Below are 288,358 nucleotides of genomic sequence, written 5' to 3' on the forward strand. Positions count from 1 at the left end.
ACCAAATTTCATCACCTTTAAAATGGATAATCATCATTACCCAGTTCATTCAGAAATCATGGTAATCAAAACATGAGATGCCTTTCATATTGTTAGGTGTTGTATAAACATATGTAATGATTGTGATAAAGATAGCAATGTTAAAAATTCATGTACAAATAGAGTATGTCTTCAAATATAGTAAAGAAGTGAATATTCCCCATACATATCATATGCCTACACTAAACTCAATTTCATTACCCATTTTTCTCAGAAAGAGAAATTAAAAATTTAGCAAAAGGGGACAATTCACTGTCCAAAAGCTGTGCTTATGACACCAAAACAAAATATCTAAAATTAAGAGAATCATTAAAGTCATTTCACATGTGCTTCTCCTTCAATTAATTAGCCACATTTTTCTGCTTGGACAGGTAGCTATATACAGATTCTATTCTGATGTACACAGGTCACTACATATTCCACTCCCATGTTGCCACCTTAAAACATTTTAAAAGCAAGTCTGCATTTCTCTGAAAGAACAGGTCCATGATGCACTAAAGGACTGAGGCATCTCTTTGAAGAGAAAAAGATAACTCCGGGATTTTGAAGGTGCACAACAGCAGTGATAATGATCTCATTTCAGCTGTAGGTAACTGAGGATTGTATGTTAAACATTTTCCTTCAAATACATCTGTTCTTTCTAACCAAAATATTCTCTTGTCACAGAAAAAGAAAGAATTTTCTCATTTGATCAAGACTACTGCTGTAACAATGTCCTGCAGCAGTTTCATTAGCTTGAGCACGCACAGTATCCTAGCCATGCCTTCAAGCCAAAACACCACTATCCTCTCAGGCACCACCATAGCTCAGTTACAGAAAGATAAGCTTTGGTGTACTGAAGTCTAAAAACACATAATTAAAGGAAGAGTTGTGAGCTTATATTTCGTGATTATTTTAAGATGACAAACAATTAAATTTACATTCAAGTCCCAAATGTTCCCATTGCTCAGAAGAGCTAAACAGACTTACTTTCCAAACTTGTAGACATAGACAAGGTCAAGCCAGGGCCAGTCCAAAACATGCAAAAGAGTTAAACCAACCTCATCATGGAAGAGAAGGATGTGAACTGAGTTCTCACTAAAAGGATGAAAAGGATATCCCAGCTGCAAGTTATCATAAGCTAGTTGGCCCATCATCTGCCCGGCTGCAGCTGTATCCAACTCTCAGCTCACCCAAAGAGATTCAAGCTCTCGTGGTGCCAAAATGAATGTCTCTCTTAAAAAAAAAATCACCCAATTGAAAATAACTCTCTAATCTGCATCCTTTCAATAGAAGTGAAGTGCACTTCACCAACACAGAGCACGGGCATCTTGAATTAGCAGAGAACTATTTTTAACACATGAAGGATAAGATATGAAATTAGTTTCACGGGGAATAAGAACCTTGGAGATTATTTACTTTGCCTTAATTACTCTGACTCACCATTAATTTAGCTTTCCTAGGGTACTAAATATTTCACGCTAAGATTTTGAGACTAAAGAGACAGGAACACAAATTTGGAGCACTGAAAGTCTGCAGCAGCATCTTCAACACTGAGACACGGATGCCCCCACTGGACATTGAAGGCCATTCTTGGATGCTCGGCTCAGTGACATTTTCAGTTACTGTTTCTGTGTTGTCTTTAACCTGGGGATCAGAACCTGCATCCTGAAGTATGCAGACAGCCAAATTTTATTCAGTTTCTGCTTTACTCCTCAGCCAATAATATCTCCAGTGCTCAAAGCTACTCCCAGCAACTGCCAAATAGGGCAGGCAGCAACTGCCTCAAGCCAAGGAGAGAAAAGTTTAGACTGTGCATTAAAAGAAAGTTCCTAATGATCGGTGCAACTGGGCAATGGAGCCAATTCCCAATAAAGGTAGCTAAGGAGATACTGTAGCAGATATTCTTTAATGGGTTCATTACAGCATCAGTGGGAAATAATGCACTCAGATCCCACCAAAGCACTTACCGAGAGCAGGGTTTGTCATCCACAGCTGGGCACTTGCCAAAGCCCTCTACTCTCCCCCATGGCTCTTAATCAGTTGTCCACCGGCAGACACCACAAACACAGGCAGGGCATAGCAGCCAGCAGGAGCCTGAGGAGAGCAGTACACTCACTGCCAGATGCAATATGAGACTCACTAGGACCACTCAATCTGTCAGTGCCCTCCAGCTCCACCTGGCATTCAGCAATTAAAGAAGGGGAGGAGGAGAGACTAAGAGAGCGGGGGCGGCCCTGCTTTTGGCCGATGACCACAAAGAACTGTTCCATATTCTAAATGTCAAAGGAACTGGTTCTGTATTTTATAACTCCATTCCAGTGAGCTTAAGCCATTATTTTTCTCCACTAAGTACTCCACACCCTAACATTTTCTTTTTTCATACACGTATATCTTCACTGTGATAAAGTTGTGTTTTTATTTATAAATTTTCCTTTCTTTTCTGTTTTGATTACATTACTGTTTGACTTAATTGATCCATATCTTTCTAGCACTCCAAACCCAAATAAACACAGCAGACGAGTTCAGATATCTCCAAAACTCCACCAGTGCTCTATTTTGCAATCACATTTGGTCACAGACATATGCCTCCACGATAAACATTTCTAATTTGACAATAATAATTATTAATATTTAGCATATTTATAACTTTAAAACATACTCACATATACCATATGGTATAGTGATAGACCATATCACTATATCTTCTTTTTACGACTCGGTCTCTTTCCATGTGTCTCATGCTCATGAACACTTCCAACTGGCACAGTCATCTTCCACAGGTAGCCTGTTCCCTTGATCATCACTGATCCCACCTGTTTCCTGTCTAGGTCACATACCTCACCTGGGCCATTTACACTTTCAGTCATTATCATCATTTACAATTCTCAGGTGAATCTCTTCAATTACCATAGCTCAATTTCAATACTCAACATTGTATTTCTCCTTTTGTATCATCAGTTAAAACAAAGCAAGTCGCTATTAATGATTTCTATTTTGGGAGAGAAGGAGCATCATGGAGCACAATGAGGTAGAAGAAAGGGTTCAAAATTCTTGCTTCTTCCACTTACCAGCTACGACAGTGGACAAGTTACTTAATCTATGTTTTGGTTTCCTCTTATTATTGACGTAAAAAAGGCTGCCATGAGGATTAAATAGCATGGTATATGGAACCATGCCTGAAAATACTCAAAAGACGTTAACCATGGCTCTGCAATCTTCTTCTGGGCTTCCATTCAAATGCCCTTCTCATTTACACTCATAAAGACTGTGCAAGCAAACAGCAGCCCCCTGCCACGGAATCCCTGCAAGTGCATCATCTCCATGAGCTTCCCCATCCACTTCCTCAAAAGGAGAACAAAGGCACACTAGGTGCTGCCATCCCTGAAACTGCTAATTTCTAAGTTAATTTTTTCCACTAAATTGAACTGCAAGAATTTCAGAAAAACTACAGTTGAGAGCACAGAGTAAATGCACAAATGGCCATCAGCTCCCAGCACTCCCAATTATGCCTCTCTTGTTTTTACATCCTATATTGGAATGGGGGGTAGACAGTAACAGACTGGAGAGCAAGCATGTGTCAATGATAAGACAAAGGTGGGCACTCAGGAGCTCCCAAACAGCCTATCCCTAGGCCATTATCCACCAAGCACTAGGCTTGCAGCTGGTAGAATACATTCCTCTCCATCCTTTTCTCTTTGCCTTTCTGGTGAAATACTTTAAAACCATGGGAGCTTTGATTAACCTCAAATGATGTCACTTCCAATTTGTCTTGCTCAGAGAAATTGTGACACCTGAAATTCTGCTTTAATTCTGACGCCTCCAATTAAAGATTCAGAATCAAAAAAAAAAAAAGCTCACAGCAAGCAGTTGAGGGATATCAATGCATAATTGGCAAAAAAGTGTGGTTCCATAGCTCAGATGGCTATGTAAAATGCAAAATGGGCATACTTTTTGATTCCTCTAATAGGAATTTACCCAAATGAGGTAACTGCACAAGTGTAAAATGGTATACATACAAGTATGCTTAGAACAGCAATGAGTTTTAAAATGAAAAATTGGAAACAAACGTCTATCATTAAATCTAGAGTAAACTCTAACAGACACCATTAGCTGCCTAGTCAGCAAGGCATCTCTCCGTCTTTTCTAACAGAACTCTAAACTTCTACTCAAATCTGAGACAATCAGAAAATGGTAGTCTCCTGGTCTCATGACCTGAGATGGTCCAAGTAGGAGGAAGCCCAGGATTAAGGAAGAGAAGCTCTCTTCCTCTGGATAGTGAATGTGCCCCTAGAGCTGCAGTAATTTTGCTGCCATAAGGAGCATGAAAAAGAGCAGGAAATAGAAAATTATAAAGAAACAAATCCTCAATCCTGATTAAAACATGCCTGAAGCCCCTACCCACTGGATTTTTTCAATATATTCTTACTATTTATGGTAGTTTGCCCTGGGAATGATATTACTTACAATAAAAGGCATCCAATAAATGTATTCAGTCATTAAAAATATGTGTATTTATTGACATGGAAAGAGGCTCACTACATGTTATTAGAAAAAAAATAGCAGATTACATAACACATAGAGCAAATATCCCATTTATTTAGAATTTTATCTGTATACAGCGTGTGCATGTAAATACATACACAGACTCAGAGATATGCCTGGAAGAATTTTACTAAAATGTCAACAATGGTTATTTCTAGTAGGATTTCTGAGGAATTTCACTTTCTTTTTTGTATTCTTCTATAGTGTTTGCTCTTACGTAACATGTATTTTTATGGGGGGAAATAAGCTTTAAAAATATGGCTATTTACTGATTCTGTCTTTAGTCTAAAATAAATGGACAGCTTTGTTTCATATCCCTCTCCAAATTTAAGTGTTCCAGGAGAAAAAAAAAAATCAAAGAAACTAGCCAGGCACACAAAATATTATTTCAATATAAAATTCCATGATGAAGCAATGAAATCACTTTCAGATCTGAATTTATACATGCTGGAAAAACAGCCAGAGGTCTCTAAGTGTCTTTCTAGAAGAGTGGAAATAAGAGTAATCAAAATGAAACATCTTTTTACAGATGCTGAACACTCTGTATCTTTAAAAGTGAGAATCCTTGTGGCAAGGAGGGCAAAGGCACAGGCAATGACCTAGCTGCGTTGGGAAAGAGCAGGGACCACGGAGCCCACTCGAAAGCTGCAAAGCGGTGGCTGGTTTTGGGTGGTTTTATGGTTTCTCCTTGACTGCCGCTGGATGTACACACCCTTCCTTGTGGGATAAATCCCCAAGGACCTTCCCTGCCCCCTCAGCAGCAGAGCCTTACTTAGTCACTTCAAGCTCTCCAGAGGCAATGGTTTCAAGCAACCTAGAAGACTAGATGTTCTCTGTGACCCCTTTCAGTTCTAATTGTATAATTTAATTAAACACATTACATAAATTTGGAGGTGAGAGGTGATTATTTGAAAGATTTCAAACACCATTGGGTTAGAGACATCTGAGTGCCATAGATTCAAGCTGGAAGTGATAGGTCTAAGAGGTAGCACTGGGTTAGAAACACCTACCAAAGGCAGACAGAAAACAGAAGTTAAAGATAAAAATCTCAATTTGTTTATTGGTGATTTTTACTAGAGCTTGTAGAATCTTTCAAAAGAAGGTCTCAAAAACTCTGCCTTCTGCAATCAGTTCATTGGTGTGAACATCTCTTTAAAGTAATAGGAATCTTAAAGCTACTGCAAAGATACTGGGATGGTTTGTTTTACAAGTTAGTTTCCAGCTGTTATTTCTTGCTTTTACAATAAATTACTACATTATGCTTACACTGTATTTCATGATAATGCCATTATTCATAGTCAGGCACCTTTTAATTCTAGAAGAGTCACAGTACTCTAAGAAAGAAAAAAAATCGAAAATAAACACCCACTATCAAATAGTCCATGTTACATATTTGGCTTTGGGATCAAGTTTAAAATGCATCTTACAAAAGCATCCCTCCTATTCAAGATTACAAGCATGCCCTAGGTTATCCATTTGTTTATTCTGTGTCTAGTTCTAATTCACTCCCACATACATGGACTGTTGGCAGCCTTTGATCTCAAAGGGCATCAGAATGGGAAAGAAGACAATAATGAGTGGTTCTCAAACCTCAGGTCCAATAATAATCCCTTAGGGACCATCTCCAGTCTTCTGCATTAGTAGTTTGAGATGGGTTCAAGCAGCTATATTTTTAACAGGCATCCTATATAGATCTGAATAAGGTATGGATCATCCTTTAGGAAACAGTGATAAAAATAATTACAAGGTTGTTTAGTCACAGATAATTAAGCCTGATTACATAACTTTGTCTTGGATCATTCTACTCTTCTTCATATCTATGCTCACTATTCTCATCCCTCGTCCAGGAAGCTACCACCATCTATCCCTGGACTTGGCAGTAATTTCCAAGTTGGTTCTTTTGCTTCATCTTGCCCTCTCTAATCCCTTCTCTAGAAACTTGTCGGAAAGATCTTATATACAACAAATCAGACCACATCCCTTCCCTTAAAACCCTTCGATAACTACTTGATGAGTATAGGGTTTCCTTTTGGGATGATGAAAATGTTTTATAATAGATACAGATGGTAGTTGCACAACATTGTGAATATACTAAATGCCATTGAATCGTTCAGTTTAAAATTATTCATTTTATATGAATTTCACCTCAATTTTTTAAAAAGGCAAAGGAAAACAAAAACTAAACCCTGCAGTGGTTCCCCACTGCACTTAGGATAAGATCCAAAGTCCACAGCATGGCCTGGTAGGTCTGACATAAGCAGGCCCCAGCGTCCATCTCAGCAGCCTCTGTCCTCACCCCTGTCCACCCTCACTCTCTACTGTGCAGCCACACTGGCCGTCTTTCAGTTTCCACAATGCCAAGCTCTTTCTCATATCTGGGCTTCAGACGTGGGACTCCCCCCCTCAACCTGGATAACTCAAATCACCTTTCAGGTATTAATTTATCAATCACTCTCCCGTACAAGCCTCCCCCCAACACTCCTTCACCCTCATTATGCCCTTTCAGAGAAACACAGTCTTTTCCAAGTACTTATCATGAGTTCCAGTTACATAATTACTTTCAGGTTTATTTGTTTGATGTCCTTTCCAGTAAACTGTAAACTCCCAGGAGGACGGGAATAGTGATTATTTTGTTCACCACTGAATTCCCAGCACCTGTTGTGAACTTAGCACAGTAAATGTCTATTAATTTGGCACAACGAATATCTAGCATGCTTTTCTCCAAACACATTAAATCTCTACTACAAAATGATAATAGGGTTAGGTCACAATATTATATGAGACTTCAATATGCATATCAAAATTATCCCTTTAATAACCAGATGAGAAAAATCAGACACTACTTATGGTCACCTCAACACTATATAGAATGCATCAACCAGCGCACAGAAACCAGCTTCTCTAACTCATACAGCACCTGCTTTGTGTTACTTGACAGAATCAAGACCCTAATGACCAAGAAAATTCCACTTAAAAACTCTCTTCTCATGCCACAGCACATTACTGAGTAATAAGGAAGAAAGACACAATTGAAATGGGTAAAAGACTGGAACTGGGAAGGATGTCACAAGAAACTGCTTGCTATTCTCACAGGCATGACTTTCTTGAAGAAAAGTGTATAAAGTACTACCAGAAAATAAGAGCCCTTAACTCATTCAGTTCTGAGAGATAAAGAGGAAAATAAAGGAGAAACTCACATAAAAGCAGGCATGATTGGTGTTTTGCTACTAAACAAACTGCTCAGTGGTTATAGGTGTGCAAGTGGTTTATTCTTTCCTATCTTGCACTTGTATTAACTAGAACACTAATTTGTTCATGAGGCTGAAGTGTGTCTTAATTGCTTGCCTTCAAAGCTTATGTCCATTTAAAATAAGCTTATTTCTTTTCCATTGTCAGCTCACTCAGAGCCGCCTAATCCACAATTCTCTGGCCCAGCACTCACCACTTCTGATCATTATGGAGAGCAGAGGCAAGCAACGGCCTTACAGGCAGGTTCCAGAAAAGATCCATCTGTTCATAACTGTGTGCACCAGCCCTCAAAGCATTCCCCAGCCCTGCTCCCACCACAAGGGCAGAAGAACATCAAGACCTGAACACATTTACAACCCATGCCACAGGCTATTTTTCAATACTTAAATTCTTCTTTTGCCAGGGCTTTGGATTTTCCCAGGCCTGAGGTCTTAGACCTAATGGTGATTTGCACAGCTGTTAATTTTTTAAGAATATCCCCATGTGTGCTACAATGGCTAAAGGCACTCACTGCTCCTGGCACCTGAGGATGGAGCACCCACAACTTGCAGGGGGGAGGTGCAGTAGCTGTGCCCTTTTGAACATTTAGTTGGAGATGGCTCTAAAGCTTTTTCTTAATAGAGGCTCCAGCACCTAGCTCTCTGTGCTTGGCTGGGAACCCCTAGAGAAAGGATGAAGCAGCTATGGGGCCAAGATGCTGGCAACCAACAAGACTGCTACCCAACAAGGGGTGGAGCCTGAGCAGTCACTACATTGCCCCACCACCATCCCTAAGGATTCCAAGCTGCCCTTTTGTTCCCCTTTCCTTAAGGCAGTGTGTGTGTGCATGACTGCAACAGGGGCCCCCAGCTTGGCTTCCTTGACACACCTTCTTAATTTGCTCTATATTTGAAGATGCTACTTGAGTCCATTCCCTTCTTCTCAATGCATTCTTATTAACATATGTAACCTAAACTTTTGTACCCCCACAATATGCTGAAATAATAAAAAAAGAAAATTATAATATATTGTAGGACTACTATGCAGCCATTAAAATAGCTTGATTAAAAGACTTTATACCATGAGAAAAAACATTCTTACCATTGTTTTTGTTGTAGAACCACATAAACTTCCACAGAAGATGAGGCAAAGGAGACTGATAATACTATAAAAAAGCATCCTCATGCAGGAAAGTAAAGTGCCAGCAAAACCAAACCCTTATAGAGCAGAGGCATGACCTGTAAGCCATTCAGGAGCAGGTCATGAGACCAGTATGTTAATATGTTAAAGATATTACACATAGAGATGAGGTCAGTAAGAATTGCTGCCAGAAAATAAGATAGGGATGGTGAGAAAATGAGGGGCTGAAGGATCCAATAACAAAGACACTGGAGGGAGACTGCCAAATTGCCAAAAATATGTGACAAGAGGCAAAAATGGGTGATTGGAAAACCAGAGAGGAGGGACTGAAGAGTCAGTAAAGGGACTGACTCCTGGTGGCAGGGGTGAGAATATGCATGCGGGTACCTTCTGCCCCACCTGGAGCTAGCAAGATTTTTTGCAGTAGAAGAAACCAGAATGTCAGAAGAGAAAAACCTAATCAGATTTATACCATTTCCATGCTTTAAGGAACTGGGGAACATCCGAATAGGAAAACAGAAAACTCTTCAAGTATTTTCCACTGAGGAAATTTAATGCAGAGAATCGGTTACTCAGGTGATGGAGGCACAGAGAGCCTAACACCACACAGTGAGGTAATGGAGAGATTACCAAGGGCAGGAGGCCCCACCTCCCCTGGGTGCTGCTGGAGTCTGCGGGCCGAGGTCACCAGCAAGCAGCTAGAACCAGGGAAGGTCTGTGGAGCCACGGTGAGCTGTGCTACTGAGAAAGGACTGCCCCTGCCAGAGGTATCACCCAAAGCCAGGGAAAAGAAAAAATATCCAGCTTTGCCTTCTCACTGCCGCTTCCTACCAAGGCCCCCCATGGGTGGAACATAGCAAGCCAGCTGACTCAGAAATCTGGGAAACAGCCTGCCGGGTGAGCCTCCTCTGATATAGAGAGGAAGAGGGAAGAGGAAGGCATGCTGCACCCAACACAACAGGAAAGGATAGAAATGCTGGTGAAAGGAGGAGGAGTTACAGTGAACTTTGACAAGCAAGCTCCTTTTGCAATAGACATACTTTTAAAAGGTTTGCTTATTGCCATTCAGTGGTAAAAAAGGAATAAATAAAGTAGAAGCTCTACCTTGTGGAATAGCCTACTGACCTTCCTGCCATATTCAAGTGGCCCTGATGCTGCTGTGCGGAATCCAACTTGGAAGGGGGCCTGGGAATTTACTCTATAATCCCCCTTCCTCAGTTACAATTAAGTCAGGACTAGTCCAAGCACGTGAAAATTTTTTAAAACATCTAGAATAAAAAAGGCCCTAACTTTCAAAAAGAAAAAATATCAAAAATATTTCATAAAAGTAAATACACGGACATACATAGTATAAGTAAAACTCAGGAAATATGAACGCGGTTATAAAACTGTACACTACAGTTTTATAAGATGTTATTTTTGTGGGAACTGGGTAAAGGGTATGCAGGATCTCTCTATATTATTTTTTATATCTGAATGTGACTCTATAATTATCTCAAAATAAAAACTTTAATTAAAAACATAGTAAATATGTGCATAACATCCTAAATTACCAAGACCTCTTTCTTTGCGTTGTTTCACCACTAGTGTCCCGGGCCTCTGTTACACTCATGTGCTCAGTATTTCTACTGTCATGACTTTGTTCTCCCTGTTAAGCAAAGCCTGGTAAACTCTTTGCTGGCCCATTCCACAACTTCTCATAATTTAGTCTTCTCTTCGTCATTGACTCAATGCTGCTTTTATAAAAAGATGACGGTGTCACGTTGCTCTTGTTGGATTATTCAGCCTTCACATTTCCGACTACAAAGAGAGCCAGAATATTAGCATTCATGCATGGGACAATTAGAAGCCTGCCTTATCTCATACCATCTAACAAGCTTTTACCTGCTCATTTCATAACTAAGCATTTACTTAAAAATAGCTCGCTTTAAATATTTATGCCTTCTTTCTCTCTCTCTCTACACCCCTCGATCTCCTTTGGGAGTTGGTGGCCTAAGAACTGGTGGGAAAAATTGCAGACAAAAGCCTGGCATTATGACAGAACAAGAGGGAAAAACCAGCCCCATCCCCAGCTACCACTCATTCACTTAGCTAAAATATAGGCTATCAGAGCAGCAGGGAAAACAATACATATAAGTGTACAAAGAGTCATGCTAGGTCTTCCAGAAACTGACAGTAGATGAAAATCACCTCTTGCCCAAGAGCAAGGGGAAAAAAAAAATCACTATTCATCAAAAAATGGACATTCACCACAGATATCTCTCCCACTCCCTTTCTCTACAACTTCACGAATGCCTCCTGTAAAATACAACTGTCTTCTTTTAATGATCTGATAGTGAATTATTCATATTTTTCAATTTATCTTTCCTTCTTCTTTTATTTATATGCAGAATTGGGCTACTCAGTGCTAGAAAGCCTCACCAAGACTACAGGCAAGACAGAGGACTCCCAATACTTCCAGGGGTGCCATGTCTAACTGGCAGGACAGGGCAACTAGCAGGGTGGAGGACTGAAAGCTCATCTGAGGAATGGCCGTGAGCTGAATGACAGCATAGTGCAGGCCTCCATGTCGTGCTGACTTCTTTAGGCAGCAATCCATCTCAAATCCTTTCCTGCCTCTCCCTCCCCACTACTTTAGCTCAGGTACTCCTGATTGCTTGCCTGGGCAGCACCACTTACTAGCTAGTCTCCATGCCCCCAACTCACCCTCTATGATTCCATTCCCCAAATATCTGGCAAAGTGACCTTTATCAGTTGCAAATCTAAAGCAGCACTGCCCTCATCCTATGTAATCCTTCAATAGCTCTCTATCACCTGAGGATGGATACCCCAAACTTGCCTCATTATAATTTAAAAAACTGCAGATTCTTCCATATCTTATGTTGAATTTCCCCAGAAGCAGACCTTGAGACTGAATTTAAGTGTAAGTTATTTATTTGGGAGGGGATCCTAGGAAGTTCTGGTAGAGAAATGGAAAAGGGGAACAGGCATTTTTAACGCACAGGTTGTCTAGCACTGTGGTCCTCAACCTCCAGGCCACAGACATGTATGGGTCCCTGGCCTATTAGGAACTGGGCCACAAAGCAGGAGGTGAGTGTCCAGAGAGTGAGGGAAGCTTCATCGGCATTTATAGTTGCTCCCCATTGCTGGTCTCACTGCATAAGCTCCACCTCCTGTCAGATCAGTGGCAGCATTAGATTCTCACAGGATTCTGAACCCTACTGTAAACTGCCTGTGTGAGGGATTCTAGGTTGAGTGCTCCTTATGAGAATCTAATGCCTGATGATCTGAGGAGGAGCTGAGGCAGTGATGCTAGTGCTGGGGAGGAGCTGCAAATACAGATTATCATTAGCAGAGAGGTTTGACTGCAAGATAAATGCAATGCACTTGAATCATCCTGAAAAGATCCCCCAACCCCAGTCTGTACAAAAACTGTCTTCCATGAACCGGTCCCTGGTGCCAAAAAGGTTGGGGACCGCTGGCCTAGCAGACTGCTACTGTGGGTAACTGAGGCTCAGTTTCACAGGGGTGCTCCGGGATACAGTATAGAATGTGTATCAGAGTTTTCTCACACAAGGGTACAGGATGCTAGGGTATTACCCAGTTCTCTTCTGTCACTGGCTGAAGTCTACTCCTGAGGCATTAACTGTGTTGTACCACTAATCTGCCCCACATGTGGGAGAGAAAGCCCTCAGGTGGAGAATAGGAGGTGCTTGCAGAATTGTGTCCTGGAGCAGGGAGTGTCAGGGCATAGGAATATGACACTGACCATGTCTGCTCCACCAGGCCATGTCCCTGAAGATTTCCATTCAGTGGGTCTTGGGTGAGATCTGGAAATCAATATTGTGACAAACACCTCATAGGATTCCTATGGACAGGCAGATTTGAAAACAGCTGACCAATATTATGAAGTCCAAAATCTTTGGTGGACTCCACGGGTCCTCTGTGGTCTGTCTCCTGCCCTGCTTTTCAGACCAACTAACCCCCATGCACAGTTGCTTGTCAACTCACACTGAATTTGCGCACTTCCCTGCAAGCAGCATGTTCTCTTTCATATGCAGGAACTGGGCCTTAAGAATCTTTATGATCCCCAGAGCCAAATACAGCACCGTTCATATAGTAAATGCTCGATAAATATTTGTTAAAGAAATAATCCCAAAAGAAAACACATAGTATGGGATCGTTTAAGTAGTATTGGAAGGTTCTCTGGGCAAAACCATCTTCTCCATATATGAAAACAGTATTAATAGATACCATTCCACTATTAGAATTAAACAAATATATATTGAACACCTAATATATGCAAGACACTCAGGAATCCCTACAGAAAAGGACTTTAACCTTTTTATCAACTTACAACTTAGCAAAGATTTGCTGAGACACAACTGTGACTAGAACCCTTCAAAGGAGATACACAGGCAGTGACAGAAAGGTAAAGTGCACTGTAAGAGTAACTGGATGTACGTCTGCCTGTACCTGTCTCGTGATTCCGCCAGGGTTGTCTACAGAGACACTACCACCCTCCACTTCACAGAGATTCAACAAGATAAAGAAGAAAGCTTTATTTCAATGGCACGGAACATTAGGGATTATGACTTCTTCCAATGACTAGGAATTTTTTACTTGGGATCCAGATGGCAACTTTGGGCTCTAACCCTTAGGTGCACAATGGTTTCAGAAACTTTCTAGATGCTCAAGGTGCTCTCTTGCAAAGGAGACCAAAGCAGCAGCTCTGGCCACTTACAGTCATTAAAGACCTCATCCGTGGCTTTTCTCCACTGTTTGGGATATTAACCACAGCACCTTGGCTACATTCCAGCCTGGATAATTATATTGGGGCTAGCAAACTTCACCCTCCAGGGCCAACTAAATAAAGTATTCCATCGGACTTGCTGCTATAACCTTTGTTATGCTGCTGTGGGCTATTAAAGAGCTATTCTATACTTGGGATGGCTGTATTTGTGAAAAATCAATAGCCCTGGTATAACTTTCTACACTGACAAGAAGTATATTCCAAAATATCACTGGCTAAGTTAGCTATTTTGGCTTTTTAAAAAATACAGTGCCAGAAACAATTAGAGAACTACAGTAATTTCTTCTCCATTTTCTAAACATCTTACTATTCACATAAAGACTGAAATATTGGCAACATTACACCAAAAAAGAAGGAAAGTACATTAATTCCACAAAATACATACTTAGTGTACACCATATGCCAGGCTCTGTTGTAGGTACTGGGCACTGTTCTCAGTGCCATGGGTCGTATTTTCACCATAAATGTGAAAATTTTCCAAAGGGAATAATTCAACTTAATTCTCCTATGCTACTGCATTTCTAAAAATCTGAATATATCATCTTTACTTTAAAAACTACCAAACACAAGTCTACCAATCAAATACTATTTTTGTATCCCCTCAAAATAAGAGTCTATAGGACCTTAAACTCTATAGGTATGTGGAAGTAAATGTGTGTCTAAGAATGAGAAAATATGCTTTCCTGGCTAGCCTAGAGGGTAGAAAATGGGAGGCCACTTATATATTCATTTGTTTGCCTGCTTTTAGCAATCGTCTTATTTGGGTAGGTAAGAGTTTACAGATTATAATAGCAGAAGCTGACATAAGGAAATGGAAAACATAAATATTTCTTGTTTAAAGCTTCTCTTTACTGTATGGAAAAAACACAAATCAGGTCCTTTAGCATTCTACCATAAGAATGAAAAATGACAAAAAGGAAAAAATACAAGTATTGTGTATGTGTGTAGACATATCCATGCAAATTATCTTGTACATAAAACTAGGAGAGGGAAGTTAACTAAATCTTAAGATTCCAGTGGATTAAATTAAATGTATGAATTACAGAATATTTAACATCACAAGGTGCACATGCAGGAATAATTCAAAAAATTAAAATTAAAAAAAAAACCTTGAAATTCAGATTAATCCTAGAGTATCCAAAACAAGTACTTCTTCTGGACAAACTATATCCAGACACTAGGAAATAGTTTTTTAAAAAAATCAGTGATGTTCACTTGAAGTCTGCCAAATTATTATTCTGTTTGAAAATCCTTCTAGCCAGAACAAGTTAATAGCAGGCCTCTAAAACTAGGTTAAACATGCTGTAAATCAATTTATTCCCCCCTACAAATCTGCTAAAGTACATCTTTTCTGTTGAAAATGGCTCTTCAGTGGTACTTAATACTGTCACTACATTGTTTCTCCAATCAGCTCACTTCAGGTTTTTCTATTTAAGGTACATATTAAAATTAAATGCTTACTTTTGTCATAAATAATAAACAATGGAATGCAGATTCTTTAAAATACCATAAGGAACCTCAAAATGTATTACACATATATTTCCTAAGTTTAGAAGAAATGCTTAATAATGCATATATGATCCCAGTTTGCCATCCAATAATCCATTTGTTATCATTTTAGAGTTAAGAAACAATCTGCACTATCACCTCTCTCAGAGATAGATGACTCATCCTCCACTAACAGGCATTAGGTAACACCTTTGGCAAGATGGCTTTGATAAAAGACTGAAACGAATATTATTCAGGAACACAGCCGATCCCAGAAATCTAAAGAGCCTGGATCACTACACCAACAGTATATTTACTGCATTGCAGGACAGGAAACTGTAATAAGCGATTAATTAGCTATAATGTTTACACTCTTACTGGTATACAAACTGATCCACATAATCTTTAATCTTGCCCCTGTTAAAAATTCACACATAAAATAAGAGATGAGTAAATAACTACCAAAGCAAAGGTCTTGGCTTCCCAGTTTGAGGAAAGAGGTGGGAGCACAGGACTTTCAGATATTGAAGGCCGAATATACCATATACAATGCATTTAAGACCACAATGTAGCCTAGTGTGTCAACGCTGAATTTTTACTCTCAAATATTACTGTATTTTCTAAGTATGCTTACTATGATAAAAAATTTGGTTATAAATTTTATGTAAATAAAGAACAAAGAAATAAAAATGGGGGTGGGGATGTTCAAGTGTGACCCAAGGGAAGATATCCTGAGACTGGCTCTATCACCAGGGTCTAGCCACATTATTGCACTCCGCATCAGTGTCCCCTAAAGTTAAAGGGTTAGGCCAGAGCTTTAATCTCTGCTTCCCTCCTAGCAGTTAAAATTTTGCCATCTATTTAGGTATCATGGAGAACTCAAGGTTTTGTAATATCCTAAGAGCACCTGATGGCAGCAGAAAATGTGTTTACAATGTTTAATGACTATAAAGGAAAGAATGTGAACAATCCTCCCAATCTCACATCTTTCAGCTTACACTAGCCTTAAGAGGGCGATTAAAGTTAGATGCTTCATTTCATCTCACAATAACAACATAATTCTTATTATAATAAAAAATTGTAATATTCTTCTTAAAACATTCAAAAAGAGAAACAGCTTCACCTCACTCAAATAAAACTTAGTGGATCTATCTCATTTGGAGGGTTGCAATGCCTGAGCTACAGTGTGAGTATCAGGATGTGGAAGCAGCTGTCACTGCTTTGTTTTTCATTCACAGTAGGTGGTTGCCAGGCAACAAAATACTATTGTCTGTTTCCATGATCTATTGGCCAATTCTACTGGCGAATGCTTTCTACAGTTTAAAACAGGGCCACCTTTTGGACAAAAAGAAATGAGAAAAAATTCTAAGGATGACAATAACATATATATGAATAAATACACTGAATGTACCCTAAAATTATGTGTAGAAATATATAGAATATATATAAATATATAACTGTGTGCTGATATACATATGATATTTTGCATATATGCATATGGTACCTAAAAACCCAACTAAATTTGATAGGCCCGCAGCTGAATCTAAATCCCTGAGGGAAAATACAGGCATGAACTAGAGAAATGAAAACATAGCAAAAATTTTTTTCTTTACAATAGCAATAATTTCCAATTTGTCAGATGTATCAAGTCCTGTTCCTTTGAATATGAAGTCCTCCAGTCAGAAAAGCAATTCTGTCTTCTTATATAAAAATAATAAATGAAAAGCCTTTATCACCTACTTTGGAATCATCTAACATATTTAATATGTTGTTTCACTTAATATCATATGCTACCAATGTGTACAAAGATAATTCAAATAGTGTTGCTTGTTTACACCCAAGAATCTTAAAATATATTCATCTTAAAAACAATTGAATTGTTCTCCCTGGAATAGCCTCATGTGATTCTCCACTTTGTTTTGATATGAGTCCCTGGGGAATAACAGTCAAGCTATGTTACTCTTGCATATTTCACTAGCTTACAAATAAAATAACACTCACCGTACTCAATATAAAGTTGTCAACATTAACTTGCATCAGTTGCTCTTTGTTTTGCATTGACAAAGCTTCTAAAGTTAAGAATTGTAATATTCTTAGATATACAGACACAACATCAAAACAGCCTGGAGGAATTAAAGCTTGAAAATGCTAGAGGCAATCACGTTTTGAAATGAAGAGAAATCAGTATCATTTATAGGTACTATATATTTCTGCAAAGGCCCTAAATAATGCAGAACAATCTTTGCATTTTATGCAATGCTAATCCGTCTTCCTTCACAATTATTTCAAAAGCACATTAAATTAACTATTTAATGCATTTCTCTCAAGGGGTCTTTCACTTTTTGAAATTCATTACCACTTGCTAATCTGTACATTACAAGAAACTGTGATAAGAAACATCCATTACATTGATAGATACTATTAACATATAGTCTCTATCAAAGGGGCAACTCTGGCAAAACGAAAGCAAAGTGTGTTAATAATGAACTAAGTACCAGTCAAAATTACCACTTTCCCAGAGAAACGCACCCACCTCACAAGAGCGCCCACCTGGGTTTCTCCTTCACATCTCACCCCACAAATGACCACTTCCTTCTCCCTCTCCTTCCCAAGCTCGCTCACCTGTGTCTCTCCTTCTCCAATAATCAATTTCCTTCCCACTTTCTCCATCCTCTCCAGATCCCTTAAGCACCTTTCATTACTTTCTCCAAACTACCAGACTCAAATCTGCAGCCCAGTTTGCCAGGAACCTCTCCATAAACACTTATTTCCCTCATTCTCCTAGATCCGCTTTTAAAAATCGCTGCCACCGAACAAATACAATCTTAATAAAATTAGGGTTACTGGCCAGTTTTTTTTTTTCTTCTAATGTTACAGCAGTGAAAGATTGAGCGAGAGAAAAGAAGAAAAGCAGCAGACTGTTTGGGGGAAGGAGGGTGGCTAAGCGGGTACACACAGTGAGACGCGGCGATCCTACAGAGCTGGGCTTCCCCACCTGTCGACCCCACTTCCCCATGTGCTCGCCGCGGGATGACAACCACAACACTCCAGAACCACCCCCCTCCAAAAAAGTGGGCGGGGTTACGCCTTCAGCCAATCAGGACCCGCGAGCCCCGGGTGTCCAACCTATGGGGTGGCCGTGGCCGTGCAGGGGGAGGACGTGGGGTGGTCCGGGAGGTGCCGCGTCCGTGGGAGGCGCGCACGTGTCGAGTCCGGAGAGGCCGGGAGGCGGCGGATGTCCAGCTGCGGAGGCGCGGGCTCTGCACCCTGGCAGCCGCACTGTCCGGCTACCCACTGCCCCCTGTGCCTCAGGCTAGGCCGGGCAGGGAGCGCTCCCGCCGAGGAAGACCTGTCCAAGGTGTCCGACTTCCCCGTGAGAGGGGACACTCACAAATAACAACAATAGTATCTAGCACAGACAAGGCAGAGAGGAAAGTTTCCGGCCCGCACCGGAGCGGAGTCCGCCGAGGCAAGGAGGAGAAGGGAAGCAGGGCGGGAGGGTGACAACCTGGAAAGAAGAGGGCAGGGGGAGGACGGCCGGACGGGATCCTGGGCCAGATCGGGGGCGGCGGGAGGCGGGGTGCGCTGTCCAAGGTGCAGGGAAGGTGGCTGGCGCGCAGCAGGCGCGGAGCCCGGAGCCGACACAGGCTGGCGGGCGGCGGGGAGAGCGGGGAACAGCTGTCTGGGGCACCGGGCACCCCCGGGCTCCTAAAAGTGACCGGGCTTGAGCTGGGGGGCGGCAGGGAAGGGCGTGGGGGTCTGCACCGACGCCCCCACGCTTCCACGTACCTCTCCCTACCAGCCTCACCTCCAGCTCCACTCCCCTCCCCCCTCGCCCACTCCCCTCCAAGCCTAGGTCCAGGTGCCGCGGCGGGGGCGGGACCAGAGAACCCCGGCCCGGAGCCTGGACGCCCCAGGGATGCTGCGGGCTCCGGAGCTGCTTACCTGGGGCCGCGGTATGAAGAGCGGAGGCAGCCCGCCGCGCGGAGCCGGGCGCCGGGCGCGGCGCGGCTCCTCCTCGCCTCGGCGTCCTCCCCCTTCTCGGCTTCTCCCAGACTCTGTCCCGGGCAAGGAGCTGCGAGACGGGGCCGGGCTGCAGCCGCCGTTCCCTCCGCCGCCGCCGTCGCCGCCGCCGCGGACAGAGGACGCCCCGTGGCGGCTGGAAGCCTGTGTGAGTAGCGGCGCCCAAGAGAGCAGGGATCTGCTGAGCGGAGCTGGAGACTCCGCGGCTCGGGGCGCGCGGGCGTGCGCACGCGCGCCTGCGAGTGTGAGTGCGTGTGCGCGCGCGCGCCCACGGGGTGGGGAGTCGCGAGGGGAGGGGGAGAAAGGCTGAGAGATGCTCGTAGGGACCGAGGCAAAATTCTTCGCCCCCGGAAATCCGTAAACCCAGAGAAGGAGGATCGAACGCGTCTCGCCTGAAGGAACTGCCGGCGCGAGGCGGCCACAGAGGAGGAGGGGAAGGCGGCCAGGCGCGCCCAGACTCCGGGTCCGAGCCAGGCTGAGCTGAGCGGAACGCGCAGCCACCGATGCAGCAGAGGCGGCGCCCGCAGCCCATGGTCGCGCTGCCCCCTCTTGGGAGGGGCCGAGGCCGCTCGCTCCCGCCACCGCCGCGGCTGTCCAGGCTTCTGGGCAGGGCGCAGGGAAACAGAGATCGGGACCCCACGGTTGCCACGGCGACCTTGGAGGCGCCAGGCCCGCCGAGGGGCCACGCGGGGAACCCGGGCGCACTTGGCTGACTCGCCAGGGCTGCGGCGTTGGGTAGACAGTGGGGTAGGGCCGAGCTCAGCCAACCGCCTGGCCTGGGCAGAGGATGCGGGGTGTGGGACTGAGAGTGCGCTCGGCGGGGGCGCGGTAAGCCTGCACGATTGGTGCGGACTGCGGGGAGTCCTCACTCCAGGTGGAATGTTGCCCCTCTTTTTCCTCCCTGGAGTCCACTTTTCGTCAAAGTTGTCCACTTCCCAGATAAAAGTGCTGCCCCTCTCTTTGTTAGGATTCAACTTAGCTGTGCAGGAATCCAAGCAATGCCTCTGTCAAGTCAGGCTCATCCAAGCCACATTGTAATACCATAGAAATAAATTTTTAAAGCACAATTACATGTCCTGCCTCTTAAAAGATATATCGTCTTAGCGGTATACTTTTCCAGGCTTATTTCAAATTCTGAGTGGAATTTTATTCACCCAAGCATTTCTTCAAGGGTCATAAGGTCTGAGTAATAGTTGAAATAGGCTTCCTGGCAGGAATCCTCAGGGCAGTGATTGCGTTGTGTATACTTTTGCATGCCCTCCAGTACTTAGCACAGTACCATCCATGTACATTGTGAGTTCTCTACAAATGAAGGAATGGCATTGTTTTCTAGCTTCACGTAACCCGAAGGCAAAGACTTGGATGCTGGGAAAGTCATTACCACCCCACTAGGCTTGCTTGATTTTAACTTATGCGATTTCCCGGTGTGAGGCTATTTTCCCCTCTGGCGGCCAGAGCCCCAGTGCGGAAAAAAGAAAACAGAATATTGACCCATTGTGCAACATTAACAAAGGGTGCTCCCTAAGAGCACTCTATAGGGAACCCAATGGGGTCCTCTGGATGTGAGAAGGCTAAAGCCAGCTTTAGTTCGGTCCTGGGGGAACCTAACCTTTCAAAAAGTGAAAGTGTCCATGTATACTATCCCTTTTAGAGAAGGGTGGGGAACAGAGTTTTAAGAGAAATACATGCTTCAAGTAGTTTGTCAGGTACAAGCTTTTCTCTTGTGAAGAGCAGTACTTCGTGGACACTTGCCACAACAGGCAGGATCACCCCAGACTGCTAATTCTGCTGTGGCACCAAGCCCACATCCTTCAACCTTGGTATTTCTACAAGCATCCTCTTAGAAGCAAAAGTCCTCAATTTTATATTCCATGCTAAATTTCAATTCCTTTGAACTCAGGCTCTTCTATGAGCTGCTTCTTTCACCACTCATGATATCACAGCTGTGAAATATAACTGAAATAAAGTGAAAATTAAAATGGATTTATTTGGCTGCTGCTATGTATTCTCTAGTGGGGGTCCGTTTAAATGACTTCTCTACTGTCACTCAATTTACAATCTTCTTAAAAGACATTTGTTGTGATATTGGAATTCATGTGCTTTTTTTTTTGTCATGTTGAAAGCTTAAATATTTTAATTTTTTACTTGAAAGGAAGCTCTAAAACTTGCAGGAGAAGCAGAAAAACTCTGATACCCAAAATGGAGCCTTTACAGGCAATGTATAAAATCGGTATGAGTCAAAATCTTCCAAAATAATTTGAAAGTTTTGTTCTTCTTAGAATTTTGCTTTTAGGGTTTTGATGGGGCTCAGAAACTGATAAGCCAAAATATGCTGCTTTGACATGCTGGACTGGAGAAGCAGCCTCAAGGTCTCTCTGACCTTTTCCCCCACTTCTGTCTTTCAGTCTTCTATCTCCCCCAAAGCACAGGATGAGGTTATTCTCTGAGGTTTCCTTATCTATCTAGAAACAGGACCTGCCAAAGAACACAATTGCCTTCCCTAAGTTTGCCTTCACCTAACTCATATCACAGGAAGAAAGACTGAAGTCTGTCAACACAACTGGACAGACTTTTGTCACACTGCTCTGTGAACCCAACAGACTTCGTCCCAGACTAGTATATGTTCTCCAAGCCCATTGAATTCCCCTAAAGTCATTTACTATCCCGTTAAAAACATCCATTCCTCATCTCTGTTTTTCCCCTATACAGAAGGATATGTAGGCATTTGTACCCCATTGGGTTATTGCAGGTAATCATTCTCCTGCAATCCCCCCCGTATTATGCATGTTGAAATAAATATTGTATGTCTTTTCCCCTATTAATCTGCCTTTTGTCAGTTGATTTTCAGTGAAGCTTCAGAGGTTTGAAACCCCTACAGTGTCAACCACTTCCCAAGTGCTTGTATTATTACTTGGTGTGGTGGAAGAATGTTAAAACCGTAACTTCTCTGATGACCACCAAAGGGGAAAACCTTGTCTTTATAAAAATAAATACATTTATAAGAAGCCAACATTTAAAAATAAGAATATAGGTATACAGTGATCTTAATTTATATTAATTTAAAAATAAATAATGGAAATTTAAAAGATGAACAATGAAAAGAAAGAATAGCAACATAAGATGTATAGTGTTTTTGGACCACTTAAAAATAAAAGTTTAGAGGAACAACTACAGTGAAAACACTATCAACACATACCTCCTCTTGCTACTTAAATACTAGACAATAATAAAATGTACAGCTGAGAGATTCATTTTTATATGTTGTTATCAGTTGGACTGAGAATCAATAGCATATTTCTAAAGGTCTTATTTTTCTTCCTAAAAAGGGAATGCTCCTTAACATAACTGCTTTTTTCAATTTGCAGCAGTGCAATAAACTAGTCAAATATTAACTTCCTTAAAAACACAGGATCATGAAGGGGTAAGGTATGAAGTACTTTAAACTAATTTGATCACAACTATATAATCTATTCTGTCAGTCTAAATAAAAGCTTTCTACCTCTCAAGACTGGTAAATTTAGACCGTGAGATGTACCATGAATTCCAAACTCAACTCCCCATGCTGGGAGCAGATTGCCCCAAATTCTTTGAAGTGAGAAGTGAGGAACCGTTAGCTGAAGTGCTGCTGTGGATTTGAGTGGCTGTGAGCAAGCATAAGGATACAGGTAATTTGCCCCGTAATTAGGTCCCAGATCACTTAGTCCATTAGAGTTTTAAATGATAAAAAAAACACCTTGACCTACACCTGGAAACCAAGTGCCAACTCAGTACAGAGCGTAGCATAGGAACAAGGAGCAGTCTCAAGCTATCCTGTTTGTATTCATGTTTAATACATTGCCTTATTCCACATAATGTTCAGGACAATTTAATTCTGACTAGAGGTCACACATCTTCAGGAAAGTAAAAAATCAGAGAAAAATATTATAGTTTATTCTCAGCAAAAGGAGACAGATTTTCTTCCTTAATCATTAAGAAAGAATGCTGACATTTGGGGTGTAAGTGAACATGCTTGATGTCAGTGGTTCTAATAGTTTATAGAGGCATGGATTTCCTAGAAGCTGAGGAAAGCTATGGATCCTCTCTACAGGAAAATGAACATATGAATGTAGAAAAACTTTTGAATAAATTTTCAAGGAGTTAAGAGAATCTCCTCTGAAGCTCAGGTTAAGAACTCCTGCCTAAGGCCGGGCGCGGTGGCTCACGCCTGTAATCCTAGCTCTGGGAGGCCGAGGCGGGTGGATCGCTCGAGGTCAGGAGTTCGAGACCAGCCTGAGCAAGAGTGAGACCCCGTCTCTACTAAAAAAAAATAGAAAGAAATTATCTGGCCAACTAAAAATATATATACAAAAAAAAAAAAAAAAATTAGCCGGGCATGGTGGCTCATGCCTGTAGTCCCAGCTACTCGGGAGGCTGAGGCAGTAGGATCGCTTAAGCCCAGGAGTCTGAGGTTGCTGTGAGCTAGGCTGATGCCACGGCACTCACTCTAGCCCGGGCAAGAAAGTGAGACTCTGTCTCAAAAAAAAAAAAAAAAAAAAAAAAAAAGAACTCCTGCCTAATATAGATCCTTTGCACATTAACATTTTATGGCTAAAGGTAAATAAATTGGTAGATTTACTAATAACCTCACTTCTATTTTTAATCTAATAATTTATGTGATTGTCAACTCCAAGAAGATGCATAAGCAAATCAGTAAACCAAACAAGTATTTATTGAGTACCTACTTCATGATCAATTCTGTTTTTCATGCTGGTTGTTACCAATAAAATGTAAAATATAATCTATCTCTACTCCTAAGGAGCCTACACTCTGGCTATCATTGTTCTTGGGAACAAAAAGTGAACATAAGCATAATTTATCACTTGACCAGGTGCAACAAACTTCAATTTGAAGTATCAATAGGACTTAATAAAGGCATTTGTTAAAAAAACCATTTGGGTGATAATTGATTAATAGTGGCCAATGTATATATGCATATTTTCATATTCATATTCCCTAAAAGTAATCATTTAGATTTTCACATGATATAATGTAAATAGCTAATCTGTTGCTGTGTCTGAATTTTAGATTGAAGATATGAAGAAACTGACAAGGAAGGGTAGACCTTGTTAGCAATGGCTGCTATGGACTACCTATCCTTGGGGATCCCTGGGCAGAGTGGAACAGGTTATAGAATATGCTAGAGCTTATATTTAACCCATCACAAAACTCATAGGGCAACCTCTGTATAGTATTTTGAAATTTCCATAGCCACAAAGACCCAGCAGTCTATTCTTGGATAATTTTTACATAACATTATTACTCGCCCATGAATATCATAATTTTTTACTTCTCAATTTCTTTTCACTTATTAAGACAGAATTATTTTCGATTAACATAACTTCTAAAAACACAACTCCTTAACTGAATTCATGACAAAACTGTAAAGAGTAGAGAAGCAATAATCCAGGGAAACAGAGTTTTCAGTGGTTCAAAACAGTATTACCACAGACTCCCCTAACACTTACAGGGTGGCATTGACATAAAGCCATTAACCTAATGAAAGCTGTTGGAAGCCCAACCATTCATGTATTGAATGCTTTATATAATCTGCTTCCCCGTGGGCCCCAGAGGTTTCATGTGGGGTACATCTTTTGACTTTTCCAGAGGTGGTCTTAGTATGGCATGAAAATAGCTCCTGGCATGGAGTGAAAGGATCTGAGTTCAAATCCCAGCCTAGCCAACAACCTGCGTGTGGCCTTGGGCACCTCACTCTCTGAGCTTCACTTGCCCCACCCGTGAAATGTGGATAATAACACTTACCTCATTGGTTTGTTAAGAAAATTATATAAAGTAAGATGAGAAAGGGTCCCTTGTGTTGTAGGAACTTGTAAACCTTGGATCTAAATCAAAAGTGTGTGGCAGAAAATTGGAATGCATGCATGAATGAAGCTCCTGTAGAAATTCTGGAAACCTTTGTTAGATTATAACATTGGACTGAGTTGATGATTTCTGGGAGTCCCTTCCAAGAATATTTTAAGAAAACCACAGACAACCAAAAGTTGGCAGAAACTGACACATGCAGGAAATTGTGGATTCCATAATTCTAGAGGTGCTATGATTCTATAAATTCTGCTGCTGTTGCAAAACCCAAGCTTTTGTGTTCATTTGTTTTTAATTAGTCTCTATTTTTATTCTGTCACATAGATTCTGCTTCCTCAATGGTGGTTTGCCCTGCTAATTTAGCTATGCGAACATTCATTTCACAGATAAATACCAACCACAAAAATTCCTTTCTTTTAAACAAAATAGCTCACTGCCCACCCCTTAATTGTAAAAGCGTTGTGTATGCTTATGGGAAAAAATAGGCATTACAAAAATGTAAAAAATAGAAAGAAAAAAATTGCAGTAACATTACCTCTCAGGGACCAACCCCGGTTACTATATACCCTTCCAGACATTTTCTTGGCATACATTTATTCTCTTTAAATGCCATTCAAGTCAAAGTTCAGCCATTTAAATGCTACCATTTTAGCAAAATCAGTTAAACGCTTTCACAAAAAGTTTCAAATGTGGTTTTTTTTTTGTTTTCTTTTTTTCCTTTCATACTCCTCTCCAAGATGGGCTTTTTGCTCAGCAAGTTCTTTAAAACAAGATTGTAACTGGTCATCCTTGAATCCTTCCCTTTTTATTTCCCCGCATTTACCACCTCTAATAATGAATAAATATTTTCAATGGCCCTTTAAAAACTTAGTCTCACCTTGCCCCAAATGCTGGCCTGTTCTGGAGTCACAAGCCCTGGTCCTTGGCCTCTGGCCATTCTGTGGATGCTTTGCATTACTTAACCTCCACCCCCAAAATGAGGTCCAGGTTTCACCTTGGAATTGGTACTGCATTCCCTAATGGGGCAGAAAAGATTCATTTCAGTAAGTAACCAGAGTGTTCATTGGAGTGACCATCTATAATAGTTACTGATTCTGCAGAGTTTGGCCGAGAGGCGGTAAATTATTTGAATTCATGTATGTCAATTGCTGCAGGCAAAATTTGGAAAGTTTGTTGTAATTTTCTTTTAAGAATCTATAAACAGTCCTTAACAATTAAAGCAAATGATAGCCAAAATTCCAATAGAATTTCCTACATAGAGTATGCTCACTATTTTACCCAGGAAGCTATCATTATTAATGAAAAATATAATAATGTTTATAATTTTTCCAATTTACTAATTGTGTAGAGGGCTACTGGTTCCCAAAGTAAAACAACCTTAATCCAGCCAATCCCACTCTGCAGGAGAGAGCAGGATCTCTGGTACTACTCTTAAAATGAAAGCTAGAGAACTGATGGAAAGAAAGGAGGGAGAAAGGGAGAGAGAAAACAAGGTGAGATTAATTACTTATAGGACTTCTCTGTAGACTATACACCCTGCATCGTCTGGGGTCCCCAACTGCCTGTCGTAGACCCTAACAGGGCAGCACAGCCCTGCCTCCCCTCTGTCTGTGGAAAAATTGTCTTCCATGAAACTTAGGAAACGTGGGGGACAGGAGGGGAAGAGTGCAGAGAACGAAGCTTCACTGTTCCCCATTGCTCGCATGACTGCCTGAGCTCTACCTCCCCCTGCCCCCAGCCCTGTCTGTGGAAAAATTGTCTTCCATGAAACCGGTCCCTGGTGCCAAAAAGGTTGGGGACTGATGTTGTAAATTATGAAAGTTTTAAGTGCATATGCTACCACCTTGTATGTGCAACTGGTATAAGAAAATAATGAGATAATACAATGTAACATATGAGACAAGTGACATCTTGGAAATCATATACATGGCATGACAATATACATTGAAAAGTTTTGATGAATTCCAAATTGCAAAAGAAAAATCTAAGTATTGGTAATATGTTTCTAGCATTAATCAAAGGAGAGTCATCATATTTAGCAAATCTGAGAATTTCAGCAACTAGATAGGTGGACTCTTGTTGCACAAGATCACTTACCTTGATTCTTTCTTGTGCTAGATGCTACAAGTACTTATTGTAGTAAAAAATCTTGTGTTAATGTTAAAGATCTTGTGAGGGGGGGTGGGGAAGGAGGAGGAGGAGAAGAGAGAGGAGGAGGGGAGGGGAGGGCAGGAGAGAGGAGGGGAGAAGAGCAGAAATATAGCTGGAAAAGGCCAGATTACCCCAAGAGTTATTATAGCAGTTGTTGTCTTTTACCCTAACTTTGGTAAAGGGGCGATGAAGCAATTTGTTCCTGGACCAGAAAATTATTGGATTTCAAGAAAAGCATTACAGTTTTGCTAATAACAATGCTTAATTATTTGAAATGAATGTGTTTTATTTAATTGTCTTAATACAATTAACTAATATCCTGTTTAATTCTTGAAATTGAAATATCAGTTATGACTTTGTCTTATTTTCCTTTAAAGCCATTTTCACTTTTTTTCAGATTTCATTTTTATACATGACTACCTATAGATGGAGTATAAAAAACTTAAGTGCTTTAAACTATTTTGTGACTATCACATTAAGGCTCACTTTGGGGCATCCTAGTAATGCTATGAAAGAAACATGTGTTATACAAACACAGACCACAATCCGTGATTAAGCCCTCAAAGTGACATTCCTTAGGAGGCAGTGTTTGCCTGGAGGGACCATTTCATAAAACCCTTCTAATGACTGCATCACTCTGAAAACCAATGAAATTGATTTGTAAATTGTAGAACTAGAATAACGTGAGGGAAAATGTTTCCAAATTCAACCCATGCTTTGAATTTGGTTTTTTAATTTATTTTCCATAGTTCCTTCTTTTCCCAGCCCGTATGACAGTGCTTTATTTTAGATTATTGATGAATTTTTTGTGAAGATGGAAAATGCACATATGTTAGAATCAGAAAGCCTGGGCTCAAGCCATGGGGGGCTTCTACTTAGTGTCTTACTCTGAATTAATTAATTTTGCTAACTCCTGTCCCAAATTTTTCATTTGGAAATTGGAAATGATGGTGATACCCAACTCACAAAGTTGTTATGAGAATTGTTTGCATAAAAACATTTTGTAAAATCTAAGGCATTGTACAAATGCTAACATTTGGGGGGTTACTAGTATAATTGTTATTTTTAAATATTAATATTTTCAAAGCTAAATACTAGTATAATGGTCAACCATGAGTGGAACTACGTCACATAGTTTACTGAGCAGAGTCTACTTGCAAGTTGATTTGCTATTCATCTCACATTCACATCCAAGTTTCCGCTATCTAAGACTCAGTGTAATGTACAGCATGTAATAAGATGTTCTAGACACTTGTTGGACTCACCTGCCCCATGTCTCATTTCCTTCTTTCTACTTAATTCTATTCCTTTTCAATTCTCTTGTACCTTTCTTTTATGCTTGTTTTACATCATGTGGGTTATCATTTTTTCACAATAAGCAAATATCCTAAGAAGGATGAAAATGCCCATAGCACTTTTCATCTAAGAAATGCATAGCCCTTTTATAAACACATTAATGATCCTCACACAATATTGTCTACCTTGAAAATTTTCTCATCTTTTTATCATGTATATCTGCCTAGTTTAAAAATCACAGGGCAAGAACTCTGTCTAATTCTATTTGTAAATCAGGGAGAGAGCATTGTTGTTCGATAAATGCCAAGAAGCAACAGCATCCGTATGAGGTGAATAGGTGGAAATTATTATTTCTGTCTATAGCAAGATGAAAATAAAATGGGCGCTTTATAATTTCCAAAGCATTCTCATATCGATTATCTCATTTGTACATCATACCGACACTGTGAGAAAGCTAGATAGTGCAGTTTTACTGCTATCCTCCTTGTGCGACAGTGGAGGGTGAGATTAAGAGGTTAAATGCCTGGTCCAAGGTCCTGTGGCAAGTCAGAGGCACAGCTGGAGGGGAATCCAAACCTACAGATCTCTACCCTGCTCTTATTAACTAATGCTGCAGGAACTTGGCAATAACTGTGATGGGCCTGAAACATGTCAAAAAGTATATATCTATTTTGTTTTCGTTGTATGGCAGCACTGAACTCTGACCCTGGCCCACAGCAAGTGCTTAGTAAATACCTGTTTAATTAATTGATTGATTAATAACTGGTAAATTAATCATTAATTAATATTAAGTCAGCAGACTCAAGAACTAATTAGTGAATCTATGGCAAGACCCAACATCCTTGCTCTCTAGGCTGCTTCTCAACCCAGGAACACCATTGTTTGTATTGTTAATTTTCTGTTTCATTTAGTGAAACTTGAAATGCCAATTTTCCATACTATTTTTCCATACTACTCCGGTCATATTTTCCCAACTGCTGATACTTCTGCTCAGTAGCTCAGGTACATATGCACTTCCCTCTTTTGTTTTTTTCTTGTAGGCCCAAACAATGTGCCTATATGGACACTTCTTTAACAGACTTAACTATAACCTGCAAGATGCAATCAATGGAAAAGCCTTAAAAAGTTTAAGCTTAACCTTTTATTTCATTAAGAAAATGTGTGATGTGTTTACTCTTAAAAATCTTCTGGGTTATTCCAGAAACCCCCAGAAGCCAGACACTGATACCAGGACACACATGACTTACAATTGAGAGGCTGCCATTCATGTCCTCTGTTTGTGTTAACAGCATGTGAGAGTTCTGAGACAGGAATGTGTTACTTCAAGCTTTGAAGAGTGTTGGGCACACAAAGCTGGATTTCACAATAAGGGAGTTGGAGAATAGTAGTGAATAATGAAAAGGAGGATGTGAGAATGGCCATGCACTTCTCAGTGGCTACTTTCCTTAGATGTGGCAAGAAACAGTAGTAACCTTATTAGCTGTCCTAGATTTGGCCTGGAGGAATATTCACACACTAGTTGCTAGGAATGCCTTACAGCAACCCTTGATCATGCCAAAATCAAAAACAATGTATATATTTGATATGTGCACTTGCTCAGCGACCAAATCAACATCCTTTCTACTTATGCTAGCATCTTGCAGATGCATTCTCGTCTTTTAGGAGCTTTTAGCTAACTATCTTTTTCAATATGGTTCATCAAGGAAATTGGTGGGTGAACTTAATATGTCTTATTTCTCAGAATCATAATCAATAAAAGACCACCAACTCTTTCTCACCCACACAGTCTTTCTTAAATATATATATTGTTGTATTACAGCTCATGTCCTTAGTTCAGTTTTTCATTTTTCAACAAAACATCAATCAAACTATTTCTCTTGGAAGAAAGGCTTATTTAAAATGAAGACCTTATTATAACATATTCTAGGAATGCTTTAAATAATTATAGAATATACAATCCTGGATTCATTAATGCATTTCATGTCAGCATGGGGTAGTTCAATTTTACTATCCCTTTAACAAAGCCCTCTGAGATTTTAAGTTCTTTTTCAAGTTTTCATGCCTTGGAGGGGCATGCAGAGAAAATGACAGAGGAAAGCGGGTCTCAAGTCCTTACCTCAAGACCCTTACTTCTCCTTTATGTTTACTTTTCTTTACCTTTAATTTTCATATATTGATTAGCCACATATTAACTAACATCTCTGAACAAGGCAAAAGAATATATGTGTAATATATATGTACATATATGTAAATATGTGTATTATGTATATATTATATACATATTGACATCAGCTAAATTGACAAAGCTAAATATTTAAATATTGGCCAGTTCTATTTAAAGCAAATGATAGAAAAATACTTGTTAGGTATTATTCAAGGGGAGATTCATTTTTATTCACAAGAATAAACAAACGAATGGCCTAGAAACAATGCAATAGCATGTCCTTTGGTGTTCTGTGAATTCTACAAGTATATTTCACTTAATATTTTACACAGTGTTTTTAGATGCTTTCTAAAATGATTCTATTGTTATTTCTTTTACTATAACCCTTAAAAATATCTACAACTAATTTCTTATTGTGGCAAATCAGATTTTCATATATGAAATCATTTAAGGGCTCACCTATGCTCTGAGTAAATTTTTAATCACGTATTGAACATCTACATTTCAGGCATTGTGATAAAATACACCAATCACTTCCTGTAGGGCATGTATTATTATTCTCATTTTTTATAGATGACAAAGCTCTGCTTCAGAAAGGTTAAATAAGTTCCCAAGGTAAGAAAACTAATAAATGCTAGAATCTGTCTAGAAATCCAGATTTGTCTTTCTCCCAGGCCTGTGCTCTTTTCAGTATATTGTGCAGCCTCTCAAATTTTAAAACCATCAAGGTTTATACAGATATATGTACTTGCACACACATATACACACAGGCAGAGTAGGGTTCTTTCCTTTTAAAAATAGTCTTGACATCTAAAAAACAATTGCATTGGAAAGACATCTGTGGTGAACTTCTGACATTTTGGTATATACCTGCCTTGGTTTTAACCTTTACAAAATCTCAATTAGCTTTGGGCCAACCTTGATGAATCATCCTTGCTTTTAGTAAAGTAAGTATGATTTGTGAAGGAGACAGTTTCCCATTTTCTGCACCTCTAAAGACTTGTGTCATCAGGTACAGAAACTAACAATAGATTTAATAAGCTATTTATTTCTATAATGAGAGAAACCCTTATTATTCACTGGGAATAGGCTGCATTTGGGGATACTATAATAGATGGCAGAAATAACAATTGAAATTCTGAATATATTAGAACCACAGCATGTTGCAGACCAATTAAAATTGACAACCAAGTGAAGCAAATACACGTAGATAAATATAGAAAATTCAAGTTGTTGTTAGGGTGATGTTTTTCCTCTTTTCTCCTTACTACTGCATATTTTTCTTCCTTCTTGATATTCCATTTCATTTTGTTAATCTTTTTCTGCTTGGCTTCTGAATTTTAATTGAATTGAATGCTGATGGATAATCAAATTTTAATTCATCGTAGAATACCTTGGCACTTTGATGTATTTAGTGCCCTGATGTTGGGAAACTATCACTAACTAGAAATACTAGCTTTTGTAGACAATATGTAATTTTCATAATCTTAAACTAAGATGGGAAAAATAGATACCATGCTAAACATTTCAGCCATGTGTTCACCTCTCCATATTAAATTTGGTATTGGCAGCTGAGTAGGAGATTATAGGGTACAGTTGCTTTAACCTTCAACAGCAAATGATGCTTAGTGAATTGTCTCCCTGTGTCTCTAAAGCCCAGGAAGCTTAAATAAATAGGTTTGATGCTAATGATGAGAAAACGCAGTAAATTAGCATCACTTAGGTTGGAGGAGAGTTGGGGCTAAGTATATTGCTAATGGAGATAGGGGTTTTTTTTTCCTGAAGTTCTTGAAGAATGTTTTGTGTAAGGCATGCCTGACTATAGGACATTAAGTTTGATATAAAAACGTAGACAACAGACACCATTTATTAGGTATCTAGTATATATCATGCATTGTACTGGATGCTGTACATTACTTAATTTTATTTTCCTAATAACCCTATGGAGTAGGTGTTATCATCACAATTATATACTTGGTAAAACTGATGCTCAGGAAAGTTAATTACCATAGCTAGGGTCACGTAATTAGAGCTGTGACTGGAACTCCCAAGCCCATAGCTGTGCCCTTTCTGAGTTTAGTGACCTACCAACACCTATTATATATTAGCTCTTTCTCGTGTCAAAAGAGAGCAAAGTATTTGTTCATAAATGTATTATAATGTTTGAAAAAATAATATTAAAGAACAGCTAGGTGTAATCCTAACATTTAACACAAGTGCAGATCTGGCCTGAAACTGATTTTTAACTTTCATCTTTTTAAAAGAGATGGCAATTGTAGTGTGGATGGGAGTGAAGGGGTGGGGGAAGAAAAACAGCTGTCCTAGGAACACTGAAACAAAAGATCTAGTTAAATGCTTTCTACTCTCACACAAGATTAATAACCCTTAAAAATTTTCCTTATTTAATAAAATATGACAGAGTCATTCAATGCAGGCCCGGAAAAGGACATAATTATTGGGCTTCTTGTACATAATCCTTTTTAAAAATGGAGATTGAAGTTATATTATTCCAAAAACATGTTAAGTTTGGGGTGAGGGGAATATTTCCTCACAGAATTAATTTGTAAAAAGTAGCAAACACTGCCATCTACTGGGCTTTAATTTTCTCTTTGTTATAGGTTTTGCAGACGAGCATAATGTGTATATCTTGTGTACATAAATAAGAAAAGACATTTGTTATTGTCATGAAGATTTCAAGCTATTTAAAAATAATTGAGTGGCTATGTTTATTTCTTTCTGAATGTGTTGCGTTCTAAGCCACTTTATTATTAGTATTAAAAGAAATATTCGATAAAAATAAAATAATTACTTTCAAAGAAATCTATCTTGATATTTTGAGAAACCTTTCTAAAAATGAAGTTAAATTACCCTACATAGAGGCATCACCAAGTAAAACTTGAGAGACATCTGCACAGGTTTATGAAATAATTATTTCTGTTCAGCTGATGATTCTCTCCTTTCCCAGCTTGGTCTGATCTGCTTCAGAGGCTAACATATTTCCCTCTTTACAAAGAAGAGGAGGAAAAGAGAACCACTTTTTTTTAGCGAAGAGGTCATGGCCTACAGAGTAGGTACAAATGATCATTCTATGCTACCCACCTGGTAGAAAAGAAGGGGCTGGAAGTGTTGTCCCCAACCCTCTCCCCAAGAGGACTCAGCGCCCTGGGTCATCCGGCTTTCTCTACCAGTCATTGCCAACTCACCTGTGCACAAGATGGTTTATGACCCCCTCCCCAACCTCTGGCAATTCCCCAGAACAGTGTTTCTTGGATTGTGGTGACTGGACCACCAGCATCAGGACAACCTGGGTGCTTGCTGAAGATGCATGTTCCTGGCCTGAACCCAAGACACGCTGAATCATAAACCTCAGATCTGGCACCCAGGAATCTGCATTTAACAGGCTAGTTTATGCATTTTGGAGGTTGATAACCACTATCTAGAACCTTAGGACTCTTGATTTTGTAGCCTCTGTGGTACCTAAGATAGGACTGCAGGTGAGGGGCCTACAAGGCAGAGCAGTGTATGTCTCAAATTCAGGCCAAAATCCTGGCTTAAGGTTAACTATTAAAAATTAACATTAAAATTAATATAAAAATTAATATACAAGTATAGACACTGACAAAAAAGGAAACAGTGACGCAGATTATCAAAAATGCAACCAAATATAATTATATAGATACAATGTAGAGGAGTGTTATACTCTGCCCTACTTCTATTACCTTATGGAGATAACTAGAATCCTCAGATATTTTAAAAGTTTCAAAGGTAGGGCTCCCCAGATGGGTTTAAGAATTGCTTAGTGAATTATAAATTGATATGAAATGGAAAGCTCTGGTAAAACAAGATCTCGAGAATCTCTACCAATGTTTTCTCTCCCTAAGCATTTCTGTCAACCTCTAATACTGGAGAAATTAAGGAGTCAAGAGATGTGATTTGCTTTGAGGAGAGGATTGCCTTGAATAGAATTTAGAACACATGATTCCCACTCAAATGTGCTGCCCAGTAGAAGATGTTGCCAACAATTATATCAAACTGGGTTTACTGCCCACTCTGTACTGTTTCCAGGATTTAGATGTTAATTACTATTGAAGACAATAGCATGAGATATTTCTCAGCCCATCACTATGTTTTTCAGGGCCCATAAAGTGTCTGGGGTCTATGTGAATGGCTAATAAATATCTGCGGGTAATAGGTTTAGCTAAAATAAAATGATTCACATTAGGACAAAATGCCCTCCTCCATCCATTTGGAATTGTTTTATTTAATTGTATTCCACACTATTGGATCCCTAATATTTCTGTCAGTAATCAATGGAAATGATGATGGCATAAAATCTGCATGTCTAACATCTAATTTATCAAGAAAAATTAGCTGGTTTAAATACATAATTAGTTTATAAAATGTGTTTTTGAACACATTTAAAGAATGAGAGTTTTTATCTGCCAATTTCACTGAATAGGACTTTATGAGTGTTTGGGGAACTTTGAGGACAATTGTAAAAGAACTTGTAATCAATTGAAGGATGAGCCTTGGAAGAGTAGTATGGACTGTTGACCTCAAATTGTTATGAAACCATATCATCTTTCCAAAAACATATTCTGTGAGCGCTCAGAACAGCCATTTCTCCATTTCTCTTCCAACTTCTTTGCTTTCTGTTTCTTTTCTGAGAATGTTAACAGAGTTTGACAGGTTTAGGCTTTGTTACCTTTCTAAGGATTTGGAGATGTGTAATTGAAAAATCAAAAAGATTTGACAAATCAGAAAGCTGGAGTGAGAGACAGAATACGTAGAGGTGTGATTCTGGAGGGACCCCCAACCATGCCTCCTTCTTTTTAATTTGCAGACCCATTATGTAGGTTTATTTTCTTTGTTCTCTCTTTCCTGTTAACTAAGCATGTCAAAATTGACCCAGCAGCATTTAATAGCTCTTTAGAGATGAAGTGGAATACAGTGACATAGTAGCATCACCACTTTTAAGCACGAAATTTCGTTGTTTTAGAACTGTTATTAATATTGGGTAAATGCCTAGGTAACAGATTTTTTCCCCAGAACAGAATAAAGGGCTTTCTTTATTAACAGTATCCTGAAAATTAACAGAGAAGATCAATAGAATAGAAAATTGTCAAAACATGATGGTCCCCTGCTGCCACAGCAAAGACAAGGTAGACGGCAAACAGAAGCCAACTTTGTGACAATTAGTGATTAGCAGTGATTTGAGGATTTGAGCTACTGATCAACAGACTAAAAAAGAAAGAGGGAGGGCTGGAGAGGAGAAGGGGAAGAAACCTCTGTCTCCATTTTGCTCTACTGAAAAAGAAAATTCTGTTTTTAAACACTTGAATGAAAAACCAGAAGATACTTTTCATTGGATATCATAATTTATAAGATGACAAATTGGTTAGAAATCATTTCTTCAGCCTCTTATAGGATAATGGCAATTGACTTATCCTCCTCTACAATTATGCAAATTTCCAGGGAAATTTATTGCAATGGGCAAAACCTTCTTGGTCTACATTAATAGATAGATGATCAGGGGACAGCATTCATATAGATGACTTTACTATTTTATCAGGTATGACTCTCAAACCACAAACATAACGGTGCAAGTCTAGACTTCACATCATTCCTGTTTGGAGGAAAACTTAACCTCTGTCTTTCTTGGAAGCCCCACCCCACCCCCAAAATGTGTCATTCTTCTGGGATTTTGCACACCACCAGGTGGACACAGGGATTGTCGAGGATGGTTTCAGCCATCTCCAGAGGCTGCCTGTTGAAGTGGAAGGACCCCAGCAGAAAAAGGTCATTTGGAAGTTGTCTCACTGGGAGATGGTGCAGATTCGAATTCCCTGGTGGAGAGGTATTTAAATAGTCTGCAAATACAACCCAAGAAAGAGAGTCTACATTTTAATCACTGTTGAGTCAGAACCGCACACAGCAAAAGCTAAGTAAATAGGCTTTGGCTGTTTCTTCACAGCCCTCATCCTCCCCATTGGGGTGGCGAAGAGGTGGGGTGGTGTTGGGAGCTGGAGGTTAGAAGAAGACAGCAGGAGAAACAGCCTGCACTTGCTACGCCTAGTCCTGGTCCCCAAACAAAGTCATGTGAAATAAAGCTATAAAATAAGACACCAGGCTCTCTAGACCAGATGAACTCCCTGTGGATAACAGAGACACCCAAAACAAGATAACAGGAACTGAGTGGCCAGGGTGGGTGAGAGAAGGATAATCTTTTTGTTGAGAGAGAGAGAGAGAGAGAGACTCCAACCATCCTGTTTGCACCTCTGATCTAAGGTAGTTCTTGGAGCTATAGTACCAGGGTTAGAAAAGTCCCACCAGCCCCGAAGGAGACATCCAGCAGAGGCTTCTGGCTTCAGGCTTGAAAACTACCCAATCAGGAGTTAGTCATTTTCCACCAATCGGGACAGAGTGGGTCTGAATCCTTCATTTGCATGAACGCACCTAGTTTAGAGCTAAGGCGGGCACCTCCCCATGTTTAAGCAGGTCCCCTTTTGTTCCCTGGAGCACATTTTTCAGTTTGCAGTGGAGGCTGTGTCTCCTCAATCTGTAGATTGCTTATAGAAAGTTAAGCTCTCCCTTTATCCTCCACAGATCTCATGGTCTTTTGTTAACAGCCAGCAGTCAGACCTCAGTTGAGAGAAGGGGAGAAGTTTTAGTCTAAATAGGAAATAAAAATTATACTAACCTAAAGATGAGACTGCAGGTATGGTCGAAAATGACTAGAAATGCTATGGGATCTCTCTGAGATGTTGCTGACTGGTAGGGAGGATACATGGATGAAGACAGTGGTTTCCTGGTTGTATCCTAAAGAGAATGTGGTCTCTTTGATGGGCTGTGTCTCTTCCAGCCTGGCTGCTCTCTGATGCCTCCAGGTCCTCCTTCCTACCGGGTCACAGCCCTTACTTGAAGCCATTCTGCACTAGGCTCTTGCTACCCCCTTGAGGCTGCATCGGACTCCTCCCTACTCCAGGACCTTCCTTCCTGGAGAAAGCCCTCTCTTCCTATTTTTCTGATATCTGTGTATATCTCTGATTCAAGGATTCTCTTTTACTCCTTCTCCATAGTAGTTCCACCCACATGCTGAGTTACTGTGGTTGTTCCACAGCACACAACAGCTGTGATTTGAAATATCCCATCCTTTGCTTTCTTTTTCATCCAAATCCTGCCTGTCATCTCAGAGATAGCTCATGTTGTTCATTCCTCTGAAAATTTGTGAAACATATTTGGTACTTAATTGTATTCACTTTTTGATGTTGCTATACTGTTTAATGTCTTACTGGCACAACTGGGTGAGAGATAAAGGAGGGAAAGGACTGTATATTGCATATTATGCTGCAAAGAGATGCACTTAGTAGATGTACAATTGTTGAATAAATGATCCAGAACATCACCAATTGGAATACTTACTTAAATCAAGTTACACATTTATGTGGTGGGCACAAATGTCTGGCACATCTTAGATGTTTAATAAATATTAGCACTCTACTTGTAATCTGAGATGTTGGATTTGGTTTTAAAATAAACCAACAAACTAAACAAGTATGTTTAGGTATGTTTTCAGTTGTGTTTTCAGTTCAGCCTTATCTGTTACAACTTTTATATTTTCAACAATTCTGAGAGAATAACTATTTAAAATGGTGACCCTGAGATAAAAATCCACAGTTATGAATAAAGAAAAGTTAAAATGTATTTGACATATTGAGTTTACTAAATTCAATTTCCATCCAGTATTCTGTGCTTCCTAATCCCCGGAAACAAAACATTACTACACAACCACGGCCAAGCTGAGTTCAATGGGCTCACCATGGATTTACTCTAATCAGAATTTTAGATCATCAGTGCCAATCCCCTTTCTTATCCATGGCTTTGTGCTGTATGGCTGTTCTGTTCCTACCATTCATTCTCCTCACATGCACGAACTCTATGCTGTCTCCCTCCACTGTCTCCTTACCCTCTTTCTAAACAAAAGCTCCTTTGATTTCCGTCTTCCTCACTTTAAATTTTGTTTTTCCTTTACTCATTCTCTTTTTATTTTTCCCTCCTGTCTCAGGAGTGCTTTCTTCCCAAGGCTACACCTTCCTTATCCACCCAGGAGCCTGCACCCTCTCAGCCTTGTGGGATCTACTGCATCAATTATTTTCCACTCTCTTGCATCTTCAATGTTATGATTTTCATGAGCTCTACAAGCACGGTCAGATTTCCCAAGCTCTAAAAAATTCTCCTCTTTTAAATTATTGTGTCTTTAGCCTTTCATGGACTATCTCATTTTTCAAAAGTGCAGTAAACACAGGTTATCTCCATTTTTCTACTTCTTTCGTTTGAGGCATATCATCCCTCCAATTCTCACCTCTCAGGCCTCAAATTCCAGTCTCAGGGGGGTGAGCATGCATTCAGGTTCTAGGCCAAATCTAGCCACAAGACAGCTACCATCACCCCTTAGATTCACAGTTTTGAGTCTCTGTGTCAGGGCTCTAACCTGGAGTTCCAAATTCTGCCTGTGTCACTAGAGCTTGCTGAAGCCAAGCACCTTCCTGCTTCAGCTTCTTTCTGCCTGTGGCTGACACTGCTTTCCTCCCCTCTCACATTGGAGCAATAGACATTAAAATGTTAACTTCATTATTGATAAAGCTGATTGGAAACATGTGTTTAGATGTTTGGTCAACCTTGTTGAATTGAATTTTCTCCAGCAGCAGCAACCCAGAATGCACCCTTTCTGCACTTGGTTTGCAGGCTGACATGTGGGAAAGTCAGAGGCTACGTGTTCTTCCAAATTCACCAACGATAAGTCACTCATCTCTTGGGATAAAAGGAAGATCAGAGATAAGCTGAAAGCATTCCTCCCATAATTTTCTATCTCTGGGGAGTAGATTAGACATTTTCTTCCCTTAATGGAAACATGAGTCATGAGGAATAAATGTCCCCCACTGTCTATCCTCTACCCCCCTGCTGGGGCCTCTCCTGGCTCCTGTTCTGCAGAAACCTGTCTAATCTTGGCTAACACTGGTCCAGCTTGCACCAGCCCTGCTGCTGCTGGTATACACTTGCTCTTTAACCACACATACTGTGGTTTCTGCCCCAACAATCAACCCTAAGCTCTTGATTACCCAGTCTAGCAACCCTGTCTCAGTCCTTTTCTTCTCTGATTTCTCAGCTTTAAAATTTTGAATAGTTCCCATTTGATTATGGAAAAAGAGGCAATGATCATGGAGTCATGCACTGTATTTTTGCACACTGAGTTTCTTATTTAAAAATCATTATTTCTAATCAGAAAATAGTCCTCCTAACACCCAAGTCTGCTCTATTCTAGACTTTTCCAGAAATCAGCATTCATGTAAATATTACTTTCTACTGATGTAGTAGATGGATAGGAGCTTTGGGGTGAAAAGAGATTAGAGCTGGGCTTTGAATCCCAGTTATGACACTTACTAGCTATGGGACTTTTTCTGATTTCTCATCACTTTTGTAATTTTATTCATAAATTGGGGATTGACAGTGGCTAACATGTATTAAATATTTATGCTAATCACTGAGGACTTTATGTGCATTATCTATTATCTTTTCTCTCTTTGAGAGGGGCTCTCACTCTGTCATCCAGGCTGGAGTGTAGCCCCCCAAAGTGCTAGGATTACAGTCATGAACCACCATATCTAACCGCATTATCTTATTTAATTTTACAACAATTCCATGAAGTAAATTGTATTATTATTTTTATTTTACAGATTTAAAAATTGTGACTTAATGAATGTCAGAAACTTGCTCATAGTCACACAACCAGTAAGTGACAGAGTTTGGAATCAAATCTAGTAAAACATGTATTATAACTCAGGTTTTTATAACTCTGAAGTTAATGCTCTTAAAAACTAGGCTTTTCTTCTTTCTCTATGTGTAGTGTATGCAAAGACCCCCAACAGTGCCTGTATAGAGCATGAAGTCATTAGACAGTAGCTATCCTTCTCTTCCTTCTCCTCATTGTCATCATCACTATGAACAAAAGTTATATTCTAACTTGGCCAGCAGTCCTGTTGCAGCCTTTTTCAATTTGGTTTATTATCATGAATTTACTAAAAGTGATCAATCTCCCTTTTTCTCTGACCATTTTATAGTAGAATTGAAGACAATAATTATTAGATAAATTGACATGATGTTATTCATGTACTAGAAGAAAACATTGACATATTCCTTTATAAGCTAGGGACAGGAAAAACTTTCCTACCTATGACACAGAATATAGAAACAATAAAGAAAAATATTGATAAATTTACATAAAAATAAAACAGTTTTTGCATGGTAAAAGTAAGTATTATGAACAAAGTAAAAAGACAAATGACAACCTGGGAAAATACTTGCTACTCTATTACAAACAAAAGATAATACTGGCGTGAACACAGCTACATTGTCCAACAGGATAGAGTAGAATGCCCAGAAATAAAGCCTTACAGATATGGTCAGAAGACTTTTGACAAGGGTGCCAAGACCATTCAATAAGCTGAAGACAGTCTTTTCCACAAATGGTGCTGGGAAGACCAGATATCTACTTGCAAAAGAATGAAGTTGGAGCTTTCCCTTACATCATATACAAAAATAAACTCAAAATAGATTAAAGATCTACATGTAAGCACTACAATAGTAAAACTCTCAGAAGAAAAGATAAGGGAAAAGCTTCATAACATTGGATTTGGCAAGAATTTTTTTGGATATGACACTAAAAGTACCAGAAATTTAAAAAAATAGATAAATTGGACTATATTAAAATTTAAAAATTCTGTGCATCAAAGGACACAGTTGACAAAGTGAAAAGGCAAACACAGGATACAAGAAAATATTCACAGATTATATATCTGATAAGAAATTAATATCTAGAATATATAATGAATTCTTACACCTCAATAGTAATAACCACAACAACCTGGTTAAAAAACGGGCAAATAACTTGAATAGACATTTCTCCACAGAAGATATACAAATGGCCAATAAGCACATGAAAAGATGTTCAAACCACTTAGGGAAGTGCAAACAATGAGATACCACTTCACATCCATAAAGAGGGCTATTATGGAAAAAAAAAATGGCTAGTGTTGGCAAGGATGTGAAGAAATTAGGACCATTGTCCAATGCTGGTGGGAATGTAAAACGGTATAGATGCTGTGGAAAACAAAATACAGTTGATCCTTGAAGAACATGGGTTTGAACTGCACTAGTCCAATTATACACAGATTTTTTTCAGTTACTCTGAGTGCGCTGCCTCTCCTGCCTCCCCTTCCACCTGCCCCACCTATTCTGCCTCTGCCAGCCCTGAGACAGCAAGACCTTTCTACCTTCTCCTCCTCAGCTTGCTCAATGTGAAGACGACAAGATGACAAGGGTGAAGATTTATGATGATCCACTTCCCCTTAATAGTAAATATATTTTCTCTTCCTTACGATTTTCTTAATAACATTTGATTTTCTCTATCTTACTTTATTGTAAGAATACAGTATATAACATACAGCATATCTGTTGATCAACTATTTTATCAGTAAGTAAGTCAACAGTAAGCTATTAGTAGTGTTAAGTTTTGGGGGAATCAAAAGTTATACTCATATTTTTGACTATGCAGGGGTTGGCACTCCTAACTCCTGAGTTGTGCAAGGGTCAACTATAAACAGAATTACCATGTGATCCAGCAGTTCCACTCCTAGGTATATGTGTTAGTCCATTTAATGCTGCTATAACAGAATACCAGAGACTGGGTAATTTATAAAGAACAGAAATTTTTTTCTTACAGTTCTGGAGCCTGGAAGTCCAAGATCAAGGCCAGGTATGGCGAAGGCTTTCTGCTGTATCCTCCCATGGTGGAAAGTGGAAGGGCAAGAGGAAGATGGGCTCTGTGACCTCACATGGCAGCCAAGCAGAAAATTATGGGTGAATCTACTTCCTCAAGCACTTTTTATGACGGCATTAATTCACTCATGAGGGCTCTACCTAAACACCTCCCAGAAGGACCCACCTCCCAACACTATCGCTTTGGGGATAAAGTTTTTAACACATGAATTTTGGGGGATGCATTCAGAGCAAAGCAGTAATATATCCCCCCAAATTTAAAGCAGGGTCTCTGATTCTTATACACTCATGTTCATAGCAGCATTATTCACAATAGCTAAAATGTGACAGCAACCCAAATGTCCATTGATAGATAATGAATGGGTAAACAAAATGTGGTATATACATGCAATGGAATGTTATTTAGCTTGTTCATTGTAATAGCCAAAGATTAGAAACAGGCCAGATGTGATGGCTTAAGCCTGTAATCCAGCAGTTTGGGAGACCAGCGCAGGAGGATTTCTTGAGCCCAGGGGTCTGAGGCTGCAGTGAGCTATAACTGTGCCGCTGTACTCCAGCCTAGGTAACAGAGCAAGACCCTGTCTCTAAAACGAAACATAAATGAACAACACCCCCTCTCAAAAAATAGAAACAATCCAAATGTCCTAAATATCCATTAAGAGTTGAATAAGCCATAGACATCTATTAGAATGAAAAGCTATGCAGCTATAAAAAAGAAATTAGGAAGACCTCTATGTACCTCTATGGAAATATCTCTAGGATATATTTAGTAAAAAACAAACAAACAAGCAAAGCAAAAAAACAACAAAAAACCCCAACAAAGTTCAAAAGAGTATATGGTATGCTACTTTTTGTCTCATAAAGAGAGAAATACAGATTTTTTGTTTAAAAAGCAACAATGAAATGATGAATCTAAAACTAAATAAAAATGTTGTGCTATAGTGGGAACAAGAAAATAAGGAGAGAGAACAGAAATGGAATCCAGACCTCTCTAAATTTACCTCATTTTATAGCTTGAATTTGAAATTATATAAATAAATAATTAAAAAGCAAAATGAAATAAAGATATAAAACAAAGAGAAATGAATTTATATATTAATATCATTTGATGGCCTAGCTAGATATACAATTACTTTAAGGTATTTAAAAATACATATTTTCTCTGTTCATTGCTACTGGTATATCATAAGGGCAAAAAGATTTTTAAAAATCTCAAATTGTCTTATTAATAAAATTTTTATTGTTATTTTGACAACAAATATTTGTATTAATGTGATGTAGGAGCTAAGAGTTTCAGCATAAGAGAAAAAAATACAACTATAAAATTGAAGGTGTTAAGTAAAACTCTGTAATCTTTAATTTGACTTCTGAAAAATACAGTATAAACTGATGATTTTTTGGACCTAAAAATATTGATATTTCCTAGGAATAGTGACAACTCAGTTTTGATAAACACCCATAGTGCTCAGCTTGTGCGCTCTAAATATTATTTCCTAATACAGAAATAAGAGCTCCATGGTAAAGTGGCAGGTTTAAAGTCTGAACGGGGAATGTAGATGGTAAGGCTGGGACAACTTGTCTCTCCTTAAGGCAAGTCAGTTATGAAAAATTTGGGATTATGTCAAAGGACATAGAAACTAACTTGAGAAGCCCCCACTGGTCAAAGATAGGGCTATTTGAACATCAATAATAATACTGTCATTCATTAAAACATCAAATATATAAAAATCTATAGTTCATTATAATGCTTTAAAAGGAAAGCCTGGTTTCTTACCTTTGCATGTTGCTAGAACATTAGTTTATTATTCTGAAAACTGAAAATTAAAATGAGAGAATCAAGCATCAATCCTGCCTTTCTCATATGAACCATATTTCTGGTTAACCAAAGAGTTGATGAAGCAAAATTATTCTTTGCGTAAGAATCACAGCAAATAAATCAGTTTCTCATCTCTAAAATGGGAACATTTGTGATCTACTTTCTAGTGTTACTGTGGCTCACAGTGAAGGCTCAGTAAATGTTAGCTTTTATAATTATTCTTTTTGAAGAGTATACTTTCTTTTTTTGAAGATGTTCTGTAAAAGAGAACACATGTGGTATTGAGAATATTCTTGAAATTTGTATTCCTACTTGGAACAATGTTTTATTTCACCTGACAATATTACTATCCCAAACCAAATTTTATTCTCAAATATCATAACCCATATGCTATCCCATAAGGTCCAGGATGAGCCAATAAGAACAGTATATTAATTAACAATAAATATGCTGGAAGTTCCTTTCTCCAGCAAGAAGTTTAATCCTTTGTATGCCAACATAATCTCTCAGATTGGGGAAGTGAGTTCGACGTGAGTGAACAATATATGACTACCATTAAAAGCACTGGTAAAATTAGGTTGCATTAATAAAAAACTGAGTCCTAAATATGGGACAAGATAGGGCTCTCCTGTAAGCAGCTAATCAGACTATATTTTAAGTATCATTTTCTATCCTGCATCTTTCATAGGACAATGTCAAGACAGAGTTATATCCAAAGGGATGTGACTAGGATGGTGAAAGGATTTGAACTTATGCCACATAAGTTATTGTAGACCTGGAAATATTTAGCCCAGAGAAAACAGTACTTGGTCTGGACATGGGCTAAATATTCCCAGCTCTTTGAAACATAACTTGTAGTCACTTTTTGAAAAACATAATTGGGAATATATTGTTCGTAATGCTTTGTAGTCTACTTTTTCTTTTAACTCATTCTATGAATTCATACTCTTGGTAAGATGCACATTATTAAACTCTCTTTTCCCCCAATTTAATAAGGTATATTTGGCCTTTTTTTGTTCACTCTATACCAGTGCCCAACATATTAAATAGTGCTGTATTTTTAATTCACATTCCAAGGATGCATACAATTTCAGGGACATTGATATTCTTGAACTTATTTGTCTAAATTGTGATATATTTGCAACCATAATAGTTAATATCACAAAATACACATTTTCTCTTTGGTATATGGGATATTAAACCCTGTTACTGTGGTTGTTTATTTATTGGCTACTTGGTGCTTTTGCATTTTGCTGTCTATATTATTTCTCAAATATCCCTGGTTAAAGGCAGCCATAATTGTGCTAAACTGTATCTGAAAATTAAAGCATCTGGGAAACATCCTAATGAAAGCTCAAAACTCCCTTTGTACAAGAAAATTAGCACTCTCTAAGGCCTAATAAGCATGGTTAAGGATACCTCTGATGGCAAAACTCTGAAAAGTACTCAAAACCCCTGTGCCATCAGCTAATGGAATATCGTAATTCTAGAGAGAAAAGTAAAGAATACTTGAAAGTGATGAAAATAGAGGTTATTTTCTGTGGTGCAAAAAATAATTTAATAGACACAGAAAGATGGTTTCCTAAAAATGATTTTGCTACAGGTATAATTAGGAAAGATATAAAGTGTGTCATTGGGAAAAACTATCCTAGAATTACAGTTAAATTTCATAATCATGCATAACCATATAGAAACAATAAAACAAAGTGAAATTGCCCAAAATCATCTTAAATATTCACTAAATTTATGATTGTATTATATTCAGATAAATATAATGATTTCCATCTTTAATAAGAATTTTCCTTTCTATTCCCAGACAATCCCACTTGGCTAGCTATATTTCCATGAAGCTTAATACAGCTTTCTTTTTTAACAAAAAGATGGAATATTTTATATAATTTTTCAATATATAAAGCTCTTTAAAAGCATGGTTCAAAATATTTATAATGGAGGAACACAAAAGCATATTTCTTATGGCTTGTTAAGCACACTTATTTTCATTAGAGCTACCTAAAAGTATCATTACATTTTCCAGAGAAGCAATTTTTAAAAAAAGCTTTCATCTTTATAAACATTCATACATTTTGGCTTAAAATTATAAAAGTAGATTTTGGAAGTAGTCCAGGAACAAATAATTTTCATGTTCTTTTATAAATGGTAAATTAATTATCTTTTATTTGGTATCATCCTGTCACCCAAATGCTAGCCTGTCCATAATAAAGCCCTATGTTTAAAAGCTTAAAATTATTTTAACCTATTCTAAGCAGGAAGTTCTACATAGGTTCTTTAAAGTGAAGGCCCCCCGCCCCTCCCCGACCACACACACACACACACACACATACACACATAAATTTGGTTCAGAAATTATGATGTAGATTTCTTAGTACAGTTGACCCTTGAACAACACAGGTTTGAACCGCGTGGGTCCACTTTTATGGGGATCTTTTTCAATCAAAAGCGGATTAAAAATACAGTATTTGCAGAATATGAAACCCATGTTTATGAAGGGCTGACTTCCTATATGCAGGGCTGCCTGCAGGGCTTGGGTGTGTGTGGACTTTGGTATATGTTGTGGCGGGGCCTGGAACCAAACCCCTGTGTGTACCGTGGGACAACTGTACTCCTAAACTGTGGCATTACAAAGAAATTGAGGCACGTTAAATGTAGTTCAGCTTTACTGTAGCTGTAACCATTGCACATGGTCCTAAAGGCTGAGTTGGGCTTGACTCCTGGTTGTAGGAGAGAGTACTTTCAGGCAGAGGGAATAATATGTGAAAACACATGCTTAGAGAAGAGTTAGAATTTTGTTTGGGCTGAAATACAGGGTTTGTCTTACATAGAATGGGAAAAAATTAGGGTGGACAAGCAGGTTGGAGACAGATTTTTATGTGTTTGCTATTTACTTGTGACATGGATTTTGTGCCCATGGAAAGGTTTTTTGTCTTTCTTTCTTTTTAGAAGAGGAATCAGGTGCTCAATTTTTACTCAAAGAAGATAACTCAAGCAATAGTATCAAGAATTAAAATTAGAGCTAGAAGAGGCTGAAGATAGGAATGTTGGGGGATTTTGATAATGAGAATAATGCTTAATTGATTATCTTATTCACTAATTTATTCAACATACATCAGAGCACCTATTATGTGCCAGGTATCTACTAGCTAGTGGAGATGCAGAGGGGAATAACATAGGAACCTCCAGAGGAAGTTCTAACTGAGGAGTAGACACACCCATGAGAACTTACACTTGCTTGGCAACCCACTGCAAATGTCACCTCTTCTTTTAAGAATCCCCACCCCCAGTTGGGAGTAATTGCTCCTTATTTTGTGTTTCCAAAATAAAATATGGGCTTGGTTTATGCTTCTGTTACAGGATGTTTTACATTGTATTTGAGCCTATCATATATACATGTCTCTCTTTCCTACTAAATTGATGTCCTGGGTGAAAAGAATTATGTCATATTTATTTTTGCAGTTACCTAACACAGAGAAGGTACAACATGAAAATTGATTAGAATTCTTGGCCATCAGTTCCCTGTTTTTGGACCTAGATCACAGTACTTGGCTTCTTTTTTTAGCCTATATAACAAAAGTTGATATTCAAAGTTTGCTCCTGTTGCTGTGCCCCACTTAGGTAAGTGTAGGACATTTTGCAGCAGCTTTAAATTATTCATATATAATCTAAAAATTTTGAGGACTAACAACATTAATGTTTACAAGTGTTTTGAGGTCAAGGCTAACAAAAACAGTTAACCTAGGGTAAAATCATTTTTATAACAGTAACAATCATTTTTGATAAGTTGTTACTAATTTTATATTTTAAGTTTTGATATAGTAAAAACATCACAAAGATATTATATTGTTGTTGGCAATAAATACTCTTAAAGTTACTGCAAATTTTTTGTAACCGTGATGGCGGATGGTATGACTGATATTTCACAATGTTTTGTCCTATAGATTCATATTCCTTTCTAATTTTCTCAGCTACTTGCTCTTGATCTGCATCAGACTATTTTTCTAGTGTTTTTGAGCTGCAGATGGGATAATGAGTGATTAGAAGGGAGAATTGCTAATTTTAGAAGATGGAAAAGATGAAAAAGAACGGTTTAAGAGAACCAAGATGATCATATGAGAACACAGGACCAGTGGATGCGCACACATGATTTACTCCTGTCCCTGTCCCTGTCTTTGTCATCTTTTTAGCACAAGAGCAACCAAAATGTTTGCCCCCATTATCACTATTTTAGTCTGGTTGTACAAGTCTTTTAGAAAGTTTGTCTAAAATTATATGACCTCAACACAGTCAAAAAATGTCCTAAATTTTTAATTTGGGGTTTCAGAATCTAGATTTATTTATCAAATATATTGTTTGTAGCAACACAGTACTTCCTAAGGGCGCTAACATCAAACAATAATAATACAAAATAATGATTTGTTATTTTTGAAAGCTAATGCTGTACTTTTTGTACTAAAATAAAACTAATAGTATACTTTTATTAATGTACTAAAGTACATGGAATGAAATTTGTGCCTTTTGGCTTCCTTTCTTTAAAGCAAATAAATGATATCACAATTACACCAAATGGGATGGTGATTACATTTCAATGGCAAAGGTGGTAAGTTTCTTCCTTTTTTCTTCCTTCCTCCCTCCCTCCCTCCTTCCTTCCCTCCCTCCCTTCTTTCCTTCCTTCCTTCCTTTCTTTTGTTTTGGCTGTTGCTGGGGGTGAAATTGATCTGGGTCTGGGATGAGGGAAGAACAGGAGTAGAACAATAGTCATCTCTTGAAAATAGAGATTTCAATGTCTGATTAATTTTGCAAGGTGACTTAGTTTGGGATTCCCGGAAGCAGATTCTGAGATGAGGATTCTTGAGCAAATGATTTATTATTGAAGTCTTCCAAGGAGAAATTGGTAAGAGAAGTGAGACTGGTAAGGAGGAAAAAATCCAAGCAAGGCTACAATATCAAGCAAAGTCTTTTGAGGGTAGCAAACCTCCCAAAGAAAGTCTTAGGTAAGAGCTATAAGAGGCAGAAGTGTGCCTCAATTAGGAGAGGGCTACTCAAAAGGATTGAAAAAAAGGATCTCAGAGGATCTGGGCAGAGCATTGACTGTGTCTATTACACAATGTTTCAGAGAAAATTTTTCTTTGTGAGACATTTCAAAGTAAAGAAACAATTTTTCTCTGGCATAAAACAGTTATAAACAAAGATATTATTTTCAATGATTGAGATCTAACTTGAGAGCAGTGGACTAAGCTTTGGAGTTACAACAAAAATGAGCATTGGAGCCTGAAGATGATGCAACTTACGGCTGTGTAGGGACTGAAAGAGCTAAGATATGAATGAGGAACTGGCATCTATGATGGAAAGAGATGAAAGAAACATGAGAGAATTACACTAATTATTAGGAAAATGTGTGTGAGTAAATTACATTGACAGATTAATTGCAACTGGAAGGCTTAGAAGATGAATAGTCTGAAGAAGTGGAATATTAGAAAAAGGATGGATCCTTCTAAGAATTGAATGCTTTATACAAATATGTATGAACCACAAATTAAAATTAAAATATTATCAACATTATCTAACTGCCCAGCAAAGCCAATATTACATCTAAAGGATGGAAGTGTTCTCAGAGAGGTCTCACCTTCAGGAATGACACTTGTCTCTGTAGAAAAAGGTGGACAAAGAGAAAATCATGTGATGTTTTTTGCCAAGTAGATGTGTTGACATCTGACTGGATCACTGTACATAAGTTAATTAACACGAGGTCACTGAAGACAAAACAACTCATGCAAATTGTAGGCTTGCTGTTTTGTTTTTCCATGTTACATACACAAAGAAGCCCTAAGGATTCAGGGAGAAACAGTTCCGAAAGCACTTTAAGGAAGCTTCTCCAATAAAAGCACAGGGCTTACACATGTAAAATAATGTCTGGAGAGTAACAATAGCAGATACAGTGGATGATGCATCTTGACTCATTTATTTTGGACAAAAAATATTTAAAATTTTATCTTAGACTGGCAGTGTTATTACCACTGCCTCTGAATTACCTTGTGCTATGTGATTGAGCAATGCCGACAATTATCTGTAATTTAAGTGTTTTATTCCAATTTTGACATGGTTTTTATGCCAGAGAGGTTTTGGGTAAGAAGGCTTTTAAAAGTATTTATCACATGAACTCTGGTTTTGCTTTTGGAATACATCGTCTGATTAATTAAGAGGCTGAAGTTTCATTACTTCACGTCTGTCTTCACTGGATTATGTAAACAGCAACCCTGTCATTACCAAATCATATGCTATTTTTATTTTTCTAAAGATCTAGAGCTCCCAGCCGTCATTTAAATGGAACATTACAGAAACAGAAAAAGCAATTTGGAGTGTCCCATTCTTAGCTATGTGTTGAATAAATCTATTTCGCTTTTAGTATCTGTTTCAATTTATTTTTCTTGGTTTTGGTTATAGTTCAGTAACATTCAAGAGAAAGTGTTATAGGGTATCTAATGTGATATAGAAGACCCATTCCTTATATTGGCAAATTTATTAGCAGAGAAAAAAATGCTTCCCCTAGAAATACATTATAAATTCATATAACATACACTGTTTTTGACAGGCACATAACTTTTAGCTTCTGATCATTAGCTTTAGTAAGCACTAGTTTAGTTAATGAAAAATAAAATATTTACAAACATTGAAAATATGAGAAACTAAACTATAAGCAACTAAAAATCAAAACCATGTGTTCTTCTGAATCACTGACTGCCCTCCCCCAAAGAGTTCCAAATTGTTATAGTATTATTAATATAGCCCTTATACCTCTATGGATTAACAGTGAATTCCATATTCAATGTAAGATAACATAGAAACTTGGAGTTTTAGGTGAAATCTCCTATATGAACTTTAAAAGGCCAAAGCGATTTTTATAAACAAGATTCCATTTTCCTTAGCCAAAATATTTTACTGACACTGACCCTCATGTAGTGTTACCTATGCATTTGAGTGCTGTTTATTTTTAATAATAAAATTTCACTTTGATTAAATTTATTGTATGCCTTGTAATCTATCAAAATGATAAATGTATAATTATTATTTATAGTAAAAATGATGCTTACCTTTGGAATAATTTTCTTATAGTACCATGTAGCTAATTTAGGGCTTTGAATTTCAGTTCTACCTCTGATAACCTGTGTGATGAGATCTTAGGCAAGTTACTTAACTTGTGAAGCCTCAGTATCTCCCTCTGTAAATGAGGGATGCTAATATTTACCTTAAACCGTTATTTTGAGAATTGAGTAGAAAATAGCATGATTAATCACGTGACTGTAAGAGACATGGCCTAACAGAGAACATGTAGATCATTTTATGCTAGCCATGAAAGTGTTCATGATGGCGGACTTGACTGGCTCTAATGTGCATGATCTGGTGATTTCCGTAGTATCTCAAAAGTATGTATCATTTTTTTATATTAGTCAACTATAATTTGCCCACAGATTTCCCATCTAGTATTTTGAGATATTAACTGAGGTTTTTTTTCCTCCCTCTGCTTCCTTGCACTAGTTACCTTTCACTCATCATTTAGGTCAGCGGTCCCCAGCCTTTTTGGCACAAGGGACTAGTTTCATGAAAGACAATTTTTCTGAGAGGGAGGAGGTGGGAAGGAGAGGAGGGGGAGGCGCAGCTCATCAATAATGAAGGTTCGCTTTCTTTCCCGCCACTCACCTCCAGCTGTGCGACCTGGTTCCTGAGTTTCACAGAAGACAATTTTTCCACAGATGGGGAGGTGGTGGGGGGCAGGGGACAGAGCTCAGGCGGTGATGTGCAGCTTGGTACCGGTCCAGGGACTTGGGGACCGCAGATGTAGGTAATAGCACCTAGCAGGCCAGATACTGCTGAGAATTAAGAAGTTATTTGTTAGCTTTGAGCTTCATATTAGGCTTTTTAAAAAAGTCCACAGTAGAAATGATATGCTTGACATCATAGCTTTGCTTTCCTTTGCAGAAGACTGGGTATTTTGAGAAAGAAAATTTTTGCTGAGCTGTTCAAAGTGCTGAGAACCTTATAAAACTCAGTTTATACCAGAAAGCAGAGTGGGAAAGAATGCATGGATAGAATAACAGGTCCTGAAAAATAAAACTTGTCCAGCATACAGAGAAAATTAAATAAGACTAGAAGAGGTCTTGTGATTGGACAAGAGACTAGAGAAAACGATTGCAGGTACAGCATAGACAGAACATGATGCTTGCCACCAGGAAGAATGCATTACATCTCTGCAGGGTCCAGTGAGGTCAGAGAATGACACTTGGACCAGAGCTCTGTCCCTCTGATGACAAAACAATTTACCCACTAAATCATCAGGCTGGAGATGCTTCAAGATTTAGTTCTTCTTAATTAATCTGAAAACCTCTATTACCTGAAATAGTTTTCAAGATTAGAAAGAGCAAGGAAAAAAATGTTTCTCTTTCTTTTTTTTTTTTTTTTTTTGAGACAGAGTCTTGCTCTGTTGCCCGGGCTAGAGTGAGTGCCATGGCGTCAGCCTAGCTCACAGCAACCTCAAACTCCTGGGCTTAAGCAATCCTACTGCCTCAGCCTCCCGAGTAGCTGGGACTACAGGCATGCGCCACCATGCCCGGCTAATTTTTTGTATATATATTTTTAGTTGTCCAGATAATTTTTATTTCTATTTTTAGTAGAGACGGGGTCTCGCTCAGGCTGGTCTCGAACTCTTGACCTCGAGCGATCCACCTGCCTCGGCCTCCCAGAGTGCTAGGATTACAGGCGTGAGCCACCGCGCCCGGCCAAAATGTTTCTCTTTCAAATAATTTTTTAACTGTCAAAAATTTTTAATGGCACATGTATCATAAGCAAGAATATTTTAGAAAACTACGTTAAAAATTACTTTCACAATTGGGCACATTACCTTAAGCAGATTAAACCTATTTTCTTTACATCTTAATTGAAGAATAAACTTTCAAAAACATAACTCAAGGTGTTACCATGTATAAATATTTTGAATCTCATCATAAAATTAAAGAGTTTAGAAAGCTAGAATTTTTATTTTATAAGCTATAAATAGAATGAAGTATAACTACAAGAAAACCTTTTTAATACTCAGATTACATCAAAATATATTTATATAATCAGCATTTGGTTCAGCTTTGTCTTCAGCTAAACATAGTGGGTACTCCCCATAATCTGTAGGTTTAACCATTTTCATCTGTAGCTATTTTTCTGAGTCATAGACCAAAGCTGATTGTGTTACAGATAAACCATTTGAAGTGTTAGCCATAGTAAGCCATGATAAGCCATAATAAAACTATTAACGTTAGACATAATAAGATTATTAATATCAGGTTTTATATCAGCTATACTCTTACCAAATCTCATGCACATAGAAAGATGAGGAGAAAATGGACTTGAAATATCTTTTTGATGTTGTTTCAAATCACTTAATCCTGTAAGTGCATATTTAAAACCATATCTTCAATAATTAATATTTTGGTTTTGTTTCTAAATATTTAACTTAATGGAGCCATGAAAGGGGGCACTTTATCTTGAAAGGGACAAGAAACATTTGATTTATTGCCATGGACATAGCATTTACCTTCCAATGAGGAAAGAAAAATGTTAGTCTATAATAATTAACACTCTTAAGAGTTTACCTTACATGATATTATAACTTTAGTCACAATAAGAATAAAGAATTTATAGACAGAAAAGTGAACAAAAGATTTTATGTATTGCAAGACTCTACAATATGTCATTTAATAACAAAGAAAAATGATTGCTGTCTTCTGGATAAAAGAGAAAACTGAGTAGAATATCTGAAGCATTGAATATATAAAAACATCATTATAAATATCAATATTTATGGGCTACTGTGAAGGCAGCTGTAAATAAAATAAGTTCTAATAAAAAGTTTAAAACAGACAACCATTTTTAAATACCTTAACAATTTAAATCATTGAAAATCCAAATGTTTCCTTTCTTCTAAATTTTTACTTCATAGGGCAGTGAATGCAAACATAGTTATAAACATGTACTCATGAGTATAATTCATCTTACACAGTCAATAGCATTCCTATTGTCTATCTACTGCTATCAATTGTAGGGTTGGAAGGCACTTTAACAAATGGATGACTCATTCCAAAAATATATATATCTGTCATTAAGACAGGCTTCTGATAGTAGATGCTCATTATTAAGAACCCAAAAGATTTTCTCAACATTCTGTACCATAATTTTTGTTGGCATGGTCTATGTTCCACATTGCCCAATGGCAATGTTATTCTTGCATTCCAATGCATTTTCTGAGTTCAGCTGCAGTTTCTTCCAGTTGTTGAATGTTCCATTGCCATTGTCTTCTATGTGACTGAAGCTTGTTCACTTGACAACGCAAACGCTTAAGAATTGCATCATATCTCTTATGTTGAACCTATTAAAAGAGAAGGACATATCAATAGGGCTTATGAAATATAAATAGTAAATAGCTATAAAGGATATTTTGACTACTCTAAAAAGGAAAGCACTTATTTAGAAACTATTCACTGTAAATAATAATAAAAATAAACAGTAATTGTGTAAGTATTTATTCAACACTTATTACATGTTAGACACTATGCTGAGAGCTTTCTACATATAATTAAATTCTCACAACTCCTTAGGATATGGGTATATTATTATCCTCATTTTTGTGTGAGAAAACCAAAGATCAAAGAGTTTTAGTAATTTGACTAAGTTTTCATAGATAGCAAATGATGGTGTTTGGGATTTGAACCCAAGCATCCATGATGGAGTACGTTCTACTTGTCAGAGCAGTTACCAGTGTTAAACTAAATTTGGCCTGAGGGATTCTGTGCTTTGAGTCCCTATGTAAGGAACTGCAACCTAATTTAGTATTTAAACTAACTGAATACCTACCTTAGGAGTATACTTTTGTAACAGCTGAGTCTCAGCCAATGACAGCAAACAGCTAAGCTTCAATCACAGAGAGCTAACAGATCAGAACCATTCAAATAAAGCGACACTGAGCTGTAACCAATCAAGCTGTTTCTATACTTCACTTCCATTTTCTGCCCCTAAATGCTGCCTGCCCACGTTGTAGAGCAGAGGTCTCTGAACCTCTGCTGGTTCTGAGAGATGCCTAATTCTTGAATCCTTTGTTCAGTTAAGCTTTGTTAAATTTAATTTGTCTAAAGTTTTTCTTTTAACATCAGTTAAGACAAATGGTTCCATTTCCCATTTCTAGTTTCCATTGGTTCACTGAAACACAGATCCATAGATCTAAAAGATCCAGGAGATCATGTAGTTCCTTTCCCTGCTATTAACTATTAATAATTCACTCTTTATGCTGAGCCAGACGATGATACACTGGAAGGCAATGAAGTACAGTTGAATGTGCAAGGGTCTTGGTGTCAGGCCATAAGAAAGTAAATAAGTTAAAATTTCTGATGTCTAGTGTTGGCTATACATAGAACACTCAATATTTTTTTAAACAGCTATATTGAGTTATAATTCACATACTATATAAATCCATCCTTTAAAGTGTACAACTCAATTGTTTTTAGTATATTCACAGAGTTGTGCAACCATCACCACAATTAATTTTAAAACATTTTCATCATCCACTACCCATTAGCAGTCATTCTCCATTCCCCCACCCCCACCCATAGCAGTAGAAAACCACCAATCTTTCTCTTCATATACATTTGCCTATTCTGGACATTTCATATAAATGAAATCATATAATAAGTGGTCTTTTGTGACTGGCTTCTTTCACAAAGCATAATGTTTTTAAGGGTCATCCATGGTGTAGCATGTATCAGAACTTCATTCTTTTATATTGCCAAATAGTAATAGCCCATTGTATGATATACCACATTATTTATTCAGTTCATCAACTGACGGACATTTGAATTAATTCCATTTTTTGGCTATTATGAATAATGCTGCCATCAATATTCATGTGCAAATTTTTGTGTGGATATATGTTTCACTTCTCTTGGGCATGTACCTAGGAATGGAATTACTAGGTCATATGGTAACTCTATATATAACCATTTGAGGAATGCCAGACTGTTTTCCAGAATGATTGCACTATTTTACATTCCCCCAAGAAATGTGTGAGTGTTCCAACTTCTTCACATCCTTGAGAATAGTTATTATTTGTCTTTTTGGTTATGGCCATCCTCGTGGATATGAAGTGGCATCTCAATATAGTAAAGTGCCTACTTTTAAATGAACTAATAAAATGATAGAATAATAGGGATGGAAAAGATACCTATTTGTATGTAGTACGTGTAGTATGCTGTTATATAAATATACCACAATTTGTTTATCCATTCTCCTTCTCAGGTACATCTGGGATGTCTCATTTTGAGGCTATTAAGAATAAAGCTGCTATGAGAATTCATATACAAGTTTTTTTAAAGGCATATGTTTTCATTTTTCTTGAGTAAACACTTGGGAGAGGAATTGTTAAGAAATAGTGTAGGTGTCAGCTATAAGAAATAACGGTGATATGGCATCTCTTTTGCTCTCCTGGAGAGTTGGAACCCATTCTATTAAGTGAAGTATCCCAAGAATGGAAAAATAAGCACCACATGTACTCACCAGCAAATTGGTTTCCCTGATCATCACCTAAGTGCACATTTGGAAATAACACCAATTGGGTATCGGACAAAGGTGGGGGGTGGGGGGAGGGGATGGGTGTATACCTATGTGATGAGTGCGATGTGCACTGTCTGGGGAATGGATACACTTGAAGCTCAGACTGGGGGGGGGGCATGGGCAATATATATAACCTGAACTTTTGTACCCCCATAATAAGCTGAAATAAAAAAATAAAAAAAAAGAAATAGTGTAGGTGTATGTTAACTTTTCAAGAAACTGCCAAACCAGTTTCCAAACAGTTGCACCATTTTATTATCTCCCCAACAATACATGATCATTCCAGTTGTTCAACATCAGTATTATATCATTCATTGAAACGTTAATCATTCTAAGATTAAAAGGTGTGAATGGTATCTCATTGAGGTTTTGACTTGCATTTCCTTGGTGTTAAGGGTGTTGAGCATCTTTTCATGTGTTTATTGGCCATCCTGTGCTTTCTTTTGTGAGGTTTTTGTTCAAATACTTTGTCGATTTTAAAAAATGGCTGTATGTCTTTTACTATTGAGTGCTAGGAGTTCTTTACATATAAGTTCTGGATGCAAGTTCTTTGTGTGTGTGTTTGTGTGAGTGTGTGTGTATGTCTTGGAAATATTTTTACTCTTCCTGTGATTTTGTCTTTGTATTCATTTATTTTTGTTGTTGTTGTGGTTGTTGTTGTTGTTGTTGTTGTTATGTCAGAATATTACAGGGGTACAAATGTTTTGGTTACATAAATTGCTTTTGTACAGTTTGAGTCAAAGTTATAATAAGGGTGCCGATCCCCCAGATAGTGTGCATTATACCCAATAGGTGTGAATTTACCAATCCCCTCCTCCCTCCACCTGCTTTATTTCGATGAATATTATTTCCATATGTGCACATAAGTATTGATCGATTAGTTCCAATTTAATGGTGAGTACATGCGGTGTTTGTTTTGCCATTCTGGTGATACTTCATTTAGAAGAATGGTCTCCAGTTCCATCCAAGTTAATACAAGAGGTATTAGTTCACCATTTTTTTTAATGGCTGAGTAGTACTCCATGGTATACATATACCACATTTTGTTAATCCATCCATATATTGATGGGCACTTAGATTATTTCCACATATTTGCAACTGTGAATTGTGCTGCAATAAACATTTGAGTGCAGGTGGGGTTTTTTTGTTTGTTTGTTCATAGAATGTCTTTTTTTCCTTTGGGTAAATATCCACTAGTGGGATTGCTGGATCAAATGGTAGTTGTACATATGTTGGTGTGAATGTAAATTAGTATAGCCACTATGGAAAACAGGATGGAGATTTCTCAAAAACCTAAAAATAGGACTACCATATGATCTATCAATCCTTCTACTTGAATAATTCTTATCCTGCCTTTAGTTTACCTTTTTTTCCCTTTGCTTCTCTGGGTTTTTCTTGTGTAATCATTTCTGTTGCTGACTTCAATAAATGAATGCATTTGTTAATTGTGTAGCTACCTGTTGTATTGTACCAAGTTAAACATGCTTTGTTCATGACCCCCTATTAGCTCTGAAAGTACAACAATGTTTTCCCTATCCTTTTTAATTTTGAGCTCAGATTGTACAAAATTTAAGCAACAGAAAGCTATATGATTTCCACAATGTCTGTTACACAAAACATAGCTTACTGCATTCATCATTTGCTAAAAACTTCTTAACTGCTCTGGTAATCCTTGCTTACAAACTCTTGGACTTGGCAAATAACACATTTTTTTTTTTTTGGCTTGAACTAAAATCAGATTGTTGTTTAATGAGTTATATTTGAAGTTTTGTGTTTGTATGCTTTGTACTTTGCCAACTTTTTGGTCAATGACTTATAGATTACCTTTATTCTCTTCTCTTCTCTTTAGCTCTCTTCTTCCAAAATATATAAAGACAGGCAATGATATCCATTGCCTTTTACTCTATTTGGAGGAGTCTCTGATGTCTAGGAATGGGCATCCTTTTTTGACTAGATAACCTCTGCTTTATAGCCATTAATTGGATACCTAATTGTTGGTCAGATGAAAGCTAGAAAAATTCTGTGCTAGATTTAATAGGAGTGAGTGCTTGTATTGTTTGAATACATTCACATATTTGAACATCTTTGAATGAGAAGGTTATCTCTACTTATCTATTAATGACTTGTATTTATCCATTAAACTTTGTAGTTCTTTCTTGTTCTTTAGCTGTTTTGAGTACTGAGAGTAAACTACAGAAATATTAATATAAGTTTCAGAAATGGTCCCATAAAACAACAAAATCTAGATTATTAAGACTTACCTCTATTTCTTTTCTTAGTTTTTCATGTGTCTTTTTTTCTTCTTCAAGAAAACAAGTTTTTTCAATGATAGATTCTTTTACAGCTATAATTTTATCCTTTAACTTTGTAACGTCTTCCTGTATGTTTACAAAATTTGAAATATACAAGTCAAAAAAGGAACAGTCAATATAAATTCAAGATTTTCAGTGTTTCTATAAGAAAACTAGCCAAATCAAAATTTAATTTTGATAAATAGGAATAGGATATTACTTCTATGTGTGTGCAGAATAAAGAACTGTTATTCAAATAAACCTACCTTAGAGTTGAAAACATATAACTAAAAACCAAGCGAAAATAAGATATAAAGGAAAGTAATAGTTATGGTGGCACATGCCCAACAACAGTGTAAAGGATATTTTTTAATTCTCTAGCAAGAACTGATCTATATTTTAAGTTTGTATCTTCCACTGTCTTCAAAACATAGAGAAATAGATGCTTAAGGTGTAATTATTAATTCATATTGTTTGCATAACAGCATTAAGCATACTAAATTGATTTGAATTGGTCTGGATCCATTAGCATAGAAGCTAAGGCTTCGACATTTTTGTGAATGACACTTTCTGCAACAAATGAATTAATTGTTCACTGTGATTTTGTTTGACCATATATTTCCACAAATCCACAGGGGATTTGTGAATGTTTCCTTAATGCATTTGCACATTTGAGATAGTGTTATATGATAAATGTACTTATTCAAGTTTTTAAAAATTGTTAAAAGTTTCTGAATGTAGTAGAATAGCTATGGGTATTTTTATTAACTTAATGATGAATTTATCATTTAATATATGTACTTACAAAAAAGTAGTAATAGAAAAATTTTGCTAAGTAATAATTCAAACCTGTACTTGTGTTATTCGGTTCCCTCCTGGATTTTGGAGATCTTGCACAAGTTCCTCTTTCATTGTTTTTAGTTTTTTAACAAGATCTTGTTTTTCATGGAGTTCAGTCATAAATGACCACTTGCTTTCTACCTCCCCCAAACTATCTTTGTGAGCTTTTATTTTTACATAGTATGCATTATATTTTATCATGTGCTCCTCAAAATCTTCTTGGGCCATTTCTATGTCAAATTTGAGCTTCACATTTTCTGAATGCAAGGATTTGATCTGAGTTTCTAGGCTATCACATTGAATTTTGGTATTCTCTATGGCAGCATCTTGATGATAAATTTGTCTTTCTGTTTCTTTAGTTTCTGCAGAGACAGCTGCTATTTGTTTTTCAAGCTCATGAAGTTCATTCTGTAATATATTTTAATAGTATCATTATTAATTCATGATATTAAACATGAGAGGAAAGTCATTGTTTTGATTCACAATGCATGTAGAAAAATCACTTAACATAAAATATATATTTATCAGTTAAAAAAACTGATATATTATAGAAGAAAACATGCAGTAAAGTAACAATTATTTTATAATCTCAGAAGGATCTGAGAATTATAGATTTCTTATTTTTTAATGTTCATATAATTCTAAATATTAAAACTCCATCATTTTATCTTAGTATTTTATATGTAAAAGATATTTTATAATCATTTTAATAGTTATGGACATCAGAAGTACACACTCAAGAAAGACAATATGATAAACATGATAGAGCCCTGAGTTAAGAATCAAAAAATCTAGGTTCTAGTGCCCTTACTGCTATTTACTAGCTTGTATGATCATGCATAACAAACTTAATTACCCCATCCAAACTTCAGTTTCTTCATTTGTAAAATGAGTATAAAGATACCTAGTTTGCCTCCCTGGGGCATTTGGCATTGCTAGCCAGTGTCTTCTTATAAAGCCCAGTTTCCATTCCACCACTCTTTTCTGGTTCTCCTTAGATATCTCTGAGCATTCCTTCTCAATTGCAATAGTTCTTTCAAATATATATTTTCCTCAGAGTTTGGTCTTCATCATTTCCTCTTTTCATTATATATATACTCCTTGAATAATTTCATCTATGTTCACATCTTGAGCTATGTTATCTGCTGATGATTCACAGAATATAAGTGGCTGCTGAGTTCTACACCCAGCTGGCACCAGCCATCCCAAATTCATCATGTTTGAAAACTAGACTAATCCTTCCCCAGACCCTAGTGTATTCCCTCTTGTATCAGTTATCTATTGCCAGAACCATACCTCAGTGACATACAACAACAAATAAGTATTTATGGCTGATGTGAGTAGGAGCAGCTGGGGTTGGCTAGGTGGTTCTGCTGATCTTAGTTGGGTTTGCTCAAAAGTCTGGGGGGTTGACTGGTTATAAGATGATACAAGTTGGCTTTAACTGGGCTGGTGGGGATGTCTTGGCTTTGCTTTACGCATGTCTTCTCCTCCAGCGGGCCAGCCCAGGCATGTTCTTCTCATGATAATGGCAGACGTAGAAGAGTAGAAGTTCAATTATCTAAGAGTTTTTTAAAGCTTTCACTTGAATCACATCTACTAATACCTCAGTAAGTCACATGATCAAACTCAGAGTTACAGGGTGGAAGTGTGACCACAATTATGGGAGAGCACTGAGCATTGTAATGATATGGCAAAGGGTGTGGATATATAAAGAGGATGAAACATAGGTACCAAAAGTTTAAATTACCATACCCCTATATTCCTAAACTTAGGTAATGGTACCACTTTGGGAGCCACTAATTCTTCCTTTCACTTTATTATCTGTATCTAACTGTTCCTCAAATTCTTCAGATCCTCCAACCGAAATAACTCTGCAGGCCATCTGCCATCCTCCTTTTTTCTATCTAGTATGGTCATCCTCTTTAAATAAATAATTAGTTGCGAGGAAGGCACTATGTTAGAAAGGCAAACCCCTCTATCCTTCTGGTAGAGACAGGAGAGGTGAGTTCACTGAAAAGTAAAACGTACTGATGAGCCTCAGTTTTTACCTCTAGCTCTGATATTTCAAATGCCCACTTGACATTTCAATTTGGATACCTAAAAGACATCTCAAGTAGACATATTCAGGAAAAATCATTTTACTTACATACCAAACATATTCCTCCCCATCTTTCTGATTTTAATAAACTGTACCACTTTCTACCTGGATGCCCAAAAGCCTAGAAGTCATTCTTGATTCTTTCCTTTCCCTTACCCCTCACTATCTATTTCCCAGCAAGTCTGATGGCTGGGCCCCCAGAATAAAACTCCCAATTCACTTCTGAACAATTTTTGTAGCATGACCTAACTTCTAATTCACCTCCCTGTTTCCATCCTCCCTAGTCCCCTAACTAGGGTTCAAATGTCAGGCAGAAGAGTCTTTCTAAAACATAAATCCTATCATGTTATTTCCCTGCTCAAGATTCTCCAGTGGTTGTTCCATTGAATTAATAAAAAAATTTCTAATTCCTCAAAGTGGTTTACAAGGCCATGGATGCCCTAGTCCCTATCTACTCTGCCACCTTTCTCATCTACTACTCTCCTCTCTTCTAGCCTTTCTGTTGATTAAATATGCCTAGTTCCCTCCTACCTAAGGGCATTTTTAATTGTTGATTCTTCTACCTTAAAATTCTCGACCCCTAGTTATTACCCATTGGGTCTTTGTCTTTCACAGTTCAGCTTATTATTCCTCAGAACAGTCTTCCCTGAATCAAAATATAAATTAACCACCCACCCTCGTCCCTGAGTTACTGTCTACACATTACCCAATTTATTTCCTTTGTAACATATCAATCTTTGAAATCATCTTCATTTTGTTTATTTCTTTATTGCTTGCCTCCCTTGACTAGAAAGTAAGCTCTGTGGCTACAGGAACCTTGTCTGTCTCCTATACCACCATCATCCCAGTGCTTCAAACAGGAACTGACACAAATTAGATGCTCAATAAATATTTATTAAAAGAGTGAATGAGTGATGCACAAGGAATGGTCAGGAAAGGGACCCATGCACTGAAAGATACATCAGGCTATCAACTCTACTGATCAATATCATGAGAGATGACATTTCCACTAATTTGGTCATGACCTCTTCTCTTTCTTGGACAAATGTATTAATAATTGACTGTCAACTTTTCTTATTGGCTTTAGTGCCTTTCTCCTTTAATCCATTTCTACCCTTACACTAGAATTATATATTTTTTCCTCTATCTCCTCCCCTCCTCCACCTATTCCTCTTTTATTTTCCTCTTCTCCCTTTCTCTCTCCCCCTTCTTTCTTGTTTTGCTTATAGCTTTACTAAGGAAAAATTGCTATAAACTCAACATATTTAGACTTTACAATTTGATGAATTTTGACATTATTATATGCTCATGAAGCCATTACCACAATTAAGGCAATCAACATAGCCATTATCCACAAAAGCTTCCTCCTGATGCTTTGCACTCCACCCCACCCCCACATCTCCATTCTTAGGCAACCATTAGTTTGATTTTCAAGAACTTTATGTAAACAGAATCATCATTTAATATATTCTTAAGTCTCACTTCTTTCAGTTAGCATAATTATTTTGATATTCATCCATATTGATGTATATATCAATATTTCTTCCCTTTTTATTGCTGAGTAAGTATTCTATTGTAGTGGTAAACCAACTTTGTTTATTGATTCATCTAATTGATAGGCCTTTGGGTTATTTCCAGTTTTCCAGTGGGCCTACACATTTATTTCTCTTGGATAAATATCTATCAGTTAAATGGCTGGATTATATGGTAGAGATAGGGTTAACTTTTTAAGAAACAATAAACTGTTTTCCTAACTGGTTGTCTCATTTTACATTCCATCCAGCTGAGAGTCCTAGTTAGATGGAACTACTACACCAATGTGGTATGGTCAGTCTGTTTAGATTTAGCCATTCTAATGGGTTGTCTGTATATAATGCAAATTTAAATACATTGCCAGATGTGTTTTCAAATATTTTCTCCCAGTCTGTGACAACCCAAATGCCCAAAGGGCCTTAGCAAGGATACCTAATCTTTGTTTTCGTAACAGTGTATTTTGAGGGGCAAATTAAAAAAATTTTTTTTTGATGAAATCCACCAAATATGTGTGCCCTATTAAAGAAATTGTTGCCAAACCCAATATCAGTGAGCCTTTCTCCTATGTTTTCTTCTAGACATTTTGTAGTTTTAACTCTTACATTCAGGATTATGGGTCATATTGAGTTATTAGTAATATCTGTATAGGGTATGAAGTGAAATTTTAGAGTTTTTTTCACCTGAGGATATCCAATTGTTCCTCACTATTTGTTGAAAAGATTATCCTTTTCCAATGAACTGCCTTGGCACTTCTTCCAAAATCAATAGATATGTGTCCCACTATTTCTGGACACTTTATTTCATTCCATGGATCTATATGTTTAGCTTTAGGTCATATCATATTGTCCTAATTACTATAATAAATATTAAAGTCAGATAGTATGGTATCATAGAAAGATTATTTTGTCTTTGTCCCTGGTCTTGCTACAAAGCTCCTAAAACTCTTGTCTTTTAATCCATTTTGTGTTGCTATAAAGGAATACTTGAGGCTGGGTAATTTATTTAGAAAAAAGATTGGGCTCACAATTTTGATGACTGGAAAGTTCAAGATTGGGCATCTGCATCTGATAAAAGCCTCAGGTGGCTTCCACTCATGGCAGAAGGTGAAGAGGAACCAGTGTGTTCAGCAATTATTAATACGTGGCAAGAGAGGAATCAAGGGTGGCAGAGCTGCCAGGCTCTTTTTGATGACCAGCTCTCAGGGGAATTAATAGAGTGAGAACTCACTCACCCCCAAGGGAGGGCATTAATATATTCATTAGGGATCTGCCTCCATAACCCAAACACCTCTCATTAGGCCCCACTTCCAACATCGGGGATCAAATTTCAACATAAGGGTTGGAGGGGACAAACATCTACCATAGTACTTTGGAATTTCCTAAGCGATAAGGGTGACAGGAGCTTTTTTTGTTTTAATGAGTTAACTCTTGGTAGGTTCCTAGATAGCTTTAGGATAAGGGCTGGTTGTCAGAAAGATCAATCCTTGATTATTAATAGAAGCTTTGAACTTTTAGCCCCATTTCCACAATCTCCTGGAATGGGAGAAGGGCTGGAGATTGAATTAATAAGGAATCATCCCAAAGTGATGAAACCTCCATTAAAAAACCTTAAGCTATGGGGTTTTAGAGCTTTGGGTTTGTGAACACATCGAGGTGTTGGTAGAGTGGTGTGCTGAGACAGGGCATGGAAGTTCCATACATGCTCCCTCCCCCATACTTGCTCTATGCTTGTCTTCCATTTGACTGTTACTGAGTAGCATCCTTTATAATAAGTCAGTAATGGTAAGTAAAGTGCTTTCCTGAGTTTTGTGAGTCATTCTAAAAATTTTTCAAACCTTGCAGGGTGGGTTGTGGGAACCTCTCATTTACAGCCAGTTAGTCAGAAGCATGGGTGCCTGGGACTTATGATTGGTATCCGAAGTAGGGGCAGACTTGGGACTGAACCCTTTAACTTGTGGGATCTGATGCTAATCCCAGGTAGATACAGTAGTCTTTCCTTATCCAAGTGGGATATATTCCAAGACCCTCAGTTGATGCTTGGAACAATGGACAGTACTAAACCCTATATATTCTGTTTTTTTCCTAACATACATACATATCTATGATACTTAAAGTCAATGTCAAAATCAGGCCCTATATTATCCACCTGGACCTCACCAAGGATCCCTTACATATATTTACAAATTAACTCATTTAATCCTCATGAAAACCTTACAGGTAGTTCCTTTTATTATCCCTATTTTATAACTGAGGAAATAGGGGCACAGACAAATTCAATCATGGAGCTAGAAGTGGGCAAATCTGACCTTTCAAACTAGGCAGTTCAGCTCCAGAGCCTGTTCTTCTCATTACTATGATATATTTAATAACAACCTTTACAAAGCACAAGTAAAGATATGGTTTTCATTTTCATTTCTTTAGTCATATTTATAGAGTATAGTTATATCTAATTATGCTGCTTGCAAAAACCAAGCATGACTTCCATATTCCCTGTAGTGGGATTATGAATATATTATGAAAGGGAAGAAACAGAGAGAGGCTACTTGAAACGTTCAATGACAACAAAAAACTCACAAGCCACAGCATTTAAAACACTGGCTTAAAACTTAACCTTCCTTCAATGCAGCATTTTAGGAAAAACTATCAAATAAGTAAATTTAAAATAATTCTATGTGACATGTTAGGTTACATTTAGGTTAGTGCAAAAGTAATTGCAGTTTTGGCATTGTTGATATTTGCTGTTTGATATTGGAATACATTCTTAAATAAATGTGGTTATGTTATACATCATTTTAATGCACATTTCTCACTTTATGTTTTTGCCAATGACTTATTACTTGCTGTGTATTTTATATTTATTTTAGACTATGGAAATGATGTTAGACAAAAAGCAAATTTCAGTGATTTTCTTTTTTGAGTTCAAAATGGGTCGTAAAGCAGTGGAGACAACTCATAACATCAACAACACATTTGGCCCAGGAACTGCTAATGAACGTATAGTGCAGTGGTGGTTCAAGAAGTTTTGCAAAGGAGACAAGAGCCTTGAAGATAAGGAGCACAGTGGCTGGCCATCAGAAGTTGACAATGACCAACTGAGAGCCATGATCAAAGCTGATCCTCTTACAACTACACGAGAAGTTGCTGAAGAACTCAAGGTCAATCATTCTACGGTTGGTTGTTAGGCATTTAAAGCAAATTGGAAAGGTGAAAAAGCTAAATAAGTGAGTGCCTCATGAGCTGACTGAAAATCAAAAAAATGGTCATTTTGAAGTCTTCTCTTATTGTATGCCACAACAACGAACTATTTCTCCATCAGATTATGACGTGCAATGAAAAGCGGATTTCATACAAAAACCAGCGATGAAGCAGCTCCAAAGCACTTCCCAAAGCCAAACTTGCACCAAAAAAAGGTCATGGTCACTGATTAGCGGTCTGCTGCTGGTCTAATCCACTACTGCCTTCTGAATCCTGGTGAAACCATTACATCGGAGAAGTATGCTCAGCAATTTGATGAGACGCACTGAAAACTGCAATGCCTGCAGCTGGCATCGGTCAACAGAAAGGGCCCCAATTCTTCTCCACGACAACGCCTGACCACATATTGCACAACCAAGGCTTCAAAAGTTGAACAAATTGGGCTACGAAGTTTTGCCTTATCTGCCATATTCACCTGACCTCTCGCCAACCAACTACCACTTCTTCAAGCATCTCAACAACTTTTTGCAGGGAAAATGCTTCCACAACCAGCCGGATGCAGAAAATGCTTTCCAAGAATTCGTCAAATCCCAAAGCCGGATTTTTATGCTACAGGAATAAACAAACTTATTTCTCATTGGCAAAAATGTATCGATTGCAATGGTTCCTATTTTGATTAATAAAGATGCATTTGAGCCTAGTTATAATGATTTAAAATTCACAGCTGAAACTGCGATTACTTTTGCACCAACCTAATATATGCTTATACTATAGTTGCAATGACACTGTTGAATCTTTATATATTGGGAGAGTAAGCTGTTCCATAAAACTGAAATACTCATATGGACTTTACTTAGGGAGAACAGAATAATTGAGAGAGAGTAAATTTAATGTTAATTCCCAATATTAAGTATTCTTAATAATTTCCTGGTCACTAATTTAGTATACTTTTGAAGAACATAAAGACATTAAAAAACTATATAAAATAGGTTACCTGCATATGAAATAGAACTTTTTTGTTTTTTTCTATTTCTGAAGCTTGTGATTGTTGTTGCTTTGCAACTTGCTCTACAGCATTTGTTAATGAAGATGTGTCCTGGTTACATATAACTAGACAAAAGAATAAAGTACATAATAAAAATTAAAATACAGGTATTTTAAGAAAGTTATATTTCATTACTCAAAATCATGAAAATGTGATGCTTTTTTTCTCATAAATAAACTAAATTTAGAATTGGTAATTTTCCATTTCTAATTATAAACAAAACCAAAATCAAAGTCAATAATAATAGGCAATTCAAAGTTGCTTATTGCAATGTTATACCTGTTCCTTTAATGCATAAATGTTTTGATTGTTCTAATTTTTTCCCAGACCAGTTGCACATATATATACTATGATTACAGTGCTACCACAACAACTCTAGAGCAATTATAGTTGATGAATTTTCATTATAGGCCTGTATTTTCAGGCTGTTACACCTTTTCTAAACACTATGTATGTTTCTTCCTGGCAAAATTTAACTGCTTGCCTCTATTCTAATTTGCTATCAATTTTAACATAATTCACCTATCACAGTACTTTTTTGTTGTTGCTGATCTTTTAATTATTTCTTTCTTGAGATTGCTTCATTACCTTCTTTGGGAAGTCCCTGAGTCTTCTTTTCTATGTTGTCTGTCATTCTCCACGTCTGTAAACTCCTCTTTGCTCCTTTTTCATTTACCTTCTTTACTCCTACACAATAATCTCTATTGATAATCTTTCACTTTTGTTTTTTCCTGTCATGTTTTGGTGATTCTGAAAGTTAAATTAATTGTCAAACAGGTCAATGGGAATCTTGGTTCTCCTGCTTTTCAGCTGTTATGACCTTGAGTAAGTTTCTTAATTCCTTTGATACTCAGTGTCCTCATCTGTAAAACATTACAGGGCTGTTGTAAGTAATGTATGTAACATGCTTAGCACAGTACCTGATATATACTGAGTAATTATTATGGATTAGTAGCAGGTACCTCCAGTAGTATGATGAAATAGATTCTGAAACTAGAAGCAGAATCTGGGAGAAACAGTGATAAGAATGATTAGCAACTTCTGCCATGAATATGGAATGTAGGGAATACAGCACTCCTGTCCAGTGTTGTTTTGGCCAGGGTAACCCCTAGCACATTTACAATCATATTTTAGTCTATTTAAGAATAACTGATGAGATGAAGGAGTATTTTTCTCCTTAAATCACTAAATATCTTTACTAAAGATTACTCAAAAAGTGCTGGTGTACTAGTTACATGTATTCTCTAAAAACAAAATTGAAAGAATTGAAACCTGATACATAAACAAAAAAGAAAGAAAAACAAAGCTAAATTGCTTACTAAGTAAGCAGACTCAAATCTATCTAGAAATATCCTACAAAGCTAAAGAAATCCTGACAGCTTAACTAGCAGATTGTCATAATTATCCCTGAGAATTTATGATTCTTTTCTGTCACTTCATGTCACTTTCTTCAAATCTCACTTTGAACTTACCTCCTTCATGAAGTCTTTCCTGATTCTGAGACCATTCACTCTGTTCATACTGTGTCCTTTCTGCTTAACACACAGAAAGAACTGTCCCAAATTAGTGCTAATTAATCCAAATCTGATTTTCTTTCCAGCTCTTTTGTCTAGGTTTCACAGTCACAGACTTCATCCTTAATTCTATTTACCTCTACATTTATGCCCTTAATTCTACTTACCTCTACATTTAGACTTTGTCAATTAATAACAATGGTCAATAATTATATTTTTCTTACTTTGTGTTAGACACTGTTCTAAGTGCTTTAGATTAAAAAAAATTATATAGTGTTTACTCTATATCAGACAGTATTCTAAGAACTTCACAAACATTAACTCATTTAACTATATGAAGTAGGTATTCTTATTATTATTTTCATTTTACAGAAAAGTACAGTGAGGCACAAATAGATCAAGAAATTTACCCAGAGTCAGACAGCTATTAAGTGTCAGAGATGTGATCTGAATTCAGGTATTTTGTCTCCAAAATTCATGCTCTTTATGTCAGACTATGCTAGACTACCAAGATTATAAATTTTTTAAGGGAAGAACCATATCTTTACATATTACTCCAGAATCAAACAACAGCCATCCCTAGGTATATACCAGGAGATTAGTTCCAGGACACCAAACCAAAATCCCTGGGTACTCAAATCCCACAGTCAGCCCTTTGGAACCCGCTAATATGAAAAGTGGGCTCTCCCTATACTCGGGTTTCGAATCCCTTGAAGACTACATTTTCCATCTGAATTTGGTTGAAAACATCCTCATATAAGTGGCCCCACACAATTCAAAGCTGTGTTGTTCAAGGTCAACTGTATTTTGTATTTCTGTGTTGCTAAAATGCCACTTTAATCAACTTCCTCCTTTCTATTCTCATTACTACTATCCACATTTCTTCTTTGGAGAACTATTTCAGTAAAATGGATTGATAGAACTGTTGCAGTTTATAGACCTCCAATGGCCTAACGCCACAATATACATAACTGAAGAGGTAACCCAATGAGTTCTTCATGCTCTTACCTAGCAGTAAGTTCCTAAGTAAGTCACCCTTGTGGTGAGTCCCCATTTCTCTCTCCCCTGAATCATTGTGCCATTTCCACAATATGCCTAAGACACTGTGGGCACTATTCCCATTAAACTGTACATCTCTATTAACCTCAGTCTTCAGGAAAAGCTTAAGACTCCTTGGTCATCCCTCCTCATGAAGACCTACTCTTATTTGACTTGGTAAGTCCCTTAATTTGATCCTGTTACCCACTCCCAACCCTTTTATATCTTTCCACTGTGACCTCTGAAACTCATATATTCAGCAAAGTCCTATCCTCAATCTCTTCAGTGAACTTTCCCTTCACGTTTTGGATTTAAGTGAAATCCAAAGGTACTGCTTCCACATTCTCAAGCCACTAAGTCTAGAAGTGAGGCATTTTTCCTGTTACCACTGCCAAACCGTCATCCTTTTCTCCCTAAAACCCTCTCTGGTTTCTTTAAAATTCATACTATAGATTCTAAAAGTTTTACCTTTCCTCGTTGTTATCAATTGATTTCCAGATCTCCCCTCCTCGCTCCTAGAATATAGCATCTGACTTACTGTTTCTCTCTCATTCCTCTTCTTATTCTTTGATGTCTTCTCTCATCCATCCTCCCCAGCCACTTACAGAATATAATTGTACCTCATTCATAATCTCAGATTCAAACTACCTTTCAGTTTTCTAGCTCATTCCATCTGTAAGCACTGTTTAACCACACCAAGACTTCCAATTCCTTGACTCTTCTACCTTTGCATAATCCCTCAGCCTCTCATGTATTCTTCCCTCTTTACCTGGCTAAGATTCCTTTGCATTAACCCTCATTTCTGTTACAGTTCACTCCCTGTTATACTTCCCTGGAAAAACCCCAACCAGTTACTTTGCTTACACTCAAGTAGCTAAATATGCTTAAAGAAACACACATAACTGCACTGCAGTCTCACTTTAAATCAAGACCATTTAAGTCAAGTGAGCCCTCAGGAGTCACCAAGTTTTATAGACAATTGTTTCTCTCCTTCTCTGTCTGTAAACCTCCCACATCTCTTTTCCTTTCCTTTCAGTTGATAACCTACTTTTTTATTTAACTGAGATAGTAGAAAAAAAATCAGAGGGGTTGGTAAATTATCCATCTACCAGTCTTTTGAACCTGTACTCATATACTAGTCCACCCACTTCTTGAAATGAATAAGGTGTCCTTCCTCCTATCTAAGGCCAATCTTTCACTTCTGTATTCCTTTCTTACCTACTCAAGGACATTACTTCTTTAAATGGTCCTTCAACAAAATTTCCCTCTTTACTTGGTCAAATGTATCATCCTGAATGGCCCATCATATGTCAACAAACACCACCACCACCATCCTTGCTTGACACCGTAAACTCCTTCAGCTATTGACTCAATTGTTTATTCCCCTTTAAAGCCAACATCCTTGCTCTCCATTTCCCTTCCTCTCATTCTTGAACCCACTAGAACCAATCATTCACCATTCTACCTTTAAAGCTCTTATGAGTGTATCTATGACCTCCATGTTACCACATATAATGGAAAAGTTCAGTCATTTTACTTGACCTATTGGCATCACTTGACATATTTGAAAATTATCACCTTATTGAAATACCATACTTCTTGGTTTCCACAGCTGGTTCCTCCTTATCTTTCTCACTTATGTTACAGTGTCCTAGTATTCAGTCCTCAGGCTTCCTTCTTTTCTCACACTCATCCTACATGTGATACCATCTAGTTCTATGGCTTTAAAATCTATTTACAGGCTGACAACTCCCAAATTTATATCTCTACCCCAAATATCCCTTTTGAACTATAGACTCATATCAAATTGCCTACCTGATATCTCCACTTGGATTTCTAACAGGCATTTCAACCTAATATGTTCCAAACTGAACTCTTGATTCCTCTATTTCATCACCACCACTAAACCTGCTCCATCCTAGTCTTCTCTATTTCAGTAAATTACAAGTTCATTTTTCTTGTTGTTCAGGCCAAAAATCTTGGATTCATTAGCAAGAATGTCTCTCCAAGGGTGTAGAGCCCAGGGCAATTCAACCAGACTTGCCCAAGACAGTTATAAAGGAAATATTATTGTTAGTATTTCACAGGCTCTTTGGGAAATCCTAAGGACATCCCACAAGTAGGGAGCCCCAGGCTGCTGCCCCAATTAGGCTACCCAAAGGACAAGCCAGAACCTTGACTCTTTTCTTTTGTTACATGCTGCATGCAGTTGTTTTGGCAAAACTCACTGGCTCTACCTTTAAATTATATTGGAATCTAGTTGCTCCTTATCAATTTCAAATACTATCTTAGCAGAGAAGCCTTCTTTGATAACCTTTTTTAAAACATGACCTAGCCTCTTTCACCCTCCATTTCCTTGCTCTTCCTCAATTTTCTTAACAGCATCTATCACCACTGAAATCTTATACACTTGTTTCTTTTCTATATCCTTCTACTAATGTAAGCTCCACGATGACAGAAGTGGCTAGCACATAACAAGTGTCTAACTTTAGTCTATTCACTCCAATTCATCCTTTTCTGGCAGAATAATGCTCCCAAAGCACTGTTCTGATCGTGTCAACAACACAGACAATCTTTCAACTCCATTTTAGATGACATCTTCTTTGAGAAGTCTTTCTTGATCTTTCTGGGCAAATGTGATCTCTCTATTTTTAGAACAATTATTTCTATATCTCTATTATACCATGATAGATAACAGTATATGTCCTAGAGTAAGACAGAGCTAGTTTTTAATCCAGGTTGTGCCACTTACCAGCTTATTAGGTAAATTATTTCTAACTTGGGCCTCAGATTTCTTATTTGTAAAATAGGAACCATACTAGTACCTGCCTAATTAGGGTTATTTTGAAGACTAATGAAATAATGCATGTGGAGCATTTAGCAAATACCTGTCACACAGTGAATGATCAACAAATTTTTAGTCCTATTATTTTCATTATTTTATAGTATCTTTACCCATTAGACTATAAGCTTCAGGAATGCAAATACAGTGTCTTATTCATTTTTAATATTCCCTAAAATATTTGATGAAGTAACCTAAAGAATAAAGAAAATTAAATTTATAATACAATGAAAAATAAAGTAACTGGTACTTCTTTTTTTCTAAAGCAACATAAATTGAAGAACTCAGGTGATTATTTATTTAAGACAACTATTCATGAAATTCATGCTGTAAAATTAGGAAATTTTTAGTTTCTGTATTTCTGTCATAGAATGAAAAGAAAAATGAAAACAATCTACTGCCATCTACTGATAATTCATTAGAATTCCATAAATCAACCAAACAGACTTGAAAGACAAGACTGTCTTTTCAACTGTCTTTAAGAAAAATTAGAATAGTCATCCAAAAAGAATCACTTAATTGACTAATTAAAATGTATCATATACCTATTATATACCAGTGTCTTAGAATCTTCCGAAACTAGGGATTACTCCCTTCTCTGGATAGGCAATGGGATTAAATTTTCAGGACACTGAAAAAGAAACTAGAGACTTTGTACTATTCCTTACCTTCTTAAACAAGATAATATAGGCAAATTCATACATTATCCACATTGCTTCTAGCTTACTACCAATGGAGGGACGAATGTACAGACAGTGCTGAACTACCAATACATCTCTTGTTTTGGAGTATAGACATAAAGGAGTTGGTCTGCAGCTCAAATCTAAGCTTTAAAGGATGCTCAGGCAACTGTTTCAAAAGGTTTCTGCCTCTGGACCATAAATTATAGACTTTTGATGAAATATAGTCATAACTTATTTGCTTATATCATTCAGGATACTATGGGATAAGGTCTTTCTTTTTTTTCTCTAAACAAGAAAGCATGATTTCTAAGTCAAGAGGAGCTTTGTAATAGGTTAAATCATGGCCCCCAAAAGATATGTCCATTTACTAACCCCTAGAACCTGTAAATATGACCTTATTTGGAAAAAAGGTCTTTGCTGATGTAATTGGGTTAAGAATTTCTAGATGAGATCACCTTGGATTTAGGGTGGGACCTAAATTCAATGACAAATGAGAGACTGAATATGCAAATGGACAATGGCCAGAACATATATAAAAATAGAACTCTGACCCACACCCTGCAGCATCCAACCTGGAAAACCAACCTATTATCTACAGTAACCAATCCAGGGAGCCAGCCTGTTATCTATAAATCAGACTTGTAGAAAGTCAGACCACTATCTCCAGTAACAATCCAGGAAGCCAAACTATAACTACTTAGTCCAAATGGCTAGTGCTTCATTAATAACTGACAGCTTCCTTAACTTTTGTCCCCACTTCCAACTTGGGACCAATAAGAAAGAGCCAAATATGCACCCCTAACTAATCACATAGAATGCCCCACTTCTAGTTAGACTGCCTGCAGCTTCCCCCATGCCAACAGCCACTAATCAGGGCATACTCACTCCTCTGCCTCCATTTGACTCTGCCAAAGTACAAGAGATGGTGGCTGACTCCCTTGCAAGCTCTAAATAAATAGCCTTTGCTTGTTCTCATTTGATTGGCCTTCATTTATTTCCATACAAGTGTCCTTGTAAGAGAAAGGCAGAGGGATAGTTGAGACACAGACACACAGGGAAGACCATGTGAAGATGTAGGTATGGAGCCCAAGTCATGTAGGCCCTAGCAGAGAAATGCCTGGAGCCCCCAGAAGCTGCAAGAGGCAGAGGAACCATCAAAAGGTGCAAGGTCCTGTCAACACCTCAATTACATAATCTGGCATCCATAACTGGGAGAGAACAAGTTTTTAAGTCACTCAGTCATAATTTGTTATGGCAGCCCTAGGAAACTAATAGAAGCTTTTAACAAGGAAATTTGCATCTGTTACATGGCCTTTTCTGGAAAGACCCATAAACCTTAGTGTAAATGGCTTAAAAACAACTGTTCACAGTTTTTAAAAAGTTCTACTTTTTAGAGTGATAAGATTTGCATGCTATTATAAGAGTGTTTGGGGATTTCTCCAGTGGTTCCCCTTAAAGGCGGGGCACTATCTCTGCCCTCATAATTCTCTAAATCTCTATGATGGAGAAAGACACATAGTCAAATAATTCAAATGGAGAAGTAGAGTAGATGCTCTCTTAGCCCATCTATATTTAATCTCTAACCAGTTGACTTACTCTATTTCCTTTGTAAATCATAAGTGGCTAATTCCCATTTAATACTGAATGCTCATGGCTAGGAAACTGCTCTCTAGTAAATTTTCCTATTTCTGCTCTCCAGTTGAACTGTACAATCTTACAATGAGTTTCTTGTGTTTGTTCTCAAACCGTTTATGCCAATTGTACTTGATATGATGCTTTCATAATTTAATGTATGTAAATTTAATATTATGTAAACCCATGAAATACCATGGAAATAAAGTTTGTTTCTTCAAAAACCTATGTTTAATATTTTAGAAAGACCCAATAAAGGAGGTATGTGAGATAACTTAAAAAGATTATAAAGAATATATCTGTATTCAGATTGTTTCACAAGTGCCTTTAAATTATTTTCCTCTTAAAAGAATGAAATTTTGGAAAATCTTAGCTGATGGTTTAGAGGTATGGTTCATGCTAGAGATACAATGCAGAACTCTAGTCAGTAGACCATATGCAAAGAAAAGGCCTTGGACCTTCTCAACAAATGAGCATATAATTGTTTTAGATTAAAATAAAAAGTTTAAGGTATTTATGTTATACTTTTACATGATCCTCTGGTTTAAATGACTCTTTCCGTTTTCATTTAAAAAAAGCTTTATTTAGATATAATTTACATACCATAAAGTTCACCCTTATAAAGTATACAATTCAATGTTTAACCAACTTTTTCAATTTATTGCTTGGCTATGTGTTGAGATTGCATCTATGAGAGAGCTTCTTGAATATGAACAAAATACTAAAGAAGAAACTATTAATTCTACTTGGTGAGGGGATGGGAACTCAAAGATTATGTTTGTGCTTGAAGAGTCTTAAACGAGAAGCAGTTAAACAAGCATATAAGGGAAGGGTTTTCTAAGTAGAATGAATAGCAAATGTAAAGGATGAAATCATGTGGCTTATCCAAAGAACAGCCTTTATTTGAATGGCTTAGGAATAGGGAAGTTATTTTTTCAAAGCTAATTATGCATGTGAATCATCTATAGAGATGAAAACAAAACAAAACAAAAAAGCAAAACATGCTCAGGCCTGACTCCTAGAGATTGCAATTTAATGTATAGCTGGGGTGGAGCCCCTGCATTAATTTTTTTTTTTTAAATAAGTTCCACTTGTAGTTCTCATGTGAAGCCAGAAGTGAGAACCACTGGAGCAGGGTGATTTAGAGTGGGGTGAGGGAGTGTTAGGAGATGTGGCTAGGACCAGATAGTAATAGGAAGTGGTATGCAAATACAATATAAAAAATTCTCTCTTCCCTGACAGCTTCACTATTTTTAGATATTTTCTTTTCCATTTTTTATTGCCACTACTGTTGTACGAAAGAATATGAATTCCCATCAGTGTCTGAAAAAACAGAGATAAATGTTTTAATCCTGCTTTGTAACTAAAAGTCCTCTATTTTGGTTGAGGTAATATTTAACATAAAACAAGCTCAATGCAGAGAGTGCACTTTCTAATCAGGTGTACCATCTACAAAGAAAATAGAAATTTGATGAAAACAATTGCCAGGGATATTGCAGAGTGGGTTGCCATTTTAGGTTGGTGCTCCCATTCTCTAGTCAAGCACAAGAATACGCCCACCTCAATGGCTCCTCTAAACTCCCAGATATCCAAGATTTTCACATAAATGTTCTTCAGCACTTACTATATAAGCAACAACAGAGATAAAAGGGACCTCTCCTTCCATGATAACCAGTTCCACAGGAAGCCTCCTTTCTCTTACTCTTCAAAGGGTGGATTTTTCCCCCCTTTTCCCTTAGCACCTGCCTTCCATATAGTAGCTGCTCAATAGTTTTAAATAAATGAATGTCACACTCTTGAAGGACAGATCAGGGATGCTAAATTGTAACTTTTTCATGATTCTAGGAATTAGTGCCTTCTACTGTCCTATCAGTGGCACATACCTAAAAAGGAACATAGAGGCCGGGTGCGGTGGCCCACACTTGTAATCTTAACACTTTGGGAGGCCTCAGCCAGAGGATTGCACGAGGCCAGGAGTTTGAGACCAGCCTGAGCAAGAGCGAGACCCCGTGTCTACAAAAAAATAGAGGCGTGGTGGGGTGCATGCCTGTAGTCCCAGCTACTCGGGAGGCTGAGGCAGGAGGGTCGCATGAGCCCAGGAGTTTGAGGTTGCTGTGAGGTATGATGAGGCCACTGCATCCTAGCCCCAGGCGAGTGACAGGGCAAGGCTCTGTGTCAAAAAAAAAAAAAAAAAGACATAGAGGACGTCTGTGCTGTCAATGCAAGTGAAGGAACGAAGGAACTGTAAGTAATGAGTGTTGGTCCTATCGGCAAGGAAGGCTGGATCAGCAAAAAGCCAAAGGAAGAGAATCAACCAGCTTGTTTCTGGAAACAAATGAACAAACAAAAAAAACATGCAAAACTTCTTCCCAAGGAGGCCCATTACTTGAACCCTGGATGGGACAAGCTGCCAGAGCTAGCGTGACAAGGCTTGGGCTGTGGTGACTAAACCAAGCGTACTGATCACACTACTGTGTCAGCGAATCGTCCACAAGTGACCGGAAGAGCGGGCTTCCAGTGCGCTCCGGAAAGGGCTTCCCCTCGCAGAAGGCAGGCAGCGGTTTAGTCCCGAGGTCCCTCTAGGGCCCCGTCTGACTGGGCCCGCCGTCCGCGCCGCCACCTCCCTCCCACCATCACGGGCCCGCCGCCCGCGCCGCCCAATGCCCACCTCACACAGCCCGTAGCCCCGCCGCTCCGCCCTTCTCTTCCCCGGGCCTGAAGCACCTTGTGCCCCGCGACCCGTTTCCCGGCCCGGCCTGCCCGCTCCTGCCCGCTGACCCGCCTGGCTCCGGTCAGAGGGCCCCGGCGCTGCTCGGCTTTCCGTTCCTCTTCCCTCAGCTGAGCCGCGGGCTCCGCGGCCCGCCCACACCCGGAACTGCTGAGGCAGCGGCGGTCGCGCGGCGCTTAGCACAGCCCGGGCTTCCCCGCGCTCGCGCTCGCGCTCCGCCTGCCGCGTCTGCGCGGCGCGCGCCCGGCTGCCCGGCCCGGAGACCCGAGCTCCCTCCCGCCTCCTGCGGGGCCGCCTCAGCCGGCGGGTTTCCACGGGGAGCCAGCGACCTTGCCAGGCGGGGGGATCCGTGCAGCCGTGGCGAGGTAGGTGAGGCGAGGCGGGGCGGGTGTGGTCGCCACGCGGACGGGTTTGAGACTCCAGGTGACACGCTTGCCGCTTCTCCGTTTGGTTGAGGCGCAGGACGGGGTGGGGATCGCCACAGAGACCGCCACAGACGGGGTGTGCAATGGAAGGTGGAGCGTGAGGAAGCGAGGACCGGGGAATCCGCCTCTGGTGTGCGCTTGTCCCTCAGAGAGCCCCGCACGGGCGGCGAGTGGCGGGCGGAGGTACCGGCAGGTGCGGCGCCGCAGCCTGCACCCTCCTGAGCTGGGGGAACAGGGACCCGGCTGGGACACGCGGTGTGTGGAAACTCACAGTGCACAGGGAAGGAGGGCGGTCACCCACTCCAATCGGGCAAAATGAACTTCAGAGGGAGCCCGGTACGAGGGGGAGCGGAGGCTATGAGAGGCTGCAGGAGGAAACGGTCCGGGACAAATGGCGTGGCGTAAGGGGGTCACCGCGGAGAGACCCGCAGCCTGGGGTGGGCGGGCTGGGGCTGGAGGTGAGCAAATCTGCTCAGGGAGAATGAATAGCGAAGTAGGTAGGAAGCTCGTCTCCTCCAAATCGCAGTGGCTTTTGTGAACATCGCGAAGTGAGGAGTAGCATGTCGGTCCTGAAGGGAGGTCTCTGAGCCATCTCAGCTTTTGTCTCCCTAAAACGTGCTTTTCAGGTGCAGCGGCGTTTAAGCTCATGAACCTAAGTCCCTGCATGTGAAGTGATGTGACCTAACGTGAGTCATATCAGGATTAATGATATATCACTCAGGTTGACACCCTGTAATTAGAAAACAGGACTTTCTCTAAGTCAACAAGTAATTCTATACTTTTAAAATTGGCTCTGTACACAAAACAGAGGAACTGTTGTTCTGCTGGAAAGATGTTCCAACACTTTCACAGAAAGAATTAAAAGATGGCTTTATTTTAATTGTCATGGTTCTCTTATGACAAATAATAGACTAGCTTTTTGGGGAGGGGGTCTAGATTTACTATTTTGGTTATATTTTTAGATCAATGTAATTACTTTTTTTTTAATCCACTACAAATTTCTGTTGTAACTATGAGATTGAAATAATTTTATACTTTTACTAACACTAATTTTTCTTTGCAGGTGATTTACTTAGCATAAATACCTTCTTTGAAGGATGGCAGAAGTGGTTTTGATTGATCTCTTTGGCTTGAAGTTGAACTCTGAAAAGAACTGCCATCAGGCATTACTGAAGACATTGAATGCTGTCCAATACCACCATGCTACCAAGGCCAAGTTCCTTTGTATAATGTGTTGCAGTAACATCGGCTGTGAAAGGGATGGTGAACATGATAATTGTGAATTAGAAACAAGCAATGGATTATCAGTTGTCTTGGGAGAGTTTGAGACTGTTAGCAATCCCAGCATGGCTGCCTCTTTGTATACCATTAAACAAAAAATAGATGAAAAAAATCTGAGCAGCATTAAGGTAATTGTACCTAGGCACAGGAAGACATTAATGAAAGCTTTTATTGATCAGCTCTTCACTGATGTTTATAATTTTGAATTTGAAGATTTACAAATGACTTTGAGGGAAGACCTTTCGAAACAATCCACTGAAATAAACATAATCACAACTCAAGAACTGAAAGAAATCCAGAATGAAATAGAAACGTATTTGAGAAGTCTGCCAGCACTGAAAGGAGAATTAACTATTATCACTTCTCCTTTGATCCCAGGTATATTAAATGCTATTTATTGTTTTTATTGTGTACATGAAGATCCAGCTTTTCCTTAGAGGTTATTCACCTCTTACTTTTCTCCTTTCTTTTATTGACTATTGTGGGCTTATTGCCCACAACAGTTGCAACATAGACGTGTCATGAATGGCCTCGTGGTATCAGGGGTATCAAGGGATAACCTCTTCAAAGCCACCTTAAACAAATAAATTTGCTTTATGCAAATTAACCTTTAAGACAAACCCCCACCGCCCCCAGCCCTCATTTACAATGAGATTTATGACCCTGAAAATCTATTTAGGAAATTCTGAAACTTAACTCATTGGGACCTTCATAGAAGAGTGAAATTTAAAACAGTCAATCTTACTTCTTGGCTAAACAGTATTTATTTTGAGCTCTTTGCTGTTGGATATAACAGCATGGGACAGATGGGACAGAAGATATCCCTTAAAGAACAATAATGCCACAGGGAAGTTAAAACAAACACAAAGCAGAATTTAATAAGAACATCTTGAGGTACCAAATGCTGTAAAAATTAGAAGGCAGGTAAACAAGAGCAGGTTGAAGTGATCAGGGAAGATCTAATTGAGAGACTGGGTTTTGTAATGCTTTACAGTCTTGTATAGCATCTTTTTAACCTTTACTACTTATCTTCAACAGATATTTTCATACATGGATTTACTACAAGAACAGGTGGGATATCTTATATACCAACTCTTAGCTCATTCAATCTCTTCAGTAGCTCCAAACGGAGAGATCCCAAGGCAGTTGTTCAAGAAAATCTGCGTAGGTTGGCAAATGCTGCAGGATTTAATATGGAGAAATTTTACCGAATAAAGGTAAGATTTTGCTTCATGTTTTGGAAGATCTAAAGTATATTGTTGACTCTGCTAGTACTTAAATGGACTTTAATTAAGCTATTTAACTTTTGCATTTCGTGTTTTATCTAAAATTTTAGGATAATGTTGTGGTTGTTTTTCTTAGATTTATACATTATAACCTAAAGGTCAATTCTATTCTATATATACAATAAGTTCTCACTTAACATTGTTGATAAGTTCTTGGAAACTGAAACTTTAAGCAAAATGACTTATAATGAAACCAATTTTACTGTAGGCTAATTGATATAAACAAGGGTTAAGTTCCTACAGCATATTTCTGGTCACAAAACCTCACCAAACTTCTAAATAAAGACCATACATTTCCAATATTAAACGCTGAAATAAATGGGAGCTATACCTACATTTAAGAAAGATTAACAAAAACAAGTAAGATAACAAGTTACTCACTTATTCCAATTCAGGGTTGCTGGAGCCTATCCCAGCAACTCAGGGCCCAACTGTGGACAGGACACCATTCCATCACAGGGCACACACACACACCCACACTCACTCACATGGGGACCATGTAGACATGCCAGTTCATGTAACATGCACATCTTTGGGTTGTGGGAGGAAACCAGAGAAAAAACCCGTATTAGACATGAGGAGAATGTACAAACTGCACCCAGACAGTGGCCTAAATGGGGAAAGAATTTTTTTTTCCTCACCAACATTATAATGAATTGATGTGGAATGGAATAACATTATTCAAGGATGTGCTGTATATTTCATCTGGAGTCCTCAATTCTAAAAGTATAGTTAATTCTCAGAAAATATAGTGCCACTTCTCTTTCTGATTTAGGAGGGTAAGTGAATGGTGGAATAGAAAGGCCATTATTTTCTAACTCAACACTAGGAGGAACTAGGGTCATAACTGATGACATAATGTCTTGTTCCTTACAGAATTCTAGCTTTACTTGAGTCTAGGAAAAATAAAAATAGCATTAATTTGGTAATTCACTTTCTTTAATAAGAAAGTTAAATTTTCATTTTGTGGAAAGTGCTAGAAGGAGAGATTTATCCATCTATAGTGAAAACTGTTCATGATGATAGACTATATTGAATTTCATAATGGTAAAGCCTGCTTTTCTTTGAACAAAATATGCAGAGATTATAATGCCAAAAGCTTAAAAAGTTAAATAAGTAAATCTGATATTTTACCATATGTACAACTGGTGTATTTAATGAATGCCAGTAATCTTACACTGGTCATATAATTTTGTACTAAAATCAATACTTTCAGAAAAACTTATGGTAGGAGAAATCCTGCTTTCAAAACATTTTCATTGAACATGTTTGGTATTAATTAGACTGATCATGCCAATGACGTCTGGATTATGGGAAGGAAGGAGCCTGAATCTTATGATGGAATAACCACAAATCAGAGAGGAGTCACAATAGCAGCTCTTGGTGCTGACTGTATACCGATAGTTTTTGCAGATCCTGTCAAAAAAGCATGTGGAGTTGCTCACTCTGGTAAGTATACTTAATCAAGCGTTTAGGATTTTACTAATTTTGTAGTACAGGAAAAAATTATAATTTCTGGTGGGCATGACAAACAGTTAATTACATTACATTGTGATAAATGTAATGATGGGGTGGGGCACCAGCGTACTCTTATTATAGGGGCCGATAAAAGGAGTATCCAAGTCAAATTATATGAATCATGCTAGAATTCTCAAAGAAGACAGTACCTACGTTGATTGCTGAAGAATTTGTTGGATTTGGCTAGGTACCAGTGTTTCTCAGCAAGGGTACCATTAACATTTTGGGCAAGGTAATCTTACATTACAGATTAAGTATCTTTGACCCTCAAAATTCTTAATGTCAGTAGCACCTCCAGTTATAGTAAAAACCAAAACAAACAAACAAACAAACCAAACAACAACAACAAACATCTCCATGCTTTTCAAAACACTCCCTAGGGCAGTGGTACTGCCTCTGGTTGAGAATCCTTGAAATGCAGGCAACAAGAAATAGGAATGTTAGGCATGTTGCAGGAAGGTGTTCACACAGATGGAACAGGTGTAAAGCTAGGGAGGTAAAAAAAACAAGATGTTTTGTAAACTACATTTAGTTTAACTAACTCAGTGTATTTAACTGTAACTATTCTCTGAAGATAAGAGCAAAGAAGTATCTTTTGAATCTATATTATGTTAAGGTTATGGTATTTTATTTTCTGAAGGTCTTTTAAAATAGTATTTAGATTATCTAGTGGTTATGATTCTATAGGAAATGAGAGATGACCTTTAGAATTTTCTTCTACTTATAAATCTATGACTACTTTCCTTTTTAGTACATAGGAAAAAAAAGAAGCATATTTTTCTTTTGACTAGCTGAAGTATTGGAATTGCATGAGAAATCAAGTTTACTAAAAGAAATTGTCAAAAAGTTATTTAAAATTTTAGTCTTGGCTCTTGGATATAAAAGGGGAATATTATTTGTTACTTCTTGGGCTTTAAAACATTTATTTTAAAAATATCCAAGATAAAGCAGTCAAAATGAAGTTATAAATGTGAATTTTCAACTCAATAAATTTATTTTGAAATAGAATGTAATTAGGTACACTGTATACTTGTTATTTTATCAGATATAAAAAGTGTAAAATCCTATGGGACTAATTTAATAAAAATCATTTAACCAGATGTGTATATATGCATATACATTTGCTGTAGGAAAAAAATCAAATAGGATGTAGAGGAATTATAGGTGAAAGGAGAATTAAGGAAGATCTCTGAGGAAGAGAGCTGCTCTTATCTCTAGGAAATCCCTGACAATATTTCTCTTTAGCTCAAAATACCTATATCCAGTTGCTTCCCTGTGAATATCACTGCCTACATATTCATAGGTGCCTCAAAGTCATTGTGCCAAAAACTCAATATTTTTTTCCTAAAGCCTTCTCTACCACTTAGGTTTCCTATTTTGATTATTAATATCCCACCTACTTACAGACCCAGCTAGAAACTTGATCTTTTCATTCTTTTCTTCCCATAGCCACATATCCAGTGGGTTACCAGTGGAGGTTGGACCTGTAACCTAAGTACTTTTTGCTTTGGTCATCTCCTCCCTTTATCTGGAAAGATTGATCTCTTTGCCCGAGTGCCTAGCTTTAGAAGGGTATGTGTATGGAGTGCTGAGGGAAGGAGTAAAGGAACTCCTTATTGGCCAAGCAGATCAGCTGAATCAAACTCAGATACAGGGAATAAAGGAGAAATGCAATATTCTTAGCTTTCTGTCTTTGGCAACTAGATGGGAGCAGAAGTAAAGAAAATGATTTTATCTTGGAACTCCATGGGATCCAGTGCAGCAGAGACAAAACTAGCAAGGGTATGATAGTCTAGGCAAATGGGAAGGGTATGAAAGGGGACTATTAATTGAAACATAACAGATATATTTTAATATAAAAAGTGAGGGACAGATGAAAACTACAAAACATTGCTGAAAGAAATTAAAGAAGACACAGATAGATGAAGAGAAATCCCATGTTAATGGATTGGAAATTAGGAAAATATAAATCAAAACCACAAGGAGATATTTCCTCACATCCATTAAGATGACTAATATTAAAAAAATCTCAGAAAATAACAAGTGTTGTTGAGGAAGTAGAAAAATTTGAACACTGGTGTACTGGTGGTGGGAATGTGAAATAGTGTAGCCACTAAAGAAAACAGTAATTTCCAGCAATTTCCCTTGTGGGTATATATCCAAAGAATTGAAAGCAGGAATTCAAAAAGATATTTGCACACCCATGTTGATAACAGCATTCACCATAGCCAAAAGGTGGAAACAACCCAAGTGTTCATTGATAGATGAATAGATAAGCAAAATATAGTATATATAATACATACAGTGGAATATTATGCAGCCTTAAAAAGGTAGGAAATTCCGACACATGCTATAATATAGATGAACTTTGAGGATATTAGGCTAAGTGAAGTAAGCCAGTCACAAAAAACCAAATACTATATTGATTTCACTTATATAAGGTCCCTATGGTAATCAAATTCATAGGAACTAGAAGAAGAATGGTAGTTGCCAGAGGCTGGGGAAAAGGAGAAACAGGGAGTTATTGTTTAGTAGTTATAGAGTTTCAATTTTACAATATGAAAACATTCTGGATATTGGTTGTACAGCAATATGAATTTAACACTTTTGAACTATACACTTAAAACAGTTAAAATGGTAAATTTTATGTGTTTTTAATCACAATTTTTTTAAAATATGAAAAATAAAATGAGAGAAGATTAAGAAACTATAATCCCATTGGAAACTATAAGTATAGGACATCTTTAAAAGGAAGAGAAAGGAAACTCCTATTAAATGTGTCTTCTGTGTCAGGTGCTTTGTATAATATATCTCATTTAAAAGCTACACTATAATGTAATAATTAATTTTGTGGTTCATTTATTATTTATGGACTTTGAAAAATATACAAACTAAATCTGCTCATTGTTACCTTAGACATAAATTGTGTTGAAGTTCTGTTATATTTTAACTTTCCTTATCTCTTTTTCTTCTTATTTACCAGGTTGGAAAGGTACTTTGTTAGGTGTTGCCATGGCTACAGTGAATGCTATGATAGCAGAATATGGCTGTAGTTTGGAGGACATTGTTGTTGTACTTGGGCCATCAGTAGGACCTTGCTGTTTTACTCTTCCAAAGGAATCAGCAAAGGTATTTCATAATCTTCATCCTGCGTGTGTACGACTGTTTGACTCTCCAGATCCCTATGTTGACATCCGTAAAGCCACCAGGTATGTTTGATTTCATTCTGGAATTGCAAGTTTGGTTTTTGCTATTGCCCTAAAATGAAAATTATTTTAGAGAACAAAATAACATTAAGAAAAATTCAGGTGGCAGTTATTTAAGTAGCTGACATATACATGTACACAAAAACTCATTTTAAATATGAACTCTATTTAAGTTTAAATAACAGAAATTTTCCTGTCTGGTATCTCTTATTGATTTAAAAGTGAAGGAAGAAACAGTGACATTTAGTTTTAAGACATCTACTTAAACTTCATATAGAAAAGTTGGAATGTACTTTACTTCACAACCATTCCTCAGCTAAACTCTCCTAAATGTAATAAACTATCAGGAAGCTGATAGTTTGAAATTTTTCTTATTCTCTGATTAACTAGAGGAATATATTTCTTAGGAAAATATTAGATAATATAAACATGAGATCACTTTCAAGTTTTTTTTTTACAATTTCTTGCATTTTTCAATCTATGAAGTTTTGCTATTAGTATCTGTTGAAAATTGTTTGCCATTACTACAAAGGAAAATTGATATTTGATTTAAATCATGTTTCTATTCCAGTCAGCGAAACTTTACCCAGATTCAGCCTCATTTAGTACATAAGTAGAAAGGTTGAAATTGATTCTTGTATGTGACTTGTGGAATTAGGTATCACTAATTTGTAGTCATATTTCATATCATGAAGTGTTTATGGAGAAGCAAGTTTTCTGTGAAAAAAATTGGTTAGTAGAAAGAAATGAGATGGAGGACCAGATGACTAAAAAGTACACTCTTTCTGAACCAAATGAATTTTGTTTGGTATCCTGGTAACTTTAGAAGTTTCTTCAAAAATAAGTACTTGATTTTTACTATAAAATTATGAAACCAAATCATGTCTGCAGGACAATATGGAAGGTTGTACAGTTCATATATGAACTTAGGTGATAAATGGTGATAAAGTTAACCTTTTTCTGACTAGTCCATGTTCTGTAAGTGAATAACAATTTGCATTATTCCAAGAAGATCTTTCCCAGAACTCTTTCATACCAATATCCATACTTTTTTCATATTGCTTTGGCTATAGGTAAAATAAACTTTTGCTCTCTTGTGAAAAATCTTTATCCTAAGGATTCTTCTAGAACGGGGAGGAATTCTTCCACAGAATATTCAGGACCAGAACCAAGATCTCAACCTCTGTACATCCTGCCATCCTGACAAGTTTTTCTCTCATGTCCGAGATGGCCTTAATTTTGGTACACAGATTGGCTTCATATCGATTAGAGAATGAGGTACAGTTGGTTCTCTCTTCTCTTTCTGGTCTCTTTCTCTGTCTCTTGTCCCCCTCACCTTCTCTCCCTCCTTTTCTCCTTTTTCCTCTTTCAGTCTTTCCCTCCCTTCATTTTTTAAAATAATTAATTATATTTAACTTTACTCCTTTATTCCTATAGGAAGAATTAAGTTTTATTTTTTAAGCAATGTAATAGTGTTAGACAAGTTCATTTTCAGTAACATACTCTATTATAAAGAATAGCCACTCCTCTTTTGAGTTAACGAGGAATAATCAGGGTGGTTTATGTTAAAGTTATGAAAATAAAATAATTTAATCTTTAAAAATCCTATATTTATATTCTTTATCTCTACTATGTACTTGATATCTGTAAATTTACTATCATAACATTCTTATAGCTTTCATTTTTTTAAGAAGAAATCTTTGCATAAATATTCTAATTCTAGAATAATAAGTAATCTTCACATAAACAAACAGGCTTGGTTTTCAACTAGCTTTCCAACTGATTATCTATAGCTGGAGTTGATCAAATTTTTCTTTTAAGGGCCAGATAGTAAATATTTTAGGTTTTATGGGACATACAGTATCTGTCTCAACTACTTAAGTCTGCCATTATAAAGCAAAAACAGACTGATACTACAGAAATAAGTGAGTATGTCTGTGTTCCAATAAAACTTTATTTACAAAACAAAAACAGATGAGTAGCTAGATTTGACCTACAGGCTATAGTTTGCTGACACCTGATCTACAGTCATAGAACTAGATTGAGTGTAATTTCATTAAAATAGTATTTATGGAGATGGTTTTGTTAGAGCTATACAAAAATACTTCATGATAGTGATTTAGCACTATCTCTTTAGCATATATGTAATTTTCCTGAAGGTTGCTTTTAACTGAATGAGTATTATTTTCAGTCTTTGCAATGTCTTTAGTTCTTTAATATACAAAAAAACTTTAACAGATTCATGATTCTTACCTTTATATTCTCTTAGCACTAATAAGGGTCTCATATTTTATTTCTATATATTTTACAGATACTTGACTGGATTCTTGCATAAATATTCCCCGCTTCCTTTCAAATTGACTACAAGAGATAAATTTAGCTGTTTGATTTATTTAAAACTAAGAGGATTACAATGGATAATTTATCTGTAGGTTATATTTTTACTATTATGCAAAGCCAAATGATTTTCACTTAATTCTAACAATAACTGACAAAAAATCAGTATGATATAGTTTTACAGTAAATGTTTTATAGATGAAGATTATTCTTAAGATTTGTCCTCCCTATTTGTTACATAATCAAGAATAGGTTTGTTCAGTTCAGTATTTATTGAGCATCCTCTATTTGTCAGGCTGTGTTAAGCACAGGTGAATCAAAATGAATGACTTTTTCCCTTTGAGTCTGATGTAGGAGAGGAGATAAACACTTCTACAATTTTAATAGCAGTAGAAGAGTACAGAAGCAGTAGGGATTAATTTTGCCCAGAAGGCAGGATAGAGAAGTTATTACAGAGAAAATCCTATATCACATGGGCCCAAAAGATGTATAGACTTTTGACAAATGAGGAACAACCATAACAGGTAGAGGGAATATCGTGAACCAGGGCATGAAACTGAAAGTGCATAACATGTTATAGAGGGAGAAGGGTGTAGGCAGGTGTTAGGACCCGAAAAACAGTTTGTAAACAGATTAGTAAGGGTCTTAAATGCCATGTCAAAGAGTTTGGAGTTTATTTTGCAGGCAATGAATAGGCATCAAAAAAAAAAAAAGTAGGAGAGTGTGTTCATTTCCTTGGCATCGTATTTAACTAGATAGATTCAAATTGTGTGAGACCAAAGCAGAAAGACTAGATAAGAGGTGGTCAAAATATTTCAAAAAAGAAATAATGAAAATCCAGTGAACGCAGTGGAAATTAAAATGGAGAAGAAAGTAAATGGATTAAAGAGACATTTCAGAGATAGAATCAGTAATCCCATTACTAGATAATGGAAGTAAAAGGTAAGGAAGAATGGAGAAGTCAGTGATGACTGCAAGATTTGTCTGCTTGGTTAACTACCAAGAGTGGCAATAAAGGGAAGGAGGCAGTTTGGGACAAGGGAGAAGGATATTGAGTTCCACTTGACACAGAATGAAGTGCATTAAATATTTGGTCAACAGTTAGAAATACAGACCTAGAACTTGGGAGGGAGCCTGAGACAAAGTCACACATTTGGAAGTTGGCTATGCAGAGATAATGCTTGATTCTATTGGAGCAAGTTGGATAATCTACGCAGAAATTAGGGTGAGAGAAAAGGAGGTCCAAGGATGAAACCTCATATAGCACCTACATTTGAAGAATAAGAAGCTAAACAAGTAAGTCAACTGAAGTAAGAAAAAAAATAGGGTATAGTTGTTTAGTGGAAGTCAGTGTAGGTGTGGGAAGTACTCAAAAGGAAATCTTCAGGGTTAAAATAAAGTGAGAACTGAGAAGAAAGCAATGGTTTAACTGTATTAAAGCTATTCTGTAGGCAGTGGTGGCAGAGTCAGATTTCAGTGCATCGAGGAAGAGGGTGTGTAAAATGTCGACTCTTCTTCAACAGTATTTACTAGAGAAGAGAAAAACCTGGGGATTGTATCTTGAAGGAAGCAAGTTTGTTTTGTGGATGAATGGTTTTGGGTATGTTTGTAAGCTAAAAAGAGTTAAGCTACTTTTCATTTAGGAAAAATGGTATATTTGTTAATGTAAATTGTTACATTGCATCTTAAAAATTTATTTCATACATGTATTTCCTATATGTATATGCAGTAAAATAACAGCAAATAACATTTTTTGGTATTTACAAAGGACTTTCATGTACCTCACCTCACTTTACCTTTATGTAACCACTCTGAAATAAATAAGTCAAATGTTACCCCTGAGCCTCACTGTGGTGGAAGTCAAAGTCACATAACTTGTGATGAAGTAAGATTTGAACATACACATATTATGACTCCAGATCTGCTTTCAGATTTTACAGTTAGTAAAAACTATCTAAATTATATTTTTATTTTAATTTTTTTGTTAACATCGTTTATTCATATATTCAGTCCGAATTTTGTTGAGGTACTGGGATAAGTTAAAAAATACATAGTTGTAGCCTTCAAGATGTTTAATATCCAGTGAAAAGTGACAGTCAATAAACCAGCAATCTCAGTACTCTGTGTTGTGAGGTTGCCACAATCTTTTACCTTGTTTACTTTAATTCTCTGCATTCCCATAGCCTGGTGTGAAATTTAAATAAAATACCTCATTCCTTCCAATTCAGGGAAGGCATTAAACACAAATCATATGATAGAAATTTTGAACTCCTGCAAAATATTCTTTTTTGTAATGATAACAATAAAGATTAAGGAATACTTTCACATATTGACAAAGGTTGATAATTTTCTGATTCTCCACTGAACATTATTTTGTTTGAAGTTTATAAATTTACAGAGTGTTAGGCAGATATATTACACTTTATGTACCACAACATTGTAAAACCAAATAAAAATTATTTTTGATTATTTATGATTTTAGATTATCTGTGCCAAAGTATATAATGAAAAGTTGTCTCTTTGTTGTTTTGCTGAGTGAAAAGTATTGATTCAGTAACTCAGAAACAGAACTACTACGTTATTAAATAATCATATCTTATTTGCTTCTAACACACCTGTCACTCTGAAGCATTTGTATGTAGGTTTCTTGAACTTTTGGAATACAAGAACAATGATGATTTCTAGTAAGTTAAGGTTTGTTTTTTAATCTAAGTACTGCTACTAACTACACAGAGGAAATATTCTTTGCTATTTTATTAATAAGAGACATTAAGTTTATAAATAAAATGAGGGTTCATAACATGACTTTTTAGAAGTACTGACTATCAAACTAAAATTTCCTGGACCATTTATCTAATTCTAATTTTAACTTGTGAAGAATAGGATAGTGACTAAATATGCTATCCTCCAGTGCTTTACAAACAAATGAAATGATCTCACCACTAGGAGGCAGTATTTCTACAAGTAGCTCGCTCTGGTTTTTGGTGTAAAGTTAATCTCTGTATTTATGTGTACAAAAAAAAGGGCATTTAAAGTTAGTGAATTTATTGCTGTTACTTTAGGCACAGCATATTGCAGCTCAGGTAAATGAAAGCATTTAGGAGCCTTCACCCACCTCGATCTCACTTCTTTCGAATCTCTAGTAACTGCTTTTCTGTAAGTACACTCATGGGAGAAACTCAGAAAAGCTTATTCTGTGTCACATGACAAAAAATAAATAATAGCCATGTATTCAGAAGCTGGAAGAAAAGATAACAGTAACCATATGAGTTATATTATTTTATATCTCAAAGTGGGATTTGATATTTGTTTTCACTTGGTTGTCCTAAAGTTATATATACGATATATCCATCTTTTTAGTGAAAAAGTCATCTGTTACCAGTTATCTGTGTGTTTGTGTGTGTATGCAAGGGCCTGTTATGTATGTGCTAACTGGTGAACAAGAAATATGTGTGTGTTAAATATGATATATAGCCCCTTTGCCCTAGCTAATATAAATTCACATATACAAAACACATTGGATGCCGTGGAATCATAGATTTCTTCCTTTAACTTTTTTATAAATTGTGCAATAAAGAATTAGAAGCATGGTTCATATGCCTACTAGATGTGCTTATGGGAACCCTGGTCTAGGTCAAGTACACTTCCATTTTAAGCAGTGTTTTTAAACTTACTTGTGATTTTAAAGATTAGGCAGCTGCTATAAGCAATGCATTGTTCTGTGCTAGGTCATTGCTTAACAAAGAAAAAAGAAATCTGCCAGTACTACTTTTTCCAGATCAACACATTTAGCTTGAAGTCACAATGATTATATGTCAGCTGTGTTGAGACAAACTTTTTATACTCTCCTTAGATGCATTTTCTTTGCAGAGAAAGAAATGCTTACATCACATTCCATATGACCTTGTGCCAAGTGCCTGAGTTGAGCTAGGTCCCTTCTGTATTTGGAGCAGGCTTTTTGTTTTATTTAGTTCTCAGAAGGCTGGGGTGTCCAGTTACTGTATTTTATTAAACAATTAAAATTTCCAGCAGGCTCAGTAGCTCAAAATGCCACCTTACTTTCTAACCATAAAAAAGTATGAATTTCATGAGAAACATTTATAGAAAATAAATCTGTTCATGGTAACAAATCTATTTGTTTTTAATATCCTTCATTTTCTTAATTCTGCTTAACACATTGCTTTAGTTTACATCTCACTATGCTTCCCTTTTCCTTAATATCCTTAAGCACGCGTATACCTGATATTTCATATTCATAGGGTAAATTCATTCTTTGAATTTTCTACATTTATATTCATATCCAGATTTGGCTATATGGTTACCTGTTGGACCTATTCTATGGTTTCTCAAATACAGCATCCTCCAAACTTAACATCTTCCCTTCAAAACCTCCTCACTTCTGGTGTTCTATCTCATAGAATAAAATCATGCAGGTGCCCAGACAGAAACTCTGGAGTGTTTCTGAATGCCTCTCTTTCCTTCCCCCCTTCCCTTCCCACACTACTTACTTTTTGTACCTACCATCTGTTCCCATGTCTTTCTCTCAACTGCCACAGACATTCTGGTCATCATCTCTCACCTACGTCATTAGAGCAGCCTTCTAAGTAGTCTTTCCTTATTGAATCCCTCCTTACAGTGCCATTATTGATTGTTTTAAAATGGAAATCTGGTCATATCCCTCAAAATTTTTCATGGCTTCTCACTACCTCCAATATAAAGATCTCACCAAAGTTCATAAGTGCTGTCACAATCTTGCCCCTGCTTACCTCTTCAATTTCCACCCCTCCCCTCTCTACACCACATGCCATTCTGTACTTTTTTCATTTCCTAGAATATGCCATTAAGCTAGGTCAGACCAAAGAGGTTGGTTTGCATTCAAAGACTGATAGAACTCAGATTTTATTCAAGATTACTTTCACTTAGGCTCTTTACTCAATTAGCAAACAGGCATTACCAAGGACATATATAATATAAGCATTTAAGTGAATGGATCCAACACTCAAGTGTCTTCCTAATTTCTCATGGAGATTTGGCCAAAATCCAGTTGTCAATGTAATATATACATAGTGAATAGTATGCCAGGTCACACACAGAAGCTCAGTAACTTTTGTTGCGTTAGGCAGGGTGAGGGGCCATGTGAATGCTCAAAGTTCTACCTTGAACCATATAAGGAAAGTTTTTCTGTATCTAAAAGTATGAACAATACTTTTTTCTGTGTGACTGCGTCAATAGCAGTTATCACCATGATCTTCCACAGCCATGTTGTCTCTTGCCTTCTGGCTTTGTACATACTGCTGGCTCTATATGCACAGTAGTTCTCGACCCCACTTCTCTTAAATAACTCTTAAACATCCTTCAAGGCTCAAATCAGGGGTCACTCTTAAACATCCTTTAAGGCTCAAATCAGGGGTCACCTCTTCCAGAATATTTTCCTTGGTTGTTTGCTTCATTAGCATTCATCCTGAGCATCATTTTTTATGGTCCTTAGTGAAATGATTTTTAAATGTTGGTCTCCTTAAAACACATCTAACCCACAAGGATGCATTCAGACTCAAAGTGAAGGGATGGAAAACAATATTCCATGCAAATGGAAGCCAAAAGAAAACTGGTGTAGCAGTTCTGATTTCAGATAACTTAGTCTTCAAATCAACAAAAGTAATGAAAGACAAAGAGGGTCACTATATAATGGTAAAGGGTACAATTCAACAAGAAGACATAACAATTCTAAATATTTATGCACCTAACTCAGGTGCACCCAGATTCATAAAACAAAATGATAAAATGATCTTGATCTAAACAAAATGATAAATAGAACCATACTAGCTTGGGACTACAACACCCCTCTGACAGAAAGGACAGATCCTCCAAACAGAAAATAAACAAAGAAACAATGGACTTAAACAGAACTCTAGAACAAATGGGACTGACTGGTATTTACAGAACATTCTACTCCAAAACCACTGAATATATGTTTTTCTCATCAGCTCATGGGACATTCTCTAAGATTGACCATATCCTAGGCCACAAAGCATGTCTCAACAAATTAAAAAAAAATAGAAATTTTACCATGCATCTTCTCAGACCACAGTGGAATAAAATTGAAATCAACTCCAACAGAAACTCTCATCTCTACACAAAATCATGGAAACTAAACAACCTCCTGCTGAATGATTATTGGATTAAGGAGGAAATTAAGATGGAAATCAAAAGATTATTTGAACTAAATGATAAAGGAAACACAAGTTATCAGAATCTGTGAGATACAACTAAAGCAGTCCTGAAAGGAGAATTTATAGCCTCTCCTGTAGGAGGCTTCTGGTCTGATACAGGGAGCTGACTGGAGACTGTGGCCTTGCACTGGAGAGAGCACAATGGGGTCCTGCTGGCTTCTGAACCCTGGGCACTATGGTTAGTGCCATTTAGAGGTCCCAGCTCCCGAGCACTATATTTACCTGGGGGTCAGAGTCATTGCTGCCACCTCCCCATTGCTCCTGCCAGGCTGGAGAGGGAGCAGGGAGGCCAAGTGTTCTTGCACAGCCTGTGGCCAGTTGCTGCATACCCCCAATGCTGCTCGGGGACCCAGACAAAGCAGGTGCCCATGGACCTAGCACCTACTCCAGCCACTTGGATGGCTCTGCCCAGCCACAGCTGCTGCAGGTCTTAGGCAGAGGACATGCCTGTGATAGCAACTGCCTGGGTAGCAACACCACCACCTCACCTAGGCAGAGTGAATGCCCATGCTGCCAGGCACAGACTTCCCCCATGGGCCCATTGCCCATGGTGTGCCCATGGCAATAACAAGAGAAGAGGAGACGCAGGAGGGGAGGAGAATTAAAGGCTCACAGTACATCCACACCTCTCCTGCCTGGTCAATCTTCCGGAACAGGACTCAAGCCCGTCATCCAGGGACAGCTCCCTTTCTTCACTGAGCAACAGAGTTCCCAGCAGAGGAGATCAGGTGTCCTACAAAGCTATTAACATCTGTTTTGAACTGAGAGAAGAGGTACCAGATGAGAAGGAACCAGCATAAGAACTCTGGCAACATGAAAAAACAAGCTGTTTTGACACCCCTCAAAGATCACACTAGCTCTCCAGCAATGGACTCCAACCAAAAGCAAATTGTTGAAATGTCAGATATAGAATTCAGGGTGTGGATCACAAGTAAGATCAATGGGATTGATGAGAAAGTTGAAAACCAACATAAAGAAATAAAAAAAAATCAAGTTATGAATGAAAAATTAACTGAAGAGACAGATAATATAAGAAAAATATAACAGAACTTCTGGAAATGAAAGAGTCATTTAGGGAATTTCAAAATAAAGTGGAATGTTTAAACAGCAGACTACACCAAGCATAAGAAATAATTTCAGAGCCTGAAGAAAAGGCCTTCAAAGTAACCCAGTCAATAAAAAATGAAGATAAAAGAATCAAGAAGAATGAACAGTCTCTTTGAGAAACATAGGATTATGTGTAGCAAACAACCATAAGATTCATAGGTATCCCTGAGGGAGAATAAGAAAAAGCAAAAATCATGGAAAACTTATTTGAGGGAATAATGGAGGAAAACTTTCCTGGTATTACTAGAGATTTAGACATCAAGATACAAGAAGGTCATTGAACACCTGGAAGAGTCAAGGTAAATAGCACATCACCAAGGTATATAATCATCAGTCTGGCCAAGGTCAAAGTGAGGGAGAAAATCCTACAAGCTGTGAGATGAAAGCATCAGATAACTTACAAAGGAAAACGCATCAGATTTAGGGCAGACTTCTCAGCAGAAACCTTTCAAGGCAGAAAGGCTTGGGGGGTCCCATTTTTAGTTTTCTTGAACAGAATAACTGCCAGCCAAGAATTTTGTGTCTTGCAAACCTAAATTTCATAAATGAAGGGGAAATAAAGTCTTTCCCAGACAAGCAAACACTAAGAGGATTTATCACCACTATACCTACCCTACAAGAAATGCTTAAAAGTGCTCTATACATGGAGCAGAATAATCCATACCCACCAGTGTAAAAATGCCCAAAATTTAAAATCCACAGCTCTTGTAAAACAGTAACACAAGGGAGAAAGCAAAGAAACTAGGTAACAATCGACATGATGACCATAACAGTATCTCATATATCAACACTAACATTGAATATAAATGGTCTTAATACCTGACTTAAAAGATATAGATTGGCTGAATGGATTAAAACAAAACAAACAAAACTCAAGTGTGTGCTGTCTCCAAGAAACCCATTTAACTTGCAAAGATTCTCATAGACTCAATGTAAAGAGGTGGAAAAAAATATTCCACCCAAATGGAAACCACAAGTGAGCAAGAATAGCTATTCTCATATCACATAAGATAGACTTTAAATCAATAATGGTAAAAACAAAAAGAAAAAGATGGTCATTATTAATGACAAAGGGACCAATTCTAGAAGACTATATAACAATCCTAAGTATATATGCAACTAACACAGGAACTCCCAGATTCATAAAACAAATTCTTGTAGACCTAAGGAAAGAAATAAACAGCAACATCCTAATAGCCCGGGACTTCAACACTCCACTGATAGAACTAAACAGATCATCAAGGCAGAAAATCAACAACAACAACAACAAACAACACTGGACTTAAATAGGACTCTAAAACAAATGGACTTAACAGACATTTACAGAACATTCTACTGAAAAAATGCAGAATACGCATTCTTGTCATCAGCACGTGAGACATTTTCCAAGATAGATCATATGTTAGGCCACAAAACAAGTCTCAGCAAATTTAGAAAATCAAAATCATACCATGTATCTTGTCAGCCCACAGAGGAATAAAACTAGAAATCAATTCTAAGAAGAACTCTCAAATCTACAAAACGCATGGAAATAAAACAATCTGTTGTTGAATGATGCATGGGTCAAAAGTGTCTGATGTGGTGGTAAGCACATATCTCATAATATTTTTTCTCCCATTGCTGAAAGCCTCTGGTAATATTTATCAGAATCCTTTGAAAATGTATATTAAAATCTAGTCTGGCAGTCTGAATGAGTGGTGTGATTCAGTTTTGGATCACATATGATATATGGCCTTCACCTAAAATAAGCAAAGCTTTAACACTAGCATTGTGGTCATAATAACCTTACTGTCTTCCTTTGTCTTCTTCCTTTGCAAATGCTTTGTATATTATACACATTCATCCACTAGGGGGCAATATGTACTCAAAAATGTTTCTAGTTGCCTCAATCTAATGGAATTTAAGAGGTCCAAATTTTATCTGGAAAATAGCCATTGTATCAAATCTTAAGAAACTGTGTTATCTGAATGTCAGTTCCTACCTAGAGATAACTATGGAGATTGTAATGTTAATATTTGCTGTCATTTACTTTCAACTACATTCTCTCTTCTGTCTATGTATTTACACACCACACATTTGCAAAAATAGATTATCCCTCATGCTCTTTTCATTCCTCACCATTTTATGGTTTTTCATACCTCACTTCTTAAATATATATATGCTCTCTCTAAATTCCTCTAAATTATCTACCAACTCCAATACTCTTAGTACCCTACCTTTTCTTTCTGTGGCTCTTGCCTGACAATAACTTTGCCCCTTTTCCCTTTTGTTTCTTAAATATTACACCCACTCCATGGTGAAATCAAGAGATAGACCTGTGTGGTACCATATGCATCTCCTTTGGTTTTGTACTACATCCTAGATAAATAGAGCAAATTCTGGGTATTCATACAGGTTCTCTTTCACTTAATTCTGTCCAAAATGCAGAATGAGACCAATTAACTTTATGTGAGCTTTATCTTCAATTAAGAGAGGGAAAACCTTCCAAGAAGTTAAATTGTATATCAAGTATGATTATAGCTTTGAAAAAACTCACAGAAATATACGTGTTTTAAAAAATGAAAGTAAAATGCTAATTGTATTTGTGTTAGATGATAGAACTATAAAAACTTTTGTTTCCTTTTCCTGCCTTTTTGTAGTTTTTGTCTATATTTTCTTTAATGAACTCTACTTTTTTCAAATGAAGAAATATACATAACAGTTCTTAAACCATCCTTTATCTTTCTCCTTCCTAGACTGAAAAATTCCTGTTTCTTTTAAGTATCCTATATAATTTTCTGCTATCTAATTTTCCAGAAGATACTTAATCATATTTTGACATTTCCTTGAATCTCCACATGGTGCTGGTTACTGCTAAGTGTAATGGGGGAGGAGGGTTAGCTCATCTTTTTAATATATAAACTCTATTTTAGAATAGTTTATATTTACTTTTAGTTTTACATTTACAAAGAATTACAAATATAGTACAGAGAGTTCCTATACTACACCCCATACCAAATTTCCGCTATTATTAACATCTTACATTAGTTTGGTACATTTGTTGCAATTAGTGAACCAATACTGATGTATTGCATGCAAGACCTTGTGTTAGAAATATAATTTTTTTTAAAAAGTCTCTTTTCAGCTAGATCATTTATTTTAGCTGAGAAAATCTGACAAACATATTTAATATCATAATGCCATTTATTAAGCCTAATTTTAGCCTAAAAAGAAAAACAGTCCACATAGTAGTATTTATTCACCCTTCAATTCTCACCCATGAGTATACCCTGGATACTCATAGGAAGGTTCAAATGTGCTGTAGGAGGTGATCCCAGGGCTGAATCAAGACAGGAGGAATGGCATCTAAAAGGCCATCTTCAGAAACAGGTAGCTGAGGAGGAGCAATGATGACATAATCAGGAGGGAGCTTAGAACCAGCAAGATTCCTATGGTTGTGAGTTCAAATTCAACTGCCAGAAGTTTGCATGTCACTCTGATAGTCCATCTAATATTGTGAATGTCCAAGGACTTTTGAGCTCAGCTAATAATTTTTCAGAAAACCATGTGTATACATATATATTCAAAAAATCAAATAATATAACTATAAGAACTTTTTACGTATCATTTTTTTCAGATGAGTAAACTGAAGCCCCAATGTAAAGTCAAGAATGTTAGAGCTGGACATGACCTTGGAGGTCACCTACTTAGAGATGCTACATACCCCAGTACTAACGGTCAGAGAAGTCTGTGACTTTCTTAAGATCACCCCACAGTTAGTAGTGTGGAACTAGATGCTAATTCTCTTGACCTTCAGATGAGAGCTTTTTTTACCACAGAACTTTGACTCATTAAATCGTTTATTTATACATTTAACTCATTTGTTCATTCTACAAATTTTTTTTTTAATAACTGCTTCATGCCTGTCACTGTGCAAGGGTTTGCAGGTATAAATTTTGAGAGTGCACAAGTTTAAAGAATTGAATAAAAATTTGACCCAACTGCCACCAGGTGGCATAAACCCTCAGCCTGGCAAGGACATTTGTAGGTAATTTGTAGGTGACCATTCAGTTTTTCCTCTTAGACTATTCCCCACCCCCATATTCAGATAGTGAGAACTCATCTGAATGTACAATATGGACTTAGCGTTTTCTATCAAGGCGCCACCAATTGAGTTATGTTTCTGTTTCATTTCCTCTTCTACTTATTCAGACTGGTTCATTCCCTCACCTTTAGCCCCTTCATAAAAATCTCCAACTTAGCAATGTTAGGAAGAATAAAAAAACCACCTTGGGCTGGTCTTAGCCAACTACAGGTTCACTGCTGCTTTGGGGCCTTTGTTCCTCCTATTCTCATTCCTTGAAATTCCTTCTTTTAAACTCTTTCATCATCAACTCAACAATGTTCAAAAAACATTTGAATGGTTATTATGGTGATGGTTATATATGAAATGCCAAACTATCTGCTCTCCCCAACACCAGAATCTGCTGTGTCTCTCCCTTCCCTTCTGAGAGTAAATAAAGTCTAATAGGTAAAATGGGTGTATGAACAAATAATTGCTATATTGGAGGCATTTACCAGGCATAGTGGTGACCAAAGTATCAGCTTTGCAGAGGTGATCAAGAAATAAATTGGTCCTTGGGTTAGATCTGAAGGTAACTTAAACAGTTTAAATGGATATAGAATCAAAGATTGTTCTACATAGCAAAGTGACACTTTAGACAATTTTAGACTTTGAAAGTCTGACAATTTTCGACTTTGAAATTTTAGTTAAGAAGAAGATATGGTGTATATAAGCAAGTAGCCAAAGTTGATATCAAAAAGAAAGGCAGGAACCAGATTAAGAGGGCCCCTGAATGACATGCAAAGAAGGTAGGACTTTATCCTTTAGGCATTAGGAGCCATTACAAGATTTAGAAAAGAGGATGACACAAACAGATTTGCATTTCATCCCTGACCATATGTGGTGTGGATTGGAGGAGGTGAGACCAGATATATGCAACCAGTTAGGGAATGTCCATAGAGCCTAGGTGGGTGGGGATGTTAAGGCCTGGACCAAATAAAAGCTGTGCTGAAGGAGAGGTAGGGATGGATCTGAGAGATTCGGCAGAACTTGGTGAGGAATCAAATATGGGAATGAGGAGGGAGTGCTGGGTAGACTACTGGCTTCCTGGCTTAGGTCACTTGGTGAGTGCCATTAATTGGGATAAAGGACACAGGAAGCTGAGCAGTTTTTAGGAGGTGGTAGTAGTAGTGGTGGTGGTGAAGTTCTTGAGTTTACTTTGGGACATATTATATGATTTTTGCATTAATCAACTTCATATGTTAATGTGTAGGTTAAAATGAAAGGTTTCAGTAAAGAAAACTTTCTTATCACCATTCATCAATCAGTTTGTCAGTCAAAACTATTTAAGTGCCTCTTTTATGTCTCATAAGCCAAGGAGTTAGGCTCAATGGGTATTAGGGATCATGCATCTCAAATTTTCCAAGATAGTTTCATTTTCCTACAGTTTTATTATTTTTGACAAATGCAATTCATTCAATATTTAATTAATGTGATTAAATTTTTTATATCTTGTTAGACTTTTCTCATAAGTAAATTCATAAATCATTAAAAAGATTAAGGTATGAATCCTGCAAATGAGAAATCTGTAGTCTAATCCAGAAGAACTTAATACCCATTAGAGAACCTTTTAGTGGTAAATTGCCGTGTTATAGAGGTTTACAGGATGTCTAGAAAGGGGCTCTCATTTTGGGTAGGAGGAATTGAGAGGGCTGCATTGAGGAGAAGCTGGAACCGCAGCAAGGCTGTAAAGAATGAACAATATCTGAAAAGTCAGACAGTGGGTGAGGAGAGCAGCCTTAGGAAAGAAAGATACCCAGCTGAAATGACCTCAATGTGTTCAAAGCAGATGGAAGACTTTGTCCAGTCTTGATTAGCCTTTTGACTCAGACAGTGACTAAATCTGATAGGTTGTATGACTTCTATATCTATCTTCTCTTTGGGATTCACTTTGTGACGATTTTTCTAAGGTGAAATAATGAAAATTTTTTATTTCTTATTTCTTTCCGGATTCTGTTTTTCCATTCCTTTCCTGGCATTTTTCAATTTGCATCTCATTCTGAATGTAAGCTTTTCTTAGTCCCAAAAGCTTTTGATAAATTTTAGTATTCTCTAAGCACCTTAGTTTCTATTTTTGGTAACATCCCTATTGGCCTGTGAGGTCTACATGCAGCCTTTTGAGGTAATGTAATTGAAACTCCCATTAGAGTTAACTGTATGAGATACAATGTATTCTCAAGAGCTGTAGATGAAATAAACACTCGGTGCTGAAAATCTATACTATAATAAGGATATATAATAATGCCTCCTATGCATTTGATAAATATAGTAGGCATTCAGTACATTTTTATGAATGAATGAATTTTCCATAATAACCTACTAATAAAGAAGACTGTATCTTCTTCTTTGTTAGATACTTTACTCAAGTACTTTTTGCTGCCAGAGGGAGAAATACAGTAGGAAGCTCAGGGGATAATCTGCTGTGCCATGTGTTCTGCAGATTTCCTCTGGCTTCTCCTGCAGTCAAGGCAAGCTCTGGCTTCCTGGTGCTCTGAGGTGAGGTCAGGGACCTGGTGTGTCAACTCGCTTCTCTCCAAGGGGCCTTCACTCAGGGATCTCTATGAAGTGCATCGAAACGTGGGTCCAAGTGGCTGCCATCCACTTCAGCTATTTGTTTACAAATAAGAGCTCTAAATGCTTTGAAAACTGTTTTTAAACTTGGTAGGCATTCCTTTTATAATTTGTTTACACTCTTTTGAACAAGCTACTAATGTTACTAGTAGAGCAAAATTAAAATTCAACTAGCCTCACTTTGATGGTTGATCATAAATTCCAAATGAGTGAAGTTCAAATTAATGAGATTTTATTATCTATGTATAAATGTGCGTCTCTATAGGGTTACGTGTATGTGAATTAAGAATCATAGCAATTTAGCACTGGAGGGAAACATAAAAAAGAATTCTTTCTAAAACCTACATTTTGCAGATGAAGAGATATGTAACTGGTAAATTGTTCTTTTTCTTCCATCCAAGAGACTAGTTCTATATTTAAACACAATCCATAAATAGCCTCCTTTACAGATATAATTTGCTATGATTCCATGGCTCTGCTGAGCATGTTACACATTATGTAATGCTCTTACTTCTATTAGCTGTGTCTTAACATCTCCTGTAAATCTACAGGCACTTTGAAGGTAGAGATCCTGTCATATTTATCTTTTCATTCCCCACCTGCCCCAGCCCTTTCCCCACAGCTGATTCTGGACTGAGCATTAAGCATTTGCAGGCAGCCATGATTCCACACTGAAATCAAGGAAGCAGGTATCAGGGTGGTAGGTCTCTGGTGTGCTTGGAAAATTTTCTTGTGTTCCAGAATATCTGATGGTTTCCTTGGATAACCTTGCTTAGTATTTGGAGCCCCACTGTCTCCATTCTTCACCTGAGAGTTCAGAAGCTGTGCCTGTATGTTGGGGCCTACCCATCCCATTGTTCCCCAACCCCAATCTCAACTGCCTTGAACTAGACTGAATTCGCCACCCTTGGCTTGAACCACAAGTTAGAATTGCTGCCACTTCCCCACCCTTTCACCATTGTGCCCTTCAGTTCAGCCCTCTTGCATCTAGGCATGCTGCGTGGTAAATAACTCAGGCAGCCTGCAATAATCCCACTCTGAGAGCTAAAGCTATTGCTTGCCTGGCACTGTTACATAAAATAAATGGTGTTAAATGATTTGAAAGAGTAAATTTGGACATTCATTATTCACTCAACAAATACTTATTGAGTACCTAATATATACCATACTAGACCCTGTTCTGTGTCCTGGAGATATAGCAGGGAACAATACCAAATCTCTGCCCTCATGGGGTTTACATTACCCAGGGAGGGACACAATAAACAAATAAATGAATAGATATATAAGAAAGTCATTGCTAAAAAGTAAGTTGCTGTGACAAAACATAAAGCAAGGAAAAGGAATAGAAAATGACAGGAGGGAGTGCTATTTTAGACAGGATGGTTAGGGAAGGCCAGGACACAGATAGTAAATGAACCCATAGGTGAGTAACATTAGCTGGAGAATAATGTGACTCCTGAAGAGAAAGGTGAGGACTCAGCCTTGGGGAATTCCAACATGTAGAATGTTCCAGGAAAATCCCAGGAAAGTATAGAAAAACCATCTCTCCCAAACTGAGAGGGAACCAAGAGACCAGCTTGATCAGTTACATGAGTTTATTGGAAGTTACTTACAAGAGCACTTGCTCCTGGGTGGCACGGAAGTTTCTGGCCAGCAAAATCCACATCTGCCCACCCTGTGGTATTGCCTTAAATCACTTCCCAAAAATTAATAGAAAGTTTTCACATTGTATCTTTGTTCACAGTGAAACAAATCATGCAGGCGCAGTACCATCATCGTATGCTGTCATGCAAGCCATGTTATGTTAATGATATTACAATTTTCCAGGAGGCGGGGATTTTAATGTTGCAATTAACTAAAGGTCACTATATGACAACCAAAGTCGCTCTAAAGCAGACAGGGCCAGTTTGAGCTGGCCGTTTCTGGGCATGAAAATGCTGAGGCACCTAAGAAAATGGTGGGCACTCCCCAGCCCCTAGCTCAGTAGTTATCTTGGTACCTGTTTAGTCTACTTTGTAACAATTTTGCTGAGCACTCCAGCCTAGCACAGTGTTCCTGTTATGTGGTGGGGAACCTGCATTTTTCTCTCATAGATGTAGGGAAGATGAGGAGGATTCAGGAAGAAAGATAGAAAACGAACAGCCAGTGAGGTAGAAAGACAAACAAGACAATGTGTTGCTCTGGAAGGCAAATTGAGAAAGTATTTCAAAAAGGAAAAAATTGACTAAGACCAAGAGTCGAACTTTGAATTGACAATGAAGAAGTTAATGGTGATCAAGGCAATAGCAGTTTAATTGAAACGGAAGGGACCCTGATAGGAATCAGCTTGAGACAGAATGGGAAGAAGAAGAAATAGAGACATGAATGTGCGCTGTGCCTTTGAGGTACATTGCTACAAAAGGAAGCAGAAAATGGGCAGAATCTACAAGAGAGCTGTGGCACCAAAAGAGGCTTTTATTTTTCTAAGATGGGAGAAATCACAGTATTTTTATGTGGAAAGAACAAAGATGCAGTAAAGAGGGAAAACTGATCATACAAAAAAGAGAGGGGTTATTATACAAGCAAGAGACAATGAGATTCAGTGTGCACATACATAGACCACATTCCCTCCTGTAAAAACGTAACTTTCAGTCACAGACTTAGGACATTCTAAAAGAAGACATACAGGTAGTTAATGGTAAATTAACCATTTTGGCAAGTGCACATTTGATTTCTGGTTTGTTTTGGTTTCTCATCATTAAATTAAGTGGCAGTTAATAATATATGTGAAATTATAATGATAATAAAAATGTCGTTATGCAGAATTTTAGACAGTGACCCTTCAGTGAAGTCAATGGTATTTTAATGAAGGATTTGCAGTTTCTAATCCTAGAACAACCTGAAATTTTCATTGCTCAGTGTATGGTAAATAATCTATCACATTATTCACATTATTATAATTAGACACATGTAATTAAAACAATAGCAGCTTCTTTTCTGTTTCTGGCACTTCTACTGACAGGGCTTTAGTTCTCTTGAGTAAAGCCTCGGAGAAAACCCAAATGGAGAAAGCATGAGCCTATGATCAGAAAATACCACCTTTTCTGTTTGGGTTTCTCTCCTTATAGTACCTCATTTCTAAGTTCCCAGACATAAATACAGTAGAAATTGACCTAAAGTCCAATTTACCTTTGAAATAAATGTGTATTTCATGTGATGAAAAATCTAGGTACAATAAATAAGAAACAAGATTTTTCAGGGCATCAGAGCTGTGGTCATAAAGAGGGATTTCCCTCAGTGAGTATAAAACCTTAATTAAGGCAGCCATGATAGGTTCTTTTTAATGTAAAACTAGAGATTTTTGCATCTAGAAAAAGACATTCAAGATCATCTATTACAACCATTGTATTTTACAGATGAATAAACTCACTATCTAAATAGTTAAATAACTTATATAAAGATGCAGAGGTGATTAGTGGCTTTGTTGGGTAGATTTTTAAATTAATAAAAAGAAAACTAAAATAGTAATAATATTTATTGGGTGCTTCCATATACTAGGCACTGTGCTGACCACTTTATAGTCATAACTTCATTTAAAATTTACAGCAACTATATGAGGTGGAAAGTAAGAGATCTCTTTACCAAATGCCATTTAATTGACTTATAATTTCACCACTTGTCTCCATTTTCTTCTCTATAAAACATAGACTGATGCCAGTGCCATGTTATTAATAAATGCTTGAGGCTGGTAAATTTCTTTAAAAATTTCTTTCCACTTATCCAATTGGCAATCTTTAGGCATAATTTACACTGGTGTCAGTATCACCTGGAAACTTGATAAAAATGTAAATTCTCAAACCCCAAGCACACCTCCTGGATTAGAAACAGGTAGGATCCAACAATTTGTGGTTTAAAGCCTTCGCTTCAAGTGATTCTGATACTTGCTAAAGTTTGAGAACCACTGCTTCAGAGTAAAGGCTATTACAGAGACTAAGTAGAAGCTCCTGGAGCTCCTTCTTCATAATACCAAAAGGGTAATCCCAAAGCAATCCTGCATCCTTGAAGGACCACAGAGATCACTGCCACCATCAAACACTTGGAAGGTATGTTTGTTTAGAGAAGTGATTCCTATCATATTCTGATTTAACTCACTGTGTGACTGGATTTTGGTGAATGACAATAGATTATTAAAACTCAACCAAGGGTTACTTCACTTGAAGCTGCTTTTTCAGCTGTGGCCTTTTTTATTGAAACAAACTAACACCTCTCCTGGCACCTGATACATAGTCATTAAATTGGCCCATTTTCCCACTATTCCAAAAAATAATCTTGTCCAAGACTTATGTCAACTCTTCGGCTCTGTGCCAAAAGTAGGCCCTCAAGAACATTAACTGTTTTAACATTGCATAGAACACCACATTAGTATATTATATCTGTGATATCATACTGTAAGACTTGAATAGCAGGAGTAACAGATATCCTATGCCGTTAAGACACATGTGTGTCAGTAGCTGGGAGACAAAATCCATGAAAATTTAGGTACCTACCATCTCAGTGAAGTTTCTAGGATCAAGTTGTCTGGATCCCATTGAGATATTCTGTTCAGATGTAAATGTTGTGCACCTTTGTGCCCCTACCACTACGAAAGAGATACAATGCTTAGTAGGCATCTCTGGATTTTTTGAGGCAACATATACTACTTTTGGTCATTCTGCTCCAACTCACTTAGTCACTGAGCAAAAATATTTCCAGCTCATAATGAAGCCTAGTGTGAAAAAACAACTCCTTGGTTGGTCAGGCATCAGTATTAGAGGCCCTGCAATTTAAGCTTTTCTAAACCAGTGGATCATAGGTTCTTTAAGTGTCTGTGGTAGATAAAGGATCTAAATGAAGCCTATGGCAAGCTTAAATAAGAGAATCACAGTGTGGATACCTAGGATTTTGGAACAAGGCTATGATCTCTTTATTAAGTCACCATTTTCCTTTTGAAAACAGTTCATGACTTGCTACTGGGTCCTGGGAGAAGTGAATACATGATTATAGGTCTGCAATACCTAAGCTTTCCAATATGAATTGGTTGTTTTGGATCAAGGTCATCAGAAAGTTATATGTGCATAGAGGTGCTTCATTATCAAATAAAAGTGTTATAATATGACACTGGGCCTGAGCAGATCCTAAAGGCAATGGTAAGACACTAACAGGACTTGGCTCCCACTCCCATGACTAGAAGCCCAGCTCATTGCCTTTTTTCCCTCAATTTGCATCCATGGCCCCATGGGGAGTTCCCTATGCCATGTTGCCTGAGGAGAAAAAAATTTGGTCTTGGTTTATAGTTGGTTCTGCCCAAAATGCTGGCACTAGGCATTTAAGGGTGGCATGAGTGGTAGTGGAAAAGGGAAATATTCGCACCAGATAAAACTTCAAGCAGTACATCTCATGGTGAATTTTGCCTGGGAAAAAAATACCTCATTTCAGGAAATTTCTCTCAGGTCCACAATTTTAACCATTATAGCCCTTTAAACATAAGACACCAATAACACATGTATATTAGTAAGTAATCTACTGAGTTCAACTGAAAAATTGACCTAATAGCTTTAAAGTATAGTCCACTTTGAGAACTAATACCATAGCAAATGATGTACATTCTTTAATCAAACACCATCTGTATCAATCAGCTATACCACAATAATGTGGTCTAGCAAACCGCCCAAAACAGTGGCACAGAATATTAAGTATTTCTGGCTGACACATCTAGAAGTCAATTGAGATTTGGCTGATTTAGCCTGGGTCTGGGAAGTCTAGGCACCAAATGTCTCTCAACCTCCTTGGCCCAGTGGCTACCCAAGACATGCTCTTCTCATGGTGAAAAGCAGCAGTTCAAGAGAGCAAGCCCAATTGTGCAAGCTCAATTCAAGCCTCTGCTCAGGTCATGGCCACTAACCTCCTATTAGCCAAAGCAAGGCATATGAGCAAGACTAAAATCAATACCTTTCTCATTGAGAAGGGGAACAAGGGTGAATAGTTGCTGAATAATGATCTAATCTACCATACCACCTGAATTTAAAGCTCGTATTTTTGTCTGTACAAAAATGTTATTCAGTATGTTATCAAAGGGCTGCAGTAGTGCAAGTAGTTGATTCAATACAATTTGACAGATATTTATTGAGTGTTTTTTATTTGTTGGGCACTGTGTTAGGTATTCCAGATATAGAGATGACTAAGACACAGTCCCTGCCCTCAAGAAGCTCACAGTCAGAACTGTAAACAAGTTAAAATTTGATGTGATGAATAGAACAAAAGCATTTATAGCTCTCTAAGTCTGGTGTTATTATTGCCATTTTACACATAAGAAACTGAGACTCAGAAGGATTAAATGATTTGTCTAATATGATACAATAGACAGAACTGAAATTCAACCTCTTTGGGGGAGGAAGATAAAACCCTGAACTCTTCCTGTCATTTTCCAGCCACCTTCCGGAGAAAGTGAGCACAGAGGTGATCCAGTCCAATATTTCACTTGATACTGGGATCCTTTTATCCATCAGACAGCAAAAAGCCCAAATCTTTGTGACTTGAACCCCATGATAATAGATGTAGAATGGATTACGTATGCTTTCCTCTGCTCCATAATTCTACTCTTTTTACTTAGGTTAGATTTACTTAGATTGTCCATCATGTTAAACTTTATAATAATGTCAAGTAATAAGTTAGACTTGCATACCTCTTCTGGTCTGATAGAGACCTGAGGTGCTGGAGGATACTTTGGTTGTTTTTAAAATATCTGAGTCATAGGCAATAGCCTTTTAGTGAATTGAATTTTTGTTAATATAAACTATTTTGATGACAAAGGAATAAATCTAATGGACCACTGGTTCCTTCGTTTCTCAGAAGTAAAATGTTTGTGGGTAGTAATCAGGGATCTTGAGGACTAACGTGTAGGTGTAATTATGACTTTCAGCTCTGTGAGCCACTATGAAGCTATTACTGTAATGTTTTATGTCAATATTTTATTAGTGTGTATCATAATGGCTCCAATACAAAATGGCTCTTCATATTTGTTCAGAATATCCATGAGTTTGAAGAATAGTCACCATAACCCTGTTAAGGCAAATTATAGGTATTATATAATTGTTTCCATGTTAAGAAGGAGAAACTAGAGAGAGAAATAAAAAATTTGCACTTAACTGGGGTAAAGTAACAAGTCATTGGAAAATTCAAAGATAGGACAGGAGTCTAGTGATTACTAACCTGGATAGTAGGCTTTTGGCTCTTGAAACAAAACTTTTGGCAAATGTTAAAGGTACAAAAACAAATTCAATTCCTACGACTTAATTTTCTAAGACCTGCTAGAGACTTAATGAGCACATTTAGTGCTGGCACAAACCCGGAATAATTATGAAATATTAGAAAGAGTTTGTAAACTTGGTGGATCACTATAATCCTGTACCATCATTTTACACTGAGAGATATTTGTGTTCTGTTCGTTTTCACAGTGAGTTTCATGTAGGTTGTTTGGGGGTCTGGATTTAGTTGGCTCCAGTTCAGTGTAACACTGAATGCCAATATTTTTTACTTCAGTTTTTCCTCTTCTTTCTCAATTCCCAAGTTTGTCAGCACTTGAAGGACCACCCCCTTGAATGCTCAATTATTGAAAGTCTGTCCCAGTATTGAGAGTTTCTTACACAAACAGAAGCCCCATCTTAAGTGCTGAGCATTGGAGCTGAGTTGGCCCTGTTTTTCTGGTAGTCTTCACTATGAAATCTGCTAGAAAATACTTTTAACAGACTTCTGATGGAATCTGGAAAATAATGAAAAGAAAAAATATATACATCATTTCTAACTTCAAGGCTAGATACTCAGAGAATAACTAGCTTATTTATAGTAGGCAAATATCCTTAGAGAGCTTTAGGAGCGGTTCCCACTTAGGTGCTTTTCATATAGAGACTCAGGTGTTTCTATCTTGGGAGAGGGTATTTGCTTACACAAAAGGGAGGTGAGGGGTTGGCATTAGGTTTTAGAATGACTTGCCTATGAACATATGTGAGCAGACCACTGGCATAAGAAACTAGATCTGCTAGGAATTGATATACTTTCTTTTTAATTTTTTTGTCTTATTTTTAAAGAGATAAGTGGATGGAAAAACTTATTGGCTCTCTTCCTTTGGATCAGAAGGTAAACATTTTCTCATCATGGGATAAATTATTTGGAAAAGGGTACATTAAGGAATTAGAGCAATTTGAGATAGGAATGCTCTGCCTATTTCTATGTCAATAATGGATTCTACCTCATGGCTATGTTTAAAAATTTCCTCAGCCTATTTGGAAAGGCTGGAATTTATCAATTTAAACATTTCCATGACATCAGTTTTTTTCTTATTTTTCCATCTGAATTTCACCCAGTTGCTTTTAGGTAGAAGGTAATTTGGCTCTTTACAAAAAAAGGTTGAAATGGCAAAAGTTTTCAAGATCATTTTTTCATTTTTCTTTCTTTTGGTAAAATTAAACTGCTTCAATAGTCAATTACCAAATGGTCTATTCTAATTAAATGATTATTTCCTTAACTACCCCCATGGATTGCAGGATTATGGTTTTTAAAAAAATTAAGTCTTTACAGAAAACTCATGTAACTTGCACTGCCATCTTTTGGAAATAAGATCCTTTCTTCTTTAGAAATCCTGCCATGTCTCTCTCCCGCAGAGATTGAATTACTTGGGTACCCTTTGTATTTTAAGGCAGACTATTTGATTTCTTTGAGACTGTTTATTCAATCATCACATCCTCTATTATATGATTTTTTTAAACTCTTTCTTCTTTTTATTTTGGGGAATTGGATTGATATACTAATGCCTTTCCTTTCTGTGAGGGAGGTTTATTGTTCTTACGGTGAAGGTTCCTGATTTATTTGGACATCTCAAGATATAATTCAATTATTTTATGGTGGTTGAACTTTTCTTTCCTTTGGATAAACACCTATTCTATGCCTTTCCCTTTCTGTAGTTTTCTCTATTAGTGATTCAGATGGTATTGCTCATTTATCTTAAGAATTCAAACATTGTTCAGGTGTGATTCAGGCTCTTTTTGCACTATAATAGGAAAACCAGAAATGTTTATTAGATGAAGTTTATGCAAATAAAATCTAGAAGTTGAGATAGATGATTTTTCTAAATGCCTTTACAATGCCAGTATCAGGGTCAGAACCCAACTGCACGCACTCTGATTTCAGATCCTAGATTTGTTAATTGGCTCTGTTGTCTCTTTCCATTGACAAGGCTTATTTTATTCTGAGGGAGATCAGTGGCTGAGAAACAAAAGGAAACAAATTTAAATCTTCTAGTACAGATTTTTCTCTGAGGACTTCGGCTCCTTCCCCTAAGTTGTTATAAGTCCATTGGCACTCTGAAGGAAAGTCATTTGAATTCTTCAAAATTCGTACCTAATAATTAATCAACTTGTATTACTATCTACTATGTCGTATACTGTGAGAATAGAGGGATAAATACAAATAACAGCTTCTGTTTATTGAGAAAATACTTTTCTAGGAACTTTTCACATCTTCTTTCTAATCCTCACAACCATCTTTAAAGAGAGATATTCTTATACCCATTTTACAGAGGGGTAAACTGATGCTCAGAATGATGAAGTGACTTGCCCAAAGTTATACAACTAGTAAATGGCTGAATTGAGATTTTTTAACTCAAGTCTGACTCTAAACTCATTCTCTTTCTATATTACATACTCCATTCATTACCTCTTCTTTTTATGAATAGGACTTGGTATCTGCCTTTAAAAGATTACATGTACACAAAAGATCACATATTAGATGATCCCATTTATATGAAAAGTCCAGAATAGGCAAATTTATAGTACAGAAAGTAGATTAACTGTCTCCTAGGCCTGGGAGTAGGGGAGCAAGGAGTGACTGCTAATGGCTGTAGGATTTCCTTTTGAAGTGATAAAAATGTTCCAAATTGTTTGTGATGATGGTTGTACAACTCTGTTAATAGACTAGAAATTATTCAATTACACACTTTAAATGAGGAAATTGTATGGACTTATATCTCAATAAAGCTGTGTTTTTATGGTTTTTGTTTTCAAAGTTAATAGAGTAGTTAGGAAGATAGAACTATAAACAGCTAACATTTCCAGGCAACATAAAAACAAATATGAGCAATGGATTCTGGAAACTCAGGACAAGGTGCAGTTGTTCAGTCCAGGAGACTGGGAGATGGCTTTGTGAAGTGGATGGCATTGGAGCTGAATCACAAAATTAGAAAATGGTAGGCAGAGAAGAGGGGAGGCTGAGAAGACAGCATGGGCAAAGTCGCAGGTAGATGAGAGTACTGGGTTTTTCCGGAAGAATGGCATGTCATGGCAAGTCATCCGGTTGGAAGGTGGCGATGGGTGAGCGGGGGATGTAGAAGAAAATGAGGTAGGACAGAGGTCTGACTATTTGGAGGGTCTTGAATGCCATATTAAGGAGTTAGACTTTATTCTATACACTATAAGGAATCTTTTCCACAGGTGGGAGAGAGTATATTTTAAAACTGCATCTGCGTTTATGTTTTTCTACATCAGAGATCTAGTTTCAGCAAACCCACACCATACATTAAATTAATGTTGCAAATTTGAATTTTCCTTATTTTGTTTTAATGTGTTTATATGGATAAATAGATATAGTTAGATACAGATAGTTATAAATTTGGGGGGTTTCATAGTTCTGTGTTTAAAGGATAAGGAGTTTATACACAGTTTTTTGCTTTTATTGAGAAGTATAATAATCTGATATATATATATTTTCTTTTTAAATTTTCCTTTAAAGGGAATTTGTAATTTGCTTATGAGAAATATTTTCCTAGGAGACAAAATATTAATCAATGTCTCTTCCAAACTTGACCTGGGGAGCCCCAGTCTGTACTAGGGGGCACTCTGGTGTCCTATCCTGCAGATCTGAGAATCTGTACCAAAAATATCAACACCACGTGTACATTATAGTAGAGTTTTTACATAGCAGTGAAATAAGAATTTCATAGTTTGTTAATATGAACATAAAAGCAGGAAAATCTGACCTATTAAGAAATGAAAATGTAAATAGTTGAACCCTGTGAAGCAATCACTGGGCATGATCTTAATATAGGATGGAATCTTGGCTATGGGTTTTATTTTATGATTTTCTTTAGAGTAATATTGTTCTGGTCACTGCTATAGGTAGCATCGGGAATAACGGCCACAACATCCAGCAACTTTTTCTCCATGTCCACTCACTTGATTTAACATTTTAGCATACTCATTTGACAGAAACAAACTGGAGGTGCTGGCTGATCATTTAACCCTTGCCCCCTCACTAAAACAAAAACAAAAACAAAAACAAGAGCTTCATTACATTTTAGTTAACAGGCATTATACAGTAATAATCTCTCTCTTTCTCTCCCCCTTTTTTTTTTTGTCATTTGTTTGTTTCGAAGAGACAACAATTGACATATCCTTGAATACAAATCCAGAGTTCATTTTCTGGTGAAAAACATATAGGAACTTTGAAAGTGAAAATTTAAAAAAAAAAATTCAAGTTTTTTTCCACCTCATTCTATATTTCAATTCTACAAACTGTGATATCATAATGCCTTTCAAAAGGGTGCAAGAAACAGTTAGTATATTTTGTCAAATGAGACCTTGTTAGGATTTGAAAATTTCTAGAAAACTGTATTTTTAAGATTTCCTAAAACTTAAAATATTTTTAAAAATTCAAATATTTATATGTTCCCTATTATTAATATTTAAATTACAAAGTCATTACAAATTCGATAAAGAAGGAGGTAAAAGGAAAGTGAGGGAGAAGAATATTAAGTTTGTTATCATTACTCATTCCAATAGTTCCTTTTATTTTTATTGGTCTCTTTAACTCCCATTTTGTTACTCTCCACCTCCCTCAGTTTCTTTCTTCTTTTCTTCTCTTTATTCCTCTTCTCTATTTCCTACTCTCTCTTTTATTGCCTCCTCCCCTCTCCCTTCCCCCCTTAATAGACCATGCTTGAAACTAAAGGGCAATTTACAGAACTAATGTGTATTGAGAATGATTTAATATGATTTATTATTCCCTTAAAATGTGATGAATTAAACTCTTTATATTTTTTTCTTCCTAAGAAAAAAACCAATTAAGTTACTTTCTTTTGTGTTTAACCATTTATGAGGATGATGGAATTAAGGATGAGGGATGATAGATTCAGGTGTGTGCAGAAATAATACCTGTATGCACTCCCTCTAATCCTCTTTATCTACGAAAATACTTTGAGATTATCAATACTGTGCCTGTACCACGGTCTTTTTTTTTTTTTTTGTCATCTCCTATTCTCCACTGTAGTCCTGGCATTTAGCACTGATCTGTAGTTGAGATTATATAAATTTAGTATGAGTTCTGCTTGCATATTTATACTAATTCATTGTCTCTGACTCCAATTCTAAAAGCAAGATTAGCATGCATGATTTGGCCTAACTGCTCCTGTCATTGGTGAAGTAATCAGGAACTGACAGATGTGTGTGTGTGGGCTCTCCTTTCTGGGATGTCGGCAACACTGCTGAGAAGCAGAAGTGGATACGGATTCCTCAATCTCTCAGGATAATAATAGCCTTCCTTTTCCTTCTAGGACTCACAGTTTGACCCTACCCTCTCCTTTTGATGATGTGAGACTTCATATTGCTTTACCAACACATTCATATTAAAACTCTTGCCCATTAAGGAAGTGGAATTATTTCCACGTATTGACACTGAAGAATAGGAAGTGAGACTATTCTTGTGGTCACTGAGTAAATCAAGCCAGGATTGGTCCTTAGCGGCACTATAGGACCCTTGAGCATTCATTGCTCAAAGGAGGTAAAAAGAACACATGTAATTATTCTCCTTCCAGTGAATTCTCTAAGTGAAATTTTCAAATATCATGTGTGGGTGCCAGCCACATGCTTACACAAGTATAATACTAGGCTATAGCTCAGATTTTTCTAGTGGCATTTATGCTGGAGCCAGATTTTGTTATAAAAATACAATGAAACGAATAGGTAGTAGAACTGATTAGAAGTAACTAATCATTTCACTAGTGAGTGAGTTAAAAAAAAAACTGTGTATAGGCTTGGAGAAATGTTGAAATTTATGAAGCTGAAAATTTTTTGTTAAAAAGAAATTTATTTTGCAGATCTTATTTAGGGCAGTGGAAAAATCAGAGTCCAGAAAATCAGATAGCATTATTGATAGCTTTGTTTGGTAGAAGTGAATAAAAGAAAGGATAGCAAGATAGACATAGACTATTTATAGATATATATATATGATGGTAGAAAAAAGGATGTCAAGATAACAGTCTCCCATTGAGCCATTCCCCACTTTCTGCTACAACATTAATAAAGAGCAGAATTAACAAAAATATACTGGCCACTAATGAGATAATTTATTAACAATATCTTGTGAGAAATTCCTCCCAAAATGGGATCCATGGCACTGAATAATTGATTCATAATTATTTTTAATTGATAATTGACACATTCTGTGCCATGTAAAACATGGCAAACCTACAATTTATAAAAGGGAATAAAAATTTGCTTTATTTCTCTCCCACTGTCAGACTCAAGCATTCAGGGCTTATGACTGGAAAATTAGACTGCGGTGGGGATACTGATTTTTCTGGTTCAGCCAGAATACCTCTCTACACCACCTATCTTAACTAAACTGGGTGGTTTTGGGGGGATTCAAATCCTGTGGGATCTAATCCTTTTACAAAAAGAGAGTCTGTCCTGGGACCTTACTAGTTGGAGTTTTTGGTCCTCACCTTGGTGCCCTTCCTTCAAAAGGCCTTGGTTATACTTGTTTTGGGTTTTTTCTCTTTTTTCCTTCTGTAAAAAGACGTAGTCTCATGCGTCCTCATTCTGAAATTCTAAGCAAGGAAACTCATTTGGGTTAGGTGCCTGTCTCTGTTTCGATTTGCTTAATTAAGGAAGAAGAGGTAGTATGGTACAGTGGAGCAGCAAGTATTGACAGTGAAAGAGCAGTCGCCCAATAGGGGTGTGCCCTCAGTAGATACTCCAAAATGTGTCTGCTTCAGGATTGTAGTTTTTCAACATTCTACTAGTTAAGTTAGAGACAGGGCACTGGTGGTTTATAAAAAGAATCTAAGTTTAGAAGAGTCATAACAATTAAAGGCCCAGGAGAAGTGGAATTTGAGCCAGGTGAGGGCTGTGTGTCTGAATATGTTCTGCAGTTGTAGACCAAAAATGGGCCTAACACTGCTGAAGTAGGGAGTGAGTGGTCCCACTTCTGGCAGTATGACTGAGGATTCTCCAGAATTGATGAAAGCTGGGAATCCTCAGACTGAGGATTCATAATGTATCCCATGCCAAAAAACATACTAGACAGCATAGTAGTGAAACTGCAAAACACAAGAGATAAAGAGAAGATTTTAAAAGCAACTAGAAAAAAATTAAAATATATAAATCAATATTAAAAGTTAATTCTTAAAAAAGATATGCATTTGGAAATTTATGAAATCAATTTTTAAAAAAGATATGGGGGTAATTCAGGCTAGCTAATTCTTCTTAAGTGAGCTTTGGTTATTTGTGTCTTCTAAGGAATTTGTTCATTTTATCTAAGTTGTAAAATTTATTGGCATAAAATTGTTCCTAATTTTTCCTTTAAATGACTATGGGATCTGTAGTAATATTTCCTCTCTCATTCCTGATACTGGTAATTTATGTGTTTTATGTGTGGTCAGTATAGCCAGAGTTTATTAATTTTATTGAATTTTTTCAATAAAAATAATTTTATAAAAATTTTTTTCTATTAGTTTTTCTCTATTTCATTGATTTCTATTCTTACCTATTTTAATTCCTTTTTAATGCTTATTTTGGGCTTAACTTTCCTGCTTTCTATGGTTTCTTAAGGTACAAACTTGAATCATTCATTTTAAACCTTTCTACTTTCCTAATATAAGCATATCATGCTACAAGCACTTAAGCCTCTGATACTCCTAAGCACTCTTTAGCTAGATCCAACAGATTTTGATATGTTGTGTTTTTGTTTTCATTCAGCTCAATTTCTACTTTCACTTGTGATTTGTTCTTTGACCCTTTGTTATTTAGAAGTGTTATCTAGTTTCCAAATATTTGGAGATTTTCTGAATATATTTTTGTTACTGATTTTTAAATTTAATCACATTGTGGTCAGAGAATAGATGTTATGTTATTTCAATCCTTTTAAATTTATGGTGCTGTGGGTTGAATTGCATCCTTCCAAAATATATGTTCAAGTCTTAGCCCCTGGTACCTGTGAATGTGACCTTATTTGGAAATAGGATCTTTGCAGATATAATCAAATTAAGATGAGGTCATACTGGATTAGAGTGGACCCTAACCCAATGACTGTTGTTCTTATAAGAAGAGAGAAATTTGGAGGTAGAGACATACAGGGAAAATGCCATGAGATTGCAGTGATGTGTCTACAAACTAAGGAACATCAAGGATTGCTGGTAACCACCAGAAGCTAGTAGAGAGGCATGCAACAGATTTTTCTCTCAGAGCCTGCAGAAGGCATTATTCTTGCCAACATCTTGATTTTAGATTTCTAGCATCCAGAATTGTGAGAGAATAAATTTCTGATTAGTCACCCAGTTTGTGGTATTTTGTTATAATGGACCTAGAAAACTAATACATCTGACACATGTTCCATGTACATTAGTAAAAAAAAAAAAAAGTACAGATGCTCTTCAACTTATGATGGAGTTATGTCCTGATAAACTCATTGTAAGATGAAAATATTTTAAGTCAAAAATGCATTTCATGACTTACTGAACATCACAGCTTAGCCTAGCCTACATTAAACGTGCTTAGAACACTTACATTACTCTATAGTTGGGTAAAATCATCTGGCAACACAGTATTGCAGAAGTCCCCAACCTTTTTGGCACCAGGGACTGGTTTCATGAAGACAATTTTCCCATGGATGGGGGAGGCTGGGATAGGGGGTGCACAGACAGCGGTGGAGCTCAGGCAGTGATGCAAGAGATGGGGAGCAGCTGTAAATACAGATGAAGCTTTGCTGGCTTGCCCACCACTCAGCTCCTGCTGTGTGCAGTGTAGCCTGGTTCCTAAGATTCATGGAAGACAATTTTTCCATGGACGGGGGCGGGGGAGAGGGGTGGGGGAGGGGTGGCCAGCGGAGCTCTGCAACCCAGCCCCTAACAGGTGTTGAACCCTGTGGTTGGGGACCACAGAGTAGAGTATTGGTTGTTTACCCGTGTGATCTGGTGACTGACTGGGAGCTGTGGCTCACTGCTGCTGCCCAGCATCAAAAGAGAGTATCATACTGCACATCACTAACCCAGGAAAAGATCAAAATTCAAAATTTGAAGTAGCACACTTCTACTAAATGTGTATTGGTTCACATATTTTGAAGTTCTGTTAATAGGTGCAAAAACATTTGGAATAGTTATGTTCTCTTAAGGGATCACTTCCTTTATCATTATAAAATGATCCTCTTTATCCTGGCTAATCTCTCCTTTGAAATCCATGTTGTTTTATGTTAATGCAACTATTCCGGATTTCTTTTTTTTTTTTAGCGTTATCATGGAATTTCTTATTTCAGCCTTTCGCTTTTAACTTATCTGTTTTTTGATACTTAAAATGGGTTTCTTATGGACAGCATGTAGTTGTTTTTGATGTTATCCAATCTGACACTCTCTGCTTATCATTTGGTATGTTTAGACCAATTACATGTAATATAATTAGTGAAATTGTTGAGTTTAAATCTATGCTTTTTCTATTTATTTTAAAATTGAAGATCATAATAAATTACACATTTTAGAAAGCTGACAAGTACCACAAATATCATGAAATTCAGAAGAAAATCATGTTTTTAAATTAAACAACTGCCTAAATATATTTTTGATTGCATATCTTTTTACTCTTTGATTCTTCAAATGACAATGACTGTTATATTTTCTATAGAAATAGTAGAAAGATAATCCTGTTTATCTTCCAATGTGGTTAATAAAAATTTGTTTTTATTATTGATAATGGTTTAAATAGTTTCTTTTAGTTTCACAACTCATTATAGAAATGGTTATATATATTTTTAGAATTTTTTCTCAAATTTGGAAAAACCTTAGCCAAATTTCTTTCATATAAGATTTGTAGGCTTTGGAAGAATTTTCCAAAGACTAGCCTCTGGCTCCAAACATTTCATACCACATTTTTTGCTACCTATGTATTTCCATGCCAAGTGCAATATTCATATCACTACATATCCTCCAGCCATGCATTCTCACAATTCTAAGTGAATTGACATGGTGAGTGGTAGGGACATTCCTACACCAGGGCAGCTAGCAATAACTTAAGTGACTCTGAACCACGTAAAGATATCCCACTAGGCCCAAACTAAATGAATCCCTAACCCAACATCCCCTTAGAAGAATTCAAAAACCTTATAATTATATCAATTTTTTCTAGGAAAGTGTGATGGAGAGAAGTTGGAGTAGTCTTAGTGGTTGCATTTAAAGTATTTTACTATTGCAAACTTTATAAAAACATATGATTGTGAATACATTATTAAATCCCTGCCAAGAGCTTCAGCAATGGTCTTTGCAAGTGAAAGATCCTAAAAGTTACGCTTTATTAGCTTCATGGTAAATTTACGTCAGAGATGATTATTGTAGGGGAAAATCTGAAATTGTTAGTAAGCCCTAGATGAAATATTTAGCACAGATTACTGATACTTAATCTTTAGAATGTTGGGTACTTAGAACCAGTGATAATCAGCGTCAGGTTTAAGTGCCAGTTCTGGGTCAACAGGAAAAGTCATTGCCTTCCTTTGTTCTTTAGCATTCGTTTTGCTCTAGACCTTGGTGCCTTCTTACCCTACACATTCACCCTAGAACCTCAACCACTCTCATCTATTCAATTGCCACCTACATGCTAATGATCCCCAAATCTAAATTTCTAGCCCAGTGTCTCACCTGAGCTTCAGACCTGTATATTCCACTGTTAAGTGATAATCCTACCTCAACTAGAACCTCCTCCTTTTCAAACTGCCCTTCCCTCCTGTATTGACCAAAGTAGAATCCAGCAAATTACCCATGGCTCCTTATTCTCTGACCCCACCCCGCCAGCTACAGAGCACAGTGCCAGGCATTTAGTAGACACGTACTAGGCTTTTGGTATTATATTATGTTATAATTTTGTAATCATATCAATAACTAAATCCCATTGGAATTCATCCTAAATATTTCTAATCCACCACTCTCCAGTGCTACTACTCTCTCCAGGCTACCATGTTCTCTCATGAGGATTATTACAATATTCTCATCCCTACCTCCCGTTTCACCTCTCTCTTCTCAAATTCATCATCCACACTGTCGCCCGAATGCTTTTTGAAGATGGAACTCTGATCTAGGACACGCCTCTGCTGACCACTCTTCAAAGCCTTCATACTCCTGGGTATGAAGTTCTAACTCCTGACCCCTCTTTCAAAGGCCTATATTAGCCTCGATTCTACCTCTAGTCTCTTTTCTTACCACTTCTCTAAAATGAACTCTGTTCTGGACACATTGAATAGCTTTCGTTTCCTCAAATTGCCACACACTCAGTTTTCAGAACTTTTCAGTCCTTCATCATGATTGAACACCAATCTACCTCGTAAATATTTTTTCTGTTTCTCTCTCATTCAGTGTGGGAATGGTCCCACACTGCTGCTACTCTGGTTTTCATCACGTCTTTCTCTGCAATGATTTCCCAGTTGATCTCTTCTGGATCCTAGCTTGCTCCTTTCAATTCTTTCTTCACTCTGCCAGCAGAATGACCTTTCAGAAACAAAAATTTTATCTTATCTCTCCTTCACTTAAACACATTAAAGGCATGTATCACTGTGACTTTTAGGACAAAAATAAAAGTTTTTACTTAACATGTAGGATCCTTCCTTATCTGGTTTCTGCCCACCTATTTTTATCTTTTACCATTCATACAAACCATTTGGTAAAATGAACTCCTGCATGTCTCTAAATATCATTCATCTTCCTACCTCTGGGCGGTGGCACAAGCTCCACTCTCTGCCTAGAACATTTCCAGCTCTGCTTCTTATCCTTCTATGCATCTATCATCAATCAGCTCAACATCATTGCCACTCAGTTTCATTCAGATGTCTTCCTTTTGTGCTTTTATAGTGTCCATATCATACATTTATCTTTCCAACTAGACTGCACACTTCTAGAGTTGTTTCTTAATACTTTTATGTGTTTTCTATAATAGTCATTGATTATTTTTACATTCTAACAAAATAAAAGAATTGTGAGGGGGACACCTATTGAGAGACTTGGTGGTGTTCCTCAAGCTGCAGACGAGGAAGGTATGGAGGGGTAAGGTGGACAAAAAGATGGGTGGTGAGTCACAGTACCTGTTTCCAAACACTCAAGGGCTTTCCTGGAGAAGAGTTTAGATGACCACCTGACAGAGATTGCAAGGAAGCAGATTTCCTCTTAGTATAAGAAAGTTGAACAGAATTGTCTGAAGAAGGAATGGGCTGCTGGGTCAGTAGGAAGTGAATGAGTCACTTCTGGGTCTGTTTAGAGAAAGGACCACCTCTCCCTGATAGAGTAGAATTTCTGTTGGAAGAGGGATTTCAGGCCTCTCTTAGAGGGTCAGTTCACATGGTCTATGAGGTCTCTTCTACCTTTTGAAATTCACCATTACTTTCTAAAATAATATAACAGCTTCTGTACATTTATATGCTGAAAATAAATTGACTTAACACTATTCAGAGGGTTCCAGTATAGCCAGAGGAGCACTGGCCCCTCTCAGAATTCAAGTTTAGACTTATCTTCTGTAAGAAGAGTTGATAGAGCCCTTTTCCTTCTATGTGTTGTTCACCCTTTTCCTCATTTTTCTCATTCCTAATGCCCATAATATAACAGTACACTAGCAAATGAACAACTTTTTAATGTATCCTATGACACCTATCTTACTCTACCATGTATTATGTTTCTTTTTGTGCTTCAATTGTCTTCCCATTTAGAATGTGAACTATGTCTTAACTTTTTATGTAACCTCTGCAGCTTTTATATGTACCTTTAGTAAGGATTCCATAAATGATTGTTGAACTGAATTGAATTTAGGCAACAGAAAAACAGATCCAACAAATCCACTTTCAAATATTTCAGTAATCTATCAGAGGGATGAAAATAGATTTTTTTTTTTTTAAAAAAAAAGCCATGAACAAGAAACCCAAGTAAACTCTGGCATACAAAAAAGTAGTCTCTGAAATGTGGCAAGTTGGCAGTACCAGCAAGTTGGGAAGGTAGGTATGCTGATTGCAGGGTGAGAGGGTGAATAGTATCACTGAGAATTAGGAGTAACAACATAGGCTGAACTCCTATACCCTTAGTTAGCCTCAAATGGTCACCCTTAGAATCTGATAGGCAGACATGCTGGGATCCAGGGAATATTACAAATCCAGGGAGTTCAGCCCATTGTTAATGTTTGCCAGGAATCACACACACACACACACACACACACACACACACACACACACAGTATGAGTCAGGAAATACCAGAATTCACAAAGCAAGAATGTTTCCGTCTCTTTTGAAGGCACTAAAAAGGGAATTATCTGCCAATGGGAAAGAAAACAGCAACTAGATTCCTCAAGAAGAGGAGGAGAGGCTTTGGTTTATCTTTACTTACAGATTGCTCTATGTCCAGTAAAACTATGCTCATCAGTCCCTTGGTCTCAACAGCAAAGTATCCCAGAGTATTTACAAGGAGCTGTTGATCTGCAGGTCATCCACTTTCTCCCAGGCACTTGGAAGCCCCCTGCGGGGCAGCATCCTGTTTTAAGCCAGAAATAATTGCTTATCTTTATAGAGGCAGAGGAAGGTCTGAGAGGGGGCAGAATGAAAATAGAGTGGGAAAGGGGGAGAGCTTGAGCTTAGGAGAAAATTGACCAGTTTGCAAAGTAACCTTTTTCTTAAAAATCCAATTGAAAGTGTTCACAAATCTGCACATCCAGCCCTGTTGGCTGGTCTTCTAAGCAGTAGAGAAGAGATCAGAGATGATGACAAGGCTCTGTGAATCATGGATGGAGGGAAGATATCCCCGTGGTATGTCCCACAGGACCTTCTGCCTGCCAGCTGACAGCATTGTCTATGTTTCAAAAAATGTCTGCTTGCAATCAAGACTGAAGCTGAGAAATTTTCCTGACAGGGGTAGAAGTTGTAACATGCATGCCCTGTTAGGTTTGCTTCCTTTGTTTGGTGAGGGATAAAGTCATTACTCCATCATCATACTGGAATACCTAGGATATTCTCTCTTTCTCATCCTTTCGTACACACACCTGTCTCCCATCACCCCCTCCCTCACATACATGCACACACATCCATCTTATTACTCTAGAATCAGGTCTAATAGATGTAATCTTTTCTCTGCCTCTGTCTCTCTCTCCAATATTTCCTAGATTATGGCTAACTTTCCCCCCTGGTACGGCAGTTTTAAATGTAGGGACACTCTAATAGGGCAAAGGCTTTTTACCATTAAGGATATTTTTTAAAGCGTGCCACCAGTTATAAAGGTAATACTAAAAGTTCATTCCAAATAATTTTTTGGGCAGGAGTTCATTGTTGAAATCAATGAAATAACTGACAGTTTACCACAGTGGCTGATTTGAAGAGAACAAGAGGCACCTGAAAGTACAGAGTTTGCTATGTTGGATAAAAACGAAAACAGCCTCCTTACTTTATAATTACAGCTTGTTTTATGGGTTTTCTCCTAGTGGGAGATGTTGCCAAGGCAATAGCGTGGCAGTCTTCTGCATGGCTGCTTTTTACATTCACCCACACAGCTTCACGGATGTTAGTCTTTATAGCACACCTATGCAGTCCAGAAGGGCAAAATATATTTTTTTAGTCTGTTTTATATGGTAAGAAAAGAACATTAGAAAGTGAGCTTTTCTGATCTTCCCTCCCTTCCAGAGCATGCTGTCAGTGACCACCATGGATTTTGAAATGGCCTCAGGACCTCAGCCCTGGACTGTGGGGAAGAGAGCTGGAGACCAAAAGGGAATACACACAACAAACCAGATCAAGGACACAGCTAATGGTCAGAGGTGGAAGTTCTGCTACTGAGCCAAGGTGGAAGTCAGGAGGCAGAAGCCCAAAAGGAACCAGAGCCAAAAGTCACAGTTAGCAAAGCTCAGGGCCAAAACCTAAGACAGGAACCAAAGGGGCAATCAATACTGAACAAAAATGTCTAGTGTCAGCATTCGGGAACTGCCCTTGGTGCAACAGTGCTTCCTTATCCTAATTTGGGCCAGTTTCTTTGGAAAGTATCCACTGTTGCTGGGCTTTGGGAATGTGATTAATCTTCGAGTCAAGGTGAGCTGTTTAAATTTTCACTGATGTTACACTATGAGGAGACAGAGTAAAGACAAGTCCTTCATACCCCAGATGTCTCTGGAGTCATAAAGCTCCCCAAGTAGTAAGACTGAGGTAGGGTCTGGACTAGGTGGGTGAGTGAGCTGCCTAGAATGCAAAATTTAAGGAGGCATTTACTCTTAGGGTCATACGAACGCAGAGTCCCTGAAGCTCAGAGAGGGGAGGGGCCCCTCCCCCCGCAAGGCCAGGCAGCACTGGACCTGACACCTTGTTGTCTGTTTCTCTTTCATGTTGGGCCATGAGTCCATTCTGAATCAGAGTCTGTAGAGCTTGTGATGTTTCTTGAAACAACATGTATTATTAACATTTAGCTATTCTCTGGCATTTAATAATGTAGGAGGGATGAAAATAAACTCCTAAACTGGTGAAATAGGAAAAGTTTTGGTTAATACCATAGCAAAGACTTTTTTTCATATCCCTTTGCTGGCCAGAACATTCTAAATACTTTCCCAAGAGTACTTGCTTCAAAGAGAATAGAGAGGAAATTACTGTGAGACCCCACCAATGCTTGCCAAGTGAATAGATAATGAATTAGCACTGGCGAAAGGGAGAATGGAACTCACATGAACTTTATGAAAATAGTTAATAGCCTTTATTTTAGTTTCTTCTGGTGGTTAAAGTAACAAGTTTGTTTTATTTTATATATTTTCACATTTTTTATAGAGGGTATAAGAGATATCTATATTAAGTTCCCACAAACTTTTCCTCTGAAATATATCATTTAACACATTAACTGCTATGTGAGTTGTATTTAACTCATGCTGGTTTTGAGCCTGGGTCCTCATGAAACATATGTAAATCACATGTCTCTTTACCTTTGGAGCCGCACGGTGCACAGGCAAGTCACACTGCCATACTGTAGGGTACATGTTACCTGATGGGTGGCCCCCTGGGAAAAACCCTGCAGTTGATTCATGAAAATCTTACTTGTTGATATTCTTATTGTTACTATTAATATTGACAATTTAATTGCATATAGCTCATGCACAGAAAACAGTAAAAAAAAAACAACCCACATTTTTCATTAAATTAGAAAGGATCATTTTGTTTTTGAAGTTTTCTTCTATTTTTATAACAAAACACCATGACCTCAAGGAAAAAATTTTTTTTTCTAGTGTGGCAGTCAATGTGCTAAATCACTCTGGTTGACTCTGATCTCAACCAGGTAAAATGTTAAGAAAAGACAGGAACAAAAAAAAAAAATAGTATAAAGCTTTATCCAACCATTTTTTTATAAAAAAGACTTATTGGTTAATTTTGTTTTGGGTTGATTGTGAGCATATCCTCAAAACCCGTATTCAAAATCTAAATAGAAATTTCTTCAATTTTCCATTCAAGAAGAGATTTTCCTTTTTCTTTTTTCCTAGGCTCTACAGACTGGGTTGCATTCTCTCTGCTTCTGAGCCTGTCATCTCTTATGAGGATTTATAGTTGCCGACAACTTGCTTTAATAATTCACAAGGAATAGAATCCATTTTGTGCCCTCCCTTTTCTCAGTGGGTTCAGTGATGCAGACAGATTAAAACCATGCTTTTTGTCAGTGAAATAAATTGAGAGGACTCAGAGACACCCTAGGAGGAGTAATACTGAACAAGTTACCACTACTAAACATTTCCCACCAATGTACAGCTAGTTAAAACCAGAGATAGACCAGGCTCTGTCATGAACCCTGGAACCCAGCACGCCTGGTACTGAAATTAAGCCTCCTCTCCTGCCCACCTTCCAAAACATTGAGTTTGTTTACACTGGCAGCTGAATGTACTGCCTTTCAAGTTTTAAGGAAGGCAAATCATTTTAAAGACAAAATGAAATTCTAAATTCACACAGTCGCAATTTAAAATAACCTGTGACATTTTTTGCTAACTATGGTAGTCAACTGTGTAACTAGCAACTGTAAAGCATTGTTTATGTAACTCTCAAAAGAAGATACCCTTATTTCTCAGTAGCGTTAGACAGGGCAGAAAAGAAAAGGAAAACAGGAAAGAGAACGATGCCTGGCTGTAACTTCCACTCCACAGTATCCAAGAGGAAGAGCCTCCTGGGGACTTGGTGTTGTTTCATGTTTCTTTAATATTAAATGTAACAAGTTCTGCGTCGGGCTCAAATCCCCAGTCTGGCCTCAGCTCAGAGGAGACCCAGAGCCTGTCAGGCCTTGCAGTGCCCTGACTGTGTTGATAGATTCCTCTCATTGAAATTCAGAGGCAGAGGAAGGTGTTTCCTCCTGGCAGCCAGCTTTTCTCCCTGAGCAAGCAAGATGGGGGCTCAAAGGCAATGGGCACCACATTGTCTACAGCCAATTTCAGGTTCCTCCCCAAAATCAATAACCAGATCCATACCACAAGATGGACACACTCCTCTAGGCAATGAATGTGCCTAGAGGCAAAGATTTATAAATAAATCTTATATTTATTTATAAGAAGCCAAAGAGGAAATAACAGAGCAGATGAGAAAACCCTATGGTGGACTTTGCAACTGAACTGAGAGCTGTTCCGTGAGTCTGGCTGATGACCTAAGCTCACTAATGTGCACATATAATGCCCTTGGAGACTCTGGCATTCCTTGAGTTCTCATTTGATTTTGGTCCCAGCTGTTTTCATAGATTTTTCTTCATTGTATTTTTCGTGTTTCTCATGCCATTAGTAAAATTAAGTGTGTTTTAGATAGACTGGTCCTAGCAATGGAGTCAAAAAAATGATGCCTTTGAAAAGTAGTATTTTCAGTAGACTGTTACAAACTTCACTATCTGGAACTCTGGAAATCAGCTGACATCTGGTATATCCTTATAAATCTATATACGTAAATGTACCTAGATATAGAGTTATAGATGTAAACTATTAACCATAGTTACATGTGGTTTTCTTTAAGTAACTGTAGATAAAAACTTCAGATCCACTTGGCTCCTGGTAACATGTTGGTATCTGTTTTTTTAATCTAATTGGTAAATGTATATAATTTAAAAATAAGCTTAATATAATTTTTTCTTTGTTTTCTTTAAAGTGTAATTTGTGTGATTGGAGTCAAACAGAGTAAATATCAGTGGAGGCCCGAACCTTCCATGAATTTTACTATGATAAGCCTTTGGTGCTTGGAATCATAGCCTTACTGGCTGCACTGCCCCAGAAATGTCAATCACCAAAGGATAAAGTTTTCTCACTCCTCCATCACATAGTAAAGCTTGTAGTGGACTTAAAAGGGTTGCCAGTTTACTCTTGCAACTTTTCCCCAGGCTGAAGAAAGAATTTATTCCCAGATGTGCTCTCTGGCAATAGCATTTTTCCAGCCCTTGTCTCACACAAGTAAGGGGGGAAAATATCCTGGCTCCGGACGCAAGGAATGTGTTCTAAGTCTCACCATAGTGGCTTTGCTGGGAGCAAGTAGTTCCCCCAGGTTTATGCCACATAGACACACCCAATTACTTCAGTTCAACTTATTTTTCCTCATACCACTACCCTGAAATATTAATTCCTCCAGTGGTGAGCATACTAATTCCCAAGACTATTTCCTTTTATTTTCTTGCCTTCCTCCCTTCCTGCCTTCCCCTCGCCATCTTCCTCCCCTCCTTCCCTCTCTCTCTTCCTCCCTCCCTTCCTCCCACCCTCCCTTCCTATCTTCCTTTTCCTTTCTTTCTTTCTTCCTTCCTTCCTTCCTTCCTTCCTTCCTTCCTTCCTTCCTTCGTTCCTTCCTTCCTTCCTTCCTTCCTCCTTTCCTTCCTTTCCTTTGTTCTTTCTTTTTCTTTCATTTTTTGGTAGTTAAAAGCCAGAATATAAAGGTCTAGAAAAGTCACAGCCAGATACCTCAAAGTCATTCATTTATTGAATGTCATCTGGAGAGTAGCAGTTATTTGGAGAAAGAAAAAAGGTAGGAAAAGAAAAATAAATAAACAAAAACACACCAACCTCCCCCAATTTATCAGTGAAATCGTTCCCTCAAATAACACTCTATAAATTATCATTGGTTATTTTGATTGAGATTGTAATCAGTTCTAATTTATTCATTCAAAATCCATTGCTATTTATTGAGAATCTACCTACAACATGCCAAATAGATAAATTATCTGTCTCATGATGTTTAGTTTTAGTTAGGGTAGATATTTAATAAATGAGAAAAAACATTTTTAAGTAAAAAAATAAATTCACATAATGACACATGCTTGTAATGAACTCTATGATGACCTTCTCAGATATCCCTTCAAGTCTGATGTTCTTCTCTCCCCAGTCACTGGGAGTGATGTCTCCAGATATCTCGCACCTCTCAGCCCCTGTGAGGGTTAACTTTATGTGTCGACTTGATTGGGTCAAGGGATACCTAGAGTTGGGAACGCATTATTACTGGGTGTGTCTGTCAGGGTGCTCCGGGAAGAGATTGGCACTTGACTGAGTAGGGAAGATCTGCCTTCACTCAGTGTGGGTGGGCATCACCCAACCCAATGGGGGCCTGGATAGAATGAAAAGGGAGAGGAAAGGTGAATTTTCTGTCTCTTCTGGAGCAGGGACACCCATCTGCTCCTGCCTTTGGACATCAGAACTTTAGGTTCTCTGGTCTTTGGTTCTCAGGCTTTCAGACTTGGATTGACCCAAGCTGCTGGCTTCCCTGGTTCTCCTGCTTGCAAATGGCCTATCATGGGACTTCTCAGCGTCTATAATCATGTGAGCCGATTTTCATAATAATTACCCTCTTATCTGTCTGCCTAGCTATCTATCTATCCATCCATCCATCCATCCATCCTATTGGTTCTGTACCTCTGGAGAACCCTGACTAATACACCCGCCTTTGGGAATTACCTTACCTGAAGAGAGTCAGCTTGCTCAAGGTTGTGTTCTTTTTCTGGGATAGTCCATATCCAATAACTAGGTAAAACAGAGGTATAAAGGATGGACCCCTCACCCAGATCAGGACAACTCTGAAGGTCTATACTAGCTTTCTGTAGGATTAACTGAGGCCTTTGTTGAGACTACATCACAGCCCACTTTCTTCCTCTGCCTAATCCTGTTTCCATCCTTTCCATAGCTGAGAAGCCAAGAGTGCTCCTTAGTAAGCCTTTTTCATCCTAATAAAGCTGCTTCCAGAATTTACACATAGCAGTGGATTCAAAGGACAGACTCTGGTGAGGTGCTACCAAGATCCCATTCATCTACAAAAATTACTTCTCAAACTGCTGAAGGTATTACAGACAGTTTTAGCTGTCAGGCTTCTTTGGGAATTGTTTCAACTGAAGGGCACTGCTGTGCCTTCTTGATGTGGGGATATAAAGACTTGTCCCTTTTTGATGAAACTTGCTATATTCTAAAGGGTCATTCTAGCTTACGAACTTCCTGTGGGGTTGGCTGAGGCCTTCGCTGAGACTGCAGCTGTAGCCCAATTTCTCCCTTTGTCCAACCCTCTTATTTTCTCCCCTTCCTCAGGTGTTGATCAAGAGCACCTCTTATAAACTTCTTGTAAGCAAACCACTCCTCAGTCTCCAGTTCCCAGGGCACCCACCTGCAACAGGACTATATTTGAAAAAACAATAACCACAACAGCGTGATGGAATAGAACATCAGATACCAAGAGTGGCTGCTCTAGTTACAATGGTCACGCAAGTCTCCTCTGAGGAGTTGATATTTGAGTTGAGATGTGAATAATAAGAAAGAGCACAAAAAGATCTGGGGGAGTAGCATTCCAGACAGAGGGAAGTTTGAATGAAGGCCTTGATGTGTGAATGAGTTTGACATGTTCCAGAAAAATCAGGAAGGTCCGTGTAACTCAGACATGATGAAAGAGAAAGAGGCTGATAGAGAGAGTGGCCAGATCATGGAGTTTGAACTTATTCTAAATACAATAGGGAATTATTAGAAGTAATTCAATGTATCACTTTGACTTTTGGGTAGTGGATGACTTGAAGGAGTTGAAGAGTAGAATAAGAGAGAACAGTTAGTTATGAGACTACATGATAGCCCAGGAAAGAGATGGGATATTTTAGACTAGGGCTGTACAGTGATGGTGACATGTGGTTGACTTCTGGTATTTATTTTGGAGGTGAATATAAAATAACTTGTGATACTTTATAATACAGGACAATAAAAAGAGAATAATTAAAGATGACCCCTAGATCAGCTGGGAGCAAGAGGAGCAGTCCTGCTAATTGGGGTAGGAAAGACTCATAAGAGGAGTGTGTTTGGAAGCAGGGGATCTAAAGTCACCTATGGATGGGGAGCAAAGTTCCCCCAGAAGAAGAACAGATTGGAAGACTAGATTATCTTTTTAATGAAGTAGTGAATTCAACTTTGGTAACCCTTTTAGTACCTCTATGCTTCAGTTTCTTTTTTCCATTCTTTCCTGGGCCACTGTGAGTTTTGATAACCTCAATCTATCATTATCTGTAAGTTTCTCAGAGCTTCTGCATTTCCAGCCACCTCCCAAGTAACACTAATGCCGTGGTCTGAGGACATTTTGAGTAGAGAGACTTCAGTGAAAATAACATTGTTGGGTCAGACAGACCTGGTTTTGAATTGTTTCCCAGTCAATTATTAGTTGTGTAATATTGGACAATTTAAAAATCTTTTCTGAGCTTTAGTTTCTTGTAAAAATAGGAATAATATACCTACCTCATAAAGTTACTGGAAGAATTAAATGATGTCATGTCTCTAAAGCATAAAGCCAGTAACCCAGTTCCTTATTCACAATAGGGCTCACTAATTCAGTCTCCCTCCCTCTCTCAAAAAGGCTGTATATTTACAGATTTTATTAGAATCTTAAAAATCATTGTAAGACCTTAGGCATTCAGAAATTTAACATGTGCACTTTTGACTATCACCAAGTAAGTCCAATGGTCCCCATGATGTAATAATTTGAATTTTGCCAAGGTGCACATTTGAATCCTGTATACTGAAAGGAGACTGGTTTGCAGGAGTGAGTAACTTATCCGGGGTGTCGCCTATTGAATGGCAAGCATCCTCATCTCAGCCTGATTTTGTAGTTCTTAGCATATCTTTTCATCCATGTACCTTTTGTGAAACAAGAAAATCTCTGTATCTTATGGAAAATGCCTCTATTAAACAAAGGAACAAACACAAAAAAACAAACAACTAAAACCAATCAGCAAATAGTGTCGGCACAGAAGCAAAAAAAAAAAAGTTAAGAAACCTAAGAAATAGATTATGCTTATGCAGAAAAATAAGAGTTTAGGATAAATTATAGAGTGGGAATGCCATATTGGCAGTGGCTTGGATCCATGATATGAATGCTTTTACCATGTGCTCTGTAAGGAAATAAGGAAAGGCAATTCACAAACTGTTTCAACAAATTTTCCAGACAGAAATTTTATTATTAGATTTATAAATGAGTCTAGTCCTCTACTTATAGAATTATAAAGGTCTCATGGGGTCAATTAAAAGTTTTTAGTGATACTTGGCTGCATTTTATAAGAATAATTCTGTGCTATAATGGTATCTATGATTTTGGGAATTTGTACATGTCTTAGGAAATATCTTTTAAGAATTTCAGGGTCTCTCAATTATTTTTAATACTACTACATAGTTCCTGTTGTATAGCAAATTGGAAAATGCAAATTATTAAACCATCAGGTGAGTAATCACATTGTAAAGAGAGAATTTGCATCTTTAATTTCCTGTTTTACAATGAGGCTATGGCATTTGTCAGTAAATACTCAATATCACTGTACACAAAGCTCTGTGCTACAAAGTACTTGGACAAATAAGACATGGGTCCTGCCCTCATTTGAGAAAGGGAAAATACTGGCTCCATGATGCAAATATAACCTTGACAACTGGGAGGGTAAATTATCTTAGGGAAAAGATATTATTATCTACGACTGGCAGAAGGTCATAATATTGGCACATTTAAACAGTCATTAATCCCCCGGTTGTCACATAAAGAGACAAAAGGGAGAAATCACTTATTTTGATAGTAAAAGCACAGAGCTAGTTCTAAAATATCTGACATATCCTAGTCGTGCTAGCAAATCCTAGCACTTTTGCTTGCTATAATGTCACTTGACGTTGACTAGATACTCCCTGTGGTAGGTAGGACTAACACATCTAAAGATAGATACATTTCCACTAAAAATGATTTTTACACTCTCGTTCATAAAAAACAGCAGTCTCATTATCACAAGGCTCTGAGCAGTCTAAGCATGGTGTTCCTCTCATTTGAACTTTGCAGTCCTTGTAGGAATGATGAACCTACGTTCCATTGTTGTTTGAAGAGTCTGCATTCTGTGGATAATTCTCAGAAGAGTTAGGCCATGTTGCATGAAGACTGATATTTTCTGGGGCAGGTCAAGGGGAGTGAAACACAGGATTGATTAAAATTCAACTGGATGCTAATTCCTTTGTATTAACTTCTGGAATCCTCATTTAAAATGCAAATACCCCAGGGAGAGTAATACAACAAAGAGCATTAAGAAGTAAAGCCATCAAGAAAGCTGACAAAGTCTATTTCCATCTTACCCCTAATAACTTCCACAGAATGCCACTGATTGCTAGAAGTCTTTTCAAGATTTTCAATGATTCACTTGGAAGTCTTACCAGAGGAGACTTCCTGGTCTCCTGAGAGCAGGTGCTTATCTACTGATGTTGCCCCAGTTAAGTGGGGAGGAAAAATGCAATGTGGTATTCAAGTGCTTTTAATCAAAAGAGGAGAATAAACTTTTGTTGAATTTTCCCCACGTGCCCAGCTCTGTGTTGCATGTTTTATATATGTCATCTCATCAAATCCTCCCTTCAGTGCCATTATGCTGTTGTGATTGTCAGGTCGTAGTCACTTCTCTGTTCTTGGTGAGCTCTTGACCAAAGAATGACCAGACACACTAAAAGCAAGGCAAATGAAACAAAGTTTATTGAGGAAGGACAAGACAGGTTTACAGAACAAGAGCAGGAGCAAGATACAAGCTTACAGAGTAAAAGCAAGATATATCCGTCACAGATGATGAAACTTGCCATAACAAAAAAGGGTCTTGGTTATGGTCTGGGGTCTTGTCATACCATTAATTCTTTCTTGAACTCTCTGCCAGAAATACAAGTGTCCTCTGAATATATTAAATTACATTAGGTAACCTATGGTGTATTTTTTTCCTTAAAACATCTCTCTTATAGCCCTCTCTCTCCTCTCAAGTCTGGACTGGCTGATCGCTAGGTCTTCAAGAAATGTCACATGTCATCAAGGAATCTCCTTTCATGTCTTAGTCCACAGAGTACCACAGACGGGGTAATTTATAAGGATGGAAATTTATTTCTCACAGTTCTGGAGGCTGGAAGTCCAAGATTAAGGTACCGATAAATTTCATGTCTGTTGAGAGCTCCTCTCTGTTTCCAAGGTGCTGCCTGTTGCTGCATCCTCTGGAAGGGAGGAAGATGGAAGGGAAAGAGAGTGAACCCACTCTCTCAAGCCCTTTCATAAGGACCCTAATCTTATCCATTAGAGCTCCGTCCTCATGACTTAATCACCTCTTAAAGATCCCACCTCTTAATACTATCACATTGGCGATTAAGTTTCAACATACGAATTTTGGAAGACATATTCAGACTATAGCATTTTATTACCATTTTGGGGATTCTCTTCTCTCTCCTGTGTTGGACCCTTTGATTCCAGGATGCCATGTCTTCCTCTTTCTTGGTTTTTTCCATTTTTCTTTCTTTTGTTTTTCTTTTTTTAAGAGACAGCGTCTCACCCTGTCTCCCAGGCAGGAGTACAGTGGAAGGATCATAGTCTGTTGTAACCTTGAACTCCTGGCCTCAAGCAATTCTCCCTCCCCAGCCTCCCCCAAGTGCTGGGCTTCCAGGCGTGAGCCACCGTGCCCAGTTTCCTCCATTGTTTTGATGGAGCACATCTTGTAGTTGCTTTCTAGGAAAGTGTTCATAAGAGAGAAGTTTTTCAAGACTTTACTGTCTTGGTTTTAGTCTCATAATTAAGTGATTATTTGACTAGATAGTTAGATGGAAAGTCATTTCCCTCTGGGTTTTTAAGGCATTTCTCCATTGTCTTCTAGTTTCTAATGATATACTTGTTATTTTCCAAGTCGTTGTATTAATAATATCATGATGCAATCAATGTCAGTTTGATTACTGATCCTTGTATGTTTTTTACCCCTCCCTCCCCGCCAAGATTTTAGGAATTTGTCTTTGTTCTTAAACTTCTAAAATTTCCTGACTATAGGAACTATTGTGGATCTTTGCTTAGGCACTGTGCTGGGCATTTTGTGGGTCCTTCAATTTGGACCCACTTAGCTAATTTTTTAGTTTTGATACATTTTCAAATTATTCCTTTAATAATTTCTATTTCTCTGTGTTTTTTTGTCATTCTGAAGATTCCATTAAAATATTGTTAGACCTCTCAGTTGATTCTCCATTTTTTAATCTTTCTTCCTATTTTCTTGAACTGTCTTGAGGTATCTGTTATACTTTCTATTTGACTTACTAAACTTTATCTGCCATCCCTTCTATTAAAATATTCATTTCTGCTATTTTTCCCTAATTTCCAAGAGTTTGTTTTTCTTCACTAAATATTGTTTTTTTATAGCCTCCTTTTCCTGTTTTGTGGATGCTATATCTTTTTTATTTCTCTGGAATTATGAGGATTAGTGAATTTTGTTTGTTTGATGGTTCCTTACATTTCACTCAATGTCTCTTTAATTTCTTTTTTTCTGTTTTTGGTTTGTTTTGTTTGGGTTTATGTCTTTTATATCATAGATCTTTCTCATATTCAGTGTTTTTTTTTTTTTTTTTGGTTGTGTGTTTATGGTTAAGGTACCAAAGAAGACTGTTTATAAGCTCAGAATGAGTGGATGGGCCTTCTTGAGTAGTGAGTGTTACTTGAAGATAAGCTGGCTGAGGTATTTTCTTAGAGGAACCCCAGCTTCAGTACCTGCAGGGTTTTATACTGGTTCAGTTTAGTACCCTATATATGAATCTTCCAGTTTCATGCCTGAGGGCCATGAGTTCCTGCCAGCATTCTGGGGCTAAGTGTGAAAAGAGGCTGGGGTGGAGGTGGAAGTTTCACATTTGGCATGTTCTCCCTGTTTTTAGTACAGTTCTTCTGTATTATATGTGGCAAGATGAGGATAGAGTCTCTCTGGTTCAACCTTCCAATGAATAAACATTTTGTTTTCTTTCATGGTGGGAGAAGAAGTAGTGATTTGCCTGAGCAGGCTGGGGAAAGGGATCTATGGGTGTAATTGTTTCTTATATAGATTCTCATCTGGGCTTCTGGCTTTCAACCTCACTTGAACCCCCACCCCCACTTTCAGAGGTACTTGATGCCTCCAATTACTGAAGATTTTTATGGTTTTGTAATATACAGTGTATAATATCTGCATTTTTCTGGATTTATCTTGGAGGTTCCCCCACCCCAAAACTGTTCCAGGCTTTTTCTAGTTTCCTAAGTTAGTAAGCGCTCATCTATCTGATTTCAAGCTGTCAAAATTTTATTGTCATTTATTTTCCTCTTTTCTTTGTACTCGTGGATTTATATATTTTAATATCTCTACTGCCTTCCTAATGAGGTTTCTGGAGGGAAAATAGTAAATGATTATGTTCAATCTGAATTTTAATTGGAAGCTAGTTTGCCAATATTTAAGAATTTAAATCTATCTCTTGCCCAAAAATAGAGTGATCAACTCTTGATAAGATATCTCTGAAACAGAAATAAGAATTATCACTTTTTCCACTGTTGTTCTAATAGCCGATTGGTGAACAAAGTGTCCCTAGTTAGCATGTCCTTTTGGGGAATGTAATAGAATGGAATGGGAATCAAGAAGTGAAGCCTTGCCAAGGAGACATTTTGGGACTGGCTGTCTGGTCATATTTAATATCAAATCCCCACAAAAAGATGGTAATATCATAATATAAAACTGCTATTCTGGATTTATTACCTTAATTATTATAGGACAAGTACAAAAGAAATAATAGGATATAATCACATTGAACACATGCTGTTTATTTACAAATGATGATTTTGCTCATTTGATGCAAAGATTAGAGATCTAATTTGGGTTATCAATGGAATGTTTAGATTTTATTTACCAGATATTCTTTAAGTATGTGAGCATATTTAAATATTCTCTGCTTACACTTTTAGTTCTCACAGAATTATTTCCACATTTTACAGATAAAAATGTCAGTTGTGTTACAACCAGTCATGGATGGTGATTTTGGATATTGAAAAGAATACACTTTTGTTAAGAAACCTCACATCACTTTGTGATAATGTTCTCTGTTTCCATTTTGTTGTGTGCAGCTAGAAAACTGGGCTGTATTTTTTTATAAGTATGAAATAAATCCTGAATGGGGGTAGTTTAGTGACACATTGCCCACATATCATTTTTAGTGACTTGTACAGCTTTATTTGAAATAACTGGTCCATTAACCTCCATTATTATTAACGAAGATTTATTTAGCATTGACAGTGGATAGTCTGCCAAAGCTAGATGTATATGCTGTTATGATCAATATTACATAGCCAGAAAAAGTATCAGATAGGAAAGAAAATGTGGGGAGTATGCAGCATATTGGGGAATTGAATCTTTCAGCCATGGGCAGACTGGACAGGGAAACTTCAGATACTCAGGCTGATTAAAAGGTTACTGCCATTTTTCAGATGGTTTAGGGCCCTCTGTGGACACAGATGGAACCCCTCCTCCAGTAAATTTTGGTACCAGTGTCTAGACTAATGATGTCACACACATACTAAGAGGCTTACTACTCACATAATGAGGTTTTCTAGGGAGTTCCCAAGCAGTTCCAAAAATGGCCTGAGAGAGCAGGCGTGGGTGACTGTCTTGAAGTTTTATGGCAATGGGTGCATAGGGCTGGGGTGGGGGTTCCCTCACATGTGCCGGGGCCAACATGATTTGAATGTCCTGTCGGTGCCAGAGGAGGGAGCACCCAGGTGTTTTGAACAGCTTGTCCAGCTATGGGGCAGAAGGAGAGGGGAATGATGTGGCTTGAAAGCTTTCAGCAAACAAACATCAAAAGGGAAGCCAGACTCTATTACACAGACACAGGTTGTAAGAGTGATAGAGAGCTAAATGAGAGTGGTACATCAATATTATAAATGAGCTATAAGCTTCTACTGGATAGCTCCTGCTTTGTGGGAGGCAGCTCTTCAGAAGAAAGGATTTTCATGAGCATGAAGGTGTATAATATTCAATTTACAGGCTCATTGAGGACCTTTGAAATGTCAAAGAGGAGGTCTCTGTGGTTTTGAAATAGATATCTCAGCAACCCTTGGCTTTTTTTGTTCACCGCTTCTCCTTTAAAAAATAATTCTAATATATTGCTTCTGTTTGGGGAAAGATTTTTAAAAAGATGCAAAACTAGATGGAGATTGTTTGCATCTGGGACCAGAATTATAAATTTTTTTTGTTCAATCAATCAATCAATTAATCAGTTTTGTGTTTTGAGATTGAGTTACATGTTCTCAACTTATGTGTGTAGGAAGAATCATCTAGGGAATTTGTTTAAAATGCCTATTCCTGCCCTCGACCCCAGGCATTCTGGATGAGACGTCTTGGGCAGGGCTCAGGAATGTGCATTATGACAGGTGTTTCTGATGCAGAAGTTTATGTGTTTTACGTGAGTAACATTGCCCCACTGTGTACCAGCACTACCTCGGGTATTGCAAAGGCTTCAGGCAAAGTCTAACACGATCCCAATTAACAATAGGTTGACTGCTTTCCTGACTGATTTCTCTACATAACCAATCTTTTACCTTCTGTACTTAAGAAATTTATGAAAGCAAAAATAAAAGCCAAGACTACAGTTCTGTTTAGTTATTGCTCAGAATTTAGCAGTAACTTAAAGATTGCTCTAAGAAAGAGCTTTATATACTTTTCTAACTTAACTTTCACAAAGTCAAATTATTAACACATTACAGTGTATAAAATTGAGACTCAGTAAGATTAACTGACTTGCCTAAGTCATATAGCCACTAAGTGGGAAAGCCAGGTTTCCAATACAGTTTTGCCTAAATCAAACTTGTGCAATTAACCGTGATACTGTTTACTTCTGGGAGCCTCGTGCCAGCTTCCCGGTCTCACTTGAGTGATGATGGGATGCCATGGCACTCGGAACAGGGGAAAAATTAGTCCCTTGCCCATTTATCTTTCTCATATATTGACAGTAAAATAACAGATGTAAATCTGCTGTCATAAGGGTTCTCCTACCTACCCAGAAGACAGTTTCTTATTAAATATTACCAATAAACCTGTTTCTTCTCTAAAGTTTCTCTTCAGGGATCTTGGTTGTCTCTGTCTTTCTGTGCATAGCTTTTTGCCTCCTTTCCTTCATATTTTCCTCTCTCCCTCCAGGTCTATCTTTTCCCCTTTCTGGTAAAGAGCAGTTTCATGCTCTTCCAGCTCTGTCTTCCTCCAAGTTACAGTCTATGCAGTTGGCTCAGGGAATAGCCTGGACTCTAGGATATTGATCCAGAAACAACCTTTTCTCCCCTCACCACCATCTGCAAATGCGATGGCATCTCCCTTCCCTTTTCTTCCCCTGTGGTGATAACCACAGATTCCTAACACAGGAGAAGACTGAATTCCCTCAGCAACAGGGCAGATCTGTTAAAACTAATGAAAAATCACAACATGAACAGAGCAATCAGGAGGAGAAGGCTGCTGAAAGCCACTCAAAAATAAGAAATGAGCAGGTGGGTATCCAGAAGACAAAATTCCTTCTGCAAACTGTACTGATACGTGACTCACCAGATGAGATACTCACAAAAGTAGGCACTAGTTAGCTGCTCAGCTCTAGTTTCCACAGCTAGAATTCCAAAGGCATATGCTTCATTATTAATGAGATTGACCTTTACCTAACCCATGAGGGTACTGATCTTCTAATGGTTTTTGATTTGGGGGGAAATAGCTTTAATTATTTACTTTGCTTAGATTTTAATTCCCTTCTTTTTATGTAACGTCTCACTTCTCCCACATCCATGGGTTTCAGGCCTCTTTCTTGGGATTAAGGAATGGAGACAAGACCCTGATGGTCAACATCAATGCCTACAGATCTCTGAGCAGAGCCCTTTCTCTCTGAAGTAGATTTAGAAAATAGGCCAAGCACTAATCACGACCACAAGCTGCTTGCATCAGTAACCCAAGGTGAAAAGTAAAAACAAGAGCCACCTTTAAAAAGTATTTAAATATATTCCTTCTCTTCCCACTCTTGATTTGTTTGATTGCTAATATACTCTCGTGAGTTTCATCCAGTGACAGAAGGCCTTTGCTGGCTCCGGTCTCATGAGGAGGAGAGGTCTAGGGTGGGGCACAAATTGATTCGTATGTGAGAACACCACCAGCCAAGTGATGTGATTCTGAAGATTTAGTGAAATAACTTTATTAACTGTGAAGTGTTATACAAATGTCACTGGATTTAATTTTCTTTTTCTGAGCTGCTGGTTTACAAGGCTTAGGACTATTAATGTAATTAAGTACTTGATTATGTAATTGAGTGCATATAATGACAACTTTAGGTCATTGCTTAGGACTTATTGAAACGTATACTTTAGAATAAGTGATGACTTTGTGTCTATATATCTGTGTCTTTCCTAAGTATGAGTAGCTTGTATGCATGAGTTTATTTGTAGGCATACTGTACTTTTAGTCCTTCCATTTGTGAAAAACAAAGAGACACAAAAAGCTTTGCAAATAAGTTTTAATTATGGAGGTTTAAGACTACCTTCAAAATAAAAGTACATTTTATTTTCCTCTGATTAGAAAACCTCATAAAAATGTCCAGTAATTCATACAAGTATAAAGAAAATGTTAATAATTACCTATAATTTTCTGTTAACATATAACTTCTATGGCCTTGACATTTTAAATTCTGCATTCTGTATTTAATTCTGTATTCATTTGTATTATACAATGTCCCTCAGTCTCGGTCTGTTCAATGATTCTACCTGCTCAGACTTGGGCATCTTGGCTGCACTACCCCAGATGTGACGCTGTGCTCCTCTCCAGGCATCACACCAGCGCACAACATGGTTCTGACCCATCCTACCACGGTGATGTAAACCTTGATCATCGCATCAAGGTTTACATCTGGTAGGCAGACTACTGGCCCCCAGAGATGTTCTAGCCCTCATCCTAGGAACCTGCAAATATGTTACCTTAAATGGCAGAAAAGGACTTTTCAGATGTATCTAAGGTTAAAGACTTTGAGATGGAGAGAGTATCCTGATTTTCCAGGTGGGTCTAATCATATCACATCAGACCTTTATAAAGAGGAGAGCCTTTATCAAAACTGCAGAGAACTAGAGAGATGGCAATGTGAGAAGAACTCAATCCACCACTGCTGACTTGGAAATGCAGGAAGGTGCTATGAGCCAAGGAATGAGGGCCTCTAGAAGCTGGAAAAGGCAAAGAACTGGATTCTCCCTCCACCCCTCCAGAAAGGAACACAGCCCTGCCGACACTTTGATTTTAGTCCAATGAGATCCGTGTTGGACCTCTGACCTACAGAACTATGAAGATCATAATTTAGTATTCTTTAAGTCTTAAGTCACCAAATGTATGGTAATTTGTGACAACAGCAGTCAAAAATTGATACACTCAGTCAAAATGATTGAAAGCCACTGAGATGGACTGGGTTTATCTAAGCAAAAGAAGTTATTAAAAGAACATTATGGTTCTCACAGGCTTGAGTATAAGGGCTTGGCAATGGTCAGAAACCCAAGGAGATCTGAAATGCCAAGAAATGGGACATAGAAAATGTAGTACAGTAACAGTTTCATTCTTGGACCTTACTCCACCAAGTCTGTGCACAATGGGGAATGGCAATTTGTCAAGGAATTAGGTAGGAGGGTAAGATGCTAGAATATCGAACAAACACAAATAGATACGCACTTCCAAAAAGGAGTTTTGATTTTATCCTGGAGGCCTTGAACATTTTGTAACTTCACTCTGTAAAAATGAAGTTTTTCACCCAGCTTATCCCAAAATCTGTATGCTAGTTTTCCATTTTAAAAGATAGCTTCTGATTTTTAATTAGATTCCAATTCCACACTAAAACTCCAGACCACTAGCAATCCTGAGTCCTTTTGTGTTTTTTTCTTCTTTCCTTCCTCCCTCTCTCCCTCCCTCTGCCTCTCTTTCTCTTTCTTTCTTTCTCTCTCTTTCCTTCCTTCCTCCCTCCCTCCCTCCCTTCCGTTCTTCCTTTTCTTCTTTCTCTCTCTCTATTCCCTTTTTCTTTATCTTTTCTCAGTCTTTATGAAAAATAATGCATGTCCCTGGAAAGTTCTCCAAGCATGTGTTTCTGATTTTTCTGTCATATCTTTGCACTTACTGCCCTCCCTGCCTGAGTTGCCCCCTGCCCCCATATTCATGCTTGGCAAACTACCCCTCATCCTTTATCATCAAGGTTAATTCTCTGATGTGTTTTTTAGGTGCCCCAGGGTGGATCACTTTCTTCTTTGAGGCACTACTATATCTTGCCTATTCCTCAGCTATAACACTGTGTTGACATCATTTCTCTTTTCCTCTCCTTTTTCTTCTGTTAGACCCTAAGCTCCCTCTTGGAAGGTATCCTCAGTGGCTTAGTACTATACCTGGCCTGTAACAGACATTGATTGAGTGAATGAAAGAAACTGCCAAGGACTTTTTCTGAAATATCCTGAGGTCTGTATATCCTACACATACAGTTCATCATATGAAATATAAGATGCAAGTCACCAGCCTAATGAACTGTGGTACTGGCATCCCAGAGGGAGGATGGACACTACCATGCCCTGGCTTAAGACACACTGGCCCTACTCGGACCCTTCCTGAGCCCAGGTTCCAGCAGGGGCCAGAGGGCAGCAGCAATCTCTGGGAAGGGTCAGGAAGGGGAGGTTGGCATGGCCTTAGAGACCAGGGAGTTGGTGGCTGAGAACATACCCTAGGGAAGTGGCAAGAGATAGGCCCTCCTGTGGGCTGAGGCTCCAAGCCACCAGCACATGCTCCGTTGTCTTATTAGACTTCATTTTTAAAATACAAATTCAAAGATAAAATAAAGAATTTCAAGGTGACAACCACAGAGCATGAAAACCCAGGCAAAGGGCCCTTGTGAGCATGGAGCCCTGTGAGGCTGCACTGGTGGCACACTCCTGAAGCCAGCCCTGGTTGGGAATGTTCTGTGAAAGCTTATCCCTACCTTTAACCCAGCCTTCCTCTGTTGCTTGGGTCCTTTTCTCGTGTTGAGCTCTTTCTTGCTTCAGCCTTTGTGTTTTGATGCTTTATGCTTCTTCTTAAAACATGGCATTCTTTTTCATGCCAGTAATAACTTTAACAATTCCCCATGTCTGAAATCTTCCATACAAAAAGCAGAATGTACTGCTAATTTTCAAGGATAGTGCATTGACATTCTTAATTTAAACAAGAAATACTATTGTATTGACCTTAACTGGGTTGAATTAAATTTTGTCTCCATGATACACCACCTTTTCTTTATTTTGATCATCAAAGGCACCATTTAATTCTCCAAGGGACCTCTTTTGACATACTAGTTTTCATGGTTTATTTTGAGTGTAAAATTAGAATCTCACACTGGTTTGCAAGTCTGAGTCTGATGAATGAGAATATTGTAGGTTGAAGTTCTACTTAGAAAAATACATTTCAAACTCCCAAAGAGGTGGCTATGATTTTTCGGTTGGTTGGTTTTATTTTATTTTTCGTGGTTTCTGTTAAACAGTGAAGCCCAAAGCCAAATAATCCTACTAAAAACACTTCAGGCTAATATTGACTAATTCCTGTAAGGCCCCTCTTTTATAAATTTGCACGATATTATCTCTCACTTGGGCAATCAAAACAGGATCTTGAAATGATAACTCCTCATGGCACAGCTGGCATACTTTGTTTCCTGGCCCCAAAGAAAAATGTAATTTTAACATGTGTCTAATACTTCTTAAAATATGCTCTGACTCACCCCCTATACTTCAGGTCCCATATGCCTGCTTGTAAATTTGATATCTAAATACACATATTGAAGCCTTAGGGGATGTGAACTTGGTTAGAGTTAAACCTTACTTACAATATGCAATCTCCACTTGTTTTCCTTATCTTTCTGAGAGATGTCTGGCTCTTTCAACAAAACTGGGTTGGAAATATTGTTGAAGAACTCCATAGCTTAGGCAATGGAAAGGGAAAACAAGTCTTTGAGGAAGGAGTGAATACCTCAAGGGCAGGAAAAATAGACATGAAGCATGTACAACTGGATAGAGTAGTTTTCTGCATGCTTAATTAGGTTCAGAAGTCATTCTCTATGGATCCAATCCCTGCTTGCCTAACCTCCTAAAGAACACTTTGTTTTACTTGCAGAGTGCCTGGGAGGGGTACAGTATCTGACATGATGTGGTGTTGGAAGGCCTTGGTGATAGAAGAAGAAAGGGGGTTTCTAAAAGTTGGGCTCACACGCTCTCATTCAGTGGTATGTTGAATGCGTAAGTCTTGCATTCGCTCAAGAGAGCCAATTGTTAAATACATTGGTAGCTTGAAATTAGCCATGAAAATCCATATATACTACAAATCAAGTCTCTCCTGCACCCCCACCTCAAAGAGCTGGTTTACCAGCAAGCCACTGTTTGATTTTAAACTCATACTATTCTCTAGAAATGGTCTCTGACTCCCACTGATTGCCAGTGGCCCTTATCTCTATTTGTCATCGTTATTTAGGTACCTGCCTCAACTTCTGGCCATAAGGGCCACAAAGTCTGGCATATAGTAGATGCTTAAGAAATCTCCCTATATAAATAGACACATAAAATGCATATTTTTCAAGTTCACATTAAAACTAAGAAAAGATAGATCTTTATTAGAAGCATTTTTTCATTCCTTTATTCATTGATATAATATTTGGTAAGCTCTTATCATGTAATTGTACTAGGCCCTGGGGACTTACCACATAGTAAGGCATGCTTCTTTTCTTCGAGAAGCACATAGTTTCCTGAGGAATCCATGTATTACTCTCTCTTTGATGTGTCTCGTCTATGTATTTTTTTTATGTTTGCATTAGTTTGTTTGCTAAGTTATGATGTTACTCTTATACTAATATATAAAATTTATATATTGAAGAAGATCTGAACGGCCACATACTAAAGCACTAATAGTTTACTTCTGAAGTGGAGATAGAATAGGGGAAAATAATATTTTTTCTTTGTACTATTTATGTTGTTTGAATTTTTGAGTATGTATTACTTTACACTTAAAATATCCTTCATCTGGTGACTTTCATAGGGAGGCTAATCTCCCCTAGGGTGTGTTCAGGTGAAAATCACTGTGTGAATGGAAGGTGGAGAGAGTCCAGTGGGGTACCAGCCACTGCATTTGAAGCGACCTTATGTGTGGTGAGGTGACCCAGAAACCTGTTAGGTTCCTCCAGCAGAAGAAGCAGCAGGCAGTAATACATTAGTTTATTTATTTTACTCCAGAATATTGCCTACTCTAGTTGGCACACACTGCATGTTGTTCAGGAACGTGGCAGTGAGACTGGGTAAATCCCTCTGCTCTGACAGAGTCCCTTCCTGACCTAGACAATCCTTTTAGGGAAGGTCACTTCCTGTCCGTTGCTCAGTTGAGATAGCTTCAGACCATGATAAGGCTGAGGCCCTCATTGTTTCCATGCATAGAGATGGTTTCTTTCATTATATACCCAGCCAGGTCCTAGGACAGACCTTCCCAGGTGCGTTAGGTCAAGACTGGTTCTAGTGCTTGTCACACAGAAATTAAAGAACTATCTCACGTTCTGTTTCTAACTCAAATCCAGGACCAGTCTACTGGCCCCATCTCTTTCTACCTTGTTGTTGACTCTAATTTGGACATTTTGTTGTGTTCTCTGTCCCTGGACCTTGATTGTTGCAACGCTAAGGAGGTCTTCTTAACTCATTCACTTATCTTTTCGACAAATACTGTATTTATTGAGTACCAATGCTGTGTGAGGCAGTAGGAATGTAACAGTGAACAAACAGAACCAGGGTCCTTGCTACAATGTTGCTGAAAGCCTAGAGTAAGATTGAAATATTAAACAAAGAATAACAATGTCAATGCAAAGCAACAACTGTGATGAGGCAACAATGGAATGATACAAGGTGAAATTACATAAAAGGAGAATCCTCTAGTGAGGAAAGTCAGCAGATGCTTCCCTGGGGAAGAGATGACCCCACGGGAGCTCTTGCTTTAGGGCTGGAAGAGCCTGGGCTCTGGGCAAGTTGATTTACTTCCTACTAGAAAGTGAAGCAGCATTTCCTAGGTCAGACTAAAAAATGAGAGCTAAAGGGGTCCCATTAGACCTGTGGTCCACAACCCACCGGCTACGTGCCAGTACCAGTCAGCTAGGAGCCAGGCTGTGCATCACTGTCTGAGCCCCGCCCCCCCCAGCTCCACAGCACCCCCTGCCTCCCGTCTGTGGAAAAATTATCTTCCATGAAACTTAGGAAGCGGCCCATGGAGCTGAAGGCGAACAGCCGAGAAACAGGTGAAACTTCCATCTGTATTTACAGCTGGTCACCGTCACTCGCATGACCACCTGAGCTCCTGAGCTCCACGTGCCTCCCCTCTTCCCCACTTTCCTGTCCCCTCCCCTCCACCCCCACACACCTCCGTGGAAAAACTGTACTCCGTGAAACCTGTCCCTGGTGCCAAAAAGGTTGGGGACCGCTGCATTAGACCATAGCTCTAGTTCAATGGGCTTACTCACCCATCTTCAAGTAACTGAGGGCTACTCAAATGACTCTGAAGGACAAAAAGATAAGCTTTTCTAGAATAAAAAGAAAGCAAAAAGATGTGCCCTGCTAAATTTATTAAAATGTTGCTGAATATTTATATAATATCACAGTGTATAGTCCCTTCCTGGAGCCAAAAAGGCAACCATTTTCCACTTACTTTGGGTACTTTTCTCCCTCTGAATGTTCTGTTTTGTAGCCAGCCTACTAGAGCCTGTTTCCAATCACTTTTTCCAATTTTTCAAGATCCTTTTAGGATTTCTAAACAGCAGTTATTTCTTTTCTCCTCATAAAGAGACCTGCTTTAAGTGGTCTATGACTAGAACTGATTCAGTTATTTAATTATAACGCTGAAAGAACATTGCAGTGTAAATGCAGTTGTTAGGTGACAAATTCTGCTTTCTGAAACTCCCAGGATAGATTTTTCAGCCATAACCAAGGGTGCCATTTGGCAGTACTGGATGGGAAGTCAGAGTGACAAACTCACTTCTCAGGAGCCAGGAGTGCTGATCGCCTGGTACCGGTTATTATCAGTTGCATGACGGGGCCCCATCGGGGATGTGTCACCAACTCCTCTTCAGAATTACCCCCTTGAAGAGAAGACTCATGAGTCAGAATGCTGGGACCTGCACAGGCAGGCACCTTGATTTTGAGGGAAATTTGTCGGGCTCACGAATCTCAAAAATAAGTAAATGATATATATTTGGAAAGAGGTACAGGGCTATGTGGAGGTATCAAAATATAGTGTATATATATATATATATATATATATATATATATATATATATATATAAACTCCCTATTCACCAAAGAGCCCCTAAAAATGATGGCTTTCAGAGCAAATGCATGAAAAGAATCACAATAGTTTGAAATGTTCAACATTTGTTTGCAAGTCACTAAATGCTGTACAAGTCACAACCTAGTGGGTTTACAAATTAAGCAGGGCTCATTGGTAGTAAAATAACAAATTAAGCAATGTAGGGGAGTGTTTGATTGTTATTAAGAAACTAACCAACTCTAACATGTATGAGTAATTAAAATGATTTCAAAATAATGGAACTTATTAATGTTGAAAACAGGAAGAGATAGTCTAACTGTATTTATTTAAAATACATGTATTTTGTACTTAAATCATGTGTTTTTTCCATTATTCTGTGTGAACATCATTACAACCTTTTTTTTACATGTTGATATGAGTTTACTTCCAATTTCTGATTACAAACAAAACCTGTTCATCATGAATAATTCAAACAGATATAAGGAAAGAGATAAAGTCAAAAGCAAAATTCACAGGGAAATCCCAACTGAGATAATTATTGTTAAGAATTTTGTCAACGTCCTTGCAGACACTTCTGTGTATATGTACAGTAGAAACCAGAATAATAATTCTGCATTTGCTGCAAGGTTAAGACATTGTAGTATATGCGTATTCAATCTCTTTTCCTTCTACTCCCTGGGAAGGATATTTTGTTCACTTACCATTTTCTTCTTTTCCCATCTTATTATTCAGATTTTCAGTGAAGAACCAAAGGAAGAGGAAAGAGGAACAAAAGAGAAGTGGCTGATCAATTTGGGTATCATTGTGAAGTTTCTGGTTGAGATTGGAAAAGGGCGTTGTGGGAAGAAAGCCTTCAGGAGCTATTATAACGTGAGAGGAAGAGAACAAGATGAAAAAGGTGGGATAAAGAGGCTATTTTAAGATATGATGCTGTGGGTTAGGAATTGCATGTTCTTTAATGTTTTCTGAAAATTGAGAGCAAAGACTGAAATTGCTTTGTAATGCCTTTTGGTTGCTAGGCTATTTCTGTGAATGTGGCACTGTGCTGAGATTGGACCACAGTGGGATCTGGGATTTATTTCATTTACACATAAATAGGATTATATCAACCATACTGCTTTGTAATTTCTTTTGTCTCAAAAGCACGTCATGGAGCCTCCATTTTCAAGTCAATAAATATAAAGTACATGATTCTCTTTAGTGGATGCATAAATTTTCTTATATGAATACCCCATATCTTTTTATTTTATTTTATTTTTATTTTTTGAGACAGGGTCTCACTCTGTTGCCTGGGCTAGAGTGCAGTGGCATCACCATAGCTTACTACAACCTCAAACTCCTGGTCTCAAGCAATCCTCCTGCCTCAGCCTCCTGAGTAGCTGGGACTACAGGTGTGCACAACCACACCTGGCTAGTTTTTCTATTTTTGGTAGAGACAGGGTCTTGCTATGTTTCCCAGGCTAGTCTTGAACTCCTGGCCTCAAGCAATCTTCCCACCTCGACATCCCAAAGTATGAGCCACCATACCTGGCCCTATATCTTTTTTAACTAGTCCCATGTTGGTGGCTGTTTAGGTTATTTTTAATTGTGATGAAATCTTGGTATATATTTGCATATTTATGGGACTATTTCTTTGGGATAGATTCTTAGATATAGAATTTTCTGTATCAAATTGTATGTACATTTTAAATGTTATTACAAAATGCCAACAAAAGGTCATGCTCATTTATATTCCTGCCATTGTGCATTAAAGTCCTATATCTACACAATCTCATTCTTATCATATCATTCCTTATTAGTTGGTGAGGATTACCACAATTTTGACAACATATCCAGAGCATAATTATGACAAAGCTGAAACCCAGGAGATTGAGGGACTCTTGTCTGAGGTGTTAGACCTGAAATAGTTCTGATTCGTTAGCCTCTCTAGAGGTGTCATATGCCTGGAAGAGCCAAAGGACAATATGTCAGTCAGGTTTCACAGAAACTAATGCAGCCCAGACAGGAAAGGAAGATACTTAAAACTGGCAAGTGAAACTGTCTTTAGTTCAATCTATCTGTGTGACAAGGGCATACACACCCCTGTGATGAGATGACATGTGTAAAAGTACTTTGTAAATCACTAAAGATTGAGGCACTATTTGGGGAAATAATTACCCCTTTCATCTGGATAATTAGGACTGTGTGTTTAGCTAATAGAAGAGAATTATAAATGTTGTGGTTTGACCTTGCATTTGAGTGTCATTTTTATCTTCTGTAACCTGATAGCCAAATTCCTAGTAAATGAATCATTTATTATAAAAAGTGCTGACACGGTACTAATCTGGACCACTTTTCCCTGTGATAGCCTGATGATTAAAGGCCAGCATGTCCAATTCTGTACTTCTTGTAGCAAATGTACTATAGATAATGCTCTTCCACAGTAAATCCATGTCCCCGGGTTGCCACTTACCTTGCCCCAGAAGGCCCGTTGACTCCATGCTCAGTTATGCTCATTTTGTCTCTAGAAACACTGGTCCAGGCAGCCCTTTCTGAGTTCATTTTACTAACTCAGGTCCTGCTAGATGCTGAAAGATTTCAGGCACCAGAACAGCTGTGTTTAACCTTGTCCATTAAGTCCTCACCCAAGAAACCCATCCAAATTGGCAATGTTTCTGAAAACTCGAGACTAAATTACAAATGGAAAAAGTGTCTGGGTTAAAATAAACTGTCACCAGACAAAAGCAATCCCCTTCCATTTTCTTTTTTTCTGTAAGAAAAACAGGTTACTGGCTTTAGTCGTATTTAGATGAAATTTGTTGTTCTAGTCTTTTTAAAAGCACTTATCCCCGAATTTCTAATAGCAATAAGAAGGGGTGGGGGCCCAGTTATCTGCTTGTAGTAATAAAGATCCAAATCTAATTTCTGCAGTTCTGCCTTTGGTATTCTTATTTCAAACTAGAATAGCACAGTAAACGTGGATCGAGGACCTCGCAACTGGAGCATGACTTGTGTTGCCTGGTTACTGGGACTCTCGGGAGATTAGATTGTCAGGAAATTTAGATGCACAGAAAAGCAAACAAACAAAACTCCTACCTTCCTGGTAATTCTTCTGTGAGGACAGGGTAGCTTCTAAGATTAGAAACCTAAGTAGGGGGAGAATAGTTTCTGTTAGGAGAAGATGAGGAATAGTAATTATCTTCAGCACTGCTTCCCTTAAGAGGTGGTCTCACCATCGAGGAGGCAAGGACAGTGGGAAGTAAGTGTCTCATCAGTGTGATGAACTTCACATTGCTTCAACTCCAGAGACCCTCAGATGATGCTGGGGGGCCTGCTGATCTTCAGAAGCTGCCTCGTGCAATCTACAACAAAAGAGGAGAGAGCCTTCCAATTCACCGGTTTTGAAAGAAGTGAAATAGAAGCAGGCTTTCAAGTATCCCTAAGGAGGGCACTATAGGATTTGTGTTGGAAATGGATCTGACGACTTAGGAGAGACTAGATCAGAGATGCAGACAGGCCTATTTGCTTCTGCCAGCTAATTTAAAACTGTCTAAGCCTTGGCTAAATTATCTGCTTTTAGCTCAGCGTCATCATTGCCCCTTTCTGTATTCTTCCCTAGATAACAAAAGAGAAATCCAGAATGACATTTTCCTGAATCCCTTTCCAGTAGGATTCTGGGTTAAAGCTCTCAGTGAAAAAGACTTATGTTGTGAGATTTGGAAAGTGGAAGAGAAGGAGAAGGTATCTTTCTCTTGCAGCAGCCTTGGATGGGCAGCTGAGATAGTCATCCCTGGCTTCCTTTGGTTCCTGTGGACAGGCAGCTGAGGTCACCACAGTGGCTTCCCTGGGATCACTGCACCTCCAGGTCTCCTAAGGAGGTCTTCTTGACCTTTGCTCCCCCAGCCCTTCCAATGGTTATGTGAAACTCTAATTCTCTATGTTAAATATCTTTCAGCTCAAAATACATAGAGTCACCCCCACCCCCCACAGTGAACAATCCTGAATGACATAAAAGCCTAGGTTCAAAGGCCCGATACCTTGGTCATCTATGTTGACCAGTCTGAATTTTGATTAGCACCAAATTATAGACCAATGTATGGTTTACAGACATCAAAAAAATGTATATAATACAACTTCATTTTTATAATGTTTAAAAGCAAACTAATTTGTGATGTTGGAAGTAAGGATAGTGGTTATGTTTGGGAAGGACTGAGGGGTTATAATGACTGGATGGGGCCCTTGAGAGGGGCTTGGAATGCTAGTAATGTTTGCTTTCTTCATCAAGGTGGTGCTTAGATGGTTAAGTTCTTTTTGTGATAATTCATTAAGCAAGATCATCATAAGATGCGTACTTTTCTTTATATGTTACATTTTAATCAAAATTCTATTTAAAAAATTAAGACTGGTAGGAAACTTCATTTTCTTAGTGACAATCCTAAAATGACAATTTAATCATCGAGTCCAATCTTACTCTTTGACGTATGATACAACTGAGACAGCAAGAGACTAAGTAACATGCTCAAGGTCTACCTTCAAGCCCAATTTTCATCCATTTATAACCTGATTTAATGTGACAATTTAAAAAAATCAAGTTTCCTACTTAGCTTTTCCCCCATTTTTTTCTATTTATAGTCAAATAGAAATAAACTTTGCATAAAAATAGATGAGAGGGATCATTCTAAGCTAATTTGTCGTCTAAGGCATTACTTGAGAAATGTCAGACTCTCCAGTGAAAAGATCTATGGGTAGAGAATGTGCCAGCCTTGCCAAGGTATTTAGCATTTAGGAGTAGGAGGCAGAGGAACTGCTTCAACAATGGGCCATTGTGAATGGGATGCGGCTCTAAATCAAGTAAAAAACGCACATTGTAAAATGTTACCAAGAAAGGTAAATTGGGTACTGTTTAAAAATTCACACAAATTTTGTCCATTTATCCATTTCCTACAGCTTCTGCTACCATTGAGTCACTTAGATAGTCACCCCTTAGTTACTGGGGAGCAAAGTCCTCAGGCCTAATGGCCCCATCGGCTCAGTGCTACTTTGCCTGCTGTTCTTCCCCAGAGAAAATGGGCTGACCTGTAAATGCCGCGCAATGAACCACACATTACAGGGAGTTTCACCAAAGGAGGGCTACTTCCTGGGGAGCTGTGAATTTTATAACTAACAAAGGACAAAAATGTTTTTTCTGTAGAGTTCTTCTCCCACCTCCCCCTATCCCCACCACTGGACCCCAAATCTTAATATATTTTAGGACATTCTAGGTCCATTACAACACATATATGGTTTTGTAACCTTTTAACCCATTACTTTTATAGGTCAGCAATAGTGTGTGTTTTGGAGATCCTTGGCTTTCTCTGAACTTGCATCCAGCATAATTCAGAAAAGAGGCCTTCTGTATTCTATTTATTCAACATATGTTTTTTAAACTTTCACTACATGCTTGGCCATGGGCTAAGTACTAAGGACACATGATGAATAAGACGCAATCTCTGTCCTCAAGAAGTTCTTGACTGGTTGCAGAACAGTCACACAAAATAATAGTTTAGTTACAGGAATGAATTTTGATGCTGTCTACAGCATATCATTTAAGTCCTAACTATGAGTTTTAAATTCTGTTTTCTTGATATTCCTTACTGGTGACCTTCCCATACAAGGCTCACTGCTATTTTAGATAAAAGAATTTTTGAGAATTCATCCTGCTTGACTTCATTTAAATGTACCAAATTTGGGCATAGTTTGGGAGTATCACAAGTTCAGATGATGAGAAGAATATATATATAGGAAATAGGCTGAGACTTCTTGCATGAAATTGTCTAGAAGTCCTAGGAGTAAGGAATTTTGTGGCAAGGAGCTCCTATGATGGTGACTTACAAACTAAGTTTGAGAAGGTTCCTAAGAGACAGGCTGATGTGCTGAAAAGAAAGATCAAAGATAATATTGAATATGCTTAATTGCCACCTATCATCAGACACTACTCCAGGGAAAACATCTTAGAGATGGAAAATCAAGGACAGCTTCTCTAGACTGAGTTTCTGTATGCTCCTGGAATAGGGAAATTGTGTCCCATATCAAGACATACCTACTTCAGCTATTCCTGATTTGTTGGGCAGACAGGTTATCTGCCAAATGTGATCCAGGACTTGAACAAGAATGGATTATCAGTCACTCAAGATGGTGTTGACCTAAGTTTTATTGCCTGTAGGTTTACATTCACACTAATCAGAATTAGGTTAAAAATCTTGCCGCATATGGAATCTCAAGGGACCCCCAATAGCCAAAACAACCATATAAAAGAACAAAACTGGAGAAGTCACACTTTCTGATTTCAAAACTTACTGCAAAGCTACAGTAACAAAACCAGTATGGTACTGGCATAAAAACAGAGAGACCAATGGAATGGAGAGCCCAGAAATAAACCCTCACATATATGGTCAAATTATTTTTGACAAGGGTGCCAAGACCATTCAACAGGGAAAGGACAGTCTTTGGGAAAACTGAATATCCAAATACAAAAGAAAGAAGTTGGATACTTACCTAACACTGTATACAGAGATTAACTCAAAATGGATCAAAGACCTAAAAGTGAGGCCTACAACAATAAAACTCTTGGGTAAAAACATAAGGCGTAAAATTTTGTGCATCAAAGACACTATCAACAGAGTAAAAAGGCAACCCATAGAATCAGATAAAACAGTTGTAAATCATATATCTGATAAGGAATTAATACCCAGAATATCTAAAGAACTCCTAAAATTCAACAACAACAACAGCAACAAAAAAACCCAACCTGATTCAAAAAAGGGCAAAGGACTTGAATAGATATTTCTCCAAAGAAGATATACAAATGGCCAATAAACACTTAAAAAGATGCTTAGCATCACTAATCATTAGGGAAATATATGTCAAAACTATAATGAGATATACAACCTCACACCCATTAAGGTGGGTACTATCAAAAAAACCAGAAAATATTAATAACAAATGTTGACAAGGATGTGGAGAAACTGGAACCCTTGTGTACTGTTGTTAGGAAGGTAAAATGGTACATCCTCTGTGGAAAGCAGTATGGCAATTCCTCAAAAAGTTAAAAATAGAATTACCATATGATCCAGCAATTTCACTTCTAGGTATACCCAAGAGAATTGATAGTAGGGTCTCAAGGAAGCATATGGGGATTCATGTTCACAGGAACATTATTCACAATAGCTAAAATGTGGAAGCAACACAAGTGTCCATTGATAGCTGAAAGGATAAACAATGTGGTACAGTAATTCTCCTTATCTGCAGGGGATAGGTTGTAAGACATTCCCCAGTGGATGCCTGAAACTGTGAATAGTACCTACCCCTATACAGATGCTCTTCAACTTACAATGGGGCTATGTCCCAAAAAATTCATCGTAAGTCAAAAAATTATAAGTCAAACAAACCTTTATAATTCAGAGACCATCAGTACATACTTGCCTTTAATGCCTTTTCCATCGTAACTAAGCTGTTATCATGCACCATAGTTCTAACTTCTACAGTTTGCATTGCAACAGCAAAACTAGCACACATTTCTTTGTCCTTCACAATGTCACAGAAAGAAGATTTGTTTGGTTAACAAAATATGGTATACCTTTGTAATGGAATATCATTCAGCCTTGAAAAAGAATGGAGTACCAATGCCTGCCACAACATGGTTAAACCTTGAAAACATTACACTAAGTGAAAGAAGCCAGTCACACAAGAACACATATTATGATTCCATTTATATGAAATGTCCAGGTAAAGCTGTAGAGCTAGAAAGTAGATCCAAGGTTGCTTAGGGCTGAGGAGGGTGGGGGAGAAGGGGTGCTAACTAAAGGGCACAGGGTTCTTTTTGAGGTGAGGAAAATGTCTGAAAATTGATCATGGCGATGATTGCATAAATCTGTGAATATATTAAAATTCATTGAATCGGACAGTTTACATGAGTAAATTGTATGGTACGTGAATTATACCTCAATAAAGCTGATAAAAAATTGAGAAAAAAAAAGAAAGAAAGAAAGAACCAAAAACAAATGCTGCTGTAAGACTCTGCTTCAGCCCTGATGGGAAGATTCGGTGGTGGATATCCAAAAGACTAGGAATCACAGGTGGTGGGACTGGAGCTGGGTGAGGGGAGAGCGGAGACTGGGTTGAAGTGGGGGCTGCCCACCATAAGTAAAGGGGCAGCTCCCACTAATCAGTGCATGTAGGAATGCAGCCCTTGTGGGTTCAAGACAGCCTACTTTCAGGGGAAGCTGGAAATTTGCATAATTCTTTTAGTTTTCCTAATTTTTCATTGTTGTCAGATTAATTCAAAAGCTAGAGAAAAGAAGGGAAAACACTTATTCTTCCAGCTAAGATATAGAAGAATAAGAAAGTCCTTTGCTCCCATGGTAACAAAAAGAACACCCATACAGAATTTAAATCATGCTTTTCTATAGGACTAGCAAAGAGCAGTTGACTCAAGGAAGCGTTGGTGAACAGAATTGGCCCCACAACTCTCCCTCCCCATTCCAAACTCCAATTTTGCTGAGAAGGCAACAGTGAGGAGGATGGTAACCAGATAGGAAGTAACATAGTACCTTGTGTTCTTATGGTAATTGGATTCCAGGGCCCTGACTAAGTTGAATCCAAAGACAGACCAAAAATATCTACAATTGCAGCCAAACTTTTTCTTACCTCAAGTACTGACAAAATAAAAAAGGCAATGGCAAGGAAGATTAGGCTGTACTCTACATTAATTTTCATCAGAGAAATACAAAGTAAAACCACAATAAGATACCATTTTGTACCCACTAGAATGGCTAAAATTAGAAAGTATGGCGACACCAAATGTAGGCAAGGATGTAAAACAACTAGAACTCTTCGACACTGTTGGTGGGAGTGTAAAATGGAACACTCATTGGAGGTTTCTTATAGTACCTATCTATGACAAAGTAATTCTATTCCTATGCATATAACTAAGGGAAATAAAAAAGTGTGGCCACAAAAAGACTTGCACCACTCTGTTCTTACTGTAGCTTTATTCAAAGAAACCACTCCTGAAAATAACTAAAATGTCCATCAATAAAAGAATATATGAATAAATTGTGGTATATTCATATAGTGGAATATTATATATCAATAAAAAGAAACAAACTACTAATATATTCATCAACAATATGTCTGAATCTCAAAAACATTATATTGAGTGAAAGAAGCCAGACATGAAATAGTACACCCTGTAAATTCCATTTGTATGAAGTTCAAGAATACACAAACTAATATATGGTGGTGGAAATTAGAACAGTGGATGCCTTTAAAAGGTGAGATCAATTTTTGACTAAAAAGGGACACAAAGAAACTTTCCAGGATGATGGAATTGTTCATACTCAACGTGCTTAAGATATGTGTATTTTTCCCTACATAAAATTATACTCTAATGAAAAAATTAAAATGTAAAATAATCATAAGTATGTGTGGGCCAAATAGAACAATTTATGATCTGTTTTCATCCCTGACTCCATTCTGGTAGTACCAACCCAGAGATTCACCGACAGAAGGATGTTCATTAATTATCCCTCTAGGCTTAGAAGGATTTCCCTTCTGTGGGGGCTGCTAAGAGATGCTCAAAATTTTCCAGGAAGAGCCGGCATGAGAGTTATCACAGCTGCTGGGTTCCTTTCTGGTCCAAGCCTGGGCTTATCACACCCCCACAATTGTGGCCCAGGCCTGCGGATGAGGTTTTGGTGCTCTGTGCCTGGGCTGGGATGCTCTCGTGGGCTGTCTGTTCCTGTGTTTACTCCTTCCACGAGGCTGCCCAAAGTCCACAGTGCTTGTCCTGAAATAATTTGCTTTAACCATAGCCAAGATCCTCCCTAAATCAGCAGATCTCAACCTGGCTCTGACCCCTGATGGATCTCCGGGTAGAATTCAGGAGCCCATGAACCTGAATGGGAAAACTGCATCTTTCGTTTTACTAACCTCTGATGGAAATTCGGCATTTCCTTCAATTATGAATGTAAGCAACAGACTACAATAACATTAACAATAATGAGATTACAAATAAAAATCACAAGTAATTTCATATCATGTCACAGCTGTGGCAGATATCTTAAAATATTGTTTATGACTGTCACTACTTCAAAATTATGGTAATTATTATGCCTGCCATAAAATCTTCTCATCTAGTGAATTAATAAAGGAGTACATACATGTCACTTAAAAATATTTTGATAATTAAATTTCAATTTAGCTGCTTTCTACAATGCAGTGCTGTGCATTTTATTTATGCATTTACTAACATTCTACAAAAGGTCTGTATTAGTTTTCTATTGGTACTGTAAGAAATTACTAACTTAGTGTATTAAAATGACTCAAATTAATAACTCCCTGTTCTATCCGTCAAAAATCTGAGACTTGGAATATTTTCAACTTACTGTGGGTTTGTGGAGAAGTAGCCCCACTGTCGAGGAGGGTCTATACAGGGTTTGGTACTACCCACCGATTCAGGCATCCACTGGGGTTCTTACTGGGATAAAATCAAGATATCAGTGGACTGTGTTCCTCCTAAAAGCACTAGGGGAGAATCTATGTCCTTGCCCTTACCAACTCCTAGAAGCTTCCTGCATTCCTTGCCTCATGGCCCCTTCCTCTGTCTTCAAATGCAGCAATGAGGATGGATTCCATCACACATCACATCACTCCAACCTTCTCTTCTACCTCCCTTTTCCACTTGTAAGGACCTTGAGATCACACTAGACCCATTTGGGCAATCCAGAATAATATCCCTATTTTAAGGCTAGCTGATGAGCAGCCTCAATTCCGTCTGGAACCTTGATGCCCTTGTCACGTAACAGGACATATTCACAGGTTCTGGACATCTGTGGGGATGTCATTCTGCCTGCCTACCATACGGCTCTCATAGATTCCGTCAGATTACCCAGGGCTCCGTGGCATGGAGTCTGCCATCCTGCCCTAAACACTGGTCCACCCTGTGTTTGCCTGGTCCCGGCCATCCTGCTGAACTGTGCTGGCCTCATTCCAGCTACCTCTGCAGCCAAACCAGACATGATCACTGTGAGAAGCATAGCCTTACCCTCTTGCTGACTGACCAGCTCCTCCGGCAGACCTCAGCTCATCCTCTTCCTCTCTGTGTTGCCTCCTTGATCATCTGCCTGATGAAGGTGGCCCTCCTGCATGTACCTCCAGATCTGTATTTGTCCTCCATGGAGGCCTCATTTCTGCTTTGAGTCATTTGCTTTTTGTTTCTCCAATTGGACCATGAGCTTCTTAAGGGCACGACTGGGTCTTTTTCACTGTGTGTCTCTGGCTTATAGCTAATTGTATCCAAACCATCATGAGAATTTATGTTTGGTGGAATGAATAAACAAAGCAGAACTTCCTAGAAAGAGAAATAGAAGCAAGTAGAATTTAAGAAAAATGCTAGAAATAAAACTGAGATTTGAAAATATTTATAAAAATGCTTCTATATCTGGGCTGTCTTCAAAATATATTTCATTGTGGGGTGTCCTAGAGCCCAAATTCTGCTACCCAACTTCATCCAGATCCTGCCCAAATTTATCCTGGGGCAGCCCAGGGTCTGACAGAGGAGATCACATGGACTTCAAGCCAAAGTGGCTGGGAACCCCCTTTACTGTGGGTAACACTGTGGAAATAGCTCAGCTCACCACTGACTTGTCACTGCGGTCATTGCCAAAGCAAGACCCTATCCTAGATTTGTGGATACTCTGGGGACAGGGGACATGGGTGTGCTTCCTCTATTGCCTTGCAGTAAATGAGTCCTCTCCCTTTGAGATACCTGTGAGTTCTGAGAGAGCCCAGAACATGGACAAAGAAGAGCTTGGAGGTCTGAGGTAGGATAGGCTGAATTTCTGAATTGTTTGTTACTAGTGGACTGTGAAATACTGATTATTTAACTCTGCGGATTTGTACCTTATACTGTGTAGGAGGATAGCCTAGTTTTACAAAAAAACTTGTAAGGTTGAAAATAGTTATTAAAACTAGAAGGATAGCATATGGTCTTCCAAACTACAGCTTTAAGTGATCGCTCAGTAATACTCTCAAATTCCCTTGCCATCTAGCTTCATGTAAATATAGATGCCATAAAGATACACCATCCTGTATTTCTTTGCCTGATGGCTTTAATTGCTATTTTTCTGCAATAAAATTGGATGCAGCACAGAATTGTCAATATTGTTGGTCTAGAGGTCAAGAAGCCTGGATTTAGCCCTGGTTTGATCCCAAGCCAGCAATATAATTCCAGGCAAGTTATTTAAGTTCACCTAAAGAGCTTGTTAAAAATTGAGGTGCCTGAGGCTCCAGACACACACAGTTTTAATCAGAAATGTCATTGAAGAGCACTGGTAATCTGTATGTTTACCAAACACCTGGATGATTCTTAGTACCAAGGGACCACTGAATTCAATAACTAGATTCAGCTGGTGGATGTGCTCACTTTCTTAAAGAAAAGCACCAGGAATCTTTGCTGTTAAAATAACAGGGCACCTTGGGGTCAAGTAGTGGACTTGGCTCCTGTTGGCTAACATCTGAGTAGTGCAAATGGCATTTACTTGCATCGGTCTCTTTAATGAACGGCAAATGTCTTTCCTCTGACAATCGACACTGGGGATTAGTTTGCTTTTCATCTCGCTTGGATCTGGAATAAGACCAAGTTGAAGTCCTCCTCGACAAAGACATGTTTACCAAATATCAATCTTTGAGCAGACCGTTGAGATTTACATTGCTCTTTAGTATTATTCTTCCATCTTCCAAACAATTTGACCAGAAGATTTTTGTAGAAATGGAAATGTGAAGCCCAGGGTGGGGTGGGGGTGGGGGCTGGGATGAGGCAATTTTACAGGGTCTGGCGGATGAGAGCTGGCATGTGAACCCACATTTGCAGTGTGAAGAAACGCTATTCACTGAGTTTGAAATAGCAAATGTATTATTTCCCCAAACATCTCTCCTGACCACTTTTCTGTAATTGTCATTTATTCATCTTGTGCTGAGAGTCTGAACCCAAAGAACAGACTTTATTTCTGTGCTGGTGATTGAAAGAGGAAAGTGTGCCAAGTAATGGGTACTTCCATCTAAGGAGACTGACAGCGTCCTTTCTTTTCTGCTGAAGAAATAAGGAAAAACAAGAGAAATATGTAAACTGAATTGTTTTCAAGCCCATCTCATGCGCACACATGCATGTGCATACCTGTGTTGTATGTGGATCCATGTGTGCATGCGTGTGTGTGAGCACACCACAAATGCAGTCTAAGCTAAGTTTAGCATCTTCCAGATTACAGTGGGAGGCCTGGAGCATTCCCTCTGTACCCTGGCAGGTGAGTGCATGAGGACACAGGACAATGCCTGGCAAATTGTTCTTTTCCCTGATATTAGCCTGGCTGGTGTGCCAGGCCCTGGGGAAGTGCTGTTACAGGTATGGACATCTAGCCAGGCGAAGCCTGTCGGGCTGATGGATAGGACTGAATCTCAAACGTCTGTCAACCCTGCCTGTCAGAAGCCTGCCAAATGAAAGATATGCCAGGCTGACTCAACAAAAAGCTCAGTGTCACCAAGAAGGAATGGCTGCTGGAGAGGTGAAGGAAGAGAGAATGGAGGGAAGTAGCACTGGTTTTACATGGGAAGAAGCTGTTTGACTTGTTAGGCCTGATTTCTGGGAACAGTCCAAGCAGTTTTTCTTGGTGTCATCTTAATTATCTTCTGTGCAAAAACGAGGGGGAAAAAAAAAAAAGGCAGTGAAGTGTCAACAGTTAATTTGCATTGTCAATTGATTATTTTTTTTTCTTTCTAGGAATTCTTCTCACTCACAAACCATATTATATAACCATCTGTTTTTCCCTGAAGATGGATTCTGTTAGCTTTATTCATTCCTCTCTCTTCAGAAGATGTATTAACATTGCCAATATTGAGCATCTGTGTGTGAGAGAGGGAGGAGAGAGAGAGAGAGCGAGAGAGAGAGAGAGAGAGAGAGAGAGAGAGAGAGAGAGATTGATTTGGTGGTTTTTCTTTTTTAAACAGGTAAGTTTTATGTAACTTGACATAATTTCTCTTCCTTTCTGGTCTGCAAACTCCAGTGGCCATTTTTACTTAGGACCAGATGCTATGCAGAAATCAGAGCCAAACTTATCTTACCCTGGGGCTTAGATGGGAAGGAGAACCTTTCTCGAAGTAAAGATGGGAAATTCATGCAAATTAAAATTTCAAAGGAGATCTGGGTTCTTTTCTTGTTTGGCACTGTCCTTAGAAGGTACATCATTTACCCACTTGGTGTCTATTTTGCTTCTTAGAAAATGGAGAAAGTTGTGCATCCTCTCTCCTTTTGGGGGGAAAAAAAAGTAAGAACAAAGGAACATAGTCATTTTCTGCTGTCTGCCTTTCTGATTCCACTTTTTTTTAAGCTGGATAAGAATATTTTATTTTATTCATCAAATAATTTTTTAATTTACAATTTTTATTTATTATGGTTACATAATAGTTGTATATCTTTATATGATGTTTTCACACAGGCATACAATGTGAATTAATCAAATCAGGGTAACTGGGGTGTCCATCACCTCAGGCACTTGTCATTTCTTTGTGTTAAGAACATTCCACTTCTACTCTTTTAGTTATTTTAAAATATGCCCTAATTTATGTTGATTATAGTCACTTTGTTGTGCTATCAAATATTGTTCATTATATCTAACTATCTAACTATATTTTTGCACCTATTGACCATCCTCACTTTATCCCCCCCTCCCTGCTACCCTTCCCAGCCCCTGGTAATTATCATTCTACTTTCTGTCTCCATGAGATCAATTGTCTTTTATATTTAGCTCTTATGTATAAGAGAGAAGACCCAAATAAATAAAATCAGAGAATGGTTACACCTTTTTTGCTTATTTCCTTTTTTTGTACCCTAGAGAGTGAGCAAGGGGATCTGAGAGGAAGCCCTCAGGCAAAGCTCCTGAGCTCCTTGGGCCACTGATAATGAGATAAGGTTTAGGGAAATTCAGTGGTCCAGACCCTGGGAAAGGAGGCTCCTTGGGATGCTGGGGCTTTCTGCTCCACTAGCTCGGAAATCCTCAAACAGAAGCATTCATGATGACATAGGCAGCGGCCAGAGGAGAGAAATTCTCAGTTCCACTCAGAGTCTGGCTGGTCTCATCCTCATCACTGTGATCTTCAGAGCTTGTTGTGGGTTAGAAGAGATTCTTTTAGCGAATGGTGAAGATGGGTTTTCACCGTGCCTTTGATTGGAGGGTTCTGCAGGCTCACCCTGACCAGTGGATCTGTGCTCTGCATATGGAGGTAGCAGTGCCAGGTCAGAAAGGGGGAGTCATCCTCAGAAGCATGAATTCAAGTTTTGTAACAGCATGCAGTGTTCTTCTAATGTCAACCTTGGGACACTGTGGATGGAATCTTCTCTACCTACTATGTTCTTGATTAAGGCAGCACCTTCGGGCATCATCTCTGTAGTTGCTCCTTGCTTACTAACAAACTTCTCTGAAGTGGCCTCCATGGTTCTTTTAATATGTGAGCAATATGACCATGAGCAACTCATTGTTCTTTAGAGGTTAGCAATCTCAAATATCATCTATTGTTTTATCATCTGAGTCAGAAGAGGCGTCTGAGGATCTGTAATATGCTACACTAAATGTAACAACAGAAGAGCAGTTTGTCTTTCAAGGATATATTAATATTTGCTTATTACTTTCTGGAGAGGCTTTGGGTAAAGCCTGTTTTGAACTTTTATCTCCTTCAGCCAGGCAAATAGTTGCATGCTCACAACTTACCTCCTTGTGCTTGTGTCATTCTGAAGATGTTTTCCTAGCCTACCCTTTTCTCACTCAGCCAGTCTCTTCTTTCCTTTACATTTTAACATTTAAAACATATCCTAAAGCTTCTGGCCTCCTTCAAGCCTTTTCAGAAAACCCCTCTAAATCTCTTTGGATTTGGTTGGCTCAGTCAGCGCTTATTTGAAGACAAAACAAACTATTAATATATATGTGACTTCCATTTCTTATTTGCACATTATCATGTCTTTTCATTTAACCTAGACTTAGTATCTGCCCCAGGTAGGCAAGCAAGTTCTTTGACACTGCCAAGATATTGAGAAGCATGTTCTGCACATGGTGGATGACATTAATGGAGTCTAACTGCTGGATGAGTTGGGGGGTCAGATTTAGCTTGGCAGAGAGATAATGAGACATGAAGGCTGGAAGGGTGGCTGATAAAAAGGCACAGAGTTACCTGAATGGGCTGTATTCCATTTTAAGGTTTCTGTCCAAATGTAATAAAGAACAGTGGTAGCTCCAAGCACTAGTATTACCATCTGATAAATATTTGGCCATTTCCTGCTTTGAGCTCTTAGTCTAGTTCCTAGAGGACATATGCCCTGCAGACTTCAAGTTACAATTATCTCTTTAAAAAATACAATTTGCAAAAATATAGCTAAATAAAACCCAGTGCCGAAGGCAGGAAGAAAGAACAGTCTCAATGCTAAGTTGAAGTAGCTTCTACAGCACACGGGACACTTTGTTCAGTTCTTTTACTGAAGACAGATTGGAGAAATAAGAAGCAGTTGAGTTTGAGAAATTAATTATTATATCATTTTGTCAAATCCTGTAATACTTTAAATGTAGGATTAGATAGACCTCATCTTGGAAGTAGGAGCTAATATGCAGCAGGAGATAGACGAGGAAAAGCAAAATGTTCTTGAGTAAGCCATTAAATCACTTTTCCTGAACAAAGGATAACCTTGTGCTAAAAGCATTCAGGGTTACAGAGTGAAAGATGTGTTCTACATCCTCATGGACACCAGGGGCATAATCTGACCCAGGTGCAACCCAATCCATGAATAAAAAGGTGTTTTGCAACAGGATTTAATTGCACTTGTCTGGAATTTTGTCCCTCATTCCAGTTGTAGGATTTAATTAATCCCTACCCAGAGGTCAGTCACTTCAAGACAAACGCCACAGAAGGGCAAAGAATTATCTCAATGTGGGTCACAGTTAGATGCAGCCAGTTTTCATTTTATTACTATTATCAATTGTTCAAAGAACCTTGCTGAATGATTTCATTGTACATGTACCTCCAGGCTTTCTGGAGCAATTTGGAAAATACATTATAGAATAAACCGCAAGATTATTAAAATGACTTAAAACAGTATGAGTCCAATTTTCAAAGGAGGTTGTAATATCCATATTTACTCATATTTCATCCCCTTGGATAATTATTTGCACTCCGTATTTTGAGGATAGAATTTATAAGCATGTGTCCCCACCTAATTATCCCTCCCCCTCCGCCCCCTTACTTTTTTTCCTTTTCTCTCTTTTCTGTTCAAGCAACTCTGGCTTCTAGCAAGAGCTCTCAGGGGAATTTAAGAACTAGAGGCTGAGTGATCTAGATGAGAACACCAGAATCCCTCTTTAATGTGCTTTCCTTTCAACATATCTAATTTTTTCCCTACCAAGGAATACCTTTTGAACACAATAGAGTGGGTTTGTCCTCGCCACAGTTGGCAAAGGCTTAAATTAAAGGTTTCTTCCTATTGCTCTTCCATTGCCTGTTTCTTACCTGTCTCTGCTGCCTTCTTCCCTGAGGTTTTAGAGATTGAGCTACGATGGCTGCTGACTGCCAATGAGTGAAATTAGGAAGGGGATGACGTGAGTAATAACGCCCTGTGGTTGTCTGTCTGCGGATCTCACCCCCCACAATCCTAGGGGAAAGGAGAGCAGATTGGAGGTGATTTGCCTGAAGCAGTTGCTTGGTAACCTGTTTGAGACCAAACAGAACTGCAGCATGAAATATAAAACTTGAAAGAAAAGGAAATTTATTTAATAAAGGTTTCCTTTTAATTGCACATGAACATTTTTTTTCTCCCCCTTCTCTAATTCATCTTGCCTTTTTGTCTCTCTCATACAAACTGTCATAGGTATATTTCACTCAAGATCTTTATCACAACCCCTTCCTTATTTCTAGATAAAATGTTGGATGTAGAGGTATGATTTATTATAAAAATATAAAATAATTTGTCTAGGTAAGTTTCCAGAGTAGAAAGAGTACTGGATTTACAGCCAGAACACCGGAGTTCAAGTTCTAGCTTAGCTATTAACTACTGAAGTTGCTTAACCACACAATGCCTCAATTTATTCAATTGCAAAATGGGCATAATATTATACTTAAAGTCTCTTTCTATTTCACCAGGGTTTGGTAAGACTGAAATGAGATAAATATGTATAAAACTTAACATGAAAATTATATACTATAGAAATGTATAGTGCATGGTAAAAGAGCAGTGTCACAACTTGTTCTTGGTTTTTCATTAGTTTTGTGTCTTCCATTATACCAAGCAAATAGTAATAGCTAATATTTGTGTTTCGAGCACTATGCTAAGTGGCTTGCACGTATTATTTATTTATGTAACTATTGGGTACTATTGCCATCTCTGTTTTACCAACAAGGAAACAAAGGCATGCAGAGGTAATGTAAATTGCCCAAGATCACACAGCTGGTAATGGGGGGCCCAGAGTGGGTTAAATTTTTCTGTCCCCCCCCCCACCTCAAGATATATCCAAGTTCTAATCCCTGGTACTTGGGAATGTGACCTTATTTGGAAAGGGGTCTTTGCATGCAATTAAGTTGAGGGCTTTCAGACGAGGTCATTCATACTGGATTAGAGTGGGCCCTAAGTCCACTGTGAGTGTCCTTATAGGAGACAGAAATGGACAGACAGACACACAGGGAGAAGATGACCGTGTGAAGATGGAGGCAGAGACTGAAGTAACGGTGCCACAAGCCTAGAAATGTCTGGGCCACCAGATGCTGGGAAGAGGCAAGGAAGGATTCTCCCCTACAGCCTTCAGGAGGAGCATGGCTCTGCCAACACCTTCCTGCAGGACTTCTAGCCGCCCAAATGGTGAGAGAATATATTTGTGTTGTTTTAAGCCACCCAGTTTGTTTTATTTTCCCTTTTTATTTGAAATGTAAATAAATTCAGGAGAGAAGAAAGTTATCCAAGTGAATGTGGTATAATTGTTTGTGGTGAAACAAAGTGGTTATTTAGGAAGTGTTCTGTCACCCAAGCTAAGTTGTTACATGGGGATGGGACTGCTGGAACTCCTAGTTCCACGTTTATCAAAATGTCCAGTCCAGAAGCTTCCTAGAATAAATGTTTAAAAATTAAAGATCTCTCTTGGAAACAGGAAATAGTGCGTTAATACCCAGCAAAGATAAATAAAGTTACTAACAAGTAAACTCAATTAAAGCAGAATACAAAAAGATTTTACTTGATGAGCTGAGATTTGTGTAATTATTATTAATAATGACAATGTCAATTTTGGATCAATATTGTTTTGTGAATTTAGAGGGAAAATAACTATTTGTTTCTTAGAGATACTGAGCTTTTTTTGGACCAGACTAAAACGTCTCTGAACAATCTAGCATTTCCTAGTGTTAGGTTAAATTATTTTATTCTTGTAAAAATTTCTGTTCTGTAAAATATTTTCTCCATTCTCACTGTTTTATAAATACACCTAAAAAAAACTTTTAAAAATATAATTCTCTAGTGGTTGAGAAAAGCTCTGGGTGAAGACTGCCCCTTCTCTTGCCGTGTGTCTTGGACCCATCAGCTTTGCACGGTCCGGCCCAGCCAGGTGTCTCGGGAGCCACTGCTCCATGGAGCTCGCTCACCTTCTCTCAGGGACAAGAGGGACCAGAAGCCTCAGCAAATGAGCAATGAGCGCCAACACCAGGATCCCCATCCACCTATGGAAATGTCTGGGGCAGCTACTAAGCTACCTTTTTTTATGCTCAGTAAAAACTTAAGTCTGTTTGAGCTAATTCTCTGTCTCCGCCGTCTGTGATTTCTCTCGTCAGCTCTGACCTGACATTTGCAATTCTGTTGCAACTCTCCCCTTGGTTTTCCTCCTAGTCTATCCAGCCATCCTGCCTTTCTCCTCCCCACACCCAACTTGACCCCAACCTGGGCCTTTTCTGAATTACTCATTTCTGTCAAGGGTACCCCATTCTCCCTAGAGCTAAGGCTTTCAGCTTTGCCATCATCTTGGATTGTGACCTCCATTCCATGTGCTTCCAAGGGTTACTGAGTACATTGCATAACGTCCTTCACGTCTAGACCCCGCTCCCTGTTCCCACTGTCACTACCCAGTTTGGCCTTTTAGATCTTCCTGCCCAGACTATTGAAACAACTCTCTACCGGGCCTTAAACCCTTTCCCACTTGCATTTTGATTGGTCAGACCTTGCCATTCTATTTATTAAATATTTTAAATATCCCTCCTTCCTGTTCTACTATCAATAGGTAAAAGTTTGGCATTGATAGAGATGGGGAAGGAAAGCATTAAACCCCACCCGACCAGGGCTTCACCCAGCATTCCTCAACCCGGGTTACCCTTTCAGGGTTGATGCTCTTACCTGGAGTTGGTGCTCTGTGATTGCAGAAAACCCATGTTGATGTACATTCCCCTTAAAGTGTTTCTCATCCTGAAACAAACTATTTCCCATTATTCTGCTATTTATAGTGTTTTTGCATTCTTTCTTGTGTCTTGTACATTCAAGACCCTGCCTAGGCTTCTAATGCTTCGATGTACAATTGACAAAGGTAGTGAAGTAATTGGGTCCTATAGATTTAACCCATGATTTTATTAAGTGTTTGGCAGGAAAGCATTACCCAGAGATACCCCTTTTCTTCCAGAAAGGGGAATTTCTTTCTGATGGCATGTCTTGCTCCAGTCATTGCCATTCTTCCCCAGTGTCCCTGCTGCCACTCCTGGACTCCTAAATCCAGAGACCTCTCTGGAATCACTGAAAGAGTTACTGTTTTGCTTGACAGTCTCACTATTGCCTGCCGAAATTTTACCAGTGAGTTCAAGTGACAGTTGGAGGACATAACAGAGAAAAGGTTTCCATTATCAGAGGCCTTAGTGAGATGTACTCATTATCACGCTTCAGAGGGGCTGAAAACTCAAGTAAGTTCAGTCTCAGTAAAGGCCAAACATAAAATCTCAGCACACTGTCAACACCGTGGGTCTTGCCAATTTCTTACACAAAATACCGCTGTTTTTCTCTAAAGCAGTTTATGTGCTCGGCAGTATATCTGAGGCATGCTCACAGTTTGTTTTTGTGCCTTACTCTGGGACAGGGTCTTGGTCTGCTCAGTCTACAGAGGTCTGGGCTGGGTGGGCACAGTCTTTTCACTGGTTAAAGCTCTAGGTGTTTGGCAGCTTAAACCAGTTCCCACGGCCCCTGAACTGACCCTGGGGCTCCAGAGGCCAAGCCGCTTTGTTCATCGTTTCCCACTGCCACGTCCCCCTTCCCGGCCCCTCTCTGGAGAGAGACGGTGAGACTAGTACTGCCACCCCATAGCCTGTTGGCACCCTATCATTTACCAGGGCATTTTCTGCTCAATCAAAATCAGATAACACAAAACAAAACAACACAACACCAAAACTCAAGGAAGCGTAGGCTAAAAGGGTGTGTCTGTGTCGTCAGAAAAGCAGTCCCTAGGTCTTAAGGCTGTTGCAAATTGATTTCCTACCCTATTTTCATCTTATATTTGAAGACTTTGTGTCCCAGTAGGTATTAACCTTGTTCTGTTCCTTCCTGAGTTTGGCGCTTAAGTTCCCTGCTGTGACTGGTAGCTGTTCTGAGATGTTTCTCCTACATGACCTATATTTTCTAGTGCTGAACATACTGGTTCTGAAGTAACTGCTTTGTGTCTATGTGGGTGTCTGCTATGGTTGGCATATGTCACCCAAAAGTTATGTGTTAGAAACTTAATCTCCAGTGCAACAGTGTTAGGAAGCAGGGGCTTTGGGGAGGTGTTAGGGCTCTGTCCTCGTGAATGGGTTGGTGCTGCTATAAAAAGCGTTTGTGGGAGTGGGTTTGCTGTTTCTTTCCCTTCCTCCTCCTGCCATGTGAGGACACAGTAAGAAAGCTGTCCCCAGATGACGATGCCTTGATCTTGGATTTCCCATCCTCCAGAACTATGAGAGAATAAATTTCTGTTCTTTATAAATTTCCCAGTCTCAGGTATTCTGTTATAGAAATATAAATAGACTAAGACAGTGTCTGTCTTCTCTGACCCGACAGTTATCCTGTATTTTCCATCTTTGCTACTTATCCTTCCATCTAGTCTGCACCGAAACTAGAAACTTCAGAGCATTTCTCAACTACTCCCTCTTTCTGTAACCCACTACATCTCATTTGTGGCCAATCTTGAAGATTTTGTTTTTTAAAATGCTCCCATGTAAGGCTGCCTTTCCTATGTCCACTGACCATGGCCAGGCCCTCATCTCCTTGACCCTAGAGAGAGAATCACCTCCTAATGGCATTGCCACCAGTCTCACCACCCCACACCACCCCTTTCCTCTCGCTGCTCTAGTTGTGTTTATTTATCATTATTTCATGCCTTAGTTCTTGCTATTTTCTCTTCCCTCAAAGCACTTGTCCACCTGGCACGTCCTAACTCAAAATTACTTCAAATCCTTGTTGGAACATGATAAAACACAGCAAAATATGAAAATAAACAACATAAACAACCAAAGAACAAAAGTCTACTCGTACTCAGAATCAACGTGAAATGCTGTATTTTCAGAGCACTTCTGGATCCCCAGGTGGCTCCTTCCTGGTGCCCCCACAGGACTATGATGAGATATGGCCACTTTCCACACGGGCTGAGAAGTGTGCTGGCTGTGGGACAACAGGGACCCATCTTACTCATCTTTCTGCCCTCACTTTCCAAATAGTCCATGTCCGGAGGGCCTGCTATGTCCAGCTGATCTCCATTTGACTCCGCATCCCCTGCACTGCTCTTCTGAGGCCCACCCTGGTGAATCAGAGCCTGGAAGAGAAAGGCTTTTTCTGTACAAGCACAGATTTTTCCTCACTTGGCCACAAGCCATGCCCTTTTTGATGCCATCCTCTTTCTTTGCTGGAAATTACCATTATTCCTGGCTATAATACCTTTATTCTCTCCAGAGTTCAGACTGTGTCTGATATGAACATAGTTTCCTGCTTTCTGTCTGGAGTAGTGATTACAAACTTTCTCAGTGAGCTAGTTGAACATGCAGATTCATGTTCAACTCCTGTGCTTTCCCCCAAATATTATGGATGAATACTCTAGCAAACAGAGATACATGTGTCCCTGTTCACACCTGGGGAAGAGAAGGACATCCTTTGCCTCGCCAGGGAACACAAACTGTGAGCTTTGCTCTGACTGGCTCCACCCACCCCAAACCAATCCCAATGGCTGGGTCCAAGTACGGAATGTAGCCATCCAAGCTGTTGATTTGTCTGCCCAACTTAAAGGCCTTAAAATCTTTAACCAAATTGACAGAACTTAATTTGGCTGTGTGTAAACATAATAATGAAGTGATAACACCTGAAGCCCTAAACATTTAAGGAGAAAGAAATATAATCAGCAAGAATCATGGCTCAAGAAGAGTAACAATATATTTCCCTGTCGGTTGCAAACATAGCCAGAAACAGCCCGCCAGGCAGGACAACGTACAGGTCTTGTGGCATTATATTGAACATGCTGAAACTCAGCTACAATCTAGCATGTGTTGAATTGATCACAGGAGTCACCAGAAATGCTTGCAAAGGGTGCATGTTCCCAGACTCTCCCTTAAAGATTTTAATTCAGTAGGTCTGTTGGGACTGCTTATAAAATACAAGAATCTATATTTTTAATAAATTCTCTAGGAGATTTTTATGATCAGGCAAGCCTGGGGAGCAGTGTTCCAAAAAAAAAGAAATCCAATCACTCTGTGGTAGAAGGAATAAGAAAACATCGAGACCTAGGTAGGCATTTATTAGAGGCACTGATTAATGGGGTACAAAATCCTCAGGAAGTTCCAACTTACTGGGTGGTAACTCTCCCCCCTCCCCACATACACACTAATTTCAGTCTAATTTGGTCCTATCACTTAAACTGTGTCCTTAGGGTTAAAGCAATGCTTTGGGATAATTGCTTAGACTTTCGAATGTTTCCTCTTTTCTTGGAACTCTGTAAGGTGGAGTCTGGGTAATGGGGGATGGGCTCTCATAACCTTGGTGAGTGGCCAGCACCTGCTTGGGAGACTTAGGCTCCTTTCCTTGTTGACATCTGTGGCCCATGCCTCTTAATTGCTCTTTCTTAACTTGTACTGGTTCAGGGCCTCTTTCTGCAGACCCTTCTTGCTCTGGGCTTTCCTGGACATGTAACTCGCTCTGACTCTCCCCACCTCTGCCATGTGCCCCTGGCCGAGGCTGTGTCCCCTACAGCTTCTACACAATACTCTGTCCTGCCCCCTGCCCCAGCGCCAGCCTAACAGGCCCTAAAGTTCTCAACCTACTATCCGTGCCAGGCAGAAACCGCAAGAGGTTAGACATGACACAGAAACCCCTACGTGCTTTACTCTGTTCTCCATCCTCCTAACTGTGCTGGGGCTCACCGCATCGGGGAACAGGGTGGGCAGGAGCCCCTCTGCCCCACGAGTCCCTCTCAGCCTGTCCAGGGGCCCTCCAGGCTGTGTACTGCACTCCCAGGGTGGGGACATCAGATTCCAACTTCCAACTATCTCCTTCCCACGGCCCTATAGTTGGTCCATTCCCCACAATACTGCATGGATTTTCTTTGATGTTCTCTTCTTGTCTTCCCAGGCGTTTCCTTATACAAACCATGGTTTTATCCTCCTGACCAGCTTCTTGACTAAATGAGGCAAAATTGACATAGATACATCCTTTCTCTGTGGCAATTCTTACCTCTCCATTGCACTGCCTTACTGCACATGCCTCACTGCAATATCAGAAGGGGACTTGACATTGTCCTCTGACTCCTCTGATGGTCCCATCTCTCTTCTCCCCATCAGCCCTTCCCACCGTTCTGTCTGTGCTCCGGCTGCCTAGTCCCGCCTGAAGAGGGGAGAAGGTCACATACCCAGAAAGGTAACAAAATGGAGTAAGAGTTTTAAAAATATTATCTGATTATTCTGATGAAATAAAAAAGAGAGGAAACTTTCTTTTCAGCTTGCCATCTCAAATAGGCAATTTTTAGTTCCTACCTCTTCAGGCCACATAAATTTCTAAAACGTATCAATATCAGATTCCTTAATGTTTTCTTTTTTCCCCAAAAGAAAATGCTTTTCATGTGAAGTTGCAATAAAGATTACCTAAGTTTGCTTCCACAGGGATGAAATAGTGGAGTCAGGCAACTTAGCTCCAAATCCATGTTCCTTCAACTTTGGGCTTCAGTCGCATCATGTCTGATGTGGGATAATGATGACTTTCACTGGGTGGTTGTGAGGATTAATTGAAATGGTGGTGTGGCTGCTACTTCTAACCTTTAAAACATGTCAATCTTTATGCAAAATTCAGTTCTAGTGTATGCACGGTTGTAAAGCACAACTGAAAAGAATTTCTGGGTGTCACCCTATACATTGCATTTCCACTGTCCTTTGTCAGCTCCCTGGTGCCAAAACACAGGCATCTTTTTTTTTTTTAAATCATTTCAAAAGTTTTATTAAAAGTATTTGCAAAATCAAAACACATATGATAGAAACTCGAAGCAATACACAATCAAAAGTGTGCATCTCAACATAAGAAAGACCATATATAATGAGACCTGGGATACCATTATACTCAACAGGGAAACACTCAAAGTTTTTTCTCTAGTATTAGGAACAAGAGAAGGAAGCCCTGTCTGATCACTTATAATCAGCACAGTACTGGAAGACTCAGCCAGAGAAATCAGGCAAGAAAAAAGAAAAAGACATTCAGATCAGAAATGGAAAGTAATATTCTCTCTGTTTGCACATGAGGTGATCTTATGTACAAAAAAACCCCAAAGACTATAGCAAAAAGAAAAGTTAGAACTCATAAACCCATCCAGCAAAGCTGCAGATCAGAAAATCAACATGCAAAAATCATTTGCATTTCTATACAGCAACAATCAACTATCTGAGAAAAAAGTTAAAAATTAATATCATTTACAAAAGTATAAAAAAGTTTATAATTCTTATGACTCAATTTGACAAAGGAGGTGAAAAATCTGTTCAGTAAAATCTATAACATATTTTTTTATTTCAGAATATTACAGGGCTATAAATGTTTTTGTTACATAAATTGCTTTTGTAGAGTCTGAATCAAAGTTATAAGTGTGTCCCTCACCCAGATAGTGTGCATTCTACCCATTAGGTGTGAATTTACCCATCCCCTCCACACTCCTCCCACCTGCCTGATTTCCGTTGAGTTTTACTTCCATATGTGCACATGAATGTTGATCCATTAGTTCCAATTTCATAGTGAGTACATAAACCACAGGCATCTTTAGGACCCTACTAATTTGTCTTAGGCTTACCAAAAGGCCTTCACTGGGAAGGCCCCTGACTCTGGGCTCTCCCTAACCTCCTCCTTCAAGTAATACCTTTCTACCTACCATTTCTTGGCCAAAAACAGATTCATCTAATAAATTAACTATTTTAGGAATCTTTTGGTTACAAATGGCAGAAACCCTGACATTTGGGCTTCAGCAAACAGACAGGAAGTATTAGCTCATGGAGCTTGCATCTACCTCCAGTGCCTGATGAGTCCCTTCATGTCTCTGTTCCGCTTCTTTCTGCATTAGATTCACTCAGAGTCAGATAGGTCCCTCCTGGCTGCCCAGTGAACTTCAGACTTACCCCGTTTAGCCTTCAACCCAGGTGAAAGAGAAGTTCTCACTCCTGGTAGCCATGAAGAATGTCTAAATTTTCTTGGCTTGTATCTACTGCTCAACTCCAAGTCAATTATTGGAGCCAGGAAGAGCAGAGTGGAATGTGCTGCATGGGATAACTGGGCAGCAACAAACGTATGCACAGACAGTGGTTCCTGAAAGGAGAAGCAAGGTGCTGTTAGCAGAAGTAAGGCAAACACCACACAAGCAAAAATCACAGATCTACCACAGTAGCTAGCCTATAAAGGACTGGCCAACATGCATCCTGCTTTCTCAAGGGTATTCAGCCCCTTAATCCCATGAAAGTGCATGAGTCTCCATAGTGATTTCTACCCCATTGTGGATAGGCAGGGTAAGTGGTTTCAGGTCCATTAACCCAGTTTCCTCAGGTATACAGGTAGAAATGCTTACAGACAAGAGTGGAAGATATTTAAATCCAACTAAGAAGAAAAAGGCACAAGGTTTTCCTTTGCAGATGATGCTATGGTTTGAATGTGTCTTCTCCAGTTGCCAGTGTATAGCATTAAGAGGTGGGGCCTTTAAGAGGAGATTAGGCAGTGAGGATTCCTTCCTTGTTAATGGGATTAAGACAGTTACAAAAGAGGCTTCACCTGAGTGATCAGTGTTCAGGTAGCTTGTTCACTTGCTCTTCTGCCATGTGAGGACACAATGTTCCTTCCCTCCAGAGGATGCAGCCTTCACCAGACAGCTGAACCTTGATCTTGGACTTCCCAGCCTCCAGAACCGTAAGAAATAAATTTCTGTTCTTTGTAAATTACCCAGTCTCAGATTCACGTACTCTGTTAAAGCAGCACACAACAGATGAAGACAGAAAGACAGAGTTTAAGCATGGTTATTTGTTATTATCCACCATGCCTTATTATTTCTTCTTTATGTCTAGCCACTAGCAGGTGCTTGACACTTGGTTGAAGCAAATTATGTATTTATTGAGTGAATGGATAAATAAATGAATAAATCTTTGTTGTAAGTGCTTGAGATGTGCTGCAGTAAATTTATCAGTTCTCTAGTGTTTCATTTACTTCAAATTGTGTGAGATTTTATGTTGATGTATTCTGTCCCATGCTGAACATCTTTATGGCATGTAATCACAATTCTCTCTGTATAATATAATGTTCCAGAGAAATTAAACCATTAAAACAGTCCATCATGGAGAGACATGCAATTGAAAGCAGACATGTCAAAGGTAACTCCCATGGTAGGAAGAACATTATCATTTGAATTGGCCACTAGTGCTCTGTTTTTGTTATTAATATCATTATTTTCAATTTTAAGCCTGCAGAATATTAATTTAACAGAGCTTGCTGCAAACATGAACATCAAATTTATGTTTGCTGTAAAGTATTGCCTCTCCTAAACAGAATCTGCTTGCTTCAATTTCAAAATTGATACTGGATTAAGGAGTAATCATTTTTAGCCTTTGGATTGCATAAAAAAAGTACTCTGGTTAGTTGACTGTATCAGTTATATTTTGCTTCACAATAATCCACTCTAAAATGTAATCACTTAAAACAACAACAAAAAATGTATTTTGCTCATGAAAATGCAATTTTGTCAGGGCTTAACAGGGCCCACTCATCTACTCAACATGGGGGACAGCTGGGGAAGCTTGACTTGGGGCTGGTGGATACCATTATTTGGTGGTTCACTCACATGCCTAGCAAGTTGATGTAAACCATCATCTGGGATGTCAGTGAGGCTATGGGCTAGGGATCTTGCTTCCTCTCCATGTGGGTCTCTTCGTATGCTGCTTGGGCTTCCTTCCAACGTGATGGTTGGGTCTTAAGCATGGGCATCCCAAGAAATAGATAGTTTTTACTCTCTTAAAACTAGGGTATAAAAACTAGCAAGTAGTTCTTCCTCTGAATTCAATTAGCCAAACAGTCATAAAGGCAAGACTTAAGGGGAGGGGACATAGATGGGTCTCTTAATAGAAGGAGGGTCACAGAATTTGGAGGACATGTTTTTAAAATTTCAGTTATCTCAAACTTGAATCTTCTTCATCGAAATTAAGTTTTACTGATGAATTGAAATAATGTCAATTTTGTAAGCCTGTCAGAACTAGGCCAACTTTTTAGAATATTAGACATCTCCCTTTGATTCAAGTATATGGCTCCAATTCTTCAATGAAACTATTCCCAAGATTTGTAAATTCCCCTTGGGCCCTGTGTTGACACACTCCCATAGACCCAAGTGCCCCTGATCACAATACTCCCCTGAAATTTGGTTCATGGCTGTAATACCCTTCACTGTAGCTAAAGAAGTGAGAGCTGAGCTTATTGAAAGACTCATCAGCCAAATGATGCCTACTCTTCTTGTGTGAGAAATAGCCCTAACTTGGGACCTTTATTTCTTGCCAGAAAATTGTCCAAAGCAATTCAAATGTGAACACTTTACAGTACCTCTTTGCTTGATTTATTTGGGGCTGTGGTTGATTAAACACCAAGTGGACACATGAACATCTTCCTGAGAAAATAGTGAAGCTACTCAGTGCCTCCACAAGAAACACCACTCTTTTTGTAAGGCTGGGTCTTTTCCTGAGAAAAGACTTCAGAGATTATGCAAACTGTGTCTCCCCTGCCAGGGAAGTACGCTAAGGTTGCGAGTACCATACAGATATAAGAATGGGGTGAGGAGGTGGAGGAGAATGGGAATATATTTCTTTGTAACAACCAGAAAACTTTTACACATCTCCCTGGAATGTATATATTCATTCATCCACCATGCGATGCCATACAATGGATTTGGGAAATCCTTTCTGGAGTTCCAGTGTGATTGAGTGCATAATAGAAAGGAAAGCATCTTTCTGTTTTACTCTTCTGGCTGTTTCCATACAGGCAGGATTACATCTGAGGGCTTTCTCATGAATTGACAGAAATCAGTACTGGTCACTGTGTTTGGGAAACAGCTGACATCCAGTTCCTGGAAATTCTGTAATCCTAGAGGGGCGTGGGCAGGGGGATAAAGAACAGTGTGGACATTGACACTTGCATTTTGCCTTTTTCTACCCCTCAAAACCAAGATTTATGCAACCTTGGAGAGATAAAATCCTGAGACTCCTGTTTTCCTATGTGGAACCTTTCATTTGTCAAAGATGTATATATGTATTCTGACATTGAGTAGGGAAAGTTTTCTAATATAAACACAGGGAAGCACTCTCGGGATGTGTGAAATGCCATCCTCCAAACTTGGCCAAGATCAGATGATGCAGATTTCAATTTCCCACCTTTCCTTTTTTCATGCTTTGACACTCCCCTGGGATATTCTAGTCTTTGAGCACAAATTACGCCAACACTAGCAGAAAAACCTGTTTGCTTCCTTGTGTGATGGTGGCAGAATGTCAGATCCTTTGAAAAGGTAGAATGCAACTTGGTTATGTTTCCCTTTCAAGAAACACCCACAGCTAATTTATCAAGGGAAGTGGAAAGAAATCTAGGGTGAGACTACTGTTAATTGGTTTTTAATTAATGATTCTGAAAAACTTATAATTATGAGTAACTAGTTCTTGGAGTCATACCAGATTTGTTCCAAAACAAGAAGCAAATATTCTTAATGCCTTTGAAATGCATTGTCCCTGTATCTTCAAACTTGACTATACTTTTGCTGTGCCTCCAAATAACTCTCATATGAATGAATTTATTGTGTTCTGTTTTTAACCTTATACATTTCTTGGGCTAATGTATTTCTATTTTAATCTAACTATTATCCTTTTAAATATCAGATCTCAATGCAGCACATAAAAAAATGAACAGCATAGCTCTTCTTTACAAGTTATAAAGGTGATCTGCCTACACCGTTGTCTTGGCGATTGGGTTTTCTTCTTCACTGTGTTCCCATATGGACTCCTAAGGCCCAGAAGTTGTACCCTCAGTTTAGTTGGCCTTTCTTCTCAGAAGAAGGGGATATTTCTCTTATTACTGAAACATAATCTTGTACATTATCATCTTTATTTGACCTGTTGTTTCAAGAATCTGTCTTATGCTTCAAGGCTTTAGATTTATTTTTTAATTTAATCTAGAAGACCATTCATAACTTTGTTTTCCAAATCTTCTGTTTATTTTATCTAGAACATTGAATGAGAATTCTGCCTTCTTCTTGGCCAGTTTCTCCATGTCCTCTTTCTTTTATTTATCATGACTGTGTTAAGTTTATGTACTGACTTCCCAAATTGGGTTATCCGGGCCTTCCCCTTGATGTATGAATCCTGGGTTTTCTCTCTCTCTCTCTCTCTCTATCTATCTCTATCTCTCTCTCTCTCTCTCTATCTCATAGAAAGGAGGTACAGAGTGAGTGAGTGGCCTGTAGATGTGAGTTTGGCATGCCAGTTTTATATTTATTTAGAAGTTGACTGACAGGATCAGAGGATGGAAGGACAAATAGATTGAATCATAGGAGCTATATGTCAGAGAAATGTGAATTATTTTCAGAAAATTTGTTTATAATGTCTATAGAGAGGGGGGATGCCAAGGTAAAGGGTCTGATGATGGAGATACCAGGTGAACACCTACAAAGGATAAAAGAATAGGACTATATCCCCATGGTTATGAAAATCTAGAGGGGAAAAGACTAGTCATCAAAGAAATGGAGAACTGAAACAGTGGAGGTGGGGGTGAGGGTGAGGTGAGGTCATAGTTTCTGATCATAAACCCAGAGGATAGAGCAAATTAGGTAACAATGATTCAGGATGTAATTAATACTAGATTCAAACTAAGGAGAGTGTATCTGCAGTCCCATGAAATGAGTATCTCAAGAAGAGTGGCAAGAGAGAGATTGAAATTTGAAAAAGCCAGATTTGGGGGTATACTCTGCAGACTCAGCAGCTGGCTGAATACCTATAGTTTAGGCCTCTGGGTGGAGTTTGTGACGTGAAATAGCAAGGCCTCCAAGACAAAGTAAAGGAACAAAGTAAAGAAGTTTGAATATGAGATTTTAAATCCTGGCTCTGCTCCTAACTGCTGGGGAATCTCTGTAGAAACAGGAATTTGGAGAGCCCACTGTTTCAAGGGGTCGTTGGCAGATATTTTCCATTGTTGTTCTTTGACTTCTTTTTTATTTTTCTATGCTCCATACTCTGAGTCATCTGTAGGAGGAATTCCTATATTTCTCCTTCATTCTGTCTCCCAGTTGTTAGGAGCTGGGGATATGGTAAGGATTAAATGAGACACAGTGTGAGGAAGCACTGTATGAGCAGAGGAGCACGTAAACTGAATGTGATCCCTCTGAACTGGGACTGGTTTTCTAGCCTGTCCTAATGCTCTCACCCTCTGATTACATTAAGATTAAGTGAACCCTTATGTGCTTGACATCATAAGGTTTTAGAGATGATATATTTTTCAACAAACATTTGTTGAGCATGCAGTGGACATCTGGGCCTGGGCTAAGCCATGGAGCTAAAAGGCAATTGAGGCTGTTCTCTGGGGTCTGCAGGAGAGGTCAGGGGCATCCAGGTTTGTGGAGCCTGAGGTTAGTGTGATTTACAGGGCTCTCTTTTAAGACAAAAAGTTTAAAATTACAAATATAAATTTAAGGATACAAGAGAAATTTTATTTAGGTGAGAAAATAAGTTATAATCAATTTAAAATTTAAAAAAATCTAATACCACAAGTATCACAAAATCCAGAGAACAAAACCCAATGTGCTATTTTTATTAAGTAACTGCCTAACAAACTTTCACTATATTTTCCCCATATATTGACTGATGCCAAGGGAATACCCTTTGATCACCTCTTCATATAACAATGACTTTTAAATATCATTTTCTATAGAGAGACCAGAAACACAATTCAGTGTTTCCTCTTCCATAGTTCATGGAACTTCTTTTTTTCACTATTGATATTAATATTTTTGACTAGGTCTGATTGAAGGCCAAATCACCCACTTACAACTTTGTATATTTAAATACTGGAAAAAAGTTCAAAACATTTAAAACCTTGTTTCACTTAACTACCCCCATAGTCCTGGTGCCAGGCACAACAGGCCGTCCTTACTGTGCTGTAGCCTCTGGCCTCGCCTGACCCTGGGTGTCACAGGGCAGGATGAATCAGCCCCAAGGGCAGTAGGAAGTATTCCTGGAAGCCAATCCTACACCAGACAGCTAATGTCACTTAACTGTGCATTGGAGTGATTATGAACCACATAAATATATCCCATTACATCCAAACAAAAGTTTCTCTAACTCAACCCTCCCTGAGCCTGATCCCCAAAGTGGCCTCTGCCATTCCAAGCTACCCAACACGAGGAGACATATGCAAAGGGAATTGGGGGCTGGTCAGAGTAGAAAGAGACAGTAGACTTAACTCATCACAATTAAAATAGATTACAGCTGCAAACTTTGCAGAGATCTTTGACCTCATGAACACACAAGGGCCTTGGAAGGAGCCTTTGCAAATTAAGGACCCTAATACTTGATACTTAAGTTTTATTAACCTCCATATAAATTCACCTCTGGGAAAGCACGATTTGAGTGGGTGGGCAAAGACTTCACAGTAGTATCAGACTTTGAACTGAGGCCAGGTGCAGTGGCTCACATCTGTCATCTCAACATTTTAGGAGGCTGAAGCAGAAGGATCGCTTGAGGCCAAGAGCTCGAGATCAGCCTGAGCAACACAGTGAGATCCTGTATCTACCAAAAATAAGGTAAAATAAATTAGCCAGCCTTGATGGTGGCGTGTGCCTGTGGTCCGAACTACTTGGGAGGCTGAGGCAGGAGGATCACTTGAGCCCAAGAGTGCAAGGCTGCAGTGAGCTATGACCGCACCACTGCACTCCAGAGCAAGACTCTGTCTTGAGAAAAAACAAAAACAAACCAAAAAACTTTGAACTGAGTCTTGAAAGATAAGAAGAGATTTTTCAGGAGGTCGTTGGCAATGGCCAGACCTAGTGGGAGGTGTTAGCAAAGTAAAGAAAGAAAGAATGTAAGAGGAAAGAAAGGAAACCAGGTAAAAATGACATCGTTGAAGAATTTTAGAGAATATTTCAGCAAGGGATTGTTAAATGCTGTTACGTATTGTAATAGGTCCAGGTAGTCGAGAACATGAAGGAGTCTATTAGATCTGGCAATTGGGAAGCTACCTGGGGACCTTTGCCAACACAGTCTCAATGATGCAGCTGGAGTCAAAGCTTGATTTTGATGGGCTGAGAAGTGAATAAACTATAAGGAAGTTGACTTTGATTCTATTTCTTCAAGAGGTGTGCTTGCGAAGGGAAGAAAAGGCATAGTGCCGTGGTTGTAAGAAAGTTTAGAGATGAAGAACTCTTCATTAGTATTATTTTTACTTAAAGAAGAGTTTGACCAAGCATGTTTAGAATGCCCTGTAAGTCAGTTAGTAAGTGGAGGGGTTTTCATGGTCTGAACAGAGGGCATGCGGTCTCCATTTGCTCATAATTTCACCCACCTGTGCTTTTCAGTACTCTAAAATTCTCTAGACTAGCTTACCAACACCAACTGAGCAAACGAGCAAGTAGACAAGTCCTCAGAGTCTGTGTGTGTCCATCTTGACATTCCAGGTGGCAGCCCGCACCTTGCCTCTTCCCTGTGATCTCACATGTCAAAAGTACAGCTGCTCATGTTCTCTCCTCTCCCACTTTCTGATCCCACCTCTCCCCTAACTCTCTCTCTCTCTCCTTCTTTCCCTCTCTACATACTTTTTATGTGATATAGAATGTTCCCTGTGCAATTAACTATTCCTCAAAGTTTTTAAATGGCTGCCTAGTGCATAGATTCTGTGACATGGATTAACCATTGCTTATCCTAAATCTCCTAAATCTCCTTTTGTGGATATTTGATTGTTCAGTCATCTAAATTTTTGTATGTAGTGGTTATTTCTTGGAGATAAATTTCTAAAAATGTTAAGAAATGGAATCACTTGCATAAAGAAAGTCATGTTTTTATGGCTTTTGACACATATTGCCAAACTGCTTTCCTGGTAACTCAAAGGTTTGATGATAATGAGAGAACGTAAGCCTCTGCCTTCCATTGAACACATTTACATAACATGGTAACATGCAAAACCTGAAGCAATCATCCGACGCATTTGGGTGAAAACCAGATTTGATTGTTTGTGCCCACATTTTGAATTTAAGTAATTCAGTGCTAGCCTCCACATTTTCCACTTATTGTGAAAATTTCTTAAGATAAATTACATTGCTTAAGATAAAATCCATTACATGGATCTCTCTGGTTCCCAGACTGTGGTTACTGCCATGACGGGTCAGCCTGTGTGAAAAACACTTCCTGGCAGCCAGGAGGTGTATTGTGCTGGAACCTAGAAACATAAGAACCAGTAAGAGTTTTATTCACCAAGTAAACAAAAGGCATGGTGGATACATTGGGGTAGCAGCCCAGGACAATAAACCTAACTTCAGGGAGAGAGGCTGAAAGACCCACCTCCTGGCTAGCACCCCATGGGGTCCCCAGCCTGCCCCCTTCCTGGGCATTTCCTGCTCCAGGTTCTAGGATCTTGCTGAATAGCATGAGGACAATGGGAGCAGAGGTTTCCAGAGGCTTCCCCTCAGATTGTTTTGCAAAATTTCTGGGAATATGTAGCTTGAGCTGCAGAAACCCTGGGTGATCCATGAATATAAATACAGCACTAGGGGAAGTCCAGTTTTATATTTGAAACAAAAGCCCCTTTTTAAAATGTCTTGGTTTTCAAAATGCTACCTTCCCCAAATTATACTTATGTGGTGGCATCCAACAAGAAAGCTCTTTGATAAAACCCTGCCTATTTCTGGAAGGGTGGAGATGGGAAAGATGTGGGTGGGAGCCACGTTTTGTCACAGCCTCCGAACTACTGCACTTTGATCATTCTGAGGAGAAGGGGCAAGATGGTTATGCCACCAATCCCCAGCCTCAGACTGAACCTTGTTAATAAGTCATGTCTTACCCGCTCCATTAATGATCAACAAATGACTGGAACTCTGGCCAAGAGGCCTAGACATCAGTACGAGTGTCAAATAACAGCTGACACTGCCAGCTAAAAATAGTACTTTGGATTTAAATGGGTGACTCAGACTTGATTTCCTATGCTTGCCTGGGATAATACTGTACAGAGAAGGGTTGTTTTAAATTATTTTTCTTTTATGTGAAAGAAGGGTTTTATTGCAACCATCTGGGCAGTGAGCTCAGACTCAGCTCTGTGGGAGTCGAGTGCACCCACACTTCCACCTCCAAGGCTCTGGGGGGCCCTTGGCACTGTTGGCTTCCTAAGCACATCTGTGCACTTGATTTTGCAGTCCAGGTCAGTAAAGAATGAGAGGATGGTTCAGGAAGCTCTGTCAAAGTTTAACATCATTTCCAGAAACTTCTCCCTTTGTACTTTCCTCATCATTCTCCTTCCTCACAAGATGAGAACAATTAAAAGGTTAACTAGTCAATGACATATGAAACAAGCCAAATAACCCAAAATCCCCCTTGGCAGAGATGGCAAACTAAAGAACCGAATGTATCTTTCCAGAATATGTCCATATGTATAATGAATTTTAAAATGTTGGCCAGGCCAGGCCAGGCGTAGTGGCTCACACCTGCAATCCTAGCACTCTGGGAGGCCAAGGTGGGAGGCTTGCTTGGGACCAGGAGTTTGAGGTTGCAATGAGCTATCATGACTCCATGGCACTCTACCCAGGGCAACAAAGTGAGACTCTGTCTAAAATAAAATAAAATACAATGTTGGCCAAATTGACTGAATAAGTTTTTTTTTATAAATTCTACAATGAAATATACATCTTTCATTCATTTGAGTTAAATATTTTTTCACTGAAATTGTTAATTAGTATTTGCTAATCAGATTGGTCAATGTGGTTTTCCTAATTTCAATCAGTATCACAATTTGTCAGGCCAAGGGAGAATGATTAAATAAGGCATTCTCAAGATTTTTGCCCCTATCACATGTAAACTCCTCAAATCTAGAGGAATTTCTATTTTATGCACAAGCTTATCCCCTCAGACATCTTCCCACCCTACAGCCAATTGCCAGATCTTAGCATACATAGAGAACATTGTGTCTTTCACACTCCCTGCTTAGCTTTTGGTGTTTTGGGTCCTCCCTACACCCGAGAGCAGAAAATAGAGCCTCGAGAAAGTACCCTGAGTCCATTTTCCACAAGGATCAGGGCCAGCAGTGCCAATTCTGAACCCAGTACCAACCCAAGTGGGACAGCACAGCAAGGGAATGTCAGATTGTGAAACCTATTAGCTAGGAGTTGGGCAGAGCCAATGCATGATGAGGTTCAGAGTTTAGGACTTGAGGAAAATTCCCTGAGCTGAAAATTCACAACAGTTTTACGGCAGCTTCTTAGGCGTCAGACATAGGTGGGGGAGGAGCACTTAGAGTCGATGGACCAGAGTGACACAGCCAGCTGCTGGCACTGGAATTCACAATCAGAGCCCCTAACAAAACATTATTAAGAAATCACACCCTAATCACTTCTTGGCCTTTTGTCTAAGATCAAGTGTGAAGAAATCGCAGCCTATAGACCCCAGCCCAAATAAATTGAGCTCTTCCCACAAAGCGCTGGCCTTTGCAGTGAGCCTAAGTATTATACTTTAAGGACGTATCAGTAGCATCAGTGCCACCATTGGTTCTAGATCTCACCGTTAGGCTGTGTTCAGATGGGAAGGTAAGTTGGGAAAAGCCTATGTGAGGCCCAGAGACCCTTTACTTGGTGGCTGGGAGTGCCTCAAGAAGGGAGAAACCCCTCTGACCTTATTTCCGTCCAAGGCCTGCTCTCTCCTCTGCTCTCTCTGCATGAGTGCCTCTGAACTGTCAAATGCCCCAGCTCCTTAACCCCAGTGTTAAGGCCCCATAGAAGCCTCTTGGGCACATCTGCTGAGTGGCCAGTCCCTGGCAGTGAGCCATCCACCTGTCTGATAGGGCTGGGCATGTTCTTTCCCCCTGACCTCTCCAGCCCTCCAACCCTCACACAAAGACCCTGATGCTGACATCATCTTGTCTTGGTGCTGGTTTTGAATCTTGGTCAATAGAACAGAGTTAGAGCTTGTGCCACACACAGTGAACATGGTCCCTCCTTGGAACCTGCCCACCTCCTCCCCAAAGGAGGAACAGCGGACAGTTATGCAAACAGGAATGGAGACTCTATTACATGAGCCAGGAAGTTCAGTATCCCTAAGAGGGAGAAATGGCACTCACTTGTCAAGAGGGAGTGGCTGTGTCTAACTGTGCCTTTCTTGATTTGTCTAAATGAGCCTCTGCAGTGGCTTCTCAGGAGAGAGACAGAAGGGGCAGAGGAGGGAGAGAACAGGAGAGATACATGCAGGGAAGGGGATGACCCTGGGTCTTGTTATTGCAAAAGAAGTTCCATGGAAAATAACAATGTCTGGAGAAAAGTAAATAAAGTACACTGTGGCTCAAGGGGAAATGGGGTGAAGGAGGGACTTCCTCTTTAGAAATTGAACTATGGCCTTGAAAACTGGTTGCAAGTCACTCGGACTTGTACACCATGTGAGCTTCCAACAGGTTGGCAGGTGGATGGGTTACTCCCAATAAATCACTTCCAGGGGTTTCACTCATTCCTTGAATTCTTTCCTGAGTAGATCTGTGATAAACTCCTGAATTATCGTGCCAGGCAGGAGCTGCAAACGCAGCAACCTAAATAATGAACAAAAACAAGAGAAGACCCAGCAAAGGGCAGGATCTGAATTTTCTGGCACCAAAACAAGAGCTTACAACCCAGATCCTATTTTTCTGTCGGTTTTTACAAAACCACAGCTACCTTGTCTAGCTGACACCTTAGAATTGCCTGTTATTATAAACTTTTAAATGAGTCTAGTATAAAGCAAAATTCATTCCTGATTTGTTAGACTCATTATGAAAATATTATTGGTAATGCCGACTTCAGGTAGGCAAATAAGACAATATTATATAACGGTCTGAAAGTGACTTGGCAAACTCTAGTTAATTCTGGCTGTCTTGGATATATGATCCCCACATGACACTTCCTTTTTTGGAGATAGGTTTAAGAGGGCTTAGCAACTGATGAGATAAGGAGGAAAATGGTAACTATGAGATTTCAAACACAAGTAGCCAATGAAATAGAGTTTTTATTAATGGAAATAGGAAAGACCTCAGGGATTACTGGCTTGGGAGAAAGCTGATGTATTGCATGCTGAGTATGAGATGTTAATAAGACACCAAGTTAGAAACAGTACCTTAGAGGCAGGTGTGACTTGGAAGACGTTTTGGGAATTAGTCATATAGTAGAACCCAAGAAGTAGATGTGATCAAGAGAGAGATGGCGAGGGAGCGCACAGGAGGATGAGAAAAGAGTGTCGGGAAAAGCCAACTGTGAGGGGATTGGCCAAGGCAAGCATCCTTGGAGGAGGAAACGAGGGAAGAAGCCAAAGAGGGAACCAGCACAGAGCATTTTTGTGAAGGCCCAGAGAGAATGTGATCCACAGTGGCTTACAAGGCCTCAGGTGGCCTGGGGTTCTGCAGCTCTCTGTCCCTTTCCTAGGATTCTCCCCTCAACCCTCTCATCTCCAGCACTCTGGCCTCCCTGCTGTTCCCTGAACAGGCAGATGTGCCCCACTCTAAGGCCTTGGCCACCTTCCACCTGGAGCACCTTCCCCAGAGGGCCCCATGGCCCCCTCTCCCACCTGTGTCAAGTCTTTGCTTAAGGGCTGCCTCTCAGTGAAGTCCTCCCCACCACCCTTGGGGCATCGAGACATCCCACCACCTGCACCTCCCAGGCTCCCTGCCCTGCTCTACTTTTTCTTTTTCTCTAGCACCTTTATTAACACTATTTAATTTACTTACTCATTTGTCTACTAGGTAATTAGTAACTGCTTACTAATGTAATTTACATAATTTATGATGTATGTTGTTTAACGTCTGCCTCCATACTCCAATGAAATATAACCCTCACGAGGGCAAGGGTCTTTGTTTTGTTATCCGAAGTGCCTAAAGCAGTGCTTGGTACAGAAAGAACCTCAATGACTATTTGTTAAGGAAAAGAATGAAGTGTTGGATGGTGCTGAGATGGCAAGAAGAATGGGACCCAAGCAAGGTCGTTGGATTGATGTTTTAGGGAGCCCTTGGCCACGCTAGTGAGAGCAGTTGCAGGACAGTAATTGGAGTTGGGTGGTAAGTAGGGTGGAGTCCAGGAAGCGGAAGCAGCAAGGCTCACAGTGCCTAAATTATAGAGCAAATTAATGTTTGAGCATAGTATTTAAAACTCCAGAACTATAAATAACCGTACCAGAACTTTCTCATGCCGGTATTGAAAGGCAGATGGAAGGCACGGAACTAGTAGGCAATCACGGTGGGCTGGCCTGCCAGGAGTTGCAGTTTAGAGGGCAGAATATGACCCTCAGCGTATCCAGATTCATAAGATAACGCGCTGTTCTATGAGGGAGGTACACAGTGTGTTCAAGTATGACCTATTTTAAGAGTTCAATTTTTGCAAAATATAAACCTACAAATCACATGCGTCAAGGGTGATGGATTTAGATGAAGATAAGAGAGGAAGGGGAAGTGGGAAACTGAGAAAGCAGCTAGAGCTAAACAAAAAGCACAGGAAGAAAACAGCAGGGACAAGACGCCCCCCTGCTGAGGAAAGGCGACAGTCTGGGCCTGCCCCAGGGAAAACAACCCTTCCAAGGGCCACAGGGGAAGGGAGGGCAGGAGGAGGAGGCGTTCTTGGAAGTTAAGACAGCCAGAGGAAAACAACAAGCTCAATTATAGAAAGATTGGCAGAAAGGGGATCCGCTGGAGGAGGGAGAGATTGGAACTTGAGACAGTGAATAAGCCAGAAATCAGGGAGTCAAAGAGGAGAGGGAAAGAGAAAACCTTGAGGGCAGTCAGAGGAGGAATTAAATCTATTTCAAGAACGTGCTCCACGAATAGGAGAACATACAAGGCCACAGGGAGAGGTAAAGGACAAACTCAAGAAACAAAACAAAACCCAAAAACAGGGAATGAAAATCTGAGTGTACCTTTTGTATGAGAAACTGGGGAGTGTTCCAGTGTGTGTGGAATTTGATGATGGGTCATTAATTCATTCTGTTGTGCTGTGCACTTGCGTATGTATAATAACATAAACATCAAGAGGGTCAAATACAGAGAGGTGGGGTCCGGAAGGGGAAACAATTGTCTAAGTTAGATCCACATGATGTTCACCTAAGGATTCAGTAGTGTTAGACCCCAGAGAATCTGGAAAGCGGGCTCACCAGGAGCCCATTAACAGGGAAATATGGAACCTCTTGGGAAAAATTCACAACACTTTGCTTATCTGGGATGCAAGGCCTAATCAATGAGCTAGACCAGCCTACTGTTTGTCTTGGAGAAGATAGTATCTCCTTTGGTTGAGAAGTGACCTTCCTGTATCTTAGGCCTTGTCAGGGGGCTTTCCTTAACCAACCATAACCACACAAGGAAAACAACAGTTAGGTTGGACATGGTGGCTCTCACCTATAATCCCAGCATTTGGGAGAGGGAGATGTGAGGATCCTTTGAGCACAGGAGTTCAAGGCTGCAGTGAGCCAAGATCACACCACTGCACTCCAGCCTGGGCCACAGAGGGAGACCACAGTCTCAAACAATGACAACAACAACAACAACAACAACAACAACAGTTAACACTTACTGGGAAGTTCCACGACATGTACTGTTCCAGTGCTAAGCTCTTAATGTATAGTCAATACTCATTACACATATTGGGTATTTATAAAATTTATCTGTGATCCTAAAATCAATACTGGAAACACTGCCATGGTCATTCATGGATAAGCACAGAGCAGGGGAACATTCCAGTCCCCCAGCCGAGGTGGGACAAGACATCACTCTGCCTTCTTGTTTCAGCTCTCAAAAACCCGGGGTCATTTGGGTGGTCTATTTAGTGCCACAGTTTTTATGCATTTTATGCTTTTGGGGGGATATTTCACTGTTTAAAATGGTCGCTGAGCATATTGGTGAAGGGCTGCCTGGTGTCCCTAAGCACCAGAAGGCTGTGAGCTGCTCTTACAGAGAACAATGTATGTGTTAGATAAGCTTCCTTCAGGTGTGAGTTATAGTGCTGTTGGCCATGAGTTCGATGTTAATGAATCAATAATATATACTAATATTAAATAGTGTCTTTAAACAGAAACTCACATAAAACAATGTAAAGTATTGACTGTTTGACAAAAATGTGACCAGAGGCTCGCAGGAGCCTAACCCCCCAAAAGCGATCATTTGGTATTGGATAATTCAGTATTCATAGCGACTTTATAGAACAGAGCTACTGCAAATAATACGAATCAACTGTACATTATTGCATTTCACAGGCATAGGTCTATAAAGTAATTCTATAAAGGGCCCATTTTATGAAAATACAGGCCTACAAGAATTTTAGGCTTAGAGAGGTTAAATACTGTGTTCAAGGTCATAATACCTGAAAGAGCCTAGAGCCCAGCTCTGACTCCAGACCAGCTTGTGGTGTTTATGTTGCCCTGGTAGGAAGGTGGAGGTAAAGGAAAAGGATGGATTCCACTCAGTGGAGGGAGGATTTTATTCATGAACAAACATGAGCTGACCCCAGGAGACTCCTAGGAATTGGTTAACGGGAATTTAAAGTACAACTGGAATTTCTGAAATCACAGGTAAAGAAAGAATGAGGGAAATGCTATTTGTTATTGTTATGACCTTAGTTTATATTCCGGGATTGTGTGGCTTGGGGAAATTTGGGGCTCCATGAGGTTGTGACCTTGCTTTGAAAAGAATAAAACACTATGCAAATGTGTGGTGCACCACAAAAACAATGGGTGGGGAGCAGGAAATCCTAGTTTCTCCTCCTCATTCTGCCAGTAGCTTGCTGTCAGCTTTGAGAAAGTCACCTTCCCAGTCCCACACTTTAGCTGTCTGACTTGTAAAATGAAGATGTTGGTAGATGATACCGTCTGCTGTAAGTTTCTCTGATGTAAAAACCGTACATCTCTGTCTGGCTCCTAGCTAGGTGATTATAAATCCTCTGTTGCATGGAACAGGCTTGGTTTATACCTCTTGTCCTGGCATAATCATGAATAGCATCTTCTTTCACTCTCAAAAGTATGCCAGTTTGGAAAATAAATTATACAATTATCCTGTGCTTAACCAATATTTGTTCCTTGAGTCTTCTTGGCTGGGTGAGATACAAGAAAATCCTTCCCCTAGTCTCAGTAGTGGAGACCAGCTGGGATAACTTCTTCCAGACTCAGTGTGTTCTTGGTGTCTGGTTGGTGAGCAGCTTGGTTCCTACCTGCTGCCAGGTTCCCAGCCCATTTAACCTGGTTCTTGCCTCACCCCTGGGACCTTAAATATGAAATGTCCTGCTGCTTAAGCTGAGAAACAATTCTGTCCTGCTATTTGCCTTCCCCAAAAAGAAATTATATCAGCTGGACTGTGAAAAGACAAAAGTTTTTAATATAAAGAAAAAGTAGTTTGATATTTTTGAATAGCATAGCTGATTTAAGGACATAGTATGCCATAATAAAGTCATTCCTAGTCAGATTAGATTTGGTGTTTTTTAATCAAATTACCTACAATCATAATACAATTATATCAATACCGATTGAATATAACAAAAATTAATTTTAAAATGTAGAACTAACAAAGCTAGATTGAGAAGTGAGAGGTTGAAACAAAAACTTCTGCCAACTTTGAGTCTTCCAAAACACATATTCTTTCACTCTCTTGCTATCACATAAAAAAGTTACATTAACCACTACATGAAAAAAATCATCTTCACTATGAAACAAGACATTCTACAGTGTATTCGCCATCACCCATTCAAGGTCTATAGAAATAAAACATAAACAAGAAAATAGTTATACCTTATTCTTTCTATAGGTTAAATGCACTATATAATTATAATATTATTAATTTGCTTAACAAAACATTTCCTCCTACATGGAAAGTGAAAGACAAACTTTAGCCAAGGCCAGATAAAATAATCCTAAACTTTCTGAATGTTTTCGGGAAACTAAACAATTACTCTAATTCTCTAACCTGTGTTTCCAGTTCAAACTCTCCTTCCCTGTCTTTCTGGGTAACCTTCAGCTGTCCAACCCAGAAAATGTAAGGTGTTAATGATTGAGCAAACATTGAAACACCGGCATCCTAATGGAAATACTGTTTCTGCACACTGCTCACAGGTTTGAAATAACCAATTTCTCAGTAGCAGTTGCTTGATTTCCAGGAAGAGCTATGGATCAGGAAGAAGGGCTGGGGAAGAACTTATATTTGTTGCAAATACAATTGGCTAATGTTAAGGTGGAAAGGCTAGCAGTTGCTCACCGAGTGGGTGGAGAAAGATTTCTCACTCAGAGATTAAGATATAAAAGTAAAAAAGTCTATCTTGTCAGAAGGATAGAGAGAATGAGAGAGAGAGAGAGAGAGAGAGAAGTAGAAAGAGAAAGAGAGAGGGGAAAGTGGGGAAAGACAGCAAGAGAGGCATGACATCCCCCAAAAAGAGAAGGGGATGCCAGCAGCGAGGCCAAGTAGCTCGCTGAGTTTAAGGGGGATGAAGAGAGAAAGACAATAGTGATGGCTGTCAGTTGATAACAAAAGCGGCAGCAGGTAGATAACAAAAACTGCAAGCATGTCAAAGTCCATGAGTTGGTTTCCTGCCTTCGTTGGAGAAGGGATTATCACAGAGATGTGACTCTGTCCTCAAAATCAGTAAACGCAGATTCTCAAAAAACAATTTTGGAAGAGAGAGATTTATATCTGTTTTCCATTCATTCAGCTTTTTCAGAAGTTGTGCAAAACAGAACTGCTGCAGGGTACCTGTGAGACAACTCATAGGATTGATCTTTAATTGTTACTGGGGAAATTGTAGGATTAGGTATTTTTTCCTTTGTGGGATTAGGTGTTTTCCTGATGTTTTTGCAAGGCTGCCCCTTTCAGCTAACTTCTATCTTAGAATCCTTTAGAACAATATTGAGATGGGTTATCGGCTAGAAGATCATATTCTTTGGAACTTGCCAACCAGAAAGTCAAATGGAAGACTGTGTCCTTGATGCTCTAACACAAAGATGTCAAAGTAGCTTCATGTCCCTCCACAGTGCCTGCTCTGTGATTAGGAAATGACCCTGGGAAGATGCAAGGCCTGGCAGGGCCTTGGCTGACCTACGCCCTAAAGAGGAAGAAACCACCAACAGCTTTTATCTGATGCAGTTCAGAGTTTAAAATATCATCCCCTGTCTGTGCTGAAAAGGGACAATTTGATCTTATGAACAAAGTAAAAGTAATTTTGTATTAAAAAAAAAAAACGTTGGTTTCTTACAGTTTCCACAATTATCTTGAGATGCTAAATGTTAGGATACTTTTACTTTGCTTCTGAGATATGTGTTAAGTAAAAATCTTTTTATGATGTTGGGCATTTATGCTCAATTTATTTTCTGTTAATAATTCTTCTTATTTTATTATTAATATTTTAAAAAAGAAAAAACGAATTTCTCTTTGTCCAGGGTCTGGTTCAAGATTTTGACTTTTAAATGTTTTCCTAAAGAACAGAGAATGAGGTTGCTATTTGCTTAGCCTGGAAAGACAGAATTCATCATCTGTGTATTTAAGTCATTGGTACGACTGTCTTTCTTGCTCGTCATTATTCTTCCCAGCCACTTTCTCCGTCTGCAAAAGTTTCACCAACGGAGACCTCTCACTTGTAGGCATGAGGTTATGATTACATGTCTGTTTTGTCTTTCTCTTATCCAACATTTGGGATAAAATGAAGGTTATGTAGTAATCAGTTCCTATCTTGAACTATCAGCAAAGATTGACTAGATCAAGCCCGGAAACACACACCAGCTCTAAGGCCAAGACACAAATTAAGGTAGTGAAGATCCCAGTTCAGAACCCAGCAGGCCACAGGCTGGAGGGATGACGTGAGTGATCAGTAACACCAAGAGGAGGGCTCTGCTGCTGGGTCAGGGACAGTTTCTCGCCCCGCTTTTGGATTTTCTACCCTGCGTGGCTATATTGGGGCCCACCTCTGGTGAGCAGCCTTAGTGGAAGTGGGGGGACTACAGGTGTCCCTGCCACTGACTGGAGTAGCAGCATAGCTGCTAGGAATCGTGGAAGTTTTTGCCTTCATCACCTGTATTTTCTTATGATTAGAAGTAAAACTAAGCAATTTAAGTAATTCTGTTTAACAGAAGTCAAGGAAAAAAAACAGGTGGCTATGAAGTGTTATGGACCATAATAAGTCACCTAAATGTGAGAGAATGCCAGGAACTGAGAACCCTCTGCGCAAGGAAGTAACAAAAGCAAGTAGGTCCTCCGAAAAATTTTTGACAGACCCAAATATATTTCAAGTAACAAAAATAAGAAGCGTGCCCTTTTTGAGTCATAAAATGAACATTAAACAAAGAACTGATTCTATGCATGCTGTACAGCGTGGTTAAAGGAAGCATGGGGAGGAGGAATGCATTGAATGAGTGCACTGAGTTGGAAGGTAGCTTTCCTGATTGGGAGGACATTATCAAGGGTGAGAAGCCTAGGAGGAAGGAGACATGTTTTGATCAAGTCTCATTCATCTCCCCCTATGGTCTGGCCTTGAAAAGGGCCAATTACAGAATGGGGTGGGGGGGAGTTTGAAGCTTCCCAAGAGATGGGTAAACAGCTGTTTTTCAGAAAAGGATGAGCTCTTCCTGAGATTAAGCAGGTGACCAAATGAAACCTTAAAGAGCTTTCTAGAAGAGGAAGCAGTGGAGAGGATTTCATCCCCAGCTACTGGAGGTGTCATCGACAGGATCAAGATCTGAGACTTGTTTGTGATCAGAAAGTACAGGTGATGAGTCAAAAGTGCTTGAGGAGGAGCAAAGAAGGCAGACTAGTTCTTCTGCAGTAAGTAATGACTGACCACTGTTGAGTTGTGATAGAGAGATTACATTATAGTTAAGAATATTCCCTCAAGTTTTATTCTGTGGTATGTTGTGCCTTATATATGTGGAATAATTTAATATGAAAATGAAATTGCTTTCTGATAACTTCTTTTTTTTAATTTTAAAAAGCATAGTCAATTGTTTTCCTGCTAATTAAGAAAAGCCTATCTGCAGACTCTCTGTACTTGTAGCAGATACCTGTGTTTATATGGTGGGAGACACTATAATTTCAGAATTACTGCACTTTAAATAAATAATCAGCCTCCATAAAACTGGCTTTGAATATCTATACCTATTAAGTGATGGCAACTGTTATACCCTAGGAATAAGAAATACCCATTCAGATCATCAGAAAAGATTGTAAGTTTTGGAGGAAGAGAGATGTGGACTCAAATCTCAGTTGCAGAGAAACCTACTATGTTGCCTGTAACCTCTGTGAGCTTAGTTTTCCCATCCGTATTAACTGTAATTTCTGATAAGCTATACTGTTGTAGGAATTAGATATGATACATGCAACGTGCTAACACAGAGCTTTAGGGCCTCAATAAATACTCCTTAATGTTATTATGGGATACCATGGAACCATTCATATTTTTAGAAATACAGATACTAGACATATGGAGTATCTTAAACCTAGTTGTTTTAAAGTCCCATTGCTCATCTAAACATAAAGTGACAACATTGCATTCTTGAAAATAGTTTTCAGAAATATTAAGAACTACAAAATTTCTACTGAAACTAGAAATATGTCTTGTCTCACATAGAGTGACCAGCTGTTCAGGTTTGCCTTAGACTGAGGGAGTTCCTGGGATGTGGGACTTTCTGTTCTAAACCTGGGAAAGTCCCAGGCAAACCAGGACAAGTTAGTCATGCTAGCCGCACCTCATAGCTATCTGGACTTGCATTACAACTGGGGTTCCCAAGGTGGGGGCCTCAGAACAGCCACACCAGCTTTACCTGGAAACCTATTAGAAATCCAAATCCCTGGGTCTCACCCCAGACCTGTTGAGTCAGAAACTCTGGGGATGGGGCCCAGAAGTTTGTGTTTTAATAAATTCCCCAGGTGATTGTGGTGCATGCAGCATGCTAAAGTTTGAGAAATGCTGGTCTATGTCACTTATGCCAGACTAAGACATTTTACAGTGGAGAATAGAAAAAAGCAATGTATTAAGGCTGTTTCAATTTCTTTAAGACACATAAGTCAGTATTTTCATAGCTAGCAGCCCCCATCATTAAAATTTCCCAAATTCTCTATCGTTTTATTACTGAGCTCTGATAGGAATGAGAAAGACAAGATGCTACAGCCAACACGACAGGTTAGCTCAGGAAGGAAGCTGCATCTTGTTCAAGTTTCCAGGGAAAGAGAGTGGAGTTATGCAAACTAAAATGCCGGTGATAGTCAAATAGCTTCCCCACCTTTGCAAAATGTCACACGGTTGGTATCTGGAACTGGGACTTGGGCAGGAAGTTTACAGGTATGGCCAGATCCTACCTTTGGAGGGAAACACCCAGGAGCCTCCCCTTTTAATCCCTCTAACAAATCACATCAGTCAGTTCCACAGGAAGGCTCTGGTTTCTTTTGCAAAGCAAACCAGGAGAATTTTCATAATACCTGATCACTGTGAAAGACTTTGAATATTTGAATTTCTAGGACACCAAAATGTATAACAATTCACTTTTTATCTTAATATTGACATCTCTTTCACATACACCTCTCAGCACCTGACAGAGCTTTCTCAGTGAAGGGCTTTTTGTAGGGGGTGGGGAAGGGCAAAAGGAAACTACCAAGTACAATAATATAATGATGAGTATAAACGAATAGGTGGGAGGTAAGTTACATTCCGGTTGTCACCACTATTCTAGTGGGAGTTGTGGGAATGTCAGCAAATGACCAAGGTCATTTGATCTGATCATTTCTCATCGATTGGCTTGATTTTTGGATGAAAATGTGACCTAAGTACATGTCATCATTATATTTGCCACCAATTCTCATCTTTTCTCCAACATGAGGCCTAACTATGACCTTCTTTCCTAAAAAACATGATCTCTCTGGTCAAAGGAGTGGTTTCCTCAGTTAGAACCTTTCTTTTTCATCCCACCACAAGGTCGTAGAAGTCAAGACCTTTTCTTGTTAAACCTAAGAAACGTAAATGTCAGAGTTGCTGCTGTGGTGTGTTAACTTTCATCACGGTTACACACCCTGTCTGCACTGGCTTACAATTGAAATGCTGAGTAAACCATTGAAATGTTTTTATACTATTGAAATCTTAAACTTAATTCTAAAAAAAATATGACCTCAATGGTCTTTCACCTACTTATGTTTCAAAGGCCTTTCTGTCTGATTCTGGGAACCAAAGGCATACTCCAGGTAGGCAATAGTTAATGGTATTACTGCTCCAGAAAGTCGGTTCTATTAATACTCTCAAAGGCAGTCATTGAACAGATAGTGGGTAACCTTCATACAGTCTCATATGATTTTCCGTTAATTACCAAAGAAACATTGATGTTGAGGTTTCTTCACAATGGAGTAAGTTAAATCACTCTCCAAACACTGCATACTGAAGATAACCACAGCTTCTTGTTCTCTAAAAACAATAGAAATGGCATCTTTACTTTGTTTCAATTACCCAACCCTAGTGGCAGTCCAAAAGTTATGGCAGACAAAATCCCTTATGCCACTATAAGGAGGATGAGTAAATATTGTGTTAGCAAACTTTAAAGTGTGACTACTCAGGGGTGGAATTTCAAGCTTCATGCCCACTTCCCGTTTCTGTCCTAGTCTACCTTTTCTGACCTCTAAGCCAATGGGAGAGAGGGAACGACCACAGTTTTGTGACTCTTCCTAAAGAATAGTGTTGAGTTTGGGAAACAAAGATGGATTCCTGAGAGGGCAGCTGAGGATGGAGTGGAGGCACAGAAGAAACCAGCTGGCGTGTCCCTCTCCTAACTAGCAGACTCATCTCCCTCACTGGCTCACAGTGCGTGGTTCCTGAGGATTCAAGGAAACACCTGGAGTTTTTTCTTTTATTTCTCTTTTTCTTGATCTGGGGCCAATGCAGGAATAAATCTAAAGTTGAATGAAAGACAGAGAGTTCAATGCTGAGCAAGTCCATGCTGGAGAGGGGTAGCATCACCATAGTCCCCAAGAGAAGGTGCCAAAATGCCCTGGGTAATGCTCATCTGGGACTGTCACTGTTCCCAATCATTGTTAACATTGCTGAGCTCAAGCTTTAAGCCAGGAACCAAGCAGAGCTGTCCATAGGTCTGTCTTACTCAGTCTTTGCCTCCATTAAGCTCCCTTTGACACCTTGTCGCAAGTTGAGGGAGAGCCTTTGTAAACTGTTCAAGGGGCCCTGTCAAGGCATGTCTTCTGTCTTGGCCCAGAAAATTGCTTAAGCACAGAGCCTAACCGTAGCGCTGCCAGGATCTGTTCACTGGAGTTGACCACTTACTGACTTCAATGTCACACACCTGTTTGTCACTTTTCCTTCCAAAAGGAGAGCCAGGCTGCACATCAGTGAGAAATGTTCTGCTCTCATCTGCCAGCTGTTTGTTTGTTTTTGCTATCTTCCACATGAGAAGACATTTAATCAGGACCCACTGGGCAAGCAACGTTGTCTGGCCTCTGAAGGCTGAGCTTTTAGCTCTTTCATCAGAACAAATGTGAAAGAATTGAATAATGAAATTTGGAAGATACTGAGTTGCTTCGAATCTAAAGATATTTTTGTGTCTTTCTCACCTTCTTTAAATAATATGGTACACTGAATTGAAGCCAAAATAACAACTTTGAATTCCAAAAAGTTTTAACAGTTCATATGGTCAAATTTCTATTTTGTAGTTCCTCTCAAGGGCCCAATTACTACAACCCAATCATACAATTAAAAAGATCCTATGCTGCTGAAAACAGTTTTATCAGATGTATTTCTTCCAATGGGATAAATCTACTCAAAGATTTAAGCCATGAAGACCAAATCTCTAGAATATACCAACTCTAAGACGTCTTATTTACACAAATTTAGTTTTATTGTCAATACCTCTGAGATGTTATAAAAATAAAATTAAATACTTTCAATAAAGAATTATAAAATGGGAAAGATATTTATATTTCTTCAATAAAAATACTTCAGAAAAGTTGGATCATGACTAACAGAGAAAAACAGGGAAAGAAACAAAAAATTGTTAAATGCTCACTAGGTGCAAAGAGGCTTATATAGTTTCTCTCATTTCACTGTTAGAACAGTCCTATGAAGTGAATATTATTATTTCCAGTTTGAAGTTGAGGAAACTGAAACGCAGAGACTTTGAGTAACTGAACCAAAGTTATACAGCTAGTAATTGAAGAAACTGGGATTGAATCCAGATCCGTGTGCTTTCAGAATTCACTCTCATTCTTTTCGAGTACGAGGGGGGCTAATTATTACAAAAATACCCCTTGCCTCTCCTCTGACTTTGAACCCAATTCAGAAATAAGACAGAGCAATGGAGATCAAAGCATCAGTTTTCTTACTTTTATAAAAAAGACCAGAAAATGTGCCTTTCGCTGTGTGGCCCAACAGGCTTGCTGTAGCTCACCGGGCATTAGAAATCCTTGCCCTCTTGGTTCCTGGCTTAGCACGGCCCCCGCAGGGCCATGCACCAGCCCCAACAAAGACTGTTCTGGAAGGTTTAGGACAGGCGTGAAGAGAAGATGAGCCACAGTGGGCCAGCTGGCGGAAGGAGAAACCAAGGCTCGGAGCCAAGCGCAGGCTGCAGCCTCAGCTCGTTGGTTCCTGCTGCTCAGAGGAGTGAGTGGCTGGGGAAGGGAAAGGAGGGGGCTGCCTCCCATTCTTTCCGTCTTAGAGGGAGGTAGAAATCTCCCTCCAGCTAAGGAAAGGAGAAATGGAAAAATATTGTTGCTTCTCCAAGCAATCCACATCACCACACTATCCAAGGGCTGAAGTCCACTTGCTGCTGCTAAATTGGGCCAGGAGAGAACATTCTGGTCCTCCTTCTCTGTTGTAGGCATGGCAGTGTGGCTCAGTGCTTAAAGGCTTGGGGGTTTTGAATTGCAGACCTGGGTTTGAGTGCTGGATCTACTAGCTGTAGAGCCTTGAGCAAGTTTCTTAATTTCTCTAAACTTCATTTTTCTCAGTCTAAGATAAAAATCAGGGGGAGTTGTGAGGGCAGTGAATGGCATGTAGTACGTGCCTTTGGTGTCTTAGCAATTATCCTGGACATATTTTCTTGTAAGTAAAAGAATGAATTACTGCAGAACCTAGAAGCTCTGAGAAGTCACTGGCTACTGCATTTCACCTGCAGGAGACAAGAAGAAATGAGGTGAAGAGTTTAGACCAGGGAAGGCATAGGAAAGGTGAGCCTGTTTGCCAAACAACCTGTTGGGGACTGAACTGTGTCCCCACTAAATTCATGTTGAAGTCCTAACCTCCCCCCCATACCTCAGAATGTGACTATACTTGGAGTCTTTGGAGTCTTTGGGGTCATTGAAGAGGTAATTAAGTTGAAATTAGGTCATTAGGCCCTAATCCAATGTGACTGGTGTTCTTACAAGAAGAAGGGGAGACACCAGGGAGGTGCACACAGAGAAACCGCCATGTGAGGCACAGCAAGAAGGCAGGCATCTGTGACCCAGGAGAGAGGTCTCAGAAGCAGTCGAACTTGCCTGCACCTTGATCTTGGACTTCCAGCTTCTAGAATTGTGAAAAAACAAAAACAAAAACAAGTTCTGTTGTTTAAGCCACCCAGTCTGTGGTACTTTATCATGGTGGCCCAGGCAGACTAATACACAACCCAGAAGGAATGCTCCTTCCCCTTTCTCCTTCTTCCACATTACAGTTGTTTTCTTCTGTTTTCTTTCTTGTTTCTTTTCCTTTCCTTTCTTTTTCTCTTCTTGCCTTCCTTTTTTAAAATTTTTATTTAATTTTTTTTGTCTTCCTGTGCCTGCCTTTGCCTTTCCATGAAGCTGAATTCCACCCTCGACTAACTATTCATCTTGTCCAGGTCAGCAAAGCAAATGGCCTCAGTTGTTTCTTTCATGATTTGATTATTATAGGATCAGAATGGGACTTATTTCTCTGGGAAAAAGAAAACATAAAAAATTCATAAATCAAGCTGGTTTCCTTGGTTTTCGGAGAGGGAAAGGAGGGGACTCACAGGGTTTGAGGCTGGGAAGCACCGTGTGGCTGGATCTGGCAGACACTCTAGGGTTTATGTCTTGGTTTGAATCCAGACTAGAAAAGCATGACTTTCTAAAAGCCTTGACGGTTTGGGTCTGGAAAAGTTTATGTGATGAGATATTAGTTTTAAAAGAATTTGTGATTTTGTGGAACTAGAGGAAAGTTTCCACCATTGCCTTTATTGTCCTAATGGAGAGCATTGTTGTTCCATCTGTGTCTTGGCCCAGTCCGCGCTGTGGGTAAGAGTAACCATTTATAACGTCTCCCTGGCCAGCGCTAAAGCCCTTTAGAAATAGAGCTCGAGGCAGCCCTTGCAGCCAGGGCTGCGCTATCATGGCAGGAGTACAGCTCCTCACCAGGGTCTACCTCTCTGTGAAATCCATGCCTTCCGGAAGGCTGTTTATAAATAGATACTAAGCATGACTATTAAAAAGTAATTTATCTCTGACCATCAAATAATGAAATAGTGTAATAGTGTATCGCTTTCATTATTATATAAGCACACATGACCAAATATAGCCAGAGTGGAGTCTTGGCTCAAGTGCTGAACTTGGATTTCCCCCAGTGAACACCTTCCCCATCATTCATATTGAAAATCTTTCCATTTACTGTGCTTGGACTATTTGCAGAATTCTCAGGCTGGGCTCCGTGGCCCTCTGTTTCTGTGTGCTGGTATAGCTGAGATTACTGTATTGCTGAGGGTCTTCCCTCCCATGTGCTCCTAGAGTGTGTTCTTTGATTTGCAGCTCTAACCCCACAGCCCAAGGATCACATCCAGCTTGGATTCTTCTCACTGTCTTAGCAGCTGCACTTTGCTTGAGATGAGCTGCTCCCATCTCTAGTCACTGCACTAGTCCCCTGCCATTCTTCTTCTTCTTTTTTTTTTTTTTGAGACAGAGTCTTGCTGTGTTGCCCAGGCTAAAGTGAGTGTCGTGGCGTCAGCCTAGCTCACAGCAACCTCAAACTCCTGGGCTTAAGCGATCCTACTGCCTCGGCCTCCCCAGTAGCTGGGACTACAGGCATGCACCACCATGCCCGGCTAATTTTTTTTTTTTCTCTATATATATTTTAGTTGGCCAGATAATTTCTTTCTATTTTTAGTAGAGACGGGGTCTCGCTCTTGCTCAGGCTGGTCTCGAACTCCTGACCTCAAGCAATCCACCCGCCTCGGCCTCCCAGAGTGCTAGGATTACAGGCGTGAGCCACCGCGCCCGGCCTCCCTGCCATTCTTCTTACCCACTGCCAGTAGGTTAGCTGTTTAAAGTCCCATACCCAGGAGTCCTGAGTGTGAGGACAGTCTTGACCATGCTTGCTTCTCTTTAGTAATGTCATTCAGAAGTTCCTCAGTCTATTAGTCTCCAAGGACTGCTGAAACATATTACCCTGAACTGGGTGGCTTAAAACAATACAGATTTATCCTTGAGAAGATAAATAAATACTTTGAGAAGTTTTGGAGGCAAAAGGTCCAAAATCAAGGTGTTAGCAGGGCTGTGCTCTGTCTGAAGGCCTAGAAAAGAACGCTTCCTTGCCTATTCCTAGCTTCTGGGGGCTCCCAGCATTCCTTGGCTGGCAGCTGCGTCACTCCAACCCCTGCCTCTGTCATCACGTGGCTTCTTCACTATGTATCTGTATCTGTCTTTCCTCTTATAAGAACACCAGTCATTGGATTTAGAGCCCGCTCTAGTCCACTATGACCTCATTTTAACCTAACTAATTACATCTGTGAAGACCCTATTTCCAAATAAGGTCACATTCTGAGGTTTCAGGTGGACAGGAACTGGGGGATGGAGCCCCATTCAGGCCAGTGTATTCAGGGACTTGCTGATTCCTCTCTCTCTGCCCAAACCCACCACATAGAAAACAACCAACTACTAAAAAGCAACAAATGACTGTTTGTCCTGGATTCCAAACTGGCTCAGAAGGACCCCAGGAGCCACATGAATATGAAGTGTTGTTTCTCACTGTGGAAATTACGGCAGAGCTGCACTGAGCTCCTTGCTTGAAAGGTACTTCTTATGAAACAGGTACTAGACTTAAGTAGCTTTGAAGAGTGGAACATATTTTATAATGCCTGATAGATGGTTCATTATGCTTTAAAGCAATAGAAAAAAAATACCCTGAAGATGTTGAAAGTAAGGCATGAAGTCAGTATGGCTGTCAAAGAAGAACACAACAAAAGATGATGGAAATAGCTTTTTTAAAATTGTCTTTACAAAAAAGACAATGAATTGTAAATTGTGCTTGCCAGAATACAGCTCTCGTAGTCCATCATGTACCTGATATTTTCTTTCCAAGTTGAAAATGAATCAGGGGGTTGAAGTCACTTGAAAGAAAGATTTTTTTTTTTTAAATTCAGTTACGTCTAAATTGTAGCAGTTCCACCCACCATTATATACAATGCCAACTGAAATTCTGGCAAGCTGCTCCATATATGTTTAAAGTCAGGATTCGGATTTTATGCTATGATATATAGCTGAGTTACATTGAAGAGAAAGCAAGGACACTTTCCTTATTATCCTCCCTTAGCCAAACAAGATTTATAGCTCAGAACAGAAATCATGGTAAAGAGCGGGCTAGGAGCTTGGGTTGATGAAAATCACTTCCATTTAAGTGAACCCTAAGAAGCTTGCTGGATATAATTGTTATAATAGCCTGAGAAAGATCACTTTGCCAAATGTTTTCATCTGAAAAGAAGTAAGCCAGACTGGAAACGATCTGGAAAACCCTACTTTTTCTATATTGCCTTTTCCCATAAGAGCAGGAGACCTCAGGATGTAGAGGGGAGTGAACAGAACCTGTCCCTCTCTGAATCTAGAGATTTGCAAAGAAGTAGAAGAGACAGATATTGCTTAACAGGCAGAGGACATGGACAATTTGAAGGCTATTTTGAAATCATGTAGGCTTTTGGACTATTTGAGCTTGTCTAGCAGGCTGTGTGAATGCCTTAAACAACATTCATCAGGAAGCACCACAGGAGATTAGTTACCATCATGGACTTGAGAACCAGACAGAAGTGTGAACGAGTCTCTCCTTTGTCTCCATGAGTAAAGAAGTTAATTTCTTTATATTTCATCATGTCCAAATCAGGGCTTACAATGGCATCTATTAGGTAGAGTTGTTATAAGGCTTAAATAAGATAACACATGCAAAATGGATGGCAAATACTAAGTGTTTAGTGAAAGTTGGCAATTACTAGAAACCTTTTCTGATTTGTTTTATTTTTCCACTTCTTTCTAGTGACTTAGTTAATTCAAAGACAAAAGGTAAAAATCTACCTTTTCAGTAGAATTTGCCCTGCACGATGTTTAGGCACAATGCTCAGGGGTTTGTATCTCTGGCTTTGAAGTCTCCTCAACTGTTGTGTAATGGGAAGAATGATGAATACAGAGCCAGTAGATTTAGATTAGAGTCTGGATGCTACCACTGGCAAATCAGCCCAATTCCTCATCTGTGGGTGAAGACCTACAGAATCACAGGTCTGTAGCTATAGCTAATATGACAGGTAAGCCTACAGAGAGAACAGGCAGGAGGCCATGGAACTGAAACAGGGACAGAAGGTCAGTGGAGCCAGGATAGAGGTGAATGGTAAAGTTTAAGAGAAAATAGAAGAGGGTAGAAGAGAAGGAGAACCAAGTGGTCAGAAGGGGAAGGGATGAGGAAGACAAATGAGGAAAATAGAGGGAAAAGGAGGAAGGAGAGTGGGAAGAAAGAAGAAAACAGGGTGCAGTGAGAATCTCTGCTCTGCTTGGTTATGTAAGTGATGGGCAGTAGCTGGATCCTTGTAACCTGAGTGAGAGTCCAGGGCTGTGGCTGACAGTGTTTGACTGGCCTGTGTGAGTAAACCCTATGATGTCAGCATTTCCATGTTTTCCTTTCCAGGAATTAGGATTTGAGAATGGCAACTTTTTGGGGTCAGTGTGGGAGCAGACTTAAAACAGGACTTCTTGGAACATTCTTAGAAAAGGGAATCGAAAACAGAGGAAATTATCATATAAATAATGCAGAATTTTTTTCCTGAAGTGAAGGACGTGAGAAGTCAGATAAAAGAGCCCTTCTTGCAGTGCACAGCAGCACAGTAAAATGAAAAGACAACAAAGCTCCCAACATGCTGAAATTTTATGACGTTCATTAACAATAAAACATGTTACAAGTTTCCAGAGAGAAAACACAGGTCACACACTACATGTTAGTAATTTAAATGGCACCTTCAAGATAACACAAAGCTTGAGGACAATAGAACATTGTCTTCTCTTCTGCAAGAAAATAATTTCCAACCTAGATTTTTATATCCAACTAAACTCTCAATTAAGAATGAGTCATTTTCAGATGTAGTAAGTCTCAAAAATTTACTTTCCATACCCAATTTCCTAGGAAGGAACAAGATAATGTGTTCCACCTAAATTAAAAAAAAAAAAAAACCAAACAAACAAAAAAGAGAAATTCAGGAAACAGGGGCTCTATCACAGGAGAGAAGCAAAGGGAATTACCAATCTGTTGGTGAGGATAAGTCCTTAAGAGTCCATGGAAATAGTAATGATTATAGCAGAAAGACAAAGGACTTCAAGGAGGTTGTTGGAAGAAGAAATTAAAACTGATACGACCTGATGTATTTGACCAGTTGAAAGGATTTTTGTAGTTCTGTGGAGATTTGGAAGAGGAATTAATGAAAAGTAATTAAAAAATGGCATATATACAGACATAAAAATGGTATGGGAAAAAGTTTTCTGAGCAAGAAATGTCATCATAGTAGATTGCCTGGCTCAATTCTGAGCGTTTTTATTGTTATAATGATGTAAGCACAAAATACTTATGTAATCGTGAATTGTAATAAAAGCTATTTTGTGAGGCTGGTTGAGAGGAAGTGTGGGTGTTGAAAGTGGTGTATCTTCCAATTTAGGAATTCAATATACAATATCTAAATGGAAGGAGACATCCAGAAATTGATATTAATATAAATACATAATAAAAGTGGAGGTAAAGGACAAAATAAACAATTAAAAGAATTGAAAGTGGTTGTCCCTGGAGAGCAGGAATTGGGGTGGAAACTTCTGGTTTTTTAAATTGCTGTTGTCTGGGGCTTTGTAGTAATATTTGAATTTTGAAATTGTACATGATGATACTATGAAGAATGCAAAAATTAAACGTAAAGTATATATGGAATGTAGAGAAAAACATACCTCACTATGATGACTGATATGAAAACTCAGAAAATCCCTCACAAATAATCATTCTATCTTTACTTTCCATCTAAGGAAATTGAGGCCCAGAGAGACTGTGCAAGTTGACCTGGTTATGAAGTGGCAGAGACAGGGATCAAACCCAGTCTTTCTGCTTTCCTATTTCAGACTTCCCGGTAATACCTACCCACTTATCATTATCTTTTAGCTTGCATTGGTCATGCTGCTTTAAATAATATCCTCCATACTTAAGAAAAAGCCTAAATATATAAAATACATCCTTCGTTAGGCATGTCAGAGCTAAACAAATAGAATCTTATGTTATCTTAGGTCTGTGTTGCACTCCTAGTTTGGTGACACTCTAAGGAACAAAGATGAACATTCAGGTGGGTAGTAGATACAGCTTTGGAACCTAAGCCTTTCCTAATGGAGAAATTCTTCTCATCAGATCATCCCAAGACACAGGGAACTGATCTCACCGCTTAACAAATGTTCTCAATTTGATTCAGTGCACCTGGGAAATAACATTTCTATTTGCTGCCAAAATGTGATTGCATTAAACCTTAATAATGTACCTGTCATGGGGATTAGACAGAATATTTTAATTGAATGTCAGCTGTACCACTGGAGCACTCTTTAAGATTTACTTTTTCAAAAATCTAGAAATGAAGATGAACTCTTAGTTTTCTGCTATTAGTTTTACATAGCCACTGATTAATATTGCCTCTCTTCCACAAGCACAAGCCATCATTAGACTTCTTGGAAACCAGATATTTTTTGTGTCCTTTGGCACTAGTTCCTGGAATTGTCATTAGGATGTCTGCAATTTGCAGAATTCAATGGCAGCTCCAGTTAAATAAACAAAATCTAATTATGTCAAAATTGGACCTTGCCTAAAGTAGGATGATTGGTTTTCATTCTATGTAATACATGAGCACCTGCAAAAATGGTAATGTCAAGATGTTTCTCACAAAACTTTTGAAAGAATTGGTGGGGGAAATTTAGATTGAGTTGCTACATGTACTATCAGTTTGTTATTTCTAATCTACATCCTTGGGTTTTAGATTTACGGCTCTTAAAATTTTATGCCAAATGATGAAGGAATGTACATCTTCAAAAAAGATTATCTATAACTTTCCTGAAAGTTCTATAAAAGTTCATAACCCCCAAAACATACAAAACAATTTCTCTGCATAAAGAAATGGAGTCCATGTAGAATCCTTTAATTAGGTTCTTCACAGTGGAAACACAGGATTTTTGCAATAAGTAGTAGTAAATGTCTAAGAGATAGAAAATACTAAATATACCTTTTATTTGTACTATTTAATTCCTTTTTTATCTCTAGAATGATGCATATCAAAGTTCATCTGAGACAAATTTCATCTCCCCTCCCACCTCAGCCCCCAATTTTTTTACTGGCTTTTGAGGAGTCATATGGATATTTCTAATAGACAATACTCCTTATCATGGCTTGTTCCGTGAAAGGGCCATGTATGCAAAGCAGCCCCCAAATGCCGAAGGAGCCTGGAAACCAAAGGGCAAGGCAGTCAAATCCAGTTTGTCAGTAAAAGGTGTTTTACTCAGGTTGCTTACAGACAGATGTGTGGTCTTGGGCAGCCAGAGATAGGTAGATCTCTGCGCTGTTACTCCCCAGACCGGCGGCTTATATACTGTGGGGAAAGGGGGTATGTGCTCCATATAGGACAGTTAAAGTCAACCCTTCAGAACAGGCAAGAATGCTATATGCACCATAGCCCATAATTTGTGAGATAACATCAAGGTTCCTTTGATCTAAAGGCAGGATTTACAGTGAGTACATGTTCTAATACCAGGACAGTAAATAAAGTAAAATCGGGAAGCATTCAAGAGACTGGGATTAATCGGAAGTCAACATGGCAGATTAGCGTCCAAGATGGAGTCACTTTTGTCTCCCCATGGCTTCTAATTGAATTTTCTGCTTCTCTGTCTAGATCACACGCTGAACATATTTAATAGAAGTGAACATCTCAAACATTTACATTATTTAGCAATCCCAGTAGAGTGACCCTGTTCACCTTTCTCCTGGTTTCTTTCATTGATCAGAAGCAGCTTTTGTGCCATCGTTGCTAGTGATCTCAAAAGACGTTTCCATTAAGCAATTATAGAGCAAATAGAAGGTCAAATCAATGATAGACGTGTGGCCTGGATTTATGGACCTTTTTTTTAAAAAAAAAAACATTATATTTACATACTTACATTTATAGCCAAGAGACTTTATCATTGTTAAATTTAATATCTAGCAACCTGAACACATCCCATAAAACTTCTGGGAAGGAAATTTAATTAATTATTCTAGTTAATTAACATTTTTCTTTAATATTTTAAAGATCAACTGTACTATATTTTATATTGATAAGAAACACAACACATGCTTTAAGAAACTTGATAATCTATTGGGAACAATCTATGAGTTTAAAGTTCCTCTTTAATATGTAGGATAAAGCTGGGTTTTCAGGTATAGTAATAGCAGATGAGTTACCGCACTGTGGAACCACTTTCTTACTTTTCCACAACTGGAAATTAAATTTTGACTAGGCTTATTTGTTTCGTAGATATCAATTCATGCTAATCAAATTAATGAACACTAAGGTATAAATCACACATGAATATATGTATTTCTAGAAAGCAGAATATATCCATGTCTGTTATACTTGTATCTTCTACTTTTAATACTCACTTCCTGGAACCTAGATACCTGGGAAGCAAAAGCAATTAACAGTTGATAGCTGACATAAAATTGTACCAGAGAAAACTGGCTATTGGAAGATTCGTAATGAACGACCTTGGCCCCACCATAGCACAGTTCTCCAGAGATGGGGTGATTTCTTAACTGCCTGGTGACTTGGTCCAGATTTCTAAATTTGTAAACTGGCTCTGTCACTTTCTAGCATCAAAACCTTGGATAAAATATTTAGTATTTCTTAGTCTCATTTGCCTCAATTATCAGTATGGGAAATAGCAGTATCTACCTCATAGATGATTACTAAATTTGAAATAAGAGGATACGTATAAAGTATTTAGCCTCCTGTTGGTCCATAGTTAATATTAAAAAATTGCATCCATAGACCACTCTTTTCTCTTCTCTTTCCTTTACCTTTTATTTTTCCTTCTTCCCTCATTCTTAATCAACTACATCTATTTTTTTCCTTAAAAAACAAGACAGAAACACGTCTTGAGATACGTGTTTTATGTGTATGGTTTGAAAGTTTTACATAAGTGACATTGTGTTCTAGATCTCATTCTGTTTCATACATTTTTCATGCTACTATATGAGAATTCATTACCTCCAACTGTCACATAGTATTCTGCCATGTGTATGAGCCATAATTTATGCGTCTCTTCACTTGGTGATGGACACAGGCGGCTTCCGACTTGTTACTAGTCCCCAGACAACGCTGTGTTGAACAAAAACGTGCATAGTTCCCTGAGAATCTGTATGAGCTTTTCTCTGGAGTGTATTTCCAGGGGCAAAATTGCTAGCTCGTAATGCATACATTTATATGGTGGACCTGGAAGGACAGGACATACTTTTCTAGTAGAGTGGGGAAGGATGTAGAATGGGTAATAGAAGATAAACCGAAAAGTGTTAAAACAAACCAAGGACCTTCCTTGGATTAATGCTACTAGTGTGTCTTTGACTTAATATTTATGATCAGTTCAGGGCTGTTCACTTGAGGTCCTTAAAGATGACATAAAAAGAATATGGCTTAATGCATCATCAATGTAAACGACACACCCACTACAGTGGCTTAGCATCACTATCTGTCCTCCATGGCCAGTATGCCAGCCGCCTACTAGTCTACCAACATGTTACAGAACATCATTAGGTGATGTTTGTGAGGCCCTTAAAACTCCTGAAACTCGGGCTCTCTGTGAACAATGCAAAACTGTTACTCTGCAGTGATAGCGTAGGAAACTTTAACTGTACATCTCTCCGTTAATCAGCCTTGGAGATTGCCGTGACTTAAATAGTCTCTTCAGCCCTGACTACTGCTGATTCCCGATTAGCCTGTAAAGATTTCTTGTAAGGGGACTATTTTGCCACTTTTGACCATTTCATCCAAAGAACAGAAGGTCTCACGCTCAGGAAGTGTACTGTTTGTTAATACGTTATTTGGTCACACATACATTAGCAAAAGGTATGAAATCAGGAGTTTTGAAGTAAGCAGTGCAAAAAGAAATGTCAAACCAGGATTTGGTGTTAGTTTAAATTTACTCTCACAAATGGGTATGACTTTTCTTTTTTAAAGAAAAGAATGAAGTATCATCCAAGTAACTGTTTGCCAATGCCAAAAGATTGAAAATAACTAAACCTTTCATTTTCAATAACATTTTTTGGTTTTTCATAGGCCCGATGCTAACTGACAAGTATGGTAGCTTTTCAAAACTGGACAAGGTGACTATTTCTCCATTAACTGAGGAGAGATAGTCCTGGAAAAATTGTAATAACTTTCTTCACAAGTAACAATAAGAGAAATAATGTGAAAAAGAGGAATATTTCCTGAGACATGTCCTTTAATTCAGAGCAGGATTATTTTAATTTTTAGTAGTTTAGGATATAATAGATAAGTTAATTAGTTCATTTTTCTCAAGCTGTTATAATATTAATCCATTGTTATTTTTGGTAATACATATCACTGTAATTGTCTTACTATTTAGAAGCCAGAAATACACAATGGGAGGACACATTCAGAAGTAACAAACACCACTAAATTTTTAAAACTTTTCTATTTTATTGAGTTGGGTTTTATTTAAATTTTTTATTTCTCTTCTTATATCTTTGTCATTATTGTGACTAATATGTTTTCATTCCTCAAATTGGATCTGTATATAATATGTTCTGTTCACAATATTTAAACATACACATTTTATCTCAAACTTTATATCAAACAAATTATCTTGCTGTATTCTAGATTGCAGAAATTTTCAAAAATGTAGGTTACAAAGAATTAATTTAATGTGTAAATACCATTCCTATCTGGTTATCTTTATCTAAGAAAAACAGTCCTTCATCTATAAACCCTCTATGAGAGTTAACTGTAAACATATCAAAGCTGATGGAGGGGATTTAGGACAAAAATTTATGATTAGACTCAATCTTTTAACCCAGCGGTTGGGAGTTAACTGTGAAACCCCTGTCCTCAGAGCTTTGCCCCTTTAACTCTAATTATTTGTGTACTCATTGATTTAGGGAGCTGGAAGATTCACCTCCTGAAAAAGGATCTTCCTGAAGTGCACTTCTTTTAAAGATGTGTTTTCCATATCATGTAGCTACAACCCTTTCAGCCAGAGGCGATGGTTTAAAACTGGTATAAAACTCATATTCATTTCTGTTCTGTATGTGTCCACATACCCAATACTGTGTATCTATAGTATAGGCTCATTTTCCATATCTAATCTAGCCTGGACCTCTTGGTGAGGCAAGAAAAGCAACTTGTAAAATAATCTTTGTCATAACCCTTAAGTAGCATTTTCTGGGCTGGAAGGTATGCTGGAAGTCCTGTGGCTTGGCTCAGCCACTCAACAGGAGGTCTGAACTGTGCTCACCTCTCTATTCCTCTGTCTCATCGGGAAATGCACCCAGAACATTCTCCAGATTGTCTTAATTCATCTGCCTTCTGCCATGTGTCACTCAACTCAAACAGAAAAGATTGCACTGTTCCTTTTAGAGATGCCTTAATTCTATAGTGAAAAGATTGAAATTTGACACAAAAATTCACTTTTTCTAGCTCTAACCATTCAATATTAAGGTAAGAAACAGGTTTTTTTTTATTGTTGTTGTTTGTTAAAAAGTGTGATCCTACAATTCTGTAGCATCATCTTTATAAGCAAAGCATTGACAATCACCCATTTGCTGGCCACTGTTCTGCTTTGGGTCATCTGAAGTCAATTACCACCATCCTTGGAGGATGGTATAAAACATCAGTGAATTGTGAACTAATTCGATGACATGCCCATAGTTCCACTCAGTTCAGCAAGTGGTTTTCTGAACAGGGAAGCATTTCTCATATGCCTAACAGTACTAAATTAACTCAGAAAATTTAAGGGTTAGACCTCTTTGCTGCTTATCTCTAGTTCTCAGCTGTCACTCTGAGGCACAAGACCCCCAGAGTTGTCTTGATCATGAGGGCTTGAGAGCATTCAGAAAAGCCTAAATTAACTATAGTTAGGTCACACAGGTTGGGAAGCTGGTGCATATTCTCTGGCATGTGTGGTTTTGCCTCTGCAGAATTGATACCCTTAATCAGAGGTAGCAGATGGAGCTGTGAGTGAGTGACCTTCCAGGGTCCCTTTCCCAAATAGAGCTATCACAATTCAAAAGCCATCCAGGTCAGTCTGCAGTGCCGGCCAGGGTCCTGGGCTGTCAGATACCGGCTAGGGTTGAACGCCTCATCTCCCTACTCCCAAACATAGATAATGCAAGAGAGAAAGAGAGAGAGAGAGAGAGAGAGAGAGAGAGAGAGAGAGAGAGAGAGAGAGAGAGAGAGAGAGAGGGGGAGGGAGGAGAGTCATAGCTTTGTAGAGCTTTGAGTGCTTAAACGCTGATGGAAACTACCATGTGCTGCACTTTGGTCACTCTAGAACATAAGACACCTGAGACAGCAGCTGAGGCAGCTAAGGAATAGGCAGGCCAGATTTGTTGAGACTGTTTTAGCAGATTGCAGAATCCTAGAATCCTCATCAGCGCCAGTCTAACACATGACTCAGGCACGGGGAATGGATAATAAAAAGGACTTCACTTTTCAGAGTACGAATTCTCTGCCTTCAGAGAACACTGGCCCCCACATCCCTGCGGCAAAATGCTTTTCTCATCTATAGAACACTGCACGGCTCAGGTTCCCTGAAGCCTGTTATGGTTTCTCCACCCAATAACCCACATTTATGATTTCTTGTATTAATAGAAGGGCTGCATGGACGGAGATGGAGTGCAACACCTGAAATAATAAGATTTTACAGGAAATAATGTAAATGAAGCCTTTTGCCCTTAATGACCTATAATAAAATGCTCTTGTTACCAAGCTCTGCGGCAACCCAGTGCAGGTTGCCATGGAAACTCCCAGCTGCTCCTCTGCACAATTGCTTAATGATCAGTGTGATGTCAGGCTTTGGGGAGAACCACAGCTCAGATAAATCTTTACAGCCACCATGACAGTCCACTTGGGACTTCAGTTATGTCTGGGTGAGGGTTCCTGTGTCCAGGTATAATTAAAAGACACTCAGACCTGTGACTGGAAGTGCTTTCAGCAGAGAATTAGGTCACCTTTTTAATTTCTCCATTCATTTTCATTTCTCCACATGACTACCCTGTCAGAAGTGAGCCAGACACAGGCCGCCACAGCACGTTACTGCGGAGGGTACTTCCCGTGCTGTGACCTGGCTGCTGTTTTGTGTGGGCGGAACATGAGGCTGGTCTACCCTGGTCCACACCACAAAAGGTCACCTTTTTGTCCCCTATTCCCGTGTTCCCTGCATCCATCTTCCACTGTAACTGGGCCTAAAATTCCCACGATTACTCATGACTTGATTTAGACAACAAAGGCAGGAACTTTTCCCCCCAGTATAACTTTCAACATGTATTGATCATCTAGAAGGAAAAGACAAGACCTGGGGAATTTGTCCCTGTCCTTCCCTCCTTTTATTCTTTTCTCCTTTCTTCCTTTTCGTTCACTCTTAAAAGGGCTTATTAGGTGCTTGTTATCAGCAGGAAATTACCAGAAACACAGGGATGAATAAGGCTTGGTATCTGTCCTCTAGGAGCAGAGAGGTTATTAGAGGGACAGGCCCGCAAGCAAACACGGAGCTAAGGGGACAGAGGGGAGCACGGGGCCCACGTAGATAAATTCCACCTGAGGGAGAGCAGGAAAAGCTTTCCAGGGGAGGAGATGCTTGGGTGAACTCTTGGGAGGAAATTAGTGGGATTGTGGATTAGTGGGAGGAAGGGAAAAGGAACACTGTGAGTAAAGACTGAAGGCACGAAATGGCCTTGTGTGTTTGGGAAATCTCAAGCAATCCAGGGTGGCCAGAGGTTTGGCCATGAGAGCAGCCTAGGGAGAAATATTAACACAACCGAGAGACAGGCAGGGGCCAGAATGAGTTTTGACTGTATTTTGCGGGCCAGTAGGAGCTACTTAAGGGTTTTTAGGAAGGGAGGCAGAGCATTTTAGCTTCCTTTTAGCGAGATCATTCTTTCAGCAAAAAGCAGCATGAACTGAAGAAGCAGGAGACACGGGGCAGTTAAGAAGTTAACAGAAGAATGTGCTTATAGAGGACAGCTACTGTTTTTTGTCTAGCATGTCTTTTGGAGGAGAATCACCCTTCTCTCATTGCCTGTCCCAACCTCACAGGGGTGGACATAAGACCCAAACCCAGGCCATTATAGTACCTATCCCTGGTTCACTGTGATGAGTCCAGGTGAGCACATAATCCAAGCAGCACTAATCAGACTTTTCTAGTGAAATTTCATCTATGGACTCCTGGACACAGGATTCTTTTTTTGCTTTCCTTGAAGATAAGAGGATGTAGCTTTGCTGTTTTCAGAGGCCATGTTTCCTGCTACCTGGAGAGGACCCTTCGATCATTAAGCCAATACTCAGAGGAAAATTAACTGAAAGATGGGGAAACAGAGTTTCATTGATATTGTTCGGGCACGTAACAATCTAGAACCTAAATCCAGCTGTGTCTGAAACCAGTACACCAACGGTTGCACACAGCAATACATTTCTTTTTGCTTGAGCAAGCTTAGTTTTTTGTCACTGGTGACTGAATGATTCCTGACTAGGAAACCAGGTAAACATGATGAGAGCCTGACGTGAGGCTGTAGGGGATGGAGAGGATGGTTTTGGCAAAGTTAGTGAAACTACTCAGGAACTAGAGAGAATGATGCAACTCGGTGGGAGGGGAAATCAGCCGGAATAATGCCCAGGTCCCTGGTTTAAGTGGATAATGATGGCACCTCATAAGATGTAGAATATAAGAAGAAGAACCATTATTTTCAGAAAAGAGTTACATTTTTTGACATCGATTTTTTAGATATTTGAGGGATATCCAGTTGGAATTTTCAAGTCAGTAACTGAGATTTCCTGTAACCCACTCCCTGAAATATGTGCGATTTATAGAACCACATGATGGTAAGTCTTCAGGTCCTGCTCCTCATCTGATATTTTAATTCCTTCTATTGAATATTTATTAAGTGCCTGCTAGTGCCATATACTGTGCTAGGAGGGAAGACAAAATATGTATTCACAGTCTGTGTTCTCCTGAACACAGTCTAGTTTAGGCGTAGACAGACATTGTATCTCCATGGGCTACGTTAGATGAGCTGATAGAGGTACCTACAAAGTACGAGGGTGACACAGAGGCTGGACCTATCAGCCATGGACCTACAACTCTGACCAAGGGGTTGTGCAGTTTCCGCGTTGGTCCATCGATTGGTCAACATGTCTTCTGGAATAGCTTGCATTCCTTTGGGATGACTAGATTTATAGGCAGTCTTATCCTATGTTGAGTGAATTGCATCTCTCACTGGCCATGGTTCTCTTCATTAGGTCCTAAGAGAATATATTTAGTTCCTCTCCTAGGCAAAATCAATCCCTTCTTTTATGTTAATAAGACATTTGGGTGTCCCTTTCATCTTTCCCTTTTCAGTCTAAACATAACATCTCTAGTTCTTTCCAGTGTGTGTCATGTGATGTGGCTTTTGGTGGTTTTTAAAGTAGCTTTTATCAGTATGTAAGGTTATCTTATCAACTATTTGTTTATCTTTTGTTTCCTGATTGAAGAGTCATCTCCACTGAACAGGGACCTTGTCTGTTATGTCCATCATTTATCCCCAGCAGGGAAATCGGTGACTGAAACAAGTAGGCACTCAGGAAACATTCGCTGGTGCGTAGTTTCTAGTGTCTCATCCAGCATCATCTCCGCAGATCTGTTATGACTGGCACTTGTTTGTCAGTGGCCCTACTAATGTGCAGGGTACAGTGGAGAAAACAACGCTATGATATCAGTAGTAGCTGCCAATTTGTTTTGCTCCCGTATGTCTATACGATGCACTCCACCATTGCACTGGTCTTTCAAGGAGGTGCATCACATTGTCACCGTGTATTGGTCATCTCAAATCCTTAAGTCTTTTCCATGAAACTGATGCTATTATAAGGTATAGCTTCCTCTTTTGTAACAGTGTTACTAGGGTCTTACATTTCTTGATCCTGAGCTCAGAACAGCACATATGTTCCTGATCAACTTAGCCCAGTGAATCTCTGCATGGTTCTTGCTTGTGATTCTGTTGTTCAATCTCTAGGCTTCCAGAGGTCAGACTTTCTGCATTGCCCACTATGCTGCTGTGCCCAAATCCTAGCACATGGCCTGTCATCTAGAGCATACTCACTTGAATGTTTATTGGACAAATTTCTAAAGGCATGCCTTCTGTATTTTTCAAGTTATTAATTAAAATGTAAGGAGAAATATTTTAGCTCTCTTCCAGAAATATCCCTCTTTTGGTATCCATCCCAAATCCAGTGCTTTTGGATTCAGTTCATTTTTCTCCTTTATCTTTCAGGATGTTTTGCTATCATCTAGATATACTACATTTGCACTGTAGTACCAATTTCAATGAAAGAAATGGATTTGGACTGACATAACCTAATATTAAGAAACCCACACCAGCTCCAGGTGGTCACCAGTTACTCTTCTATCCATTCCAAACCCACTCTTTGTGGGAAGAATGTCACATGAGCTTCCTTATGGACACTGTGGTGGGGAAAATAATCTGTAGGAATCAATTGTGAAATTACATTGACCTTTCACATTTCCACAGCCAACAAGGATGTGTGTGTGTTGGGGGGGAGAGGTTGGAGTAAAGAAGCAGCTACCAAAAAAACAAAACAACAACAACAACAACAAAAAACCAAAAAACTCAACAAAACCCTAGAGGGTATATTTTTAAAGCCTATTTTGGGACTACATAAATTTTCATTTTGTTTAGAAAAGCATCACATATCCAGTGTATATTCAAAATCTACCCATTGATTATTATGATCAGCAATGTCAAGATGGAGACCCCTCCTCTCTAAGCCCAAGGTTATTTCTGGCAGACTCTCACCCTAACCATGGGCTTAGAGGGTGCTGAGTGGAGGAGACAGGGAGTAGAGGTAGGGGTTCACTGTGCCCCATAGCCGCTTCAAAGGTCCCATTAAGATTGCACTGGTTACATCAGAACTACTCTTTTCTCTATTTATGCCCCGGGTAATGATTCTGGAACACTATAAAGGAAGGACTTCCTTAGATTTCAATGCCCCTTTAAAACCAAAGAGCATGTGGCAGTGGAGCCAGCCAGTCGCCACTTCCTGTACAACACAGCAGGGTCCTCTGGTTTTGAGTGCCTTCAGCCAGAGTCCATCAGCATACAGAGCCACATCTCCATGAAATGTATAGGACATTTAATAACAACCACGGTATTTCCTATATGATTTACGGCTGCCTTTTTTTCTGTGGGTTTTGGCAAGAAGATGAGAATTCAGATTTGGCTATGCATGGGGAAACTGAACAGGCTTGGAGAGTCATTTCGTTCTTGTTCATTTGAGGAGGCTGTTTCTTTCTTCAAATCTGTGGTGGTTAGGATGTTTGTTATCACGTTTCTGCTCTCCATGCCTCATCTCATGGGGATATTATTTTTTCTCATAAAAAAATCTTTTGGGCACCCTTAAATGGTATGAGACAAAGTGTCCCTAAAACTTCATTTTTCTTTATTTGTTCTGTAAGGCATAAGAGAGTCTCCCCATTTCTCTCTCCCTACTCCCTTTCTTTCTCTTTAGAAGTGTTTAGAACAGCATCAACATCTTGGGGCCAGAATATCATTATAAAGCAAATTACTACTAAAATGAGCAAAGTGTTGACCTCATAGTTGTAAGGAGTCCTTGCCTTGCCCCGTGTGTTGAACTGATTGCTGGAAAATAACTAAACTGTAGGGGAGCTTTCAATTATGTAATACTTTATTACTCTTTCTGGGGACAGGGACCTAGTGTGGCTAATTCTTGAGTATGGCATTTACTAGTGCCATACTCGAGAATGTGTTTCAATGAGTGCTGTTTGATGAATAATAATAGTACCCCTGTAGACATTTGCTGACCCACACATTTATGGATTCCATGAAGGAACTCTTGGTTCGTGACTTAATTTCACTGCTTCCCTAATTTCTCCACCAGATGGCAGAAGAAGGGCCAGGATATTGACCCTGAAATATGTATTGATTCTCAGATATTAAATATGAGATAGTATCAAAGGTTGGAAATAAAGGCCTAAATATATTCTCATGATTTTATTTTCATTATAATTACGACATAGAAATATCTTGAAATAAAGAAAGGGTGTGAAAAATTTAGGTGCTGGTTCAGAGGTTAAAAGTTAAGCTGGGCATTACAGACCAGGGCATGTATTAATGCTCTTTCTGGCATCCTTATGACATGGGACTAGGGAGAGGGAAGCACTTAATGAGAGTTTTTCACTCATTCTCCCTTTGTACCTGGAGATGTATGTAGGGAAGATGTACAGATATGCTCTCTTATCCAGTGCTGTGGTGGCTCTAGGCCTTATAAGAATTATATCCTCTACTCCTATTCAGTGTGACTTTTGGGAATATACCCTTAAAATTCAGCTCACAGGGTAAAATGTATAAGAAAATTAAAAGAAGTATTCAGGGACTTAAATGCCATCAGCCAACAAAACGAAGAGTCTGAATTCTTATAGCTGGTAAATGTTTAACATCCTGGCATTGTTAAGTGCTGCCCAGGTTTATTTAGTAAGTTCTTAAACAAACAGGGGAAAATGTTTTATTATTCCTGTATAAATGGATTTAAAGGAGAAATTTAAAAAAGATAGTTTGTTTTAGCCAGGAAACAACTTCATTCATATTCTTACTGGCATGTGTCTCATCCATATCTAAAACCCAAAGCATTTCTCATGGATTTACATAGCCTGTCTTTTGAGATAAATGGCTATTAGAATACAGTAAAGAGAGAAAAGGACTGAGTTGAAAGAGATTATTTTGAGAATATTCTTTTTAGGCAATAACCTGCCTGCTAGAAATGAAACATTAATTTTAAGGCAATGGGTCTAAGATTTTTCAAATCCATATTTGAGAAGCATATTTTAAGAAGCACACACACACACTTAGGATATTTTATCGCATAGCTTCTCTGTTTTCTGAGGCCCTGGTTTAAACCTTTTCTAGTCACCATGGCAACAAGGACACAAATACAACATCCATACCATGAGCTGGATCTAATGAGGAAGAATTTCCAACCATACACATAGTATGTATATTTGACCTAAGTGTTGCAGAAAGAATTTAAATGCAATTTTAAACACAGTAAATTGTCTGAGTGAGTCATAAAATGGAAATAGTGTGTGCAGCTAGGAAACTGTAATCTCATAAATGAACCCAGGGAAAATAGTGTTGGCTCCCCCTTCTCTAAAACCTCCATCTTGCCTTCCCTCATCTCTCTTCCTGATGTAAAGAATGTCGTAGAAAACTTGAAGAAAATCCTTTTAAGCCTTTGTTTTTCTTCTTTCTAAAGTCCAAGCCTAAAATAAATGATTTATTTTTAGACATTGATCTTGCAAAAACACTTCAGTGCTTCCAATTACTGACTATAAATTGCTTTTCTAAAAAACCCTTCTAAGTGTTCACTCTGCATTCTGAAAGGAGAAAACAGACCGAAATGTCATTGCTCTTTGCTCTGATTCTTGGCCGTGATGCTCCTCACACACAGGCTCAAGGAAGCAGAGATGGGCACGTAGACTCTACAATGGAGTAATGGTCAGGTCCATTCCCAAAGTTCTGCCCTGGAGGTAGAATAACATCTCAGGAGGAACCAAAAAGGGATCCTACTCTGGTTAAGACAAGGGTGACAACCGGTGGTGAGATGCCTGTGCACTGGGGAGTTTTCTCGGGCAGGGGTGAAGAGCCACAAAGAAAAGCAGGGAACTGTGAGTGCCAGAGACACAAAGAGAAGCCCCGGCAGGGAGCCTTGCACAGATGCTTCATAAATGCTTTTTGATTTGACTGAGTGATCAAAGTGTGGTGTTAGTGTCAAGCAGCCTTAGCACCGCCGCCTATGAATGCCTTTGGCAACCCTCATCCTGGTCTGTCTGGGGGTGTGGGGTCAGACTGTCAGAAGGGATGCCGTGCCCTTGTGCCTGATGTGAGTGGGCAGCTGGGGCCAGACGTGGGAAGGGACTGCATCGTGGAGTCCTGTCCTTGCCAGAGCCACATTCCTCCCTCGGAAGTGTGTATTGAGTGCTTGCCCCGAGAGGAGCACAGCTAAGTGCATTTTTGAGACTCTGTGAGAATTGCTGCAACTCAGTCCCTCAGTTTTCTGATGTCTAAAATGTGGATAATGGTAAATAAATAATAAGTAATATTAATTTATGTTGATAATCTAACTCATAAAATTCCGTGATGCTAAAAAAATTTTTTTTAAGCAACAGATGTAAAAATATAAGGTCCTTTTCATCAGAATGTTCTGCTAGCATCCTTTCAGGATGTAGCATAGCTGAGGGGAAAGAATGTTGGTCTGAGGGGCCAAAGAAATAAATTCAAGTCCCAGCTGGGCACAGACCAGCTGTAACACCATGAGCCTCTCAGCTTCTCTGGAGTTTGATTTTCCCTTCTGCAAAATTAAGCTGCTGATCTAGAAGATCTTCTACCTAATAATATTTTATTATCCTACAGAGTATTAAGAAAGAACTTGAAAGCCGGGTTTCCCTGGGAAGGTCAGTCTTACTTCTGACTCTCTCAAGAGTCTATACATCTTGAAAAAAGAGAGAGGCATTTATATTCAAAATTTCCAGTTGGATTTGGGAAATCAGAGTAAAAGTTGTTACATTTTACATGCCCAGAAACAGGGCCCTAGGTTGGGAAGGAGAGGAAAGCATTGCCACATAGCAAACACCTGCCTCATCTCTACCCCTGCCCTGCCGTGGCCACACATCCCTTTCCAGGTGAACCACCTGGGATGGCCAGCAGCCGAGGAGCCATGTGCAAAAAGGGTGTGGGGAATGGAGGGTAGTGGGAAGAAGAAAGAGAGAAGAGATTTTTCTGGACCCATGGTAAATATAATTTCCTTGGTGTCAAGTGGAGAAAAATGGGCATTACTTTTGATTACTCAAGTCCAATTTTCAAGACTTTTAACAATTTTAGGACTTTTCAATGGGAGAAAAGTCTTGTGTATGTGTGTGTATGTATATACATACATATGCACATGTGCGTGCACACACAAGCACACATGTGCACATACAACGTATATACATATTTGTGTACAATGTATATGTACACAAATACATGCATATGTACACACACACACACACACATATGTGTGTGTGTGTGTGTACATATATATCTCCTAAATAAGAATCCTAGGAAAAGATCTCATCTTCTCATCAGTGGTCTCTGCTATATCTTATTCTTAGACTCTCCCCATAAGGCATAAACCCAATGAAATTTATACTGAGACTTGAAAAGTACAGAAATCTCTTCTAGATATTCCGGTGTGAACATTCCCTCTGGCCTGGTCCCTGCCCTTGTGCGCCCACCATCACAAAAAACAGGGACAGAACTTGAAAATTCTAGCTAGTTTGGAAAACGATAAATGCCCACACTTTTTACATTTGCTACTGTTTCCATGACAAATTTTTCTTTTCAGATGAAAAGAACATTTCTAAAAGAACAAAATTAAATCACTTTGAAGACTCAAAAAAGGATTGTGGCTGGGAAAGTATTAAAATGAAATAACACTATATGTATCTAAAATCATTTATGACATTTATGAAATTCCCCAAGCACTTCAAATGCTTGGGGCTTAGCTAAGTTTAAAGTTCAGTCTTCCCCCTGTGTGTTTCTTTCTATTGGCACAGAATACAAAAGGGAAAACATCTTTAGAACTTTTTGGTAATGCAACAAAATCGGATTTTACTGATGGGGATCATTGCTGAGTGAGGTACTTTATGCTGAAGAAGTAATTGCTCTTTTAGCATAGAGCAGAGCAGCTATATCTATATACATGCATATATAGAATCAGTAATATATATGTATATGTGTTTAGATAGATAGATAGATAGACTAATCCTCATTCCGACAAAATGCCTCTTTGCCTTTCTCGTATTATTCTTCAGTTACTCATACAAGGATTTTAACACCATCAATCTATTTTCCAATTCTTTCTGTATTTTATCATCAGTTTTGGTTTTCCTCCTAGAAACCGCTGTGAAATATGTGATAGATGCTAATTTATATCCCAAAGGGGATATTGCTCTTCAGCCTAGACAGACAGGATTGGATACTTTTAAGAGACCTAGCTGAGAATACATAGGCGGCCACCACACACACACACACACACACACACACACACACACACACACACACACACACAACCCCCCCACCCCGCCACATTAACAGCAACAAGAAAAATAACTCCCTCTCCTCAGTGCTTGTCTTATATTCCTCTTCCTGACCTTCCACCAAAACGGTAAGAAATAATATTCTTCTGGATTAAGATTCCCACTTGTGGCCATACCTTTGCATAAGGCAGCCCATAATTGATTATCTCCAACTATAAATGAGTTCATCACAGTTTCTGGGCCCTGGCAGAAAGGAACAGATAACTTGTTATGAATCACTAAGTATCTGAAAGGAAAGGGGGAGTTAGGTTAGTAAAAAAATGATTTAAGTGGGGAGAGTAATGAAGGAAGGAAAGATAGGAGTTAAAGAAGAACTTCACAGTATCATACGGAGTCTAACAGAACTGGATCCAACTCTCGGCTCATCATTTCATGTTTGTTTTGTATACTTGAACCGGTTACCTAATTTCTAAGATTCTTAGGTTATTTATCTGTAAAGGAGAATACAAATACATGTACAACTGATTTGTTTTAAGGATTGTGTTAAATTACATAATGAATATAAAGCATATAATACAATTCCTTGTGAAATAATTTTTATTTGTATTAATTTATAATTTCCAAGGATAACCACTGTGTCCATATAACCATGGAAAAACTTTGAAACATGTCTTGTTTGAAGGATGATAACTAAATGAATTCCTTATTCTAAAAAACTAATTAACCATCGGAAGAGAAACTATGCAAAACAATGGTTAACATAAATAACCAGCAATAGAGAAACAAAAAGTAATTGTGTGCAGGTTTGTGCTACAATGGACATACTTTAGAGAACTATGTTATGCAAACAGTTACTATAAGAGATCTGGAGTTACTGCATCAATATCAGACAAAATAGATTTTAAGACAAAAATTATTCTTAGAGACAAAGAGGGACATTTAAGAATAATAAAGAGATCAACATATGGCAGGAAGATATAAGAATTATAAATGTACTTGTGCCTCACAACAAAGCGCCAATATACATAAAACAAAAAATTACAGAATTGGTAGTAGGAACAGTTGGAGCTATAGTTGGCATTATAGTTTGGAATGATAGTTAGAGATTTATATACTCCTCTTTCAGTAACTGGTAGAACAACTAGAAAGATTTGAACAACAGTATCAAACAACTTGATCTGATTGACATATAGCAGACTGCACATTCTTTTCAAATACACATGGAAAATTTTCCAGTATAGATTTTATGCTAAGTCATAAAACCAGTAATAATAAATTTAAAAATTAAAAGACCATTCTCTATGATCCACTAGGATTCAGCCCAGGGATGCAAGGGTGGTTTAACGTATGCAAATCAATAAATGTGGTACATCACATTAACAGAAAGAAGGACAAAAACCACATAATCATTTTGATAGGCACAGAGAAAACATTTGACAAAATTCAGCGTCCCTTCATGATAAAAACTCCGAACAATTTAGGTATAGAAGGTACATACTTCAATACAATAAAGGCCATGCAAGACAAACCCACAGCTAACATTATACTAAATAGGGAAAAGTTAAAAATTTTTTCTCTAACATCTGGACCAAAATGAAATGACCACTTTCACCACTTCTATTTAACATACCACTGAAAATTCTGCATGGTGCAAATAGGCAAGAGAAAGAAATAAAAGGCATCCAAATTGGAAAGGAAGAAGTCAACGTGTCCCTGTTGGAAGATAACATAATCTTATATGTAAAAAATCCTGAAGATTCACACAATGAAATAAGATGTCTCACCAAAAACCTGTTAGAACTAGTAAACAAATTCAGTAAAGTTGCATAATACAAATCAACATACAAAAATCACTACAATTTTTATATGTTAACAGTTAACTATCTGAAAAAGAAAATCAAGAAAACAATCCCATTTACAATAGCACTCAAAAAAGATACTTAGGAATACATTTAACCAAACAGGTAAAAGATCTCCACACTAAAAATTGTTAAACATTGATGAAAGAAATTGAAGAGGACATCAAAAATGGAAATATATTCCATGTTCATGGATTGGAAGAATTAATATTGTTAAAATGTCCACAATACACAAAGCAATCTACAGATTCAATACAATCCCTATCAAAATACCAATGACATTCTTCACGGAAATTGAAAAAAATCCTAAAATTGGTATGGAACCGCAAAAGACCAAAATAGCCAAAGCAAACTTGAGCAACACGTGAAACAACAACAACAACAAATGATGGAGCCATCCCTACCTGACTTCAAAATATACTCCAAAACCAAAACATAAAAACAGACCCATAGACCAATGGAACAGGATAGAGAGCCCAGAAATAAATTCACATATCTATAGCCAACTGATTTTCAACAAAGGTGCTAAGAACACACATTAGGGAAAATATACTCTCTTCAATAAATAGTACTGGGCAAATTGGATAGCCATATGCAGAAGAATGAAACTGGACCCCTTATCTTTCACTACCTATAAAAATCAAGTTAAAATAGATATGGATAAAAGACTTAAATTTTAGGCCTGAAAATGAAACTGAAACTACTAGAAGAAAGCAGAGGGGAAATGCTTTGTGACATTGGAGTGGGCAACAATTTTTTGGATAAGACCTTAAAAGCACAGGCAACAAAAGTTATTTCTACAAATAACATACAAATGGGATTATATCAAACTAAAAATCTTATGCACAAGAAAGGAAACAGTAGAGTGAAGAGACAACGTAGAGAATGGAAGAAAATATTTTCAAACTATCCATTTGACAAGAGATTAATATCCATAATATATAAGGAACTCAACTCAATAACAACAAAAATAAACTCAAATAATCTGATTTAAAAATGGACAAAAGACCTTGATAGACATCTTCAAAAGAAGACATGTAAGTGGCCAACAGGTATATGAAAAAAATGCTCAACATACTATTGAAGAAATGCAAATCAAAACAAAAATAAGATGTCTCACTCTAGTTAGAATGGCTATTATTAAAAAGATAAGACATAACAAGTATTGGCAAAGATGTGGAAAAAAGGGAACTCTTACACGCTGTTGGTGGGAATGTAAATTAGTACAGCTACTATGGAAAACAGTATAGAGATTCCTCAAAAAATTAAAAATAGAACTACTATATGATCCAGGAATCCAACTACTGGGCATATAGGCAAAGGAAATGAAATCAGTATGTCAAAGAGGTATCTACACTCCCATGTGCAGCACTCACAATAACCAAGGTATGGAATCAACCTAAGTGTGGCAATGGATAAATGGGTATAGAAAATTTGGTATGCATACACAATGAAATATTATTTAGCCATAAAAAAAGAATGAAATCCTGTCACTGTGGCAATGTAAGTGAACCTGGAGGACATTATGTTAAGTGAAACAAGCCAGACACTTAAATACAAATACTACATGATCTCACTTTAGATTTGTGGAATCTAAAAATGTTGGTCTCATAGAAGTAGTGAATACAACATTGATTACCAGACACCGGGCTAGGGTTGGGAACAAGGATTGGTTGAAAATAGTTCAAAGAAATTTTTTCATTTGATAGAAATGTGCTAAAACAGGATGGTTTATGAATGTTTATAGCAGCTTTTTCATAATTGCCAAGAACTGAATGCAACCAAGATGTCCTTCAGTAGGTGAATGGATAAATAAACTGTGGTATAACCACACAGTGGAATATTATTCAACTATAATATGAAATGTGCTATTAAGGTGCAAAATGACATGGATGCATCTTCAATGCACACTGCTATGTAAAAGAAGCCAGTCTGAAAGAGCTGTATTACTGTATGATTCCAATTATGTAACATTCTAGAAAAGGCAAAATTATAGAGACAGTAAAATGACCAGTGGTTGCTAAGGGTTTTGGGCTGGGCAGGGGGGAGTATTGAATATATGAAATGTTGGGGATTTTTTAGGGTGGTGAAACTATTCTGTATGATACTATAATTGTGTATACATAGCACATTTGTCAAATCCCACTGAACTCATTTGAATAGCACAAAGAGTGAACTTTAGTTGATGTAAATTGTTTAAAAAACATCATTTAGAAGGTCATAGGATACCAGGAAGGAATGTAGAGTATGACAAGAGAATCTAACCATGTTACAGATGTATGAAACAACCTCACCAAGGGAGGTAGGGAGGAAAAGTGTAGGAAATGAGTGAAGTCTGTAAGACCAAAGGCAAAAGAAACTCTGCATAAGCACTGCACTCTGATAGGTGAAGCTGTTTTCCATAAGGGTAAGAGTTAACAATTCTGAAATCACTGTATGCGTATACTGGAATTGAACAATGAATTAAGTGGATAGTGGATGGCGAGAGCCAGGTGTCTCACTGTTGGAGCAGAAGTTTAGACAAGCAAGGGGAGAAGGCTAACCTCATTGATGTGATATTGGATCAGGGTTGGAGACGTCAACATGAACTCATGTTTAGCTTAATATAGAATAGATGGCTATATATCAAAATATTGATAGACACATGTAAATACATGGGTTCGTGTACACACATAGATTTTCTTACTCTGACAGCTGAGGTAGCTCAGAAGCACTGATATCCCAGTAGCAACAAGCAAACCTAGTACGCTGACCTTGGTTTCTAATACCATTCTCTAGAAGGAACGAGGGCTCCCTGGAGAAATGGCTGATTATAGAACTGGAGCAAGAACTGCTTAGGATGAGCCTGGGGTATCTTATAGTGTAAGAAAGTAAGGAAATGTCCACAAAACAAAACGAACAAAACTCCACAATAGGAAGGTATTATGAAGGAATACAGGAGCCAATTCAATGAGCTCCCAGTGGCCAAAGCTGGAACAATTTGAGCAAAAAATTAAATAAAGTAGTATTGGATGATAATCCAAAGTATAAAATAAATGTTTATAAATCCATAACAATATAAATAAAGCAATAAATGAGGTGCAAGGGACACATTTCTCATGCAGAACAATTCCAAATAGTTTCCGTAGACACTTTACCTTCCAAGAGGTGGGCCTAACCCCCCAACTCTGGAAGTGTGGGTGTGGTCTGCACATGATGACTGCCTTCGGGAGAGTACAGTACGGAAAGGAGGAAGGAAAGAATAACTTTACATTGGAGAAAGCTTCTGAACACTACCTCAGCCAGGAGATCAAAGTTAACAACGGTGGTAAGTAAGTGATGAAAATGGCATATTATCTCTGTGGTCTTCCTCTCCAAAACCAGTAACTCCAGACGAATCATGAGGAAAACATTAGACACATCCCAGTTAAAGGACATTCCACCAAATTCCTCAGAAATGTCAAGGTCATCAAAAACAAGGAAAGCCTAAGAAAATGTCTCAGTGAAGAGGAACCTCAGGAGATGTGACAGCTATTAATAAATGTAATATAGTATCCTGGTGGAATCTTGGCACAGAAAAAGGACAGTAGGTGAAAACTAAGGAAATCTGAATAGAGGGAGAACTTTAGTTAACAATAATGTATTAATATTAGCTCATTAATTGCATCAAATGTGCCATAATAATGTAAGGTGTTAATAACAGCGGAAACGGGGTTTGAGGCATTTTAGAACTGTCTTTGCAGTATTCTGTAAATCTAAAACTGTTCTAAAAATAAGGTTTCTTTTTACAAAAACAAAATTACCTCTCTTTTCTGTAGTAATGTAAGAGAGATCAGAGAAGGCCCATATAACAAAGTCTAGGATGAACTGAAGTGGCATCATAAAGGTAAGTCCCCCCAAAATGTGTACTGTCTAACTTTGTGGAGCTCAAATGCACTGGCTTAGTGCTAAAAGTGGCAGCCAGGAAAGGTTTAGAATACATGTTATTATTAATACATATTTGGCAGCAGGAATTTCCATTATTAGCAGCTGAAAAAACATGACATGAAACACTTGAACAGAACTGTACAGGAAAATACAAACTCTCCCAGCTTTGCTTTCTTTACGCAGCTGACATCTCCTAAGGAACGAATAGCTGAATTTTTCTTTTTGGAGCCCGCAAGATTTATTTCTTTTAGGAAAGTCTAGCTTTAATTATTATAGAATGCTTTCTTGCACTCGAAGACCCTGAACTCATTTGATGGCTAAAAGGACTGTATGAACTGGGCCTTGTTGTTATTATTAATATTTACAGGAAGAAACTAGTTAAGAAAGGGTAAGTGATTTGCTCCTGACGATGCATCTGATAAGTAGTGAAATTAGAACTTGAACTTAGGTCCTCCAAATAACAACTTAATGCCATTTCTACACCTAAAAATGATTTGAGAAGGCTTTTGTCCTGTTGTTTGGCACATGTTAGCAGGCACCAGACATCTAGAAAAAGTGTCACCTTCCATGAGCGAGGGCACCAAGGTGGGCTTTGTCCTCCCCAATGGGCTTAGGTACAAACAAACCAGGGAATTCTTCTGGGCAACACTCAGCCTCAGTTTTAATCGTTTATTTTCTTTTAGTTTGTTCCCCAAATGCTTTCACCATCTCTGCCTCTTGCATGAGTCTGAGCAGACTTTTTATGTCTCTGATTCCCACCTGGCTGGTGAGCGCTCGCTCTCTACCTCACCTGAGTCTGCTTCCACACCGCAGTTCCGCTTCCATCTCCTCACACACCCACCCCACACCGAGACCCTGCTCCCTGCTCCCATTTTGCCTTGGTCTTGACCACATGACAAAGAGTATTCGACTCTTAGAGAAGACCCAAATGCTATTTGGATTAGAATATCTGCACAATTTTTAAAGGTTTGCCGGGAAACTGAAGTATTGAGAATTCACAGAGTTATTATGAATATCTAATTCTACCTCATCTCTCTTCTGAGGGAGATAAGTCTTAATATGTGTCACTTCTATTGAAGGAGATGAGGAATGGGGTCATTATTTTCAATATCATGGAAATATTTCACTGACCTCTAAAAATGGCTCCTATTAAAATGGTATAGAAACCAATTCTTGAGCAGAACTCAGACTTGAATAGAAGCAAAGAATAATACTGCACATTAGAAGCCTCTCTTCAGAATAGGAGCTTAGGTTTTAACAATCCAACCAGCTTAGAGACAATGGCACACCTTGGGATGTACTTAGATCTTTGTTGGTGGGTTTTTCAAAGAAACTTAGGGCCACCCTTGTTGGGGGTGTCGTCAAAGAGATTCATATTTCACATGGTGGGGTGGAGGGCCTGGGGAAATGGCGTTGATGACTTTTAAAATCAGTTGTTTAAACCTATATATAAAATGAGATTTCATGTTGAGTTACTCCATCTCAATTTGTGTTGCCAGAGTGCAGTGATTTGCTCCTTCTCATTGCCCTCTGCTAATAATTCTGAATTTGGATCTACAATATCCTTCCAGAGGGGTTGAGACCTTTACACTTCTAAAGTTGCAGAGCCAGTGGCTTTGTCTCCATGGGACTGTGCCTCAAGGGGCAGCCAGATAGCTGGGGAAGAGCAATGGGATGGAGCATGCTGGGGATGGGGAGGGCAGATCAAGAGCTAGGATTGGGGGAGGGAGAAAGGTCGGCCACAGGTGCTGAGAAGAAGCATAGTCTAGCAGACAGAATGCTGCAGCAGAATGTATGGAAATAGGCCCCACATATGGGGAAGAGGGCATTGGAGGTAGAGAGAATGTTTTGGGGGCACAGAGCTCGAGGCAACACAGTAGGCCAATGACGAGAGATAGGCAGAGAAAGGCAGGGAAGACTGAGGGATGATGTGATACTCAGAAGTCCATGCAGGCAGAAAACAAAACATTTGTAAGCAAGTATCAGGGTTTTACCTCCTGTGTTCAGCTTCAGAAATAAGACTCTGGTCCTTGACTGGTCTCTGTGGCTAGAGAACAAAGAAATGGCAGGCAAGACTCAGTTCAAGAGACAATGACAATGGCCAGAATGCAGAAAAGGGGTTACCAGGAACTGGGGCAGGGTGGAAATAGGGAGTTACTGTTTAATGGGTTCAGAGTTCAAGTACGAGGTGATGAACAGGTTCTAGAGACAGAGAGGAGTGATGGTTGCCCAACAGTGTGAATGTACTTAGTGCCACTGTATGAGACATTTAAAAATAGTCAAAATGGTAAATTTTATATTATGTATATTTTACCAAAATAAAAAAAAAGTTAAAAGAAAAAATAAATTAAAAAAAAAAGATAGGCAATTGAAGCACCAGGTTTCCCATGCAGAAACTCAGGTACCAGGGACGAGGGAGCAGCCCCATTCTCAGAATTGGCACATGAAGTAGAGACCAGGTCTTGCTCTGTGACAGAGGGCCTGGTGCACTGCTGAGCACAGGTCAGAGCTGAACTAGAGGTATGTGTGACCGTGTGTGGAGATTTAGGGTGTGTGCTAGAACATCACTGCTGCCTAAACCCGGGAAACGCTGACCCTGAAAGTGGGCTTAAGTAGCCTCTACTCCGGAGGCCCAGGGAGCTTGAAGAGGCTGGGTACTGGGCAAGACTAACACATGCTGGTTCTCTGTGATCTCATTTTCCTCACCCGGAACAAATGTTGAGGGTGACAACAAAAAACATTAGCCCTGAGGAAAACCAGCTCCCACCGAAGGAAACAATTTTATGATGAACAGAGTGGGAACAGGATATAGAGTTCTTTATATTTTAGGCCAACTCACTAACTGGTAGACAATTCTTCCTTTCAAAGAACTCTATGCCTTTTCACTAATGAATTCATGTCCCCATAGAGCCACAAAGGATGAGAATTTGGCCCAAATGTATACTTAAATTGGATCGCCTTGTAAGAATGCTTTAAAAAAGAAAATGCAGCCACCTGTGACATATTAAGACTGTTAATGTACTCATTGACATAAATACCTGGAGGGTTTCTATAACAGCTGGAACAGGGCTCAAAGATCTTTCGCATCTGCTTTTTAATGTACTTCCAAAGTGACTTCATAAAATTGCAACCACTACCACCAGTGGGACTGAGGTTTTGTTTAACTCCCTAAGTCCTCATCTCCCACCACTACTGAGGCACGTGATTACCATTACCACCTACTCTAAAGGTCCTGAAGATAAAAATCAAACCCCAAATAAGTTACCAATTGAGAGACAAGACTTAAAAGGCTTAGGCAATCAAGACCCCATGTCCCTGGCCACAACAACTCTCACAAAATGACATTTTCCTGGCTCCATTCTCACTCACGCTATAGAATCTTTAGCCTCCTCAAATTCTTCCCATATGGGTCCTAGCAAGGCCCAAATTCCTCCCATATGGCACCAACCAAGGGTTCAAACAACGGACCTTCTCTGCCATGACTGGACCCCACACTGTCCAGCCCACTGTGGTGCTGCACCTGCCTGGGTTGTGCCTGATGTGAGAGCTTGCCCTCTACTGCCCCCCAGGCAGGCCGCTAGCTGAGGATGCCCACACTGAAGCTGACGGGGATCGAGGTAGAGGCCACTGACGTCTGGGCCACTGCAGACAGTGATGACAGACCCTGTGCCATCCCCAGGACCACCCTTCCACTTCCTCTCCACCCCTTTGTCCTCAAGCTTTGTTCAACCATTTGTTGACAAATGTTTATTAAACATCTGTTATGTGCTGGGCACTGACATAGGCTCATGGTGTATAGTTAGTGCGAAGAAGCATCTTGGAGCTCACATTCGAGTGTCTAGACTGACAGTAACAGGTGAACACATTGATAAATGCATAACTAATTATGTGGAGTGCTAAGAAGGAAATAGTCGAGGTGCTGTGATCATGCTCAAAGCTGATGGAGAAGTCAGAAGGGACCTCGTTCAGGAAATGACATTTAACACATTGAATGCCACACTAGACAAAAAAATTTTTTCCCTGGGGCCATGGTGTTTTATTATGAAAATAGAAAAAAAAAACATCGAAAACAAAACAATCCTTTCTAATTTGATGAAAAATTTGTTATTTTTTATTATTTTCTGTGCATGAGCTGTATGCAATTCATGCGGCACTAGTATCAATTTTTACACTGCACACCACTTGAGTTGTATATGACTCATGATATACTTACTGAATTTGTTTCAGAGAATTGAGTCTTCATATGCTTCATGAGGCCCCAGGCTCAAAACTAGCCTGAGATAAATACAACTCATTTGGCAATTAATGTGTTAAATTGAGACCCAAAGGGTGAAAAGGAAATAACCCTTTGAAGAGCTGGTTGAAGAGTTTTGCAGGCAAAGGGAACAGCCTTAAGGAAGAAAAATGAGTGACACATTCAACAACCTAAAGTTGGAGTGTGGCTAGAGCAGCTGCCAGAGAGGCAGAATGGGAGGAGGTGGGGCTGGAGCCCTAAGGAGGGGCCAGGCTATGCTCAAGATTTGTGAGTGAGGCCTGAGATGCCATTTTAAGGGCAGGAGATGGCATAAGTTTTCTTTATGTTTTGCAAAGAAATGTAAAGGTCATCTTGCCTGCTTTCCAGAGAATGGATTGGAGAGAACCAGGAAAGGAAATGGGGACATTATTTGTAGTCATCCAGGTGAGAAATGATGGTAGCTCAAAGTAGAACAGTGACAGTGGAGATGGACATAGGTAAATGCAAGATGCGTCTTGGACTAGGAAAGATTTGCTGATAGATTCAGTGCAGACGGATTGTGAGGGAGAAGAATCAAGATCAACTACCACATCTCTGGCTTGAGCAACTAGATGGATGACGATGCAGTTACTAAGATCAGGAGGGTGAAAACCAGACTGCAGAGGGGAAATCAAGTCTGCCACGTATTAGGTTGGGTTTGCTCATGAGGCACTGAAGTGGAGCACTGAGTAGGCATTTGCTTGTACTCATTTGTTAACTTAGATTTTTTGAGTCCCTCCTGTGTGTAGGAACTGAGCCTAAAGCAATAAACATGACAGAGATGGTCCTTGACCTTATGAAGTTTACAAACACACAGGTAGGAAAAATCTTGGACAAGTAACTGAACATGATGTAGGTCTAATGTGCAAATCGGGGGCTTAGGGAAGGAAGAACAAGGGGAGCTGGCAGTCTGGGTGGCTAAGGAAGATTTCTAAGGAACTCAGCTCTGAATTATAAATGAAATCAGCTCAGTAAAGAGGTGGAGGCACTTTCATAGAACATGTGCAGAGCATGTGTAGGGGCCTGGAGGCAGGAGAGATTAGGTCTTTCCAGGAACGAGTCTTACAGAACTAATTCTTTTGCAGGAAGTTCTCAGTCCTCATGCAATTCCCCTGTTAGAGGGTTGGATGTGCTGGAGTGGCTAGAGGGTCAACACAGCTTGCACCCCAGCCAGGACTCCTGCTATGCGATGTCTAAAAGATCTAAGTTCATTCTTTCAATCAACAATTCCTTGAGCACCTGACTCTGGACCATGGAACTCTAGATAAATTTCTTGCCTCTAAGAAAGACTTGTCTCTTAGCAGAGGAGTGAAGAGTGTTATATTAAACTTAGCTGTAAAGAACTATGGGGAGAGTGAACAAGGATTGACTGGCCCTCCTTGGAGCCACAGAGGAAACATCACAGAAGAAGAGGAGAGAGAAAGAAATGGCAACTGTGACATCAGGTGAGCATGTGGGACACATATGTGTGCTTGAGAAATGGCAAGCAATTTGGGGGAGCAGACCGTTCTTATGAACTCGGTTTATCCAATGAACATAAGTAATTTCTTCTCTTGGATACACAATCTTCTTTAGCCCTGAGAAGATCTCTCTGCGTTTGGCAATAGCTGTGATTTTATAACCAGCAGGTTTCCTCAAGGAGCTACGCTGGTGTTGGAGGCTAATTAAAGGATCTAATGCCTGCTGGTCACATGAGTAAAGGAGCCAAGCTGAAGGCCACAAAGCTCTACTCCCGCTTGTCACGTTTCAGTCACCTTCCCAGGTAGCCCAAAGGAAACTAGGCTAGAGACTATCTCCTTACCAGTAAAGACAAGTCATCCACGTAGCAATGCCCCTGCCCTGTCCCACAGAAAGACACCTGGCCTTTTGGTAGCTCTCCGCCTTCCCCACTGCCCACCCCTAGAACCAACATTAGAGTGTCTGCCGTGGGGAGACTCTCAAGCATAGCCTCCCCCCAGGACTGACTAGAAAAATCTATTTGCTTTTGGCCATTTCTTAATTGAAGTGGCATTGCATAAAAACAGATTTTTTTTAAATCTCATTAACTCAAACCTGTTAGAAATTAGAGACAAGAAGAGAGAGGGAAAAAGTGGGAGTGGGGAGAATGCTAGAAAGAGGAAATGAATCTACGTGAGAAACTGTTTCCCAATGAGCTCCCATGTTAATCACAGCTTTCAGACGTCAGCAGCGGAGACCGCAGCCGAGTGATAATTAGGAACCAAGCGATCTTTCTGAAAGGAGTACAAGATGGAACACAGTAGGTGAATTGGGTTTTCTTTTTCTTTTTTTTTTTTTACCCAAGAAGTGAGTTGCTCTTCCTTAATAGCTTTGAAAAGCAAGAGCACTAAACATAAAGTCAATGTGTCCAGAGAAGCAGAAAACTCAACCACGGGCTTTCTCTCATCTGCCCTGGGAAGAGTCTCATCATCTAGTCATAAAAATTCAAATATTCCAGTGGTTGCCAGGGGTTGTGGGGGTGAGGAGAGGGATGAATAAGGGGACAGGGAAATTTTAGAGCAGTGAAACTATTCTATATGATGCTATAACGGTGGATACAAGACATTATGCATTTGTCAAAGTCCATAGAACATACAACTCAAAGCGTGCACTCTAATGTCAAGCGTGGACTTTAGTTAATAATAATGCATCAGTATTGGCTCATCAGTTACAACAGACACACCACACTAACGCAAAATGTAGATCACAGGGGAAGCTGGTGGGGAGGAGAGGGAGTACTTGGGAACTGTCTGTACTTTCTGTTCAATTTTTCTGCAAACCTAAACCTGCTCTAAGAAATAAAGTCTATAATTAAGAAAAATTTAAAACACTTCAAAGTTAATTGCTAAACTTGATCTCTTCCTTCGTTTAATATTAGACTTGATGAAATGTGTAGAATATTATTTAAAGTCACCGTCTGGATGAGATGTCGAGGGAGCGAATCTGGATCAAGCGGAGTCTGAGGACTTGCCCCAGTGCGCTCCCGTATTCAGAAATCAGGAAAAATAAAAGAGGCCCCATGGGAGGAGAATGCCTAGCAGCTAGTAGAAGCCCGTGAAATCGGAGACACAGAGGCAATTAGGTGTCTCTGTTGTCAGTTAAAGAAGGTTTGTCAGAGAGTAGGAACCTGCATCAAATGCTGCTCCCTGAGATAAGTATGTGGAGGTGACTGCCGGATTGGGTGGCTTTGGTAAGGACAACTGAAGAGGAGCAGTGGGCACAATATCCTGACTGGGGCAGGTTTAAGAGAAGGGGTGGAGAGAGAGTAGGGAGAACAAGCATAAAAATCTCAAGTTTCTCTATAAGGAGAACCGGAGTGATAGTGAGAAAGCTGATGTTTGCAGCCTTCATAATGTAAGAGGAAAAGGCAAGGAAGGTAAGGGGGAGACAGAGAGATTATAATTAGGGGCTGTGGGTTGTAAACCCAGTGAGGTGGTGAGTTAAGGCCAGGAAGAAGGTGGTGGGGTAGGGCTAAGAAAGTAGATGTTCTTATTTCTGAATAACTGTTAAAGTTGTAGTACAAGAAATAGCACACTGATCAGTGTCACGGTCATTGTGCCACTAATTAATTTCTCTGCTTCTAATCACTAGTGACAAAGAACTAAGCCTAGACTGAAGTCTCATTGTATTCAAATGATAAATGGAATACAAATCATAATTCCAAAGACTACCCTCAGTTTGATTTCCTTCTTTCTCAGCCTTATAATTTTTAATTTTTCATTTCCCCATGAGAAATTTCTAATTAGTTCTTGGTATGATGTATTATGAATTCTTTTAATAAAATCATTATCTCTTTGCTGATTTTATATGACTCCTCTAATATAGAAATGGAAAGTTCGTTCTGAAAGAATGAGGCAAATTATTACATGAAAATAAGTAACTAAATATTAGGTTGGAGAAAGAAATAACAAAAATACCAATTATTTATTGAGAACTTATTTATGCCTGTCATTTTGCTAGGAAATTTCTAATCTGTGTAACAGCGTTACAGAGTGGGTATTATTATTCTTATTTCACAACTGAAGAACCAGAGACTCAGGCCATGTGTCTAAGAACGTGTAGCTAAGAATCTGGGAATTTGAACTCTAGTCACTTATGTCTCCAAAATTCCTTCTCATTCCTCTCCTCTGCCTTCATATTTTTTCCATGCATACCTGCTTTGTGAACTGTAGCGTCACTCTCTGGTGGCTTAGCATTTTTGTTGTGAGAGGACAAGTTAGTGGTTTGCTGTAGGTTGATAACCCAATTAAGGCCCCAGAGGTTATGTTTGTTACTTTCTTCCCTCATTCACTCATTCACATAACTGCCCTTACTATAGACTGGGCACAGAATAGCACTTTTCCATGAATGCTATCATGCTGCACTGCCTTTCACCATAACTGAGGCACCTCTGATTTTTCAGTAGCTGGGGAAGGGGGTTACTCAATTCTGACATTTTATTTTCAAAACTTCAGCAGACACAGAATGATTTCTATTACCTCATTCTCAACATTTCATTTTATGAAATTACACTGAAAGATCATAGTGCTACCTGATAAATGGTCATATTTTTAGAATGACAAAGATAGTTTCTAAAAATAAATGAGTTATTAATGGTTTTTCCTTCTCCTACACACACCCACACTGACATTGCAGAGCTTTTTTTTTTTGGTAACTTTTCCTTTGGTTTCAACTAATAACTTGTTGGTAATATAATCTCTTGGTTTGTTTATTTCCTTCTTTCGCTTGGTTTCTAGCATGACTACATCGTAGTCATCTTTTAAAAATGTGGTTGTCAAGTAATAGGTATCTTAACTTCAGGTTGTTATTTTACTTGGCAGAAATAGAATGATGGTTTGATACTTAAATACAATTTTTATTGAAATTATAGTTACAACTAAAAGAAATTTAAAAGTACAATTCATCTTTGGTTTTAGGAATCAGAAAGTAGCTTATATCAAATCAACTGTCTTTCTGATAATATCAGTGAGATCTGGACAAATACTAAAATGCAGCAATTTGAAGGCATTAGAGAACAATCAAGGGAGAAAGGAGTTAGGGGCTAAATATCCTGAAAATAAAGGGAATACAACGAGGCAAATTGACATGTTCTGTTGCTTTTCCCCTTGAGACATTTTGCCATTGCTAAACTGTGCAGGGAAAAAGGATAAAAAGACAAACAAAAAGACACACAAGGAAATTAAAAATGCAGGCAAAATTTTATTGGTATCCTGGTGCTGGAAGCTACAAATTTGAGTTCAAAGCCCAACCAAAGGTGAGAGGCAATGGTAAACATTCTGCTCTTTGAATTGAGACCCATAAAGAACTGCATGCTGAGAGTAAAGGTAAACTGGAAATAGATACACCTTCACAAAACTGGAAACTCAGCCTTGATTTCTCCCAATCCCCCACTAGGTTACATGATCCTACTCTAATTCTCTGCAAGAAGAAAAATATATCTTTTATGTAAGAAGATATATCACCAGAGCCACTACAATTTTTTATAGGTAATACCCATATTCAGTTGAAAATGACTGGGCATGCCTGGAGACAGGACCAAATGATTGACGATCAAGAGATAAAAAACAAGTGGTAGGAATGGATCCACAGATAACTCACATAGTGGAGTTATCAGAAAGAGACCTCAACTTAATTGTGATCAATATGTTTGAGAAAACTGATGATGAGCTGGAGAATGTAACCAGGAAACTGGAATCTTTAAATTAAAAAATCCAACAGAAATTTTAGAATTGAAAAATACAGTATCTTAGATTAATAATGTATTAATAATAGACTAGTTTAACAGAAGATTAGATGAGTAGAAGAGAGAATTAGTGAACTGGAAGATAGGCAAAGTGAAAGAAATTTTAGATTAAAGCACAGAGAGAAAAAAAGATGAAAATACAGAAAGAGTATAAGGGTATAGGAAATATAGTAAAAAAGGAGGGTGGCTAATATCTATGGATTGGGCTTACAGAAATAGAGGAGTGAAAAAATGGGACAGGACCAATATTTGAAGAGATAATGATTGAGAATTTCCAAAGTCCATGAAATGTATCAACCCACATATTCAAAAAGCTCTAAGAACTCAACAAAGATTAAATACAAAGAAAACCACTCCAGGAATAATGTATTCAAACTGTTGAAAGCTAAAAATAAAGCAATTTAAATGCAACTGGAAGAAAAAGACATTACTTTCAAAATAACAATTATAAATTGATTGCATCTCGACATAAATAATGACAGTCAAAAGACAGTGGGGTAGGATCTTTAAAGTGCTAAAATAAAATAACTGCCAATCTAGATAGAATTCTATCTTGGCTGAAAATATTCTTCAGAAATCAAGGGGAAAGAAAGATATTTTCATATGAACAAAAAACTAGAGAAATAATTACCAGCAAAGCTACACAACAGTAAATATTTAAAATAATTCTTCAGGAAGTCAAAAAATTATTTTAAATGGAATCATAGCAATGTATAAAGATGGGAAGAGTACTGGAAAGGGTAAACATGTGAATAAATATATTGATCATATAAAACAGTAAATTGAAATATAAACATAATATGAGGTTTAAAATATATGCAGAATTAAAATACATGACAAAAATAGCACAAAGGCAGTAGGGAATAAATGGATGTAAAACATTCTAAGGTCCTTGCATTGTCTGGGAAGTATTAAAAATACTAATCTATTATAGATAGTAATGAGTCTAGTGTGTATTTTATAGTCCCTAAATTAATCACTAAAATGATAACTAATATGTTAATGAGAGAAATAAACTAATAAAAATACTTGATTATTCCAAAAAATGTAAGAAATGAGAAATAAAGGAATGACAGTTAATGAAAACAAACAATATGATGGTAGGAGAGGCAGAATAAACATTTAAAAAAATCACATGAAGGCATATCATAATTAAATTTCAGAACAATAATAAAAGAAAATCTTAAAAGCAGCAAGAGGAAAAGACACATTTACAGAGGATCATATATAAGAATTACAGAAGACTTCTTTTCAGAAGTTACGCAAGCTAGTAGACAATAGAATGAAGAGCTAAAATAAAGGGGGAAAAAAAAAAAAAAGAAACATTAGAATTCCATACCCAGGAAAAATATATTTCAAAACGTAAGTAGAAATAAGGACTTTTCAATAAGAAGAAGTTGAGAGAATTCATTGCCAGTAGACCCACAATGAAAGAAATAAAATCAGAAGGAAATGGTATTATTTGAAATTTTGGATCTACGCTAAAGAATGAAGAATGTCAAAAATGGTTAATATGTGGGTAAATATAAAAGTTTTTTTTCATTTATAGTCTACTTAAAAGATAATTAACAATTTAAAGCAAACATAATAGTAATGTACTGTGGGGTTTATACTATGTAGAAGAAAAATGCATCACAGCAATAGCACAAAAGACAGGAAGGGGGAGTAGACTGTTTTTATAGCATGCATTAGGTAGTATTCTATTATTTAAAGGTAGAAAGTGATAATTTAGAAATGAATGTTAGGACCCCTAGAAGACCTGCTAAGAAATAAAAACGTATAGTTAATAAGACAATAGTGGAGATAACATGGAATCGTAAAAAGTATTCATTCTAAAAGATAGCAAGAAAAGAATAAAAGAAGAAAACAGTTAAAAACAAATTAAATATCAAAATGGTAGATTTAAGCCCAATTATATACAAAATTATGTTACATTTAAGTTGTTTAAACACTCCAATTAAAAGGTAGAAATTGTTAAATTGGACAAAAAAAGCAAAGTCCAATTATATTAACATTTGATAAAAGACATTTTAAGAAATATTACCAGGGACAAAATAGGATATTTCATAATGATTAACAAACTGCTTGGGAAGATATAACAATTATAAATACTTAAGCCTTTATAATAGAGCTTCCAAAAATGTATGGAAGAAGATGATAGAACTCGTAAGAGAAATGAGCATATCCACAATTATTGCTGGAGATTTCAACACATTTCTCTCACTAGTTGGTAGAAAAAAATTAGAATATTTTTAAGACTATAGAAAACTGAATAACACTATCAACCAACTGATATAATTGATATTTGTAGAATTTCCATCATAAAACAGCAGAATATACATTCTTGTCAAGTGCATACAAGATGATTACTAAGACCACATTGAGTGCCATAAAATGAGTCTCAATTTTGTAAAATAGCTGAAGTCATACGAAGTATTTGCTCTACCCACAACACAATTAAAATAGAAATCAGCAATAAAAAGGTATGTTGAAATTCCTCTAAAACATTGAAGACTATACAACATACTAATAATTGGTTGAAATCATGAATGAAGTCTTACAGTATTGGCCAGAGCATCTTTAATCTTTTCTTACAAATGAATAAATCACATTAGAAACTATTGAAGCAACCTACCTCTAGACATATATTAAATTCTGGAGTTTATAATGTGTGGAAATAATTTTGGAATTTCAGGTAGATGGGGAAAATATAAAAAGAGAAGAACATTATCTGAAGTGAGCGTTACCTTTTAGAGCCAGACACAGACCTTTCACCATCAGAGAAAGAATATCTCTGGGCAGGAAGTATGATGATTCTGGGATATAAAGACTCTCTCCACTTTTGAGGCATCTGCCATCTTCTAATATTAACTATTAGGTATAAATTGTTCTTTTTTTCAGGGATAAACACTAGCCATATTGGCCTCTTTGCTGTTACTCAAACAAGTTACATATATTCTTGTGTAAGGCCTTTGCACTAGCTGTTCCCTCTGCCTAGAACACTTGTCTTCCTCCATAAATTTGTGTGACTCATTCCTACAGGTCCTTGCTCAATGTCACCTTCTTAGTGAAATCTTCCCTGACCATGATCTATCACCTTCCTAAATTAATTTTTCTACATAGCACCTCCTTACTAAATTTTTCTACTTAGCCCTTATTTATTTGTCTACCCCCACTAAAATGGAAACTGTGAGGGCAAGAATTTTGACTAATTTGTTCACACTCTATCCCCAGTACCTAGAATGGTACCTGGTGCACAGTAGGCCAATTGTGGTGCATAGTAGGCCAACCTACCAATACATATGCTTTTTTTTTTTTTTTTACTGACAACTCATTCATCAGTCATGCATATGCTATTCTTTTTTTCTTTTTTTTTTTTTTTGAGACAGAGTCTCACTCTGTTGCCCGGGCTAGAGTGAGTGCCGTGGCGTCAGCCTAGCTCACAGCAACCTCAAACTCCTGGGCTTAAGCGATCCTACTGCCTCAGCCTCCCGAGTAGCTGGGACTACAGGCATGCGCCACCATGCCCGGCTAATTTTTTCCTATATATATTTTTAGTTGTCCAGATAATTTATTTCTATTTTTAGTAGAGACGAGGTCTCGCTCAGGCTGGTCTCGAACTCCTGACCTCGAGCGATCCACCCCCCTCGGCCTCCCAGAGGGCTAGGATTACAGGCGTGAGCCACCGTGCCCAGCCTTTATGCTATTCTTGACACAAGAAAGGCTCCTTCCTACCCTTTAGGTTTCAGTTAAACATTCCATCCTCAAGAGAAGTCTTCCTTGACCACAGGATTTAAAGTACCCCCACTTCATCCTACTTATTCTCTCTTTCAATATTCTTTTGTATTTTCTTCACATACTTATACATATCTGAAATTATTTTATTATTTGTTTATTTCTTTGTTGTCGAGTTCTCGCTCTTATAATATATAGGACCAAGTCCTTCTCTACCTGAACTCAGAACCTAGACTACTAGAACATTGCCTGAGACATAATAGGTGCTCAATAAATCTTGATGAATGAGTGAATAAATAGGTTTGAGTCCTTTGTGCTTTTCATTATCTCAGTATAATGCTCACATGAACCTACCTTTAAGTTTCACTTTATAACTTTTTGCTCTGAGTATTCGGACTGTAGTTTCTATATAAAATATGACCACATATGGTGACCAAGTGTCTTCCAATCTTGTAAAACACTCCAGCCCTTATGTAAGCAACAACAATAACAAAAGCCTAAGTAGAGAAATGTACCCGACTACCCTCAGGCTAACAAAGGTACATTCCTCCTGTTCAAACACTTCTTGTTTCACCCATAGCCATTCTACTTCTGTATCTTTTACCTTTCTGAGATGAATTTACTGGGCAGCAAAAGTGAAATCCTTTAATCTTCCACTTTTGGGGCCTATGTTTGAAAGGGATTAAAGAGTCAAACAAAATTAGTTTCCAAACCTTCAATTTTCCAGGCCCGCAGGCATCCTCCCTCTCACTCAGAAATGAAGGTGGCTTTGAGCCATCTGTTAACTTCCCGTGAAACATTCCCACCCCCACCCCTGGCTATTGCTGCTTATTGCTGTTCTTCTATTTTATATAAGAAGAAAAAGAAAGAAAGAAAGAAAAGAGGACAAAAAAAAAAAAGACATCTCCTGGCTGCGGCATGCACAGCTTTGTTTACTGGTTCTCTACTTTCCTTGGAGACCCTGCCAAGGAGAAGCACCACTTAGCTGACAACAGCCATTTCTCATTAAACCCCCAATTTAAACAAGACCCAGAGTAGAAAATTGCAGAACAGGAAGCTTGAAAATTGCATTAAGCAATGTTATTAGACATGGGAGTAAAAACCCTTTATGATGCAGGCTCTTGGTGCGAGACCTAGAATCCTAGAGGAGAAATTTAGAGTTTTGTGTGCAGGCTCCTGTGGGAACTCCCATTGAGTTACAAATATCCTGGAGATGTGTGAGCCTACTGGCAGTCATCCAAGTTCTTCTGAGAGGTGGAAACATTGACTAATGGTAGAGTGACCATATGTCCTGATTGCCCAGCAAGGACGGTCTCATATTATGCGTATTGTCCCAGGGTCATTATTAACAGTACCTCTTTTCTCTTTCAAAAGTATCGGAGTTTGGATAATAAATTCTATGGTTATCCTGAATAAAGATCAGTGTGGCTGACGAAGCAATAAAAAGCTTATGTTGTTGTCTGTGGTGGATTGCAGACTCGTGTGGATGGCAGGGACACATCTTGCCAAGTTTTGCCCACGTGCATCTAAGCCTATCCACTGATTGATCCTTGGTGGGCTGGAATCTTGGGCAACCCAGCTCAGACTGTCTGAAACCAGACCTTCTAGCTTTGGTGTTGCAAAAACTGAAGGCAACCAATCCCAGAAAAACTTTTACAGTTTTCCCAGTGAGCCAAGAGAACTGAGCTTGGCCTCTCTCTTGTTTGGTTACTTTCTCTTCTTGCCTAATTATTGACCCTGTACTGCTCAATGTGGTGGCCACTAGCCACATGTGCTTACTGAGCACTTGAAATGTGGCTTAGTTCAAACTGAGATGTGCCAAAACTATAAAATATACACTATATTTTGAAGACTTAGTACAAAAAAGGTAAACTATCACAATAATAATTTTTGTATTGATTACACATTAATGATAATTTAGATATACTGATTTAAATAAAATAATATTAAAAATAATTTCAAATGTTTTAGTTTCACTTTTTTAAATGGCAATTAGAAACTTAAAATTACCTATGTGGCTTGCATTATTTTGCTATTATTAATAGATAGCACTAATCTAACCCTCTTTAATTTCTACCCAGAGAGACCCACTGAGCTGGAACTAAGCAAAAGATTCAGCTTTATTTCAGACTGCTCTTTGGAAACCTTTGTTTGTTTTCCTTGTATCAGGTATCTGGTAACACTTCCAGACTTAAATGAGGTCACATATATTAACCATCTACCACAGGTAGGAATTCAATAAATGTTGATGCAATTCTCCTCCTCTAGGGTAATTGATTTCATCTCTCTTAAACAAATCGGGTTGTTGTCACTAAAGCACACTGCAATTTAATCAGTTAGGAAAAAATTGCTTAACATGAATTCACCTTGTCAATCACTCATTCGTAGTCCCTTACTTCAGTGAATATGACTAGCAGCATCTGTAGGTGGTTTGTCTTATTTGCACCTGCATTTATATATGCACATATGTTCTATTAGTAAAAGTTGCTGAAATTATCAAGTTGAGTAAGCTATGAGTATGAAATATGATTCATAGTCAAGGATTTCAGTGAAATGTGGTGAACTGAAGAGCATAAATAAGGGTTTAAGTTGTTTTTCAGGAAGACAATTTCAGGAGAAATAGGAAATGCCTTTAATGTGTACCCGATAAATATAGAACCTATATTGTAGGTCAGATCAAGCAAGTTATTGTCAACCAGTGAAGGATTTTGGATTTTATTCTGTTTGCAACAGAAAGCCAACTTATTAAGAAGGGTCCAACTTATTTAAGAAGATCACCCTGGCTAATGTTTAGATAATGAGAAAACTATGCAATGGTGAAGAAAGTGGAGAGATCAGTTAGGGGACTGTTACAATAGACCAGGCAAAAGATAATGGCCTTAAAGATAATAAGTTTGGAATATAGACTATGATTTTAAAAAAATTAGGGTAAAAACACATAAAAAGAAAAAAATCTCCTAAGTGTAGCATTTAGATACAACTGTAAATAACATTGAGTTATAATTCTTTCCAGTAATTTTTATGTACATAATTTCAGCCTAGTTGCAATTTATATTGTACATATAATTTAAAATAGTGCCTTTAAAATTGAATACTGTAGATAGAATGCTTTCATGTTACAAAATACTATAAATATAGCCTTTAATATCTGTGTCATATTTTGTCAATAGCTGACATTAGCTGTTTAATTATCTTCTACTGTTGGTCATTTTAGTTTTCATAAAACATTTTGCTATTTTAAATTACATTGTTTTTATTGCTACATTCTCAGAGTTGAATGCCAGAAGTGTAAGTAGTGGTTTAAAGGTTATGAGCATTTTAGGTCTTTAAGAATGTTTCCAAATAGCTTTGAAATCAGGGAAGATTTTTAAAGACAAGTATTTTTATTACTTTCAAATTTAGGCAATAGTAAGACTAGGCTAACTGTTTTCAAGTCAAATACTCTTTGGGGACTTTCTTTATTAAATAAATGATTGTTAACATATGAATTATTTTATTCATTCAATTGTTATCTATTGAACACTCATTCTGTACTAGGAGGGAGAACACAAAGAGATATAGATTACCTCCTTTCTGTCAGGAAGAGATTCTTAATAATTCCAAAGGAGTACAAGATTATTTGAAAATGACTTGTTTCTCCTGATGAAATTATTAAATACTACAAATTAGTAGAGTCAAATTAATACATTTTACTTTTGCTGTACATGAAAGTGCATAAGTCTAAGATGTAGCTAGTGTCACTTAATGGGCTATCTAGATAGAAAATTAAGCCTCTAGAGACTCTTTGTATCTAAAATCTGAGTCAAAAGCCAGTAGCCACTATTTGATGGATGTTTTAGGGCATTAATTGACACTGTATTGGAGACAATATATTCAAGTATGAAAAACTAAAATGTTAACAGAAAAAGAGAGAGAGACATTTTCTTCTTTTACTTCTTATACTTTCTGCTTCTTTTCTTTCTTCTTTTACTTTAGTTCTTCTAAAGAAAAAAGAAATTTTTAGCAGAAATTGTTAATAGAGACTAAACAACTCACAAAACCCAAGTGTCTTGTTTTCTGTTGTAATTTACGTCTTGAATTCAGCCAAGATCTAATTTACAAAGGATTATGATCTAGAAGTTTTCAAATATATTGTTTGGGGGTGAAATGAGACTACCCACTCCCCACACCTACCCAACTTCCAGAGAAGTCAGAGTCGTGAGGCTTTGTCATGTAAACTGGAATAGAGAAGGGATAAATACTCTCTGATGTTTGTCTTTTTCTTAAAAGAGCATAAAATTCAAATTATGCTAGTTGAAAGAATATGAATCTGAGGTACAGACCAGAGAAGGGCTTTCAGTAGGAGATGAATCCTCTCAAGGGACATTGTGCTAAACACTATGCAGCAAAGACTTACCTGGCTGGGACTATCAGCAGGGCCCAGGCAGCACCATGAGAGAGGTGGAGTCAGAATCTGCGAGGGAGGCCCTCTCATCCTCTGCCCCATTTCCAACAGGACCAGAATTCAGTCTTCCCTCACTTATGCACCAGGTCTCATTCTAGATGCTGGATATATCAGTGAACAAAACAGATGAAGGCAAAGAATAGTAACTACATAATAAATAAGTCATGATGTAGGCTGTCTGTAGGTGCAGGGAGAGCAGGTAAGGTGGCTGAGAGAGCTATGCCAGGGAACAGGGAGTGTGTCGTTAATTAGGATGAGCAGAATAGGCCTCACTGGGAAGCTCACGTTTGAGCAGTGACCTGAGGGAAGTGAGGGAGGAGAAGGAGGGAGGGAGAGGAGAGAGGTAGCCATTTGGAGGATGTGCAGGGAAGAGCAGTCAGGTAGAGGGGAGAACCAGTGGGAAGGATCAAAGCAGCACACCTGCTGTGTCACAGAACTGCAGGGAGCTGTGTGTGGCTGAAGCCGGAGAGCAGGGGGGCAGGGTGGCAGGAGCCAGAGCAGAGGCGCACAGAAGGGCCAGGTCACATGAGGCTTTCAGGCCTTGCAAGAATGTCGGATTTGATTCTGAGTAGAAGGAGGAGCCTTGCAGGGTTTGGAGCTGAGGACCCTCATGGTCTGATTCATGTTTAAAAAGGGTCAGTCTAGCTTCTGGGCTGATAACAGAGGTGGGCTGCAAGAGTTGAGGCAGGGAGCCTGACAGGCATTTAGAGCAGTGATCCTGGCAAGAGACAAAGGTGTCATCGACACCTTGGCAGCAGTGGGGGTTGTGAGAAGTGGTTGGATCCCTCCCTCTGCCCCCATCTCACCCTTGTTTCCATAAACGCTGCTCCTCCACTCAGCAGAGCCAGCAGAAACAGGAGAAAAGAGAAAAATCTTGATATTCTTGTGCAATGGAGGCTGTAAAATTGGCAAGATGTGAGTGGACTTGGGGATTGATCATCTTTGTAGGGTTAAGTAGTATGTCCAAGGAAGTAGGAGAAGTCAGGATATCAAAAAAGGAAAGGAGTAAAAACAAGACCTCAAGAAGAGAGGGTTGGGGTCTGAGAGGAGAAAGAGAAGAATCTACATGGGAAACCCCTAAATATCTAGGCCTCGTTGTTAGGTGCAAAGGAAAGAATGAGCGAAACGTCCAACCCTTCTCTTGATTCTTTGACCTTTGGACAAGGGTTCTTAATGGGTGACTTGGCCCCTCAGGGGACATTGTTCTGACTGGGGGAAGGGAGTGCTACTGGCATCTACCAGGTGGCAGAGGCCAGGGACACTCCTGAACATCCTCCAGTGCCCAGGACAGCCCTTCACGAGGAGCTCTCTGGCTCAAGGTGTCAGCAGTGCTCTGGCTGAGAAACCTGCTTCACACCCGTCAACTGACCCTTGTGTTACCAACTGGTCTTGTTATTCTCACCATCTAGTGTATTTATATCATTTCAGGGGAAGGCAGATGAATGGTTTGAGGAAAGGGAGGGCTGGGGACTCTCCTCTGCAGTCATTGGTGCACCCAGTGGAAGATGTTCGACTCTCCTGACCTCCGCACTCTGAGCCCCACGCCTGCCCTCAGCACCAAGGCTGCCAGGCGGCTGGACGTACTCATGAGACACAAGAAGTAAAGTAAGAGAGGTGCAGGTTACACTTTCCTGACACTCGGAATGATCCTGATATTGGTTATTTTTGAAAACTAGCTCACAAAATCTGCTGAACTTATTATGTGGTCAAAATATTATTGTAATTAGATTGTGGATTAATAGCTGTGGTGTGGGTTTAAAAAAAAAATCTGAGAAATAACTCAAAACCCTAAGCAGCACAACATGGATGCTATGGAGAAACGTATTCCAAGTCAAACACGGCATCAGTGCCGCAGAATGTGACGCTGAAGAAACCGTTGGGTACTCTGTTCCACAACCCCCTTCCCAGACCCACTTCACACACACCTTGAAGTCAATGGCTGTTCGGTACAAGGGTCTCCAAAGTAGGGTGTGGCATCCCCAGGGGTGAGCATAACATATTTCTATTTATTTATCTTAAACAATAAGTGAGGGATTAAAATTCACCATTAACATAAGGATTGATACTGGTTTCTTCGCTTGGTCCAAGTGTCTGAGGTTTGTATAGCCTGCAGTCTGCAGGGTTTCACAAAACAGAGGTGTTAATGGTAGCATCTACCAGCACTAGTTCATTTTTAGTATGTTCTGACATTTTTCTAGTTTACATGTGCCTGTGACCATAAGATTCTTTTGCATGACACAGAGGTTCCCTTGTTACCTCATGGCAATTTACTTAAAAGAGCTGTTGAATTTTAAAATGAGTTGCTTTCTTCTATTAAAACATGAGCTGTCCAGAATTGTTCACCACTGATACCATGACAAGTGGCTAATAGTAAGCTAGTTCAACATTTTAAAAATATTGACACACTTATTTTATTTAAAAATTTCTTATCTGTACCATTATAAAATTAGAGATAATTTTTTATTATGTTAAAAATCTTTCAGACAGAGTTTTAGTGGATTTTTGAATCCATTTTATCAAAAAATAAAAAGTCTAGCACCTTCCAAATTGTGAGAAAAATGGATTGATACCAGAGAAGATGGAAATTTAATAGCCAAATTTTAACCAAAAAAAGTTTTTATATATTTGTGAACGGGACTGAAAAATCAGAGCACTGTATTTATTATAAACTCAGTCAATAACTTTCAATTATGTCTTTGTAAGATATCTTTTTAGCTTGATAGTCATTAAAATCAAGTAATGAATTCAATTGCAGTTATAACCCAGAACTTAGAATCACTATATCACTAAGGACAAAACTCACACAAAAAACAATTACAGAGTTCTGGTAGATTGTTTATAAAATAGCTGCATAATTCCCTCTGGGAATCAATGCCTTTGGCATATTCTCTTCCCACACTGACGTGGGCCTTGGTCATATGATTTACTTTGGTAAAGGGATCACTAGCAAATATGATGCAAACAGGCTTGAAAACATGCTTACATAAATTCAAACAATAATAAGATATTACTACACCCCTACTAAAATAACTAAAATCCAAAACACTGACAACATAAAATGCTGGCAAGGATGTAGAGCAACAGGAAACTGCTGTTCATTGCTGATGCAAATGCAAAACAGTACAGTCACTTTGGAAGACAGTTTGGCAGTTTCTTACAAAACTAAACATAATCTTACCAGATGATCTAGAGTCACACTACTTGCTATTTACTGGTGAGTTGAAAACTTAGGTCCACACAAAAGTCTGGATGTGAATGTTTATGGCAACTTTACTTCAATAGTGATTGGATCAACAAACTATGGAACATTATAAAATGTAATATTATTCAGTCATAAAAAGAAAAGTGTTATCAGTCATGAAAAACATGGAAAAACCTTAAATACATAATGCTAAGCAAAAGAAGCAGTCTGAAAATGCTGCATACTATATGATTCCAACTATATGACATTCTGGAAAAGGCAAAATCATAGAGATAGTAAAAAGATCAGTCATTGCCAAGGGTGTAAGGGGAGAGAGAGAGGGATGAATAGATGGAGCTCAGGGTATTTTAGCAGAACTATTACATATAATACTGTAATGCGGGGGCATTTGGCAAACTGCATAGAACTACACAACAGGAAGAGTGAACTCTAATGTAAACTACAAGTTTTAGTTAATAATAATGTATTGAGATTGGTTCATCAATTGTAACAAAAGTACCACACTAACATAAGGTGTTCCTGAAGGGGAAACTGTATGTGGAGGCGGTAGGTGTATGTAGAGAGTGGGTGTTTAAGTACTTTGCTTTCTCCTCAATTTTTTCTGTAAATATATAAATGCTCTAAAAATAAAATCTATTAATTTTTTTAAATGACTACACATTTGGGCTTGCCTCTCTTGCTGCCGGGGAGCCCTGGGACCATGTGAATAAGCTCAAGCTAGCCTGCTAGAAAGGCACATGGAGGAAAACCAAGTCATCTAGGCTGCCAGTTTCCATCTTTGACCATTCTGGCCCATCCAACCCCAGCTGGGTTGCCAGCTGACTGCAATCACTTGAATGAACTTAGATGTGAGCAGCATATGAACCTCCCAGAGGAGCCCAGCTCAAGTTTCTGACCCACGGAATTGTGAGCTAATAAATGATAGTTGTTTTAAGTCACTAAGTTTTGGGGTGCTTTGTTATATAGCAAATGCTAACTGATGCAGAAGTATATTCAATAATAATGTTTATAGTGAAAGTAAATGCATTCTTTTCCATTAAGAAAATATGCTATTATTATAAAAGTATGATTTATTTTACTCATACTTCATCTTTTAAAAAATATTGTATTTGGGCATAATAGATGCACATTATATAAATTCACATATATAATAATAAATTAATATACATATCCATGTTTTATAATAGAAGTGAATAACCAAAACACTTAGAAGAACACCTCATGCTGGAGATAAGGGACTCTGGAGAACCAGGAAATTCTTTTCCCTCTTTACGTCCTAGGAGTGCTCCTCCTCCCTACTAATCCTTTTGTGTCTTCAGCCATTTCTTAAATATGAGATAGTAAGACAGGTGAGTATAATCCAGAGTGACTTGCAATTATTTATGCCAAACAGAACTTAAGCTAATGAATAAAAATAAAGTCTACTTAAAATGTCTACTTAAACTTGTGTTTTAAAAAAACAAACCTAGTTGTCTTTATATTTGTAAATCTGTTACTGATTCTAACCTGATGTGAAAATTAGTATGATGAAGTCCTTGATGTGAACTGCAATTTTTTCAAGTGCAGTCCCCAAAGCAGTAAGATGTGTAACTTGAGTGACATCAATTTTTATATCCAATTAACATCACTATTCTTCTAAAGAATTCTTACTCACTTGGCTGTTTCTCCTCTTACAGAAATATATTGAATTAAAAAACATCAATCTCTGCATAAGCAAAGTTGGTGTTAATTCTATCTGTTAAATAAACTATGAGTATCATCTTCCAACATCAACCATAAATTGATCTATTCTTTTCAAGCAAAAATGCTTATTTTGCCATAAGCAAGAGTACTGGGATATTGTTGCTTTAATCCCAATGTACTTCATTTAGATGAGGGGCATCTACTTCTCCCATTCTTATTTTACAGATGGAAATACAGAAGTACTCCAGTGAAAAAGGATTTATCCAAACCTCACAATGAGTGGATAGTAGGTTGCACAAATGGAACCTGTGCTGCTATGCTGTTTAGATTTCTCTCATGTATAATACCTTCCACATCCGATATTATAGCAACAAAGAATGGTAATATATTATTTTATTCAATTGGTTTTTAAATTTAATTTCTATGTAGAATGTATACTGTTGCTTTAGAATTCAGGCATAATAAATTCAGCAATGAATGTCTATTGTGCCTTACAAATAATGACCATTTTGATAACCTTGATTCAAGGTGTGACACATGTTGTAATGAAGGTTATGTTAGGTTAATTATATTTCGTTGCAGGCATTGCAAATTAGATTGCTTATTTACAGCCATTTATTACAGTTAGAAAGTACTGTCATCAAATTTGATTTAGATGGATTTTATTGAGCAGTAGGGAGTTACTCTAATTGAAAAAGTTTCTATTTTAAAATATATGTATTCTATTTTCTGGGTTTGAACATGTAAGGCCTATACCTGCTACTCCTCTACTATTAATTCTTCCTGGAAGTACTTGATTTAATTAAATTGAGTAAAGAAACTTATACCCAGAACAGAAATTTCAAATTAGAAAGGTGCACGAATATCACAATTATCTGAAGAGATATAAATGTAGCAGTTATACATCAACCTATCTTCGGATAATACAATCGTCTACATTAAGTGATTTCATGTCTTCAAGTAAAGGCCCAAATCTTACATTGTCTCAAAGGGGTCAAGAGAACACATTTGTATGAGGACTAAGATCTTGACTTCATGAAAGTGTGTCAGGCCACATTGCTTCATTGCACACTGAGTATACAGCTTCTTATTTCCATCAGTATCTATTTGACACAACGTGCCTAAAAGTATACTGCGTCTTGTGCACAATGCAGTGCAGAATGGAGGCGGCAAATTTCAACGGAGCATCAGTTTTAACTGATCAGAAAGGCTCATTTGAATGGCATCACAGAAATCAGAAACAGACTCAGATCCAATACAAAACTAGTTACAAAGACTATTCTACTTCATATTTATTTTTCAAAGAGATGCTTTTTTGTGACATCAAAGGTCCTTCTTAACTTGAGTGTCCTACTGCTCCAGTCTCCTCTCTCATGACAGTCCACCTCTAAACCTGTGTTCCTGCTATAGTGCTTTCTCAGGTCATGACACATGCTGTAGACTGAATGTCATATGTTGAAACCTAATGCCCAGTGTGGTGGTATTTTGAGGCATCTTAATGTGACAACTTTGATAGGTAATCAGGTTATGAGGGCTCCCTGTGGGATTAGTGCCCTTATAAAAAAGATCCCAGAGAGCTCTCTCATCCCTTCTGCCATATGATGACACAGAAAACAAAACAAAACAAAAAAATAAAAGAACTGTCTATGAATAAGGAAGTGGGACCTCACCAGCCCCTGAATCTGCCGATGTCTTGCTCTGGGACTTTACAGCCTCCATAACTGTGAGAAATAAATTTCTGCTGTTTATAAGCCACCCAGTCCATGGCATTCTGTTATGGCAGCCCAAATGGACTAAATGCTTTATCTCACTGCTGAATCTCTATTCATAATATCCTTTTGGACAGAAATTCCTATTGCTCCCTCCTCACACTCTGCCTAAGGAATGTCTACTCATCTTACAACTCAACCTTCAGATAATCCATGAAAGCTTTTCTAAAACATTTCACTCTTCATATAAAAGAGAATTTACTGTTCCCTTGTATTAATTTTCTAGGGCTTCCATCAAAAAGTACCATAGATTGGGTGGCTTAAATAGCAAAAATTGCTTGTCTCACAGTTCTGGAGGCTAGAACCCCAAAATAAAGGTGTCAACAGGGTTGGTTCTTTCCAAGGACTGTTAGAGAAGAATCTGATACAACACTCTCTCCTTGGTTTGTAAATGGCCATCTTCTCCCTATGTCTCTTCACACTGCCTTCCCTCTATGTGTCTGTGTCCAAATTTACCCTTTTTATAAGAGCACCAGTCATATTGGATTAGGACCCCCTACTGACCCCGTTTTAAGCAGATTACCTTTATAAAGACCCTATCTCCAAAAAAGGTCACATTCAATGGTACTGAGGGTTAGGATGTTAACATATAATTTTGGGGGGACACAATTCAACCCATATTGTGGGTTGAAATAACACCCTATTTTATATCTTTTCCTCTATTTATATTGTAATAATTTCTTGCACTGGTGCTTGAGTTTTTGCCTGGCATCTTTCACTAGATCATAAGTGTTGTTGAAGTGGGAACCACATTTAATTTTTCTCTGTACTCTTGACCTATTATAACTCCTAGCACAAAAGGCTGATTTTTAAAGTCAGTTGGTTGATTTGCTGATTGAATGATGAATCAACAAAGATCCAAATGACAGTAGTAAAGCTTCTCCACTTAAAGCATAGGAAGAACTACAGAAATAAGTGTCTGGAATTCTACATTTACCTTTTTATAGGTTTATGTCTCTCACTAGACTACAGTTTCTTTGAGGATAGAAACTACATTTTATTCTTGATGTGACAGATAGCTTTAGTAGTTTATCTGCTATCCATCCAACTCTTCCTTTTTACAAACAGAAACTAATTTTTCTTGGGGAAGTCGATGTGTCTCAGACTCTCTTGCAAATAAATGAGGCTATGTGATGGAGTTCTGGCCAATGAGATGTAAGTGGAAGTGTGGAAGGGACTTCCAGGAAAAGAGGAGCTGGCCCAGTTGGCATCTTTTCTTGCCCCTTGTCATTTCCCTTTTTCCTATGCTCAATGCACAGCCAATGCTCAGAGATGAAGCAGCCATTCTGTAACAAAGTAAAGATGGCTAAGCAGAAGGATAGAAAATATCTTTACTTCAACTTCATTCTTGAAAGATGTTTTCTTAGTATAATATTGTAAGTTGACATTTATATTCTCTCAGCATGAAGAAATTATTTTTGACATTGTTGCTGTTAAGAGTTTAACCACTACTCTAATTGCTTTTTCTTTGTAGGTGGCTGTGTCTTCTTGCTGGCTATTTTTTAAAATCTCTTTTTTGTTTGGTGTTTTGCTTCACTGTACTGTGTTTAAATATGAATTTCTCTTGCTTATCATATTTGTGACTCATTGACCCTTTTGAACATGAGAAGTGGATTCCTTCAACATTTAAAAAATTCTCAACCTCTATCTCTTCAAATATTGTCTTTTTCTCATTATCTCTATTATTTCTCTCTGAAACTTTCATTAATGTAAATCAGATATTTCTATTCGATTGTACATGTCTTTAACCTCTCTTGACGTCTCTGAACTGTATTCTGTATAGCTTCTTTAGCTATATCTTCCAATTTACTAATTCTCTCTTTAGCTGCATCTGTCTTATCTGCTGTTTACATTGCCTTATTAATTTAAATTTGTATATCTATTAAGTCTAGAAGTTTTTAAAGTTCTCTATTGATTCTTTTACAAATATATTTGGTTCTTTTAAAATTTCTCATTCTCATTCATATTCTCAAGCTTTTCCTTTATTTCTTAAAACGTTAAATATGTTTTATCTTTAGTGTCTAATAATTCCAATAAATGAAGCATTTGCAAGTCTGATTCATCTGTTTATTGTTTCTTCTAGTTTTCATTCATGGTGTCATGTCTCCTTATGTGTTTTATAAATTTTGACTGTAGGGTGCTTATTTTTCTTATAACATTATTGGTGGGAATTCTTTGAGGTCTGGCTTGAAATTCCTGTAAGAATATTTGGATTTGTTTTGCTTACATAATATGACTAGAGACAATACTAACATGGAGTCCCTTTATATTCTTTACTTGATGTTTTTTGAGACACAAAGGCATCATGAATTAGATTGCAAACCCACATGAAGTCAGTTTTGTGGTTTTGAATTTTTGGGAGAGATTACCTTCATTCCCTACCCAGCACCCAGGTTGAGCCTGGCAAATTTTTTTGTTGTCTCTTCTGGATGGTGCTGTTACTTCTTGTTTATTGTTACACTGAAAGTGTAGCCCTTTGGATGCCAGCTTTTTTTCTATTGGCTTCTTCTCCTTACATAGACATTCAGTTTTACTCCTGACTTGTGTTTACCAAACAGTAGCTCAAAGTTTCCAGGATTCAGCAGAAAACCTCAGCAGAAAAGACAACTTTGGCAATCTCATGCTCCATAGGGTCTCTACTTTCACTTTGTTTTTGACCTTTGAGGATTCCTTCCTTAAAGCACCAGTTGATAGATTTGTTTTCCTCTAGTATTCTGGTTTTTTTCAACTAGAACATCATTCAAGGTTATCTATAAGCCATACCACCAGAAACAGAAATAAAAAACATTTGTTTATATTAGTGAAAAAATTGAAAATCTGAATATTTACTAATAAAAAATTGATGGTACATGGACATCATTAAATGTCATGAAATCATGAAAATAAATGTGGTTAGTATATATGTACTAACATAGAAATATATTTAACACATACTTTTAAATGAAAAAAGCTAGTTGCACAACAGTATACACAACACAACTCTGTTTATGTTTTAAAAAATGAGAAATGTATGTGTTTTTGTAAGAACACATATTTTTATTTATATGCACAGAAAAAGATCTAAGTGTATACTAAAAGGAATTTTATTTATATCTTTTTTTTACTTTTTAAATTGAGAATATATTCCTATACTACTTGAGTTTATTTAAAAGTAAACACAAATTTAAAGGATTAAATGAGATAAAGCATACAAAGTAGTTAGTACAATTCCTGACACATCATAAGAACTTAATACATTTTCACTTATATTATTATATCCATTTGAAAGTAAGAGTTATTGATACATTGTGGAGTATAGCATGATGTGATGTTGGTTTGTGATGCTCTACAAATCAATAGCAGACCTCATGCAGAAAACTATCTTTTAATGAAAAATATTGATCTTCTCTTAAACTGTTATATAAAGATCACTTGTTTCACTTGCTACTTTCAGATATTAATAGGTATTATTCCATAAAAAGTATCTGTGATCAAATGAGTTTTTAAAATGCTGGGTTATACAAAGGATAATAGTTTTTTGGTTTGTTTGTTTTTTTTTTTTTTTTTAACAACAGGAGTTGTCAGAGTTGCAAAATCCCAATATGCATTGTGAATCTCAAAGAGGGAGAGCTTGTATGAAACACTCCAAATTTATTGAACCCCAGAACCCTTTCTCTGAAGCATCCCCAGGGACTTCTTTTCCATGAAAAGCCTTCTTGGAAAAAAATCACTAGACCATAGTACAGATAACAGGTACTACAATATCCATTTACTGACACTGAACAAATTGTGAGTTTTTGTAGCCAGGTTGTCTTGATGCTTAATGGATAGTGCATTCTCTTTTGTCCTTTAATTAGTCTAGAACAGATTCCACGTACAAACACTGACTGGTTTTGTAAATGAAGGCAAGAGACCTTTCCTGCCTGTATCTCAGTGCACAGAATGCTTCTTTGGATTAGCATTGATTAATGGGTGGAAAATATGATGCTGTCTAGAGCTGCTTCTCGGCATCAAATATCTTAAAGCCAAACAAAAAGGCAGGCATGGAAAATAAGAGGAGACAAGAACAAGACCCCTGATGTCCTTGTTCCTGCTGACTGTTACCACACAACCAAGGACCCTGCTGATTGGGAAAAAATGCACTGCCATCTGTAATCGGATGAAAAAATATTTGTTGCACATGCTTGGACTGCATAAAGGAAAACTCAATGAGATCAGAGATATCAAAACAAAATATGCAATTTGTTAACTGTAAGCTACATAAATAAGCTATGTAAGTAATTAATGTATACATCATGCTAAATATCTCCTTCCCGGACCTTTTACATCTGCCAGTTGCACCACGTTTACAGAGAGCTGTTGTCTTGGCATTCTTCATCCTTTTGAAATATGCCATTCAAACTGGTAAGTTTGTTCTTAAAGCATCAACTAATCAAAGGGCAGTCATAGAGAAGAAAAGAAGACAGAACAATATCCCTGATATCCTTGTTCCTGCTGGCTGTTAGCACCCTTCTGATACAACCACCCCCAGGGCACAAACATTTTTGCTACAGGTGGTAGATTACAAAGAGAGAGAAATTGCAAGCTGAAGATGTAATTTAGACAGAAAGGAAGTGCTTCCATTTGTAACATTGGAGATTAGCAGAGTTTTGCTTCTATAGTAGTGCAACTGAGCTTGACTTAAATGATTTCCGATTGTGATGAAGAAGTGGGTCTTTACTTCTAAGAACTGTCTGAAAAACAGAGAACCCTCTCTGGAACATGATTTTTTAAAAAGCTCTATAGAAGGAAAAGATCTCTTTGGCAACATCAAAAAACTTTCTCATTCTAATCCATAAAGAAGTTGAATTGAAATGAATAGAAGCTCTTCCACTGCCTGAGATTTGTACCACTACTTTTTTCCCTCAATTATGTAGAAAGCAAAGAGGAATTTGAATTCTTTAATTCTTGAAGCATGAAAGTGGTAACTAAATACAGTATTTCCTGACTCTTGCCTCTGAATGGGTGTGGTGAGGTGAGTGCACGGGTGAGAAGGGGGTAGACAGATTACTGTCTGAGTCTAGGAAATTCTCCCCTCTGACAAGGCTGAATTGGATCCTTCTAATAATAATAAGTGACAGAGGCAGAAATATGTCTTCTATTGTCCTGTATTTGTTAAAATTATTCATCTGTGCTCTCTTGCTACCCATGAAAATGACAGTGAAAAATAGCTGTCTATTAACACAAAAGCAAACGTAATGCAGTAATGATGTTTGAAGCTTCCAGCAATGCTGAAGTTTTTAGAACTCGTTAATAATAAATTACCTGCAATGCCATGGACAGCTGATAACTCCTTTCTTTGGTAAGTAAAACTCTCCTTTATAAAGTAATAATACACTAAGTCATGTGACACAGTCTTCAGTAATTTTTTTAAAGCTATTTTACTTTAAAACCAGGGTTGCCAACATTGAATTCATTTTACAGATAGGAAAACTGAGGCTATTTTACCAAATGATTGTGTCAGAATGGATCAGAGTATTGAAATTGAGATCACTGGTTTAGTTCCAGATGTAAATAAAGCCTCTGGCATATTTCTTTGCATGACAGGCACAAGTACAGATCATTGGTTAATGAGTTGAGGCTGGAGTGGAGATGGGGTTCCATCAGCCACAAACTCTAGGTCACTTGTTTCATTCATCAAATTCAAGAACAAGAAACAATTAAAAGGTGGACTTGGGCCATATTTCTCTAAGTGTGATTTGGAGCCACCTGGGGAGTAAGCAAATGTTCTCTTAGAGGAAAGGAAACAAACACAAAGCTTGCAAACAGGAAGGCAAAACACTCTCAAGTCCAAGACCCTTGTTGATGAGCTCACAGGCTCAATCCTCAGTTATTAGTTTACAGGAGGGGTCCAAGGCAAATAGCAAGTTCGGACAACTGAACTTGCTTCCCTGAGATGCTTATGCTTTCCTCCTCTCATTTCCCTTAATTCTACTCAGCAATTATCCAAGAACCTGATGGGTTCCTCCTAATGACAGTGTCTGCAGGAATCCAAACGGGCCTAAGCACATCCAAAGCCCAGAGCCCAGGGAGAGGGACTTTATGCAGGACTGTTCTTCCCAGGGCTGTCACCTGAGACTTTCTCTTTGTGTGTGCCAAATCAGCCTGCTAGATAAAGGCTTGCTCACACTGCTGTCAGTTCTTTTCTCTGAATTCATAAGAAGATGAATTCTGAGATACAATTTGTGTGACTTTTAACTGGATGCTTCCTTGTGGGCCTTTGTTTCCTTATGGATAATGGGAGTGGGGAGGATTAAAATAGGTCAGGGTCCCAAATCACCTGACCTCCAGGGAGCCGTGACTACCTGGTGGCTTAGGTTCGTCCCTGCTTCAGAATTCGATGGTGCTTTTGTGTTAAGCAGCATTAATATTAGACAAAAGCCTGGTTCATTGACCACCCAGTTCCAGGTTAGATCTATATAGCCTGTTATTTTATAAATTCCTAAGGTTGTGATCCTCAGATACTTCAGAAATACAGAAAACCACAGACATTACAAGCTCCTGGACATGTACCACATGTCCTCCTCTGACAATTGAGTTACGGTTAATAGCTTGTGAAACAGTTGCAAATCATGTGTCTACTGCTATCTTCTTTGTATAGTTAGAAAACTCAGGATTCTATTCCAAGCAAGGAAGTAGATCTTCTCTCTAGTTCTCCAACTGGCAAAACTTTAGGCAGACTCAATAATAATGATTTGGAGAAAAACCTTGAAATTCAAGCTCTTTTCAAGTAGAACACATAATTTAAACCATCCTTACAATCCTCTTTCAAATCAGATATCATAACCAAATTTCTTATCAGACCTTATTAGATTGAAGTTCCATTTCTTCTTTTAAGCAATTAAAAGACATATAGGGCAGAAGGTAGGATAAATGTGTTGAACAAAAAGGGCCTGATACATCCTCATAAGGTTGTTGGCCAAAATTCCAAAAAATGCAGAAATACCCATGAACATATGTTCTTTCTTTTTTTTTTTTTTCTGGATATGAATTGACCTTGCACAGACTGTCATAGTCACTGTGTTCTATCTCATAGAAAAGATTTCAAAATGACCTGCCGATAGGATCTCAACCAGCTTAAGCAAAAGAAATGGCATCTCTCATTCTGGAGGTTTAACAGGAAATTGCTTTGCAAGAGTTGATCGGCCTCTCTTTTCATATGACACCTGATTCATATCCTTGACAGATTTAATTTTCAATGAAGGGAGAGCTCATTAGTGATTCTCAGAAATAGCCCTGTGTATTGAGAGCCAATTCTCCTAACTTGGCTTGCCCATCCTCACGCAGTATCTTCTAGAAAAGCAGCCCTGCCTCCTTGGTTGGCTTTTGACACCCAAAGCCAGGGGAGTTCCCTGACACATTTGGACTCTGACTAGGGTCAGCATCCAGCATCCTGCAAACACTCCTGGAAATATCAACAAATTTTCCATCTTCTCTCTTGTTTCCATTACTCCCTGGGAAGGTTCAAATTAGGCAAGCATCAATATTTTGATGTGGTAACATGATAAATAGCCACAGTCAGGGCTTGCAATTGCATTTTTGAAATGTCAGACTAAATGGGGTAAAACAAGCAAATAAAACCAACCAAAAACACCACAAAGAGAAAACCAATTAAGAACCCTGAGAAGAGGTCCTATGGCACAATCTCTAGCAGAAAAAAAAATCCTCAATCTCAACATGTACAAAACTCAATTTACAATCTTCCCTGCAAAACCTGGTCTGTGTTTCTTATCTCAGAAAATGGCATCATTACCAAACCCATTTGTACAAGCAAGGAACCAAGAAGACATCCTCGAAGACTCCCTTGCCCTCAGTCACCACGTAGAATCCTTCACCAATGCCTGTGGATTTTACTCCTTAAACACCTCTTGAGTCTGACTCCTCTCCATCTCGACTGTTATCATCATCGCCCCCCATCTCTAGTCACTGATGAAAATGGCCGGGCTGTCTAGCCTCTTCTATGGACACTGACCTTCTACATTCCATTCTCCTGCCACAGCTAGAAGAACCTTTTCCAAACATAAATCCAATAATAACATGGCTCTCTGAATAAAGTCCAAGACCTGTAATGGCCAACACAATTCTGAATGTTCTAGCCTCACCCACCTCTCCAGCTTGGTTTTGAGCCAGTTTCCTTCATGCACTGTGCCTCAGTCACTTGCACCTCCTTCCGGTTCTTCAAACTCATATGCTTCCACCTACCACAGGATCTTTGTGGGTGACTTGCTGCCCAATATCTAATGCTCTTTGGTCCACATTTCCACCTCCACTTACATAATTAATGGTTGTTCATCCTTCAGAGCTGAGATACTGTCACTTTCTCAGAAGGACCTTTTGTGATTCCCTCAGTCCAGCTCATGTTCAATGTCATAAAACTGTGTTGTGTTCCTTCAGAGCACACAGCTAACTTGCAATTTCACATTGACTCATGTGCTTATATGATCACTCCCTGTGTCCTGTACTCTAATGCAAGTTCAATGTAGGCAGGAACCATGTCTGAATTTGTTCTTCATTGTATTTTGTTTGTTTCTTTGTTCTACTAGTTTCTGTGAGAATTATGCTTAAAAATGTCCACTGTGATTGTGGATTTGCCTATTTCTCCTTTAATTCTTTTTTTCTTTGTATATTCTGAAGCTACATTATTAAACAGAACAAATTTAAGACTATTTTATCGTCCTAGTGGATTGACCCTTTCATCATTTTAAAGAATCCCTATTTGACTTAGAATTTACTTTGTTTGATATTGGTCTAACTATTAATATCACAGCTTTCTTTTAGTTAGGTTTTGCATGGGGTATCTTTCTCCATTCTTTTATATTCATTTTTTCTGTATCTTTGTATTTAAGATACTTCTCTTGTAAACATTGTATTATTGGGTGGTGCTATGTTTTAATATAGTCAGACCAGATAAATTTTAAAAATTGTTTACATTTAATATAATTGCTGAAACACTTGGATTTTTGACAATTTTTTCCTGTTTTGTTCCATTCATTCTCTGTTCCTTTTTTTTTCATACCTTCTTTTGGGATCAATTATATTTTACCACTCCATTTTTTCACATCTTGGGAGTTACATAATCTTTTGACTTCCTTTTAGAGGTTACTTTAGAGATTCAATGTGCACCCTGCATTGATAAAAGTATAATATAAATTCATATTTTTATCAATTCTTTTACAATGAAAGCACATTTGAACACTTTGACTTTAGTTCTCTTCTTTCTTTTATGCTACCATTGTCATGTATTTTAATTCTGCATATATTTAAAACCCTATGAGAAATTACTAGTGTTGGTTTATATAATCAATATTTATTTACATCTACTTAAATATGTATTATTCTTTTAATATTCATTCTTTCCTATATATATATATATATATATATTTTTTTTTTTTTTTTTTTTGCTGTCACTCAACATTACTTTTCTTCTCCCTGAAGATCTCACTTGTGTATTTACGTTGAGCAAGTATTGGTGGAAAATTCTTCCAGAAAACACAGCATCCAAAACTCTGGATCCAACTGAAAATTTGCTAGAAACACAGAGAAGAGAGGACTTGTACCATGATTTTAAGATTAACAAAATCCAGACTTAAGGAATTTTATAGGTTAAATAGCCCTACATCTTCTAAGGAGAAGGAAGGAATAGAGGAAGTTCTAGTGGATTTAAAGAGACTTACGTCAAATATCAAACATTTTTTAGTGGGCAAGACTATAGTGTCTAAGCATGCATATCTAGGTGAGAAAATGATAAACACAAGAATGAAATTACAATAAAAGTATAACAAAAGGGTAAAGGCAGTGCATTAGGATCAGGGTAATACATGAGGAAAGCTTTCTAAGTGGCTGGGAAAGTTCTATTTTTTAATGGTAGTTACTTGCTTAAGATAGTTCATTAAGCTATACATTTGTTTTGGGTGGTTTCTTTGCTGTATTTTATTTTATAATAAAAAGACACAAAATTTTAAACAATTTAAAAATCAGTAAAATTTAGGTTCAGTATTGAGGGACATTTTTTATAATCCTAGTTTGGCAGATTATTTTATACCTTAAAATGGTATACCATTGTCTTTAATGTCCATAATTTTTATTAAAAATTCAGCTGTCAGCCTTATCATTCATCTTGAAGATAACATGTCTTTTCCCCCCTACCTGCTTTTAACATTTTTATCTTTGTTTTTGGTTTTCAACAATTTTATTATGGTGTACCTTGCTGGAGATTACTTGTATTTGTCTATCATTGGATTCATAGAGTTTCTTCTGTCTGTGGCTTGATGGTTTTTATCAGTTTGGGAAAAGTCTCTTAAAGTATTGCTTCTTCCTATTCTTTCCCTTTTTCCTCTTCTGGCACTACAATGTCTCAAATATCTCTTGCCCTCTTTTTCTCTTGCTTGTATCCCTTTTTCTCTTTGTGGTTCAGTCTGGATATTTTCTACTGACCTACACTCTTATTCATTATTTCTCTCTTCAGCTATGTCCAATTTAATTCATTTATTGAATTTTAAATTTTATTGATTGTATTTTAGTTCTAGAATTTTCTTCCTATTCTTTTTATAGATTCCATTTTTCTGTTGAAATTCTCCATTTTGTCATCAACCTTCATTGACATATCTAACACAGTATTTCAAGTATTTAACACAGTATTTAAAGTATGTGTCTGGTAATTCCAGTATCAATATAGTGTCTGTATCCTCTAAGGATCTGTTTCTATTGTCTCCAAATGATTTTGGTCATTTGGCTTGTCTCTCAATATGCTAGAATATTTTTAATTGAATGCCAGACCTTATTATATGAAAAATTATAGAGATTGTTTAAGACTCTGAATGATACTATCTTTCTTAGTAGATGATAGTGCAGGCAGTTAAACTAGGCAAGTCTCCTTAACCCAACCGAGCTTAAGCTGCTGTTAGTTTTTGTGAGAGCTAGTCTATACCTAATTTGCCTTTATGCTTAAAGCATTGCCTTTTAGTAGTCCCAGCTGAAAGTCTAGAGTGTCTCTCAGTGCCCCTCCTCCTTATTGGACCATGAACTCCAGTTTTGCCCATGAGTTTGCTGAAAACCATCTTCTGCTCTTATGAGTGGGCAAATGCTTCAAGGAGAAAGCAGAGCTGCATTTTTGATCTTAGTTTGTTGGTTTATCCTCCCTTTGGAATTTTGTCTACCTAATGCCCTTGCTGCCTTGGTAGCTCTATATTCCTTCAAATAGATTTATTTTAAATATATCATCCATTTGTTCCCCAGTTGTTCTTTGTGAAAGGATCTGTCTCATAGAAACTAGTCTGTTATGATTGTAAAAAAAAAAAAAGTCTATCTTTAAATATCTACTATTTATCGATCATTTATGCAGAGGCCCTTAATTTTCTCAAAGTACTCTGAGTTCTTTTCTTTACAGAACTCTCTGCAGTTTATAATTAATTATTTTTATGTTTCTTTGTTTGACATCCATTTCCCTCTTACAGTGTAAACTCAGGTCATATCTGTTTTGCTCACCATTGAATCCTTGATATCTAGTCCAGATGAGGCACTCAATAAATATTTCTAATAAATGAATGTAGGCTCTTGGTCTAAGTATTTTATATACTTTATGTCATTTAATCCATTCTATAACCATATGGAGCAGGTATTATTATCCTGTTTTAGAGAAGAGATAACAGAAAATTAGAGAGGCAAGTAACTTCCCAAGGTTACTATATATTAAATGTTCTGTAAAGCTCCTCTTCCTGGACACTTAATCCTTATGCTTTTGCAACCTGTACATGCAGCCAGCTTTTTATTTTTCAATATGCAGGATATAAGCTATGCTTCAGTTCCTTCTCTTCATTTTCCTCGTCTTTCTTTTTTCATATTTCACATCTTGCATTTTGAGGCCGTCAATGCTCATAGGCATTTCATTAGTGCATGAACTGGAAAAATAAATGACAATGAAGCTCACATAGCTGAGCAAGGTGTCTATGCACCAACACACTCCTCTCCCCTCGTGGCACAGTGGACAGCTTTGGGACTTGGAGTCGTCCATTAAGAACTTTTACAATTTTATTTCATTTTAAATAAACTTTATTGTTTAGAGAAGTTTTAGGTTCACAGCAAAAATGAGCAGAAAGACAGAGAGTTCCCACATACCACCCCCCCACACACATACAGAGTGGCACATTTGTTACCATAGATGAACCCACATTGACTCATTCATTTTTATGCTGTAGGAAACCATCTGGGATTGTGTGTTTGCCCGGTTTCAGCTACCTTGTGTTAAGAGTCCTCTTTTGACCTACAGTTAAAACAACAAAGTCTCTGCTTCTTTGTCAGCACTTATTCTGTTCTTCACATGCTGAAGTGAAGTTCACTTACCCCTGAACTTTGGCCGTTCTAGCACATTGCAGTGTTTGCATGCTCAAAACCAGGCAATTAACTTTAATAGCGCATTCTTTCAAGGAAATCAGGTACAATCTCTGAAAGCCATAAATGATCACATTGTCACGTTGCGTCTGAAATCCTTGTGATGCTGCTCACACTCGCGGTGCTCGCTCCTCCTGCCCACAGGCCAGGGTCTGGCGCGGATCCCACCGCAGCTGCGAAGCCTGTCCTAACAAGCTCCAACCCACAACAGTTTTTTTCCCTCTTTGGCACCATAACTGGCACTAAACTCTCCCAGGGAAAATCATTAACCCTCTCTGAGCTTCAAGTCTCTCATTTGAAAATGTGGATCAAAGCACTTCCTAAGAAGCTTGTAGATAAATTTAAATGTGTCCAAACCTGTCCATGCGAGGCACATGGTAGATCCACAGTAAACATCAGAACCCTCTCTCCTTACCTGCTCCAGGAAGTTTGTCTGGAGGACAGGTCACAGTGCGGGAGACAAAATTATAACACTCTATAAAAATGTGCTTGGGCACACATTATAGCAAAGAGAACAATAGCTCAGTGATATCAAGTCTTTTCTGGGTTTGTAAAGACAGGGAACCCAGAAGTTGCCAGAGCAGGGCAACTAAAGGACAGTGGGGATTCCAGTGAAAAGTCAAGGAAAACGTGGGAACGGGCACCATCTGGCCTGAGGGTAGCTTATTAATCTCCATCCATTTATGAGCAAAGGGAAATGGAGCAAAAAATGATCGTTCATCAAGACAGATAGCCATGTGCTTGTCTAAGTGGAGACTGAGCTTCCAGCTGCAGCAGACCGAGGACGTGCATAGGATTTGGACAGACATCAAGGCGGAAGAGAATGGTTTCTGTGGGGAGGGGCGGGGGGTTCAGAGAGATCTATGGCCCTAAGCACAAAATGAAGGTCCTTTAACACTATCACAGGACAACGAGACAATCAGGAAACCCACTTGACAGCGGTGCAGTCCCTGAAAGTGAGGAGGAATCTGAGAGTAAGGCTCTTTGAATGTCTGGATGAGGAGGATGGAATTTTTCCTGCCATCTGTGAGGAGCCATTAGGAAAGCTTGAGCTGGCACGTCACATGATCACTGAGACACCTGAACAGCACAAACTGCAGGGGAAAGAGGCTGGAGGAGAGAGAACAAGGGCAAAGTTCTCACAACAGTCCTGGCATGAGCTACGAAGGCCTCACCCCAGATGGCAGCAGTGGGAATGGGCCAGAAGGGATTCAAGTTCAAGCCCTGTCTTCTGAAATATTTCTGTGGCCTCCACTTCTTCTGGATTCTTTCCCAACACCACTATATGGCAGACTACAGGTGTTTCCATATTTTTTTTTAAGTTGATGAGCATTAAAAAATCTTTTTAAAATTAAAAAAGAAATAATAAAACGGACCAGTTAGTGCACTGATCCGCAATCCCCAGAAATCAGCATTTTGAACTGGTAGGAACATAGTGATCCTTGAACCCCTGTTCAGGAACATTTCAAAAACTCCTCAGAAATTGGCCTGGGGTGGTGATGGTTAAGGAGGAGGTGGGCATAGAAGAAATGTTAGATATTGGGTGACTGGAAACTGGGCTTTCGCAGTTCCAGACACACATTTAAAGATGAGGAGGAAGCAAGGAAATCCCAAAGGTCAAGAGAATCTCAGGAAAAGCAGGGGTGCTGCAGTGGGCCACGCTGATGTACCGGAGGGGTCCCTGAGCTTCACAGACATTGCCAAGGATCCCAAATGGCAGAATCAATTATGTAACTGGGTGGCTCTTGGTACAGCCTGAGATTGGAGCCTTTTCTCGAGTAGCAGTGGAGGGGCTGACTCACCCCACCCTCTCATCTCCCCATGGAGGCCTGTCCCAGACATTTCCAGAATGGTGAGGGAGGATTCTGCTTAGTAGCTGGCCCACCTGGGGACTTTGCCCCTGACGTCACTCTCTTTAGACCCAAATACCAGTTCTCAAGGGAACCATAAAGCACGGCTACCGTTTGTTGAGACGCCTTCTGTGCCAAGCCCTAAGTGTCCTGCTGCTGTCATCTCACCCTGTTCTCACACTAAAGTGGATTCAGGGATGTCCTCAGTCCTGCTTTATATATAAACACCGTACAGCTCAGAGACCTGCAGTCACAGTCCCAGATCCTAAGTGGCAGAGGCAGGACTGAAATCCAGCCAGGCCTCCCTCCAGGGACTTATTTGTCTGCCCTGTTAGGACATTTAGTATTATGAAACGATGCTGACCAAGGGGGGAAAGACAGCTTTCTGCAGGCCTGTGCTTTGGGCATTGCTGGCCTTATCTGAGTCTCGTTTACTGTCCAAAACACCACACTCCTCCCACCGCACGGCCGCCTCTACCCGTGCCTTCTTGGGAAAAGCTCTTTGGTGTGGCTGGCTGGACTTTAGAACTGCATGTTTCTGTTGAAGGAAAAAAAAAAAAATCTGGGTTAGGAATTTAGTTGCACTTGGACTCAGCCCTTTAGCCTGAATGTAGAGAAGGAAGTCTAAGTGCCTGGAATCTGGAGAAGGAAGTTTCTGGAGCTAAGCCAGGGTGACCTTTCAACAAGGAACACTCTTCTTGAGGCAAAGGATGAAATCTCTGCTCCTTTGCTGAGGCTGCCCGTCCACTTAGAAAACCATCTCCCCACTGTCCACCTGGGGACCCCTGCTAGGCATTTGGGAAATCTCAAGTCAGGAATTGTCCCTCCAGGAAACCGACCCTCTCACCTCCCGACTGGGCCCAGGGCCCCTCCTGTGTTCCCACCACATCCATGTGTCTCCTGTGTTACACTGTGAGCTCCTTAGGGTCAGGAACGGGTTTTATGGCTCTAAGAACCCCCAGGGGTATAAACCCTTCATAACAGCTGGTGAATAAATGAATGCGGGTGGCCAGGCCACGCCATCGTGGGGAGTGTAAGAGTAGAGTTTACATCTGGAACACAGAGGGGGCTGGACACCTCCCACCCCAGACTCCAGAGACTTCTCCCCTCCTTCCCTCACCCTCAGAGTCTGACCCGTTCACAGCCACTTGCAGTGATGAGCCCAGTAATGCCTCGGGAGGTTCACCTTTGTCTGTGAAGTGGGAGGCCTCAGAGGAGTTCAGTGCCTTGATTTGGGGCCAAGCTTCATTCTGGAAGGCTGAGAGCTGAGGGCCCTGTCCTGGGGGGCTCCCAGCAGGGAGGAAGGAAAGCGCAGCTTCGGAATCCTCCTCTATTATATTAATATTTACTGTAGATAGTTAAGGCCAAGGTGCTCGTGGTTGGGGAAATAAGAATCAGAAGAGGGTGCTTCCTTCCCATTCGATAGTCTGTGACAATCCACGTGACTTTCTTGAGCTAACCCCAGTGTTTTAGAAGTATGGGTTAGAGGTCACCTAGAGAACCCGGAGCCAGCCCTGAGCTGACAGCACAGGGCGAGAAGGCAGAAATCTCCCTGCAATATGACGAAGCACAGGGTAACCGAGCATGCGTGGGGCTGCCTGCCCCAGCCAGGCCAGGCCCTGTTCAACCTCCTGCCGGGGGTCTCCTCTATGCCACCCCCGGGGCTGCACAGAGGCCAGGCCCCACCACAGTCATGACGGCCTGTTGTCTGCCCACTGGGAACCCTCACCGTCAGGCAAGCCCCACACCGCACAGCTGGCTCAGGGTTGGCATGGCACCTCCACTCACAAAGCTCCTGGGTCCCTGGGGGACCCAGGCACCCTGGCCCCCCTTTCCCCCTCCATGTGCTGTCCCTGTTTACTCTTTACACAAAAATCCACTAACAGTGCGGGAAGCAAATTGGAAGCAGGGGGTTGGCGGCCAGACAGACCCAAGGTTAAAGTCCGTGATCTTACACTTATGCAAGCTGTTTGTTCTCCCTGGTCCCTGTTCTCTTTATCTATACAAGGAAGCTAAAAGTCCCTCTCTCCCAGGTTGCAGTGGTGATGAAAGCCGTGGTTCTCAACCCTGGCTGCACGTTAGAATTCCCTGCGGAGCCTCAAAATGCCAATGTCTGGGCCCCACCCAGGCCAATGACATCAGTCTCTGGGGGGTGCGCCCAGGCATCAGTATTTTAAAACTACCCAGGTGATTCATAAGTGCACCCTAGGCTGTGACCCCTGCATGAGAGTTCATGTAGATGACCTGAATGACACACTGCCTTCAGAATAGAATATACCATTTGTAAATGATACCAATGTGAGTAATATTGCTATTATGTTATTGCTGCTCTTAATCTTACTTCTGCCAAAAACGAAGTCTGGTTATGGGGCTGAAATATCCAAATTGTACTTAGCAGAGCACATATAAATGATGGTCACCGGCCTCCAAGCTTCTCAGTGAAATGATAACAAGGAGTGACTTGAAATTGCCCATCGGCGGTGAAGTCCCCAGCTCTTTGAGATCCGTGCTTGCGGTCCCTCGGTCTCTCCCGGCCCGTGGCGTGACCCTCGCTGCATTCAGCCTGGGGCTGCGCCAGTGGAAACATTGCGGGTTGAAGCCGGGTTCGCTCATTTCCAGCACTGGCCGTCTCCTGGGAGGCAGCTGTCAACTGATGCGTCCCCAGTTACCTTTGCTCTGCAGTAAACAGATGAGTCACAGTTGGCTCCAGCAGGTCCACTACGGAGCAGCCCTGGGCCATCCTGTCTGGTGGCTTAGGCTGCCCCTGGTGCCATAAAGTTGGGCTTGACACTCTTAAAAGTTATCTTTGTTTGCTGATGGTTTGGCGAGAAGGCCTGGCGTTGAGCTATTCCCAGCTGGTTAGGGCCCTGCTCTGACAAGCGATGCTGAGCGTGAGTGATTAGGGCAGCAGCCTGCAGGCCCCAGTAGGCAGTGGCTGCCCCAGGGGGTGTCGATGTCAGTGGAAACCCCCAAGCTCCACTTTAGATATCCATTCCCTTCTTTTTCCAGACTAAACCTGTGCTGGGTGTTGACAGCAGAAGGGTGGACTGTAGGTTGATGTTTCCACTTATGTTGGTTGGAGGGGCAGGCAGGGCTAGCTTTAGTTTTATGGCAAATATTTAAATACCTCTCAAATCTACCCACTTCTTTGCCTCAATCCTTCCCCACCCCGAGTCTCGGCCAGAATCAATAAGAGAAGTCACACTAGTGGCTGCTTCATGGCCATAGCCTCACCCCGGGATGTCCCATTCCCTCTTAGCTCACACAGCAGCCAGGACGATCCTTCCCGATGTCAGCTCGGACCACTCCACTCCCCCATTAGAGACCCTGCGGTGACTCCCGCACCCTCAGGATGAAGCCACACGCTCCGTGGTAGCCTGGCTGCAGGCAGGAGGCCTGCGCTCCTCTTTGCTGCGAGGTTCTTTCCCTTCTAGGTCTGGGAACCACAGTCCTCTACCCACCTGGGCGCTTTCTCAAGTGTAGCTGACTCTCGGAATCCTTGGGTGTTGAGCTTGAACTCTACTTACTTCCTTAGGGAAGTTTTCCTTCCTCCTCCTCCAAGCTCCTCACACAGGAACCCCTTGCATTCTGAGTTTCCCAACCTAACACTTCTCGGGCTTCTTTGTCACCCTTTGCATCTTCACAATTCAGGTTCCGTGAAGGAGGGACCTCATCCACACACCCCGTGCCCATCCATAGTCTCAGCGCCAAGGTGGTGAATGCATTTCGCATGAGCCTCAAAAGCACTTGCCCACAGCAAGGTAACAGCAGTGGGGTCAACAAAAGAGGACGATGTCATGCACAGAAGCAGCAAGAAATGTCACCTGTTCACACAGCAATCAGGAACCAAATAGTTACCCATCTTGTGTAAGGTCCACAATAGTGGGCAAGGTCCCTGTCGTGTAAGGTACATGTTAGATCATTGTATCTACATGAAATATACACTCTATTGTTAATTGTCATTTCACCAAAGAATTTTGGTTAGTGGCTCAGAAGAAGCGGCACAGTAGCTGACAATGTTTTAGCTCCTATAGTATGCCAGGCACAACAACCTTATGAGGTAGGCCCTATTTTTACTCCCATTTTATGAATAAAGAAACTGAGGGACCTAGGAAATTAAATAATTTGCCCAGTGCCTTACAGCTGATCTGTTGAAACCATATCTGAAGCCGGGCACTGCTATTCCAGGGCAGGCACCTATTATACTGTCTTGCTATGGAACCGCCTACCACCTTCCAGAATTTAGATTCTCCCACATTTGCAGGAAAATCGCATGGGCTGAGGCTGTGCAGTAAGTTTTATCTGCCCCTTTCAAGAGGTGGCGCTCCTGTTAGTGCCTCAGAACATAAAAGGGTGCGGTTTGATTTCTCACCTCTGTGCATTATTTCTTCAGAAAACAGTTTATTGCATAATCAGCGACCAAGTCATTGCGGCCCTGAAGTGATATAAGGGTGTTTCACTACATGTAGTGTAATCTTTAACTTCATGGAAAGGACCCAGGGCTCTACGGCTTCTCATCCTTTTGCAACCTGGAATCGTGCTGATCTGAATGAGCTCTGTGACTTGGGGGAAGTTGTTATCAATCAACGTTAACCACAAGTCCCCTTGGCAAATGGATCCAGGTGCCCTCAGAGTCTGGCCGTTTCCATGCCAGCCTCCTGGTCTGTAGAATTGACACAATGCTCCAACTCCCCAGTGTAAGTGAAGAGCACAATGGAAACACTATTTTTGGCCTTTCCACTTTAATTAAATTTCCTACAAGGAGCATCTGCTGGTTTTTCCTAGTTTTGCTGGTGCCTCTTGTATGATTAGTGCAGATCCGCTGAGCAGGGGCCTTAGCCTACTAATTGTTACAGGCACATAGACGCTGTGAGGGCTCAGCTGTCAGCAATATTGTGCTTATTACTATTTATTAGCTAGACGTCCTCTTCCGTATTTTGTAGGTCTTGTGTTCCTGAGTTATTGGAGTCATACTGGCTTCCAGTAGTAAAATCACTTGCTGTAGCTCTAAGCCTGGTGACAACTCTGTTGTGATTAACTCTCTCCCAACTTATTGGACCTCAGAAATAGATCATTCCATACAAGGAGTTCACAAATGCTACAAATATCTTCTCCTTTTGATAATAACATGCTCCTGTAAAGTATCATATGCACTTTCTCATTTAGTCTTCACAACATCCTTATGCATACTTGTTATTCTTGTGTCCATTTTAGAGAGGGAAATGCTGAACATACAGGGTTTGCTTGTGTGTTTTGTTTGTTTTTAAGTGGCCAACCTATCAAACGTCACACAGCCAGTAATTAGAAGACTGGGTTATAAACTCAGGCAACTGACTTCAAGCTTAACTCTTTTGTGATTAACTATTGTGCTGTGCTATTCTACTTTACATTCTTGTACTATTTTTAATTTGAGTCATTTTATCCATTATAGTTGTAGCCATGACTACTTTTTTATCAAAAATATGATCCTGAGTAATTAGGATGTATTTTCCAGCATCATTTACTTTCCATTACATATATTCTCCCAGCCCCAGCACACACAAAATTATGCACACATACACCCTGTATCCAGATTATAAACTTTAGTATGTTTTCTTTTTCATAAGATCAAATTTTTCTCTTTCTCATACACAATCGCCTTACCAATTCTTCCACGGTGCTCTAGAACCTATTACTTGTAAGCCTTTTTGGAAATTAGGGGCACCTTTTTGAGAAGAGAACAAGTCCCTGATCTATATGGAATTCCAGGAAAGGTACATACAGGGTCTGGAAGCTGGACAGCAAGTGCTTGTCTCTTCAAATAGGTCGAAGTGATGTCTGAAACTTCTTTGGACTGATGTCATTTCACCTGGAAAATTAACTACATGACACATTGGGTTGAATCAGCCCATCTATGCCTCTCTCAGAGCAGAAGCAGTGCAGAACGTCCCTTCTAAGATCCGTGGCAGGCTGTGACAATACCCGGACAGTTGTACACAATGGGAAAGCAACAGCAGGGAAAGCAGGAGTCCTGGGCCAAACCTCGGCCCCATGCCTTCCTAGTCTCGTGCCCCTAGGGGCATTACAACCTCTTTGAGTCTTGCTTTCGATTTCTTCTAAATGAGCCTGACAATACCTCTCCTCTCTCTTGACACCGCAAAAGGTAGGATGAGGTGGCCTTGGGAAAGTGGCCCCAGGATACGACAGGCCCTTGAGAAATGTGGAGTCTCAACCTGGCACCTCACTGAGGCTGACTTAAACACTCCGGGAAGCGTCCGAACATTTATTCTATAAGACAATTTGTTAACATGAGCACATTGCTAGATCTCAGACCCCCAGATTCCAGAGATATAGCAGAAATGAAGTTTCAGTCACTTCACAATGAAACAGCAAAGAAACTAAACAGAAAACAAGTGATTTGAAGACTCAGAGACACAGGGAAATAGTTTCTAAGAATCATTTTCTTTCTTCCCTTATAGATCTTAGATTTGGGGAATAGATTATTTAGATTCTTCCTTTTTCTAAAAGTTAATTTAACTAACTTTAAGGGTTGGACTGTTTAAGGTTACAAGGAGTGAGGATAGATAAAGGTCAACAATCATTTGACGACAGGACAAAAAAGTATAAATCACAGTAACTGTAACAGAACGAAATCCATCTTCCCCCCCTTTGGGACAATGACTATTATGTGGACAGAACCCAGAGAAAACACTTTACCAGTATTGTTTGCTGAAGAGAATTCCCGTAACTAAATCGAAAACATTATTTTTGTGGGCCTTCTCCCAAGGCATAGAAATAATTTTGTTATTACAGGCTCACCTTTCTAGAGAAGATTTTTGTGCGAGGATTTCATGAATGGTCATTTTTGTCTTTTAAGGATAAATGTTGATGAAGACATAGAGAAATCACGGAGAATCTTCAGGGCATGTATGAGCGAGACTCAGCACCTTCATGACCTCTTTCTTTTTCTTCTGAGAAATGGGAATCTCTCCTGTGTGTCTGTGCTATTGTACAGAAATGAAAATTTGCTTTCTGTCATGCTGGGTAGTGGAGTGGGCAGAGGTGGACCCATCACATTTGGTCTTCCAGCCATTTTCCCTCTTCCTCTCCCTGCAGAAACCCACCTGCAAACCACTGCTCCCAGTATTTCAGGATTCCAAAGAGTTATTTTTGTTATTAGTGGTTTGCAATTCACCAGAAGAAGGTGAAAGATGACTCTGTGGCTCTGTGGTTATTTAGCTTCTTGAGAATTGCTTACTTATGAAATACAGCAAGACGGGAGGAGGTGCTCTTGACAGTGAGAGAGACCCAGGATCAATGATTTTAATTAGCAGAAGCAGTGCTGACTGGCAAGCCCAGACGGCCACTTGAGACCACTAGAACTTCCCTCGCTGGTGCCTGTTTAAATGGTAGATGCTGGGTTGTGTGTTAGGTGTCGTTTTGCTTTTAGAAAAAAAGAGAGAAAAGCAACCAAAAATAATTCTGCTGGTATTCATTCATTCATTCATGAAATATGGATTGAGTGCGTAGCGATGGGCAAAGACCTGTGCTCATAGCTATGGCGATCAGAGCCACGCCCAGCGTGAGCAAGTGAGGCGCTCATCTCAGGGACACCATTTAAGGGGATGCAAAAAGAAAGCTCAAGAATCTAGATAAGTCACACCTTAATGCAATATTTAAAGAAAAATTTAAAAATTTTATTTTCTCAGTTTTAAATTGACAATAATTGTACATATTCATGGAATACATAGTGATATTCCACATACATAATGTATGGTGATCAAATTAGAGTAATTAGTACATCAATATAATATTTTAAGAAATCAAAATTAATGCAAAAACTATGATGAACAAAGTATCAAAATTTCTAATAAAGAAAGGTAAAAAGTGGTAAATGCAAGGAAAAGTGTTATGGATAAATGTCATATGTGATGAGAGAAAGGAGAATATATTTCTACATGGGAGTCACTGAAGGTTTTGGAAGAGGCTGTGTTTAAATAGGACCTTACTATTCTCTGGCTGGAGATTAATATAGAGAAGATTCCAGAAACCCAATCAAGACTGTAAGAAAGAAGCATTGCAATGTCAGAATAAGGGAAGGGAATTCACAGGCTACAAATGGGGAAGGTATGCCAGGTGTCGATGAAAGCGTGTGTTTATAGGGTGCAAAGCGTGTCTGGGAGCCTTCCCAAGGCAAAGGAGGGGGCCTTGCGGGGGCGGATCCATTTTACAACCACCTTATATAAACAAGACCCTTCTTTCCAGTTCTGCGGATGGAGATAGAAGCCAGTGTATGGAAACGACCGAATAAATCACACTTGTGAATGGTGAAGGAGGCGCCTTGTACCTAACAGGTATCTTCATTCACCGAGTTAATTCCTGCGGCAAAGACTGGTTTCTGGCCCGGCAAGCAGCGGTCGAGAGCCATGCCAGGGACAAAAATCCTGATGTAGAAAACCAAACTATTATAAGCCACAATTACATAAAAACGGGAGAAAGCATGAGTTCAGAATCTCCAACAAATTAATATCTGAGATAGACCCCGGGCTGAGCCAAAGCATTTGATTCTGTAATTCATTCAGGGCCCACCCTCTTTCCCCTGACCACCTTTAACGGGGGGTGGGGACCTGCGGCCTCAGGGCCACACGTGGCCTTCTGCAGCCTTGAGTGCAGCCTTTTGACTGAATCCAAAGTTAGGATTCGGTCGAGGGGCCCCACTGGGGATCTGGAGGGCCACACGTGGCCTTGAGGCCGTAGGATCCCCCACTGCTAGGAGGGTGCTGCCCTGCAGAGTGGAAAGGAGTGTCAGAAATAATTAGCAGGGATCACCTGATCCACAGAAAGTCTCGCCTGGACTGGTGGTGGGCAAGCCGCGGTATGGTCACCATAAGCAATTATTTTGTTCAGTTAATAAATAAACAGCACAAACCCTGCAGATGGAATTTTTCTAAAATTAGCTCACAGTCACATAATATTTAATTGGGAGGGAGAGAAATAAGCCACTTGAAGATGAAATCTATGGCATTTTATGCCCCCCAAAGACGTTCGCATTCCTTCTCCACGATGGATTTAACACATTGACTGCCACATTAGAAAAAAAATTTTTTTCTTGGGGCTACAGTGTTTTATTAGGAAAATAGAATAAAAACTTTGAAGACAAAACGATCCTTTCAAATTTCATGAAAAATTTGTTATCTTTTATTGTTTTCTGTGCATGAGTTATACGCAACTTGAAAAATAGTTCTCACAGCTCCCAGTGAAGAGACATGTGAGTTACATGTGCTTCATGAGGCCCCGGGCTCAAAGCTAGCATGAGTTAAATACAACTCATGTGGCAGCTAATGTGTTAAACCCGTATCATTAAAGCTTTTACCACACCCAGAGGCTCTACTGTCTCAGAAAACCAAGTGATCAAGTTACCAGATTATAATAACAATGTTTTTTAAGAATGAAAAATTTTGGTGCTCGCTTCGGCAGGACATATACTAGAATTAGAAGAATAGAAAGGTTAGATCTAAAGTGTATTGATTTATTTACTTTGAACAGAGCAATAGGAAATAATTTTTTATAGACTCAGAGGGGATGAGCACTGAAAGGCAGCGTGGACTTCACTTAGTCCAGCAGCTTTTAGACGCTTTATAGACGCCTTACAGCTGAGGAATCCTTTTCCAGGGGGGGCCGTCAGCTCCCCCAGTACATGAAAGAGACCAAAGGGAGCTGCCCTGGCCAGAGTGGGGGAAGGGCTAGAAACCTGAAATCACTGCTTTCCCCTAACCCCAAATAAACCAGATTATTAAAAAAAAAACAAAAACCTGAAGAAAAAAAAAAGTTCCCCAAGGAAGCAGGAGCCCAGCAAGTTTGGATGATATGCTCAAAGTCACACAGATGTAAGGGATGGGTTTGGGAAACAGCTCCAGACTCCAGGTTCCCAGCTGCTCCTGCTGTGCTCACAGATAGGATGCCAAATCCAAACAGAGCCTTTCCCAACATATGGCATTTGTGAGGCGCATTGCGGTGAGGACCCAAGGCCACTGGCCCCTGGGCCACCCTGAGGGGTAAGAGGGATTTTTCTCTCTGAACACGAGCTGGGAAGCTCTAGGCTATGTAGCTAGCCTGGCTTACTACTCCTGAGAAAGTCAAGAGAGGAAAAGACTTTGGCTTGATCATGTTCTCACTGTGCTCTCAGTGTGTATCATGCACTGTGTCCCTGTGCTTGCTCGTAGCAAGATCTGTGCACCTGGGACAGCAGAGCCTCCTGTCTAAGGCATATAGACAGGCGTGTTATTTTCATTCCACAAAATCCTCTTAGCTCCTGCTTGGCCAAGTCCCCCTCCTAAAGGCTGCGGTGGAAATGAAATTGAATGAGGTCATGAAATATGTATCTGACCAATGCTATCTAAGAAAGATCAACCAGGTGTCACTAGAGCATGGGCAAGGCTCCGTGGAGAAGGGACATCTGGACTGCCTCTTGAAAGTCAGTAAGATTTCAGCAAGCAGAGAAAAGGAGAAGGGCCGTCCAGGTAAGCAACCGGCTACGCGGAGTCATCAAGGTGGGGAAATTAAAGAGCTGCTAAGGGAAAAGTTTGCTCTGTGGTTTGCAAGAGAGCAGTGGCCATGAAGCGGTATGCCAGCAAGAGGGGACAGGCCGAGATAACGGAAGGCCTAGAGTGCGCACCAGGAGGCTGGACTTTACCCTGCCTTCATTCCCAGAGCAGGATACTAGACCCCGCTGGGGTACTCGGCACCATAGTAGGTGTTGGGGCTGCAAATGTCAAATTATAGTCTTGGAGGTGGGAAACAGATGTAAAGAAACAAATTGTTATCAGTATTAATATGGGAATCGGTATGAGAAAAAATAGGTAAGCCGTGGGTGGTTGTGGTCAACTCCATATGCAGTTTAAGAAAGCCTTTGGGAGAAGGCATTGAAGGTTTAAGAAACTGCACTGTTGGGCCAGGAACATGAGTAGAGTTGCATTTTAGCAAGGTCACCCCCACAGCATCATGTGGCATGGCTTGAAGAAGGGAGCAATTGGAGACAAGATTCCTATCTGGAAGTCATTGCATTGTCTGGAAAATGGACAACAAGGGTAATGGCAGCAGGGAAGGATTTGGCTGGTCCATGTGTCCACACAGGGAATGAGCGCATCGCACAGTAACTACCCACGGCGAAGTCCAGTTCCCATAACTAATGCTGGAGACCAAAGTTAGGTGGATTCTCTACCAGCTGCAGAGAAGTACCAACAAACACTGATGTATTCCAGATACTCAGACTCACAAAACTTCTCCCATCCCCATAATAATGAGCTGCCATATTATCCTCTCAATCTTAAATAAGTAACTCCTCTTTGTAAATACACCCCTTTTAAGTCCCTCTCCTGGTATTTCAACTAAGATCCTTTATCAACCCTTACATTCTTTGTTTCCAAAGTAGCTAAATCTTTCCAAAGTAGATTTATGGGGCTTACATATGTTCTTCACGTGGACGGAAGAACAGACCTTTCTGCCTCTGACCCCCACGGGTTTGCTATACTAAATGATAATAAATCCAATAAATCTTTCAATGAACCATTTATGCACCATGCCCTATCCGTACTATAGCTCAGAGATGAGCGGAAAAAGGTACTTTCAAGAAATTAATCTGAAGATCAGGGCCTCAAGGTAGAGGTGAAAGAAGCTTGGAGAAGCTGCTAGAACTGGGCAGACTCAAGAAAACGCCTTTTTCCTTCTCAATATGTGAGAGGAAGGTGATTCTGCTGATGGGGTGGGGAGGGTGGGCATGAGGCTTTACAGTATTTGGATCTGTACATATTCTTTGTGCCTGAAATGGTACAATTTGCACATAGTCACTCAAAAATATGTTTATGGAACTGAATTTCAAGGAAGCAGATTTCAGACGAACACCGGGAAAAACTTGGAGAAGGATGGATAGACAGTACCTTAAAGGATGGATATCATTTTGATAAGATGGGGGATGGATGAGCAGAGGGAAACTCAGGCACCAGTCACCATGTTTGGGCTGGGGCGGGGGGTACAGAGAGCAGAAGACAGGGTTGGAAATCTTTTTGGGATCAAATGGCAAAGTTTATTAGGGGCAAGGGTGAGCAGTTTGCATTGGGTCTGGGTAGCTACTTATTATTTTGTTACAATAAAATGGTAAGATTTAAATTATATTTTGGGGACAGTCATCTGGCAACAATGAAACATAAAGATTACAGGGGAAAGAGAAAAGGGTCAGGGAGATACGTTGACAGATAATTGTCCCAAAGGAAGGTCATAACTATCTGAACTAAGGATGGAGAAAAGTCAGCATGGGAAAAATAATAAAGTCAAAGAGAGGCGCTAAATGAGATGCAGGGCCTGGGTAACTCTAGGGAAGTTAGTTCTGCTGAAGGAGATACAACATGGAAAGGACCATCACACACACACACACACACACACACACACACACACACACACACACACAAAAGGTGGAAAATGAGAGGAAGGTGCAGAAGAATTGCTCATTTGGAAATGCGTGGAAATGGATACCTACCATGCCTGCTTCATCTAGATTTTAAACACGTCTGAGAAGCAGCTCTTTGGTATTTTGAAGCTGATTTATTACAAATAATGGTGGGAGTGCTGAAGGTAGCAAATAATGTACTATTTTATACAAATGGGTACGGATTCAAAGTTATGGCTCTAATAACTACCCGGTATCCACATGCATTGTGACAGGCCTTCTTAAGTGGGACAGGAGGAAGCAGAGATGTAGCAAATTTATCACAGCCCTGAGTACACCCATGGGAGTGTATCATCCATTAGAAGAAAACACATCCATTATTTCACATGTGAAAAGTAAGAGAATCACTGCTTTAAGAGATTAAGACCTGTGAATTTCTTTGAATAGTATCAAAGAATGTTGAGTGAACCAGTGAACAATTATCTGGTCTTATCGCAGGCCCTGGTCAGCTGCTCGGGCCTAAGCACCCTTTGTGCTCTCTTTGTCTGTCTGGCAATTACTTGGAGGTACCTGAAGTTCTACCTCTTTCTTACACACATGTAAATGAATGACTAGAGTCTTGTAACAACTCATCCTGGCCTGGAATTTGACTTAATCTGGGTCTGTCTTCAGTCATCAGGAACACAGGCTTTGGAGTCAAACAGTCCTAGGTTGGAAGCTTGGTGCTCCCCTCAGCAGCTGTGAGAACATGAGGAAGTTAACTAATCGCTCAGTGCCTCAGTTTCCTGATCTTCAAAAAGAGCGTGCGAGTACCACCCTCAGAAGTCGATTGTGGGGATTGGGAGGGATGATGGATGCTGAATATCCAACATGGTGCTGAAAATAGGAGGTTCTCATGAAGAAAGATCCTCTCCCACCTCCCAGCCCACCTCCAGAACTGCAATCACTAGCAGACTCTAAAACACAGGAGGACATGAACACTAACTTCCAATAAACCAGCCTTGCCCAAACTGCGTAAAAGGAAAAAAAAAGGAACTTTTGCTTTAGACATAGCTTTAAGGAGAAACATTGTTTCTCTTTCAACTAATACAAATATATTTAATATTTGAGATGTTGCCTAAATCCACTCAACACGGTTTTGAAAAATTCAAGCAGTAACAGACCAGAAATTGAGAATTACAGGCTTCTGCAGACATGCTAGTTCAGCTACACTACTTATCCCGTGGACTTTCTGCTCAGAGATTAACCGTAAGCGTTTCATTTCATTTCACACTTTCTGATTTAAAATGGTGTGTGGCTGAGCTAATACACTTAGCATGGCTATTTCCTGTTTGGTTTTCCATTCCTGTTTAAATACTGTATAAGATATTGCACTACTCCCTGTGTGAGCTCTAATCAGTAATGATAATTTTATTGTGTACACTTACATAACCAATGACCCACAGAGGCATCTGCTCCTTGCCAGTTGTGTGACCTTGGGCAATTTACTTATCTTCCTTGGTTTCAGGTCTTCAGCTGAGAAAATAGTTTTAATAATGCCTCCATCGTTATGAAAATTAATTATTGGGAAGATTGGTATGGTATAAATGCCTCTATCTACATCTTCAGTAAATGGCATAAAGTACATATATTTCTTAGCATATAGTCCCCTTCCCAGATTCCTGTAGTGAGGCAAGGTAATAATTCAGATTCTGAATGTGCTAGAACTATTTTAAGTGCTTTCTGCACATTAACTCACTTAATCTTCTCAAGGAACTTATGAGCCAGGATCCATGATTATCCCCATTTTATAGAAGAAGAAACCAAGACATAGAGACATTGAGAAACTTGCATAAGGCCATGTAAACATAAGTCCATGCAGTTGGTTCCAGAGCCTGGATTCATATGCTCCATGGCCCTTGTCAAATTTGGGTTCCTGACATTAACATTTTTGGATGATGCCATATGTGTGTGATTCATAAATTTTTGTGAATGAACTCCAGGCTTTCTTCGAATACAGTCAAGGTGCTTAAAAATTCTATGGGTTTAATCTCTTTTCCCAGGAATAGTACCAGATCCAAACCAAGTCAAGTAAATGGCAGCCTTACCACCTTCCCCTACTTTTCTAAATGTCCTCTTCATTTAATCACCGTATCAGAGAAAACCAAAGTCTGTCCTTTGAGTTTCACATGAATGGCCTCACGTTCCCGTGTAAGGGAGCCTTGCATCCCTTTTGCCTGCTGGATTCTGATGGAGAGGGAAGGTGTGCCTTTGATATTGCTGGTCAATTCCAGTTCCTTCCATCGAAATATTAAATCTATGTATAAATATGTGTATGACCTCATTGTCCACTGTGGGCTTTCTCTAACATCTAACACGTGGATTTGGGTGTCAAAAATCCCGTCCCTTTCTTCAATTTTCACATACACACACACAATCTTTACATGTACTTTATGCCATTTACTGAAGTCGTGGATAGAGGGGTTTATATCATGCCATTTAAAACAATTTAAAATTGATGTCATATAATTTTTTTCCATCAACTGGGGTCTATACCAGGTGGTGCAACACTTTCCCTGCCCTTCTACCCAAATCCTCACAAGTGAAAAATATTACACTTTCATTTCCTTATGCAGAGCAAGGTAACCCTGTATTTGTTCTATCTTTTCCTTTCACAACTTTCCTGAGGCCTTCTTGCTCAACTCTTTGCATCATCAGGTTGGCTCATGAAGGCAGGAGAAGCTCCGAAGCCAGCTGCTTAGCTAGTGTCTTTTCACCCTCTTAGCTGCATTCGGATTGTCCACCACCTGAGTGAGTGATGCATCTCCGTGAATAACCAACTTTGACCTCCCAGAAATTGCCTGTTTCTTGGTGTGAAACCTGTTTTTAATTTTCCCCAACTCTTGAGGCCTCTGGCTGGAGGGGAAGAGATAGAAAGCGAGGCCAGAGAAGCGGCTACCTGGAAAGACTCTCAGCAGCCCGGGGGTGGGAGAGACAGGGCACTGATGGAAGGACTGTGGGGTAGAGTTTAGGTGGCACCACTGGGAGTGACTCAGAGAAGGGACCCTGACAGAAAGAGGCCCGGAGCTGACTCGGCTGGGAACCCTACAAGAATAATTTTCCATTTTCAGTAACTGAAAATTAGGTCCAGTTCTACCCTGTTTCATCCTTTGCTGCTGTGCAGCAAGCTGCCATCTTCCTCCCTCTCCTCTATTTCTTTGATCTTGTGGTCAGCATTCCCAATTGATATTTGTTTAACATCAAACATAGGGTAGGTATTTGGAGAATAGATTGAGAAGGAAAAGGCTGACTCCTGCCCTGGAACACTCTTGGGGTCTTTCCCGGAGCGGCCGCGCTAGGTAACTTCAAAGCAACTGTGAAACCCATTTAGCCCAGACTCAGTCCCGCCCAGCTTCCAATGAGGAGATGAAGAACACAATAGGAATTAGTGACATTTCCAATTATGCCCAATACATGGACCTTGGCACACAATAGGAATGTATTTGTAAAAGTTAAAAATGCCTTAGGAAGGTGTACGCTTGCAAAGTGGAAAGCCGTTGAACCCTGTTGCCATCTGCCCTGGGAATGCAGACAGTCTCAGCCTATAGCACAGTGCCCGGCTGCTGTGAAGTCTTCCAGCAACACTTCAGAGCAGATGCCATCAGCCAGTTTCTCCTCATGGAAACCATTTTGCCATCAAAGAAAAATTACATTTTCCCCTCATTTAATTATATGGATTTTTGCTAAATTAAATGCACGAAGAGGCTGGGAGCCAACATCTACAAAGGAGAAATCTCAGACTCCTCTGTTTTCTGCTGGTCTGTGCTTCCTTGAAAACAGGCAATGGAAAATGTGGTAAAAGTTTTAATGCTCGTGCTAAAAGGAAAAAACACCTCTCCTTTCCTTTACGTTGGCCAGCCACACCTGCCAAGGCAAGGACCAGCTGAGTGAAAAGTCACTTGTGCAAAATCCAGCCCAGCTGACAGTTGAGCTTAGCAAGCAGTGACTTGGAAACAAGAAAATCAGGGAAAAGAACCTCAGCTTAAAATATATTTTCTTTCTGGTATTTGAATTTTTTGAATTGACAAGAAGTAGGTCATTCACCTTTAAAAAAATGTTCTCAAGAAAATATCCCAAAGCATACAATTTTAGTTTATATTATATTAATGACTGGCACACAATGAGAGGAAATGAAAAGTAATGGAAATTATTTTCCATAAAGTAGGAAATATTTGCTCTAAAATCTCCAATGTGATGCCAGTCCTTTGTGAAGCTGAAGAGAGGAGGAGGCAGGAAATAGGGACACCTAATAATTCTTCTCAGTCTCCTCTCTAATTCATCCAGAAAGGGATTCACGTGTTGTTCTTTGCTTGATCCTGAAACATATGTCCCCAGGTGGGAAAAGAAATCTGGTTGTTGGGAGAGGAGAAAATTCTACTCTTAGCTTTTCCACATGGCTTTATTCAAAAATTGTTTAATTTTTTTGGAAACAATTTCTCTCTTTGAAAAATAGAAACACAGATGCTCCTACCAGATCCTGATGGCCCTATGTCTTGAAATTGCGCTCAGAACGGTGAAGCGAGTGGAGATGCTTCTCTCTGCTCGTGGGTGCATGGGGTGGTGCCACACGGTCACTGCCCCAGAACTGTCACCTCCCTGTCCAGGCGCCCAGGCCAACCTGAGATGCTTTGGAGTCTGTACATAACACCAAAGTCTGCAAAAGCCTTCCCTAACATTAAATTCCCTAGTCGACTCTTAGGCCCCTTTAAACTGTGAACAAGACGACCCTTGTTCTGGAAAATCTATCTATCTTGCCAACACACACACATATACAAAAACACAACTGTTGGGCAAATAAATCTTTCCAGAGAAAATAGATTCCTTTCCAATTCAGTCAACTGTACTGAGCTGGAAAGCGAGAAATGTTATTTTTCCAGGATGAAGGGAAAACAAGGTCTCTCCTTGTCTAGCCCATTTCAAAGGGAGGTCAGTTTAATGCCTTCATTAAAAAAAAAAAAGTCTCAAGTGTTGTTTATCAGGAGACACTTGGTTCCTTTCAGGCTGGGAGTTGCACATTGGAGCTCTGTGCTTTTCCCCTTTGACCTAAGACACACATGGCAGGGCTGAATCCTCTGCTGCTCTGGAGACGTCGAAAGCGTCAGGAGTGGGAAGGACAGAGGGTGGGGACAGAGTCTGGTGATGTGGGATTCTTCACCACTGGCCAGCCTCCCCGTTGCCAGCCTGTGTCCCACCTAAGTTACTGTGCATGAAAGACAGAGCTCAATGAACTGATCCTTACTTCACACACGGTGGCACACATTTCCCAGGCTTCCTTCTCCAGATGCCCCATGATCTGAGGACCTGGATCAGCCCCTCTGAGAGTGAGAAAACATGGAGTAATGAAATACCTGGCTGAGGAGCACGGACAGGCTCTAACTTGGACATATTACTTGTCTATTCCTTGTCATGTGCTTCAGAGCTTATTGGAGCAAGTCTCAGGGAAGTCCTAACTACTGCTGTGTTAACCTGACACTCAGGATTCCAGCTTCCTAGCTCCTCAACATGGAAATAGGCTTCATGTGTATAGCATGGAGTACATAGTTGTTGTCTAGTAAAAATTTGGTGGAAAAAAATCAAATGTGTTTTAAAAATGGCAAATCTGGGAGATTAAACTTAAAAAAAAAAAAACCACTTATTATAACAAATCTTCCCTACATAATGACTTCAAAAGCTAGAGAACAGTAGACTTGAAGTAGATCTGAGAGAAGTTATCTGGTCACATTCCCAGCCAGAGCAGGAAGCCCCTCTCATGTGGGCAGGATGTTCCATAGACATTGCAGAGAAAGGCAATCATTTCATATATTTTCATGTGTTCCAAGCGTGGTTAGTCCTTGCCTTACTCAATGTGTGGTTGCTATAAGCTTAGGCAATTGCATCTCTCTTCTCTGCCTTATTCCAAAATGAGTCCAAGCAGCACAGGCTAATATATAGCTGCCAGGCCACAGTGGCATGTGAGCCAGAGCCAAATGGAACTGAATGGTTGGCTCCCTCCGTATCTTTGTGAAATGGCTGGTGTAGTTTGCATCTTCCTAGGTGCTCAGAAGGGGTACGATTTGTTTCAGAATTAATATTTTAAACTCCAGGCTGGGCGCGGTGGCTCACGCCTGTAATCCTAGCACTCTGGGAGGCTGAGGCGGGTGGATTGCTCGAGGTCAGGAGTTCGAGACCAGCCTGAGCAATACTGAGACCCCTTCTCTACTAAAAAATAGAAATTATCTGGCCAACTAAAAATATATATAGAAAACAATTAGCCGGGCATGGTGGCGCATGCCTGTAGTCCCAGCTACTCGAGAGGCTGAGGCAGTAGGATTGCTTAAGCCCAGGAGTTTGAGGTTGCTGTGAGCTAGGCTGACGCCACGGCACTCACTCTAGCCTGGGCAACAAAGCGAGACTCTGTCTTAAAAAAAAAAAAAAAAAAAAATTTAAACTCCAAGGGGAAGAGGCAGAAGACCTGCAGGTCCCTCAAGGTGCAGTCAAAACTGCTCCATGGACTCCTGGCTCCAGAGACACTTCTAAGGTGAAAAGGAGGCACGTTGGCAAAGACTTCCTGCCAGAAGCACTAACGACCCAAGGACTATTCCAAAGAAATCTCCATTTGTAATGACTGAAGTGGGGAAAAAATATCATGCTGTTTTCTTTGACAAACTCTTATTATCTGACAATGATACAGATGATCTTGTCCATTTTAAAGACAGTGTTTACATAATACAGGATTTTAAAAATTGCATCTAGACCTGTGCTGTTCAATGCAATAGTGGTTGGCCATGTGTGGTTTTTTTAACACTTGAAATGTGGCTCTTCTGGACTGAGATGCACTCTAAGTATAAAATACACACCAGATTTAGAAAATTTAATACAAAAATGAATGTTGAATATCTTATTAATAACTTTTATATTGATTACATGTTGATGAGATAATATTTGGTATATACGAATTAAATTAAATATATTATTAAAATCAATGTGATCTATTTCTTTTTACTTTTTTAATATGGCTACTAGGAATTTTAAATTACATACATGGCTTGCATTATATTCCTCTTAGACAGCACTGACATAGGCTACTCTGCAATTTAGAATTAATAAGGTAAGAAAAAGGTAAGTGCCCATGATAATAATAATAACTATTATTATTATTACATAATAATAGCCTTTGTGGCACATCTACTATGTCTGACAATCCATATCTTACCCTGATCTTAATTAATCCTAATAATATTCATGAAAGGTAATTATTATTAGTCCCATGTATTGAAAGGCTAAAATCCTGCCCCAAATTGCATAGCATGCTAGTAGCAGAGCTAATATTTAAATTCTGAGTTTCTGGCACCAGAATAAATGAGCTTTCATTCTGAAATGACCTCTCTTAAACATTGTTTATCTCATTTTAAAAAAATATCCCCAAGAATGTTGACATTAGGTGACCCAGAAAAAAATAGGAGCATCTACTCCCTCTCCTAACTATAGCTTAAAAGTTTTGATTATCTGAAAAATCAGTGTTATCTATTTATTCTTCTATTATTTAGAATGAATTAATAAAAACATTGGTTATTAATAAAAAGATAGTTTTCAACTCTGAAAACTCACAGAATTTTAACTGAAGGAAATTACAAATTAAACTTCAGTCTTTCCTAAACACAGAAGAAAAAGGGAAATGATTTGATGGGGAAGAAGTTAATATTCATTGAGCACCCACTATTTCTATCAGGATGTCCCATAAATTCATAATTCACAACAGGTCCAAAATGGAAAACATCATCTTTATCTCCAAACCACCTTCTCCTCCTCCTTCATTCTTTATCTTGGACACAGTCAACTGAAACTACACAGTCACCTAAGTCATCTAAAACTCAATCTTTTCTCAAGTGCTCTCATTTCTTTACCCTCCTTTCAATCTTGCCAGCTTATAGGACGCAGGTATGCTTACCTTGCCTGGGTGGTACAGATCGTGCTTCCCCATGGCTGTGCCAGTCCTTGCTCTCACCAGCAGGACATAGTCCCATAACCCACCAACACATGGCGTCATTCAGCTTGCTAATTCTTTCCAAATAGGTATACAATTACATCTCATCATTATGTTAATTCACTGAGTTATTTAAGATTTGTTAGCTTTTGGGGTTTATTGCTCCGTAAATTGGCTGTTCACATATTTTGCCCATTTCTATAATGCAGTTGCTGCCTTTTTCTTCTTGTTTTTGAGTTCTTCTTGTCTATTCTGGATAAGAATCCCTTGTCCATTTGGAACATTGTAAATCTCTTCTCTTATATTTAAATACATTTCTAACTTTATCCATGTTTCTTCTATAGAACAAAAATCTTTAATTTTGATATATCTCAATAATCAATTTTATACCATATGGGCTTTTTGAAGTTTTTAAGTTTTGTTCAGAAGTTCTTGACTGCCCCGACATCATGTACATTTTAGAACAAATTTATCATGGATCTCCAACTGGAATTTTGATGGGATTACATTGTACTTACCAGATAAATGGGACAGTTGACATCTTTATGATATTAAATCTTATCATATAAAAATAAGAAATGTTTCTCATTTACTCAGGTTTTTTTTCTGTGTCCTTTATTGGAATATTTAAGGAGGCCCTATGTATTCTTGTTTGAGTCAATTACCAGATATTTTTAGCTGTTGTTGCTATTGTGAATGGTAACTTGCTTTTTTGTCCTGTAACATTTTAGAGTTGTTAGCTGTTGGAAATCCTCTTATAGTTTGATCCTATATCCACCAAGTTCTTACAGTTTACCTGTTGATTCTATTGTTTATTCTGAGTAGATAGGTATATCATCTGCAAAAACTAACCGTTTATTTCTTCCTTTCCAATTACTTTATTTCTCTTTCTTCCTTCACTGTGGGCCAGGTCTTCTAACATGATAGTATTAGTTGTATAATAATATGTGGTGGTTTATCACAGTGAGAATACTTGTCTTGTTTCCTGTCTTAACAGGAATGCACTTAAAACATTTCTCCATTAAGTATGATGTTTGCTGAGGGTTTGGGAATAAAACCATCATCCATTTAAGGGAATTAAGGAAATTTCTTTTCTACTCTTAGTTTGCTAAGAGTTTTTATGATAAACAAGCAAGGAATTTATCACATACTTTTTCTGCATCAATTGAACTTATCATGAGATTTTTAAAAATCTAATTTACTAATGTTCTGAAAAGTGTTGGCAGAATCCCTAATAATGAATCATTCATTAATCAGGCTGCATTATTTTAAAACTGTTGGAATCAAT

The 288,358-nt window shown here is 38.9% G+C and overlaps 3 protein-coding genes and 1 long non-coding RNA gene across 8 annotated transcripts; 2 read left to right on the forward strand and 2 right to left on the reverse strand.

Annotated features, from left to right (window-relative positions):
• Positions 1–18,157: 18,157 nt before the first annotated feature.
• Positions 18,158–26,051, reverse strand: LOC123649077. The gene is made up of 3 exons (XM_045566995.1): positions 25,992–26,051; positions 19,178–20,259; positions 18,158–18,740 (listed from the first exon to the last, which is right to left on the reverse strand). The coding sequence occupies exons 1-3, from the start codon at positions 26,049–26,051 to the stop codon at positions 18,620–18,622; spliced, it is 1,263 nt and encodes a 420-aa protein (XP_045422951.1). The 3' UTR covers positions 18,158–18,619.
• A 9,848-nt stretch (positions 26,052–35,899) lies between these two features.
• Positions 35,900–78,594, reverse strand: CCDC122 (coiled-coil domain containing 122). Of its 3 annotated transcripts, XR_006738943.1 has the most exons (7): positions 68,626–69,417; positions 67,987–68,102; positions 60,174–60,572; positions 59,295–59,411; positions 54,601–54,799; positions 52,087–52,256; positions 35,900–36,595 (listed from the first exon to the last, which is right to left on the reverse strand). XR_006738943.1 is itself a non-coding variant. In XM_045567230.1 (6 exons), the coding sequence occupies exons 1-5, from the start codon at positions 68,669–68,671 to the stop codon at positions 54,650–54,652; spliced, it is 828 nt and encodes a 275-aa protein (XP_045423186.1). In that variant the 5' UTR covers positions 68,672–69,417; the 3' UTR covers positions 50,781–52,256; positions 54,601–54,649. The 3 variants fall into 3 exon arrangements, 2 of the variants coding, with proteins under 2 accessions (XP_045423186.1, XP_045423185.1); XM_045567230.1 differs by lacking the exon at positions 35,900–36,595 and having other exon boundaries at positions 50,781–52,256; XM_045567229.1 differs by lacking the exons at positions 35,900–36,595; positions 52,087–52,256 and adding an exon at positions 78,525–78,594 and having other exon boundaries at positions 54,149–54,799; positions 68,626–68,787.
• Positions 78,595–78,696: 102 nt separating this feature from the next.
• LACC1 (laccase domain containing 1) lies at positions 78,697–148,542 on the forward strand. 3 transcript variants are annotated; one of them, XM_045567227.1, is made up of 7 exons: positions 78,698–78,839; positions 79,963–80,558; positions 81,219–81,397; positions 82,750–82,915; positions 85,968–86,193; positions 87,308–87,468; positions 148,161–148,542. In XM_045567227.1, exons 2-6 carry the CDS (start codon positions 79,997–79,999, stop codon positions 87,465–87,467), a joined length of 1,293 nt encoding a protein of 430 aa, XP_045423183.1. In that variant the 5' UTR covers positions 78,698–78,839; positions 79,963–79,996; the 3' UTR covers position 87,468; positions 148,161–148,542. The 3 variants fall into 3 exon arrangements, with proteins under 3 accessions (XP_045423184.1, XP_045423183.1, XP_045423182.1); XM_045567226.1 differs by lacking the exon at positions 148,161–148,542 and adding an exon at positions 88,502–90,677; XM_045567228.1 differs by lacking the exon at positions 87,308–87,468 and having other exon boundaries at positions 78,697–78,839.
• Positions 148,543–234,742: 86,200 nt separating this feature from the next.
• On the forward strand, positions 234,743–254,434 carry LOC123649257. The gene is made up of 3 exons (XR_006738944.1): positions 234,743–235,192; positions 250,849–251,003; positions 253,867–254,434. It is a non-coding gene; the product is annotated as an uncharacterized LOC123649257 (long non-coding RNA).
• The last annotated feature ends 33,924 nt before the right edge of the window (positions 254,435–288,358 follow it).

This window comes from Lemur catta, chromosome 13 (assembly GCF_020740605.2).
Source record: "Lemur catta isolate mLemCat1 chromosome 13, mLemCat1.pri, whole genome shotgun sequence".
Taxonomy (NCBI): Eukaryota; Metazoa; Chordata; class Mammalia; order Primates; family Lemuridae; genus Lemur; species Lemur catta.

What these genes read in the sequence shown, in the direction of transcription:
- LOC123649077 (XM_045566995.1), bottom strand. Translation starts at nt 26,051, where the DNA reads ATGGCCAGAGGCCAAGGACCAGGGCTTGTGACTCCAGAACAGGCCAGC. An exon ending in AGGCCAGCATTTGGGGCAAG is followed by an intron (nt 20,260 to 25,991) that starts GTGAGACTAAGT and finishes CTGACTTGACAG; the next exon opens with AGGCATTGCTTGGATTCCTG. An exon ending in TCTTCATACCGCGGCCCCAG is followed by an intron (nt 18,741 to 19,177) that starts GTAAGCAGCTCC and finishes TCTTCTTTCCAG; the next exon opens with GTTGTCACCCTCCCGCCCTG.
- CCDC122 (XM_045567230.1), bottom strand. Translation starts at nt 68,671, where the DNA reads ATGACAGACAACATAGAAAAGAAGACTCAGGGACTTCCCAAAGAAG. An exon ending in TCAGGGACTTCCCAAAGAAG is followed by an intron (nt 68,103 to 68,625) that starts GTAATGAAGCAA and finishes TCTTTTGTCTAG; the next exon opens with TTATATGTAACCAGGACACA. An exon ending in AAGTTCTATTTCATATGCAG is followed by an intron (nt 60,573 to 67,986) that starts GTAACCTATTTT and finishes AATATATTACAG; the next exon opens with AATGAACTTCATGAGCTTGA.
- LACC1 (XM_045567227.1), top strand. Translation starts at nt 79,997, where the DNA reads ATGGCAGAAGTGGTTTTGATTGATCTCTTTGGCTTGAAGTTGAACTCT. An exon ending in CACTTCTCCTTTGATCCCAG is followed by an intron (nt 80,559 to 81,218) that starts GTATATTAAATG and finishes TATCTTCAACAG; the next exon opens with ATATTTTCATACATGGATTT. An exon ending in GACATCCGTAAAGCCACCAG is followed by an intron (nt 86,194 to 87,307) that starts GTATGTTTGATT and finishes CTTTATCCTAAG; the next exon opens with GATTCTTCTAGAACGGGGAG.